This window comes from Chrysemys picta, chromosome 9, assembly GCF_011386835.1.
Source record: "Chrysemys picta bellii isolate R12L10 chromosome 9, ASM1138683v2, whole genome shotgun sequence".
Classification (NCBI taxonomy): Eukaryota; Metazoa; Chordata; order Testudines; family Emydidae; genus Chrysemys; species Chrysemys picta.
The window spans coordinates 57,001,069-57,236,578 of NC_088799.1; the positions used below are offsets into that span (position 1 = coordinate 57,001,069).

The 235,510-nt window shown below is 46.7% G+C and overlaps 2 protein-coding genes across 8 annotated transcripts; both read left to right on the forward strand.

The window, feature by feature from the left end:
- Positions 1-13,026: 13,026 nt before the first annotated feature.
- Positions 13,027-116,647, forward strand: ZNF185 (zinc finger protein 185 with LIM domain). Of its 2 annotated transcripts, none has more exons than XM_065556254.1 (28): positions 13,027-13,179; positions 45,107-45,180; positions 48,403-48,541; positions 49,801-49,875; positions 52,271-52,309; positions 53,160-53,231; positions 54,359-54,439; positions 55,267-55,347; positions 59,343-59,426; positions 60,627-60,665; positions 61,578-61,661; positions 62,863-62,946; positions 63,598-63,678; positions 64,123-64,206; positions 71,489-71,533; positions 71,978-72,082; positions 74,603-74,698; positions 75,242-75,340; positions 76,579-76,674; positions 77,099-77,197; positions 82,237-82,347; positions 99,583-99,681; positions 105,824-105,925; positions 107,328-107,390; positions 111,033-111,098; positions 111,862-111,964; positions 112,742-112,840; positions 115,155-116,647. In XM_065556254.1, exons 2-27 carry the CDS (start codon positions 45,156-45,158, stop codon positions 112,838-112,840), a joined length of 2,151 nt encoding a protein of 716 aa, XP_065412326.1. In that variant the 5' UTR covers positions 13,027-13,179; positions 45,107-45,155; the 3' UTR covers positions 115,155-116,647. The 2 variants fall into 2 exon arrangements, with proteins under 2 accessions (XP_065412326.1, XP_065412327.1); XM_065556255.1 differs by lacking the exon at positions 13,027-13,179 and adding an exon at positions 13,192-13,310.
- Positions 116,648-131,669: 15,022 nt separating this feature from the next.
- LOC101935985 (SLAIN motif-containing protein-like) lies at positions 131,670-230,058 on the forward strand. 6 transcript variants are annotated; one of them, XM_065556257.1, is made up of 10 exons: positions 131,909-132,003; positions 134,096-134,138; positions 135,248-135,979; positions 189,918-190,054; positions 199,596-199,745; positions 218,049-218,189; positions 219,252-219,569; positions 219,795-219,932; positions 222,245-222,566; positions 228,797-230,058. In XM_065556257.1, the coding sequence occupies exons 3-10, from the start codon at positions 135,270-135,272 to the stop codon at positions 228,861-228,863; spliced, it is 1,983 nt and encodes a 660-aa protein (XP_065412329.1). In that variant the 5' UTR covers positions 131,909-132,003; positions 134,096-134,138; positions 135,248-135,269; the 3' UTR covers positions 228,864-230,058. The 6 variants fall into 6 exon arrangements, with proteins under 6 accessions (XP_065412330.1, XP_005311379.2, XP_005311383.2 ...); XM_005311325.5 differs by having other exon boundaries at positions 131,994-132,493; positions 134,098-134,138; XM_065556258.1 differs by lacking the exon at positions 199,596-199,745 and having other exon boundaries at positions 131,670-132,003; positions 134,098-134,138.
- Positions 230,059-235,510: the final 5,452 nt, after the last annotated feature.

The following is a 235,510-nucleotide window of genomic DNA, read 5'->3' on the forward strand; positions in this document are numbered from 1 at the left end:
TCAGTGCAAAGGAACTGAGCGGGGTTGGGATGGCGCCACCTCATATAGCCAGCAGAGGGGTTACAGACACCAGGCACAAGCGGCACCCCTCTACAGGTACTGCTAGGCAAAAGGCTCTAGCGTGCAGCACCCACACACCTACTTGCAATACACGTCTGCATCACATCTCGAAAAACAGTAAGTAACTGTTTCAAGAGTGACTGGAGCAGTGGGGATTGGACTGTGGGTCTCCCACCTCCCAGGTGGGTATCCTTCCCACTGGACTACAGAATCATTCCCTCTGTCTCTGCTCCACTGACAATTTCATTGTGGATAGATACTTAAGTAGCCATTCGGTGAGAGAGAGAATGATTCTGCATAGGTGCTGACTCCATGGGTGCACCCACAGGGAAAAATTAATGGGTGCTCTGCACCCACCAGCAACCAAGCTCTCCTCCTGCCCCCGCTCCTCCTTCCCCCCTCCTGAGCACGCCGTGTCCCTGCTCCTCCGCCTACCTCCCAGCGTTTCCCACCCGGCTGCCGTCAAACAGCTGTTTGGCAGCGTTGGCACACTCTGGGGGAGGGAGGGAGGAGTGGGAACGTGGCGCACTCAGGGGAGGAGGCGGGGAAGAGGCGGGGCCAGGGTGGGAATTTGGGGAAGGAGTTGGAATGGGGGCAGGGAAGGGGTGGGAAGAGGTGGGGCAAGGGTGGGGACTCATGGAAGGGGTAGAGTGGGGGCGAGGCCAGAAGCAGAGGTGGGGGTTCGAGCATCCACAGGAAAGAGGGGAAGTCGGTGCCTATGTGACTCTGTAGTCCAGTGATTAAGGCACCCATGAGGGAGACCCAGGGTCCAGTCCCTCTGCTCCATTCACTCTTTCATTATTTGTACCCAGTGGAACAGCTTCAACAGGAGAGGTGGAGGGAGCTCCACATCAGAATATCCCACAGCTGTCTCCTGAGAGGTAGGAGACCCCTGTTAAAATCCTTTCTCCCCGTCTGGCAGAGAAGTGGGAACTGAGCCTGGGTTTCCTACATCTCTGCTGAGTGCTCTAACCAGTGAGGTAAAAGTTGTAAAGTGGGTGATAGCAGCAGCACTGGCTCCTCTCGCTGGATTTTGAATCGGATCCCATCAGGAAGCGCTTCTGAGCACTTCTACAGGTGACTCTGCACGCGACATGCAGCCAAACATCTGTCTTTCCCTGGTTTCTAAATCGCTCTTGGGCTTAGGTGGGAGATAGGTGCCCACGGGGCCGGTGGAAGCACTAGGCAAGTTAGGCAGCCGCCTAGGGTGCCGAGATCTGGGGGGCGCTGAAAAAATAGACGCAGGCTGCAGATCGCAGACTGTAGGGAGGATGTAGATAAGAACTACGCTCCTGGTGAATTGCTCTCCTGCCATTTACAAAGCCAGCGATTAGGGAAGTCCTTTGATTAGATCACAGACTATAGGGAGGAGGAGGTGATAAGAACCACGCTCCCAGTGAATTGCTCTCCGACTCCTGTCTCCTGCCATTTAGAAAACCAGGGAAGTCCCAATTGCTCTCTGACTCCTGCCATGTGAAGTCCTTTGATTGTGAATTGATAATTGTACATGTAAGCAGAGTCAGGATGAGCTCTACCCTGACATCTGGTGGTGAATTATGGTGAGTGTGGAAAAGAACTCCAGGGGCTGATCTTGTTTGCATAGGCACACTCACTCGCCTGGCATGAAACAACAGCAACTGAAAGTGGTTACTTTGGCTGGTGTGGGATCCCCAGTTTTCTCTGTTATTGGGGCAGGAAGAATAAAGTTTTTTTACCCTGATTCTGTGAATCAAGGCCAGTGGAACTGTTGTATGACAGAAGGACTGAGTGAGTCCTTCACCATTACCTAAGTAGCACTTGCTTGACAAGAGGCATGGGCTACAAAACCCAGTGAATGGAGAGAGGATGGGGACAGGTATTTGTACCTGATGATATGGGCCCCCTCTGAGGGTTTGAAACACCAATTGCACTACCGCGTTTCTCCACTGTTGAATGTCAGAGCTAATTTTGATTCCATTAGGAGTCTAGTTACAGGCTGCTGAGCTGAATTCACTTTGAGCCAATGGTGCACTAGCACTGGGGCTCCCCTACAATGAGCTGAAAGTGCTAAGAGCTGAAATCACAAAAGAGCTAAAGTTATTAAGAGCTGAGATCACTGAGTGCTGTGTTAACTAGTGGGGGAGCCTGAAGCTATATTGCTAAGCAGCTGGTGGAGCAATTTGTGGGGACGACTGGAGGCGCAGCGAGCGGCACAGAGCCTTGCAGGGCTGGCTGGAGCGGCCCGAGGAACGGCTGGAGCGGCTCACAGGTCGGTGAGCAGAGCGGAGCAGCTTGTAGAGCGGAGCAGTTTGTGGAACGTCAGGAAGTGGACTGGCTCGTGGTGAAGGCTGTGGTGGAACCCCACGGAGAGACGGACAGCCGGCCTCGGATCACATAAGGTGCCCCTTAACACCCTGCGTGCCCCCCGCTTTTTACTCTGGGGCTGCACTGACCAGGGACAGAGACTTTGGAGTCTGTTGGACTTTTGGGACTTTGGGTGGTTGCTGGACCCAAGAGACTTTGGGGGTGTTGGACTTTGGGGACTCTGGGTGATTTTTGGGTTGCTGGATTCAAGAACCAAAGGGAAAGGACACAGCCCAATTTCCTGGGGTGGGTTTTTTGCTCATGATTTGTGTTATGAATCCTGTTTGTGGTGTTTTTCCAATTTAATGCTGATGTCATTTACCTCATGTTGTTAAAACATTTTCTGCTACACTCAGACTCCGTGCTTGCGAGAGGGGAAGTATTGCCTCTTAGAGGCACCCAGGGGGTGGTATGTAATTGTCCCAGGTCACTGGGTGGGGGCTCGAGCCGGTTTTGCATTGCGTTATTGAAACGGAACCCCTAGATACAGAACCCGGCCCTTGTTGCTGCCAACTTAGATGGGCAGAAGGGTTACATACAGATTGCTGTGTTGGTAGGTACATTATTACAGTATTAGCTCCTCTGTCTTGTAGATTGCACAGCAGCAGCCAGAAGGAGAGTGGAGCAGCTTCGGGGCGGGAGGGGGGGGGGGAGTATAAGACCCCCCGCTGGGGCTGAGTTGTGCTGTCAGTGTGGTGCAAGCCAGGCCGGCTTGCACATGGCTTGCTCCTCAGAGAGCAGGCTGCAGGTTTTCCAGGGCAGAGGCTCTGCTCCCTGGGGAGAGAAGGGAGGGAGGCCGCGGCTGGCAGCTCTGTTGGCTCTCTTGCGTGGAGGGGCGGCTAAACCGCTTTAATCCACCTCCCTGTGCCCCAGCTTTCTACCCTCTCGACCCTGCTTTGGCGTGAGGGTCGCGCACTCTGCCTCACAGTCCTTCCTGCCCCACCCCCACTGCCAGAGCGAGAGCCCAGCATTCAACTCCCCAGCCCGGGTGCAGGACAGCCTGATGATACGCTCCCATTGCCCTGTTGCAATTGCACTGTGACTTGGCCCACTGCTCCATGCCAGGGACTGGAGAGGAGAGCGCCCATTTCACCTTGTCTCTTTGAATCCTACCCTTCGGCTCCCCCCATCCACACCCAAACCCGGTCTGCTCCCCTTGCACTCCCCAGCCAAACCCGAACCTCCACTGACCAAACCCAGTCTGCTTCCCTTCCCCACCTAACCCAATACCCCACTGACTCAACCCGGTCTGCTTCCCTTCCTTTCCCCAGCCAAACCCGAACCCCCACTGACCGAACCCAGTTTGCTTCCCTTCCCCACCTAACCCGATACCCCAGTATGATGGAGTATCTGCCATTCTAATTTTATAAATTTTATTAATAACAATAATTCAATATTACAAAGGTAGAATAAAATGTAGTAGATTTTGATATGACAGAATGAAGGAAGGAAGTATAGGTGACCAAAAAGGGTGTATTTCTGATTACAATCAACATTGCTTAATTTTAAGGAAAAGTCATCTTGATCTCTTAATCAATGTTTACATCACCTAGGGAAAGACATACAGAATGAGCTTATTCAGTTTCTATCCAATGCCATCAAACAAAAAATCCTAGCATCTGCTCGTGCTGCAAAATACTTTTCGATCATTCTAGATTGTACACCAGATGCAGGCCATGTTGAACAAAGGACCATAATCATTCAGTTTGTGGATAGGCCTACTTCACAGACCGAGAATGAGACTGAATCAGTATTCATAAAGGAACACTTCTTGGGATTTATGTGGCTTACGGAGACAACTGGAGCTGGTATGACAGAAACTATTCTTCACCAGTTAGAAGAGATGTCTCTGCCTATAGAAAACTTGTGTGGTCAAGGGTACGATAATGGGAGCAATATGAAAGGAAAAGAAAATGGTGTCCAGCGAAGAATTTTGGATATTAATCCACGAGCCTTTTTCGTTCCTTGCAGTGCACATTCATTGAATTTGGTTGTTAATGATGCTGCAAAGTGTTGCTTGGAGGCAACTGCCTTCTTTGATTTAGTTCAACGTGTTTGTGCATTTCTCAGCTTCTACACGTCGCTGGGAAGTTCTAACACGCCACGTATCTAATCTCACAGTTAAACCATTGAGTGAAACAAGATGGGAAAGTTGAATTGATGCCTTGAAACCTCTTCGCTATCAGCTTGGTGACATCTATGATTCTCTGATAGAGATCTATGGTGACACTACTCTAACAGGATCATCTGGCAATACATCACGAGTTGATGCAAAGGATCTTGCAAAATCCATTTCTAGTTTCAAGTTTCTTGTTTCTCTTGTTGTGTGGTATGACATATTGTTTGAGATCAACATGCCTAGCAAACAACTTCAGGCGAAAGAATTAGACATAAGTGACGCCGTTAATCAACTTGGAGAAACCAAGAAGTTTCTCATAGGCCACAGAAGTGACACAGACTTTGAGAAAACATTGATAGATGCAGGTTAACTTGCGGAGGAGTTGGATGTACCGGCACTTTTTGAACCAGATCCAATCCGTATTAGAAAAAAGAGGAAACAGTTCACACATGAAGCAGATGACGAACCTATTTACAATCTGAAAGAAAAATTCAAAGTAAACTTTTACTTTGCAGTCATCGACACAGCAATACATTCAGTTGAAGAAAGATTCACATTGATGCAGCAAATTAGTTCAGTATTTGGCTTCCTATATGATATTTACAGTTTGCAAAATACAACACCAAAGCAAATTATGGAACATTGCTTGAATCTGGAGCAAGCTTTGCAACACGGTGAATCCAAAGATTGATGCCTTTGACTTGTGCAATGAATTGCAAGCTATTGTACGACGAGTCCAAAAGAGTGCATCACCGCAAGATGTATTGAACTTCATAGGCACAAATAAACTGACAGATAGTGTCCCCAACACAGTTATTGCTCTTCGCATCCTCTTGACTCTCCTAGTTTCTGTGGCCAGTGATGAGCGAAGCTTCTCGACGCTCAAGTTGATAAAAACATACATGCGAACATCAATGTTGCAACAAAGACTTGTTGGGTTATCTACCTTGTCAATAGAACATGACATTGCTCGCAGCATTGACTTGGAGGAACTTGTTTCTAAATTTGCTAAACTGAAAGCGTGGAAAAATAAATTCTAAATTATAATGTGTTACTCTGTGACAGTGTATTGTGTATAATGTATGTGATTTATTTTAAGATCCATGCTATGTTATGCAAAGTGAAAACAATAACAATGTCAACACTGTCAGGTTATTCATTTATTTTCATTAAATATGTAGACTAAATAATTAAATTAATAATTTTTCAAGCTGAACGTGTATTAATTCTAATGAACAATGCCACATTATGCAGCATTCATTTTTGAAAGTTTTTAATAAGTGATGTTCGGGGGGGCGCAAGGTGGAAGTTTCGCCTAGGGCGCAAAATATCCTTGCACTGGCCCTGGGTGCCCAGGCACAGGGATTGTCAAACTTCATTGCATCACGACCCCCTTCTGATAACAAAAATTACTACACGACCCCAGGATGGGGGACCAAAGCCTGAACCCACCCCCACCACCTTGGGCAGGAGGACCAAAGCCAAAGCCCAAGGGCTTCAGCCTCAGGTGGGGGGCCTGTAACCTGAGACCCACCACCCAGGACTGAAGCCCTTGGGCTTGGGCTTTGGCCCTGGCTCCAGGCTGTGGGGCTCAGGCTTTGGCTTCTTGGCCAGCAAGTCTAATGCCACCCCTGGTACTGCTAGGGTCCCAACCCACAGTTTGAGAACCACTGGCCTAGAGGAAGGAAGCAGTGTGCATACCTAGAGGCAGAAACTTAGGTGCCCACAGAACTTTTACCCTGAAAACATAGGCACTGAGTGAGTTTAGGTGCCTACAGGATTCAGTGGCAGTTTTGTGGATTGCAATGGAGTCTAAAACTGGGACTTAGGTGTCTAAATATCTTTGTGAATCTGGGCCCAAGAGTTTTTTATACCTTGCTGAGCCCTCTGTTCTTATCTTGCATGGCTTTTCATAGGCAGTCATAGAATCATAGGGTTGGAAGGGACCTCAGAAGGTCATCTAGTCCACCCCCCTGCTCAAAGCAGGACCAATCCCCAGACAGATATTTAGTCCAGTTCCCTAAGTGGCCCCCTCAAGGATTGAACGCACAACCCTGGGTTTAGCAGGCCAATGCTCAAACTACTGAGCTATCCCTCCCCCATCCTTTCCCACAATTCCCTTTGGCATACAACCAGCCAAACAGCAGCTCTGCCCTCTTCAGGGCTCTGTCCTTTGCTTACTGTAAGTGCAAGAGATGAGACGTAAATGAGAGCCCTGTGCTTCCCCTTCCTCCAGTATCTTGTATGGCTTTTATTCCACCCCTTCAGTATTCAGAACCAGTGTCTAGCTTTCTTGTGGATGAACAAAACCCCAGTTAATTCCCTCTGTCAAAAGCTCCTTTTGACTTTCTGGGCTCAAATGTTTTATTACTAACATGCAGCTGAAGGCTATCGAGCCCTTCATAGACCCTTCCCTAGAGTGCTCTTACCTGGGGTCTCTATCTCTCCCTGCCTTTCTTTTCTTTCCTGGCTTTCTCACCGTGGCTCTTAACTTTGCTGACTCAAAACATCAGGTGGTGAATCTCCATCCTTAGAGGTTTTTAAGGCCAGGCTTGACAAAGCCCTGGCTGGGATGATTTAGTTGGTGTTGGTCCGGCTTTGAGCAGGGGGTTGGACTAGATGACCTCCTGAAGTCTCTTCCAACCCGAAGATTCTATGATTCTATGATCAGGGGACTGGAGTTTTTCTGATTTGAGGAGCAATGGGAATAGCAATAAAGGAGCTCTCCTGTATATCTCTGAGAGAGACAGAAGGGCAATAGAGGGGAAGGTAAATGGCCTTGTGGATTATTAGTGGGGTTAAAACAATCTCTCCATCTCAGGAGAGAAACTGCAGTGTTCAGTATGTTCAAACATCAGGACTTTAAGTGTAAAGAATTCCATTCAGTCTTCTCTCTTGAGTCAGAGCTGCTGTAGAGCTCTCAGCACAGGCACACCTAACTACCAAAAAAGGCAAAAGCATTGCTCAGCTGTAGGAGAATGATTAGTAGCTTGGAGCAGGTGAGAAGAACAATCAGTACAAAGCAGATCAGCAGCTATGGTATGTCTACTGCTCAATTGCATGCCCTGGAAGCACAAAGATGTGGGGACTGATTTCTGAATCAGTCCCAGGAATGGGTACATGGTGGGTTTCAGGTGGAGAGAGCTAAGGGCCAGAACTGTGTACAGGTTACCTCTCCCATTGGGGGTACGCTACCTTCCATGTCCCTTATGTTAGGATCTTGTTTTTAGTATCCCAATGGTAAAGTACAGGTTTTTTAAAAAAAGACTATATGAAAATTGCACCTTCCTACTCAGCAGATCCCTATGTGTACCAGTCACATCTGCTGGCATTAGTGACATGCACACATTTGTACTGCCTTGTATTCCCATTAGCCCTGTGGATCCAACACAAGGGAGAATGAGTGGGCTGACGCTTATTTCTTCTTGTGCCTCATCAACAGAATTGTTTACTGAGTTCCAGTTACACCTGTGCAAACCCTTTTGAAGGTCCTGGGGTTGCACAGATGTAATTTGGTCTTTAATACTGGAGCAGGAAAGCACCCTGCTTGATTCAAATCCCAGAGAGCATTTACAAGGCTGATGATCAGGGGAAAAAATCTTTTTAGCTGTAAAGAGAGCACACTTGAGTTGGCTCTGGTGGGAGGCCATAACAATGGAATCCCTTGTGGTTATCTTTACAAAGGTGAACCTCACTAAACGTAATGTGAGTTATAACAAGACCATGAGATTTGCGAGGTGGGGGACAGAGACTTTCTGGCCTATTGGGCTTGGAGTGATGAGGTTTGGGCATGTTTTGAAAGCCTGGTTGCAGGGAAGCTCATGTCCATTTTGTACACGGGGGGCTGGATGGCAGGGTGGGGGCATTCCATAAAACACGTTCTGAAATAGTTCCTGGTTTTATTGTACCCTTCAAGCCCTACTCCTCACCCCTGACATGCTGCTCCCTTGTGCCTCCTCTAGGCACTTCATGTGTTTAGCTCTTCAACCCAAAGGCAATGCCAGAGCTGGGCTCTCTCTGGCTGTAGACAAGCAGTTGCAGTTTGGAGTGGCTTCTCTCTAATAGTGCCCCTGGACTGGGGAGCCCCCCCCAGACCCCCCACTCCGCCCGTTGTCCCATTTCACATTGGAGCAGGAGGCTTAACCCCAGGATTTTTTGACCAACTCCAGCAAGGGAGTGCCTTGACCAGCACAAGACTCCCAGGAGTTGCTGAGATTTCTGTATGTCGCAGCAAGACAGGGAAGGGTGTGAGGCATGGTTCTGACACCTGCTATTGGAGGGAGGGCGGTGAGGTCTGGCATTTTGGCAGAGCTAGGTAATGACAACTGATGAAAAACCAGTTTAATTCCCTTGCAGCAAGTGAGTCTTCTGGTTTACACACCCTTCTACGTTTCACAGCCTCTTTCAATCCACTTAAAGGAGGAAGGCCTTAGTTCTGTGTGACCTTGGCATGAGGCCAAAGGGAGGGATTGATTGCTCACCTTCCTTTTACCTACAATAGCCAATTAAAGTAGAGATTAGTAAATAGAAAATAAAAGGAAATACTCTTGTACTGTGTATAGTCAGCCTGTGGAATTTACTAGTGCTGGGGGCCATAGACTCAAATACCATGGCTGGAAAGGGCTTGATAAATTTGACCCATAACAATATCTATTGTGATGCAAGCCAAGATAGCGATAATCAAGTCATATGCTTCAGTCATGCTGTCAATGTGTGCCTGGGTCAGGAAGGAATTGCTGCCCAACCTGGCATCCCACCATATTGCATAACTGGCTGGCTGCATTTTGTAGAGTTAGGGGCTTACTGCCTGCTCAGTATGAGCTTTCTTGTGTCATGCGATTCTTGTGTTTTGCTGATCTCACTGAAAATGATCTGCTTTGGAGCTCACCAAAGATATATTTCATTCCTGGCCTACTGATGTTTCTTCGGAGGAGTATTTTGCCAAGGCCTTTGTCATAAATATAAAGGGAAGGGTAACAATCTTTATGTATGCAGTAACATAAAATCCCTCCTAGACAGAGGTACAGAATCATTTTACCTGTAAGGTGTTAATCAGTTCAGTTAACCTAGTTGGCACCTGACCAGAAGGACCAATGGGAAAAGAAGATACTTTCAAATCTGGGAGGAGGGGGGTAGGTTTTGTGTGTGTGCTCTCTTTGTTTGTTCCCTCTGGCTAGTGAGAGAGAGACCAAGCAGGTAACCCATCTCTTGAAAAGATACCTTGAAATGATACATCTAAAATTACAGAGGTGCTGCTTTTACTTTTTTCTTTATTATAAAGTTCTTCTTTTAAGAACCTGATTGATTTTTAGTGTCCTAAAAATAAAGAGTCTGGTCTGTACTTTTATTAAAGGCAATTGGTTGGTATATTATTCTCAAGCCTCCCCAGGAAAGGGGGTGAAGGGGCTTGAGGGGATATTTTGGGGAAATAGGAACTCCAAGTGGTCCTTTTCCTGAATCTTTGTCTAAATCACTTGGTGGTGGCAGCAATACCGTCCAAGGACAAGGAAAGGATTTGTGCCTTGGGGAAGTTTTAACCTAAGCTGGTAGAAATAAGCTTAGGGGGTCTTTCATGCGGGTCCCCATATCTGTACCCCAGAGTTCAGAGTGGGGAGGGAACCCTGACAGCCTCCGCCAATCGGTAGCTAGATTGTGCAGCATCACCAAGGAGATGTAGCCGGCATCCATTCTGGGTGAAATCAGATACTCCAGGCTGCGATTTACCTAAGAACACTGTTCCATAGATGGAACTAGGGTCCAGTCAAAACAGAAAGCCCTCCTCTGCTGCAGGAATGTGCATGTGTTGCCGTAGAAATATTGTGTTGTTGAAACATGTCACGATAATTCCACTGACCTTTGGACTGAGTGACTTGGTTTCCCTGGCACACTTGCTATGTTGGCATTAATCATTCCATTGTCTATTGGCTTAGAGTTAGTCCAGAAATGCAGCAGCTGTGCCGGGGCTTTTAGATGGACCCTGTTGGCCTTCCCTGCATATACTAAAGCTGCCACACATGGAGCCTGATTGTACATCACAGAAGCTTTTTCCAGTGACTTCAGTTGGCCCAGGATCTGCTCCTGTCGGTGTTCACCTCACAGAGAATTAACATGCTTCCTCTAGAAACTTGTTTCAAATGTTGGCTTAGCTCACAACTGAACATGAGTTCTACCTTGAAGTAATAGCACATCTATGCATACTGAATCTGGGAACCTTTTCCTGGAAAAGCATGAGCCTCAACTGCTTGTACTAAAGGACTGGGGGTTCTGTTAGTTCTGGGGCAATAGCAGGTTCATAAACCCCTATACAGTGTCTAGCAATTATAGGGGATAAAGAGCCTGGCTTACATGAGTGCCTGGATATTTGCCCCTCTACATAACTACATGCTGGGCAACCTCTGATCAAGAAAGACCCAGAGGTGCTGCAGCTCACCAGGCAGGGGGACTGGCACAAGGTAGTGTGGGAAGCATCCATAACACTTGCTAGCATTAATTCCTGTCTCTCGCCACTGCTATTATTTTCACATGCACCTTCATTAAAAAAAATTAAACACCTGTGGCTTCAGCTCTTCATTCTCAGTGCCTTTCTGGCATCATTGTGGGCTAAAACAGTTGCAAAGAAATGCTGGGTTTCTCATGTCCTGGTGATGAAGATTCATTAGTTTATAACCAAATGTGAGAGCTTAGACATTGTGTTTCAATCCATGGACAATGCCATTGCTTCCTGTGATGGGGGCAGGGCCATGGTTTTGACACTAGATAGCTGAAGAAGAGATTATATGTAGGGCTTCTGGGTTTAGGTTTTTAACTAATAAACACTGATTAAAAAAACCCCACCCCATTCAAAAAAAGAAAAAGGAAAAGAAATTGGTGTTTAGCCAGTCAACACTGGCCAGACACCAGTTACTCAATTTGTGTTCCCAGTGCAGTTCAGTTATATAGGCGATGTCCCTGCACCCTGACTTGTACCTAAGGGCTTGTCCACATGGAGTCAGAATGCGGACTAGGGGGCTATGATTTCTAAAGTGCACTAATGTGTTGTGCCTGATTCTCCTGGTGTTGTGCATTAACATGCGCACTAAAGTTTACCTAGAGTGCTTTACCGTAGTGCTGTTTGACACAGTACATTAATGTGCCCTAGGGAACAATGCACTACATGCTAAATCAAGGTTTCAATAACAAGGATACAAAGCTTAAACTAACCTGTATGTGTTATATATACACCACTTCCCCGATATAATGCGACCCGATATAACACGAATTCGGATATAATGCGGTAAAGCAGTGCTCCGGGGGGCGGGGCTGCGCATCCGGTGGATCAAAGCAAGTTCAATATAGTGCGGTTTCACCTATAACATGGTAAGATTTTTTTGGCTCCCAAGGACAGCTTTATATTGAGGTAGAGGTGTGTATATACATACAGCATCTCAGGCTCGTGACCCCCCCCCCCATGTTTATATACTGTCCCCAATTGCTATAGTCTCTGATGTGGTGCCAGTCCTTGACTAATGCATGGGAAGACTGGTAAAGCCAAGAGTTCAAACATCACAAGACAAATCAAATTAACCCCAGGAGGTCTATTTCCAAGCTGATGAGCCCCTGATTTGGTGCAGGTATCCCCATCCTACAAACATATATGATGGCATCATGCTGAAAAGTGCAGGATACTTACAAGCATGCTTCCTATGAGGTCAATCAATGACGCACTCCCTTTTTCAATGGGAAATGCTACCACAGACTTGACCACCTCCCCCTCAGCCAAACCTGAACAGATATTTGCCTGCCCCCAGATCCAGCTCAGCAATCTGTTTGTCTTAGGCTAGGTCTACACTACGGGGGGTGGGGTGGGGGGTCGACCTAAGATACGCAACTTCAGCTACCTGAATAGCGTAGCTGAAGTTGCGTATTTTAGGTCGACTTACCTGGCCGTGAGGACGGCGGCGAGTCGACCACTGCCGTCGACTCCGCTTCCGCCTCTTGCCGCGGTGGATTTCCGGAGTCGACGGCAGAGCCATCGGGGATAGATTTTATCGCGTCTTCACTAGACGATCCCCAATACATCGACCGCTACCCGCTGATCCGGCGGGTAGTGAAGACATGCCCTTAGGCCTTGCTCTAGAGCAAGCTGCCTTCTTTGCAGCGTCATGTGCCATTGAGGTTAGAGAAGGGACTGTGCTGTGAGAATGAAAGTTTCTTGCAACCCCCTGCCAACCTCCGAGGACAACCAGTAGAGAGATGGTTTCTTCTTGGTGCTTTTTCTTGTCTAGCTGGCCTGGTTGGTGGATGAGACACACACACAACCCGTTCAACAAGAAGTCCGGTTGTGCTACAAGCATGATACTCAGAGCACCAATCCAGGTGTCCCGCCAGCCTGGCTCCACCCTAGAACAGCAGTGGTTGGAACAGTGTATTTGCTTTGCTTCTGGCAGAGAGGTTGCTATTTGTCAGCCAAATTATTCTCGTAATAATCTGAGCATCACTCTACGTCACCAGGGTATGCGAAGAATGTGGAGGGAGAAGGGCACCTCCTTGGTGAGAGGCAGCGAGCAGGGAGACTGCATCTGAACAGAGAAACCTGTTTGATCTTCCCCTGAAGGGCAAGACACACCCACATCTCCTCCTCAGAACAAGGCTTGGCTTTCGGAAGCCAGCCCTTGCAGGTAACCCACTGCAGCTGCTGGGGAGTGCGAAGAAGAGACCTGCAGGGAGCGGGGGGAGACAGCTCCAGCCACTTTACATACCATTCTCAAGTTCACCTTTGGGGGAAACCTGAGCTGAAGAGCTGCCACAGGTAGGGCCACTCATGCTTCTCGGGGCATCTGGAGAGAGCGAGACAGAGCCTCTGTCTTTCTGTTCTCCTCTTCTCTCCCATGCTCACTGTAAGAAAAGGCTGTTTATAACCTGCCAGTGCTGGGATTCAGCCAAAGGCTTTTGCTGTTAGCAGAGCTGGGCTTGAATCAAAATCCCAGCTCCCAGTGTGCTGTGGAGCATGCAGGACCTGTATCTGAAATCCCTCTATAATGGACTGTAATAGCCTGGGTCCGAGTGCTGCTCGGAACCTGAGTGGACCAGAATGTTAGGAGGGGTCAGATCTGGATCTGGACAATGTGGCTTGGGCTCGGGTCAGGTATAATCCATATCCATTTACCTCTTAGCTTTGTCTGACTGCTGCATTCCTTCCTACCAACCTCTCTGAAGCCACTGTTCTACCTAAGATCATTATATACTGAGTAAGAACTGGTCTCCCCTTTGTATGTATTAACCTGATGGGCTGGAGAGCGAGAGAGTGGTGATGGAGGGCTAGAAGGCTTATGAAACTTCTGGCAAACCCTTTCTCCTGCAGAGGTTTATTTGCTTATCTCTGAATTAGTATGTAAATTAATGCTCTTGGAAGGGAGGTATGGGACTGACAGTACAGGTAGGGCCGGTTTAGTGTAGGCAGGCACCTCCCTCAATCCCAACTTCTCCACTGCACCTCAAATCCTGTTACATCCTTTCCACCCCACCTGCTGGTCTAGTTCTAGGTCTCTGCCTAACAGAGACTTGGCCATCTCAGCAAGTGATGTGGTAGCTAACAAATGTGATGCAGCCCTGCCCAGCTCATTTCACTTGTGAGCCAAGGCAACATGCAGACCTAGCTCTTCAAAGGTAAAAGGCTCCTGAGTAGAACAGCTCAGGAGTATTAGTTTTTTTTTATTTTTATGCCTGCAAAACAACTGTAAATGAAAACTAAGCTTGTCAAATGTGTTCTCAAAAATTGGTGTTTTTCATTAAAAAAAAAAACACCCCAAAAATCTGAAACCCTTTTTTTTTCCAGTTTTCAACAAATTTTCATGTCTTTTTTATGAAACCCTGAAAATTTTTGACAAAAATGGATTTTTTTTGACAAAAAAATTCCATTTTGTTAAAAAGAAAGCTGTTTTCCATTGCAAAAGTTGAACATTTTCAGTTGAAAATAGAGCTGTTCATGATACTTCATCGATGAGATAGCTGTAATGTGGACATAAGGCTTGGCTGAGCCCTTGACGCTAGGGAAAATGGTGTCTTTACTTTTATTTTTTTATATTGCGGTCAGGGCTCAAGCTGAAGGTTATGTGGGTATGGAGATCATTGCTCTCCTTTTTAAAATAAAGGAAGTACTTTAATAATAATTAGCAGTTAATTACTTGTAATTATAATAATTAAATGGCAGGCACAGTGTTGTGAAATGTGCTTTAGAAATATGTATCGTGATAATAGTAAGCTCACTAGATATGGAACTATCAATTGCTGTTGGTATAGCACAATGGGGTCCCAGTCCGGTTAGTGACCCCAGATGCTGTTGATTGATATATGTGTGTGTGTGTGTGTGTATGTGCAATAATATTACACATGCGGAGAGGGAAGAGAGGGGTCAAGGAAACGTTTCCCTTGTTAATGGTTTAACTCTGTGATTGTCAACAACAAAAATGTCAGAACTCGTAGCACCCATGTCTTGGAAGGGTTCTTAGGTTGGGATTTTGCCCACTCTTCTGTGTTATAATACAAAACACTGACTGGTGCTCAGAAGGCAGTTCTGTGCAAGCCTTTGTCTGCTCTGGGTTGATCCTGAGATGCTGATGCCATAGAACTTCATATAGATTTGCCACCCTGGCTCATCCCAAGTCTGGGATTGTGTCTCTGGCACTGACAGGATCAGAGACTAGCAAATCCAGTAAATGCCTCAAGCCAGCTGAGCATCTGTTTGGTTGCAAGCTTGGGTACTGCACACCCTGACCTGTAGAGCCCACCCCCACCCCAGTTGAGACAAAAGTTCATTTGTGGGACCCATTCCTCCCTTAGCTCTTCTGCTGCAGCAGCCCATGATGGTTGACTTTGTGATGTGAACATCTGTTCACAAGTGACTGAACTAAGTCCTCAGACTCATTTCATTCCATTTCTCTGTTGCCCTGAGCTGGATCTGAAAGGGTGCTGAAGAGGGGAAAGGTTTCATCTCCCATTATCAGTCTCTAGAACCAGCTAAGCAAATCACTTACAAAAATTAAACTGAACCCTGATCGCTGCAGCAACCAGGACCAGAGGAAGGGTTGAAATGATTCTTTGCCTTCAGACCAACACACCCTGGAGGTTAAAATCTAAACAACAGTTTTCAAACCACCATTTTATATAATGGCATGGAATTCCGTTTATTCACCTGGCAGGAATCTTCGGAATTAATGTTTTCAGTATAGAGGAAAGTGCTGGAAGGAGGTCACCAATGTGGGATGGGCTCCCAGGTGTTGAGGAACAAGTTAGTGGACTGAACTAAGTAGCAAGTGTTCAGTTTGGTCAAGGCAGCCAGTGCTTATTGGGTAACACATTAGCTATTGGAGATAGGTAGGGTTGCCAACTTTCTAATCACTCAAAACTGAACATCCTAGCCCCAGCCATTCCCTGAGCCCCACCCCACCCCACTCACTACATTCCCCCTCCCTTGGTGGCTTACTCTCCCCCACCCTCACTCACTTTCACTGAGCTCGGTCAGAGGGTGGGGGTGCGGGAGTGGGTGAGGGCTCCAACTGGAGTGCGGGCTCCAGCATGAGGCTAGAAATAAGGGCTTCAGGATGTGGGAGGGGGCTCTGGGCTGGGACAGGGAGTTGGGGTGTGGGATGGGGTGAGGGCTCTGACTGGGGGTGCGGGCTCTGGGATGGGGCTGGGGATGAGGGGTTTAGGGTGCAGAAGGGGGCTCCAGTCTGGGGGGTGGGGCCAAGGGATTCAGAATGTGGGAGGGGGTGCAGGCTCTGGGGTGGGGCCAGGGATGAGTGCTTTGGGGTGCAGGAGGGGGCTTCAGGCTGGGGGTGGGGCCAAGGGATTTGGAGTGCGGGAGAGTGCTGTGGGTTGAGGTAGGGGGTTGGGGAGTGGAAGGGGGTGAGGGCTCTGGGCTGGGAGTGCTGGCCCTGGGGTGGGGCTGGGGATAAGGGATTCAGGGTGTGGGAGGGGGCTCTGGGCTGGGGCAGGGAGTTGGGGTGTGGGACTGGGTGAGGGGCTCCAACTGGGGGTGTGGGCTTTGGGGTGGGGCTGGGGATGAGGGGTTTAGGGTGCAGAAGGAGGCTCCAGGCTGGGGGGTGGGACCAAGGCATTCAGAATGTGGGAGGGGGCTGCGGGTTGAGGCAGGGGGTTGGCATGTAGGAGGGGGTACAGGCTCTGGGCTGGAGGTGCGGGCTCTGGGGTGGGGCTGGGGATGAGGGGTTCAGAGTGTGGGAGGGGGCTCTGGGATGGGGGAGGGGTTTGGAGCTCGGGGTTGGGGCATGGGCTTACCTCCAGCAGCTCCTGGTCAGTGGCGCAGCAGGGATGCTAAGGCAGACTTCCTGCCTGTCCTGGCACCATGGTCTGTGCTGCGCCCTGGAAGCAGCCAGCAGCAGGTCTGGCTCCTAGGCAGAGGCACGGACCTGACTGTGCGCGCTACTCTTGCCCGCAGGCACCGCCCAGCCAATGGGAGTACGGAGCCGGTGCTTGGGACGTGTGGCAGCTCCATGGCCCCCCTGCCTAGGAGCCAGACCTGTTGGCCGCTTCCGGGGTGCAGCGCGGTGACAGAAAAGGAAGGGACTAGCCTGTCGCAGCACCGCCGACTGGACTTTTAATGGCTCAGTCAGCAGTGCTGACCAGAGCAGCCAGGGTCCCTTTTTGACTGGGTGTTCTGGTCAAAAACCGAACACCTGGTCACCCTAGAACAGGGGTGGCCAACCTGAGCCTGAGAAGGAGCCAGAATTTACCAATGTACATTGCCAAAGAGACACAGTAATATGTAATGATTTTATATATATATAATATGCACACTCATAATCATTATATAGGTTGATAATGTATATTTATTATACATTTATAATGTATAGTTAACGATAATAACAACTTAATCTTTTACTTAGTGGTACTTCTGGCAATCTCTGCTTTCAAGAATTCCATTGAAGTTTGGTTTGTGTTCAGTTGTGCTCACACGGAGCAGTTCTCTTAAGTGTCTGTCTGTCAAAATGGATCAGTGCTTGGATTTCACATTTGAGTGTTGAGAAAACAGATTCACAAAGATAGGATGAGGCGAACATCGAGAATAATTTTAAGGCTGCACTTCTGATGTTGGGGTATTTATCCTTTGGTACAGATTTCCAGAAAGTAAGGGTCCCCTCTGTCTTCTGAACAGATTTCAATCTGTCATCTTCCAAAAGTTCTATTATTTCCATCTGGGATGTTGCTTCATCAGTGACTAAAGGGGGCTTCAGACAATCGGCTTTAGCACTAAAAGGGTCAATCAGAAGGCTGATCTGAGGTCCTTTCTGCTGCGAATCTTGGAATCTTTCCTCAAAACTGTCCTTAAGATCTTTAATCACACTCACATACCTAGTTGTGCTCCATTTTAGGAGTTCTGCTGCACCTTCTTTTGATCTGGCTTGAAGTTGTGATATTGAGGGAAAGTGTGTCAGCTCTCCCTCAAGTGTCTGTCTGTGAAACAACTGCAGTTTGTTCATGAACGCAAATACGCCTTGCACTAGATCAGACAGCAACCGGATTTTTCCTTGTAAGTCCACATTTAGTTTATCCAAATTCAGCAGCATGTTTGCAAGAAATGCCAAGTCTAGAACCTATCCAGGATCTGTAAGCTCGGGGTGTATGCTGTGCTTCTCCTCCATAAACAATTTTACCGGTTCCAGGAGCTTGAAAAAAACGGGAAATAACTTTACCTCTCGAGAGCCATCGAACTGCACAGTGAAATGGCAAATCATCAGGAGAGTCTTCTTCATCCAGTTCTTCAATTAGATTTTGAAATTGTCTGTGACTGAGTGCATTTGAGAGAATGAATTTCACAATGTGCAAGACAGGTTTCATGACGTGATCAAATTTGAGATTTTTAGATACCAGTTGCTCCCGATGAATAATACAGTGAAATGTCCAAAATTTGGGAAAGTTCTCATCAGACTTACAAAGTCCTACTAATCCATTCGCAGAGCCCCACATTTGCAGAAACCCATCCATTGCAATGGGAGTGAGTTTCTGTAAAGGCAAGTGGCTTTTCGCAACTACCCACCATCAACGCCTCCTTTAAATCTCGTCCACGAGTTCTGTCCTTTAGTGACACGATATCGAGGAGTTCTTCCCTTACAACACAGTCATCAGACACAGTGTGGACAAATACCATTATCCTGTGCCTGACACGACTCATCCAAAGTGATGCTCAAATATTCACACTGCTGAAGTTGTGAGTGCATTTGCTATTCAATGACACTATTCAGGTCGGAGATTTTGCATTCTATTGTGTGGCATGAAAGCTGCAGGCCAGAAATTTTCCTCTATAGATTCTCGTTCTCTGGTGACAGGATTGAAATCACATTAGTGAGGCACGTTTGTATAGGCTTTCCTTCAGAGTAGGGCTTTTTCACATGGGCTGTGTGCCAGGCCCCATAATAGGAGGCTAATGTTACAGTCTGTGATCAGTTGGCAAATCTCGTGAAGAACTGGGCTTCTACATATGTTTGTTTTTTCAAAGTTTTCAGTTTTAAAGTGCGGAGTTCAGAACCTTGTGTGAATTCTTGATCCATATGTGCATGGCTAGCAGTGAAATGATGCTGCAAGTTTGAAGATTTGAACTGCGAGATATACATCTGGCAAAGAAGACACATGGCCTTACCATTTACATTCAACAAAAAAGTACTTATTCTCCCACTCCTGTTGGAAGCCTCGATTTTCATCTGTGTATTTTCTTTTCTGTTTGCACCCACCATTTTTTCCCCAGAGTTGGCTCCTAGCAGGAGCTGCATATTGTCTTCTTAAATAGAACATTCATATTCCATGGTTGGCTGTTCGCAGTAGATACTGGCACACTTTGGATGGTGTGTCCATAATAACTTAGCTGAGTAAGTGTCCATTTTACATGTCCACGTACTGACTGGGATATATTAATGTTTGATCTCAATTACCTGTTAGGAGCTCACATTTGAAACCAACCCCTAGTGTCAGTATGACAAAGAGATTGGGTGGCACCATGCAGTTGTGCTTCTAGAGACCTGGCTTCGGAGCTGGATTTTGAATCACAGATGAAATGAATTTGATGGCCTCCATCTAGTCCATATTGGTCATTTGTCCACAACACACAGTTCAGAGGTTTGGAGCTTCTACTTTCCAACATGGATTTCATGTTAAATGGGGGACTCCACTCTGCCGCCCCTTATAACATTAGCCTGGATAGCTCAGCTTGTGCCAAGCATTAAATGGAAGTGCTTTACAAGAATGCTACCTCCCTAGATTGCTTTGCTGTTGTAACGGTTGCCATCTTGGCTGACACCAGGCATTGAACTAGGGACCTCCAAAGCTAAAAGTCCAAGGGAATAAAGTTCCCTAGGTGATAGCCGTTACAGACTCCTGTCCTCTGTGGATTGGGCACAGAGCACAGGTAACATACAGTGACCAGAGGCAGGGACAAGGTCGGGTGGCAGGGGGGGGACTTTCTGGAAATGAGTCAGGGGGTATGTAATGAAAGCATGCTCAGACCACTAGCTACAGAACTTCCTTTCCTTGGCTGTCCCCTATTCCCATCTGTTTCTTTAACTACTCAGTTCTTTTCACAAGGGCTGAGTCTGATATATGCTGTTAAATTGCTCACCCAGAAGTTTCTCTCTTGCTGATTGTATCTTGTTGTCTGAACCAAGGATGTGTAGATTGCTTCATTATGTATCCACAGTGGTTTTAAGAAAGGGGCCCAATGACTGCATGCAGATATTGGATTAAAATATGATCCATTACACTTTTGATTCACTGCCAATCCTAAACTTTCTTGCTGCAACTGCTGCCTCTGTTGTACTGATTGCCCAAAGTCCCAAACATAAACCTTGTGGTTGTGCATCCTGCGAATGCTATTTTCATCTGAGAGTGATGGTGTCTAGAGCAGAGACTCACAAGTTTTGCTCCGTGGCTCATTCCCTGATACTGAACAGAATGAGTGATTTTGAGAACTAAGCAGTGAGGAATGGGAGGGTTGCAACAAATTACGGGGGACTACAAATGTAGAAAGTCTAGATGAGAGTGAGGGTCACAGGATTAAAACAAGGGAACCAGAGTGGGACACTGAGCAGAGAACCCCAGACAGCACCTCCCACTCCAAGTAAAAGGTGCCAGCTGGATAGCTCTGGAGAGTGAAGTCTCCTATTTATCCTGGTCACCTGGTAGATGGTGACCTGTTCAGATGAGCACAGTCAGCTCAGTTCCTGGCCAGATGTGAGCATGCATTTTGTGATGTAGACACTGTAGGTGGATTTTCAAAAGTGCTCAGCATTGACCTAACTCTGCTTCTGGTGAAACCAATGAGAATTTTACCAATGGCATAGATAGGCTGCTGCTGAGACATCACTTGTCTATTAGGAACTGGAGAGGGGCCATCACCTCAGTCCATAGAAGACCCTGAACTGTAATCAGTTTTTGGTCACTATTAGCCTAGGCTGGATTCCTGTCGGGGACAATGCCAAGATGCATTGATTCCATTCAGAAAAGAGAGGGTTAACACTTCAGGAGCAAGGGAAAGATGCCCACTGTTTGGCTGAAGTGCAGAGTGTGGCAGGGAAACTTGTGCAGGAGGGGAGCAGAGCTGAGGTCAGCTAGGTGAAGTAGGTATTTCCCCAGCACTCTGTGAAAAGATGTGCTCAAGGCATCCAGCCTAGGTCCCAGGGTGGAAATACTAACTAGGACAGCTCACTTTTGATGGATTCAAACTTTGTCCCTAAGCCTTGTGGTTAATGAGGCTGAACGAACCTTTTAGAGCGCCTAGTTTAAGTTCTAGTTGAGAGAGGCTGTTGTTCTCTTTTGTCTACACTAGAACTGGAAGGTATAAATTACAGCTCAAGGAGACAGAAGCACTAGCATCCTAAAATGAGTAATGTAGCCATAGCAAGAGGGGCTAGTCGCCCTGAGTACCGACCTATGGGCTCAGGCTCCGGGCAGCTAGCCCTTCCTGCTATTTGCACGGCTGTAGTTATGTTCTTTTTTCAGTGTGGTAGCTCACTCAGAGCTAGCATGCATATGTCTCCTCAGCTATGGGACCTGAGCGGTAACTGAGAAGCAAACAGCTCCACTACCCTTCCCAGAGCTAGTCAGGCCTCTACCTCATTTCTGCCTTTCAGAGAGAATTACCATACCGAAATGGGCACCAGCATTATAAAAGGCAGGTTTGTAGAAGAGAGGGGTATGAACCCCCACTCCACCCCAGGTGCTGAGGCAATGCCATGCTGTGTTACATGGGCTCCAGGACAGAGTGCTATCAGCAGCACCCTGATCACTAGAGTTGCTGCAGCACTGAAAAGGCTGCAGGCTCAGCTGGCAGCAGTTAATCACTTTCTATTGGGGGAGTAGGAACACTTGGGTGGTAATAGCTGGGTTAATGATATGATAGCTGTAATTGGAAGGATGAAGGGGAAGACAGGAAGTTGTGGGAAGGGTACAACGTGGAAGGCTCCTGCTACAATATCTTGTTCTGTTTGTGAGAGAGCTGAGGAGTAAATGTACAAGTGGTGAAAGGGCAACAACCTGGTGTGTTTTTGACTGAGGCAGGGCAGTCCTTAGGATTTATGGGGCCCTAAGCAGTACTATTAAAGGTGCCCCTATGCCCGACTTGGGGCACAGCCACCACCCCCGCCCACAGACCCCCCCCCCCCCCATTGCTGACACACACCGAGCAGCAGCCCGGGCTCGCAGCCTGTGGGGAGGGACAAGGCAGCAAAGAGGATACCAAGCTGCCCAGCAGAGAGTCACAGTTCCCCACAGACCCTCATACCCTCTCCCTCATGCAGAATATGCCGCGCCGGCACATGCGGGTCTGTGAATACGGTCCCTGCCTTCTGCCTAGTAAGGAGACGGCAGCGTGTGCTGGGTGTGAGGGAGCCAAACCGCTCTTACTGGCCCGGTCATAGGCGTGGACTCCATGGGTGGGTGCTCTGGGGCTGGAGCACCCAGAGGGAAAATTTAGTGGGTGCAGAGCACCCACTGGTGCCAAGCTCCCCCCTCTCTCGGGGGAGGGGGTGGAGCAGGGTCAGGAAGAGGCGGGGCGGGGACTTGGGTGGAGTGGGGGCGGGGCATGGAGTGGAGGCAGGGGGGTCGAGCACCCCCTGGCAAGATGAGAAGTCGACGCCAATGGTCCCGGTGGTGCCCCAAATTTTCGGGTGCCCGACCCAGCTGCATATGCTGCGTATGCTTAAGGACGGCCCTGGACTGAGGGACCATGGAAACAGGCTAGGCAGTACAGCACACCAGGTAGCTGAAGAAGCACCTGTGATATTCTCTTAAAGCCACCTTTGTGCAGGGCATTGAGTTGGTTCTGAGCAAAAATAATTAGCTGTGCTTTTCTGACAGAGACAAGTACTGCACTGTCTCTAAAGCTCTCTGGGGAGGCGTTGTCTTACCGTGGCAGGTGCCAGTTCTGGAAACGGCAGTTTCTTAGAACAATGACTCAGATGTGTTTTAGCAGGTAGCCACGCAGTCCTGAGTTGTGTGCTGGGCCTGTTCTTTAACTTCCTTTTAGTTCAGTCTTGGAAAGTGCCTGTGGCCCGCGCTGATATTTCTCTCCTTTCAATGGGGTAACGTTGACGTTAATGAGATTACACCAATGCAAGGGCGACGAGAATCGGGTTCTCAGTCACTGATCAAAAAGCACAGCTTACTGAAGGCCCCTCCATAGATATTTCACAGGAGTTATTTTGACCTGCTCAGTAAATCATAGGCACCCACCCAACGCACCCAACTCACTAGGGCACTGGACTGGGCTGCAAGAGGCCTGAGTTCAATTCCCAGCTCTGGTACTCCTTTGCTGGGTGACTTCGGGCCAATCACTTCCTTCTCTATGCCTCAGTTTCCCCATCTGCAAAATAGGGACCTCCATTATGAAGTGCGTTGAGATCTACAGACAAAAAGTGCTATATAAGAGCTAGGTATTATTCTTTTATTCCACTGACTTCATTTTAAGACCTGTTATATGGCAGTGATTGTGACCTTGTGTGGAGCTATTTCTCACTGGGGTTACAGCCAAATACTTTTGTAACATGACCAGTTTGCTGAATCCTTTTGGTGGCAAACAAAAGGATCTAAGCTGCAAAATTTGGATCAGGATTTCAAAACCATGCATCTCCATGTCTGGAAATGTTCAGCAGCTGCAGGCTTTTGCATGAGGTTATTTGCAAAGTTTAGTTCTATCTACCCATGAGAGTCTGGCTTCAGATTTTGAGCCATACAGCCATTAAAGTTCAGAGGTGTTTTTGTAACAATCCTTATGTTCAGCACTGCTGGGGATTGAATCAGTGAAGCCTGATTTTCATTACATCCTTCTTGTACCAATGTTGGACCATAAGGCAAAAACTAGTATCTTCCTTCCCTCTCTGTCCCTTGCTGCTGCTTCCATCTGTTCTACCCTGCCTGCCATGTTCTTAAGCTTTCTCTTGGGTGTACCATGTCCTCATTTCCTCACACCAGCTGGTTTCCACTTGACAGTTTCATGTGGGAATCTGTGTGTTGGCATCCAGTGTACATGCCCCAAATATATCCAGTGCTTCCTTCTATTTCTAGTAGAGATGAGCTGCTGGTAGGTGACTTCTTGGGTCTCTTCTTTGATGATAGTCTCTTCATCCAATGCCAAGAATCTTTCATAGGCAATTATTTTTGGAGTGAAGTCTGAGTTTAGAGATTAATTCTTCTGTCAGGGGGCTGCAGCAGATCATATTCTCTGTGGGTCAGGCAGAGTGTGGGCTGTGTCATATGCTGAATGAGTTGCATTTGGATCCAGGATTTTGGTTCTTGCCCATTTGCAGTTACCAGCTCTATGTGGAAATCTTGCCTCGTCCCTGCTGGAGGCTGGTATGGAGAGATTAGGTGCATGGTTTCCACTAGCATGTTTGATTCCCTGTCCGTGCTGGAGCTAAAGCCCTGCTAAACTCAGGCTAGTTACAACCATGTTTGGAAATGGCAGACAAGAATGGTTTTGCCAGAACTTTGACAGCTCTTTCACAATCCAATTGGGTTAAGCAGAGTTCTGCTCTCATTGTGGAATAATCTTTAAATGAAAATAACCCCACTCCCCTTTCTCAGTCCCCTAAATCCCAAAGGCATTTGATCTAGTGACTGTCACAGGCATGTCTATACTAAAGAATCCTGCTGTTTGGCCATGGGGCCAAATCTAGTGCTTCAACCATTGTTGAAAATGTTTGTCCAGCTAGCATTGACAGGGCCAAATGAATTCAATGCAGCAAAGCATGGGTGACCCCTTTGTTCTAAAAGGGGTATGACTCATGCTTCCTTACAACTGGTGTTGAACTCTATTGACCCTGCTCACTTTAGTAGAGGATCACTTTCAATATTGGTGGAGGGGAAGGGTGGGGGAGCAGGGGACACATGTTTTCAAGTGTAGACACTGATTAGAAGGGACAATGAATCCACTAGATTCTCTTAAAGACATAAGGTATGGCACTGTTTGCTGGGGAAGAAGAAATTATTTTTCTCCAATCGAGGAATGATAGCCTCCCTTGATTTTATTTTCCTCCTATTTGTTCTTATTGCTGAAGAAGAAATGTCTCTAGTAAGCAAGGTCTGTTGGAAAGATGGCAGGCATGTGTTTAGGAACCAAACAAGTTCTGACCACTCTTTGGGGCAGAAAGAATTTAAGACCTGTGTATCCACTACTTTGTATAAATGTGCTGATGCACAAAACAGAGGTAGCTATACTGAATCAGGAGAAAAAGAAAAATGTGGACAGGATAGAGCATAAGATACCTGCATATTGAAGCAACTGATGGGGAATAACAACTGCTTTTGGTCCATTAACTTGTGTATATATAAACTGTAGTTTCTGTTAGCCATAAACCATTGTAATGAACTGGCTTGTGGCAGTGGGCGGGTAGTGTCTGTCTGTGTATGTGCATACAGCGTAGCACAGCCCTCTTCTGGACAGAAACTGAACTGCTTTGTGTGTCATAGACCCTATGCTTCTAAAGCTAAGGCAGATTCTCCTTTAGCTCAAGAGGGAGGGGCCTATGAGAAGGCGCAAGGGGATCTGAATTCTATCCCCACTGTTGCCTGGAAGTTCTGACTGACTACTCTAGTTGATATAATGACAACTGAAGTCTTAGGTAGCCATGGGCTTGTGTCAAGAGATTGCATGTGATTTGTCCACAGAAAACCATTGAGTAATCTTTCCAACAAACCCTTAAGGAGAATGAGAAAGGAGTTGGCCCAAGTAATGAATCTAGGCACTGTGGATAAAAGGAGTCTGCATTCTCCCTTATGTTTGTTCTCTTTCACAAGCAGTGTGGCATGTGAGTTTATGAAGACAGATTTGGCAATATGGAAAACATGTTTAAATTGTTACAAAACAGGAAGCATGAGCAGTCAGATGCTGCCAGTAGGTGGTTAGCCTGTTCTCTCTAGTGGATTACAGATAAGAAGGCGAAGAAGAATCTTTACTTGCATTACAGGGCAAAATATAATTCAGCCAAGGGTCATCTGACTCCATTTGCAGGATCAGCATGAAAGATGGGAGCAGTATCTTGTAGCAAGAGGAAGGGACTAGAACTTAGGACTCCTGAAGTCTATTTGTAGCCCTGCCGCTGATTTGCTGCCTGACATGGATGGACATCATGTCACATGTTTGTGCTCAGTTTCCCCACTGGTAACACGTGGATAGCACTTGGCCTTGCTCACAGGCAGGTTGTCAGGCTTACTTTTAAAGTGTGACTCCACTTTTTTGATAAGCAACTATGAAAATGGCAATTGGGATCCCACTTTTCCTGTCTCCTACTGACTCCATAAGAAAAATGCTCAATTTCCAAGTAAAAAGATGGTTTTCTAACTGCTGACCCTGCAAACTCCCACTGGGTTCGGAGAGTCGCACTGGGCGCCTTCCTTCCCAGGAATCATCTCAAAAAGTATCTACAGGCTCAATTATGCTATCAAGGACACTTGTGTTATCTATTGTCTTCAAACTATGCCCTGTCTCAGTGACACCTGTAGAGCCCCCTTACCTTCAATAGGTTTGCACAGGTGTAACTAATTGGAATTTAACAAGCCGTTCTGTCACTGCTACCCAAGATGGAAGAGACTCCAGCCCACTGGCTCTACAGGTCTACCAGGAGTAAGAAGCTGTAGAAGAGTATATGTGTCACTAAAGCCGGAAGATGGGAGTTTGATATACACAGCGAGGAGATCTGCTGAGTAGAAGGGGAGATTTTTGTAAGGTTACTTTTCAGAGTAGAATCACATGCCAATATTTTAGAGTAGCAGCCGTGTTAGTCTGTATCCGCAAAAAGAAGAACAGGAGGACTTGTGGCACCTTAGAGACTAACAAATTTATTAGAGCATAAGCTTTCGTGGACTACAGCCCACTTCTTCGGATGCATATAGAATGGAACATATATTGAGGAGATATATATACACACAGACAGAGAGCATAAACAGGTGGGAGTTGTCTTACCACCTCTGAGAGGCCAATTAATTAAGAGAAAAAAAACTTTTGAAGTGATAATCAAGCTAGCCGAGTACAGACAGACAGTTAGATAACAAGTGTGAGAGATTCAATGTTTGTAATGGCTCAACCATTCCCAGTCCTTATTCAAACCGGAGTTGATTGTGTCTAGTTTGCATATCAATTCTAGCTCAGCAGTTTCTCGTTGGAGTCTGTTTTTGAAGTTTTTCTGTTGTAATATAGCCACCCGCAGGTCTGTCACTGAATGACCAGACAGGTTAAAGTGTTCTCCCACTGGTTTTTGAGTATTTTGATTCCTGATGTCAGATTTGTGTCCATTAATTCTTTTGCGTAGAGACTGTCCGGTTTGGCCAATGTACATGGCAGAGGGGCATTGCTGGCACATGATGGCATATATCACATTGGTAGATGTGCAGGTGAACGAGCCCCTGATGGTATGGCTGATGTGATTAGGTCCTATGATGATGTCACTGGAATAGATATGTGGACAGAGTTGACATCGGGGTTTGTTACAAGGATAGGTTCCTGGGTTAGTGGTTTTGTTCAGTGATGTGTGGTTGCTGGTGAGTATTTGCTTTAGGTTGGGGGGTTGTCTGTAAGCGAGGACAGGTCTGTCTCCCAAGATCTGTGAGAGTAAAGGATCATCTTTCAGGATAGGTTGTAGATCTCTGATGATGCGCTGGAGAGGTTTTAGTTGGGGGCTGAAGGTGACAGCTAGTGGTGTTCTGTTATTTTCTTTGTTGGGCCTGTCTTGTAGGAGGTGACTTCTGGGTACTCGTCTGGCTCTGTCAATCTGTTTTTTCACTTCAGCAGGTGGGTATTGTAGTTTTAAGAATGCTTGATAGAGATCTTGTAGGTGCTTGTCTCTATCCGAGGGATTGGAGCAAATGCGGTTATATCTTAGAGCTTGGCTGTAGACAATGGATCGTGTGGTGTGTCCTGGATGGAAGCTGGAGGCATGTAGGTAAGTGTAGCGGTCAGTAGGTTTCCGGTATAGGGTGGTATTTATGTGACCATCGCTTATTAGCACAGTAGTGTCCAGGAAATGGACCGCTTGTGTGGATTGATCTAGGCTGAGGTTGATGGTGGGATGGAAATTATTGAAATCATGGTGAAATTCCTCAAGGGCTTCTTTTCCATGGGTCCAGATGATGAAGATGTCATCAATGTAGCGCAAGTAGAGTAGGGGCGTTAGGGGACGAGAGCTAAGGAAGCGTTGTTCTAAGTCAGCCATAAAAATGTTGGCATATTGTGGGGCCATGCGGGTACCCATAGCAGTGCCACTGACTTGAAGGTATATATTGTCCCCAAATGTGAAATAGTTGTGGGTGAGGACAAAATCACAAAGTTCAGCCACCAGGTTAGCTGTGACATTATCAGGGATACTGTTCCTGATAGCTTGTAGTCCATCTTTGTGTGGAATATTGGTGTAGAGGGCTTCTACGTCCATAGTGGCCAGGATGGTGTTTTCTGGAAGATCACCGATGGATTGTAGTTTCCTCAGGAAGTCAGTGGTGTCTCGAAGATAGCTGGGAGTGCTGGTAGCGTAGGGTCTGAGGAGAGAGTCTACATAACCAGACAAGCCTGATGTTAGGGTGCCAATGCCTGAGATGATGGGGCGTCCAGGATATCCAGGTTTATGGATCTTGGGTAGCAAATAGAATACCCCTGGTCGGGGTTCTAGGCATGTGTCTGTACAGATTTGTTCCTGTGCTTTGTCAGGGAGTTTTTTTAGCAGATGGTGTAGTTTCTTTAGGTAATCCTCAGTGGGATCAGAGGATAATGGCCTGTAGAATGTGGTGTTAGAGAGCTGTCTAGCAGCCTCCTGGTCATATTCCAATTTATTCATGATGACGACAGCACCTCCTTTGTCAGCCTTTTTGATTATGATGTCAGGGTTGTTTCTGAGGCTGTAGATGGCGTTGTGTTCTGCATGGCTGAGGTTATGTGGCAAGTGATGTTGCTTTTCCACAATTTCAGCCTTTGCACGTCGACGGAAGCACTCTATGTAGAAATCCAGTCTGTTGTTTCGACCGTCCGGAGGAGTCCACGCAGAATCCTTTTTTTTGGAGTGCTGGTAGGGAGGATTCTGTGGGTTAGTATGCTGTTCAGAGGTATGTTGGAAATATTCTTTGAGTCGGAGACGTCGAAAGTAGGATTCTAGGTCACCGCAGAACTGTATCATATTCATGGGTCTGGAGGGACAAAAGGAGAGGCCCCGAGATAGGACAGACTCTTCTGCTGGGCTAAGAGTATAGCTGGAAAGATTAACAATATTGCTGGGTGGGTTAAGGGAACTACTGTTGTGGCTGCTTGTGGCATGTAGCAGTTTAGATAGTTTAGTGTCCTTTTTCCTTTGTAGAGAGGCAAAGTTTGTCTTGTAAATGGCTTGTCTAGTTTTTGTAAAGTCTATCCATGAGGAAGTTTGTGTGGAAGGTTGGTTTCTTATGAGAGTATCCAGTTCTGAGAGCTCATTCTTAATCTTTCCCTGTTTGCTGTATAGGATGCTGATCAGGTGATTTCGCAGTTTCTTTGAGAGTGTGTGACACAGTCTCTCAGCATAGTCTGTGTGATATGTAGATTGTAATGGATTTTTTACCTTTAGTCCTTTTGGTATGATGTCCATCTGCTTGCATTTGGAAAGGAAGATGATGTCTGTCTGTATCTGTACGAGTTTTTTCATGAGGTTGATGGATTTCCACTCCATACGGCTAAATGCAGTGCCTTGCATAATGAAAGGTTTCAGAGTAGCAGCCGTGTTAGTCTGTATCCGCAAAAAGAAGAACAGGAGGACTTGTGGCACCTTAGAGACTAACAAATTTATTAGAGCATAAGCTTTCGTGGACTACAGCCCACTTCTTCGGATGCATATAGAATGGAACATATATTGAGGAGATATATATACACACAGACAGAGAGCATAAACAGGTGGGAGTTGTCTTACCACCTCTGAGAGGCCAATTAATTAAGAGAAAAAAAACTTTTCAGGGGCTCGTTCACCTGCACATCTACCAATGTGATATATGCCATCATGTGCCAGCAATGCCCCTCTGCCATGTACATTGGCCAAACCGGACAGTCTCTACGCAAAAGAATTAATGGACACAAATCTGACATCAGGAATCAAAATACTCAAAAACCAGTGGGAGAACACTTTAACCTGTCTGGTCATTCAGTGACAGACCTGCGGGTGGCTATATTACAACAGAAAAACTTCAAAAACAGACTCCAACGAGAAACTGCTGAGCTAGAATTGATATGCAAACTAGACACAATCAACTCCGGTTTGAATAAGGACTGGGAATGGTTGAGCCATTACAAACATTGAATCTCTCACACTTGTTATCTAACTGTCTGTCTGTACTCGGCTAGCTTGATTATCACTTCAAAAGTTTTTTTTCTCTTAATTAATTGGCCTCTCAGAGGTGGTAAGACAACTCCCACCTGTTTATGCTCTCTGTCTGTGTGTATATATATCTCCTCAATATATGTTCCATTCTATATGCATCCGAAGAAGTGGGCTGTAGTCCACGAAAGCTTATGCTCTAATAAATTTGTTAGTCTCTAAGGTGCCACAAGTCCTCCTGTTCTTCTTTATGCCAATATTTTGCACTTCAACTGAATCTTAATTTAAGGATCTCTGAGCACTTCACAAACACTCAGTCTTACACCCTGGGATGTTTCATAGGAAAGGGCTATTCAGGGATCATTTCTGCTCCTTGAAGTGCAGCCAGTTCTGGCGTGGAACATGGCAGCTGTATAACAGAGCTCAGGAACATGACATAGAGGAAGTGAAGAACTGTTATTATGTCCTTTACATTGTGGGCGAGCCTTCGGGTGCTACATGAGGACTGAGGTCCCATTGTGCTGGGGCCTGGATGAACACACACAGTTCCTTCTTTGAAGCATTTACATTTAAAGCTGGTTGAAAACCTTCCATTTAAACTTTTTTTTTTAAGGCAAAAATAGTTTTTTGATTAAATGGATTTTTTGTGTTTAAAAACCTTTCCATTGTTGTTGAAATTTTTTGGGAGGGTTATTGAAAAACTGAAAAATAAAATCAGTTTCTAGCAACCAAAATCAGGAAACTTTGTAAGTTGACTTATTTTCAGTTTTCAACTGAAGTGAAAATATTTGACAAAACAATCAATGAAAATGGAAAAAATAGTTTGTTTTCAGTAAAACGTTTCACAGCGGGGAAAATGACCCCATTCCCAAAGAGCTTGTCTTATAGTGTAACATGGACAAAGGCTAGGAAACAGTGCTATAACAGACAAGGAGATTTGCTGCATGCCTGTATTAGTCACATGCTGAGTTATTATTGATTTGTATTACTGTTGAATCTAGGAGCCCAGTCATAGACCAGGACCCCATGGTACTAGGTGCTGAACAGACAAAAAAAGACAGTCCCTGCACCGAAGGCCTGGATCCTTGAAGGTAATGAGAGTTAGGCACCTGAATGGAATCGAGAGCTAACACTCTACATGGAAGACAAGAGACAGCTAGAGGGAGGCAGACAGGGAGTACAAAGAAACAAGGAAACAAAGTGGTCAGTATGACAGTCAGTGGTCTCTGCATACCAGCAGCCTAAATGTTATCAAGGGCTTGTTTTTTTTGCAGGCAACCTGCTGTTGCTGCTGCTGTTGATTTTAATTGGGAAGTGCAAAGGCAGGGGTATGGGAGTGGGAGAAGGGACTCTGAGGGTAGAGGGGAGATAGGGGAAGGAAAACTTGGCAGGTGGTGAAGAGCGCAGGGGGTGGTGAGGCTGGCAGCAGAGTAGAGATCAAGAGGGGCAGGGAGGAAGATGGGGCAAATAATCCAGAATGGTCAGTTAAAACCAGTAGTTAGGCCAAGTGTAGGCACCCAACCTGGAAAATAGCCAGGGCATTGGGGTTAATACCCCTCATGACAATTACTGGGGATCTGTAATGAAACATGTGGTCAGCTGGGGTGGGAGTGGGTTCTCTCTCCTCTGAAAGGCAATTTAACTAAGGATTCTATCCACATAAAGTGCATTGTGGTGAAAGGGGCTGTGGAAGAGCAAGTGATATAGTGAAATGTCAAGGAAGTAACAGGCCCAGGAGCAGGAACTTTGCCGAAGCAACAGGTAAGAGCATGCAGGGTTTCTTGGCAGGCTCTGCAGATTCTTTGTGCAGAGAACATGTTTTGGGCCATGTCAATCTGCATAGTTCCCGAAGAATTCCATAGACACTCCCTCAGGGAGTTGGGCTCGCTCTCCCATCCTGCTCCGCACTGCACTCAGCCTTTAGAGCTAGAAAATAGAGACCAGAAAGATCTGCTACAAAGAGTTTTCAGAGGGTGGCAGGATCGGAAGGCTGCCCAGCCATGAGGGATCCTTGTTATTCAGCCAAGACCTGAAAACGTGACGTCCTGTGTGCAGTGCATGAATGTCAGTGATCTCATGGGGAAATGCGTCCTCTGTTATACAACAGGCAGCATGCTGGTTTGTTTTCACACCCACCCTAAAGGTGGCTGCATTTCAGTGGTGCTACAGGTGGTACTACAGAGCCTGTGAAGTGCTATGGGATACAAAGTGCTATATAAAGCTGAAAATGATGTTATCAGTGTCAGGAGTTGGGTGAACTACGGTATAAATGGGATCCATTGCCATTATTTTCTCCTGCCCTGAGGAACCACACTTGGGGCTGTGGTAGCTTTCTTACAGAGTTCTGTTTATCCTCCCTCCTCCCCCAGAAATCACAAAACCCTTTCATCCTACCAGCAGGTAGTAGAAATAGCAAGATACCAATGGACTGACTGGGACCATTTACAGCTTGCTAATAGTTCTTCCTCTCCTGTGCCCTATAACTATGGAGATCAGACTGAAGGGCTCTGAAATAAGTTCCTACAATCTCCTGGGCACATCTCAATGTAAGAGTTGGTTTTGGAGCTAAAATACTTCTTACCAGGCATTCCCCTCCTGTAGAGACCCACAAAGATACTCCAGAGAAGCTGCTATATTGCTCTGACTCAGCGGTGGGCAAGCTGTGGCCCGCTAGGGTAATCTGCTGGCAGGCTGCCAGACAGTTTGTTTACACTTGCACGGCCGCCCGCAGCTCCCAGTGGCCGCGGTTCACTGTTCCTGGCCAATGGGAGCTGCAGGAAGCGGCGGCCAGCACGTCCCTGCTGCCCGCACCGCTTCCCGCAGCTCCCATTGGCTGGGAACGGTGAACTGTGGTCACTGGGAGCTGCGGGAGGCTGTGCAAATGTAAACAAACTGTATGGTGGCCCGCCAGCGGATTACCCTGATGGCCTGCATGTGGCCCACGGGCCGCAGGTTGCCCACCACTGCTCTGACTCATGTAATGTGGATATCTTATCTTCTTTTATTTTTTCTATTTCCCATCACAGCAGCCACCTCCCATCACTGTCCTCTGGACAGAGGAAACTTGTCTTGAGGCCCAGCCTCTCCCCTGATGCCACTTCAGTCTGTAACATGATCCCAATAGACATCCCCTTCTCCACATAACAACCTAAGCAATGGTATTCTCCTCAGCCTCCCATGGTCCATCCTAGACAACCAGGTATTCAAGAGCAAGTCAGGGTTGATTGCACTGTTGTGACTGTTTATTCTCACCACATGATTCTGCCCTGTGACTATTTTTTCAGCAAGAGGCACATGAGAATTTAATAACTTTCTACATTAGCTAATATCATTGAATCTGTGAGACAGCACTGCTGAAAGTACCCACAATGCAGTCAATGTGTCCACAAAAGCTGTGTTGTTTTGGGTTCAGAATGGTTGCAGTTTTGCCCTGTGTCCACCCTAACTGCGATTTACACAGCTGTAGTCACAGTTCCTTCTGGGTACCTATCCCACATTTCCTGGTACTGCCACCAGAAGCTGTAACTTCTGGGACATTTCAAAAGTTCTTCTAGGTTACCTGGAGTGGCACAAGAGAATTATAGGAGAAGAGGTCACTCTGCCATAATTCCCTGGAAAAACTCTTGTAAATTCTCTGGTGTTGGCACTATTTCCTAGTCCGTGACTCAAAAGGGAGGCCAGGGGACACACTCTGCTCTTGCTCCTCACTTAGTTGGGAGGGTTTTGCTGTTGAAAAGTAGTTATGAAAAGTGACTGTGGAAGATATTTCAGAAGAGCCTATGGAGAGCCAGAGATTGTCAAACAGCTCCCAGCACTCATGATCAGGAAGGCATCCATCACCACTGCCTAGCAGGCCAGATGAGCTTCACTGGGTGGAGCACAACTTTTGTGTCCAGATCATGAGCTCAGAATCCAGGGGGGGCACAAACCATATACAAAGCTGAGGGCAATATTGCAGCACTAGATGAGCATGGGATTTGCTGCACCAAACAAACAAATAATGATCCCTCTTATCCAGAGCTGGGGGTGTTCGGCTCTGAGGTTTTGGTTCAGTCCAAACAAAATACCTCAGCATTGATTTGTTTTTCCCTTCCCTTCCTTGCTGAGTTCAGAAGTCTGAGCCTCCACTGCAGTGACTGACAATGTGCCTAAGGTGGGGCAGGGATGAGAGCCATTCTACCTGGTCTCAGAGGGCAGGTCTACACCATTGCCTAAGTTGATCTAACTTACGTCACTCAGGAATGTGAAAAAGTCATCCCTCCCACCCCTGAGTGACACAAGTTTTGCGCAGTTCACACTAGTGCAATATTGGTGGGAAACGTTCAACCGAGAACATAGCTTCCACTTCTTGCCAAGGTGGAGTAATTATGTCGACAGGAGAGCGCTCACCCATTGGCATGGTGCATCTTCACTGGCTGTGCTACAGTGGTGCAGCTGTGCTGATGTAGTGCTCTACTGTGTAGACTTGCCCAGAGCTTCAGCCTCTGTGGCTATGTTCAGTCCCAGCTTGAGTACACAAATTTGCTCAAGTTCTTATGGCGTTAGCATGCTAAAAATAGTCATGTGGCCATTGTGGCATGGGCAGGGGCTGGGATCGTTGCAGTCCAAGCCTGCCCACCCTCCCAAGTCCAAGCTCGGGTGGCCAGCCTGAGCCTCTGCCCATGAGGTACCATTCACATTGCTAGTTCTAGTCCGCTTGCTCAAGCTGAGCTAGCACCAATCTGGCTGCTACACTGGGTATCATCCCTCTCAATTGCAGTGTCAATAGGCTCTAGGCTTGTCTAGATTGGAAGGGTAAGCTGGTCTAGCTAGTGAAGACACAGCTTATCCCGGCAAAAGAGTGCTGTCACTTATGTAGCTTATACCACTTCCCAAATGAAATAAGCCAAAGCTCTCTTACCAGCTATACTGCCATAAGCTGGTGTAACTGTGTCTACACTAGGGCTTTTGCCAATGTAAAAATGTTGTAACAAAATCTCACTTCTAGTCAACAGTACTAGCCCAGCAAATGGTTCTAGTGTAAACCTGGGCCAAAGCTGAGATTTTCTGAAGTGAATTAATGACTCCAATGGGCCAACACTGAGTGCTTTTGAAAACCCCACCCTAAATCCTGAACTCAGATCTCTGAAGAAACTTTGAGCTATGATTTGTGCTCTTCATTTGTTGAAAGCTCCAGGCTCAATAGCTACAAGTGATGGAGAAAATGCTTGCCAAGCATTTTGTTTTAAAATCTAATTGTCTCTTTGTTGAAGTCCAGATGCATTATGTGTTGTATTAATGGAAAGGTATCTCAAGCTGATTTGATTTGGAAGTTTTTGATAATTCCTATAAAGAGATAGGAGGGAGGCGAGTGGGCACAGGGGAAGCAAGAGGGAGGCAGTATTATCAGATGAGCCTCTAAAGCTTTTTTCCTGATAAAAAGTTTGCTGTTTGTTACTCTGTCCCTCTTTCAGTTTGCCTTTGAGTGTCTCGTGTATCTCTGTTTTTGTTTGTTTCTCTAATGCAGGGGTCGGCAACGTTGGCACGCGGCTCGCCAGGGTAAGCACTGTGGCGGGCTGGGCCAGTTTTATTTACCTGCTGACGCGGCAGGTTCGTCCAATCGCAGCCCCCACTGGCCGCGGTTCGCCGTCCCAGGCCAATGGGGATGAGCGATGTGCAGGCCGCGGCTTCTCGCTGCCCCCATTGGCCCGGGACGGCAAACATTGCCGATCCCTGCTCTAATGCAACTGTCAATATCGCCATCTCAAACTACCAGTCTATCTGCTGAGAATCAGTGTCTAGCAGGAAGGAGAGGTTTTCAGTTCATTTCCAGCAACTGCTTGGTCCCTGTTGTGTTCATTCCACCATGGATGGTCTGGATCTGTGTCTTTCTCTATTGTGCCAATTACCATAGTACTGAGATGTTAAATACAAGAAGTATAATTTCTGTCCAGTTATGGATCTCTGGCTCTGCCCCTCCCTTGGTTAGGACATATTTCTGTGATCATGTTGGGGGATGATATCTAAGCAGAGGATAAAAGTTGTTGGCGCTTTTTAGCCTCCATTAATAAGGAAGGTGAGTCTTGTGTTGTGCTATAAATTAATCAAGTCAGGGACTCCTGCTTTCTCCTGAAGAAAAAGCCTATTATCCTTGTGAACCTACTGCAGAAAACTGGCTAATGTGGCCGCTTCACTCTGGACTCTAACATTCACAATGTTCCCACAGAGCATCTAATTCTCAGTGTGGTACAGAAGAACAGACGGACCAGTGGTTCTCAACCAAGGCTACACATGCCCCTGGGGCTACGCAGAGGTCTTCCAGGGGGTACATCAACTCATCTAGATATTTGTCTAGTTTTACAACAAGCTGCATAAAAAGCACTAGTGAAGTCAGTACAAACTAAAATTTCATATAGACAATGACTTGTTTATACTGCTTTGTATACTATACGCTGAAATGCAAGTACAATATTTATATTCTAGTTAAGTTATTTTATAATTATATGGTAAAAATGAGAAAGTAATAATGTGTTGTGACACTTTTGCACTTTTCTGTCTGATTTTGTAAGAAAGTAGTTTTTAAGTGAGGTGAAACTTGGGGGTATGCAAGACAAATCAAACTCCTGAAAGGGATACAGTAGTTTGGAAATATTGAAAGCCACTGCCCTAGCCCATAGAGGCTTCTGGAGATGATACAGCTTAAAGTCAATATTTCCGTAGATCTGAAATTGGGTAGAAACCCAAAGTAGCTCTCAGAGTGCTGGTGTGATATGTTCTCTCTGAAGTGTCCCACTTAAGAGAAGAGCCACCCCATGTTCGACAATGCAATGGTAAGCGTCAGGTATCAAGAGAATCTGCTCTCCAAGGCCCCTGTTCAACCAGGTGTTTAAGCACATGGATAGCTTTCAGCACACGTGTAGACTCACTGAAGTCAACAGGATGACTGAGTCAGGGCCCAATTGTTAAAGAGCTGCACAGGCTTCAAGGCATACTGGACTCACCTCTACACCTAGATCTCCAAATAGTGGTCATAAGTGCTACTCAGCCTCAATTTGCAAGGTGGCAGAACTGTTCCTCTCAGATATAGAGCTTGCCATTACAATCCATGTCTTTGTCATCTCATGCTGTACTCTATCCAGGAGTGACTTGTGGAGGCCAAGTTGGAGCTCTAACATCTGGAGATGCTGTGTAATTTGTGTGTCTATTGTGCTCTGGCACTGGAAGAAGACTCATTTATACTTAACAACCCCAAGTGTGCCTTGGCATAGCCTTCCCAGGATAGAAATTCCACACTAAAAAATTCCACACTTTGTCCCCCACCACAAAGCCTGGAGTTCTTCTGGTAGCTGAGAATTATCTTGGGAGGCTCTTCCTATGTGGATTGCAGTAGTCAATTAAACATTGTCTGCCCACATGTCTGCCTCAGACCAGGAGTGCGGTTTGGTACTAGACCCTGTTTGTGTTTACTGTCCCATTTCTTGCAGTGCACTCTCCTGCAATAGGTTTTTTGCTTTAGAAAAAATCTCATCATCTCCAACACGTCATTAGGAAATCTGCTTGGAATTCTGCACTTGGGCAGCCCCTGAAACTGTGGTGTGGCCCTTTACTGAGGCTCTAGAGACAGCTGTCCCAGACACTGGCCTGCCACTGACTCTGAATCACCACACTCAGCGTGCTTGTACCTTACTAGGCCATAGCGTGCCTGTCAAGGAAGGGCAGGGCTGGCTGCTGCTGTGTGAGTCACGGTTGGAAAAACAATGTGTGGGAACCACTGCCAGTCCCGCAGAGCCAGCCCTAATGAGCCATCAACATGCCCAAACACCTGTCTGCAGAGCCAGAAATATCTGTGGTGCACAACTGTTTGTGATGTGCTCTCCCACACTGATGTGAATGGAAAGATAGAGACAAAAACTCAGAAACATGATATTTTTTGCAGGGAGGTACTTCCAGAAAAATTCTGTTTCAGGAGAACCAAAACAAAATTTTTCAGCTTGCTGGCTCCCAGCCTGGCATGCTGCCAGGCTCCTACGCTGCCTAGATTCTCAGCTAGCTACTTCTTTGCAGAACAGGAAGCCAAGTAGCTGGGTAGCCGACCATCCTGGGGATCTGGCCAACCTAGGAAGCTTGACAGCTCACAGGCAGTGTCAGCCTGGGTACCTGCTTATCTGGTTTCCATTGAAGCTGTTGATGGAATTGATGCATGTTGATTCTGTCAAATCAGGCAGAACATTTTCGATTAGCTGTAGCCATCAGTCTAGTGACGCCACTGCTTCTAACTCAACATGGATCAAGGGCAGCATCTGACCGTTGGGTAGAGCTGGGTGCAAAACAGTTTCCCTCAAATATTCAAGAGTTCACAATTTGTTCTCATCTTAAATCAAGATGAAAAGTCAAAATCTCAAAAAAATTTGCAATGCAAAACACCAAGAAATGTTTTGGTTTTGGTTTTGGACTATGGAAGCATTTTATTTTGAAAATTTCAAAATGTTTCATTTCAATTTTCACTTTTTTTTCTTTTTTCCTCAAATCTGACTCAAGAACAGTTTTGGTTTTGACAAATTAGCCTCTTTCAATGAAAAACGATTCATCCAAAAAATTCCCAACTAGCCCTACGTTTGGGCTAGTTCCTTGCCACCATTTTTCCCTTTGTCCCTGTTCCTGGGTTGTTTTATACCACACAGTTACTGCAGGAATAGGAAATAATTTGTTAACAACTAGAAGGGAGGAAGAAATGCATCAGAGCAGCTTGCATATCGAAGATTTGAATTGAAATACTTTATGGTCATCCATAATAGGATTATTGTCCTTGTTCTGTCTCTGTCCCCTTGTGAGACTGAGTGGAAAGGCCTCAAGAAGGCCAGTCTGGGAAGGATGGGGGCAGGAGAGGGCTGTCTACATGCAGTGGGAGTTAAACTAGCATTCTAGAAGGAAAGGTTGAGCAGGTGAATGGAGCTTGAGAGCAGGAGTTGTCATGAATTTATTGCACTTCAGTTGTGTTCCAGAATTCAGTGCAAACTAGGAGGGAAGTTGGATCTGCAAAGAGCAGAGGTGGTTATTCAGCTTCCCATGTGCCAAGCAAAGGGTGAGGACTTTGCCAAGCAGCGATGCCGTGAGATCAGTACTAGGTATTTTTTAATGGGAGCGTGGTTTCCATGCAATATTTCAGAAACAAGCCACCCACAGGTAATAATAACTTAACTTTATATTCATGCAGCATCTTGAAGATTCCCAAGCACTTACAGACTTACACACAGGGAGCATGGCTGCTTCTGGGGAGGAATACACAGCTGTTGGAAGCAGTGGCACAGGACAAGCCTTTAGGACAAGAAGTGAAAAATTCTGCTCTCTTGTAATGTTTTCAGAGGGGATTTAGACAGGCAGCGTACACTTAGCCAAATTGGAATTTGGCCAGGACACTCACACTAACCCTAGTCTGGGATGCCCAAAATGTATGGGACATCCAATGACCATTCATGGCCAGGACTTTGGTGTTGTATTTCAAAGGAAAGGTGACACCTCCAATAGCAAAATACTTCCTAGCTTCCCAGTTGGTGCATCGGTTCAAACTGACTCAGATGCTTAAGAGAACATTGCTGCAGAGGATTACACTCAAAGGGGATCATGCAAATCATCATCATGCAAATCCCAAAGGGACGTAGCATCCTTGCAGTCTCAGTGCCACGCAGATCAATTTCTAACTCGGTCCTTCAAGTGGTCTGGCTGGATAGTCAGATTATGTCCATCATTGGTAATTTTATTGCACCCCTGAAATTTGTGATTACCACGGGATCTCTGGCCATGTAGCAGCATTCCTTGGTAAATACACTTTGGAATTCATTGGTCTTCCATTGTAATTATATGTCCATACCAAGAAAGCCACCGAACCTGAACCAGTGTTGATGGAGATGATTACTGGGTCTGGCTACAAACATTCTCGTTGCTGATCTTGTCCCTTAATACGGAGCAGATGACAAAGATGGTGAGAATTGCAAATGTTAGTGTGCCACTCGTCCAGCAATGAAATGTGGCTGCTGAAAATAGAGCTGGTATATCTAAGGCCTTGGCTACATTTGCAGCTGTACAGCGCTGTGAGTTAAACCTGTCTTCGTACAGCTGAGTAGGGAAAGTGCTGCAGTCTGTCCACATTGACAGCTGCTAGCGCACTGTCGTGGCCACATTTGTGGCAATTGCAGCGCCATTGGGAGCGGTGCATTATGGGCAGCTATCCCACAGAGCATCTCTTCCCATTCTGGCGTTGTGGGTTGTGGGAAGGGGGCATGGGTGCGGGGGATTCTGGGTCCTGTCCCAACACCCCGTGATGCATCGCTTCACATCCCAGAAATCCCTTTGCTTCCATCCACCTTTGGCGCCATTTTTCAACGGTTTCTGTGCAGCACGATCTGTCTGCAGGAAATGGAGCCCGAACTGCTGAGGCGTATGCTGACGAGTCTCGCCAGCACATCATGTTTGGCTGTCGAACTATTCCTTAAGATCCAAAGTGAGAGTGAGGAGTCCGACGATGCTATCGAGCTGTGTAACGCGTATGACACGAAATTGCTTATGGCATTCACGGATATGGTCAGCACCGTGGAACGCCGCTTTTGGGCTTGGGAAACAAGCACTGAGTGGTGGGATCACATCGTCATGGAAGTCTGGGATGACGAGCAGTGGCTGCAGAACTTTCGGATGAGAAAAGCCACTTTCATGGGACTGTGGGAGGAGCTCGCCCCCACCCTGCGGCGCAAGGACACGAGATTGAGACCTGCCCTGCCAGTGGAGAAGCGGGTGGCTATTGCAATCTGGAAGCTGGCAACTCCAGACAGCTACCGGTTGGTCGCAAACCAGTTTGGAGTGGGAAAGTCGACTGTTGGAATCGTGTTGATGCAAGTTTGCAAGGCCATTAATCGCATCCTACTCAGAAGAACCGTGACTCTGGGTAACGTGCAGGACATAGTGGATGGCTTTGCACAAATGGGGTTCCCTAACTGTGGAGGGATGATAGATGGGACGCATATTCCTATTCTGACACCACCCCACCTAGCATCTGAATACGTTAATCGGAAGGGGTATTTCTCTATGGTTCTCCAGGCGCTTGTGGATCACCATGGGCATTTCATTGACATTAACACAGGCTGGCCAGGAAAGGTGCATGACGCACGCATCTTTCGGAACACTTGGCTATTCAGGAAGCTGCAGGCCGGGACTTTTTTCCCAGAGCAGAAGATCACAGTAGGGGAAGTTGAAATGCCCATTGTGATCCTTGGAGATCCCGCTTACCCGTTAATGCCATGGCTCATGAAACCCTACACAGGGAGCCTTGACAGCAGCAAGGAACGGTTCAACTACAGGCTGAGCCAGTGCCGAATGGCTGTGGAGTGTGCCTTTGACCATTTAAAGGGCCACTGGTGATCTCTGTATGGGAAGCTGGACTTGGCCGAACACAGCATCCCTGCGGTTATATCTGCACGCTGTACCCTCCATAATATTTGTGAAGGGAAGGGTGAAAGCTCAGGCATGGACCTCTGAGGTTGAACATCTGGACGCTGAATTTGCATAGCCAGAGAGCAGGGCTATTAGAGGGGCCCAGCGTGGGGCTGCAAGGATTAGGGATGCCTTGAGGGAGCAATTTGAGGCTGAAAACCAGCAGTGATATCTGGTGCCCTGCACGGGAGTGAAGTGCAGTAGTTCCAATCTTTAGGAATCAGTGTTTGCTAAGCAGACTTGCAGTGCCTGTTTATTTCCTGGGCTAAGAAATCTTTTACTTTATGCAATAATAAAGAATGTTTTCAAAGCGAAAAAGTCCATTTATTGAAAAGAAAACTTATTGAAAAGAAACACAACTGCGTGGGAATCAGAAAGGGCAAGGGGGTGGAGAGGGGAACGGTACAATCAGAGATTCGCGTATGTCCTGTCTGGTGTGCTGTGCAGTGAGTGCTGAACTTCAGGATAGCTATACTGCATGGTGATGGGGGTTGAGTGCAAAGGGTAAGGGTCATGGTTTTCAGAGCTGGGTGGTGAAGATACTGGTGTTGGAGGCAGCTGGTGGCATGAAGAACCTGGAAGTTGGGGAAAGTGGGCTGGAGGTAACAGTGGGGCACAAGGGAAAGAGTTTTGGGACAAGTGCTGGGGGGGGGGGGCGTTTGCGTTTGCGGTACTGCTCCTTCTGCATGGCTACAAGCTCCTGGATAGAGTCTGCTTGGCGCTCCAGGATGCTTATGAGCCGATCCGTGCTTTGCCGCCGGTGCGCTGTGTTTTCCTGGCGGATCCTGCTTTCTCTCTCCCTCCAGTTCTGTGCTTTTTCATTCTCTTTAATAGATTGCCGCATCACTTCTTGCAGCATGTCTTCTTTGTTTTTTCGCGGTCTCTTCCTGAGTCTTTGCAGTCTCTGAGCAGGCGATAAGAGGGACGGCTGAGGTCTCAAGGGTGTTGCAGCTGTATAGGCAAAATGCAGCATTTAACAGAGGCAGCATTGTTTATAGCAGACAGAGTAATGATTTCCCCCGCACTTAAGGAGGGCACACGCAGGGTCTACACAATAGCATAATTTTCCTGTCCCAAACAGAGCACACATAACCCATGGGAGCCTCAAAATGGTGAGTAAGGGGGACTGATTGTTTCAGGGCTGTACTGTCCTCTGGGTTCTGTGCCTTGGGGAGAGCCAACAGCTGCAGGGGGCACCTACACTGAACACTGTCCCAACATTTTCCACAGGAGTTCGTCCTGGACGATATCTCGCTGCTGAGGGTGACTTGGAAAGCAAGGGAGGGTCTTCTACTGCAATGCGGCTTCCGCCCTGGCCCATATGCAGCTTGCCTGTGTGCTGCAATGGTCTCCCTGCCCCTCGCAGCACAGTGGCGTGGACATGTTAGTCTGGCTGGGACAAGGACCACGGTGGCTCTCCCGATAAACCTGTGCAAGCGCATTGCACACATTCTGGATGAGACATTCGAAGAGATTACCGAGGCCAATTACCGCGATGTGATAAACCACATCAATGCACTATTTCGCAAAAAATGCACATCAATGCACTATTCCCCAAAAAAACCCGCTTACCGGGAACCTGCTCTTCTGTTGTCCTCCACCAAGTACCGGCCGCTACGACTGACTACCTTCCTCCTGGCTCGAGAAGAGCTCCTGGCTGCATGCCTCCAGGGATTCCGGGGTGTCTCCATCTGCCCCACCACCCTCACTCCCATTTTCCTCCTCCTCCTCCTCCCACCCCGGCTCTGAAGTGTCCATGGTGGTGGTCAGAGTGGAGGCGGGGTTAACCCCAAGTATCGCATCCAGCTCTTCGTAGAATTGGCAGGTTGCGGGGGGAGCACCTGAGCGGCCGTTTGCGTCGCGGACTTTGTGGTAGGCACTCCACAGCTCTTTGCGGTAGGCACTCCACAGCTCTTTCACTTTAATCCTGCACTGCAGGGCATCCCGGTCATGGCCCCTTTCCATCATGTCCTTTGATACCTTCCCGAAGGTATCGTAATTCCTACGGCTGGAGTGCAGCCGGGGCTGGACAGCTTCCTCCCCACAAACACTGATGAGGTCCAGCAACTCGCCATTGCTCCATGCTGGGGCTCGCTTGGCGCGTGGAGGCATGGCCACCTGTAAAGATTTGCTGAAAGCACTCCACGCCACTCCTGGCTGAGCAAACAGGAAGGGAATTTTTTAAATTCCTGGGGAATTTTAAGGGCGGGTCACATGGTTGGTTACCTGAGGCCAGGACAGTAGAGTTTGAACTGATGACCAGAGTGGCTAGAACGGGCATTGTGGGATACTGCCGAATACTTCTGGAGGCCAGTCACAGTGTATTGGGCAGCCACACTGGCGCTGCAGCACTGCAGCGGCAGCGCAATACACGATATTCCTCTCGGGGAGGTGGAGTACATGCAGCGCTGCAGCCACGGAGATACAGCGCTGTAAGTGCCTTGCCAGTGTGGACGGGGAGTGAGTTACAGTGCTGGGGGAGGCTTTATTGCGCTGTAACTCGCAAGTGTAGCCAAGGCCTAAGGTTCTATAGATCCACAGCTTTGTAACTGTCATGATGTTCCCACAGAAGCTGCTGAAAGGCCCAAAACATGACAGTACCTACTGCTATACAAGAAGAAGAAGAAGAGGGTCCTTGCATACCAGACTGTAGAGAATATAGCTCTTTGGATGAAAGAGACTCTTAATTGTCAGTCATTAAGTCATTTACGCACTTGTAAAAGAGACAACAATGTGTGTGGGTATCTATAGGCTAAGGTTACTACAGCTTGCTACCTGCTTGTGAGATCATTTGGCAGGGAACAGGAATTGTCAGTTCTGCCTGGAAAAGCGATGCTGCTTTAAAAGAATGTCAATGTTATATCAACATCAATATGTGTCTTGTGTCTTGTCTGAGTGGTTTGAGGCATATGACCCTGGGGTGCCTCTTCCTCCGCTGAGCCTGGATAGACGTGTCTACCATGACTAGACTATGGAGTTAATGGACCTGAGCATGAATCCAAGTGAGTTTTACCCATCTTGATCCTGCCTCAGAGCAGGGGGATGGACTAGAACGACCTCTCAAGGTCCTTTCCAGACTGACATTGCTATGATCCCTTAATTCTGAATGACTTTTCACATGGATCCATGAGAACAGTGATGGGAAAGACTCCAGTTGGCCAAGAGGATGAAATAAAATAGAGGGGCAAATAGACCTTCCCCGTCTCATTTCGGCTAGTGTGATTTTACTGTGATATGTAATTCACACGCTCACCCAGATCCTGTCTAGAAACCATTTATAACTGGAGCAATAATTTGGGTTTCTCCCGCTTTTTCACTTTTTCAGGTGGACCCATTACCTTGAACTGGGAACTGAAGTAGAAGAAAATTCTACCATGATGTCTCTTGGTGTCAGCAAAGGTAATTTATCTTGCCCCTACCTAAGCTGCTTTGCAGTCCTCTCCTTCCTTAAGATCATGCTATTTGCTATTTGTTATATGAACTCTAACATCTATGATTTCCCCTATTCTAGTGTATGATGTCTGATATGTCATTGGTCCTACTCTTTCCTCTCAGCCTTACCCCCGTGAGAGACCTCTCCAGTACACAGGCATACTTTCTCCACCCTCCCAAATACCCCTCAGTACACATTCAACCACCAGCACCCCGCAAATATTCCTCACAATACACATGCACCCCTCCTGGACCCCCAAATATGCCTCCCAGTACACATGCACCCTTGCTGCACCCCCCCAAATACTCCCCCAATACATACCCATCCTGCACCCCTGAAATTTCTCTCTCAGTACATGCACACTCTTTCCACACCCCACAAATAGCCCCCAGTACACACGTTCTCCCCCCAGAATCAACCAAATACCCCATACACAGTTTCTGCATGCTCCAAAATACCCTCCAATACACATGCGCCCTCAGAATTCCCCAAATACACTTTTGAATACATACACTCCTCTGGCCCCCCCAAATACCCCTCCCAATACAGACGCACCCCTCCTGCACACCCCAAATACTCCCACCAGTACACACATACACCCCCCAAATATCCCTCCCAGTACTGTCACTCCCCCAGCACTCCCCAAATACCCCTCCCAGAACACTCTTGCCCTTTCTGCACCCCCCCTCAACTATGCCCCCCATATTCCCATATTGTGTCCTCTTTTTGGGAACCTGCAATATGGTAAGCCTAACTCTGTCCACATTCAGGGTTGTGCTGGTGTAACTACTGTGGTAACCTTTCTCCCCCACCCCCGCCGACATAGTTTCACTTGTGCAAAATCTGGGTGTGGAGCAAGCCGAACCCTTCTGGCCCTTTGTTGCTAGGGCTACCAACCCTCCAGGTTTGGCCATGAGTTTTGCAGAATTGGGCTCAATCTCCCAGAGGCTACTGAAGCCAATTCGGGAGATTTTAGGCCACTAAAAGTCCAGCTGTGCAGTGGGGCTAAGGCAGACTCCCTACCTGCCCTGGCTCCGCATGGCTCCCGGAAGCGTCCAGGGGCATCCAGGGGGTCTCTGTGTGCTGCCCTCGCCCCGAGCGCTGACTCTTCAGCTCCCATTGGCTGGGAACCATAGCCAGTGGGAGCTGTGGGGGCAGTGCCTCTAGGCAGGGGCAGTGTACGGAGCCACCTGGCCCCTCCATCTAGGAGCCAGACATACCAGCTGCTTCCCGGGAGCCACCTGAGGTAAGCACCGCCCAGCTGGAGCCTGCACCATGCGCCCCCTTCTGCACTCCAACCCCTGCCCCAGCCCTGAGCCCCCACACCCAAACTCCCTCCCAGAGCCTGCGTCCCACACCTTCTCCCGCACTCCAACCCCCTGCCCCAGGCTCAGCCCGGAGCCCCCTCGGCCCCACCTCCAGCCCAGAGCCCACATCCCCTCCTGCACTCCAACCCCTTGTCCCAGCCTGATGAAAGTGAGTGAGGGTGGGGGAGAGGGAGCGATGGAGGGAGGGAGGGGGTTGGAGTGAGTCGGGGTGGGGCCTCAGGGAAGGGCCGGGACAGGGCATGGGGCGAGGGTGTTTGGGTTTGTGTGATTAGACAGTTGGCAACCCTATTTGTTGCTGGTTTCCAACTGGAAAAGTTGGAGGCTTTTTGGCAGCAAGCTTTCCTCACACCTTCATATTTTTCAAAATTTTCTCCTGGGAAAACTGTTTGTATGCAAGGGGGAGGGATAGCTCAGTGGGTTGAGCATTGGCCTGCTAAACCCAGGGTTGTGAGTTCAATCCTTGAGGGGGCCACTTGGGGATCTGGGGCAAAATCAGTACTTGGTCCTGCTAGTGAAGGCAGTGCGCTGGACTCGATGACCTTTCAAGGTCCCTTCCAGTTCTAGGAGATGGGATATCTCCATTAATTTTTTTTTTAATTTTGAATGGGGATTTTTCCCATGCAAATTCCCATTTTCCATCCATCTGTACTCAGCCCCTTGCAGATAGTGTTTAGCAATCTGCAAGATCGATCCATGTTTTGATATTCCTCTCCCCTCCTCCCCCCCACATACGGCTCCTCCACACCCTAGCTTTCCTCAGCACCTTCCACTTTCTCTAGCCCCTCCCTAGGCTTCTTTGGTCCTCTCAAACACCACCCTGTCCAACCCCCACTCTCTCCCATTTCCCCTGAACTGCTTTCTCTCGCCTGATCTCTACCCTGCTGATGATGCAGCATGTCCTAATTACCAATTTATGGCATTTTCACATCTCCTGCTTCAATGTTTTAATTAATGTTAACAACACTTATTCCAGTCAATTATGTAATTAAGGCTCCTAATAGATGAGAGGACAGAGCCAATGGAAGATAAGTAGATTTTTGACAGAGTAGCACTGAAGGAAAGGGCATTATAGGGACAGGAGGCTAGTACTTGTGCCACAATCAAAATGAAAGCCCCATTGTGCCAGGTGTGGTACGCATATTCTGGAAGACATGGATTGATCACTTGCATTTGAAATAGCAATTTTGAATGGAAGGGTAGAAATGAGCAAGGCAAGGGTCTCTCTAGTCCGCTAATTTGAGGTTGTCATTAGACAAGGTTTGCAGGAGGGACTCCTATGTTCTTTCAATCTGTCCGTCCTTCCATTGAGCAAGTCCTAAACTTGTCTCACCACTAGGTGGCAGAAATGGCAAACCATGCATGACAACCAGAAACATGTTTTTTTCCAACTTAACACTTGCATTAGCTTCAGCCACTCTAAGTAGATTCAGGGAGAGGGAATGTGGAGGCAAACATACTGCCTTTTAGATAAGCGAGCAGACAGTCACCTGAATGTCTTTGGTTCTCTGTGGTAGAAAAACAACTGATTCATGCTAAATACCCCCCTTAAAGAAGCACAAGCAAATGAGTCTGTGAATTCTAGTAGAGGGTCCTGTAGGCCAGGATATCCAGTGTAAAGTGGCCCTCTAAGTCCATTCTGGAGTCTGCCTCTGACTTTGCCAGCTGCCAAAGCCTGTATGAGTGGGTGAAAGTTCCCTTGATATTTTAAATCTATTAGAATAAGAAGGGGGAAATAAGGGCTGGCTTCTGTTCCCAACTGGAATGGCTCCTGGATGGGTCTGTTGATAGTGGGAGTTCTGTGCTTATTCAACAAGCCCATTCCCTCAGTCCCCTAAACCATCTCCTCTTGTTCTGTATCAGGGGGTGTTATCCCACCTAGTGAAGAAGATCGCAAGAAGATCATCAGACAGATGAAGGTACGCACCACACTAAAAGGAGATAAGAGCTGGATCTACCCACAAAACTCAGACAATGAGGAGGAGATGAAGAGCAGCCCATTGTAAGTAGAGTTACCAGTCTCACCCACCCACAGCTTGTTGCCCCTTCCTCTCAGAATTCTGTGCTATTTTGGTAGAGTCCCTTCCCCAAACTCAGTGGAGTCATGGGACAACGCCATCACCGTCAGGCATTCCCTAAGGGTGGCACAAGGCCATGCGGCTGGCAGTGAACTCACAATCAAATGGACGCATTGCTTGTATTTACTTTTGATAGTTAAATGGAAATGACCTTTCCAGAGAACCATGAACCCAGCAGCTCGGAGGTATTTTTAATCCCCAGGAGATGTCCAACGGCAAATAGGAGAGGATCAGCTGAACTCATGGAGCCAGTCCTGCCCAATGCTCTGTCCCTGTGGTTGCTGGCATGGTAAAAAGGGGCTGCAAAGCTGCCAGAAGTGGGCAGATGGCGGTTGCCACATGTGGGGGAATCCTGGACCCTAAGTGTTGTAAAGCCAACACAGCTAGCTCTCCACCACCCCCTGCTGATCCCAGGGGCATAGCATTACCCTGGCAAGGTGCACTGGGCAGAGTGTGGGATACAGACACTTAAAGGGCCAGTGTTTTATTAAACTGCTTAATGAAAAACAAAACAAAAAATCTCCCTCCTCTCTAAACAAGCCTCCCCAGTGCTGATGAAACCTGAGTGCATCAGCAAGCTGGCAGCTGACCACAGGATGCCCCAGCCCCACACCAGTTTGGATGCTGTAGATTTTCTGGCAGGGACTTTTCTCCCTACTTGTTTATAAAGCACATCTGCAGCATGAGCACTCTCTAAATAATAGCAGCAAAATAGGGAGGCAGACAGTGCAATCCCAGAGGCTGGGTGAACCAGAGTAACATTCAGGAGACCTGGGTTCTATGCTTGGCTCTGCCACAGACTCACTGTGTGACTTTGAGCAAGGCACTTCCCACTCTTTGTGCCTCACTTTCCCCATCTGTGCAATGGGGATAATGCTCCTTGCCTCATGGTGAGGTGCTTTGAGATCTGTGGATGAAAGAGCTGGGTGAGTATGATGACACCAATGTGGTTCTTCAGGGAGCATTGCCTGCACGGGATTTCCTTCATGGGTGAATTCCTCTGGAAGTCCTCTCTGGCTGCAGCACGCCATCGCCACACTGGCACCACGATGTGCCATGCACATGGGATGGCACTGGAGGTGCATTTTACTCACATAACTGTCACATTTGGCATGTCTAAAGCAGTTGAGAATTGTGTGAATGGGACTGTTACCATTGTGATTCTGTTCCTCCCCCCCACCAGGCACTCACCATGTAGGTCTGGCAAGATCGACGGGGGATCCCCAGCCTCAGCATCTGTTACACCCCACGGTGACAGGTAACTGAAGGCTTCTGGCTGGGATGGTATAAATATGCAGTGCCATTGCAGCTTCCTGGACATGGGGTTCTTCGAGGTCTCCTCACACCCACTCCTGGTATTATTAGGTTATAAAATGTAATGCAGGAGGAGAGCTGCACCCATTGTGCTCAGCACAGCATTCTGCAAGCATTCATCTTGGACAGAGCATGGCCCCCATCCTGCAAGTTCATACATGCGGATGGATCCGTGTGCCAATGTAGTGCCATGTATGGTCCCAAGCACTGGCAGATTATCCAGTGGGCTGACGGGACCTGTGCCCAGGGGCCCTGGCCAATTTGGGGGCCCTGGAAAAATTTGTGCCCGACCCTCAGCAGAAATCTACCGCAGTGTGGCGGAAGTCCAGAACCCTGGCAGAAGCGCCAAGCAGGGAGTGGGTGGGGGAAGCTACGGCTCCTGGACCCTCACTGCGGCCCCAGGACTAGAAGAGCTCTCATTCTCTGCCATGGCTTCTCTCGTGTTAGAGCAACAGAGGGGGAGGCAGAAAGGAGCAAACGGGTTGCAGGGCAACAGTGTGTGTGTGGAGGTGGAATGGTGCACGGCCATGGGTGGAACAGGGGTGAGCTGCGGGGGAAAGGGGCAGAATGGGGTGTGGCCGTGGGCAGGGCCACAGGCAGAAGGGGCGGGACTGCAGGCAGAAGGGGTAGGGAGGGGCCCCCCCACTTGCTCTGACCCAGGACCCCAGGAAACCTTAATCCACCTCTGGATCCCTGTGCCAGTGTGCTGCCTGGGGATAAGGATCCAGCTGTTCAGATCCTAAGAAAATAAAAATATGGGGCAGTGATTAGCCCAGTGTTTGAGTCCCCTGCTGGCTGCAGTCCCATTGCTGAAGAGTGACAGTCCTCGCCGATCTGAATTTTTCATTAATAACTCTCCTGTGAGCAGTTTACTGCCGCTTCCCCCTTCTCCTCCATGACCTCTTATCAGTTCTCGTTGCGTTCCCCTTCTCCTTAGCTGGCAGGATTCTCCAGGGAGGGACTTTGCTTGAGGCCTTCCTGTAAAGCAACATGCACACTGGGGCACAATAGATAATAACAGCAACATTTGTGACATTGCAGGGAAGTGCACTGGAATAAAAATTTGGCCATTTTCTGTGCCCCAGGGCCAGTGGAGCTCGCTCTCCATGCCTGCCCCCCATGGCTGGTGGAGTTCGCTCTCACCTGGCAGCTGGAGGATCTGGATCTCCCCCTGCAGCCTCAAGGCTGGAGGAGCTCGGTCTTCCCGCCCCGGAGGAGTTCTGTGCCCCCACTGATTGGGGGGCCTGTGCCCCTGCTTGCCCTGCACCCTGCACACTCCTGTGACATTGGCAATGTGATGCCTTCGGGGGCATGTTCACCTTGCAGTGAAAGGGGAGGAGTGGAGTCTGCTGTAGCTGAGGTAAGGGAGAGAGCAAGGTGCTCAGAAACCCGATGGTAACGAGGACCACTGTCTTTTTGTTCTGTTTGTACAGCACTCAGCACGGGGGTCCTGGTCCGTGACTGGGATTCTGACATGCTACTGCAATACAAATAATTAATGGGCCAAGCTTTCCAAGAGCATCTAAGATTCTGGGTGCCCAACCTGAGACATGTTAAAAGGGGCCAGACTCACCAAAGCCCAGATCCTCAAAGGCCTAAGCACCTCTGAGGACCTGAGCCCCAGCCGCTACAAATCAGAGCCTTTAAGGTATCTCAGGTTGAGCACCCAAACATTGAAGCACCTCAAATGACTAGTCACTTTTGAAAATCCAGTGCGGCCATCCCTATGCTGCTTCTTCTCCAGTCCCTGTCCTACTTTCACTGTCAGAAAGACATTTCTGACTCAATATTTCACAGGTTTGTATGTCAGTCCTTTTAGCATGTCACAATTTGCTGGTTCTAACCCTATCTAACAATGTTTCCTTCCTGGTCCCCTAAGGGAGTGTTTCTCCAAACTCCTTCCCTAGCTGAACAGCAGGCCCCTTCTGCAGATGGACATTTTAATAAGTTAATGTAAATATGTTGTTCTATAAGAGAGACAATGTTTAATCCATTATCCATGCATTTATATTCCATCTGTGGATTTATGTTTGTGTCTGGAATTAAATAGACTGTCAGCACAAATTTTTAAAGAATGAGTCAGTTTCCTGATAGAGCCCTTTATAGCACATCCTGAAATAGTGTAAAAAAAATCCTTTGGAGCTAGTTGTAAACAATAGTGGCTACATAAACTTTGGATGGGGATATGAAATAGCATCACGGGGCTCGCTGCTCTGGATTTCCACTGTTGTGGCTTTGGACAGCAGCAGAAGCCCTGGTGCACTGACAGCCTTGTACCCTATGGATATTGCTGCTCCCATTTCTTCCTTGTGAGTTTTTGATTTCTATTCCCTGTGTAGGTTGCCAGGTTCCAAGCCCACCTCCGGTTACCTCATCAGGTTGGTATGCAGAGCCACATCCCCGGAGTTAGAATCACTGGGGCTGCAGGTGACAAAGGCTAAGACAGTAGAGGATAAAATGGGTGAAATATCAATATCACCTGTGTTTCACTGTTATGGTGGTGTCTGACTGTGGGGATCCCCTGTAGGTAGACATGTTTGGGTGCTTAACAAGCAGAGCCCTGGCAGTGATGGGAAATCAGATCTCGTAGCCTGAGGTCACTTGGTGGGGGTGTTAGGAAGTCTCTCCCAGTCCCTTGTAAACAGCAGTGCACTAGAAACTCAGAGCACTGTGGGATTCACCTTCCATTGCAGCACTAGGTGTTGACCAGCAGTGGACTTGGTCCTCTGTGGTCTGACAGAGGATCATGTATCCTGTATTGCCATACTCCCAAGTCCATTTGGGAGCTGATTAAGTATTGACTATGACCATGGAATGGTTTAATCTGTTTCTGACCCAACATCTTGCCCTCAACATGAGACATAGGCCCTTGCATTAGCCAAAACGCTAGGTGTATTCGATTCCTCTCACAATTCCATTACCCTTTGGGTGCTGGATGAATCCTTGTACACACTCAAGGGTCACAAAGTCATCATACTGCCATGGAATGCGAGGCTGGGCAGTACATCTCCATCAGGCTATACAGATCATAATGTACTGGAGGTGATGAGAGCCCTGCAATCTATGAGGAAAATCTGCAGCTTAATAGATTTGATGGAGAGACAGATTTGGGGCCCACTTTAGCATGGTCCTCTCCTCTAGGGCCTTTCTCAATGGCTCCCTCAGCCTTTCTGTAATTTTGGTTCTAAGATGGCCCTGCATCTAACTACAGTTCTCCTCTTCCTATAGGGGGGTGTTCACCAGGACCATTGACAAGACTCCGCCCGAGAGCACCTTCTATTCCAATGGCACGCAGAAAAGGTTTGTCTGATCCTATTCTTCGTACAAGACCTGGTTGGCATTTTGGAATATTCTGCATACACTGGTGCCCAGTCTTTGATTTCATACAGTGCCTGTAGAGTCCCACAGATCTCCATTAAACTCTGGCAGAGCCACTCCAACCACAATTCAGATCCAGAGATGATGAAGCGTCTAACAAGCTAGAGAGACTTGGACCCAACCCGCTGCACTTGAAGCGCATTCAAAACTCCAAACTCGGATCCCAATTCTGAGGCTTCATGCCATCTCTCAACTGAACTGGTTGTGGCACATAGTGGAAAGGTTCATCTTGGCCCATCACTGACCTCTGAGAAGGCTGCCAGAAGTTGTCTGGAGTGGGAGTGTTCTGGGTGTGCCCTCATTTTTTATCTTGGGATGCTTGTCCCAGAAATCATGTGCTGATTAGAGCTTTTTGGGGTGGGTAGGAACCTTGAGAAAATGTCCATGCTGGTTTCATTCAATAATCATTGTAACAAACATGTCACAAAAACAACAAAAATATTTTATTACGATGATGATGTTGTTGTTTATTTTTGAAAGCTCGAGTGGTGGGGCGAGGCTGTGGTCACACACCTCTCACCCCCCAGCTTGCCACTAGCCTACTCCTGAGCGCTCATTACATGCCCCTGGCATGAGGAGTACTTGGGGGATGGAGAGTTGCAAAGCTAGCATAGCCAGTCCTGTGCCTTCCCCATGGCAGGGTGATTTTCGGCTTCTTTGCCACCATGGCACACCCATGCATTTCCCCCTTTACTGTCCAGTGGATAATGCTAGAGAGAACAGTGTTACAAGATGTGTCTCTCTCTCCCTTGTAACAAGATAGGGTTGTGTGATGGAGGGGGATTCCAAACCTAGTAATGACAGTTTTCAGGAGCCCTTGGGAAACTACTGGGCCCTCATATCTATCATATTATATCCTGGGCCCAGGACAGCTCAGAAGAACAATGTGCTGTCCATACACTGGCTAAAGTAATCAACATGATCCATTAGGTCATCCTTTTTGCCCTTCTCTTGTGAAACATTCTCGAATCTGCATGGGAGGGAAGCTGGTGGGAGGGCAAGAGGTCACAAGTGTCACATTAATGGAAGTGACTGTGTGTTATCTGCAGTGCTGCAGCTCAGGCTAAGAGTGCCAGCCTCCCCCACTTCTCCTCCGGATACAAGATGACAACTGAGGATTACAAGAAACTGTGAGTGTACCAAGAGGAGCAGTACACTGCTTATCCAACTGCAGGGCCTCGCCTGGTCAAAAAAAAAAAAAAAAAAGCCGCGATCGCGATCTAAAAAAAGCCGCGATCGCGATCTGCGGCGGCAATTCGGCGGGAGGTCCTTCACTCCCAGGCGGAGTGAGGGACCGTCCCTCTCCGGAGCCGCCGCCCCAAGCACCTGCTTGAGAAGCTGGTGCCTGGAGCCGGCCCTGCGCCTGGTGCAATCGCCTGCATGATGGAGCCACCTGCTCAGCCAGGCTGATCGCTTGGCTTGCTGAACATTCCACTGCCATTCGTTTTAAAATAAGTTACTGTGTGGAGCTTCCTTCTGCATGGGGTGAATTTTGTTCTTAGTAAACCCAGTTGGGACAGGAGTCAGAAGCCTCCAAACTACCACAAGGGATGCTTGCTTTGCCGTATCTGTGGCTTGTCTGAAAGCAAGAAATGCAGAAATCTCATGTCCGGGCCTGCTGCCAGGCCACTGCCTGATTTTTCTGATCAAAGCAGGTTCTGGCTGAGCATTCAGCGTTATCATCTGTTGAGGCTCAAGCCCTGTAAATCAGAAAACCTGGACAGGGATATATTTTCACCATTGTGCCTGGAAAATAAAAGTGCCTCTCCCATGAATGAGCGTCAGGATTCCTTTAGGTGCTGCACGGACGTCTACCTCTAAGTCATCTCATCATCTATGCTCACCTGGCTAAGGCTGTTTCAAAGTCTGTTATCCAGTGTCCATTGCTTTAAATTCTTTTATTACTAGGTACAAAAGCCAAGACATTAACATAGTTCTCCTCTTCTCTTGGATTCAGGGCTCCATTCAATGTCAGGCAAATATCAGTGGAGTCAGATGAAGAGAAACCATCCTTTTCCCCAGATGAACATAAGAAGAGGTACAAACTACTGCAGCCAATATCTTTCCATGCAGGGGTTTTGGGGATTCAATGGACACAACAGAAAGTATCTTTTCATCTTATCTACCAGCATCATGCAGGTCAAGTTTATGAAAATTTTAGCTGAGCCAGTCAGAATAATAATGCATTTCTATATAGAGTGCATCAATGCCCCCAGGCCTCCGGGCTCCTAACAAAATATAATTAAAAGCCTGACGTGATTCAAAATGACAGTATGGCCCAATTAATTTCCTAGCAAGTGAGAGGAGGTGGGGAACCCATCAGCTACATACAGTCTATGTGAATGGATGGAAAAAATGGTATAAAGACTCAAGATTATCCTGGGAGTAAAGTGAGCAAGCCACTTTCTGTAGCCAGACCCGAGCTCCAGAATTCTAAGTCTGGATATTTTTGCATTTGAATCTAAATCCAGATCTGAACTTCCATAGCTCAGGCCAAGCGCTAGCTTTCACATCACTTCCTCTGTAAGGCGGGACTTCCTGGAACACTGCCTCAGAAGCAGCGAATCAGAGTTCCTGACACTTGAAATAATATTTTCAGAAGTACCTTTTTCTGACATGGGACTTTAGGAATGGAAACATATATTTTGGCAGACTTGTTGAAAGTCTCTGGGTAAAGATAAAAGAGGTAAAAACAATGGTGATGACATGGTAGGGGTCCACTACAGACCACCTAACCAAGAAGAAGAGGTGGATGAGGCTGTTTTTAAACAAAATCATCCAAAGCATAGGACTTGGTGGTGATGAGGGACTTCAACTACTCAGAATTACATCTGTTGGGAAAATAACACAGATTATCCAGCAAGTTCTTGGAATGTATTGGAGACAATTTTTTATTTCAGAAGGTGGAGAAAGCTACTAGGGGAGAGGCTATTCTAGATTTTATTTTGACAAATAGGGAGGAACTGGTTGAGAATTTGAAAATGGAGGCAGCTTGGGTGAAAGGAACCATGAAATGGTAGAGTTCATGCTTATAAGGAATGATAGGAAGGAGAAGAGCAAAATAAAGATAATACATTTCAAGAAGGTAGACTTTATCAAACTCAGGGAGTTGGTAGGTAAGATCCCATGGGAAGCAAGTCTAAGGGGAAAACAATTGAAAACAGTTGGCAGTTTTTCAAAGAGACATTATTAAGGCACAAGAGCAAACTATCCCACTATGTAGGAAAGATAGAAAGTATGGCAAGAGACCACCTGGCTTTACCAGAAGATTTTCAGTGATCTAAAAATCAAAAAAGAGTCCTACAAAAAGTGCAAACTAGGTCAAATTACAAAGGATGAATATAAACAAATAACACAAGTAGGTACGGGCAAAATTAGAAAGGCCAAGACACAAAACAAGATCAAACTAGGTAGAGATAAGTGGTAACAAGAAACCATTCTACAAATACATTAGAAGCAAGAGGAAGACCAAGGACAGGGTAGGGATGTTACTCAATGAGGGGGGAAAAACAATAACAGAAAATGTGGAAATGGCAGAGGTGCTTATTGACTTGTTTGTTTTGGTTTTCACCAACAAGGTTGGTGGTGATTGGACGTCTAACACAGTGAATGCCAGTGAAAATGAGGTAGAATCAGAGGCTAAAATAGGAAAGAACAAGTTCAAAAAACAAGCTAAATATGAGTCAACAGTGTAACACTGCTGCAAAAAAAAGCGAACATCATTCTGGGATGTATTAGCAGGAGTGTGGTAAGCAAGACGTGAAAAGTAAATCTTCTGCTCTACTCCACGCTGATTAGGCCTCAACTGGAGTACTGTGTCCAGTTCTGGGTGCCACATTTCTCGAAAGATGTGGACAAATTGCAGAAAGTCCAGAGAAGAGCAACAAAAATGATTAAAGGTCTAGAAAACATGCCCTGTGAGAGAAGATTGAAAAAACTGGGTTTGTTTAGTCTGGAAAAGAGAAGATTGAGAGGGGACATGATAACAGTTTTCAAGTACATAATAGGTTGTTACAAGGAGGGAGAAAAATTGTTCTTCTTAGCCTCTGAGGATAGGACAAGAAGCAATGGGCTTAAATTGCAGCAAGGGAGGTTTAGGTTGGACATTAGGAAAAACTTCCTAGCTGTCAGGGTGGTTAAGCACTGGAACAAATTGCCTAGGGAGGTTGTTGAATCTCCATCATTGGAGATTTTTAAAAGCAGGTTAGACAAACACCCGTCAGGGATGGTCTAGATAATACTTAGTCCTGCCATGAGTGGAGGGGACTGGACTAGATGACCTCTCGAGGTCCTTTCGAGTTCTATGATTCTATGATTTTGCCCACATTCCACTGTGGGCAAAAAAATGAGGTTGGCAGCACCCCATCCACATTTAGTGATACCAAAATCTTCAAATGAATCTGTATAGACACACCTGGTCCATTCAGCAATCCAACTGTGAAGCTCAGGCCCCACACTCTGTATTTGCATTGTTTTATTATGTACCATATTGCAACCTTTCATTGCCCTTGGACAGTAATCTCCTTGAGCTAGGGACTATATTGATTGCTTGGCACATTTCACCCATTGCACCGAGCTACGTACACGCCTAGTACAATATAAATAGTATGCAGGTGGGAATTGATACCTGGCCACCACAGTGATGGGTACAGATTAAACGGACAGATAGGCCATTGTTACTACCCTTGGCTCTTGCTTGATTTATGTTCTTTCCAGCGAAGTCTGGTACAAGCCTTCAGTGACTCATTCACCTCTAGTCCCCTACCATCTCAGTCTCCTGCCTCCCACCTTCATCACTGGAATGTGCTCTTTTTAGTCCTGAGGGCATTCTGTGCCAAAAAAATTAAAATTCTGTGCACAATATTTTACAATTCTGCAAATTTTATTTGTCAAATAAATGTGGAGGCTCCAACATGGCATTGGGGAGCACAGGGCACTGGCTGCACAGAGGTAGGAGGTCACTGTGCAGCTCCCCCTCCCACCCCCAGGACATGGACTCAGCGATAAGGCTGCACCCAACCTTGACACAGCGCAAGGACCAGGCCTGCCCCAGTAACACCCCAGAGCCCTGCACCTCCGTGCCATGTGCACCAGGTATGGGCAGGCAGGATCCAAGTGTGGAGGGGCTTATTGGGGCGGGAATCCAGGTGTGGGTTGAGAGGGTTCTGTGTGGGGCAATCTGGGTGCAAGCGGCTCAGTGGGGGATCTGGGTGCAGGGGGATCTAGATGCACAGGAGCTTACTTGGGGGGTTCTGGGTGCAACGGTAACGGGACTCTACAGGAGGATCCAGGTAAAGGTGGTTAGAGCTTAGCAGTGGGGTCTGAGTGTGGGGGGATAGAGCTCAGCAGTGGGATCTTGGTGGGCTCAGTGTGGAGAGCCAGATGCTGGGGGAGTGGGGCTTATGGGGGTTGGGACCCAAGTGCAGCTGGTTGGGGCTCGGTAGGTTGGGGATCCAGGTGCTGGTGCTCATCAGGGTGGGCCAGGTACAGGGGGAGTGGGGCTCATTGGGGGGGGTTCTGGGTTTGGGGTGGGTGAGGCTTGGTGGGAGGGTCTGAGTATGAGGGGGTCTGGATACATGGGAGTTGGATGGATGGGGGATCAGCTCCCTGTACAGTGATCTCTCCCGCTGCAGCTGAGGAACGATGGGTGCAGGAAGAGCTGGTGGGGGGGAGGGTGAGAAATCTGGGGGAGGGATGACATGGCCCTGGATGCCATGCAGGGGAAGATGAAGTTCTGTCCTCCCCAGCCCAGCTGGGACTAGCAGCTGAGCCCGGCACAGGGAAGGAGCCACCAACAGTATCTTCACCAGTCCCGCCCCCGCCCCACAGTGATTTGCCTTTCTGTCGGCTGCCCCGTGCACCCGAAACATACTGCTGGGGAGGGTCGCATGACCGCTTTTGTGGCTTCCCTTTGCTTCCCTATCAGAAAGTCATTTTTCTGTGGGGAAACAAAGAAATCTGCAGGGGACATAAATTCTGCATCTGCGCAGTGGCGTAGAATTCCCCCAGGGGTATCTCTTCCTTCCCTTCCAGGACAGAGGCAGCCAACAATGTACTGAGGCGCACAGCCAGCAGGGAGCGCTCTTACGTCCTCTCTGCTGCCAAGAAAAGCCATGGGTGAGTCTCATGGGAGAGGTGAACAGAAAGGGAAACTATTAGCAAATGTTTCACAGGGACTTATGGGCCTGATCCATTGAAGGCAATGTGAGTCTTTCCATTGGCTTCTATTGGCTCTGAATCAAGTCCTAACTGAGAAAAGTCCAAGGAACTGTAGAACTGGGCATATCCATTGAAGGACCTTTGAAGTGTTTCCCATCCGAGAGGGAAAGGAGCAAAAGGAAAGAAAAACAGCCTGAAATCTTTGAAAAAATTATTCCTAACAGTCTAGAACCTACAACTAAGACCCATATTTTCAGGCCTGTCTGCTCAGAACATCCCAAGCACCTGTTTTCTCCAGCCCAGCTTTATTGCACCAGGGAGAGAGGGGGCAGGGGCAGAAGGGGCTTGTAAACATTAGTATGGGCCAAAGAATCTCCCACAAAGAAATTGGATTCCAAGCAGGATTTGCATCCAGTTTAGATAAGCTCCTTGGGGCAAGGACTGTCTTTTACCATATATTATGAGCCCCCATCTCAGCAGCAGCTCCAGTAGTAGTGTAAGTATGCAGGAGATACTGCAGGTGTAGGAAGCTCCTCTATCCACCTCTCCTCGGGGGTTGTAAAGGTCAGTTCTACTGGTCAAAATAAGATTGATCTCCCAGGATAAATAACTGCAATTTTTGCAGCTTAAAGGGCATCTTTTTCTCTCTTGGTCTAACTCGGGGTGGCACAATGAGGTGGCAGGGAGGCTGGCAGTGCCTGTGAGGGAATGGGAGAAGCAAAGAAGGAATGTGCCACAACAGTGACATAAAGTGGTGTAATTTACACAAGGGCAATAAGATAGTGTACCTTGCACTGATTTGGAATTCAGCTGGTATGCAAAACAAATGCCGTAAACAAATGCCGAGGCAGAAGGATTTTGTGTGTAACAAGAAAAAAACTACTAAAAGAAAGGTGTAAAATAAGAGAGGGTGGCTTTATTTTACACCTTATCAGATGCTTTTCCTGCTTTTGCCCCCTAGGTGTGTAAGTTACATTGGTTTTGTATACCCACTCACTGCTAAATCTGTGCAAACTGCATTACATGGCCCTATATGTAAAATAGCATCACCCTTCAGGTCTCTGTTGAATTTGTCTCAGCAACTCCCGTGAGAACTGCCCACATGCCAGGTTTGCTCACTGGCTTCATGCAATCTTTGCCCTTGTATCTCCTTTACAGAAGCCCAACACAAGAAGTACCACCCTTCATTGCCAAGAGGTGAGTTACTGGCTCTGTGCCCCAAAAATTACAGTAGAACTCCCCTTCTATGGTACCATCTCAGTGTAGTGGTTTCTACTAAGGGCTAGGGTTTGGCGTTTCCATCTGGTGTGAAATTGGAGGCAGGGAAAATGCCTAGATAGGCTGGACCCATCCATCTAGGCTGACTTATACTGGCACTGGAAAGCTCCTAGTGGGATGAACACGGCGACTTAGGCTATGTCTACACTGGCACATTCATCATTACAACCTTTTTTGCTCAGGGGTGTGAAAAAAAACACCCCCCTGAACAACAAGGGGTTGGATGGAGCGGCGGGGGGCAGTCAGGGGACAGGGAAGAGGGGTGGATGGGGCAGGGGTCCCTGGGGTGGGGGAGGGCACCAAGGAACGTGGGGGGTTGGATGGGACAGGAGTCCCGGGGGGTAGGCCATGACCCCCTCGTGGGGTGAGGAGGGAACCGGTTGTTATGATTTTGGCAGCTCATCACTGATTGTAAGGTGCGCAGTGTAGACATAGCCCTAGATATTGAACTGGAAGATGACAGCCGTGGATTGTCAGGAAACCTGAAATTGTGTTTGGGAGATCATGGGGACCCACTTCCTTTCCTCTTCCAGAAGAGATTGACCCCTGCAATCAGGGCCACCATTGGGCTTTTAACTTCCTGAACAGTCAGTCCCACACAAAGAAAGGCTATCGAGGTGAGGGTAAGGGCTTGCTTCACTCAGCCAATTAATAACATATTCATTGTTAAGTCCAGCTGTGGACTCCAGGGACAGAAGCAAAGTTTGACCCTAAGATGTGCAGAGAAAAATTCTACAGCATGAGGGGAGACTAAATAAAATGTTTGAACAAGTGTGTGTGCATGTGTGTGGAATGATGTGATGTTTGTGTCTTTATTTTTCATCCTGAAAGGGTTGAGATTGAGGAGGAAGGACGACTGCGCATGCAGAGTCAGCCCCTTCCGGCTTCATCAAGGTTCGGTCTTAGTGGCAAAAGGTAGTGTCCCTGACTCTGGATTACTCTGTGTGTGTTTGGGATGGGGTCCATTTTCCAGCTTGTCTTTCTGTGTGACACTGAAGATAGTTGCTGGTGAAAGATGACAGTCTTTCTGACCACAGTTGATGATGGAGGGTCCCCTCCCACAAGAAGCACCAAGAATGACTATGGCTGAAGATGGTACTGTAGGCAGGGTAGGCCAGAGTTCTGAGGTGGCACTGAGCATTCTCTCTCTCAGGTGGTTGGCTGGCTCATATGCTCAGGGTCTAACTGGCCACCATATGTGGAGTTGGAAAGGAATTCTCCTCTAGCTCAGATCAGCAGTGACCTTGGGTGGGTTTTGCTTTCCTCTGCACTGTGGGGGTGCAGGTCACTTCCCAGGATTATCTGGGTGTCTCTCACTTCATCATTTCCCTGCCAATGCAGGGTTTTGGACACTGGTGCACCTCAGTCCCTTCTATTCTCTGCCTGTGGCACGTAATAGTCTAGTCTCCTGTGGTCTCCTCTACTTTGGTCTCATTTTGGGTTTAGTGTGTGGGTGCTGGGTGATGCTGGTGGCTTGTGTTCTATGGGAGGTTAGACTAGATGATCTAGTGGGCCCTTCTGGCCTTAAACTCTGTTACAACCTTGGCCACACCTGCTGAAGAGGGGAGGGGGCCAAAAGAAACAGGTCAACTAATTCTAGGGGACAAAAGGGCAGGGATGGGAATGGGGCCAAAGGGAGCCATTCCTTACTTTTCCTAGTGGGCTCCCCACTGCCCCCAGCAAGCTGTACACCTGCCAATCACAGTGGGAGAGATTTTTGAGTTTGAGTCACTGTGGCTCCCTCCAGTGCTGCACCAGAGCCCAGGCACAAAAGTAGCTAAAAAGCCAGACAAAGAGCTTCCCAGGTAAGGTCATGCACACACTCTAAACTCACATAATCACTGTGAAGTGTCAAGACCACTTGCAATGAACATCAGGAACACCTGAGCTCCATTTTGATTCCTGTGGGAAGAGGGGAAGCGCTCCAATCCGGTAGAACAGTTTATTCAGTATTTCAGAAGTGTTCCTTGCACTGCTGCAGGGAGCAGACCTTCACTCCACGGGCACGCATTTCTATCTGGGATGGAGTGTTCAGTGCAGCGCTGGGTGTCTTGGAAAGCAGGGGGGCATTCACACTTTATCTTGTGTTTTATTAATTATTTATTGTGATTATCAGTGATAAAGTGGATGAGGAGAAGCCTGTTGGGACTTCTCCAGGTGAAGCAATAACATCCAAACCCGCTCTGGCTACAGGCAGAAGGTAGAGTTGCTGTGGAGTTTGTTACATGAAATGAGCCTGCATGCCAGTGGGTGCTCCCAATTCATATGTACTTTGTGTGGCCGGGGGTGCTACTTGCTATGCTATTGCCTTTACTAACTCCACTGAGGAACGGGTGATTCCTTTCAGCATTGAGAAAGACGCTGCTCTGCCCAATGAGGAAGCAGTGAGGCACTTAGTTTGTTCTACCCAGGAGTAGATGGGGGCTGCTGGCTTCCCCATATTCAGATCTCCTCTGCCCCAATCTCAGTTATACCCGCCGGTCCAGCTGAGAAGGCTTGCTACCCATTTCTTTTATACAGACCTCCTCTGGCCTAGGTTATACCCTTTGTCTATTTCAGAGATCTTTCTGTCCTTTCCTCAGATTCAGACTTCCATGGGTGGAAGAAACTCATTTGCTTACTATGTCCCATGTTAGTGCAGTTCTTTTCCCTCTCACGTTCACTGTGCAGAATTTGTTTGCTATGATTTGGTTGGATCAAAACAGGCTTCAGACCTATTTATTTGGCATTTCCTTTTAAATTATGTCTTCCTTTGCTATATGGAACTTCAATAACTGTAGAGGACTTGGATGTACCAATGAGTTTGTAGTAGCATGCCGGTTAATTGCAACTTTCTTTCTATATTTATCAGTGAAGAAAGAGTTATAAATGTCCCCAAGCCAATGCCTCAGAGTGAAATAAAGTTGAGAGTCACCTCCTCCCCAGAGAAAAGGTAAAGTTCAGATTGTGTTGATGTTCCCTTAGTTAAGGTCCATGAATAGATCCCAGTGTCTCATTATTGCAGCGAATGCATGATCATAGAGCACTGGCCATGGTGGGAGTTATCTGACATGGCCACTCCTACCAGTGCAATCATTCCATGTGTGGGATAGTCTCCCAAAACTCAAAGGGGATTGTTGTTACTTGAGCTAGGCAGGGCAAAGAGTGAAAAAAGATTACACTGTAAGGAACAATTGGCAGAGCGAGAAAATAGACACAGCAGCTGAACAGGTCCATGGTGGCTCTGATTTATATGATTAGCTTGAGCAGAGTGGACTATCCCCCAGTATATTTTTCTGTTTTTTCCTATGCACCCCGTATTATATTTCAGTAAGTTATATTAGGCTACAGTACAAGTACTACATACTGAGTCTTACTTTTGTTTTTTTGTTACTAGTGACAAACCAGTTAAAGCGGAGCCTGACCTGATCTCCTGGGATGAATCGATTCCAAAAGCCACCACCATTTCCACAGGGGAAAGGTAGAGTCCGTATGAAACACCTTCCCTCCTCCTGCAGTGAAATGAGCGTTGTGCAGAGAGTGAAATAGATGTTGTAAAACTCACATAGGCTCAACAGTAAGACTCACATACAACATAACAAGGGAAAATCCCCACTTCATCACACTAGGAAAATGGGGCAGCCTGACATGAAGGTAGCATGGCAAGTATCTAAATGCCTCTTCTACCCCTGGAGCACATTCTATTCAGAAGTAGCTGTTGTGGGTGTTCTCCCCACATCTCTAATGAAAGCTGCCCACCACTGCCCTACTTACCTTCAACGTAAGATCAGTGATGTAGCGCTCATTTATATAGCTCATTTCATCTAGCAGGATCTCAAATCAGGTTTGACTGTTGACTGATTCACATGTGCTGGAGAAAGAGAGGAGAGGAAGATGCAAATTGAAGCCCTTGCACTAATGTTACCATGAGAATTCACCCTGAGGGCAGGTGGTGTTTAAGACATTGCATGCCCTGGAAGTTTCCCCTATTCCTTTCCCTCTCTCTCTTCCTTCCCCTGATCCCCACTCCCATCTCAGAAGACTCTACTAATTTGTATAGTTTCCACCTTTAAGAGAAACAGCTGCCAACTCCAGCTCCCAGCAGCCTACTAGACCAGAATAGCAACCTCCTTTCTCCAGGCCTGGCAGCTTAGAATCATAGAATATCAGGGTTGGAAGGTATCTCAGAAGGTCATCTAGTCCAACCTCAAAGCAGGACCAATCCCCAGACAGATTTTTGCCCCAGATCCCTAAATTGCCCCCTCAAGGATGCTCAAACCACTGAGCTATCCCTTCCCCAGAGCTCAGCTCTAGCAATCGTTGAGAAAGAACCAGAACTCTCAAATGAGTCTAGTTTGCTTTAAATACCAAAGGGGAAGGGACAAATGGCTTGTAAGCCCCTTCAAACAGGTCCAGACCACCAGTAGAAACACCTGTATCATCCCTTTCCCCAACACTCTTGAAGGGTAGACACCTCCTCTCAGCACAGCAAAGGGGATTAACCCCTTTCTTGCTCAGCCAGAGATGGGGAACATATACACCATCACACTTCCCTCCTGTGCCCAGAGGTTGTGTCTCCAGCTCAGGTGGGAGGCAGGTTGGTGATGCAATGTGTGATGGAAGCTTGCAGTGAGGCTTCCTGTGCTGTGGATAAATTGACTGCCATACAACCTCTTTCACCAGTTGCAAAGTCATAGAATCATAAAATATTGCAGTTGGAAGAGACCTCAGGAGGTTATCTAGTCCAATCCCCTGCTCAAAGCAGGACCAACACCAACTAAATCAATCCAGCCAGGGCTTTGTCAAGCTGGGCCTTAAAAACCTCTAAGGATGGAGATTCCACCACCTTCCTAGATAACCCATTCCAATGCTTCACCATCCTCCTAGTGAAATAGATTTTCCTAATATCCAACCTAGACCTCCCCCACTGCAACTTGACACCATTGCTCTTTGTTCTGTCATTTGCCACCACTGAGAACAGCCTAGCTCCATCCTCTTTGGAACCCCCCTTCAGGTAGTTGAAGGCTGCTATCAAATCCCCTCTCACTCTTCTCTTCTGCAGACTAAATAACACCAGTTCCCTCAGGCTCTCCTCACAAGTCATGTGCCTTAGCCCCCTAATCATTTTTGTTGCTCTCCACTGGACTCTTTCCAATTTGTCCACATCCTTTCTGTAGTGGGGGGCCCAAAACTGGATGCAGTACTCCAGCTGTGGCCTCACCAGTGTTGAATAGAGGGGAATAATCACTTTCCTCAATCTGCTGACAACGATCCTACTAATGCAGCCTGTGACAAGGTTGGGACTCACCACCGCAGCGCCTCCTGCTGGTTACCTCTGGGAATTAGCTCAGTCCAGTGGAGCGCCCTCTCTCAGTGGTGTCCCACCCGTTGCCTCGCCCTTGGTTGGCGTCTGAGCCCGCGTCACTCACCAGCTCACAGCGTCCTCTTCCGGACCACTGCCCTACGGCAGTGCCCCTTAGTCCATCCACACCCCCTTCTGGGGGTGGGGGGGTGCAGTTGATTAGCAGTCTCTCTACGCCCCAGCCACCATGTCCAACCACACACCCCCAAAGTCTATCCCTCTTGTCAGGGATCGGGTGTAGTCTATAATGGCCGCTCCCTACGGCCAATGGCTGGATGTACTGCAAGGGGGGAAAGGAGGACCCAGGCCCACCCTCTACTCTGGATCCCGGCCCAGGGACCCTCTGGCGGCAGCCTCGCTGTCCTCCTTCTCTCCCCTCCGTCTGTCCACGTCCCTGGGCTGCTTCCCCTTTGGTGCCTTGCGCTGGCTAGTCCCTCCCCCTCAGGGCCTGCAGTCTGGCAGACACCAGGCTGGAGTTCCCTTCTGCTCCCCCAGGCCTGCCCAGTGCTGTCCTGTCCTGTCCTGTCCCAGGTGCTAGTCTCCCCTCTGAAGACAGACCTTCTCCCATGAAGGTCTGGGACAGGCTGACTGTTCCCTTCCTGTGCAGCCTTTTTATAGGGCTGAGCCAGGCCCTGATTGGCTGTCTCCAATCTGGGCCCCGATTAGCTCCCACTAAGCCCTTCTCTGATTGGCTGCCCATCTGCGCAGGCCCACTGGCCTGCTGCAGCCTAAATTCTCCAGGAGTGGGGCAGCCGCCCCACTACACAGCCCAATATGCCATTAGCCTTCTTGGCAACAAGGGCACACTGTTGACTTATTTCCAGCTTCTCATCCACTGTAATCCCTGGGTCCTTTTCTGCAGAACTGTGGCTTAGCCAGTCGGTCCCCAGCCTATAGCAGTGCATGAGATTCTTCCATCCTAAGTGTAGGACTCTGCACTTGTCCTTATTGAACCTCATCAGATTTCTTTTGGCCCAATCCTCCAATTTGTCTAGGTCACTCTGGACCCTATCCATATCCTCCAGTGTATCTACCTCTCTCCCGCAGCTTAGTGTCATCTGCAAACTTGCTGAGGGTGCAATCCATCCCATCATCCAGATCATTAATGAAGATGTTGAACAAAACCAGCCCCAGGACTGACCCCTGGGGCACTCCATTTGATACCAACTGCCAACTAGACATTGAGACGTTGCTCACTACCCGTTGAGCCCGATGATCTAGCCAGCTTTCTATCCACCTTATAGTCCATTTATCCAATCCATACTTTTTTAATTTGCTGTCAAGAATACTGTGGGAGACCGTATCAAAAGCTTTGCTAAAGTCAAGTCCACGGCTTTCCCCATATCCACAGTGTCAATTATCTCATCATAGAAGGCAATCAGGTTGGTCAGGCATGACTTGCCCTTGGTGAATACATGTTGACTGTTCGTGGTCACCTTCCTCTCTTCCAAGTGCTTCAAAATGGGGAGGGATAGCTTCGTGGTTCGAGCACTGACCTGCTAAACCCAGGGTCGTGAGTTCAATCCTTGAGGGGGCCACTTAGGGATCTGGGGCAAAAAGTACTTGGTCCTGCTAGTGAAGGCAGGGGGCTGGATTTGATGACCTTTCAAGGTCTCTTCCAGTTCTATGAGATAGGTATATCTCCATATATTATATTAAAATGGATTCCTTGAGGACCTGCTCCATGATTTTTCTGGGGACTGAGGTGAGGATGATCGGTCTGTAGTTCCCCGGTTTCTCCTTCTTCTCTTTTCAAAGATGGGCACTATATATGCCTTTTTCCAATTGTCCTGGACCTCCCCTGGTCGACATGAGTTTTTAGAGATAATGGCCAATGGCTCTGCAATCACATCAGCCAACTCCCTTTTTCCAATTGTCCTGGACCTCCCCTGGTCGACATGAGTTTTTAGAGATAATGGCCAATGGCTCTGCAATCACATCAGCCAACTCCCTCAGCACCCTCGGATACATTACATCCGTTCCCATGGACTTGTGCATGTCCAGCTTATCTAAATAGTCCTTCACCTGGTCTTTCACCACTTCTTCCTAGAGCCACATAGTTCCTAGGTCATTCTTGGCAATATCATTGGTGCCCATGTGGAGAAGTAGGAAGGGGTAGCCGTCCGAGGGCTTGATCAGTCTCGGCAGACACTCTGTCACATCCTGAATTCTAGCTCCAGGCAAGCAGCACACTTCTCAAGTTTCCTGGCCTGGACGGCAGATGGATGACTCTGTCCCCCTTAGGAGGGAGTCCCCAACCATCACCACCCGTCTCCTCCTCTTAGGAGTAGTGGCCAGGTCCATCCCTAGAACAATGCAACTTATGCCTTCTGGCCGAGGGGGTCTCCTTCTGATCCCTTCCCTCAGATGACTCCTCCAAACCATTACCCGCCATAGTACCTGTGCAGAGAACCTGAAAATGGTTTCTTACCTCTATCTGTATTGGGGGTACATAAGTTCTCCTCTTTAATCTTCTGAAGGTCACATGCTGCCAATTTTCTTCTCCATTCTGCACTGCCCTCTGATTCTTCAGCATGCTATGCCTGCAGTACCAAATGCTGACTTCTATCCAGAAAGTCTTCATTTTCTCTGATGCAATGCAGGGTTGATACTTGGGTCTCTAGTCCTTTAACCTTCTCTTCCAATATGGAGACCAGCTTGTACTTCATATAGACGAAGTCGCTTCTATCCTCTGGGAGAAAGCCAAACATGGCACATCCTGTGCAGGTCACAGCCGCTGATTGCTCACTATCCATATTGTTTTCCTTCTAAGAGCCTCTTCAGATGTTTTATTTATTGCTCACAGAAGCCTGAAAGGCAAAAACTCTGTGGGAACTCCCCCCAGGCAAACTTCCTCTGTTTGCAGCTCACTTGGTTCGCAACTGACTGCTTTTTATAAGGCTGCTGGCTTGAAGCAGTTGCCCCGGCTCAAAGCTTCCCTCCAATCAACCACTCAAGGCCCATCCGGAACAAAGCACTCCCAATTTACACTTTTCAAACAAACAAAGTCAGCACCTGTTAAAATAAACCAAATGCTCTATGCTCAGAAGAGCAGGTTAAAAAATTTCCTTTGACTAGTCTTCCCATGTTCCCCACAGCAGGTTTGTCTGAAGGTAGGAAAGGAATTTGGGGAGCAGAAGAAGAAAGACTGAATCCTTTTCACTCACTACGTGTCTTATTTCCATAGTGAAAAGGAGGAAGTGCATGTGAACAACTGTGACCACATTTCTTCTGAGGAGAGGTAGCATTCCCTTGATGCCTCTGAATTTGGAATAATCTCTTCAGTTGATTTGTAGAATGTGGTAGCTGGGTCCTTACTTTGAGTAGCAGAAGAAGGCCCTGACACACGTAACCATGGACATCCAGCCTCCTTTTAATTAGTAATCAATGTGTAGAGTATTTTCCTTTGTGCAAGTGAAGGTCAGGGTTACGATAATGGTGCCAACATGAGAGGAAAGAACAGAGGAGTGCAGACACGGATCTGACAGTTAAACCCTCGAGCTTTTTTTGTCCCATGCAGTTCATTGAACTTGGTGGTCAGTGATGCAGCATCAGCTTCTAGTGAGGCTGCTGAATTTTTTAATGTAATTCAAAGCATTTATGTATTTTTCTCTGCATCAACTCATCAATGGCAAATTTTGAAGCAACATCTGGGAACATCCTCTCTGACACTGAAACCACTGAGTGCCACATGATGGGAAAGTCGAGTGGAGGCGATAAAGCCTATCAAACACCAAATTGGGAAGATAGATGATGCCATAGTTGCCATTATGGAGGATAATGTTATGACAGGAACTGTTCGCGGCGGTGATTTAAAAGGCCCCCAGGGCTCCAGCCGCTGGGGGGAGCCCCGGGACCTTTAAAGTGCTCCCGGAGCTGCGGCAGCCGGGCTCCCGCGGGGATTTAAAGAGCCTGGAGCTCCGGCTGCTGCGGGGAGCCCCGGGCCCTTTAATTCGCCCCTGAGCCCCGGTGCGCCCAGCCGCCTCTGCAGCTGGTAGCTCCGGGGTGATTTAAGCCGGAGCCCCAGGGCCTTTAAATCTTGAAAGGCTCCGCCTCTTCCGGTTGAGCCACGCCTCTTCCGGTTGAGGCCACACCCCTGCTCAGGACTCCAGCGTACCGGTAAGTCCTTTAAGTTACTTTCACCCCTGCACGGGATAATCCCATAAGAGACTCCGAACAACAATTCAAAGTTGAATTCTTTAACCAGGTGCTAGATTGTGCAATACAGTCAGTTGAAGAACGTTTCATGCAGCTCAAAGAACACAGCAGTATAATTAGGATGTTGTATGATATTCCAAAACTCCTCACTACAGCTGAAGAAGACCTACACCAGCAATACAGGGCACTAGAGACAGTGTTGACACATAATGACATGTGCAATATTGATGCAAGTGATTTAGGTGATGAACTGAAAGCCCTTTCAAGATACATTTCAGCAGGATCAACTCCAAAGGCTGTTCTGGAATATATGTGCACAAATAAGATGACCACCCTCTTTCCAAATGCTTTTGTAGTTCTGCGCATACTTCTAACACTTCCTGTAACAGTTGCCAGTGGAGAACTCTTCTCCAAGCTGAAGTTAATAAAAACACATCTACGCTCCACAATGACACAGGAGAGGCTGGTTGGTCTTGCAAGCTTCTCAATAGAGCATGAGCTGGCTCAGACTGTGGACCTTCAGGAATCTTTGCAACCAAGAAGGCACAGAAAGCACCACTTTGATTATTCAAACAAATAAAAATGCCAGTGTTTACTATGCAGACAAGAAAAGTTACATTTGCTGTTCAGGCGTTTGAAAGTTAAGTGTTACTTAAAATTTTTGAACAAGGCATTTTAAGTTGTTAGTTCTCCTTTATTGGGGTAGGTAGCAGAGCAGTACCATGAGAGGAGTAGAACAGGAAGAAGGCAGAATCGAGACCTTTCAAAGTTTTGGCCCAAACGAGGGGGCATAGGGGTGTCATTTGAGCTCCCTGCCTCAGGTGCCAAAATGTTGTGGGCTGGCCCTGTGAAAATGGCCTTGTCTGAATCCCCATATGCCTGCCATACTACCATCCTCTGTCACTCACCCTGATGTTCAGGGCTGGTCCCACCTCCCTGATACACAAAGCAGGAAGTGGGGAAGTTTGCATTTATTTTCCCAAAACAAAGAAGCGTTTCCCAGTAAGAAATATGCTGAGGCTCATCCCCAGAGGATGATGCCTTTTCACTGTTGCCCAAAACTGTTGGATGCTGAGGCTTCCCAAGAAGCCCAGTCTCCCTGTTAGACATTGGGAAGATTCAGGAGAGCCCTTTTGGTTTTTATAAATGCCAGATACAAATATTCAGGAAATGGGTAATGCAAATTATCATGCTCTGCACACTGGATATGTTTCCTAAGGGTGATCTCTTTCCTTTCTTCTAGCTATCCTGATTTCCTGGAGGCTGGCAATGAATTTGACCCAATAAAGTAAGAGCAGAGTCTGTTAACAGCATCACATGCTGCTGTTTTTGTCTTGCCGTTGGGATAGAGGGCATCCTAACAAAGGGCATACCAAGGGGACTGCACTTCTGCAGAATTATGAGGGAGGTGATGCATATATTGTCCCTGGGGAAGAAAAACACCCCATCATTTAAAAGTGCATTGAGGTCCTTCAGCTTCTTTCCCATGTTGGCATGTGTCTCCCAGATTCCAGTCTGCACACTTTGACCAGCAGGCTGTCATGTTGTATAATATGCTGGTGCATGGTAACTGATGGGAAGTTATATCTCACTGTCTGAAGTGAGCAGCAGGTAGGTCAGTAAGTTCTTTTCCAAAAGGAAAGTTTCACATCATACGATTTTGTTACTTCAGACATTAACTCCATTCATCAAACTGCTCTTACAAGGTGTCATGAGTCTCTCTCCTTTGCAGGTCCAACTCATATTATATGGACAATACAGCTGACCCCCCATCTGAGACACGCCACCGGTACAGGGTTCCTGAATACCTGGATGACACAAATTCTGACCTCACAAGGTAAGAGCCTAGAGATGGTGTTCACAGTGGTGTAAGTAGAGATCTGATGATATTGGGATAAACTAGCATCAGCTTTCCAAAGGGAGCAGGGTGACCTACAGGGCTGTGGGGCAAAGGAGAATGAGAATGGGATATCTTGTACATAGAAGACCAGGAAACACAATCCACATCCTGAGCCAAAGGTATAGAACATGAAGCGGGCACAGCTTCACTGCAGTCACATGGTTATTAGTCTTGTTCAGGGGTCGGCAACCTTTCAGAAGTGATGTGCCGAGTCTTCATTTATTCACTCTAATTTAAGGTTTCGTGTGCCAGTAATACATTTTAACATTTTTAGAAGGTCTCTTTCTATAAGTCTATAATATATAACTAAACTATTGTTGTATGTAAAATAAATAAGATTTTTAAAAACAACAAAGAGTCTGGTGGCACCTTAAAGACTAACAGATTTATTTGGGCATAAGCTGCCACCAGACTCTTTGTTGTTTTTGTAGATACAGACTAACACGGCTACCCCCTGATACTTAAGATTTTTAAAATGTTTAAGAAGCTTCATTTAAAATTAAATTAAAATGCAGAGCCCTCTGGACCGGTGGCCAAGACCCGGGCAGTGTGAATGCCACTGAAAATCAGCTCGCGTGCCGCCTTCGGCACACGTGCCATAGGTTGCCTACCTCTGGTCTTGTTGATTCATCGCTCATCAAGCTTTCTGTTGCAGAATCAACCAAGCTAGTAGCGGTAACTACAGTTGTGCTGTGTCCACTTCACCTTTATGATTTCCCTGGGTATCTAGAGTCTTCATTCTACACAAGTGTTGGAGTTTGTTCACTTTCAAACTTGACATCAGCCATGTGAAATCAGGAAAGTGATAGTGGAGTCGCAGCTATGGATGCTGAAGACACTCAGCGTCTCCTTTTCTTGGGTGCCTAGTTTTTGATATTGGTCTCACACTTTATCCCACCAAAGGGACTGGGGAGTTGAGAGGTATGATCTTGTGACACCATTCTATCCTTTTTGTGAGTTGCATGGTGAACCCAATGTGGGGGCTGGCAAAAACCCAACCCCAGGTAGTCAGAAGCCGTGGAGTTGCTGATAGCAATCCTGGGTTTAGCTAACATTCCTGCAAGAAACTTTTGCTATGCTTTATCGGGGATTGCTGCACTAGCTGAGACAGAGTAACTGCATTTGTTCTCTAGAAGTCTGTATTTCTTGGTTAGAGATAGTGAGAATGTTTTTCTGAAAGGAACACAGCTTTCCACACCACTTACCTGCTAGTTTCATAGAATCATAGGACTGGAAGGGACCTCAAGAGGTCATCTCGTCCAGTCCCCTCCATTCATGGCAGGACTAAGTATTATCTCGACCATCCCTGACAGGTGTTTGTCTAACCTGTTCTTAAAAATCTCCAATGATGGAGATTCCACAACCTTCCTAGGCAATTTATTCCAGTGCTTAACCACCCTGACAGTTAGGAAGTTTTTCCTAATGTCCAACCTAAACCTCCTTTGCTGCAATTTAAGCCCATTGCTTCTTGTCCTATCCTCAGAGGTTAAGAAGAACAATTTTTCTTCTTCCTCCTTGTAACAACCTTTTATATACTTGAAAACAGTTATCATGTCCTCTCTCAGTCTTCTCTTTTCCAGATAAACAAACCCAATTTTTTCAATTTTCTCTCATAGGTCATTTTTTCTAGACCTTTAATAATTTTTGTTGCTCTTCTCTGGACTTTCTCCAATTTGTCCACATCTTTCCTGAAATGTGGCGCCTAATCAACGTGGAGTAGAGTGGAAGAATTACTTCTCATGTCTTGTTTACAGCACTCCTGCTAATACATCCCAGAATGATGTTTGTTTTTTTTGCAGCAGCGTTACACTGTTGACTCATATTTAGCTTGTGGTCCACTATGACCCCCAGATCCTTTTCTGCAGTACTCCTTCCTAGGCAGTCATTTCCCATTTTGTATGTGTGCAATTGATTGTTCCTTCCTAAATGGAGCACTTTATATTTGTACTTACTGAATTTCATCTATTTTCTTCAGGCCATTTCTAGTGTCTCACACAGTGCAATCTTGTTAGTCTAAACCAGTGGTTCTTAATCTTTACTGCAGCCTGCACCCCTTTGGTTTTCAAAATATGTTCTTGCACCCCTTATCAAAAATCAAAATTTGTTCTCGCACCCCTTAAATCTAATAAATATGTTCTCACACCCCTTAAATCTAGATATATTTTTGTTTGTATATTACAGTACGTAATCGTTAAAAAATATATAATGTTAATAAATACATAGGTTTGATAAAACAAAGTAGTTGTACTTACATGCCTGTGCTTAATTTGTGTTTTCGATGATTTACCTTCTAAAAAAAATCTGGCATGTCTCGAACCCCCAGAAAGGGTATCTCGCACCCCCAGGGGTGTATGCACCACTGGTCTAAACAGTAATTTCACTGAATGCCCTTTCTGAAGCACTTTAACAACACATATCAGCGAGTGAAGCAGTTTAATGACTCTCCTCCTCTGGCAGGTCCAGCCCCCAATCTAGACACATCCCCGCACATCACACTGATGCCAGATTCACAGTCCCTGGATACCTGGGTGATACAGAATGTGACCCTAAAAGGTACGTGGGTGTTGCATGTAGAGGGGTTATCCAGGAAATCTGAGGACAAAGGAAAATCTAAAGTCCACTGCTCTTGGAAGGCACTCTTATTATAGCCATCAGCCCTGGAGTGTGAAATGATGAAAGGGACTGTGCAGAAGAGTGTAGATACCCCAGCTTGCAGGACGTAAGGTGAGCTTGAGGTGTATTTCACCTCAGCTTTTCCTGACAAGATTCGAACACTTGAGCTCTATTCTCTTGTCAATGCCATGTGTTTGGAGGGATTAGAACCCTTAGTTCTTACCCAATGTTAATGTGAATAGGCTCTCCTCCCATCCTAGTAACCGTAAGATGCTGCAGAGGCAACAGAGGTGTTGAAGGGCAACTGAAATATATAGAAAGTGTCAGTAGGTTGGCACATTGAAATGCAATTGGGGCCCATGAAACAGTCCCCACAGAAAGAGTCTTTGAACAGTTGGACAGAGTCTTTCCTTTTTCTCAGCACATAGAACAGGTTTACATGATGATTCAGGTGCCAGTGATGGGCTTTTCCTTCTTTACCAGATCTGTCCCATGCTATGAGGAGAGACGTCCCACAAGAGAGATCAGATACGAGAGTACCAGAGCCACAGAACACAAAGAGCCTGAACTGAATGTGGCAAAGTAAGGAGTTAGGGGGAACAACCATCATATTGCTCTGATGATGAATTCTTGTTCCGTTCCCCTTTTGTCTAAGGCTTTGAAAGTGCCTGTTGCTCCCTAACCTCTTAACATCAAGCAGGTGCAGAACATCACAATTTGAAATTCCCATACCAGGTGCCAATTTCATTTATTTCTTGTAGGGACCTTTGGCACTGCTGCACCTTGGTCCCTCCTGTTCTCTGCCTGTAGCACACAGTAGTTTGCTCTAATTCTGGATGTGCAGGTGCTGTGTGGTGCTGGTGGCTTGTGACATACATGAGGTCAGACTAGATGATCTGCTGGTCCCTTCTGGCCTTAAACTTTATTACTCTACAATGTTCAGGGCAATTAGGCCAACCAATTCCAAACTCACTGCCAAGGGGCTTAATTTGAGTAATTAATATTCAGATGATATCCATTGAAAAATCAAATCTCAGTGAACTGATCTAATATAGCCCAAGCTTCTTCCAATGTTCCCAAGATCTGTCCATTGCATGCGTGTCTTCATGGGTACAATCCAGCCCTCAGAAATGCATGCAGGACTCTCACTGACTTCTGTAGACCTTGCACTTGTGTATAGTTGGGTGGAATACAGCCCATGCTAAAGGTCTCCTACCTCCAGCATAAGAGAGCCCAAGTAACAAAATAATCTTTTCTATAGCAGCTCACACCTTAACCCCTTAATTATACATGAGTGAACTTAGCCTTGCAACCCCCTCTCTGAGATAAGTAAATATGATTATCCGATGTTACAGATGAAGAAACAGAGGCACAGCAACTAAAAGATTCTTGCCAAAGGACAGACAGTGAATCAGTGGCAGAGCTATTAGAGGTGTATGTCTTCTCAGTCCCAGCATTGTGCCTTAATCATAAGACCTCCTTCCTTCCCAGTCTGACCCTGGATGTTGGCTTGATGTGCAGGTGCTGACCTTGGGTCAGACTCCGTTGGCTATTGCACTTTGCTTACAACTGTCAAGCTACTATTGCTGGGAGGAAAGCTCATAGAATGCTGTACATCCCCAGATTAATGGGTAGTGCTAAGAGGAGTTTAGGAAAAGGAGTTCTGTAGTCCACGCTTATTTTGCATTGCCTATACTTCCCCCACATTGCCATGTTCTGGAGCAGATATTTCACAAAGGATTCTGCCATTTCAGAATCTAATTCCATGAGCCAATTTCCAAGGTCCTTTGCATACTGGAATGACCCTCCTTCTTTGGTAGGTCCAGCCCTTCTTCTGGAGACAGCAGCGCTGTTACCCAAGAGATCCGATACAAAGTCCCCATGCACCTGGATGATGAAGAATTTGATTTCAACAGGTGAGGGGGAGATGTGTGTTTTGTTGAGTGATATTAGACAAGGACTCTAAGGAAAATCTTGAGGATATTGCACTGGTAAGTCTTGGAAGTAGAATCGGGACTTTGATTTAGATTGTCAGGTACCCGGTCTTCATTTATGATTGTACGGCACTGAGCACACTGCCAATGCTCAATATATAATCAAACATCATATAGTTTTCTGCAGACAATAATAGCGCTTTTTCTAGACTGTCCATATTAATGTTCGGTACTAAGAGGCCTTGACCAAATGGGATTCCGCATTTCATTCCTACTGCTTACACTTTTCCCACAGTACATTTTTCCTTGTGGAAAGGGATCACTTAAGAATGTGCTGTTTCAGATCGTGATGCCATTAGCCGATCTCTGGGGCTCTTCATGGCCTGCAATGACTTTCTTTCTTCAGCAGGTCCAGCTCTCATTCTACAGAAAGCAATATTACTATCAATGACCCAAGACACAGAATCCCTGGGTGTATGGAGGTTGGGGAATTGGACTCTGAAAGGTATGGCCCTACCTTGAGTAGTTTTGTATCATCTGCCAATTTTGCCACCTCACTGTTTACCCCTTTTTTTCAGATCCTTTATGAATATGTTGAATAGGATTGATCCCAATACAGACCCCTGGGGGATACTACTATTTACCTCTCTCCGTTCTAAAAACTGACTATTTATTCCTACCCTTTGTTTCCTATCTTTTAACCAGTTACTGATCCATGAGAAAACCTTCCCTCTTATTCCATGACAGCTTACTTTGCTTAAGGGCCTTTGGTGAGGGACCTTGTCAAAGGCTATCTGAAAATCTAAGTACGCTATATCCACTGGATCACTCTTGTCCACATGCTTGTTGACCCCCTCAAATAATTCCAGTAGATTGGCAATGCATGATTTCCCTTTACAAAAATCATGTTGGCTCTTTCCCAATGTTTCCCAATGTTCATCTATGTGTCTGATAATTCTGTTCCTTAGTATAGTTTCAACCAGTTTGCCTGCTACTGAAGTTAGGCTTACCAGCCTATAATTGCCGGGATCACCTTTGAAGCCTTTTTAAAAAATTGGTGTCACACTGGCATCAGAAGTTGATTTAAATGATAGGTTACCTAAAAAGAATGGCTCAGGTTTAGAGCTGCAAAGAGTTCTTTCAGAATTAGTCCATAGGTTTAGTCCAGAGTTCAATATCAGGGTGATCCAGAATAGAAGTGGAGATCTCAGTCATGTGGCTCAAACTTCCCCTGACGAAGCATAAGCAGATTTGAGATGAAAGGATCAGAGCCCAAAAGCCCTTTATATATTTTCTCGGCAGCCTTTTGACTGCATACAGTCCTTGGGTGAACAGTAGTGTTTTTGAAGTAACCTCCTGTTTCTTAAACATCACCAGTAATTAGCTACATGGATTAGCTATGCCTGTCTCCCACCTTTTGCAGGTGATTTGCTATATACTTAAAAGAGAAATCAAGACAGTGATATCACTACATTCACAGTTCATTTAAATGTTAATATCTCCTTTTGATCTCTGAATTAACAGAATACAGCAATAGACAGGAACTGTTTGGTTACATTGTTAACCTCTAACAATATGTATATAAACACACAAAACCACAAACATTATCTACTAATATGTCTCTGAAGGTTGAATCTGGGTCAATTAGCCAGCTAGTTGTGTAACCCTTTCTGGCTCTGTGTCACAGAGGGTAATCAATCAGTGGGACGAACACAAAGTTAGCTAGACAAGATGGGTGAGGTAATATCTTCTATTACCTCACCCACCTTGTCTCTCTATATCCTGGGACCAACCTGGCTATAACAACACTGCAAACACCAAAGTTAGCTACTCAGCGGAAGAATTCCTCCATCTTATTTTATTCCTATCCCACTCAAAAGCACAGAAATGCATTTATCTCTAACCCCTTTGCTTCACACTAAACCATGAGCCATAACACCCGGCAATCCCAACTCTGACATCACAGGAGAGCAATTTGGATTATGAAAGTTCAGACATTGTCCAACGAGAAGTCAAAAGGCAAGTTTCTTCCCTGAGTAGCAAACCACACCACTTCATCAACAGATGCTGGGTAAATAAAGGATTTGTCCATTTGCTGGCAATTTAGAAAAGTTGGGGTGGGGGTGTGATGTTTCCCTCCGGTGTTACCCGGACCCATGGTCTGCTAGGTCACTCCAACCCTTGACTCTGCGAGCCAGGCTTACCCCGCACTGCTGTGAGAACCCCCACTCCTGGGCTGTTCATGCACAGCCTCTGGCATGTAAGCTGCTCCCAGCTACGTGCAACCGAATGACACTAGCCAATATCTCTGGTCCTAGAAACAACCCTAGGAACCCCCATCTTGCAGTGTCCAGTTATACCCGCTGGACGCTGCAAGCTTATATAAGTTCATCAATTTAACAAAGAAATAGATATGTACTAGGCTTGTTATCCCCAAGGGAGTCTCTGACACACATCAAACCAAACACACTGCTTCAGGTAGAATAAACAAATAGATTTATTAACTATAAAGATAGATTTTAAGTGATTATAAGCCAAAGCATAACAAGTCAGTGTGGTTACCAAAATAAAATAAAATATAAGCACGCAGTCTGAACTCTCAACCCTATTAGACTGGGCAGCAACTAAATTAAGCAGTTTTTCTCACACCACTGGATACTGTAGTCCTTAATACACAGGTTTGTTCCTTAAACCTGGGCCAATCTCCTGTGTTGGAGTCTTCTTCTCAGTGTCTTGGTTGCTTGCAGCATAGGTGGGGCAGGAGAAGGGCCCAGTATGTGTCCACTCTGCCTGTTTTATACTCTCAGTCCATGTGCTTGTAGAACACAAATCCAGGCATGTCTGTGTGGCATTGCTGAGTCTCTCCAAGCAAGGACTTTGTCAAGCCAGGCCTTAACAATCTCTAAGGATGGAGATTCCACCACCCATTCCAGTGCTTCACCACCCTCCTAGTGAAATAGTGTTTCCTAATATCCAACCTAGACCTCCCCCACTGCAACTTGAGGCCATTGCTTCTTGTTCTGTCATCTGCCACCACTGAGAACAGCCGAGCTCCATCCTCTTTGGAACCCCCCTTCAGGTAGTTGAAGGCTGCTATCAAATCCCCCCTCACTCTTCTCTTCTGCAGACTAAATAAGCCCAGTTCCCTCAGCCTCTCCTCATAAGTCATGTGCCTCAGCCCCCTAATCATTTTTGTTGCCCTCCACTGGACTCTCTCCAATTTGTCCACATCCCTTCTGTAGTGGGGGAACCAAAACTGGACACAATACTCCAGGTGTGGCCTCACCAGTGCCGAATAGAGGAGAATACTCACTTCCCTTGATCTGCTGGCAATGCTCCTACTAATACATCCAAATATGCCATTGGCCTTCTTGGCAACAAAGGCACACTGCTGACTGATATCCAGCTTCTCATCCACTGTAATCCTCAGGTCCTTTTCTGCAGAACTGCTGCTTAGCCAGTCAGTCTCCAGCCTGTAGCAGTGCATGGTATTCTTCCTTCCTAAGTGCAGGACTCTGCACTTGTCCTTGTTGAACCTCATGAGATTTCTTTTGGCCCAATCCTCCAATTAGTCTAGGTCACTCTGGACCCTATCCCTATCCTTCAGCGTATCTACCTCTCCCCCCAGCTTAGTGTCATCTGTGAACTTGCTGAGGGTGCAATTCATCCCATCATCCAGATTATTAATAAAGATGTTGAACAAAACCAGCCCCAGGACCGACTCCTGGGGCACTCCACTTGATACCAACTGCCAACTAGACATCGAGCCGTTGATCACTACCCGCTGAGCCCGACAATCTAGACAGCTTTCTATCCACCTTATAGTCCATTCATCCAATCCATACTTCTTTAACTTGATGGCAAGAATACTGTGGAAGACCGTATCAAAAGCTTTGCTAAAGTCAAGATATATCACATCCACCACTTTCCCCATATCCACAGAGCCAGTTATCTCATCATAGAAGGCAATCAGATTGGTCAGGCATGACTTGCCCTTGGTGAATCCATGTTGACTGTTCCTGATCACATTGTAGCTCCCTTGCTGGACAATAGCTGTTGATGGGCTCGTTGACACCCCACCCAGGCATTGGTTACTTTCCTTGCTGTTGCCTCTGGGGAGCTAATATCTGGCTGATTCCCCAACTTACAGCATGCTTTAGTGACCTCCATACAACACAATTCTCATAATTTCATATGCACTAATGATACACATATTTGGATAGAGAAATGACTTTCAGAAGATCATAATCTTTCCCCTGATACCTTACAAAGCATGCTTTATATGTGAGATCACGATTATATGAAAATGAAGAATATGGGGATTACAATATGCTCCCCCTAGCTATAGACTGTCATGGGGGGAAGGAATGTTTTCAAACTAAAAAGTCAAAACATTTCCTTTCCAAGATGTAAAAACAAAATTTTTGCAACTGTCTGTGGTTGGAGAAGGGACAGGGTCAGGAGCAGTCTCTCAGAACTACCAGACAGCTGGTAGCAACACTGGGCAGATTGAATTGGCTGCCATAAGCGCCGACTCCGTGGGCGCTCCAGAGCTGGAGCAGCCATGGAGAAAAATTAGCAGGTGCTCAGCACCCACTGGCAGCCAGCTCCCCTCCTCCCCCTCCCGCCCACCGGCGGTCCCCGCCGATCAACTCCTCCCCCTCCCTTCCAGCGCCTTCTACACACTGCGTGTAGGAGGTGCTGGGAGGGAAGAGGAGGAGTGGGGACGGAGTGCACTTGGGAGAGAAGAGGTGGGGTGGGCGTGGAGTGGGGGTGGGAAGAAGCGGGGTGGGATGGGGCCTTGGGGAAAGGGGTGGAGTGGGGGAGGGGCATGGGGCTGACGGGGGTTGAGCACTCCCTGGGAAAATTAGAAGCCGGTGCCTGGATGGCTTATTCCATTAGGAACCTATGTACCTGCCTTGGGGTCACCTGGTCAGACCCTTGCTTGTGGATTGTCTGGGCCCTTAGGACTCATAGGGAATTACCTTGGATGACCCATCAGGCTCAGAACACTCATGACACGAAATATGCATTTTTCACCCAAAAAATTTCACCCAGCTCTACCCATTTACATCAGTATGGTGCAGTGAATATTAGTGAGTAGCCGACGTTTGGCCCAGAGATGTAACTCAGTGTTATCCAGGCCTTCAAGGACACTGCCTAGATGCTGTGTTCAATATGTGTATTTCTCTGTGGGACTTGTGTCAATGGAGAGAATTATAGCAATGCTAGCAGGAAGGAACCTACGTCTGGCAGAAGTACATGCTCCAATGGCTAATATTTTCCCTCTGTGACTGTCACAGACAATAGGCCTTTAGCTAAGATTTTCAAAGCCAGCTAGGGGATTTAAACACATCATACCCATGCATTTCAGTTGGAATTGTGCATTCAAATCTCCAAGGCAGCTTTGAAAAGCTCAAGCCTAGCATAATATTTCTCCAGCTTTCAGCCTGATGGTTCCTATCTTTGGAATGGATTTCCACATAGTCCAATATATTAATTTTTCACATGTTCTTAAGAAAACCTCTTTATTTTCTTCCCTAGGCTTTCTCCCTTGAAGGGCAATACTGATGCTGAGAATGAGAACATATCTACTACCCGATCCAAGCCTCTTACCACTAGAAAGCACACTGAGCCTGACGTGAACACGGCACAGTAAGGAGCCAGGGAATTCATGCCCTGTTTTACACTGAACTTTCTTCACACACACGAGGCTAATGAAATCCTTTCCCTGGCTGATGCTGTCTGTGGGATACTCACTCCATTGCTTGACACTGTTAACTACATTTTCTATGAGAGTGGGGGCAAAAACATCTGTCACGCACATTAATTAGACCTGAGGTACCCAAACATTGCCCAGTGAAGGGCTGCACTGACATCTTGCCAGAAGCCCCAGGGTCACGCCTACTGTGCATAAAATGGATCTGGATGCGGAGGCCTGCAACTTAAATATGGAGGTGGGACCTGCTTATGGAGACATGGCCCAATATGCAAGGAATGCTGGGACTTGTATTCTCTGGGCCGTGCATCCAAATTAAAGATCATGGGAGCCACAGGACTCTCATTTTAGAAGTTCGTAGTCTTGGCTACCCTGAGTTAGGGATTGATTCCCTTTCCTCATCTCCCAGCTTCCAGTTATGAAGGGACACATTTCAGCCTCAGTTATACCTCTGCAACTCCATTGGCTTCAGTGGCACTGATTGGGCATAATTGGGGGTGGAATTTGCTCCAAAGCTTATAAACAACCTAAGAATATATTTGCCAATGTAAGTACTTAGTTTTTAAGAGAGAGCTGGACAAATTTGTGAGTGAGGTTGTATGATGGGGTTGCTTGTGATGGTGGGATCCCTTTTGGTTCATGTCCAGTGTTTCTAAAATCTTAGGCTTCAGGGCTTCAGATGGTTACCTTCAGGGGTCAGGAAGGGATTTTCCCCCCAATGTATTCTGGGTATTTTTTTGTTTCCTTCAGAGCAGGCCATAGCTGGAGATGGGACACTGGATGAAGTGGGCCAATGCTCTGAGGTGGCACTGATAATTCTCTCTCAGGTGCTTGGTTAGCTGGTTTTGCTCACATGTTCATAGTCTAACAGATCACTGCATGTGGGGTTGGGAAGAAATTTCCCCCAAGGCAGATTGGCAGTGACGTTGGGGGTTTTTCACTTTCCTCTGCAGTGTGTGGATGAAGGTCACATGCCAGGACTATTTGGCTATATCTCACATAATAATTTCCCTGCTGTTGCAGAGGCATCGGGCACTGGTGCATCTTGGTGCCTCCTATTCTCTGCCTGTGGCACACAGTAGTTTATTCTTATGTGGGCTGTTATACTTTGGTTTAATTTTGATTGTTGGGTTTAGTATGTGGATGCTGGGTGGTGCTGGTGGCCTGTGACAGGAGCTCAGACTAGATGATCTGGTGGTCCTTTCTGGCCTTAAACTCTGTGACTCTATGATTGTGACTCAATTTATGGGCAGAAATCTTGACTTGTATTTCTATTTTCCATAGAAATGTGGACTGTTGATAAACTGAGATTTAGAGCCCATTTTGGCTCCAGGCTTCTCATGTGTTTTTCCAGCATGAAAGTGTTTTCTGAATGCTAGTTACTTCAGGCTATAGTTCCACAAAGCAAACTCATGAATCCCTTTCCTACAAGTCATGCTTCTCTTCTTTCTCAGGTCCATGTCATTTTCCAGAGACAACACCATCACTAGCACAGAGGCTAACAGTGGGGGCTTACCATATATGGAGAGTTTAGAACCTGCCTTCCAAAGGCAAGTGGGATAGTGGGATTGGTTATATCAAAGAGGAGCCTGAGGACAAGAGAAATTTGGTGCCAGATGTTTTGGGAAAGAGGAAACTGAAAACAGATTTGAGGGTGTTAGTTCCTGGTTCTGGTTGGGGGTTGTCCTGTTGTCTCCAGTGTGAGAGCAGACACATACACACTTTTGTACCTGTAGGCAGTAATAACTAATGGAATTAGGGTGCAAGGTATCTGAGAATGCACTGGACATTCCCAAAATGTAGATCCTTGCCCTTCATTGCAAGGAGATGCAGAATGAGCCAAGAGGGATTTTTCAGGTTTCTAAGGGGCCCACTCATGTTTGAGCTATACCCATTCACAGGCTGTTGGGTAAGAGAGAAACCTGTCCCTCTGTGATGGGGTTCGCTCAATGCAGGTGGTGCCTCCTACTGATCATCCTGGGGATTAGCTCTGCCAGGCATTGCACGATCCTCTGGCGATGTTTTCACTCAGCCTGTCTCACACTGCGACTCCTCTCACTCCAGGAACTGCAGCCTCTTCTTTGTGACTCAGCCCTCTGTCTGGGTCACTATGTGGTTTCCTCTTCTCGGGGTTACCCAAAGTTCTTCCCACAAACGGTCTCAGGCAGTTTTCTCCAGCACTATTCTGATGGTGTCACTTCCCCAGTGACTGGCAGGGGAACATGGGCCCGCCCACTACTCCAGGTTCCAGTCCAGGGACCCTTAACCTGCAACTGTGGTCTGCTTTCCCTCAGCCCTGGCTGCTCCTTCCCTGGATTCCTTCCTACAGGTTCTGGTTCCCCTACTGCTCTGGGTGTACAAGCTCAAAATGTAGGCTACTCTCAAATGCCCCAATACCTCTCCCTTTTCCCAGGGAGTGACTGCAGATGACTTCCCTGCTGCCATCTTCTGTTGCCAGCTTCCTGGCTTTATAAACCTGGCCAGCTCCTCCTCCAGCTGGACTTCATCAGAAAACTAGGCCTTAGCACTCCCTGGCTTATGGGCTAACAGGCCTAATTTACCCCCTCAGGCCTTGTTCGGTGTGGACACCCCATCACACCCTCCCTCCCCAGTCCCACCCAATGAAATGAGAGAGGAAGATAAAAACACACAAGACACATGTGAAACACAAGTAACCACTCTGTCACCTGCTCTGCCCTACCTTTTAAATGCCCCTGTTGAAACAATCATTGACTAGCCCGGCTTTGCCCTTTTTTCTCAGTGCACAGAACTGAGCTCTAAAATGATTCAGGTACCAAGTGCTGTAGCTGTTGTTGGGCAGATCTGTCCCAGGTTATGAGGAGAGAAGCAGCACCAGAGAGACCAGATATGAGAGTCCTAGAGCCATAGAATAAAGGTAACAAGCTTTGCAAAGTGAGAAGTCAGGATTGCTAACCATGGGCTTGTCTACACATATAGTGATGCAGCTGTGCCACTGTAGTGCTTAGTGAAAACACAACCTATGCCAGTGACAGAGTTTCTCCAATCAGTGTAAGGCTATGTCTACACTGGCAGAACTATTTAATGGAGAGTTTGGTCAATGATCAAAAAGCATTTAAAGAAAATCGATTTTGTGTGTTCACTCTGTCATACGCTGTCCGCATAGCGCATCCACACTTGGGGCATCGACAGTGAGAGCAATCCATTGTGAGTAGCTATCCTACAGTTCAGCTCTCCACCTTCTGCCAGTAGGTGTTATGGGAAGGCAGAGGGGATTGCAGTGCACCGTGGATCCGAGCTCACTGTCCCACAATGCATTGCTTTCCTTTCCAGCATTCAGTATGTTTCCGTCTTCAGTTTGCGGCATTTTTCAATGTCCCATGTTTTCTATTTGACAACAACATGGATTTCGCTCTGCTCTCGAATGCTCTGCCAGCTATCACTAGCACATTGCGAATGGCAGTGGAGTTAATGTTGAAGCTCTAGAATCAACGGGAATCACAGTTGCCTGACGTGCTGTTCGACTTGGATATGGCCAACATTAGGTTGCTTTGGGCATTCACAGAACAGCTGAATACAGTGGAAAGTCACTTTTGGGCTTGGGAAACTAGCTCTGAGTGGTGGGATCGCATTGTTATACAGGTCTGGGATGACGAACAGTGACTGCAGAACTTTTGGATGAGGAAAGCCACCTTCCTGGAACTGTGTGCTGAGCTTGCCCCAGCCCTGCAGTGCAGGGACACCCAAATGAGAGCTGCCCTCACGGTGGAGAAGTTCATGGCGATCACAGTGTGGAAGCTGACGACTCCAGACTTCTACCGGTCAGTTGCGAATCAGTTTGGAGTGGGGAAGTTGATCATTGGGGTTGCATTAATGCAAGTGTGCAGGGCCATTAATTGCATTTTGCTGAAAAACACCGTGACTCTTGGCAACGTGCTTGAAATAGTGGAGGGCTTTGCAGAAACAGGTTTCCCTAACTGTGGAGGGGTGATAGATGGCACGCATATTCCAATTATGGCACCGGACCACCTTGTGATGGAGTACATAAATAGGAAGGGATACTTCTCCATGGTGTTGCAGGTGCTTGTGAATCATCGTGGCCGTTTCACTGACATCAACGCGGGGTGGTCCAGAAAGGTGCATGACGCACGTATCTTCAGGAACATCAGCCTCTACAGAAAGCTGCAAGCAAGGGCTTTCTTTCCAGCCCAGAAGATCACCATTGGGGATGTTGAAATGCCCATAGTGATCCTGGGAGACCTGGTGTATCCCTTAATGCCATGGCTCATGAAGCCGTACACAGGAAACCTGGATAGCAGTAAGGAGTGGTTCAACAATAGGCCGAGTACGTGCAGGATGACCGTGGAATGTGCGTTTGGCAAATTAAAGGTGCATTGGTGATGCCTTTATGGCAGGTTAGACCTCAATGAGGAAAATATTTCCATGGTCATAGCCACGTGTTGCACGTTGCATAATATTTGTGAAGGTAAGGATGAAAAGTTTGCTCAGGGGTAGACTGCTGAGGCAGACCACCTGGCTGCTGATTTTTGAGCAGCCAGACACCAGGGCTATTAGAGGGGCACAACATGGGGCAATTCGATTCAGGGAGGCTTTGCAGCAACACTTCGAAAATGAGAACGAGTAATATTTGTTGCTATGCTTGGGACTGCAGTGCTTAATGAAGTCGAGTTTTACTAGGCTAGGAAGCACTTGTGATTGTTCAGGCCAAGGATTCAATGTAAACAAAAGATTACAGAGCTTGTGTATTTGTTGATGCCTTTTGCTAACATAACTTTCATGGAAACAAATAAAGAGTGGTTATCTGTCAAATAACTTTTCTTTTAAAACAAAAACAAAAAGCCCAACAGCACACATATATTGACACATGCACATTCTTGGGGGGGGGGGAGTGGGATGAGGTACCAGGGTAGGGTTGACTTTTGACGGTCACGGAACATGGAAACCCTAACATCATCTGCCAGGGATTCCACTGATGTAGTCTGAAGCCCAACAGCTCTGCCTTACTCTTGGGTAGTTCCAAATCCCTGACAAGGTCATTCAGTTCACCTTGTGTTATGAGGTGTGGTTCAGAGGAGGAGGATGGGAGAAAATGTGGGTCCTGTGACATTGATGGTTCAGGACCAGAAGTTTCATCCTCTTCCTCTTCCTTGTCTGACTCAAGTGAGAATGATTCTGGTGCATCAGGAACCGGCAGTCCTTCTCCGTGGGGTACTGGGCGTATAGCTGATGGAATGTTTGGATAATGCACAGTCCACTTTTTCTTCTTTGACACACCTTTCCCAACTGGAGGCACCATGCAGAAGTAACAATTGCTGGTATGATCTGTTGGCTCTCTCCAAATCATTGGCACTGCAAAAGGCATAGATTTCCTTTTCCTGTTCAACCACTGGCGAAGATTTGTTGCACAAGTGGTGCAGCATATGTGTGGGGTCCACCTGTTGTCCTGATCTCCAATTTTGCAGCCAAAATAAAGGTGATAGGCTTTCTTAACTATAGTAGTTATACTGCGCTTTTGTGATGCAAAAGCCACTTCACCACAAACATAGCAGAAGTTATCTGCACTGTTCACACAAGTACGAGGCATCTCTGCTCACTTTGGCTAAACAGAAATGTGTCCCTTTGCAAAATCAAACACTGACAAATAAGAGAGCACGACACTGTATGATTTCTAGAGCTGATATAGGGCAATTTGTTCAGCAGAGTGATGTAAGCTTCATTATGATTGCATCATCCATGACTTCTAGGAATAACATGATGCAATTCATATCATGTATGACGCAATACCAGCTTCAGATTGCATCATTCATGGTTTTGCCTAAAAAGCAAGTACTGTCCAAACCCAGTCATAGATTTATTCATAGATCCAGTCAAAGATGTATTTTAGTCATTTAGGTTTAAATTGAGATCCCTTCCCTTTATAACTCACTTATGCTTCGCCATTCCCAAGTCAAGGGTCGTATATACTGACCCAATAGCATATCTTGAAAACTAGAGCCAATCAACAATTTTAAGCATAATTTTCGTTCTCAGTGACCCAGAATTAGTAAAGTTTGACTACATTTATTTCAGAAGCATTTTGGCTGTAGAGCAGTGTTATATGATAAAGAGGTGTCTGCTATACAGAGTAGCCCGGATCCAGGAACAGCTTTTAGTACCGCAGACGCATCAGAGGGGTGTGCTGGATCTAGCCCACAGCCATCTGTTCGGGGGGCATCTAGGGGTAGATAAAACCCTCGATCGAATTCTACAGAGGTTTTTTGGCCTGGAATTTATAGACTCATAGACTCATAGACCTTAAGGTCAGAAGGGACCAGTATGATCATCTAGTCTGACCTCCCGCATGATGCAGGCCACAAAAGCTGACCCACCCCGTTTCCCTTGACTCAGCTGTTGAAGTCCCCAAATCCTGTGATTTAAGGACTTCAAGTCGCAGAGAATCCTCCAGCTAGCGACCTCTGCCCCATGCTGCGGAGGAAGGCGAAAAACCTCCAGGGCCTCTGCCAATCTACCCTGGAGGAAAATTCCTTCCCGACCCCAAATATGGCGATCAGTAGAACCCCGAGCATGTAGGCAAGATTCTCCAGCCAGACCCTCATTGACCATTGATACTATTTACCCGCGATGGCACGCTGTTGATTGATTGACTAAAATCACGTTATCCCATCAAACCATTCCCTCCATAAACTTATCAAGCTTAATCTTAAAGCCAGAGAGGTCTTTCGCCCCCACTGTTTCCCTCGGAAGGCTGTTCCAAAATTTCACCCCTCTGATGGTTAGAAACCTTCGTCTAATTTCAAGTCTAAACTTCCCCACCGCCAGTTTATATCCATTTGTTCTTGTGTCCACATTATTACTGAGCTGAAATAATTCCTCTCCCTCCCTGGTATTTATCCCTCTGATATATTTAAAGAGAGCAATCATATCCCCCCTCAGCCTTCTTTTGGTTAGGGTAAACAAACCGAGCTCCTCGAGTCTCCTTTCATACGACAGGTTTTCCATTCCTCTGATCATCCTAGTGGCCCTTCTCTGTACCCGTTCCAGTGTGAGTTCATCCCTTTTAAACATGGGAGACCAGAACTGCACACAGTACTCCAAATGAGGTCTCACCAGTGCCTTGTATAATGGAAGCAGCACCTCCTTATCCCTACTAGATATACCTCGCCTAATGCATCCCAAGACCGCATTGGCTTTTTTCATGGCCATGTCACATTGCCGACTCATAGTCATCCTGCGGTCAACCAGGACTCCGAGGTCTTTCTCCTCCTCTGTTACTTCCAACCGATGCGTCCCCAGCTTATAACTAAAATTCTTGTTAGTCATCCCTAAATGCATCACCTTACACTTTTCACTATTAAATTTCATCCTATTTCTATTACTCCAATTTACAAGGTCATCCAAGTCTCCCTGCAGAATATCCCGATCCTTCTCCGAATTGGCAATACCTCCCAACTTTGTGTCATCCGCAAACTTTATCAGCCCACTCCTACATTTGGTTCCGAGGTCAGTAATAAATAGATTAAATAAAATGGGACCCAAAACCGATCCTTGAGGAACTCCACTGGTGACCTCCCTCCAACCTGACAGTTCACCTTTCAGTACAACCCGCTGCAGTCTCCCCTTTAACCAGTTCCTTATCCACCTCTGGATTTTCATATCGATCCCCATCTTTTCCAATTTAACCAATAATTCCTCGTGCGGTACCGTATCAAACGCTTTACTGAAATCGAGGTATATTAGGTCCACCGCATTTCCCTTATCTAAAAAGTCTGTTACTTTCTCAAAGAAGGAGATCAGGTTGGTTTGGCACGATCTGCCTTTCGTAAAACCATGTTGTAATTTGTCGCAATTGCCATTGACCTCAAGGTCCTTAACTACTTTCTCCTTCAAAATTTTTTTCCGGGACCTTGCATACTACAGATGTTAAACTAACAGGCCTGTAGTTACCCGGGTCATTTTTTTTCCCTTTCTTGAAAATAGGAACCACATTAGCTATTCTCCAGTCCAATGGTACCACCCCCGAGTTTATAGATTCATTAAATATTATCGCTAACGGGCTTGCAATTTCTCGGGCCAGTTCCTTCAATATTCTCGGATGAAGATCATCCGGTCCGCCCAATTTAGTCCCGTTAAGGTGTTCAAGTTTGGCTTCTACCTCGGATACGGTAATGTCAATCCCCCCCCTCCTTTATTCCCCTCTGTCACGCTGCCACTATTCCTAAGCCCTTCATTAGCCTCATTAAAGACCGATGCAAAATATTCGTTTAGATATTGTGCCATCCCTAGATTATCCTTTATCTCCACTCCATCTACAGTCTTCAGCGGTCCCACTTCTTCTTTCTTTGTTTTCTTCCTATTTATATGGCTATAAAACCTCTTACTGTTGGTTTTAATTCCCCTCGCAAGGTCCAACTCTACACGGCTTTTAGCCTTTCTCACTCCATCTCTACATGCTCTGACCTCAATAAGGTAAGTTTCCTTACTGATCCCTCCCCTCTTCCACTCCCTGTCCGCTTTCTGTTTTTTCTTAATCACCCCTTTGAGACGCTCGCTCATCCAGCTCAGTCTAAATCTCTTTCCTACTAACCATTTTCCCTTTCTCAGGATACAGGCCTCCGACAGCTCCTGCAACTTCAACTTAAAATAATCCCAGGCGCCATCTGCCTTTAGATCCATAAATATGTTAGCCCAATCCACTTCCCTTACCATTCCCCTTAATTTATTAAAATTAGCTTTTTTGAAATTGTAAACCCTAGTCTCTGATTTAATTCTGTTAATCTTGCCATTTAGTTTAAATCGAATTAGCTCATGATCACTCGAGCCAAGGTTGTCCCCTACAACCATTTCCTCAACGAGGTCCTCGCTACTCACCAAAACCAAATCTAAAATGGCCTCCCCCCTCGTCGGTTCAGCTACTACTTGATGAAGGAATTCATCAGCTAGCACGTCTAGAAACATCTGAGCCCTATTATTGTTACTAGCATTTGTTCCCCAATCTATATCCGGAAAGTTAAAGTCTCCCATGATTACACAGTTCCTATTAGTATTTACTTCCCTAAAAATATTAAATATTTCTCTGTCCATATCCTGGGTAGATCCTGACGGTCTATAGCACACCCCAAGGGGAGGCTCTAGTACTTCTTTTACCCAGTGTGAGTATTGCCCAGACAGACTCCGTCTTATCCATTCCATCAGTTATTATTTCTTTACAGTTTACCTCATTATTGACATACAATGCTACCCCCCCACCTTTACCTTTGTTCCTATCTTTCCGAAACAGCACATACCCTTCCATACCTGTACTCCAGTCATGACTACCATTCCACCATGTTTCGGTTATTCCTACAATATCCGGTTTCATTTCTCGGACCAGGAGCTCCAATTCCTCCATTTTGTTACCTAGGCTTCTCGCATTGGTGTATAAACATCTTAATGTATGCCGTTTAGCCTGTCTCCCATTAGTTATGCAATTTGGTACGGACCCCTTGCTGTTTATCCCCCCTCTCCTTCTTATGTCCAATCCCTTCTCCCTGGCTATATCTGTTCTTATCTCATCACCCTCCTTTTCAATGTTGGAATCTGGCGTGGAGATTAACTGGACATCTCCCAACCGTCTCCCCCAAATTCCTAGTTTAAAGCTCTTTTGATGAGATGAGCCAGCCTCCCTCCCAGAAGTCTATTTCCTTCCCTACTCAGGTGAAGTCCATCCCGTGAGAACAGTTGTCTGTCCCCGAAAGCCTCCCAGTGACCATACATCCCAAAGCCCTCCTTATAGCACCACTCCCTTAGCCAGCTATTTATCCTCACAATCCTGTCAGCCCTTTGCTGCCCTTCTCTAGGAACAGGCAGAATCCCACTGAAGATGATCTGAGCCTCGATTTCCTTGAGCGTCTTCCCCAGTCTGGCATAATCTCCCTTGATTCTCTCTAACGAGAACCTAGCCGTGTCATTTGTTCCTACGTGAAGGATTATCAAGGGGTCCTTTTAGGATCCTTTTCAGCCGCAGGTCCACATCCCGTATCTTAGCACCCGGTAGACAGCACACCCTTCTGTTCTCTGGGTCCGCCCTGGTCACAGGCCTGTCTAACCTCCTCAGTAAGGAGTCCCCAATCACGTAAACCTGCCTTTGCCTGGTGACAGTGCGATCTACTAATCTATCCTCTGTTCCCTCTAGTCATAACCTGTGTCCGTTCCTATTTTCCCTTATTCTCCCCCTTGTGCCATCCTGTATCCTCCCGGGGCCCAGATTTGGTGCTGTCTCCATCAACTCCTCCCCTCTCTCTATTGGACTAGCTGTTCTTCTCTTCTTCCTCACCCTCCCACCTTCAGTTACCACCTGCTGCCCCCCCTCCTCGCTATCCAAACACCCAAACCTGTTCCTGAGTTCTATTTCCCCTTCACTAGCCCTCCTTTTCCTTGGCCTGCTTCTCACGGTCACATGCTTCCACTGCCCTTGTTCTCCCTCAGATATTCCCCCTTCACAGACCTTAGTCCCTGCTTCCACCTGAACCCCTGAGCATTCCCCTTCAGCCCCTCCTTGCCTTTCCTCCATCAGCTGCTCGAACCCCCTTCTAAACTCTACCAGGGTATCTACCTGCATCTCCAACCCTCGGATCTTTTCTTCCAGCAGCTCTATTAGGCGGCACTTCATACAGACATACCTCTGTTCAGGCACCCCCGCTAGCACCATGTACATACCACAGCTTCCACATGCAATCATCTGCATTGTGTCCCCTGCTGCTTGGCTCATGGCCGCTGTAGTCTCTGCCCACTGCACCTGGGGAAACGGAGCACACAGGACACCGCGCCCTCCTGCCTCCCCTTCCACCTCCTCCAATGAGACTCCCACTCAAACTCCCCTGTTAGCAGCCCTGTTCGCTGCCTCCTGTGCCGCTGCTCGCAGCTGTGCCGCTGCCTGGCTGGGCGGCCGCTTTTATAGGCCACCTAATCAGCCAAGCTCCGCCCCCTACTCAGGGCTCGGCTGCCCTCCCAGCACAGTGCCCCTACAGGCCTCTACACACACAAGCACTACAAAGACAGACGCAAGTACAGATACCTTCTCCTCCAATGAGACTCCCACTCAAACTCCCTGTTAGCAGCCCTGTTCGCTGCCTCCTGTGCCGCTGCGGCGGTCGGACGATATTGCGCCTCCTCTCCTGAATGCCAATTACATGGCCCCTGACCACACTTAAGGGCCCCTTTGGTACCTCTGTCGATTATTGAAGTCCCATTCGAGCGGATAGCTATTGACCTAGTAGGCCCACTGGAGAAGTCAGCCCGGGGCCATCAGCACATACTGGTTGTGCTAGATTACACCACCCAATACCCCGAGGCCATGCCCCTACGAAACACCCAATCCAAGACCATAGCTAAGGAATTAATCCAAATTTTCTCTAGAGTAGGGATACCCAAAGAGATCCTGACAGATCAAGGAACCCCTTTTGTGTCTAAATTAATGAAGGATTTGTGTGCAATGCTCCACATACAGACCATAAGAACATCAGTCTATCATCCGCAGACTGATGGCCTCGCTGAACGTTTTAATAGAACATTAAAGAACATGATACAGAAGGTGGTGAGCCAGAACGGGAAGAACTGGGACACCCTGCTGCCATATCTAACGTTTGCTATAAGGGATGTTCCTCAGACTTCAACTGGGTTTTCCCCATTCGAGCTGTTATATGGTTGCCACCCCCGTGGCATACAGGACATTGCCAAAGAGAGTTGGGAAGAACAGCCGAACCCAGGGAGAAACATTATTGAGCATGTGTTGCAGATGAAAGACAGGATAGCCCAAGTTGCCCTCTTAGTACAGGAAGATATGGAGAGGGCGCCAGGGGCCCAACAGACATACTACAATCGCCGAGCGATGATCCGAAAATTCCAGGTGGGAGATTGGGTAATGGTGCTCGTACCCACAGTGGAGAGCAAACTCCTGGCCAGGTGGCAGGGGCCATATGAGATAATAGAAGCCATTGGAGAGGTTGACTTTATGGTCCGACAGCCTGGTCGCCGGTAGCCGGAACAGATCTATCATATAAACCTGTTGAAACCTTGGCAAGACAGAGAAGCTCATGTGTTCACTCTAGGGTCGCCGCCGGCCCGAAAGCAACTGGCACGGCCAAGTGAGAATATCCCTGGAATTGATCCCTGACCAACGAACTGAAGTGATCAACATGGTCAAACGCAACCAAGACGTATTCTCAGAAAAGCCAGGCAGGACTACCAAGGTTCATCATCACATCCTCACAGATCCTGGAGTGAAGGTGAATATTAAGCCATACCAGATACCAGAGGTGAAAAGAAGTCAGGAAAATGCTGAAGTTAGGAGTCATTGAAGAGTCTCATAGCCAATGGTCCAGTCCAGTTGTCCTAGTACCTAAGCCCAATGGCAGTATGAGGTTCTGCAAGGACTTCCGGAAACTGAATGAAGTGTCCCAATTTAGATAGATGAGCTAATTGACCAATTGGGAAAAGCACAATTTTTGTCCATCCTTGACCTGACCAAGGGTTATTGGCAAATCCCCCTGGCCAAGGCCGACAAAGAGAAGACAGCCTTTTCAACACCAGAGGTACTGTATCAGTACACTGTCCTCCCTTTTGGTTTACATGGGGCTCCCGCAACTTTCCAACGTCTCATGGATAAGCTGTTGCGTCCACATGGCAGGTATGCGGTCTCCTATCTCGTCAACGTCATTATACATAGCCCAGACTGAGAGACGCACTTGGAGAAGGTGGAAGCAGTCCTGGACACCCTGAGGAAGGCAGGGCTGACTGCAAATCCCTCCAAATGCGCAATTGGGCTAGTAGAAGCCAAATACCTCGGGTATATCGTGGGGAGGGGCATGGTGAAGCCCCAGCTAAATAAGTTAGAGGCAATACAGAATTGGCCCCAACCAGTCTGGAAGAAACAGGACAGAGCATTCCTGGTCAGAGAAGAACACCCAGTTCTGTTCCTCCCGCATGGCCCCACAGTATGCCAACATTTTTATGGCTGACTTAGAACAACGCTTCCTCAGCTCTCGTTCCCTAACACCCCTACTCTACTTATGCTACATTGATGACATCTTCATCATCTGGACCCATGGAAAAGAAGCCCTTAATAGATGTATACAATCATACAGAGGGAGTTTTGCCATTGACACTAGTGGAGTCAGGATTTCATTGAGGGTATGCACTTGGAGAAGGTGGAAGCAGTCCTGGACACCCTGAGGAAGGCGGGGCTCACTGTAAATCCCTCCAAATACATAAATGGGCTAGTAGAAGCCAAATACCTTGGGTATATCATGGGGAGGGGCATGGTTCCACCGTGATTTCAACAATTTCCATCCCACCATCAACCTCAGCCTAGACCAATCCACATAAGCAGTCCATTTCCTGGACACTACTGTGCTAATAAGTGATGGTCACATAAACACCACTCTATACCGGAAACCTACTGACCGCTATACGTACCTACACCCCTCCAGCTTCCATCCAGAACACACCACACAATCTATTGTCTACAGCCAAGGTCTAAGATACAACCGCATTTGCTCCAATCCCTCAGACAGAGACAAATGTCTACAGGATCTCTATCAAGCATTCTTAAAACTACAATATCCACCTGCTGAAGTGAAAAAACAGATTGACAGAGCCAGAAGAGTACCCAGAAGTCACCTACTACAGGACAGGTCCAACAAAGAAAATAACAGAACGCCACTAGCCATCACCTTCATCCCCCAACTAAAACATCTCCAGCACATCATCAAAGATCTACAACCTATCCTGAAAGATGATCCCTCACTCTCACAGATCTTGGGAGACAGACCAGTCCTCGCTTACAGACAGCCCCCCAACCTGAAGCAAATACTCACCAGCAACCACACACCACACAACAAAAACACTAACCCAGGAACCTATCCTTGCAACAAAGCCCGATGCCAACTCTGTCCAACTCTGTCCACAGATCTATTCAAGTGACACCATCATAGGACCTAATCACATCAGCCACGCCATCAGGGGCTCGTTCACCTTCACCAATGTGATATATGCCATCATGTGCCAGCAATGCCCCTCTGCTATGTACATTGGCCAAACCGGATAGTCACTATGCAAAAGAATAAATGGATACAAATCTGACATCAGGAATCATAACATTCAAAAACCCGTAGGAGAACACTTCAACCTCTCTGGTCACTCAGTAACAGACTTAAAGCTGGCAATTTTGCAACAGAAAAGCTTCAAAAAAAGACTCCAGCGAGAAACTGTTGAGCTTGAATTAATAAGCAAACTAGATACCATTAATTTAGGCTTGAATAGAGACTGGAAATGGCTGAGTCATTACACAGATTGAATCTATTTCCCCATGTTAAGTATCCTCACACCTCTTGTCAGCTGTCTGAAATGGGCCATCTTGATTATCAGTACAAAAGTTTTTTTTCTCCTGCTGATAATTGCTCATCTTAATTAATTAGCCTCTTAGAATTGATATGGCTACTTCCACCTTTTCATGTTCTGTATGTATATAGATCTCCTTACTATATGTTCCAGTCTATGCATCTGAAGAAGTGGGCTGTAGACCACGAAAGCTTATGCTCAAATAAATTTGTTAGTCTCTAAGGTGCCACAAGTACTCCTGTTCTTTTTGCAGATACAGACTAACACGGCTGCTACTCTGAAAAGAGTAACAAGGTGGTTCCTGTTGCTACAACCTTTACACTTCAGAGTACATCATAGGTCTGGAATCAAGCATGGCAATGCTGATGGCCTGTCGAGGGTGCACTGTTTGCCGACCCAAGCAGTCCAACCACGTAGACAGAAAAACAAGCCCATAACACTGGCTGAGAGAAGGACGGACTGCCCCTGTGTATGATTGTATACATCTATTAATAATGAAAAGAGAGCAAGGATTTTACTCCCGGAATGTGCTTGATCATGTTTAATTCCTTGGCACCAGGTTAATCAGAGCATCACTAATAGCACTACTGAATTTTGCATCCACGTACTGTGTTGGGAAGTTCATCTCTACAATTGTGGGAGTAAATGTAGACTATGACTCTTTATGGGTTAACTGTTGCAAAGCTAAGCATAGCAAATAAATTCATTCTCTGAGGGACTTTACAGGCTGCAGTGACACTAATATTTAACAGGTCCAACTCCCACTCTAGACAGAGTACTTTCAGCATGATAGAGACCTGTCATGTGATGCCTTCATATCTGAACCGCCAACAATACAACACCAGCATGTCAGAACTCAGTCAGAGGATCCCATCATAGCTGGACAACCAAGTATACAATACCAGAAGGTAAGGGAGTTGGGAATGGTCATTGAAAGACCATTGAGATACTTAGAGTAAGCTACTGTGTGGCTAGGGATCTGAAAGCAAAGTTGAGTCTTATGCCCAGGCCCAGGCATCATGTAGACTGTGGTCTGTAATCGAAGAACAGGCTATGGGAGCCTGTTTTGTACCGATTGGCAGCAGTAACATGGAGTAGTGTTACCAGACATCACAGAATGCAGCAAGGGTCAGACATTGGACTGGGATTTGGGAGATGTGGGCTCATTTAGTTGCCGAAGTAGCTCCGTTGCATGAGCGTTAGACTGAAGGTTTAAAGGTTCCTGGTTCAATTCCTAGCTTTGGCATGCCCTACTCTGTAGTGCTGGGGTGTTTTCTGGGAATGTAGCTGTGCCCTTAGCCAACAAGAGTCTCTGATCTCCAGCTCCTCAGCAAAAGAAGAGAAGGTGTGGTTCTCCTCCTAGGTGGCCAGCCTGACCTTTCTTTCATCTTGGCAGGGGGTTAGACTAAATGACCCTTGCAGTCCCTTCTAGCCCTATGATTCATGGCTTTATCTCATTATGTTTATGTGTCCTTGGGCAAATCATCTCCTCTCTCTGTGCCTCAGCGCCTGATCTATAAAATGGGCATAATAATACTTCATTTCTCCCACCCGTGTCTGTCTTGTCTCTTTGGACTATAAACTCTTTAGGGCCAATACTGTCTCTTGCTATGATTGCGCAGAGTCTAGCACAATGGGGCCCTGGTCTTAGTTGTAGCCCATAGGCATTTTTGTATTATAAATAAATAAATACCAACAACAAAATGCATGAGATATCCGCAGATTGTGGTCTCTCCTCACCACTCTGGCAGAGTGTGATGCCAGGAGGTCAGTTTGCTGTGTTTTAGAGCAGTGCTGCATTGCTGATCTGCTTTACACCACTGGGACTCAGAGGGAATATGTCACAGTGCACAGAGCAAGGGCATCACATGTATAGGCCAGAGAGCTATTCATTTCTCTACGGCCTTAGTCTCACCTTCCTTCATTCTTTAATTCACCATTAATTTTTTATCATAATTTAATAGTTAGACTTATATACCAAGTTATACCAAGAGGACCCAATCAGGATCAGGGTGCCTAGGAGGCAGTGCAGCCTAGTGCCTAGAGCAGTGGACTGGGACTCTGGAGACCTGGGTTTCTATTTCTGGCTCAGCTGCTGGCCTGCTGGGTGAGCTTGGACAAGTCAGCTCACCACTCTGTGCCTCAGTTTCCACATCTGTAGAATAGAGATCATACTGATCTCCTTTGTCAAGTGCTTTTAGATCTACTGGAGGGAAGTGTTATGTAAGAACTATGTGGTGCTGTTATTAATATAGGTGCTGTACAAACACAGACACAGTCTGTGTCCCAAAGCACTTATATGGTAAGAAACAGAACTATGGAATGTTGTGTTGTCTGAAAAATAGAGTTTTTCTTGCAGTTTAAAGTCAGATCTATGCTGGAGAAATACATACTCTGTCAATACATGGACTGCTTGACATGCATAGGTTGCCAAGCCCATAGTCAGCTTGTCACCCCCCAAGTCAGCAGTTGGGAATTGCAGATGGTGCAGTGATATTTGTTGTGAGCGCCAGGAGATCCAGCGGAGTTCAAGACAGGTCAATTTCCAGGCAGCTATGCAAGAGAAGCCTCAACTTAGTAATCAAGCATTAGTGTTAGCTCTTGCAGGAACTGGTTACATGGCCTTCGGACCTTTGCTGCATTGCAGAACTCAGGTGTGTGAAGCAGGGAAGGGCAGAAAGGGAGCTACATTAAAATATCTCCATTGAGCCAAAATATTTGGAATTGACCCGATACCTGAATTGCTACATGTCATGTCCTGGAGCTGTTACTGGGCTTTCTTGCTTCCTTAACAGAACTGTCCCAGGTTATGAAGGGAGAAGCAGCCCCAGGGACACCAGATACGAGAGTCCTAAAGCCAGAGGGCACAATGAATTCGACCCCAATATGCAAAGGTAAGGAGCCAGCAGGATGAAACCCTTATTTGCGAGGCCAAATAGAGTGCTATCACTTGGTTCATTCAATACCTTGAGCATAGTGGGCCTGTTCCTATTGAACCCCTGGCAGCAGTCATGGACATTGCCGTTAGCTGGATTGTGTTTTAAATCAATGTGTTTTGGGGATTTCAATTTCAGTTTTGGGGACATGGGGATGAGGAAGTATAATGAGTATTCAGAATGTTTGTGGATTCTTCATCACACATTAATATTCATTCTCTGAGGCTGTATTGATTCTTTATAACAGTGTAGGTACCCCCTGTCATGGGGTGTTAGGTCCCATCTGGTCCAAAGAAAGGGAAAGGATGTACCGCAGCCAGTTAGGTCCTATGCTGGTGACCCTGACAATAACACGAGGTAGTGCATCCTCGTGGGTCTGTGTGGCCCAATAGCTGGAGTCAATAGAGTAGCCCACCTCTGTGTGGCTGTGTTGGCCTATTGGCCTGTTACAGAAGTGGAGTGCCTTCTAGGGGTGTATGGCGCTTGGGATAGGGGGACTCGGGTCCTCCCTGCTTCTCCGAGTCCCAACCCAGGGCTCTGGCAGTGGCGAGTGTGCTTGCCACTGAGTCAGTGGGGATCCCCCCAAAACATGCTGACCTGTTCCCTGGTTCTCCAACCAGAGCAATGTCTAAGTCCCCTGAGCTGTTTCCTATCCTGTCTTCCTTGGTGTTGGTCTACAGTTCCCCATGATCTCTGGGGTCCTCAGCCAGTGCAGCTGCTGATTGCCCAGTTCCTTCTTTGGATTCTGCAGGCAGCCTGGAATCCATCTGGGGCATGATGCGCCTTGGCTCTGTGGTCAGGGCAAATAGCAGCTCCAGAGAGAGAGAGCCTGCAATTTATGTCCTTCCCCTTCAGCAGGCTGCTGAGGCAGAGAGGTGTGGCCTCCTCGGCCTGCAATGTGCAGTTAATCTCTGCAGGCCAGTGCAGGGCAGGTACACCCTGCCACAAACAGACACTACTCCTGTTCTAGAGACAGCATTGTAACTATGTCACAGGGAAGTCACAGCATGCCATTTTACATGGACAGCACAGAGTATAACACCAGAAGGTAAAGGGATGGGGCTGGTGATGGCCATGTGAAAAGCGTGCAGTCAGCTGCTTTGGGATGGGAGCCCAGAAGCAGAGTTGAGATATTTAACCTCCAGTTCAAGGCAGAGAGATGTCATGAAGGTGATGTGATCGCTCACTCTCTGGAAAATGATTGCAATTACAAGAACCATTTGTAGCCACTGGGATGCACAGGACTATCTTTAATCTGGATTAATTGTTACCGGCAGATGCTACACAGGATGGGGCTGTGATATGTCCTCATCTACACGATGCTTGATGGAGATTCTTTGCCATTCCATTTGTGGACTTTCCATGAGCAGTGCAAAACGCACAGTACACTATCTCCAGAAAGCCAATGATCAGTCAAATTGGCTCCAGAATTGCCAATGGCCTGTTGAAGGTGGCAGTTCATTCAGTGTATGGATTTTTCTACAGTACTTTCCAGAATTTAAGCCCATACAAGCACAGCATGACACTCTGTAGGGTGCATGCCCTGCAGGCTGTGAGTATCGGATCTGTAGTTTACACCCAGAAGGTACTTCATATAGGTATGAAAATCAGTCATGGAATTCCTAGATATCCTAGAGCCATAAGGTTTGACTCTAGGCAGGATCAACTCTGCCCTTTATCCTTCTAAGGCAGATTAGTTATGTTTCATACAGGTTGCTAGGCATGGCTATTTCTGGTAACGTCATAACAACCATGGTCCACTCTACTCTCTATGGGAACTTATAGTCCCACTGCATTCTTTTTCTAAGGCTAAAAATTTGGGCCAAGGACCTGGCCAGGTAGTTCCCCTCCCTCTCCTGTTGTACAGTGTTTTGTGCTGGTTGTCCACTTGGCCATGGCTCTCCCATCTCAGAGATAGCTACTTGATTCTATATGACCTTTGGTCTTTTGAAGTTCTTAGTTGACCCTCCCTTAGTTGACTGCCCCAGGATTAATCCTCTGAGAAGCTACTCCTCTCTCTAAGGGCGTGGCTACATTTGCAAATGTAGAGCGCTTTGAGTTAAACCAGCCTTCATAGAGCGCAGTAGGGAAATGGCTGCAGTTTGTCCACACTGACAGCTGCAAGCGCACTGGCATGTCCATATTTGCGGCACTTGCAGCGGCATTGGGAGCGGTGCATTGTGGGCAGCTATCCCATTCTGGCGCTATGGCTTGTGGGAAGAGGGCGGCGGGGCATTCTGGGTCCTGTCCCAATCCCCCGTGATGCATCCCGGCAATCCCTCTGCTTCCATCCACAATTGGCGCCATCTTTCAACATTTTTTGTACTGCGCGCTCTGTCTTCCCTTTCGGTCTGCAGGAATGGAGCCCGACCTGCTGAGGAATATGCTGATGAGTCTTGCCAGCACATCACGTTTGGCAGTTGAGTTATTCCTTAAGATCCAAAGTGAAGTGAGGACTCCAATGATGATATCGACTCGAGTAATGCATATGACATAAGATTGCTTGTGGCATTCATGGACACGCTCACCACTGTGGAACGGCACTTTTGGGCTCAGGAAACAAGCACTGAGTGGTGGGATCACATCGTCATGCAAGTCTGGGATGTGTGAGGAGCTCGCCCCCACCCTGTGGTGCAAGGACAAGAGATTGAGAGCTGCCCTGACAGTGGAGAAGTGGGTGGCTATTGCAATCTGGAAGCTGGCAACTCCAGACAGCTACCAATCGGTCGCTAACCAGTTTGGAGTGGGGAAGTCGACCACTGGAATCGTGTTGATGCAAGTTTGCAGGGCCATTAATCGCATCCTGCTCAGAAGAACCGTGACTCTGGGTAACGTGCATGACATTATGGCTGGCTTTGCACAAATGGGTTTCCCTAACTGCGGAGGGGTGATAGATGGGACACATATTCCAATTCTGGCACTAGCCCACCTAGCCTCCGAGTATGTTAATCAGAAGGGCTATTCCTCTGTGGTTCTCCAGGCGCTTGTGGATCACCGAGGGCATTTCATTGACATTAACGCATGACGCATGCATCTTTCGGAACACTGGCCTATTCAGGAAGCTGCAAGCCGGGACTTTTTTTCCAGACCAGAAGATCACCGTAGGGGAAGTCGAAATGCCCATTTCGATCCTTGGAGACCCAGCTTACCCTTTAATGCCGTGGCTCATGAAACCCTACACAGGGAGCCTTGACAGCAGCAAGGAGCGGTTCAACGACAGGCTGAGTCGGTCCAGAATGACTGTGGAGTGTGCTTTTGGTCGTTTAAAGGGCCGCTGGAGCTCTCTGTATGGGAAGCTGGACCTGGCCGATAACAGCATCCCCACGGTTATATCTGCGAGCTGTACCCGCCATAACAGTTGTGAAGGGAAAGGTGAAAGATTCACTCAGGAATGAAATTCGGAGGTTCAACACCTGGAGGCTGAATTTGAACAGCCAGAGAGCAGGGCTATTAGAGGGGCCCAGCGTGGGGCTGCAAGGGTTAGGGATGCCTTGAGGGAGCAATTTGAGGCTGAAAGCCACCAGTAATGTCTCCTGTGTAATGCAGGGGAGTGAAGTGCAGTGGTTCCAATATGAGTAGTAATCTGTGTTTGCTATGTATGATACACTCACTTGCAGTGCCTGTTTCTTTCCTGGGCTAAGGTATCTTTTACTTTATGCAATAATAAAGAATGTTTTCAAAGCAAAAAAATCCATTTATTGAAAAGAAACACAACTGCTTGGGAAACAGAAAGGGCAAGGGGGTGGGGTCGGGAACGGTACAATCACAGATTTGCGTATGTCTTGTTATCATACTCAGCTGTCCTGTCTGGAGTGCTGTGCAATGAGTGCTGCACTTCAGGATGGCTATACTGCATGGTGATGGGGGTTGAGTGCAGTGGGTAAAGGTCCTAGTTTTCAGGGCTGGGTGGTGAAGCTACAGGTGTTGGAGGCAGCTGGTGGAGATAAGAACCGGGATGCTGGGTAAAGTGGGTTGGAGGTGACATGGGGGCACAAGGGAAAGTGTTTTGGGACAAGGGCTGCAGGCGCAGAAGGGCGCGTAGTGCTCCACCTGCATGGCTACGAGCACCTGGATCGAGTCCGCTTGGTGCTCCATGATGCTTATCAGCCGCTCCATGCTTTGGTGATGGTGATCCGAATTCTGCTGGCGGACCCTCCTTTCACTCTCCCGCCACTCCTGCACTTTTTGATTTTCATTAAGGGACTGCTTCATTAAGCTCTTTGCTTCTACATGGCCTCTTCCTGATTCTTTGCAGCCTCTCAGCCAGTGATAACATGGATGACTGAGATCTCAAGGTTGCATCTGTAAAGGCAAAATGCAACACTTAACAGAGGCAGCATTGTTCACACCAGACAGAACAATGATTCCCCCGTACCTAAGGAAGGCAAGCACAGTCTACACTATAGCATAATTTGCCCGTCCCAAAGCGAGTGCACATAACCCCCGGGAGCCCCAAAATGGTGAGTAAGCACAGGGTTAAGGGGGACTGATTCTTTCATGGCTGTATTGTCCTCTGCCTTGGGGAGAGCCAACAGCTGCAGGGGGCCCCTATACTCAACACTGTCCCCACATTTTCCATAGGAGTTCATCCTGGAAGATATCTCGCTGCTGAGGGTGACCTAGGAAGCAAGGGAGGGTCTTCTACTACAATGCGGCTTCCGCCCTGGCCCATATGCAGCTTGCCTGTGTGCAGCAGTGGTCCCCCCACCCCTCACGGCACAGTGGCGCGGACATGTTAGCCTGATTGGGACAAGGACCACAGTGGCTCTCCCACGAAACCTGCCCAAGCGCATTGACCAAGTTCTGGCTGACACCTTTGAAGAGATCACTGAGGCCGATTACCGCGATGTGAGAGAGCACATCAATGCCCTATTATGCATCTAGGCATGCATGCAGCCCTAACCCTCCTCGCTCCAAGAGCCTGCTTCCTTCCCAAAATAAAAGCCGCTTACCAGGAACCTCCTCTGGTGTTTGTCCTTCCCCAAGCACTGGCAACCATGACTGGCTACCTTCCTCCTGGCTTGAGAACAGCTCCTGGCTGTATGCATATAGGGACACCGGGGTATCTTCCTCCTCTTCAGCACCCTCGCTCCTGCTTTGTTCCTCCTCCTCCTCCTGCTTTGTTGGACTGGGCTCTGAAGTGTCCATGGTGGTACTTGGAGTGGAGGTGGGGTCACCCCCAGGTATCGCGTCCAGCTGTTTGTAAAAACGGCAGGTCGCCGGGGCAGCACCGGAGTAGCTGTTTGCCTCGCGGGTTTTGTGGTAGGCATTCCGCAGCTCCTTCACTTTAACCCTGCACTGCAGAGCGTCCCAGTCATGGCCTCTTTCCATCATGGCCCTTGATATCTGCCTGAAGATATCGTAATTCCTACGTCTGGAGTGCAGCTGGGACTGGACAGCTTCCTCCCCCCCAAACAATGATGAGGTCCAGCATATCGCCATTGCTCCATACTGGGGATCGCCTGGCACGTGGAGGCATGGTTACCTGGAAAGATGCACTGAGAGCACTCCACGCCTGGCTGAGCAAACAGGAAGGGGATTTTCAAAATTCCCAGAGAATTTAAAGGGTGGGTCTGACGGTTGGTCACCTGAGGGCAGGGCAGTAGAGTTCAAACTGGTGACCAGAGTGGCTAGATCAGGCATTATGGGACACTTCTGGAAGCTGATCAGAGCGCATTAACAGACCATGGCATCCACACTGGTGCCACGGCACTCCAGCGGGGGCGCATCAACATGATTGCCGAGGTGGAATACCGGGAGTGCTCTAGCTGCGGAGTCAGAGCGCTCTACGTGCCTTTCCAGTGTGGACGCGTCATGAGTTAGAGCGCACTGGACTGCTTTAATGCGCTCTAACTCGCAAGTATAGCCATGCCCTAAGATGTTGTGTGTGTCAGGTGTGGGAAGGTACATGAGCCTATGTTACCTGTGACAAAATATGAATCAGGATGCTATTTCATGCAACTGAGGGACTTAATATTGTCCCACACCTTTGAAACAATGTCCTTGTGTTCTTGCTTATCCATTCTCCCCTAGCATACAGACCTGACACCTGCTGCAATTCAGGTTCCAGGTGTTTGTAGCCTTTTCCCTCTCTTGCCAGGCTTCCCTCAGCTTCAAGTGAGAGGATCTCCATGTCTACTGCCAGCTCTCAGTACCACAGTCCATCAGCTGTGGGATACAAATCCAACCCCAGCACTGCAAGGTAAAGAGTGGAGAAGACTTACCCTGTGTTTGTTATCCTGAGCAATTCTCTTCTCATGCACAGATCCCCACAGAGAGCCAAATCCTGTCCTTGATGCATGTGAATGGCTCTTACTGCAGTGAAATGGGAGCCCTCTGAGTATACACTGTGCTTAGATAATGTGGTGACAGGCACCTTAGAGATAGAAGATAAAGCTAGAATTTGGCCCACTGAGTAGACTTCACCTGTTCTGTTTCATGTGGCTGATAAATACTTTGAGCTCTGAAATATGGAATGACCTAATAAAATGATGCAGCTTGCAAACCTTCCTGCCCTGCTCACTTAGCCCCGGATTGGAAGGCTCTGATTCCATTTGGGTCACAGGCCAGTCCGTCAAACTGGACTCATTTTTGAGGAGGGGTGATTCTGCAAAGGCATTGCATAGTGTAGGCAAGGCCAAAATACAGCTGCAGGGGGCCAGTGTAGCATATAGGCACCCGTAGTTTTATTATAGAAGGTTGGCCTGCAGGGCCACAGTGCCCTAGTCGGATAAACTTGGCCAAGCCAGGGTACTGCATGCTGGCACATGTAGTCTCCACAGGCTGCACCTTAAAGCTGAAATCAGTCCATTTAATGCAAATTATCTGCAGCTTTCAAGCTCCTGCTAAGATGCCAATGTGGGCGTCTGTTGGCTAGTGTTGGAGTGCCCTGGTATAGTGCCACACTGTTTATGATAATATCACTATGCAAGCAGAGAGTGCTCATCTGAGATGCTGGCTCTGGAAGAGTCTATGCAAAAGAAAAAGGCTCTGCTTTTCTTTCCTTAGCTGGAACACAGCTTAATTTGATCACATAAGAAGAAAGGATTAGTTGTAGCCCAAAGGCAGCCATGAAAATGAACCATGGAGAAAGATGGGTTACTTGAACTAGACCTCTGATTAGCTCATTCTCACAGGCTCTGGGAGTGTGCTGGCAGGAATGATGTCTTGTGTAGGATCTGTGACAGAGGTACAGACTCATGGTGGGGAGGAGCAGGTCACTTTGAAGAGAGCATTACAAAGTGTGTGTGGGGAGAGGGGGACAAGTGCAAGGAGGTTCAGTTTCCTGATCTGCAAGAAAAACAGCACAAAGGATAACCATCAATTAGCAATGACAATCATTCTTAAGTATCACTAAGGTTTTTAATGTTAAAGGACAGAGAGAGCAAGAGAGAGCTAATGGCTATTAAATCCTGAGATTGTTGGAAATGGCCAAACTGAATGTAAATTGAGATTTCAGTGATAATCCAGTAGCACCTGCATCTCACCTTCCCCCTTGCCATGCACACGCATGTGCGCACACACACATTGTCTCTCTCACACTTCCATTAGTTCCTGACTCCTCTGATGTGAATGTTTCTGTTACTGTCTCCATCCTTCTCTAGCAAAGGGATCCTCTTTGTGAAGGAGTATGTAAACAGCCGTGAGTTATCTCCACGCGACAGCAGGTATGAGCAATCCATGACTAACTCCACAGTGGAGATGCAGAACTGAGTCTGTTGGGTTAGGGTAGTGAAACAGTCACACTGAAATTCCAAAACCTCAGTGTTTGATGCTGTTGGGCTTCATTGCATATTTGCAAAAGTGGTTAGATTTGGTGTGAAAACAGATTTGTTGTGGGTTTTCTGTCAAAAATAGGACCATTTTTTATTGAAAATGATCTATTTTCAAGCCAAAACTCACAATGTGTTTTCAATTTTGTTTAAAGTCAGTGAAGTTATTCCGGATTCTCACCAGTGTTATTGAGAGCGATATTTGGCTCTCTTTGCTTTCTATTTATGCTCACCTGGTAAACATTAACATCTTGTTAAAATGCATGCTTGCTGTGCTTTTATCCTCACTCAGTACAGCGCTAGAGTTTATAACCCGCTGGCCACAGCAATGTTACCATTGTCAGCTTCTAGCTATTCTGGTCTCAAAAGCAGATCTCAGTGACTTAGAGATGTGCTTTTATATTTGGAATATTAGCATTCACTCGGGTGCCCACAGTATTTCTAACACAAATGTCTTCAAGAAAGTAAACAAACATGAAGCTCACTAGGGCAGGGATTGTGTCTTTTATTTGTCTGTGGAGTGCCTACCACGTTGGGTAGGTATTGGGAGTTATACTATAATCAATATTAATGATATCCTAAAATGTTAATAGGACGCCTTGTGTGAAATCCTGGCTGCACTGCAATCAATGGGAGTTTTTTCACAGACTTCAGTGAAGCCAGAATTTCACCCCAGTCCGTCCAGTGGCCAGTGCCAGATAGTTAGTGGTCTCATGATATATCTACACAACAAAAGCTGTGCACAAGCTAGCCTGTCTGAACTAAGCTGAATCCAGGTAACAATAGTGCAGGTAACAATAGCAGTGAAGGCAGCACAGCATGGGCTTCAGACTGTATAGCATGGGCTTGGCACAGATGCTAACACTTGCCCATTCTGAAGCCCGCACTGCGCTCTCTTCAGTTATCCACCTAGTTGGATTCAAGCTAGCTGGGTAAGCCAGCCTGTACACAGCTTTTGCTGTATACATTGTGACGGATTGAATCACAGAAACCCCCTTGGGAACTGCCAACTGATGTGCCAAGACTACTTCTGCCCCTGCTTTCCTGCCCTGGCAGCTCGGGAATCCAGCACCCTGTCTTGTTGAGCCAGACATACCCGTCTGTTCCAACACAGACCCAGGGTCTGAATTACTTGCCCCACAGCTGCAGGTTTACCTGAAAGCAGCTAACAGAAGTGTTCTTTTCTTTAACCATCAGATGCACAACTCCCAGTGGGGTCTAAACCCAAATAAATCCGTTTTACCCTGTATAATGCATATACAGGGTAAACTCATAAATTGTTCACCCTCTATAACACTGATAGAGAAATCTGCACAGCTGTTTGCCCCTCCCCCCCAGGTATTAACACATACTCTGAGTTAATTAATAAGTAAAAAGTGATTTTATTAAATACAGAAAGTAGAATTTAAGTGGTTCCAAGTAGTAACAGACAGAACAAAGTGAATTACCAAGCAAAATCAAATAAAACACGCAAATCTAAGCCTCAGAGGGGTAGCCATGTTAGTCTGAATCTGTAAAAAGCAACAGAGGGTCCTGTGGCACCTTTAAGACTAACAGAAGTATTGGCAGCATAAGCTTTCGTGGGTAAGAACCTCACTTCTTCAGATGCAAGTAATGGAAATTTCCAGAGGCAGGTATAAATCAGTATGGGGATAACGAGGTTAGTTCAATCAGGGAGGGTGAGATGCTCTGTTAGCAGTTGAGGTGTGAACACCAAGGGCGGAGATGATGGTGTTGCTGGTGTAGATATATCTAATACATACTGTAGACATATCTACACCAGCAACACCATCACAGGACCTAACCAGATCAGCTACAACATCACAGGCTCATTCACCTGCATGTCCACCAATGTTATATATGCCATCATGTGCCAGCAATGCCCCTCTGCTATGTACATTGGCCAAACTGGACAGTCACTACGCAAGAGGATAAATGGACACAAGTCAGATATCAGGAATGGCAATATACAAAAACCTGTAGGAGAACACTTCAACCTCCCTGGCCATACAATAGCAGATGTAAAGGTGGCCATCTTACAGCAAAAAAACTTCAGGACCAGACTCCAAAGAGAAACTGCTTAGCTCCAGTTCATTTGCAAATTTGACACCATCAGATCAGGATTAAACAAAGACTGTGAATGGCTATCCAACTACAGAAGCAGTTTCTCCTCCCTTGGTGTTCACACCTCAACTGCTATCAGAGCACCTCACCCTCCCTGATTGAACTAACCTCGTTATCTCCATACTGATTTATACCTGCCTCTGGAAATTTCCATTACTTGCATCTGAAGAAGTGAGGTTCTTACCCACGAAAGCTTATGCTCCCAATACTTCTGTTAGTCTTAAAGGTGCCACAGGACCCTCTGTTGCTAAATCTAAGCCTAATACAGTAATACAACTGAGTACAGATAATATCTCACCCTGAAAGATGTTTCAATACATTTCTTTCACAGACTGGATGCTTTCCTAGTCTGGGCACAATCCTTTCCCCTGGTACAGCCCTTGTTCCAGTTCAGGTGGTAGCTAGGGGATTTCAGCCCTTGTTCCAGTTCAGGTGGTAGCTAGGGGATTTCTCATGATGGCCCCCTTTGTTCTGTTCCATCCATTTATATATCTTTTGCATAAGGTGGGAATCCTTTGTCCCTCTGGGTTCCCACCCTGCCCCCCTTCTCAATGGAAAAGCACTAGGTTAGAGATGGATTCCAGTTCAGGTGACATGATCACACGTCACTGTAAACTTCATTACCCACTTGCCAGCAGACACCTTTACAGAAAGACTTACAGGTAAAACAGAGCTATCTGCAGTCAATTGTCCTGGTTAATGGGAGTCATCAAGATTCCAAACCACTATTAATGGCCCACACTTTGCAAAATTACAATAGGCCCTCAGAGTTATATTTCATATTTCTAGTTTCAGATACAAGAGTGGTACATTTATACAAATAGGATGATAACACTCAGTAGATTATAAGCTTTGTAATGATACCTTACAAGAGATCTTTTGCATAAGGCATATTCCAGTTACATTAGCATATTTTCATAACATTATATAGAGTGCAACTTCACATACATAATCTCCGTCCAGGTCACAAAATCATATACTTTGGTTAGCACCCTTGTTAGCATACTTAGCAGAGAGGCCAGGCACTAGGTGGGCCATAGAGCCTAAACTACCCTGTCTCACCATCAGAGTGGTCCCTTTGGGTTGGGAGTGAGGCACATTGGTGCCCGAGCAGGGAAAGCTTGTGCTCTGCTGCTCCTCATGCAGTATGTGCCCTGAGCATAAAGGGAAAATTAAGTCTGTGGTGATGACACTTTGCTGCCTTTCACTAGCACAGCGCTCACTTTTAAGAAAATGTCTATTGATATTTAATTGGCAAGGGATGACAATGTTGTCAGTAAAGAGGCACCTGGTAAGTTGCTCAGCAGAACTGTGACCCAATTAGAATTTTTGGATGCTCTGCACTGATGATTAATGGTTCCGCTCCTACATGTGACTATCAAGTAATGATTCCTCCCTCCCTCTCTTCTCCAGTGACAGCTTGGTTGATTTGTCTGACATAAGGAGAGCAAGCTACCTGCACAGCAGCACCTCCCAGAGGTAGGAAAATTCATTGCGCTGGGGTGATTTCAAGGGGATGTTATACAGCAGGGATCGGCAACCTTTGGCACGTGGCTCACCAGGGTAAGCACCCTGGCGGGCCGGTTTGTTTACCTGCTGTGTCCGCAGGTTCGGCTGATTGCGGCTCCCACTGGCCGCGGTTCGCCGCTCCAGGCCAATGGGGGCTGTGGGAAGCGGCGCGGGCTGAGCGGTGAACCACAGCCAGTGGAAGCCATGATCGGCCGAACCTGCGGACGCGGCAGGTAAACAAACGGCCTGGCCGCCAGGGTGCTTACCCAGGCGAGCCGTGTGCCAAAGGTTGCCGATCCCTGTTATACAGAAACATTCTTTAAGGCTTTACTGTATATGATCTTTTATATCATATGTAGGTGTTCAGTAAAATAATGTCCTTTTCTTTGGCTTCCTGGTAATGAAGCTTAGAACTGTCCAAGGAGACTAAAGAGCATCAGCCATAGTTACTGGGGGTGGTATTAAAACAGTGCTTCCTGCTGCCATGCTGCTTTGGAGTAAATACATAGGAATCTTTGCCCTTGAACTCTGGCAATCCTGCTACACCACGGATGCTTCTGTATCGGCTCTTGGCATGGCCAAGACATATGGATAGATGTCCACTTTTGTACTGCATGGTAGTGCTGGTGTTAGATCTAAGATTGCCTTTGCTCCTACTCAGAGTCAGGAACTGTTTGTGTTATTGAGGTGTGGTGATGTTGTGATTCGAGTCCTTTCCTCTCCAACCCCACAGGTCATGTGAAGGTGTCTGCACTTACTGTGGCCATGAGATCCGAGACTGTCCTAAGATAATGATAGAACATCTCAACGTTTACTGCCATGAATACTGCTTTAGGGTAAGGGACATTATTATGTAATGGAACTGGAGGGGACTTGTGGCTGGGAAAGTGATCATAAGGCAATATTTGTTTAAAAGCAGATTAAAAGCAGATTAAAAGAGAGCTTGGTCCATCTTGGAGTAGGAAGTCATGTGGCCACAGATTTTGGAAGTGCTCACAAAAATTATCTTGGGCCATTGTATAAACTAATTATTGAGCTAGAAGATCCCTTTGTTATCATGTTGATTGAACTGATTTTATAATCCAGTGAAATTAAACAGCAAATTGACCATACAAACAGTGATTTTCAGGCATCGGATGGCTCAGAGGGTTTGTAATAGTAGATCACTATTTCATATCCAATAGTGACTGAAACTTGTTGCTATCTAGTGGGTAAGGTGAATTTAGCTAGTGGCCTTAGTTCACAGTTGACTATTGTCTGCATTAAAAAGTCGACTACACAATTAGCATTCCAAGCAGAGAAGCTGAGTTTTGGATGTGTTATGGAGACTGACATTCCCTCTCTTCCTGAAGTTGATATACATTCCTCAAGGTTGATGCACACTGAGGTGATGAGGTGTATATGGGGAGCTTGCTGTGATATGGCTTGTGCTTACCTGTTCTTTACAGAAGCAGAGGTTTTTAGACTTCAGGGCCATTAATCCAGCACCTTTCACCAGCTTTAAATTCACTTAAAAATTACAGAGATTGCCACTAATTTCTCAATCCTCTTCCTATATATGCTTCTAAATAGGGCTCTGGTAACCATCCAACTCCCTGTTTTTATTTCCACAGTGTGGGATTTGCCATAAGGCAATGGGAGACCTCCTGGATAAAATATTCATTCATCGTGACATTGTCCACTGTGACCAGTGCTATGAGAAGCTCTTCTAGGTGAGTGCCACTTTTTCCAGGGTTAGCATGACTGGGGGTAGATCTACACTTACCCGGTAGTTCGGCGGCAAGCAAATCGAACTTCTGGGTTCGACTTATCGCGTCTTGTCTGGACGAGATAAGTTGAACCCGGAAGTGCTCGCCGTCAACTGCGGTACTCCAGCTCGGCGAGAGGAGTACGCGAAGTCGACGGGGGAGCCTGCCTGCCGCATCTGGACCGAGGTAAGTTCGAACTAAAGTACTTCGAACTTCAGCTATGTTATTCACGTAGCTGAAGTTGCGTACCTTAGTTCGAATTGGGGGGTTAGTGTAGACCTGCCCTGGATGGACACTAGCTCATGGAGAACATAAAGGATGGTGAACACTAACACTCGTAGATATAGGGTGGCCAACAATTCTGTGCATCTCATCTGCACAAGAATCTTCCTGTGTACCTATAATGGAAGGCACTGAGACCCCAACCATTACATTGTTACTCCAAATCCCTGACCTACAGAAATGTATTGCTAGTCCAGAGGATCTGCATTACCGGGCCATCCTCTCCTGGACATACTTGCTAATAATGAAGAAATCTTGATTTTAGTTGGTCAAATCAAGCAGAAACCTGGCTTGATTAGTGAATGAAGTAGCAGTTACACATGGTTAGTGTCTTCTTCAGTATCAGCTGGATACAATATTCCTCCTCATTTCCTGTACTAACCTGTGGTTGGGGCAGCAAGTTATACACACTCGTGGTGCCTGGGCTCCACCAATATTTAGGGCCCGGCTCCACCAATGTTTGGGGCCAGGTCTCTCGCCCGGCCCCGCCTGCCACCCCCATGCGCCTCCCCCGACCCCTACTTGCTGTCCCTGCTCACCTCCCCGGGGCCCCAGAGCCTGCAGCTCACACTGACTCTGCTCTGCCGGCTCCCAGCATCAACTGCTGCCGCAGGGTCCTAGTGCCCACCCTCCATCCACTAATGGCAGGGCAGGCTGCCCTTACCCTGCCCTTCTGCCATAGCCCTGAGCCTCTCCAACGCCCCAAACCCCTCAACCCCAGTCCCAGCCAGAGCCGTCACCCCCCGTACCCTAATTCTCTGCCCCAGCCCTGAGCCCCCTCCTGCATCATGAACCCCTCATCCCCAGCCAGAGCCCTCATCCCCCTGCACCCTAATTCTCTGTCCCAGCCCCGAGCCCCCTCCTGCATCATGAACCCCTCATCCTCAGCCCCACAGCCCTGACCCCTGCACCCCCCATCCCCAAACTCCCTCCCAGAGCGTGCCCCCCCTTCACACACACACCCCTCCTGCCCCCAAACTCCCTCCCAGAGCCTGCACCCCTCACCCCCTCCTATGCCCCCACCCCCAGCCCAGAGCCTGCACCCAAACTCCATCCCAGAGCCTGCACCCCTCACCCCCTCCTGCACACCTACCCCCTGCCCCAGCCCAGAGCCTGCACCCAAACTCCATTCAAGAGCCTGACCCCTCACCCCCACCTGCATCCCCACCACTTGCCCCAGCCCACAGCCTACACCCAAACTCCATCCCAGAGCCTGCACCCCTCACCCCCTTCTGCACCCCCACCCCCTGCCCCAGCCCGGAGCCTGCACCCAGCATCCAAACTCCATCCCAGAGCCTGCACCCCAGACCCCCTTCCCCACCCAAACTCCATCCCAGAGCCTGCATCCTGCACCCCTCCTGCCCCTAATCCCTAGCCCAGGGCCTGCACCCCAGACCTCCTCCCCCCACCCAAACTCCCTTCCAGAGCCTTAGGCAGGTGGGGGATGGAATTGGGGGGCAAAGTTGGGGGGGGGGGTTCTGGGTACCACCAAAATTTCTATAAACCTGCCACCCATGCCTGTGGTGTAGTGTTGCTGTGCATTGTTAAGCAGATGCCACATTCCAGCCTAGATGTGGCAGCATTGCAGTGGTGGGTGAAGTGATTCCTGCTTGTGAAGATTTTTGGGGGTCAAAAGCAGTATGAAAAGTCTAAATTTAAGATACTATACTATATTTTTTGCCAACCTAAAAGGAACTAGATTTATTTTTTAATTTTCTTTTGTTTGGTAGCTAGCTTGAAATAAAAGGCACAAACATAAGATAAAATGCGTGGCCTCTGCCATTGCAATGAGATCAGAAATGGTTCTCTCTTTCTGATGATATATACACATGCTTCACTGTACACGACTGCTTTATTGTCACTTTTGATTAGATAAGACTAGCTAAGCTTTTGCATCCCACTCCTTCTATGCTTATATCTGCTCCAGTGGCCTCTGTAATGCCATTTTCTGTGCAGCACCCAGTTCTTGCACTCAGCTTCTCCTTTTTGCTCTTAGATCTTGAAGAACTGAAGGAGCCAACCAGTTGGAAGACTTCAGCAGTGTATATGGGAATGTATCCAGCAGTGCCTGACTGGCTAAGATACCAGATTTCATGCTACCCCTTTCCTGGAGTTATTTCCCTCTCACCATCTCATCACAATGAATGAGTTTAACATCCACTAGTTTATTTTGTTAACAGCACACAAGACAAGTGCCAACATTAAGGAGAAAAGGGAGTGTCCTCTGCAAAAGAGAAGTGGCCTGATTTTTGAAAGGCGCTGAGCACCTCCAGCTACCATTAACTTCAGTGGGATTTGTGAGTGTTTAGCACCCTGGAAATCAGGCAGAAACTTCTCTCTGAGGCTGATATGTTAGGATTCTCTTTTATCTTTCCTTTTCTTTGATTTTTACAATCGGAGTGCATCTTGGTCTGCATCTGGTTACATCAATCAGGCTGCCTATAGGTACTAATGGTGTGAAAGGCCAAGCTTAGGGCCTTGGGAGCTTATCCAATGCAAGCTGAATCTAGCTGTAAGAGAAGCTTCATTCCCATATTCTGATGATAAATGACAATTGCTTTCCCCTTGCCTGCAATGGATTTTCTGAAGAACTTGCAGACTGACTTTGCCTTAATTGTGTGTGAGCTTCAATTTCCCTTTTCTTCCTACTCTCCAGTGGATTCCTTCAGCAGCACGCATGTCTGCTACATGTTTTGGAGAGCTTGCACATTTTTTCACTTGGAATGCTAGTTTAACTTTGTGTGGGGTGACTCTGATTGCCTTACACAAAATGCCCAGTGAGTATTCAATTCTACTGTCCCTCATTACATGGAATATCTCTCATCTAAGATCTAAATTGACTTCTCTATAAATGCCTGTTGTTATCCCACTTCTATAATTACTGTAAATTATTTACAGCACAAATGCTGAAGTATAAAACTTAGGTTGTAACAAATGTACATAGCTAAAAATATAGCTCTTGAGTAATTTTTAGCTCTCACATTCAGCCTTTGTTAAGGCTGAGAGTTATGCTACTGAGATTGTTGGTCACCTTGGAGCTAAAATATAGCTCCAAGTATTCATCACTCATATTGGACACCTCAAAATTGAGGCACTCAATCACTGCTCACTTTTGAAAATCTTGGTGTGAAGTACCTTGGGAATCACTGGAAGAGCAGCTGGGACAAGGTAGATGTGTTTGGGGCACTATTTTTGTTGCAAAACTCCTGTTGCAAGGCTGGCTCTCCCACAGTCCAAGGGGATTATTTAAAATCCCACAACACAACACTCTATTATAGGTGCTCCTTCTGCAGAAGATACACACAGCTAATTGTTAACTAATTCCATAGGTTCCTGTTTGGTGTTTGATATGATCTTGCAAAGCATTGCGGAATAGGCTTCAGTTCATTATAATTTTTTTGCTTCATCGTTGTTGGTTGCTGTGTTTCTCTGTAGCATTTGTTTAACCTCTATGTACAATTCTAATAAACACCAATTTACTTACCTGTGTCACAATGTAAACATGTTCTTATTGCCAACTGGAGTCATTTGGTTTGATAGACTGTGTGATTTTTTTTCCTGATGACCTAAGAATATTAGCATCACATACTTTCTGAAGGTTCAGGCTTTAGGAAAAAGGTGGAGTGGTGAGAATTAGGGGCAAAGTATTCAAAGGAGAAGGTAGGATTTAAATGCCATAAAGCCTTGCATATAGCTCAAGGCTGGATCAGCTACTGCCCTCCAAACCAGCCGCTGCTGGGCATGAGAGGGGAATCTAAATTAGAAGCTCCTGCTCCAGTCATTCCAAGAATGTGAGGGATTCTCTATTTGAAAAATTCTCCAGCATTTAGAAATGAGCACAAGTGAGTCTGTCTCGTGTGATGTTCTCGGTGGGGCTCCCTCAGACACTACTTATTTGCTCTCTGGAGAGTTCCCTGGGACCAGGGTTAATCAATTATTTTTTGCCAAGGTCCACATTTCTTGGTCAAGGTATAGTCAAGGTCCAGACTTCAGAGAAAGTAATAATAAATAACGATAATGATGATAAGTAAATAAAAAGATTTCGGGGTCTGTACAAAAGTGTCTGGTGGTCTGGATTTGGCCCACAGATTACCCCTGCCTGGGACAATTATAGAATCATAGATATGTGGGGCAGGAAGGGGCTTTGAAAAGCCATCCAGTCCAGCCCCTGTACTGAAGCAGGACCAAGCATGCTTCTGTGGTCCTGGAAGATTTCCATGAAATGATGCTTATGTGTAGAGTTGCTCAGAATTTTCCAACTTTTTCCCCAAAGACATTTTAAATCAAATATTCAAATTACCTTAGTCCATCCCGTGCTTAGCTGCACATTGGGCTACCCACATTTGCTATCCTTGCCTGTCAACTGCCCTTCAAATCTTCCCAAATTTTTTGATAACAATACAATGTCAGCAATTTTCACCAAAAAAATTTCAGTTTTCCAGTCAGCCCTGTAGCTGGTGGAAATTTTATTTTTTTTAAAAATGCATCGACATTTTTTTTAAAAACAGTATAAAAAGTCAAAAAAGAAGCATTTTTTAAACTGTTTTTTCAGTTAACTCTACTCGTGTTCCCAGGAGTGTTCCCTCAGATGTGACTTCTGCATTTTTGGGGACATTCTAATTAGCAGGATAGTGCTTTTCAGCAGTGTGTGCTCTTCCTGGGAGTGGTTTCTAAATACCTGTTGCATGTGTTGTATTGACACATTGAGAGTTGCTCTAAATTCTCACCAAATAGCCTTTTGCCAAAAAACATAGAGACACTATGTTCCAAAAGTGATGTTGCATACAGGGCTTTGGAGCGGAGCCCAGAGCTGGAACGCGGAGCAGTGGAGCTGCAGGTTTTTGCCTGGAGCTGGAGTGGAGCCAGAGCACAGAAAATCTTGACTGCTCCACTGCTCCAGTTTTTTTTTTTTTTTTTCATTTTCAATCCAAAATGAATGATATTTAGCAAGAAAGTCCTAAAGGTGCCAAAAAATTTCAGATTGTATATCAATTGATATTAAAATCTACTTTACCACTTTACGTAATATGTCACAGTTATTCTCACTTCGGCCGAAATCAGGATTTAATGTACAGATACAAAATTACAGATATGTTTTATTAAAGAATCAGATAATTATCAGACATCCGGCAACATTGCAGACTGCTCCCACCCTCATGCCAAGGTTAGGCGAGTACGTACTCGCGTAGATTAGTTAGATAGTTAGATTAGCATGGGTTGATACTTTTGTAAGGGTTGATCAACAAGACGTGCTGAGTGCTGAGATTACAGAAAAGTGTGAGCAAGATGCAACATTTAAGATATCACAAACAGGTATATTGCAAAAAAAAATGTTTTTGTTTATTGATATATTAAGATATCGCAAGAGATATTAACCACTTAAGCTCATTACTCACACAGGCTCCCGTTAACGGTACATTTGTTCATTTGTACGTGCTCCCGTATCACCCTAGCGGACTTATTTTATATGTCATCTGTTCAACGGTCTTTTGGTAGCGTTGTTTGTAATTTTAAATTTACTGAAAAAATCGCATGCAGCAGGCATATAAATGTACAGTAAACATTTTTGCATAAATTAGGAGTGATTTTTGTGATATATCCAGAGTGATTGGAAAATGTCCAACACAACTTTGGGTGTGAATCCTTAGGTCATTTTAAGAAAAAATGTTTCTGTGAACATGTGTCCTAAAATTCTTCCTAAGGGAGCTACAGTCCCTTCAAGGAAGTGATAAAAAGTTAATTTCTGATTAATATCTCAAAAACGCTTTAATATAAAGTCTGTGTCTTAGTGTTAGTATGTGCTACTAATGACATTATCCAAAATTATTTAAACCATAGGCATCCCGAACTGGCAGATGGTCATTTTTATTTCATATTTCAAGAAAGGCTTGTTGTCGACTGCCCCTGGCTATGAGCGGTAATACTATGTTCCATAATAAGTTAATAATTTTGGGTTATTATTAATTATTACGTTTAAAATTTATGGTTCCAAAGTTGAAAAATAAGTAATAAGTAAAGTTTGTATCATTCTAAGCATCTAAGCAGATTAAAATTTTTAAACAGTTTCCTCGGAAACGGTTAATTATACAAAATAAGAATACCATTTGAATGCATGTTTTAGCATTAAATCATATTGCAGGATCGTATCTGTTAAATAGTCGAAGATTTAAAAAATGTTAAATAAAATTGGACCAGTCCCCCCAGTTCATGATGCCTGTAGTTTGCATCATTTTATTTGAATGATGTTGTATGATAGAACGTTGGAAATAAACTTTAACGGGAAAGCGGATTCAAATTGCAAGCACAGTCCTTTTAGTAAAGAGACAAATTTTCAGAAATATGTTTTTCCTTCATCAGGCTGGAAACATTATATAAGATAGAACCTGTTGTTTGCTCTATCTTGTATAATCTATTCAGGCTGATGAAGCAAAAACATATTTCTGAAAATTTGCTCTCTTTACTAAAAGGACTGTGCTTGCAATTTGAATCCGCTTTCCCATTAAAGTTTATTTTCAACCTTGTAATGTGTAGCTTCGTTACTTCCCAACAATTAATGTTATAGAACAGTGATAGCACGTACTAACACTATGGCACATACGGAATTTCATTGTTATATCTATATTAAAGCATTTTTGAGATATTAATTAAAAACTTGGAAAATATTTTAAATATTTTACTGCAAAATTTCATAAGAAAAACTAACTTGTAATTTATAAATAAAAATTGATATTAATTATGTATATTAAAAATACTTCTTACTTCATTAAAACGACAAGAAACATGTTAAAATATTAAAATATACTTTAATAATAATTTTGTGTAAAAAGAAAATGCGATCATTTTTGTCCAGAAAATCCAAAATAAATTCGGAGTACCTTAAGTGGTTAAGATATCACAAGCAGGTACATTATTAAAAAATGTAATGTTTTGTTCATTGCTTTTCGAAGATCATAACAAGAAACATTTGGATGCGGTAGCAGCACAAGAAGATTTGGCCATGGCTTCAACAAAAAAATCAAATCTGCCCCCCATGATTGATAGCCAATTTACGGAAAAGGATCTCAATGACGTCTTTACTTTTGAATTTGAAAAGCCCAAATTTTGGCTTTTGGGAAAAGCAAAGAAGAAATCGGCAACGTGCAAGGTGGAAAAGGAAGTGAATGGCGAGCTCAAACCATGTAGCTTCAAGACAAGTGAAGCAAGTATCATGAAAAGGAACCTTTGGTAGCATGAAAAATGTAAACATCCTGAAAACTATGCGTCTCTGGTTACAAAAAAGGACCAAGAAGATGAGGCAAAATAAAAAGCTGACGCGGCTAAACGACGTTCATCTGGCTCTTTGAAAACTCCTGGAGAAAAGATTTTTTGCGGAGCTTCATCTGAAAAGAAACCCAAAATAGAGCAAACAAAACTTGACTCATATTTGAAGTCCTCAAAGGTTATAGTCACGATGGATGCCAATACTTTCCGTGAAGGGCTGATGGAAATGGTTTGCTTGAGTTCAACACCGCTCACTACCTTCAGGCTAAAGAACAAAGGATTCCAAAAAATTGCAGGTGAAATGGGTCGGCAGCTTGGTGTTTCGACGGGGCACGATGTGGTTTGTCATTTAGTTGTCAGCACAGCTGAATCTGGTCGCGAAGAGCTCAAGAAAGCTTTGGAGCAAAGATTGTGCTACCTGAAAATGGATGCGGCAACCCATGGAAACAGAAATTTCCTTGCAATCAATGCTCAGTACTACGAAGAAGGAAAAGATAAAGCTGTGGTAAAAACCTTGGACATAATCGACACTGAAGGGCATCACAATTCTTCGTACATGAAAAGTCAAGTAAAAGCTATTTTAGAAAAATTTGGGATCAGTGAAATGCAAGTGCTGAGCATCTGCGTTGACAATGCAGCAAACATGATGTGTGCTGTCAAAAATTTCAGTGAGGACAATGAAACCATTTCTACCTCTGAGAACAGGGATGTGAACAAAACTGAAGCTATTTTGCCTGATGAAGGAACTAAAGGAATGGATGAAATCAAACTCAACATGGATGCTGCTGCGCAGTGGATTAATGACACTAGCCTCATACTTCCAACACGGCTTCAAGAGGACGACTCAAAAGTCCAACTGATGAGGTGTGGTATTCACACTCTTCAGTTGGCAATCTGGGATGGACTGAACAAAGAACATGCGAAGAAATTTCTGGCAAAAATTCGACAAGTCGTTGTCAAACTACGAACCCCAAGTATTCAAAGTGTTCTGCTTGATCTACATGGGGTAACTCAATCATTGGATACTGTGACTCACTGGGGTTCAACATTTGCGATGATTAATCGGCTTCTCGTTTTTCAATCTTACTGTGAACAAGCTGCTGGAACAAGAGAACTCAAGTTAACAAAAGCTGAATGGGACGAAGTGAAGAACCCGCGAGACCTCTTGGCAAAGCCAAACCAAACAACCATGAATCTTCAAGCTGTCGATGTAACCCTGGGAGTTTTAATGAAGGAATGGTGAAAACTGTCAAAATTCTTGCAAGAAAATGGTGGACAAATTGCAGAAGAAATTCTATCCTCCATGCAGAAACGTGAAGAGAAGCTTTTTGACAATATTCATTTCCTTGCTGGAGTTTATGTTGACCCACAGTATTGGATTCTTCTGACCTCAAGGGAAATACCAAAGGCAAAGGAAGGGCTCCTTAATATTGCTTGACGACTCAAAAAACAAAATCTATTGCTACATTTGAACTCGGTGAAAGAGGTTGAAGAAAACAAAACACAACAAAAGGAGTTATCAACAATCGAATTTGTAGTTTCGGAAAGTTCACATCCTTCAGAAATAGCAGGCTGTTCTCAAACTTCCGTCTCCACTCTGAATTTGTTCGAGGGTCCATCCCTGAGATGTCTTCAACCATCGCAGGGAAATGGAGATAATTCAAGCATCAGAAGATGATAACTTCTAAAAGAAATTGGATAAACAAGAAAGACGCTGGTGAGTTTTTGGGATTCATAATTTTAATGAAGCATTATTCGAGAGAAACTTTTGGGAAGCTTGTGAGGCAATGGAGTCTATTGGGAGGCTAAAAGTTAAGTCTGTTTTTGAGGCGATTCACAGCTACCCACACCGCATTCAGGCTGCCTGTAGAATTGCTTCGAGCTTGCCAACAACTCAAGCTAGTGTAGAGAAGTGCTTCTGAAACTATCTGATGTGGCGGACCGGCAATTTTTTTCCAATGTGCCAGGGATGGTACCATATTTGTGCCACATTATTATCGTATTCGCATAGGCATGTAGCACATCTCGATGGTAACTGCCGGTGGGGCGGGAAGTGGGGTAAGCGTGTGCTCGCATGTCTCATGCAAAACATGCTGTAGAGCTATGGCATAATTATCAATATTATAATATGTGCTTCTGAAAACATAATATTATTTAATATTGTCTGTGGATCAGTGGCGTAGCCAGGTTCTAACATCAGGGGGAGTGAACACATAAAAAAAGGCGCCACCCATTTTGGAAGGCTAAAAATGCCCCGGATGAGATTAATTAAAAAAAACTGTCCACACAGCAGCCAGGTCATTTTGAAAACAAATTCAAAATGTCAGAATTTTGGAAATTCTGAGTTTTCACTAGCTCCAGGTGAAATTCTTCACAGAAAAATAAATTCCCCAAAAAATCTCTATTCAGAAACATCCCAATATTTTGCTTGGGCGTCTTTTCAGTGAACAGAAACATTTTAATTTTGGTTTGTATAGTCAAAATGAAATATTTCATTTTCAGTCAACAATCTTTGTGTCCAACTGAGCAGCCATCGCGCTTCAAGGAAGTTATAATTCCAGTTCCTTCATGCTGCCTTTCTCCTTTACGTGCCTTACTCCCCAGTTACACTGTAACTACCATGATGCACCACAGTCTCTTCCTGTGACTGAGCCACCACAGTGCATCGTAAGACTCCCATCAGGCATGGACCATGGCAAGATATGTAACTGGCAAAAAAGTTAACAACCTTCTTCCTAAACAGAGATTAATGTTATTTTTGGCCACTGCTACTATCTAAATATCCAGATCAAGATTCCCCAGGTTGTAAACATGAATAACAAAAGGTAGTCATAGTCCTTCAGGTAAAAGAACTGCTGTAAATCTCGCCACTTCTTCTGGCTGATTCCCCCAGACTACCATAGTATTTCTTATTCAAATTAAGAATAAGCCAGCTAATTCACATCTAAGTACCCATCTCTGTTAGAGACTGAGAGGGCTCACCTCATGTACGATATACGTCACATAAAATGAAGATGCAGAACTGTGTATCATCTGCATACTAAAGGCTCAACATCCCACTAATGGTGATATATACCCTGAACTAGAACGGTGAGAGAATAGAACCACCTCGAACCCAGCATGAGAATTCCCTCAGTGTAGATGAACATTTGCCACAAAGCTGTCTCTTTGACAGGCTAGAATGGAGCTACTTAAGAGACACTCCTTATGTCCCTGCACCAGTCCTCAACCTGTCAGCAAATGGTGTCTTAAGCTGGTAACATATATAAAAGAATTAGAATGGGCATCTGAAGCCAGATCCTCAGATGATGTGAACTGGTGTAGCTCTATTGACTTCAGTGCAGCTACACTGATTTACACCAGCTGAGTATTTGGCCCATTATTTTAAACCATTCTTAGAAGGACATCAAACATTCACACCAATGTAGCCTGTGTGTCACATCCAAGCCTAAAAACAGATTGACAGTGACCAAGGAAATCTTTGGACTCTGGATTTGTCAGAGTTGTCCTTTCCACATAACCTTTCCAATTATATTCCCAAGAAAAGGGAGATTAGAGACAGAAGATAATAGGCTGAATTCTGAGAATCAAGGTTTCTTCAGCAAGGGCCAACCAAAGGAAGGGATTGACCGTCTACTCAAAAAACAGACTCAGTACTTCCCTGCTTGATCTTACCAGCCTGGCAGGACATGGGTCAAGTCTGCAACTCATAGCTCAGAGCTCCCCAAGCACCTCTAGCTCCTCCATGAATAACAGAAGCTTATGGTCAAACAGGCAAGATTCACATTTGTCTGTACCAGACATGACTTTGCCTCCACAGAGATCATAAGTCTGGTCAGATTCCAATTACTCTTTTCAATAAAGAAAATAGACAGCTCCTCACAACAAGACACATTCAACTCTTTCTGAACAAAGTTCAAGTTAGTTCAAGTTTGTGAACCCCAAGTTCCGTAAGGCTATTCACCAACCTTCACGGGACAGGGACTCAGCAGTGTACTCTGGGATTAGCACTCTCTGGCTAAGTACTCCTTGTGGGACAGCTCAGACATCAGACCACTCCCGTTTCACCAAAACGGAGATGCTGATGTATTTATCTTTCTCCTCAGGGGATGGAATGGTGCAGTTCACTATTTTATCCCCCTAGATTCAACTGCTGCTTTTGCTTACTTCAACCCCTGGTTAATTTGATCCTCCATCTAATTCTATCAGCACCTCAGGAGCTCAGTCATTTATGTTAACAGGAAGACAACTTCCACCCTTTCTTTTGATCAATGCCGATCCCTTCAGGAAGCTATTACAGGATAATTTGATCATTGGCCGTAAAAAAAGCAGCCATTTAAGTGCTGAAGGCCAGATTCTGTTCTCAGTGACACTAGTGAAAATTTGGAGTATCCCCGCTGTCAAATTCTTTTGTGGCATATCTGGGCACAGCTACATTGGCTTCAGTGGTTTTGCACAGCTGAACACAAGATCAGAATCCAGCCCTAAGACTGAACCGTAATTCTGCAGTTAAAGAAGAAAGAGATCAAGGAAGCCCCTGAAAATAAAAGACAACAGAACATGACTAACAGGCATTGGAGTCTGGAGGACATTCCCCAGTAGGTCAGGACTTTTTGAAAGTAGAGCCCTGTAGTGAGGCGGCCTGGCTCCCAGCCGCCCCAGAGAGGGACGAGCCCCTCTGGATGCCAAAGTGGGCAGAGCCACTGGAGCCTGCGCCTGCCCCCCAAAGGTCAAAGCGCAGGACAGGAAGTATAAAAGCCCCACCCCAGGGCTCAGAAGCTGCCTCGCCACTGGAGAAGCCAGACGCTGGGGGCCTTGCTCCCGCTGGGGAGACTCCTGCAGCCTGTGACCGACCCAAGGACTGGCCATACCAGTCAAGGCCGGATGACGACCAGACCCCAGAGAAGCTGTTAAGCCTACCAGTGAGAAGCAGCCCAGAGGAGCTGCCAAGCCTACCGCTCACTGAGTACCCTGAGGAGCCCATGGTGCTTGATTCAGTGGAGGACACCGGCCAGACGCAGGTACTGCTAGTGGGGGAGGTAGGAACTAGTCCGGGGACAGCCGACCCTAGTCTGGCTGCAGCACACCCAGAGCCGATGTCAGTGTGTTGCGGCCAGGATCCCCACTGACACAGCAGCAGGCTGCCTGCCGCTGATAGGGCCCCGGGCTGGGACGCAGTGGAGTGGGTGGGCCTGCGTCCCCCCTGCCACCCCACTTACGGGTGGCAGTCTCCTCCTCGCCCAGACGCTCAGAACCAGGAGCCTGGGGTTTTGTTCCTGAACTATTTGCTCAGCCCCTGCCTGAGGGTCTGAGTTCCTGTTTGTTTGCTGCCCTGCCCTGACCCAGGGCCTGGGCCTGATGGTGAACTATTTTGCTCAGCCCTTGCCTGAGGGCCTGAGCTCCAGACTGTGTGTTGCCCCGCCCTGACCCAGGGCTTGGGCCTGATATTGAATTCTTTGGTCAGCCCCTGCCTGAGGCCTGAGCTCTAGACTGTTTGTTTACCGCCCTGCGCTGACCCAGGGCCTGGGCTAGTTCCGGAACTATTTGCTCAGCCCCTGCCCGAGGGCCTGAGCCCTTGACTGTTTCCTGCCTCACCCGGCTAATTCCCCAACTCAGCGGACCTCAGTAGTGAGGTGGCCTGGCTCCCAGCCGCCCCAGAGAGGGGCGACCCCAACCGAACCCTTCTACAAGCCCGTTTTGGTGCTCTGCAGTATTGTCTTTAACTTTCTGGGGTTGACATGAGCAGCCTACCCTATTCGATGAAAGGCCTGATCCTGCAAGATGCTGAGGGAGTAGGAAGTGAGAGTTGCTAGCAGTCTGTTCCAAGATACCCCCGACTCACTGATCCAAAGCCAGTAAAGTCAAGGGGAGTCTTTCAGCTGACCTCAGCGGGCTTTGAGACTCAAACCCTATAATGATGGACTGAGCAGGATCAGGGGATTTTCGCTCTCCCGCCTTCGTTCCATGCTGCAATGCTGGCCATGCTGTTAATTATTATTTAGCATTACCTCTCTTCTCCTTATTCCCCCACCCCAAATGTCAGCTGCATCTGGACATTATCCATAGCGGTGAGGCACTCATACATTCATGTAATAGCCATCAGGCAGGGATGACGACCAGTGTCATCTGTCTGCCACCCTTCCTCCTCAGAGATTGCATCTCCTCCGTCAGACTCACAGCGGGACTCCAGAGCTAATTAGCTCAGATCCTCAAAGGTTTTTAGGCACCTAAGGCCCATTGGGAATTAGGAGCCTAAATACCTTTAAGGATCTGGGCTGTTGTTCTCAAACCCACCTCTCTCCTGCAGTAAACTCCTGCTCTCCCCTGAAGAATTAAACAAGAAAACATCCGTCCCTAGCTATTTTGGTGCCCTACGCAGCCCCCCTGCGGGGGGGCTGTGTAGGGCCCTAGGCCTCCACAGCAGGTTGGCCCCAGGCCTCCGCGGGCAGGAACAGGGGGGTGGGCTGGCTGGCCCCAGGCCTCCGTGGGGGGGAGGGCGGGGCTGGTCCCAGGTCTCCGTGGGGGACGGGGGCTGGCCACTTCCTGCGGGAAGTGGAGTGACCCGGGCCCAGCCTGCTCTGCTCCCCTGGCTCCCAGCCATGCTGCCGGCGAGTGCTGGGGGGGCAGTTCCCCCTCCCCCCAAGCCTGGGAGCCAAGGGAGCGGAGCAAGCTGCGACCGGGTCACTCCACTTCCCACAGGAAGTGGCCAGCCCCCCACGGAGGCCTGGGACCAGTCCACGGAGGCCTGGGGGCCAGGGCCCCAGCCTGCTCTGCTCCCCTGGCTCCCAGGCTTGGGGGGAGGGGGGAACCGCCCCCCCCAGCACTCGCTGGCAGCGTGGCTGGGAGCCAGGGGAGCGGAGCAGGCTGGGGCCGGGTTGCGCCACTTACCATGCTGGCTGCAGTCTTCAGGGGAATGGGGGCAGGGCTGGGGCGGAGCAGGGCGGGGGCGGGAAGAGGCAGGGCTGGGGTGGAGCAGGGCCGTGGGCCGTGGGGGAGAGCCGGAGCAGGGGCTGGAGCAGGCACCCAGTCAGACCCGGAAGCAGAAGGACTTGGGAAGCGGCGCCGACTAAGTATGACAATTAAAAAGATGCCACTTTTGGGGAATGTGGTCAGGGGGAGCGGCCGCTCCCCTTGCTCCCCCCAGCTACGCTACTGCCGTGGATCACCACTTTGAGTAGCACTGGTGTAGAGCGACTGTTTTTGGCTTTAAAGTTAATTTTAAATGATTTGCGGCAGGCTATGAAAGATGACTTGATTGCTGCAATAATTTTTTACAGAATGAATTATGAATGATTCTAGTTTGTATCATTGTTGATAACATTTAAATTGTTTTAAAAGTCTGAATAAAAATAATGTTTTTTCAAAATTACAGTTTGCACTTTTTATTTAGTTAAAAATTAATTTGAGTTAGAGTGCGGTGCGGAGTTGGAGCGGAGCTGGAGCAGTCACTATCGGTGCCGGAGCGGAGCAATTCAAAAATTTGATTGCTCCAAATCCCTGGTTACATCTGAATGACCTGGGAGTCCATTTAGCAAAGTACATGCAGTCCCTGTTTCAGGGATAAATTACAAAGAAGCATTTCACATAGGGAATGGGTGGGGAACACAGCTGACAGATTGGGAGACTTTCAGGTTAGAGCAGGAGAAATTGGGGTTAGTAGACCTGGATTCTATTGCTGATTGAGTTGGGGGTCATGTCTCCAGATCTGCATGCAGAAGAGCACAGGCACCAACTTTTTTCTGTGCCGGTGGGTGCTCGCGCCCCTGGCTTCGCCCCGATGCCACACCCCTGCCCCAAAGTCCCCGCCCTAACTCCGCCCCTCCGTGCCCCTATTGGACCCCTCCCTAAATCCCCGCCCCGACCCTGCCTCCTCCCCCAAGCGTGCCACGTTCCCCCTCCTGCCCTCTCCCTCCCAGCCTTGCTGCGCCAAACAGCTGTTTCGTGGCGCAAGCGCTGGGAGGGAGGGGGGAGAAGCAGGACGCGGCGGCGTGCTAAGGGGAGGAGATGGAGGCGGAGCGGAACCGGGGGGGTGAGGCGGGGAGCTGCCAGTGGGTGCACCCACAGAGTCGGTGCCTATGGAGAAGAGACCCTCTGCATGTGTATTTCTCCTCTCCCATGCAGAAGCTAAGTCAAACAACTTTCTCCATACCCCAAAGAGCCCCTGGGGCTTGTCTAGGGATCTGTGCAGGAAAGGGGTGCAGACTGGAAGGACCAGGATAGGGGATAGATATAAATCCTCCTCCTGCCTCAACAGAGTTTTAGGAAAGATAATAATAGGGGAGCAAATCCAAGTCCCTGATGGAACAATTTGAGGGAAGTCTCATGGAGATATATTCCCCCTGAGCCTTCGACCATGGGCTTTTTCTTTCCTGTGTGAAAAGGAGATTATGACAATGTCCATTTCTGCACAGCTCTGGGAGCTCCTTAGATGAAAGGTGCTGTATCAGTACAAAGCATTAGCTAAGATATCATGCCAGGTTTCCCACACATAGTTATATTTATTTGTATTGCTGCTTCATGTGCATTAACTTGAAATCCCTTCTAAAGTGCAATGTTATCAAGAAGCATGATAGACGGGGAGGGGAGGGTGAGATAATATCTTTTATTGGACCAACTGCTGTTGGTGAGAGAGAGACACTTGAGTTTACACAGATCTCTTCTTCAGGTCTGGGAAACTAACTCAAAGTTATAAACACACCTTTTGCTATCATCATCATGGCAAATCTCAGGGCTTTGCAAAATCCCAACAAAGCCACATTTTTTTTACTTTTTATAACCCATATGCACATTAGAAGACACCAATTTTATTCTATATACAGTTTATATCCCAAATACCCTTGTTCTTTTATGGATTTCCCCCCCAAAGTCTACTAAAGACAACAGCCCAAAACAGCATTTACAATCTCTTGTTTTAATCAGTGTGTCAGAATGTGTTCTGTTCTGTCTACAGAATATTGCATGGGTGTAGTGTCAGAGTCCCATCCCAGGGTGGTGCTGCATGCATAATTTTTTCCAATGTTTTTTGATGTAGAAAGAAAATGGGATAGGATGTCAGAGTTATTACAAAAAAGGTGAGTTTCTGGTGCCCACAGCTACCAAGCTTGATTAGTGAATTGTGTGAGCATATTGAATCCTCAGAGCAGAAATAACCCTTAATGCGTCTTTAGTCTCCAGCAGCTGAATTTCCTTAATGGGACAAAGTGGCACATTATCCTTGTCTACACACACAAATTATACCACTTTAACTATACTGGTATAGTTAAAGTGGTATTACCTCCTACTGTGGAAACAATTATAGTTGTATAAAGATGCCTTACAGTGATATAGCTATTCCCAAAGAGAAGGGGAATAAGCTATATTTGTATAAGGAAGATATATACTAGTATAACTGTGTTCACGTTAGAAGTTATACTGATTAAATTATTTCAGTAAAAAAATCACCCCCAAAGGAAAATAGATATACTGGTACAAAAACTGTGCAGACAAAGCCTTAGATAAAGTCATATTTTTTTCTCATTAGAAACCATGCTAAGCCTAATATATTGGACATCTGATGTTTTTATAGATTTAGCTGATATGTAAAATTTGTGGTTACATATAAAGGGTTTTATTCACACTAGGCTCTTTAATACTACTCTGACAGTGTAAAAGGCCTTGAAGCAGATGGAAATGCCCCCCTGAAGATCATCTCACTCTGAGGGCCTTCCTGACTAGTATAGAGCTGAATAAGGGTTCTACATCACTGTTGCTAACTCTTGTGATTTTGTTGCGAGTCTTGTGGTATTTTGTATTTTTCTTAAGACCTCAGCTCCTGGAGTCAACTAATTGTATAGGAATCTCAGTTTCATTTTTAAAAAGTAAGTTTCTAGTCCTCAGAGTTGCACTTGAAAAAGTGACCTGAGTGCACCCTAAGGATTCAGTAGGAAGACAAATAAAAAGAATCCAACTTTATTATTTTAAAAAATCTCTTGATTTTAAAGCCAATCTCATGATTTTTCGACATCTGGCTCATAGTTATTGAACCCTTCAGGCTGATGATATTACTACACTGGTCCTCCTCCCTAGAATGCACTGCACTACACCTTCTCTTTAGGTCCAAGGATCAATAGGGCCCCGAGGCCTCTCGAATTTACACATGAGGTACTCATTGGCTCATCTGTTGTCCATGCTTCCCACCTACAGTATCCTCAAATCTCCCACATAAGATTGCAATAAATCTACTGACACCTTAGGACTTGGGTTGCCAGGTGGTCCGTTTTTGACTGGAATGTCTGATGGAAAAGGGACCCGGGCGGCAGTGCAGAGGGGCTAAGGCAGACCCCTGCCTGCCCTCACTCCGTGTGGCTCCCGGAAGCGGCCGGCATGTCCGACTCCTAGGCACAAGGGTGGCCATGGGGGCTCCGTGTGCTGCCTCTGCCCCGAGTGCTGGCTCCGCAGCTCCCATTGGCCGGGAACTGCGGCCAATGAGAGCTGAGGCAAGGACCTGCGGGTGCGGGCAGCGCGCAGAGGCACCTGGCCACACCTCCACCTAGGGGCCACAGGGACCTGCTGGCTGATTCTGGGACCCACCCTGAGCCCCCTCCTGCACCCTAACTCCCTCCCAGACCTCGCACCCCTCGGCCCCACCCCTCAGCCCAGAGCCCCCTCCTGCACTCCAAACCCCTCATCCCCAGTCCCACCCCAGAGCCTGTACCCCAAGCCGGAGCCTTCACCGCTTCCTGCACCTCAACCCCCTGTCCCAGCCCTGAGCCCCCTCCTGCACCTGAACTCCCTCCCCGAGCCTGCACCCCCTACAGCACCCAACCCACTGCCCCAGTCTGGAGCGCCTTCCTGCACCCAAACCCCCCATCTCCAGCCCCATCCCAGAGCCCACACCCCCAGCTGGAGCCCTCACCCCCCCATTCTGAACCCCTCAGCCCACCCCCCATCCCGGATCCACCTCCCGCATCTCACACCCCTCGTCCCTGGCCCCACCCTACAGCCTGTACCCCCAGCAGGAGCCTTTCCCCCCTTCTGCAACCCAACCCCTTGTCCCAGCTTGGTGAAAACGAGCAAGGGCGAAGGAGATCGAACGAGGGAGGGGGGATGGAGTGAGTGGGGGCGGGGCTTTAGAGGTGTGGGGGCAGGGGGCGGAGTCATGCTGTTTGGTTTTCTGCAATCAGAAAGTTGGTAAGCCCAGGGCACATAGGAACATGCATGCACACGCCGTAAAAACAAGCACGGTTCACACAGCAATTTGCATAATATCTGAATACTGATTTCCATAATTTGCATACAGCTTCGCAGGGCGCTGGCTAGCTCGGGGCACCAGCAACCATTTCGCTTTCATGCAGCCCTTGATGCACAGGGGGAACTCGGTGCAGAGCCTGCCCCCGCCGCAGCAGCCTGAGCGCGCTCCGCTCTACTACCCCTGCGCCAACTCGGTTGGCGGCTGTGTGGGGGCGCACGCCGAGGAGAAGGCGGGGCGGGGTTCGAATGCGCGCGCCGCAGCCTCCCCCCTCCAGGAGCAAAAGAGGCTTCAACCGTAGCTGGAGAAAGGCAGCAGTGGTGCGAGCCTGGGAGTCTCGGACCCGGCAGCACAGCAGGTATCGTGTGTGGGGAGGCTGCTCTTTTCCCCCCCTCCTCTCACAGCCAGCGCCGTGGCCTCCGTTGCCCGCTTCATGGGCTACCGCAGCAGCCACGGGCTCCGCCCCACCGTGCAGCGCCCCCTGTGGGCCCCCAGTTTTCGCGGGTTCCAGCGCCCCCCCACCCCCACAGGGCTCCCCATTTCCTGGGCTCCCTCCCCCCTTGCTGGGCCCCTGGGGATTCCCCGCCCCGTTTAAGGGGTTTGTGCTTTTCACGCTGTCCCGTCTTGGAGCTTGCACCCCATTTTAGTCCTCCCCGACCTATTTCTTCCATTGGACACGGGCTGGTGTCATTGTGTGGCCAGCAAAGCAGGCCGGGGCTCCTTCCCGGAGCTGTCCATCCCTCCCGGCCCATCAGGGTGTGTGTGTGCAATCGGGCGTGGTGTCGCCGTGTGTGTCCCTAGAGAGGTGGTGAATCCGGATTCTTACAGAACAGCCTGCATGGCATGTAGTGAGTGGTGGTTTCGTTTCTTGCCTTTGGTTTTGTATTACTATCAACCCCCTGCATAGGTTGCGGACAGGGTTTGCAGGAAAGGAATGCACTGGGCTGAAAAATGCAAGCACACTGGCCTGCTTTTTTAGGTTAAACGCTGCATCTTTGCCCAACGGAAGGGGGTTTTGCGTTTGTCTGCAAGAGGAAGGGCTCTTTATGAAATGACCTTGCTGATGCTGGGGATGGGGAAACCTAGGCAGTTGTTCATTTCTGCTGTATCCCTTGTCACCTATCACGGGGGAGTCCATCTCCCTGCTGTCGCTGTTAAAATCCAGATGTTGCTTTTCAGAATATCTAAATCATTATTTTATGGCTAATGATTTTTAGTAATGAACTGTAAGGTTTTTTTTAAAGTGTTTTTATACTATATTACTACTACTGCTTATTTGGTAGTTGCCTGTGATCTCTAGATATGATTTGTTTGTGGAAGGGCTAATGTTTCTTTAATCTGTTTGCCTCTTTTCCCAGTGAAACAAAATCTAGCTTTATTTCCTTTAGTCTTTGATGGAGTTGATTATGCACGTGACAAAGCTCTTTATTTTTTCCCTTTGGTTCATTGTGTTCTGCTGTGAGAGTGGAAGCTTTAAATTCCCTTCTGATGATGATTCCCTCAGTGCCTCGCTGAACGATACCTATTAAGTGCCTCCTCAATAACTTGTTTTTTTCTCAGTGATCAAATGGATTGACAGAAGAGGTGAATCTTTATGTAGAGAAACTTTTGATCTAAGTTTGTTACTGGGTATTTGATTGCTTTGTAGCTCAAATAAGTTTGAGTTCCCCTTGCCAAAACAACCTCAGTACCATTTTTCATCATGCAAGTGGGCTGTAGTCCACGAAAGCTTATGCTCTAATAAATTTGTTAGTCTCTAAGGTGCCACAAGTACTCCTGTTCAACTTTTAAGTAGTACTGTTTAAAGTGAATTCAGTTCACTTGTAGCATCCTTTTGTTCAAAGCATTTAGAAACAATACCTCAGTCTAAACTTTAAATGTTCATCTTGTGTATAGATAATCAAGGGGGAAAAGGCAACACGAACTTAAACAAACAGCCCCCTCCCCCACATTCTTTTTCCTGTAGAAATTAAGTACTGTTGTTAAAAATAACATAAGGTAAGCAAGATATTAGAAGGAAAACAATTTTCTGTTTTTTCCCAGTTTGTTTACTTTATGCATTTGACTGCACTTTGTGTAGTCTTTTTCACTGTTTCCTCTATATAGTTCGGCAGTTTCCCTTGTTTTTTGTGGGTCTTTCAGGCAGCTCCAGAGGCGTGATGAGAGAGAGAACTTGACTGTAAAACCACAAAAATTGGCTTGGATTCTCAGTACAGATGTAGCACCTGAAACCGTGTCAGTGTGTGTTTTAATTGACTAGAATTCAAGTTGGTTGTAACTTTTTTTTTTTCTTCCCACAATAAAATGGATGTGGCCAGAATTAGCCTCTGTGTGTGTGTGTGTGTGTGCTTGCTTGCTGTATCATGGGACACTAACTTGAAATTACAAGGGAGGCTTTTAAATGAAGGGTCAGTTTTGGAACTAATTCGGCTGTTCTTTTTATGTTTCAAAGTTTGCGCAGGGAAAAAGCAGATGATTTTCTGGATGACTTCAGTAAGTAAATATGCAGCTCAAATATCTTTTTGTGTAATTTTCTTTGTATGGTTATTATAATTATGATGACTGGTTAAGAAGTATGAAATGGTGGTAATGAAAGTGCAGGATGCATGTTTTCTAGCATTAGTGTTTGCTTTTTCAAGTCTGCATATGTGTGCAATTTAGGGCTGACCGTTCTATACACACCCTTTTTTTTAGTCAACACAACCACCATAATTGCTTGAAAACAGACAATAGCACTTAACTCAAGAACAGCACATATTTATCTTCCTAAAACATATTGGAGTCTGTAATATGAGGTCTGATATTTTATTCCTCGCTGATATTTTATTTCTTGATCAGAGAGTTTGCCTCTTAAATTTTTCCACTGCAACAAGAAAAGCATGCTAGTAAAAACATTACTTATGATTACTTTCATGTGTTCCACAATAACTGAGGTGCTGTTATTACTGATTTAATATAGTTAGTGCATCACCTTTTACTAGAGCCAATAGAAATATTTTCTGAAGTGTTTTTTCTAGTGTTAACTCTTGCACAAACTGTTTTTACCATTTTCTTAATGTTTTCCATTGTCTGAGATGAGCATCTCGCTCTACTTCCTGACTGTGTTCAGTCAGTGTTTTTTTTTTTTCCCTATGTATTTGTATGTAAACAAATAGAAACTAAACTACTGTAAATGACTGCATGCAAGGAAACTGGTTTAATCTAATTTCTAACAATAGTTGTGCAAACTAAGTACTTTGAACGGATATGCTCTGTAATATGTCTGGGGCCAAACTGCACACAAGTTCACCTTAATATATCTAACAAAGATAGACATACTTTGCTTCTGAATCTCTTAGTGATATCCAGTTATTTCAATGAATTTATAAGCTTATGTTGTGGTTGGAAAATGTTTGAAGCCAACATTGGATTAATGTACTTAAACTGATTTTGGTGGATCTAGTCTATAGCATATAGCCTTCAAATGTAAACATTATTCTACCCCCAAGGTCATTAGTTTCAGCTTATAAAATGTCAGGATTTTTGTTTAAAACTATGCTTTATTTTAAAATGATATTGTACATCTTTATGCATTTAAATTTCTATATTTTGATCTCTTACAGTGAGGCTGTGTGTGTCTCGAAAATGGTAGTTCCTGGGAGTGCTCCTGTCATAGAGCAGGACCATGCCCTTGAACCTGACTTGGGGCGGGGCTCAACAGAGAATTCTGCAATGGGATCTGAGACAGAACCAGGTACTGATCAGGTGCACCCAGAATTGGAGGAGGTGCGAAAGCTGCAGGAACTAGTGAGAAGACTTGAGATCCAGAATCAGCAGCTGATAACTAGGAGCCACAGAAATGTGCTAGGGACAAATACACAAACAAACACTGGTGTGAATAATCATAACTCAGGGCTCAGTGGAATGGAAATTAACAATAGCATCAACACTATAACAGAGAAGCAAGAATTACAGATAATGGCAGATGTACATGACAAACTAAGTAAAATAAGAAGAGAGGTGAAAGAGAGTGACTGCTTAAAAAAAGATGTGGATATACAAATGCATTATAGCCGCCCTAGTATTACTGAGAAAGTGTCTCCCAACTCAAAATATATGAATGATGCAGAAATGCAGAATGATGTTAATGTCAGCTGTTCTTCAAGTCTGGATAGGAGTAGCAGCACAGAACTCGTGGAAGACTTAATCACCATAGGTATTCATCCATCTGTAAAAATGAGTGAACAGAATCCAAATGAAGAGAGTGGAGATTTAGGAAGCTTTTTGAATGATACTGCTTTGGATGAAGTGGAAGTGCTAGAACTTGGGAACTGCAGTGATGAAGAGGACAGCTGGTATGTATGTCAAAGCTCTGAGTATTATAAAGGTTCTGGAATGTAGACTACAGTTGGAATTCCCATGTTAAACATTATTCATCTGATTCCCTTTTAACATGGAACAGTGTACACTATTTTCATTTCTGGAGCTGGTATCAAGGTGTTAATGTTAGCTATTTGTTTACAAGAGTCCTGTGCCGGAATGAAATGAGCATAAACAGACTATTTCTATCCTTGACCATTTAGACTAACTACAATTGGTCTGAAATCAACAAGATGAAATTCAATAAAGCCAAGTGTAAAGTACTTCACTTAGGAAGGAAATAATCAAAGCACAACTACAAAATGGGGAATAACTGGCTAGGCAGTAATACTGCTGAGAAGGATCTGGGGGTTAGAATGTAGTTTCAAAAAAAAGCCAATATCACATGGGGTGTACTAACAGGAGTGTTGTATGTAAGACGGGAGGTAATTGTCCCGCTCTGCTTTTTGTTTTTTTTGTGCATGCGTGCCAATTTCACTTTTCCTTGCTAAACAAGATAACATTCAGAACTAATTCCAACTCCTCAATAGTAGCCTTGACTTAGGCACATTGTGAGTTACTTCTATCTTAAGACTTCATTCACAGAATATTAGATATGTTTAATGTGGCTTTCTTACTGTTATGTATCTGCAAGTAGACCAGACATCAACACTGTAGTGTAGATACCTATTACAGAATATGTGCTCAGGGCAAAACAAACCCCTTAGAAATTAATGAGTTCTAAACAGAGTTTATACTTGTAAAAATAACTTAAGAAATATATAAACATTTTTGTTTGCATATCACTAGTATGGAGATGAACTTAGTGACATCAGTTACAGTTCGAATCTGAGATTTGATTATAAATATACAGGGAAACAATTATCTTTCAAATGACATGGCACTACTGTCTCTTCTTGCTAGTTTGAGGAGCGGAAAAGACTCCATCTAGTTAAAAAATACTTCTAATCTAATTTCTTCTTGCATTTCTCAGGTTCTTGTGTACTGGTGCAATGCTGCAATGTCTTTAAAAACTTTTCCATTGGTTATCTCCCTGTTGAAAATATTTTTGGTATCCTTAGCTTCTGTGAAACTTCTGTTTTATGAAGCCTAAACATTTGGCCAGTTTTAATTGTCACTGTGACGGAGCAGGGAGCAGGGCAGATTTGACCTGGGAATGTTGCAGGGGGGTTGCAGTGGGGATGTGGGACTTCCCTTGAAGGAAGCTACCTGAGCTGTAACCTGAGCCAGGAACGGGGGTGGGGAGAATTAACACCTTCTGCCCGGGAGACTGAACAAAGGAGAGGAGCAGCGGGAGGGGCTGGGAGTTTAGTTTCGGTTTGGGCTGGGTGGTGCAACGCAGGGAACCCCAAGCTGGGGTCTAAGCTCCCTGAACCTCCCAGAGGGACCTAATTGAGGGGGTCTGGTCGTACCTACACGCTCTGCTTGAGACTGTGTTCCTGTCCTTAAATAAACCTTCTGCTTTACTGGCTGGTTGAGAGTCGCAGTGAATCTCGGGAAGAGGGGTGCAGGGCCCTAACTCCCCCACAATCCGCAACAACTGGTGGCAGCGGCGGGATCTACTGCACCCCGTGGACGGCGCTTCCTGCAGTAAGTGACTGGGGAGCAGTAAAACGAAGGGGGATTGACGGGGACCAGGCGTGCTGAAGAGTGGGAGAGAGACGGTTATTACCCCTGGGAGTGTGTGACCAGCGAGAAGGACTTTTGCAGTAACAGGGTCCCCCGGGGGGATCGCAGCGAGTGGTCCCAGGGGCGGAGGAGTCTGCAGCTCGACCCTGGCAGAGAGGCGGTGACCTCGAGAAGGGCTGGCACACTAGGGGTCCCCCTGGGAACTGTGGGGAGCTGTGAGCACACAGGCCGGTGAGTGGCCAGCAGGAAGATGTATGCCAAGCGGCTTAAGAGCGACCTGGTGGAGCTGTGCAAGCAGAGGCGGCTGCGCATTGGGAGGCTCACCAAAGAACAGCTCATTGCCCAGCTGGAGGCGGAAGATCGCGCGAATGAACTGATCCCTGTGTCTCAGGGAAGCAGCCTGGCAAATGCAGCGCAGGCACCAGTGTCTGTCCCAGCTGGGAGTGGTCAGCCGGCTGCTGAGGGCTTCCCGAGACCCCTCCTTCCTATGCCTAGGGGAAGGGTGGGGAGGAGCCCAGCAAATACCGAGGGCGCCGTGACCCCCCCGGCCAGCAGGGGGTCCCCCCGGCGAAGCCCGCCGGCCAGCAGAGGATCCTCCCGGCGACGTTCGGCATCCATGGAGCGGAATTGGCTGGAATGGGAGAAAGAGCTAAAACTGAGAGAGCTGGAGGATCGTGAACGACAGAGACAGCGTGAACGGGAGGAGAAAGAGAGACAGCATCAGCGTGAACGGGAGGAGAAAGAGAGACAGCATCAGCGTGAACGGGAGGAGAAAGAGAGACAGCATCAGCGTGAAGAGAGACAGAGACAGCATGAACGGGAGGAGAATGAGAGACAGCGTCAGCATGACCTGGAACTGGCGAGATTGAAGGGCAGCGAACCCCCGGCTGCGGTGAGTGAGGGGGGACCCAGGACTGCACGGAGCTTTGATAAGTGCATCATGGCCCCATACAAGGAGGGGGAGGACATGGATGACTTCCTGGAGGCCTTTGAGACGGCCTGCGAGCTGCACCGGGTGGATCCCGCGGACAGACTCCGGGTCCTTACCCCCTTACTGGACCCCAAATCCGTGGCATTGTACCGCCAACTGGGAGAGGCAGAGAAAGGGGACTACGAACTATTCAAAAGGGCCCTGCTACGAGAGTTTGGGCTGACTCCTGAGATGTACCGGGAAAGGTTCCGGAGTCAAGATAAAACCCCTGAGATCTCATATCTGCAACTAGCCGTCCGCATGGAAAGATACGCCAGCAAGTGGGCTGGTGGGGCCCAGACGAAGGAGGACCTGATTAAACTGCTGGTACTGGAGCAACTGTATGAGCGGTGCCCATCCGACCTGAGGCTGTGGTTGGTGGACAGAAAGCCAGAGAACCCGCGACATGCCGGGCAGCTGGCTGATGAGTTTGTAAAGAGCCGGTCAGGGGGTGGCAGGGAGGAGCCCCAAAGGAACAGGCCCGCCGCGATGCAGAGAGAGTGTCACCCTGGGACCTCCCAAAGGGGGAATATGGGGAATCCCCTCCCACGGGGAATGCCCAGCATCAGGGACAACCGACCGGCTCGAGGGGACCCACGGGACCTGAGCTGCTATTACTGCGGCCGAAGAGGCCACGTTCGGGCCCAGTGCCCCAAGCTCAAGGACAGACTGAGCAGACCGAACCCGCATAGGGTTAACTTGGTAGAGGCCCAGACGGACGAGGGGCAGGCTTCCCACGCAAGAGGGGCTGGCAGCTTATCAACTGCTCAAGAGAGAGAAGGGCCCCCGGCCAGCTTCTCTGGGGGGCCAGATGCTCCGGATTCAAAGTTCTCCGTTTACAGGGTTGGCGCGGGGCTGTCCCTGCGGAGCGAGTGCCTTGTTCCCCTGGAGGTGGATGGGAAGAAAGTTTATGGATACTGGGACACGGGCGCAGAGGTGACACTGGCCCGGCCCGAGGTGGTGGCCCCAGATCGGGTGGTGCCCAACACCTTCCTGACCCTGACCGGGGTGGGCGGGACCCCATTCAAGGTTCCCGTAGCGAGGGTACACCTGAAATGGGGGGCCAAGGAGGGCCCCAAGGACGTGGGAGTGCACCACCATTTGCCCACTGAGGTGTTGATGGGGGGGGACCTAGAGGACTGGCCAAGCAGCCCCCAGACCGCCTTAGTCGTGACCCGTAGCCAGAGCCGGCGAGGGGCACTACGCCCTGACCTTGGGAAGGATGTCCCACCGGAGGCACCGAACCCTTCCCGGGTGGGGAGGGAACACCCAAGGACAGGCCGCGGGGTGGCTGGGGCTTCCGACCCAGCCGACGAGAGGGAGCAGGTCCCCATCCCTTCCCCAGCCGCCGAGTTCCAGGCCGAGTTGCAGAAGGACCCCTCCCTGCGGAAGCTAAGGGGCCTGGCTGACCTCAGTGTGGTACAGACCATGAGGAGAGGATGCAAGGAGAGGTTCCTGTGGGAGAAGGGGTTCCTGTACCGAGAGTGGGCTCCCCCGGGGGAAGTGGAGTCGTGGGGGATCAGGAGGCAGCTGGTGGTTCCCCAGAAGTTTCGCCACAAGCTACTGTACCTGGCCCATGACATCCCTCTCGCAGGGCACCAGGGGATCCGGCGCACCAGGCAGAGGCTGCTACAGAACTTTTACTGGCCCGGGGTCTTCACCAACGTCCGGCAGTACTGCCGATCCTGTGACCCCTGCCAGAGGGTGGGGAAGGCCCGGGACAAGGGGAAGGCAGCATTGAGACCTTTGCCCATCATAGAGGAGCCTTTCCAGAAGGTGGCCATGGACATAGTGGGACCTCTCAGCAAGACGACCCGGTCTGGGAAGAAATACATCCTGGTGGTGGTAGATTTCGCCACCCGCTACCCCGAGGCAGTGCCCTTATCGTCCATTGAAGCAGACACTGTGGCGGATGCGCTGCTGACCATTTTCAGCCGAGTGGGGTTCCCCAAGGAAGTCTTGACGGACCAAGGGTCCAACTTCATGTCGGCCCTACTCCGGTGCTTGTGGGAGAGATGTGGGGTCCGGCACAACTGGGCCTCAGCATATCACCCCCAATCCAACGGGCTGGTGGAGAGGTTCAATGGGACGCTAAAAATGATGCTGAAAACATTTATGAATCAGCACCCGCAGGACTGGGACAAGTACTTACCTCACCTGCTGTTTGCGTACAGGGAGGTACCCCAGGAGTCTACCGGGTTTTCGCCTTTCGAACTGCTATATGGAAGGCGGGTAAGGGGGCCCCTGGACCTGATGAGAGACGAATGGGAGGGGAAGGCCACTCCTGACGGAGAGTCGGTGGTGGAGTATGTCCTGACCTTCCGGGAACGACTTGCCGAGCTCATGGGCCTGGCCAGGGAGAATCTGGCCAGGGCCCAGAGGAAGCAGAAGGTCTGGTATGACCGCACAGCACGGGCCCGCGCCTTCGCCACTGGGGATCAGGTGATGGTCCTCATCCCCGTGAGGAAAAACAAACTCCAGGCCGCCTGGGAAGGGCCCTTCAAGGTTGTCAAGCAACTAAACGAGGTAAACTATGTGGTGGAGCTGTCGAACCGGGCACACCACCACCGGGTGTACCATGTGAATATGATGAAGCCATATTATGACAGGGGGAATATGGTGTTGGCCGTGTGTGGACAGTGGGAGGGGCAGGGAGATGACCCTTTAGTACATCTATTCCCTGGGACAAGAGTTGGCTTCCCCCTGGAAGCAATTCCCCTCTCTGATCGGCTAACCCCTGCCCAGCGAGCTGAGATCGGAGGGGTGCTGCGTCTGTACCAACAGCTGTTTTCCAACCGGCCTGGACGCACTAATCTGACTGTCCACCGGGTGCAGACAGGATCGCACCCGCCTATAAAATGCTCCCCCTTCCGAGCCACAGGGAAAACTGCTCAGGACCTGGAAAGAGAGGTCAATGACATGCTGGCTTTGGGGGTGATCCAGCCGTCTTCCAGCCCTTGGGCCTCGCCGGTGGTGCTGGTCCCCAAAAAGGACGGGTCGATCCGGTTCTGTGTGGACTATCGGAAGCTCAATGCCATCACTGTAGCCGATGCCTACCCCATGCCCAGGCCGGACGAGCTCCTAGACAAGCTGGGAGGTGCTCGGTACCTTACCACCATGGATCTTACAAAGGGCTATTGGCAAGTGCCGCTGGATGCAGATGCCAGGCTGAAATCGGCCTTTGTCACCCCTCTGGGGCTCTATGAGTTCCTGACCCTGCCCTTCGGCCTCAAGGGAGCGCCGGCCACCTTCCAGCGCCTGGTGGATCAGCTACTGAGGGGGATGGAGAGTTTTGCCGTGGCGTATATCGATGACATCTGTGTCTTTAGCCAGACCTGGGAGGACCACATATCCCAGGTTAGGCAAGTGCTGGACCGACTCCAGAAGGCTGGGCTGACCGTAAAACCGGAGAAGTGCAAGGTGGGGATGGCTGAGGTATCCTACCTAGGCCACCGGGTGGGAAGCGGCTGCCTAAAGCCGGAACCAGCCAAAGTGGAGGTGATCAGAGACTGGCCCGCTCCTCAAACCAAAAAGCAGGTCCAAGCCTTTATTGGGATGGCAGGGTACTATCGGAGGTTCGTGCCCCACTTTAGCGCCATAGCCGCCCCCATCACTGAGCTGTGCAAGAAGGGGAAGCCAGACAAAGTGGTCTGGACCGAGGAGTGCCAGGAGGCTCTCCGGGCGCTGAAGGAGGCTCTGGTCAGTGGCCCAGTTCTGGCAAACCCAGACTTTGACAAGCCCTTTATGGTGTTCACCGACGCCTCAGACACAGGACTGGGGGCGGTGTTAATGCAGGAGGATGAAAAGGGGGAGAGACACCCCATCGTGTACCTGAGCAAGAAGTTGCTACCCCGGGAGCAGAACTACGCGGCCATCGAGAAGGAATGCCTGGCCATGGTGTGGGCCCTCAAGAAACTAGAGCCATATCTCTTTGGGCGTCACTTCACCGTGCACACCGACCACTCTCCCCTGACCTGGCTGCACCAGATGAAAGGAGCCAACGCCAAGCTCCTGAGATGGAGCCTGCTCCTGCAGGATTATGACATGGACGTGGTCCATGTGAAGGGACGTGACAACCTGATAGCGGACGCGTTGTCCCGGAGAGGGAGCCCTGAACTTCCCCAGGTCACTGGTCAGAGTGACCCCGCTCAGTTCAGTCTCGAAGGGGGGAGAGATGTGACGGAGCAGGGAGCAGGGCAGATTTGACCTGGGAATGTTGCAGGGGGGTTGCAGTGGGGATGTGGGACTTCCCTTGAAGGAAGCTACCTGAGCTGTAACCTGAGCCAGGAACGGGGGTGGGGAGAATTAACACCTTCTGCCCGGGAGACTGAACAAAGGAGAGGAGCAGCGGGAGGGGCTGGGAGTTTAGTTTCGGTTTGGGCTGGGTGGTGCAACGCAGGGAACCCCAAGCTGGGGTCTAAGCTCCCTGAACCTCCCAGAGGGACCTAATTGAGGGGGTCTGGTCGTACCTACACGCTCTGCTTGAGACTGTGTTCCTGTCCTTAAATAAACCTTCTGCTTTACTGGCTGGTTGAGAGTCGCAGTGAATCTCAGGAAGAGGGGTGCAGGGCCCTAACTCCCCCACAATCCGCAACAGTCACTTTATAATCCAACTGTCCACACCTTCAGAATGCCTAAAAACGTGTGATCAGATTTCTTAAAAATGAGAAACATTTATTGGAATGTGAAACTATTAAAGTTGTTTTTTTGTGGCACTTGTGGCAAGTGCTGAGTTAGGTGCATGTTTAGCAAATGGCACTTGGCAGTCAAGACCAATCAATGCAAGAAACGTTAACTTTAGTTGACTTCTTCACCAGGACAATATAGATCAGGCTCCACAGGCAAATGCATATAACAAAAATGAAAAGGTGCTACAGAGAATTGTGTACATACACTCCAATATTAATGTTTATAAATCAGCATTGTGAAGTCCATTATGTAATGAAGGAATTTATCATTTTCAATTGGATACCAGTGTATGATCAAAATCTAACCTACATAAACAAGGAACAGTTAAAGAAGACAAATGTATGATTAACATTCACTTTTAAAGGGACTCACAGTTGCATATGAAAATTTTTTATCCAATCTAATTACAAGCAACATCTAAGATTACTATAACTGGAAGCAAATATGTTTATTTTTTCTCAGTGCAGTAGATGACAATTTGTGTTAACTATCAAGGTTACCCTCACCAAAACCTGTAAATATCCCATTGAACCTTTTTTAAGAAACAAACAAAAAACACATCTCTGACACCTCTGTGGGCTTTCAAAGGGTTCTTGTGTACTGAATATCTCACTTCTAGGGCTTTTTGTTTTTATTGTATTGGATTTATCAGTGTTTATTACTACAACGAAAACAGGTAAAATAGGTGCAAAAACTATTAATTTTTCTGGGTTAATATCAGGGTTTATTTTGGTGGACGGAAGGACAGGAAAAAATGTATTCAGCAGATTGAAGCTTTGGTGAACGGAACTCAGTGTGGCTTGCTGCAGAACTAAAACAGAACTCAAAAACAATGCCACCTCTGAGTTTAAGAAAACAATATATCTCTAATCCCCAAATAAAACTTTTCATTTGAATAAACAGTTCACTATTTAGATTTAGAACTATTAGCCTGTAAATATTTACATTTAATAATTGGGCCACACTGTTTGCAGCTCATACACTCAACTTCACCCTTTTCTCCTGCTTTTTTTTTTTTAAAAACTTTCCAATACTTCCTTGTGTTCTGAAACATATTCTGATACAGATTTTCATTTTCTTCCCAATTTAGTATGTCAGATCTTTAAACCATTATCTAACAGCTTGAAATGGGTGTGAGATTCATTAGTCGGTTCAAAGATTAATGTATTATTGTAAAACATATATCTCATGCAATGTATCGTCTTCCTAATAAAACAAGTTATTTTTTTACATATATTTGAATGATACAAAAGTAGGATGAAAATTGGGAGGGGAAAAAAGAATACTTTTTGTAAAACCTAAGATTTTTTCGGTAAAAGTCAGTTTAAATTAGGGCTGTTGATTAATTGCAATTAACTCATGCGATTAACTCAAAAAAATTATCGTGATTAATTGCAGTTTTAATAACACTGTTAAACAATAGAATACCAATGAAAAAGTATTAAATGTTTTGGGTTATTTTACATTTTCATATGTACTGTATTCTGTATTGTAACTGAAATCAAAGTGTATATTTCGATTACAAATATTTGCGCTGTAAAAATGATAAACAAAAGAAATAGTATTTTTCAATTCATCTCATATAAGTACTGTAGTGCAATTTCTTTGTCATGAAAGTGCAATTTACAAATGTAGATTTTTTTTTTTGTTACGTAACTACACTCAACCAAAACAATGTAAACTTCAGAGCCTAAAAGTCCACTCAGTACTACATCTTATTCAGCCAATCGCTAAGACAGACAAGTTTGTTTACATTTACAGGAGATAATGCTGCCCTCTTTTTATTTACAATGTCACCAGAAAGTGAGAACAGGCATTTGCATGGCACTTTTGTAGCTGGCATTGCAAGGTATTTACATGCCAGATATGCTAAACATTCGTATGCCTCTTCATGCTTCGGCACCATTCCAGAGGATGTGCTTCCATGCTGATGACTCTTGTTTAAAAATAAATAAATAAAGCATTAATTAAATTTGTGACTGAACTCCTTGTGGGAGAACTGTATGTCCCCTACTCTGTTTTACCTGCATTCTGCCATATATTTCATGTTATAGCAGTCTCAGATGATGATCCAGCACATGTTGTTCATTTTAAGAACACTTTCACTGCAGATTTGACAGAATGCAAAGAAGGTACCAATATGAGATTTCTAACGATAGCTACAGCTTTCGACCCAAGGTTTAAGAATCTGAAGTGCCTTCCAAAATCTGAGAGGGACGAGGTGTGGCGCATGCTTTCAGAAGTCTTAAAAGAGCAACACTCTGATGTGGAAACTATCGAACCTGAACCATCAAAAAAGAAAATCAACCTATTGCTGGTGGCATCTGACTCAGATGATGAAAGTGAACATTCGTCCCTCTGCACTGCTTTGGATCGTTATCAAGCAGAACCCGTCATCAGCAAGGACACATGTCTTTTGGAATGGTGGTTGAAGCATGAAGGGACATATGAATCTTTAGCACATCTGGCATGTAAATGTCTTGCAATGCCAGCTACAACAGTGCCATACAAACATCTGTTCTCACTTTCAGATGACATTGTAAACAAGAAGCGGGCAGCATTATCTCCTGCAAATGTAAACAAACTTGTTCATCTTAGCGATTGGCTGAACAAGAAGAAGTAGGACTGAATGGACTTGTAGGCTCTAAAGTTTTACACTGTTTTATTTTTGAGTGCAGTTATTTTTTTTTGTACATAATTCTACATTTGTAAGTTCAACTTTCATGATAAAGAGATTGCACTACAGTACTTGTATTAGGTGAATTGAAAAATACTATTTCTTTTGTTTTTTACAGTGCAAATACTTATAATAAAAATATAAAGTGAGCACTGTACAGTCACTGTACAATCAATATATTTGAAAATGTAGAAAACATCCAAAAATATTTAAATAAATGGTATTCTATTATTAAACAGTGCAATTAATTGCGATTAATTTTTTAAATCACTTGACAGCCCTAGTTTAAACTGAAAACGAAGGGGCTTACTCACTTGTAGAAATGCCGCCAACGTGGGGGAAGTGCAATAGGTATGTAGATGACCATGTTCTATTTAGTACGTGCTTGGTCCTCAACACTCTAGAACCTACCTCACAAACTTTAATGATTGTTTTCCTCCAGTGCTCCTGTGAGATAGAGAAGTATTATTACATGTAGGCGAACTGAGAGAGAGAATTAAATGACTTTTTTCCAAGGTTGCATATTTGAAATAAAACTGGGACTCTGAACCTAGGTTTCCAGAATCCTAGTCCAGCATTTTCAGCACAAGACTACCTGGTTCATCTGAATGTGTGCTTATGGACCTAAACAACAGGTAGGTCTGACTTTGTTCCTGTAAACAGTGACATATATGCTTTTAAAGACACAAAGGTGTGCTTCTTTCAAGTAGAATAGAGGAATAAGTGTCACTAAAAATACTGCTTCTAAAACCCCTTAACAGATCTGACTTTGCTTGTAAAACAGGGTGGATTTAAAACAAAAATTTGATATTTTTACTTTTGTTCTTTGAACTATGTTTAAAACGAAATCTGAATTTAACACAAAGCATGTCAAGGCCTAACCTACTTATAATATCTCTTTAAAAACAAACAAACATGCTGAAACCATGAGCCTCTATCAAAAACTATGAATTAAAGCCTGCTTTTCTTTCTAAAGAAAGATATTTTCCCCCTGACTCTTAACTTTTGAGGTTAAACTTTATAAATATGGCACAATAGGGCAGCCTAAATAAGTTAGGAGACTGTTACATTTTCAAGAGATTTAAGCGAGTATGAACTTAAGCTCTAGCCAACTTAAACTGAGGCATATTTGAAAAATTTCCCAGGCTGATCTGAAAATAATTAGTGTAACTAACTACAGTTAATCACTCTGTTTAATAAATCATTTAGTTGCAAATGTAAATTATCTTTTGATAAGAGAAGTTTATGTATCCAAAGCATTTAAGGTTGTTTTAATAAAAATAAATTCCGGTTACCATCCTAATGCAGCATGTCAGAACATATCATAAGTAAGGCTCTGTGTGTGTCATGGAAGTCACAGAATCCATGACTTCTGCAGCAGCCTCTTGTGGCTGGCCCAGGAGCCGCCTGAGCAGCTCGGGCAGCCCCTGGACCATGTGCACCGACTGCTGCTGGGGCAGTCTCGGGGTCCCCTTGGCCCCCAGCAGTGTAATTTGGGGGGGGTGCTTACCTGGAGGGGGGGCTTGCCTCCCTCAGCTCCCCAAGCTCCACATGCTGCCTCTGCTGGCAGCCAAGCACCACCCCTGCAGCTCCCATTGGCCGCGGTTCCCATCCAATGGGAGCTGCAGAACTGAGGCTTGGGACAGAGCTAGGGAGCTGGGGTCACCACTTCCCAGGAGCTGGACAGGGAGCCTGCCCCAGCCCCACCAATCCCCCCCCTCCTCAGCACCCGTGGTGCCCCTCGATGGCCCCTCCCTTCCCCCCCTCCCAGTTTTAGTCAGAGGTATTTTTAGTAAAAGTCATGGACAGGTCACAGGACGTGAATTTTTGTTTACTGCCTGTGACCTGTTCATGATTTTTACTAAAAATACCCCTGATTAAAAGTTAGGCTTAATCATGAGAAAAAGTTAATTTAATAAATAAGCTACATATCATTCACAATTTTCTAACATTAAAAATGTACAATTAATAACAATCTGGAAATATTAAGCTATATAATTGTTTGAATAAATGTATATAGTTGTAAGTGTACCCTTTTAAGTAGCAAAAAGATGTACCAAATCTAGTGGAAAGGCTCTATTTAGTTGTAAATCAACATGTTTTTAATGGTTATATCAGTCAGTGAGAATGCACTTTTCTTTAGAAAACAACTGAAGACTGGAAATGAAAATTTTGATTGATTAAAATCAAGGCTTGGTGATCACTGATTTAAATCACTATGATTTAGAAGATCAATCCACCCTGATGTAAAATCTACAGGATGAGTTGAAAATATAATAGCATTTTTAATGTAATTAACTTTTTCTGCAATGTGCTCTTGTAGTGGTGCTTTTTGTTCACTTTGTGACTTATTTGTGATTATTCCTTTCAAGCTATCTTTTTTTGAGAGACAAGGTGGATGAATTAATAGCTTTTATTGACTAAGTTCTGTTGGTGAGAGAGACAAGCTTTTGGGACCAACAACTACACTGCAAACTACATTTTAGGCTGTTTCATTAACCAGTTCATCTGCAGAACAAATGTAAATTTTAAAGTAGAGCTAAAAGAAATAAGGCAGTTTTTTAATCCAGTCTGATGTTTACTGAATAACTAAAGGCTTATATCTATCAAATCTACACTGAGCATTTTACAAGTTAAGGAAATAAGTGTTAGGTTCTCACAGTTTCAGTAATTTATTTTAGCAGTGTGTGCCAAATTTTCCATAGTGGTGAATTTGCCTTCTCTGTAGTAACTTTTCAATGCAATTTATACATATTTAAGTCAGAAATATTTTGCAAAAACAAGGATTTATAAACCTAAATGAACCTGACAGTGTCCCTTTAAATAGACTAAGACTGATATTTCTATGCAACTTCTTAGAATGCCAGTAAATTCTTTGTTTGAAATTTAAATGTTTCTCTACAATTGTTTTTGGATGCAAGTCTTGCAGCGTTGTACTAGTGCTGTGGTTCTGTTTGGATTTTTTTAAACCTATTTATGTGGTTTTGTAAATTCTACTAGCTGCCTGCATTTTTAGGTCCCTAAATTCCTTTGTAAATCTGAACCTTAAAATCAGTAATGTAGAGATTAACAGACAAATTTAAACATTTCCTATACAGGTTAATAATTATAGCTCACTTCATTTTTGCCCTGCATTTTGGGTCTGATTTTGAACTCTCCCTACTTCTTACGCCAGTGTAATTCCATTGATTTCTGTGGCGTTATTCCAAACTTACACTATTTTTGTTTTATAGTTTATTTGAATAAACGGAATCAGAATAGGTTCTTTGTTTAATCACTTAGAATGGTCCAAAGTGAGTATAAAATGCTCAATTAGAATGCTAGCATTTTTCATCCACGCAGCACAATGGCTGCAAGGTGCAGGGAAATAATGAATTAGGCCCTTTGTTTGCTGTTGGCTAGTAGATCTGAGGCACATGAGGTTGGATATCTTGTGGTATTCTCTCCCCCAAAGAAGTGTGTGTACATGAATTTCCTTGTATTGTTGTAGGGAAAGAAGTGCATTCTAATGTATCTGGATTGCCAATGTGAAATTTTGGGATTCCAGTTAGTTAGTTTCATGCTACTAAAGAACTATGCTAAATATTCCTTTTCATATACTGTCAGTTTATTAATATCTTATGCTGTCTTTTTAACAAGATCAATAGGTAGTCTTAAAAGCTAAATTTGAATAGTAATATAACTTTGTGTGGTTGCTCATATGCACACAGTCCATTTAATCATGATGTTTTTGAAGCATTGCAAAGACTTCGAGTTTTACAAATAAAACTCTAGGAAGCAAATGTCACAGCTTCAGGTAGATGTATTTGAGAGGGGAAAAATGAAGGTTGACTGTCTTTTTCAGTGTTAACCACAGTTCTGTAGTGCCATAGGATAAGTCGGCATGTAAGAGCTTGCCTACATATTCTATCTGACAACTTTAGCTGATACAACCTATGATTCAGAGAGAGTTCATAGGGTTAGAAACATTTGTCACCAAATATAAAATGAATTTGACAGTTTTTAATGAAAACTGGCATTGCTGCACTTTCTGCTAGTGGTGACCATCTTAAGCCACTGTTCAAACCAAATGTGAGGATAATGTTTTCACCCCTTAGCTCACTATACTTGTGAACAAAGGTAGTTAATCCAGAAAGCTACTTAAAGCTAGTTATCTACATCTGATCTCAGCTGGCATTTCATCTGCATAAATAGGGTGGTATTTCAGTTTAGTGTGCCAGTGTTACTTGGGTACATCTTTTGCCTCCTAAAAAGATGGAAGTAAAGTAAGGAAAAGTCTGAGTAAGAGGGACAAGGAGAAGATATTTTCACACTAAAAATGAGAGATCACCAGGGTTTAGGGAACTAACCAGACTTATCTCTTTGTATTTCACTAGCCTATGTTCTGTCAGTCAACTTAAAAATGTGGGATATGAAGAGCTAAATTTTAGTTAAATTTTAATACAACTGGCCAAGACTTTCAAAACAAGAAATATAATTTTTGTGCCTTGATTTTTTTTGGGTACCCAGTTTGAAATGCCTGAAGGGGGCCTGATTTTCAGAAAGTGCTGAGAAACCCAGCTCTGAAAATTGGCACCCTTTACGGCATCTCAATCTGAGGCACAAAAATTAGTAGGTATTTTTGAAAATGTTGGCCAGTGTGGTGGGTGTGAGGATTTTGTATGTATGAAAATAACAAAATATGGTTAATGTTAAAATTCTGAACACAGCTTGCCCTTACTGCTTGGATATTATAGCATGTTTGAGCATTAGAGGAATTCAGCACAAGACGTTGACAGTACCTGCAAGCTGGAAATAGACTCAAAGGATTAAAGCAAGGTGGCAACTCGCTGTAATCTTCAAGGGGGTCTCCCATGTGGTTGGTGTCACGAATGCCATCAACAGGAGGCTTAAATTAGTCAACTGAATTTTTAAAAATAGCTTCTTTAGGAAATGTAGCAATGCAGTGCTGAGTTTTTTTTTTTTTTTTTTTGGTATAATAACTCCACAAGTACTGATTTCAGAAATAGTACTGACAAGCTGATATCATTTATATAGTTTCAATCATTCAGGTTTTTGTTTGCCAAACAATTCTGTTAGAATAACAAGCAATTTTGGGGGATGACTTGTCTTGGAGTTCCACTATTTAGATGACTGAAAGCATGAGACTAATTACACTGTGCCAATAACAGTATGCCCAAACGTATTGTTGTATATTAAAATGCGCTTTCCTGTGTGGGTGATAAGGCATGTGTTGCTTTCTATGCAAACTTCCATAGATTATCATAACAATAATCAAATGTATAAATAAAAAAGAGAGCTGAAATAACTTTGAATTTAGGGTATTGTACCAGTAACTGGATTTAAGTGGGTATTAAAGTATGTCTCAAGCAGTAAATTTAATTAAAAATTCAAGATTTCTAGGTCAGTGTATCTACTTCAACTCTTGTTTTATAGCTATAGGTTTATAGGCCTATTAGCTATAGGCTTTTTTTCCTCCCTGTTCTGTGTTAAAAATATACGTTAAAAACTTGTTATACAGTAGCATTGGTGGTGAGTCTCATGAGTATAAAAAATCTTGAGTTTTTTATAATTTTAGGAATACTGATTAGTACAATCCTTTCGATATGTTCTCTTAAGTTTGTCTAATGCTGAGGTGAGTCACACTTTAACAATAAGGAATTCTAAAATAGATTATATAGAACATACAGAAAACTGCATTAAAAACATTAGGGTTGTAGGACAAGCACCCACAAGTTGGGAAATGCCGGCATTAAAGTTGCTTGTGCAATCATTAATTTGGGCCCTTAGTGTGTATGCATTATGATACAGTCCTTAATTACATGATCATATACTATTTGGTTTCCACAGGATTCCTGCCTCATTCAGTGAACAGGATTACACAGTGTTCTGGGAATGAATCAGGGTTGTGTAGCAAAGAAAGGTGTTGTCAGTAGGACTCTCATTTCTTGCAGAAATTGGACCGTGTCTAGTGAGTAAGGCAGGGGATTGCAGGAAGTGAAAGGATGTTCTCATCTTTCTTGGTTAACTTCTGCCCTGGAGAATTGGTTTCTATCCCTGCCTCTGCTACACAGCTAGTCACTGAAACCAAACTTGTCAGAGATGGTCTCTAATTATGTGGCTCTCATTTTCTGAGTGCCCATCTTGAGACCCTGGGGTCTGATTTGACTAATCAGTACTGAGCATTCAACTGCAGCTGATGTCAGTGGGAACTGTCTGTGAATATATAAAGTGCAATATAATGCAAAGTACTCTGAAAAATCATGTCCTCTCTCAAATTGGGAACCCAGAATTAATGGATTTCTGTGCCTCTGGTCCTAATCTATAAAATGAAGCTAATACCCCCTCATCTCACACGTTTTTTGTGAAGATAAATTAATGTTTGAGAAGTACTCAAATACATAGCACCATAGAAATGTCCATGAGGAAATTAATAATCCTGCCTTTACAGCAGGGCAGGGTTTGAACAGTGTACTGTAATTAAGACCTGAACAATGAGGATAAAAAAAAATATTGGTTAGGTGCTTATTAAGTGAACATCCTGTCCACTGAATGAGGCAGGGGTCTTGTGGAAAAAATAACGCACGATCATGTAATTAAAGATGAATCCTAATGTATGTGCACAAGGGGGCCAAATTAAGGTTGCATGGGCAACTTTAATCTGACATTTCTTAACTTTTGAGTGTTTGACTCTGCAACCTTAATATTTTTTTAGCATTACATTTACATCTGCATGGCTCATCAGTAGAGTTGGAAGCTTTAGATCTACTACACAGATCTCCGCTGCTTGAGCTAATGGAGTAATTGATAGCAATAGTAGGTGATCATTCTCTCTGGAGACCAGCACTAGAAGGAGATGAGACATATTTTGCTAGTGGGTTTCACAGATAGTTGTTGACAGCGGAGGAATGGTGGTACTAAAGCTCCATTCCAAGTTCCAGAAGGGATTGTGCTCTAGTGGGGACCGACTCTTTTGTCCTGTCCTCTCCAAACTTTTCTTATCCTAGTCCTGTCTCTTCCCCACCCCTGGCTCCTTGTCCCTGTCTCATTCTTCTTGCTATCCTAGTCTCTAACCCTGAGGCTTCTAATCCTAGTCTGTCTATTCGTGCTCACCCAGTCCCAGTTCCACTCCCCTCCCCTCATGGCTCCTCATTAAATCTGTCTTCTCCTCCAACCCCACGGACTCCTGGTCTCCTTGGCCAGGCTTCTCATCCAATCTAGGGTTGGAGGAGAGGGAAATCCACTTCTTGGTCAGTCTCTTTACCTGATCCTTGTCAATTCTTTCCTCCCCTCTATGACGTTCCCCTCTGGTGTTGTTTGGACCGGTGATCTGCTAGGTCACTCCAATCCTTGACTCTGGGAGCCAGCCTTACCCTGCTCTGCTGTGAGAACCCCCACTCCTGGGCTGTTCACACACAGCCTCTGGCACGTTAGCTGCTTGGATTGTGCAACCGAATGACACTAGCCAATATCTCCAGTCCCTGACACAACCCTAGGAACCTGCGTCTTGCACTGTCCAGTTATGCCCACTGGACGCTGCAAACTTATATGAGTTCACCAGTTTAACAAAGAAATTGATACGTGCCAGGCTTGTTATCTCAAGGGGAGTCTCTGACATGCTTCAAACCAAACACACTGCTTCAGGTAGAATGAACAAACAGATTTATTAACTACAAAGATAAATTTTAAGTGATTATAAGTCAAAGCATAATGTGTCAGATTTGGTCAAATGAAATAAAAGCAAAACGCATTCTAAGCTGATCTTAACAGTTTTGGTGCCCTTACAAACTTAGATGCTTCTCACCACAGGCTGGCTGGTTGTCCTTCAGCCAGGCTCTCCCCTTTGATCAGTGCTTCAGTCGCTTGGTGTGGTGTCTGTAGATGGAGGTGGAAGAGACGGGCAGAGCATGGCAAATGTCTCCCTTTTATTATGTTCTTTCTTCCCTCTTGGCTTTGCACCCTACCCCCCCCCCCTCCTTCAAAGTCAGGTGAGCATTACCTCATCATAGTCCCTGACTGACCAAGGGAAGGGGAGTGACTCACTCGAGAGTCCAACAGATACTTTTGTTGCTGCCTAGGCTAGCATCCTTTGTTCCTGTGAGGCTGGGCTGGGTTTGTCCTATACATGCCCTGATGAGGTGTGAACTGCCTCTCTGCTCTTGGAGAGTTTTTGCCAAGGCTTATTTTAAGCCATGAAGACACATTTTCAGCCTCATAACTATATACATGACATTATAAACTATATCATTACTGTAAGAACAATTACTATAACATCACTATAACAAAAATGCTCGGTGTATCATGAGCATTCTGAAGACACCCAACATCACAAACTTTGCATTGGATACCACACAATCATTTTACAAGGATGAACATGGGGGTGCTGGGTGTTCCCCCAAGGTACAGAGCATCACACCCTCCTTCCCTCATTCTTCCTCGATCTCCCCCCTCCCGCCCCCCCAACCAGGGCCCTAGTTTTAGTCTCCCTCTCTTCTCTGAGCCTTACCCAAACAGTGGTAGCCTGCCCTGTTCCAACTCAGTGTCAGTTTCCCTCTCACCCACCCTCGTCCCCAATTCCAAATCTCATCAGACGATTTGTCCCAGTCTATTCCTTTCTCTCCCCCTTTGGACTGGCTTTTCATTTGTGCAACTTTCTCTATGCTGCTTGGATGCCAGCAGGGAGGTTATTGAGAGGACAGAAGATACTGGGTTCCTGAACTCAGTTCAAGTGCCTGTCCTGGTCTAGAATAGCTATTACAGGGAAAGTCCTGAGCCCCTGTAGCCCAAGGCTAGTGCATATTCAGTCACTCTCTGGGGATGGTCAGTATGCAGTGCAGTCACATGTGGGAGCAGTGAGGAATGGAGCATGCAGTGAAAATGGAATCTTTGGAAATATTAGCTGCTAAAAATCAGTCTCTACTGAGCATATGCAAATTGCAGTTTCCTCCCTCACCGCTCACTTCCAAAAAAGGGTTATAATCTGCATGGTTTTCATGAGGGTAGCCAAAGATACATCTTTGACACACAGGCTAACACCTGCCAAATTTCAAGTCCCTTCTCCAAAGCAGAGAGGCAATAGAGCATTTAAAAGAACGGCTCTCAAAAATTTTTAACATGGGGGGCAAAATGAATTTTTCAGTAGTCTTGTTCTTGGAAATGGCTGAACCATTTTGGCTAAAATTTTCCAGAAAAATTCAGCTTGAGTTTGACATCCAGATGGAAAATTTCAACTCAAAGGCTGAAGTTGGGCAAAGTTTATAAGCAAGTAAAAATAGGGTCTTATAATAGGAAGTGTGGAGCAGCCTTAACAGGTAGTGCTACCAGCGTTGCCTATTATAAATAATCAAAACAAGCCAAATTATAAAGTAAAAGTTCCCTCATTTAAGTTCGTGCAGTATTAAATGTACAGAAATAAATATTCATTAGTTTGGTCTTTTGCATGTTTATTGATTAGTGGGAGTTCAGAGATCAGATTTTGGTAAGTAGTTTCTGCTTTGGATTTCTTTCTTAAAACCTCTTGAACCAGAGGAGTTTTGTCTTTAGAAAACTTATTTTGTCTGACATTTTTTAATTACGAGACTTACGACCTCTTCGGTAGACTTTAACTATTTTTTCTAACAACCTCTAAGGCCCAGGATGTGAGGTGCTTAAACACGTGTAAATATTTGCAAGCTCGAGGCCAATATAAGCATTGATTGAAACAAGGGGAACGAATTAAGGTTGTTTTTGGAACCTTAAATGTTAAAAAGTCATGAAATTTGCAGTTATTTTTTTTAAAATGAAAATATCAGAAATGGAATATTAAAGTAACATTCTCGACTTCAGCTCTGTTCTCTTAACTTAATAAGGGTCCAGTCCTATGGACGTGTCTGTGTAGTATCCCATTGAAGTCCTAAAGTAGCTGTCCCTCCCACCTTGTAAACCAATTACATTGTCAAAAATAACATCACATTGAGACCCATTTTATACATCCTGCTCATAGATGAGTTACTATGTGAAATGCAACAGCCTTCACTTTTAATAGTTTTGAAGTCTGTAGCTTCACTTTTTGTTTTCATTTTCTTGGGTCTCTTTATCTCTTGTAAACAGCTACTCAAAATGGTATATCTGCTTGCACTACCAGTAATTAGTCTGTGAGAAAGCTGGCTTCCTGCCATGCATGTTATCAACCTTCAAGTAACTTTCTAAATCAATGTAGACAGTAGCAGTCATTGGCTTTTGCTTGTTGAAGGATTGCTGGACTGCTCCCTTACATTGCCCATCAAAAAATGTCAACTTCTGTACTTACTATTTATAAAAGGAATTCACAAACAAAGGAATTAGCTAGATGTATAGGTAGTTAGAACATATATCATCTTCTGTATCTCTTCCCACAACCTCTCAATCTTACCCTTTTGGGGTCATTTCTTGCTGTTTTATAGCTAGTTTTAGGAAGAATGGATTGATTTAAATCACTGATTTTGTAAATCAACAAGCAGGAAAACTTGATTTAAAACTAAACTTGAGATCCTGGGCAGATTTTCTGCTGTGCTCACTTCTGCTGAGGGGATGGGTGTGAGAGTTGGTGAGTGAGCTGGCTACAGGGGAGAGGTGGACTGGGAGAGAGAGAAAGAGGTGGATGGGAAGTAGTGAGAAAGAAGGAAACAAAACATTGGGGACACCATGGGGAAAAGCTGCACCTTAGTCTGTTATGGGACAAGGTAGAGTGAAGCCAGGGAGAGAAAAGTGCTTTTTTCTTTTTTCTTTTCAGCATATGAGAAACATAATGAATTACTTTTTAATTGGAGGGGTTCACCCCTTCACTGCAGCCCATACAAGTTTTTGTGGTACCCTGAATGTATGGCACAAGATCTCACTCGATGTATGTACAGCAATGTAAACAACTGTCTTAAATTGTGTGATACTTGGTGGTACAGTCATCTTGGGGATTATCTGGAAGACTATTCAGTATGGGGCAAACATTTCAAGTCCCGACTATGATAACCTTTCCTTTAGCTAAGGAGAGGTGGACACTTGGTTTTGGAAATAGAAAAATGTAGGAACTACATGCTGAATTTTACATGCTTCGTTGAACTATATAGATGCCCCATAAACACTCTGGAAGGGCACATTTTATATATCAAAATCTGTTAAATAAATGTAAATACTGGGGGTCTCTTTCCCACTGCATCAGTCTGTATTTCAAAAACATCTAAATCAGCATAATGGATGTAACCCATGCACTGCATGAGCTGCTGTTGGTGATATCAGCTGCTGCAGGAGAAATGCAGAAAACTAAGGGCTTGTCTACACTGGCAAGTTTTGTTGAAACTAATGTTGACACGAAAAAATAGACAAAAGCAAAGTTGCCAAAGCGAGTCGACAGATCGTGTCCACATTCGGGGCACCATTGTATGTATCCCACAGTGCCTGTCGACACCATCTTGGAAGGCGGAAACTGAGTGCGGCGCAGCCTGGGACGTGCAAAATGTCCTGTCTTGCACAGCTTTGTCTCCCAGTCCTCCAGTGGTTTCTGGCTTCCTTTCATGGCGTTCTGGCTTTCCTTTTGTGCTGTTTTTCCAACTGTCACTCTTCGTAGTGCGTGCCAGCATCTGCAGTGAGAGAGGATGGATCCCGCACTTCTCTCCTATGTGATGTTTAACTGTTGTGAGGACATCTCGCATAACAGCAGAGTTACTCGCCAAGTTACTGACTGAGGATGAATGGCAGGCACCCTAGTGTGATATGGACAGCAGCAACTTATCAGTGCTTTTGGTATTCACAGAACAGCTTTATACGGTAGACTGTCACTTTTGGGCTGGGGAAACGAGCACTAATTGGTGGGATCGAATTGTCATGCAGGTGTGGGATGAAGACCAGTGGGTACAGAACTTTAGGATGCGTAAAGCAACCTTCCTGGAGCTATGTTCTGACCTGGCCCCCGACCTGCAGCAAGGAGTGTTTTAACAACAGGCTGAGCAGGTGCCACATGGTAGTCGAATGTGCTTTTTGCCGTTTGAAAGCTTGCTGGAGGTGTCTCAGTGGCAGAATAGACCTTACCGAGGATGATAATCCTGTGATCATAGCCGCATGCTGCACTTTGCATAATCTGTGTGAATCTAAGGGTGAAATGTTTGCTCAGGTGTGGAGCACTGAGGCAAAATACTTGGCTGCACAGTTGGAACAGCCAGATGCTAGGGCTGTCAGAGGAGCCCAGAGGGCTGCTATTAACATCAGAGAGGCTTTGAGGAACCACTTTGACAATGAGGGGCACTAACACGTCTGCTTTGGAGTTGCTTTCCTGGTGCATCCATGTACAATTTTGGGGCCCAAGATCCATGCAACAAAATGCTTTAGAAGCCTGTTCCTGAGTGTGAATTGATTGCTATATGCTTTTGTAGAACATAGAATAAAAACGCTGTACCATTAAATACCTTAGCCTTTATTTATTGTTAAAAAGGGTAAAACCTCACAACTGTGTGTAGCTCCAGCTATCATTGTCCAAGCTGTGAGAGGGAGTGGAGTGATGGGGAAACTCAGTGCTGTGAAGTGAAAAGGAATGTCTGGGCATGGGGGGGAGGGGAGTTTGGCAAAAAATTGCATGTGCTGCAGTGGAGGTCGACCATGGATCTGCTCAGTTTGCATCTGTATCAAAGACTTGAGCATCTCTGTCTGATCCTCCATAACTTTTATCATCCACTCTGTCGTTTGCCTAGCAAATGCTACATTCTCTTTTCTGTCTTTACTTTCGGCTTCCCAGCACTCTTTGCGTTCCCTGGTCTGTCTCTCATTGCGCTGCAGCACCTTCCTGAACATTTCATCTTTGCTGCATGTCGGCTTCTTCCTTATCTGCTGAAGTTGGTCGGCAGAGATGCGTGGTGTGTTCCGCAAGGTCTCAGCTGCTGTGGACAATGCACAGAAGAGGGATTGAAACATTTCAGTAACAAGGGCCTTTTGAAACTAGTAGCAATCACTTTCTCACTGATTCTAGGCAGGCACACTGCTCCGTGATCACCCCAATCATGGTGAGTGTCAGGAGTGGGGGGGAAGGTGTTTGTGCGTATGGACAAAAGGTCACACCTTGCAGGGCAGATTTGCAGGGAACTCATTCTAATATTATCACACACTTTTACACAGGCAGCCAATCTGTTGGCTGACATCTCACTGCTGTGAGTAAGCAGGGAAACCAGGGCACAACTACTGCATATTTGCGGCTTTCACCCCAATCTATATGCAGCTCAGCTATGTGCTGCTTTGGTCCCAGCTCCAGTGATTACATGGCATGGTACAGTTTCCTACAATGGGGGAACTAACAAGGCTGCAATCCCTTGGAATCTGGCAGCAGAGGAATAACAAGTACCTCTTGGAAACTTTCCAGAGCCTCTCTCTGGAGGATTCCCTGCAGGTCTCGATGTCCATCGACAACCTGCTTGGTCATGCATATTGGCTACACGGGCCAATGTCCGGCTCCCATAAAATGCTACTTGCCTCCCACTTTTTGATTCCCTACACAAGTCACAGCAACTTACCTGGCATCTCATCTGCTTCCTGCTCCCCGTAGAGCACTGGAGTGGAGAAAAGTTCCTGGCTGGCTGCCTCACCGGGCGACCCCGCTGGGAGCTCCACATCCTCTTCTAGCTCCACTTCTTCATCCAGAATTTCAGCCTCCAGGTTACCCCCTTTTCTGCTGCCTCCGAAGTATCAATGGTGCTATCGGCGATGAGGTGGGGTCACCACCGAGAATAGCATTCAGCTCCTTATAGAAATGGCAGGTCTTAGGTGCACCAACGGAGTGATGGTTTGCCTCCCGCGTCTTATGATACACCTGTCTCAGCTCCTTTATCTTTTGCTCCGCACTGCTGCGTGTCCCGATCATAGCCCTTTTCCGCACAAGCCTTGAGAGATTTGCCCATATGTGTCCCGATTCCTACGGGTCAATCGCAGCTGTGACTGAACAGACTCCTCTCCCCATATACTGATCAGATCCAACAGCTCAGCAGTGGTCCAAGCGGGAGTGTGTTTGGTGTGATAGCCAGCCATGCTCACCTGGGAAGCCAGCAAGAAGGAAATAAGACTTAAAATTCGCGGTGCTTGCAAGGAGGAGGGGCGGGTTGGCTGCAGGGCAGTGGAGTTCAAACCACTGCCCAGAGTGACAGCATGGGAATTGTGGGACACTTTCTGGGGGCCAATAAAATGGGGGAAAAAAAAAAAAAAGGTGTGGTGTCCACACTGGCTGTTTGTCAACTATAAAGGGAGGGGAAAAGACAAAAGTCTCTCTTGGGTGGAAGTTTTTTGTTGCCAAAACTGGGTGGTTTTTTTGTTTTTGTTTTTTGGACAAAAGTCCCATTGCAGTGTGTACGCCATCGCTGTTTTGTCACCAAAAGGCAGTGTTTGGCGACAAAACTTGCCAGTGTAGACAAGCCCTGAGCATATGTCTTGACAATTCAGGTTTGCTGATTTTTGCAGTTTAAATTGTAGACAAATTCTGTACAATACTTGCAGCTCTCAAAACAATTTTGAATCTTTATTTGAAAATCATCCCCACTTTAGTATTAAAATTTATAGTCCTCGTACAGATATGCTTCTTGCCTAGAGTTTAGGCAATGATCTTACTATGTCTTTCTGCAAAGTAAGAGTTCCCATCCATTTAAACAACATGTAATGCACTTTTTTTCTTTTTTCTTTTTAAATCTGCAATCTTTAAATCAGATTTTTTTGGATGATATGGTATTGTGAGCAGTCTATATCAGTGCAGATTTTAGGGGAACTTGTCATTTGGATATCTTCTAGATTCCCATTTTGCTCTTAATTTAGATGCACTACTTCAAGAATCAGGCACTGGTGTATATTTTCTTCTGTTCTTCTCTGATGGATTACCACAAATGTAAGGCTAAGTAAAATACTGTCACTAAAAGCTGAATATTCTTTATTAATGCATAGGATTGAACCACAAAGAATCCCACCAACAAATTTTTAAATAAGACAGCATGCATTTTATATTGGAAGAAAAATCTCACTGTACACAGTTAAAACTGTCCCTTACTAGAGCCACATTTTATAAAATGCTATGTGTGGGAAAGACTAACTTAAGTATAAACTGAAAGAGGGAACTAAATAAATATACTTTAGCTAAGACACAGAGCTTTAGCCATGTAACTCATCTCATATTAATGAGTTCAACTCCTTGCATCAAATTAACAATTTATGGCTGGATGGTTATTACTATTATAGATAATTATGATGAATCTTTTAATTACCAAAAAAACTTTAATTTTCACTTGATATTTAATTACAGGGGAAAACTTTAATAACTTGATCTTTACATAAATAGTACAGGGTTCCAGAAGTTGTATCCCATAGCAAAACTAGTTCAGTGTGGGACCAGTCTTCTTAAGTAACAATGAAATGTAAGCTTGGATTAGGTATTTTTTGTTTGCTGCTTATTAATGCTCGGTATTTGGATACTTGTTAAATCAAAGGATATCCTATTTCTTGTAAGTTGGTTATATCTTTTATGCATCTTTACAGTATCTCTTAATAGTTGTAGTATAATTTTCCAAAGCTTACTGGATTGAGCTACCCTTTAATGCCGTTTGATTTGTCAGGATAAAACTGGAAAACTGAATCTTAGTAATCCTGTAAAAATAGATTTAAAAATTCATGTGTCACACAAGCCTCTTTCAAAAAAAAGTTAACTCATCACACTTGTTATAGCAGTAACGTGATAGCATTTAATCCTTTTTGTTATGACAAAACTGTTTAAATCACGATGAATGCCTTAATTGTAAAAACTATATTAATAACTTTTTAGTTTATTTTTACTGAAATATTATGGCTGGCAGAATGAGTTTTCTAGTATTCATGATGGGCTAGCATATTAGTTTGTTTTATCACTGGATTGGAGAGACAGGGTGGGTGAGGCAATATCTTTTATTGGACCAATTTCTGTTGGTGAGAGAGACAAGCTTTCTAGCCACACAGAGGTCGTCTTCAGGTCTGGGAAAGGTAGAGCTCGGAAATTTGTCTTTCTCGCCAACAAAGACCCACCTTGTCTTTCTAATTTAGTTTAGGTGGTGGTCTAACTGAATAGGCGGTAATTAGTTTATTTTGAGAAACTGTGTTGATGGCAGTGTTGAACCTTTCCCCAGTGAGATGAAAAAGGAAAATAGCAAACAGGTTTAATCTAAAAAAAGAAGAACAGGAGTACTTGTGGCACCTTAGAGACTAACAAATTTATTAGAGCATAAGCTTTCGTGGACTACAGCCCACTTCTTCGGATGCATATAGAATGGAACATATATTGAGGAGATATATATACACACATACAGAGAGCATAAACAGGTGGGAGTTGTCTTACCAACTCTGAGAGGCCAATTAATTAAGAGAAAAAAAACTTTTGAAGTGATAATCAAGCTAGCCCAGTACAGACAGTTTGATAATAAGTGTGAGAGTACTTACAAGGGGAGATAGAGTCAATGTTTGTAATGGCTCAGCCATTCCCAGTCCTTATTCAAACCGGAGTTGATTGTGTCTAGTTTGCATATCAATTCTAGCTCAGCAGTCTCTCTTTGGAGTCTGTTTTTGAAGTTTTTCTGTTGTAATATAGCCACCCGCAGGTCTGTCACTGAATGACCAGACAGGTTAAAGTGTTCTCCCACTGGTTTTTGAGTATTTTGATTCCTGATGTCAGATTTGTGTCCATTAATTCTTTTGCGTAGAGACTGTCCGGTTTGGCCAATGTACATGGCAGAGGGGCATTGCTGGCACATGATGGCATATATCACATTGGTAGATGTGCAGGTGAACGAGCCCCTGATGGTATGGCTGATGTGATTAGGTCCTATGATGATGTCACTTGAATAGATATGTGGACAGAGTTGGCATCGGGGTTTGTTACAAGGATAGGTTCCTGGGTTAGTGGTTTTGTTCAGTGATGTGTGGTTGCTGGTGAGTATTTGCTTTAGGTTGGGGGGTTGTCTGTAAGCGAGGACAGGTCTGTCTCCCAAGATCTGTGAGAGTAAAGGATCATCTTTCAGGATAGGTTGTAGATCTCTGATGATGCGCTGGAGAGGTTTTAGTTGGGGGCTGAAGGTAACAGCTAGTGGTGTTCTGTTATTTTCTTTATTGGGCCTGTCTTGTAGGAGGTGACTTCTGGGTACTCGTCTGGCTCTGTCAATCTGTTTTTTCACTTCAGCAGGTGGGTATTGTAGTTTTAAGAATGCTTGATAGAGATCTTGTAGGTGCTTGTCTCTATCCGAGGGATTGGAGCAAATGCGGTTATATCTTAGAGCTTGGCTGTAGACAATGGATCGTGTGGTGTGTCCTGGATGGAAGCTGGAGGCATGTAGGTAAGTGTAGCGGTCAGTAGGTTTCCGGTATAGGGTGGTATTGATGTATGCAACCAGGTTTGACCAGAGTTCCTCTGTAGACCTTTCTCTTAGGGCATGGCTACACTGAAAACTTCAAAGCGCTGCTTTGAAGTGTGAGTGTGGTCCCAGCGCTCCTGGTAATCCACCTCCACGAGGGGATTAGCTCCCAGCGCTCGGAACCTGTCTACACTAGCACGTTAAAGCACTCGGACTTGCTGCGCTCAGGGGGGTGATTTTTCACCCCCCTGAGCCAGCAAGTTAGAGCGCACTAAAATGTAAGTGTAGACAAGCCCTTAGAGAGAATACAAGTTGTTTTGTATGTTTAAAACGGTGTCAGACAATAGCTGTGCTAGAAGTTTTACTTTGAGTTCTTAGTGAACATGATTGTGTGAGAGACATTACTTTCTCAGCCTTTTGTGAATGGAGTTGTTACTTGGAAAAGATGGGAAACTGTAGGGTGATCAGTCTTGCAGACTGAGAAAAGTGAACATAAATACCTTAAATTTCAAGAGTGAATAAAATAGGGAACTTTTGTGGAACAGGGTCTTAGTGCACTTTACATAAAAGTAAGTATTGTAGTGTTTGACGGAGGGTATTTTGTTTCCAGTCTTGTTCTTGTTTTTATTAATATGTTAGCTGATTAACTTATTGTGTGTGTATTTTAAAAACAAAAAAACAAACAAACAAAAAGCATGGGTTCTGTTAAACCAGCAATGGTGCTAGCATACAATTAATTATTTGCCTAATGACGAGTTCAGACTCAGACACTGACTTCCTGTACTTGAAAAGCTAAATAGTTGATAGTATAACAGAGTGGATTCTGCACTCCCCTCTCATCAATAGCAAGTGGGACACTTTCACTGGTGAGTATAAAGCACAATTAATTCTTTAGAACAGGCCTGCACAACTCGTAAAGCGGCGAGGGCCATATTACTCCAAAGAAAACCAGCTGAGGGCCGGACCCCCCCCAGCACCACCCAGCCCCCCCCCCGAAACACAACACCCCTTCCCAGCGCCGCTGCCCCACGGAAACAACCCCCCCCAGCACTGCTGAAACAACCCTTCCCTCCCCAGCGCCGCCCAGCCCTCCCAAAACAACCCCCTCCCCAGCGCTGCCTGCCCTGTGGGGAAAAAACCCTCCTTCCCCAGCGCCGCCCACTTGCCTCCTCAGCCTCCCCACCCCCCCCGGCTCGCCTACTCACCCCCCGCCACTGCCCGCCCGCTTGCCTCCTCAGTTGCCTCCTCCCCCGCTACCAGCTCACCTGCGCCACTGCCCGCCCGCTCGCCGCCTCAGCCTCCCAGCTCACCTACTCACCCCCCGCCACTGCCCGCCTGCTCGCCTTCTCCCCTGCCACCAGCTTACCTTCCCACCTCCTCAGCCCCCCGGCTCACCTACTCATCCACTGCCCGCCCTCTCGCCCCCTCAGCCCCCCCCGCCGCCAGCTCACCTGCCCCCCCCCCACTGCCCGCCCGCTTGCCTCCTCAGCCCCCTGCTTGCCTACTCACTCCCCGGCCTGCTCGCCTCCTCAGCTGCCTCCTCCCCCGCCGCTGGCTCACCTGCCCCCCGCCACTGCCTGCCCACTTGTCTCCTCAGCCCCCCATCCCTCCAGCTCGCCTACTCACCCCCTGCCACTGCCCGCCCGCTCGCCTCCTCAGCCCCCCTCCCTCACCCGCCGCTTGCCTACTCACCCCCCCCCCCCCCCGCGGGCCGCATGTTGTGCAGGCCTGCTTTAGAATTTAAAGTTTTTTAATTTTGTAAAAAACTTAATCTTCCAGATGTGAATTGATGCAGTGCTGTCTTCCTTAGCCTACAGACATGTTTCCTGTCCCTTCACGTCTCATAATTTTCCCAAGCAATGCCAAAGTGAAATTTAACAAGATGCTAGTCAAATTTCAGTGCTGCCCACAGGATTCTGAATAGCAACCATGAAACTAACCAAATTATTGCTAATGTTATATTCTGCTGCTCATTGGGAATGGTAAGAAAAGTGTTTGGTGTAGAACAGTAGCTGGGAAGCTAGGGGAGCGATGGAGTATTAGAATTCTCCCCTTTATCTCCTGAAACAATCAAGGTGCTCTGGAGTGGGGGCAGGAGCTTTTTCTCCCTTCTAGCAGCTAGGAGCAAGAGTGGTAACTTTAAACTTATTGTAGCCAGAAACTGATGCAAAAGGATTATGTAGGTTGTTACTGCAGTGAGAGGCGGTGACGTTCCCCTGGTGTTATCTGGACCAGGGATGTGCCAGGTCACCCAATCCTTGACTCTGGGAGCCAGCCTTACCCTGCACTGCTGTGGGAACCCCCACTCCTGGGCTGGAGGAGCCCGAGGAGGCGACGGACCTGGAGACCTGCGGAGAACCTGGAGATTTGTGGGAGATTCCAACTCTCAAGACGGTCGGAAGCTACTCGGGGGTGTGTGTGTGTGTGTGTGTGACAGACTGGTACATTGCCCCTGGTAAGCCTCAGCGTGTTTCGGTAGGATCTCCCCGCTGAGCCAGTGTCAAGGCCCTACGGCGCTGTAACCGGTGGAAATCCTATGGACTACGGCCACTGGGCCGCGCTGCCCGGTAACCCAGGGCAATTCTATGGACTCTGGCCGCTAGGCCGTGCTACCTTGCAACAAGGGGCGTAAACCCTCACACGTGGTGGAGAATGCGGGCAGCGATTCAGGCCTGTTGAAAGGTCCAGTGTAAGGGAGCTAAACCAGGAGAACCCCGTCAGTGTCACGATGGAGACCGAGAAGCTCCTAAAATGGATGCTGGAAAAGCAGCAGTAGCAGGCTGCCCAACAGCAGCAGCAGCGGGTGCAGATGATGCAACAGATGGCCAGCCAGCAGCAGTTGCTGATAACCCAGCATCAAGAGCACCAGCAGCAGCTTCTCTGGGAATTAGTGATCCAGCAGCAGACGCAACAAGAGCGCCTGGTGCAGCAGATGGCCATGCTGTTATGTCCGGCGGGAGCCACAGCCGCCATTCCTGCTGGGACCGGACCCAGGGAGACATTGGGGGAACTGTCAGTATGCCTCACTAAGATGGGGCCAGAAGACGACCCAGAGGCGTTCTTAGGGACGTTCGAACGGATAGCGACTGCCACCAGGTGGCCCCCAGAACATTGGGCCACCCTACTAGCTCCCTATTTGACGGGACAGGCCCAGGCCACCTACCATAGCCTTGATCCCCGGGAGGCCCTAGAGTACATCCGAGTGAAGGCGGCTATATTGGATCATACCAGCATTAGCCTGGAGACCTATTGCCAGCACCTCCGCAAAGAACAGTACCCCCCTGGGGCCCGGCCCCGGGCAGTGGCCCAACGCATTTGAGACCATTGTTGGAAATGGTTGAACCCGGAGAGCTTGACGGGGCCACAGGTAGCGGAGATGGTGGCACTGGAACAGTTCACTCAGATCTTGCCCTCAGGAGGAAGGGCCTGGGTACGTCGGCATTGACTGGCGACCTTGTCGGCGGTGGTGGCCTTGATGGGGGACTACTTGTCCGCTGAGGGGGCCAAGGTGCCGCCCCGGGTAACAGGAAATTCCGGTCAAAAGGGTGGGCTAGGAAAAGGGAATCCCTAAGGGTCGGGACCCGAGGAACCGTCAGCAGGCACCCGCCGCACGCCTCTAAAACTCCCCGAGCCCAGACCCAAGGCCCCCCGGGCACAGATCTGAAGGGACCAACAACCCCGAGAGCAAGGGAGCCCCCTGAGCGTAGGCCTGGGACTCACTGAAGCCTGAGAGGGATGCTGGGGGTGCGGACAGGAAGGGCATTTTCGGCAGGATTGTCCATTCATGGACTGCAACTACGGACAAGCCTAGGTTGCCGGATGAAGGGCTCGGAAGAGAGGAACAGGAAAGCTGGTGGTCCCTGTCCGGGTCGAGGGGATCCTCACGAACACCCTCGTGGACTCGGGGTGTAGTCAGACCCTGATACGGGAAGGGCTGGTCCCAGATCTCAATCTCGCGGGCCCCCCAATCCACTTACAATGTGTACATGGGGACATCCGCTCTTACCCCGCGGCCTGGGTGAAGCTACAGGTATGCCGCCGGGAGGTATACCGTGGCCCCCAGGTTAGCCTACCCGGTGGTAATGGGGCGAGACTGGCCAGGCTTCGGGGAGGTTCTCCAGAAGTACCAACTGCCTGACCCACGAACAGAAGGCCTTAGATTTTCGAGAGCAGGGCTGCTCGGATGCACGCCAAGGATCGACCCCGGAGAAGGGACCTCGGCACCGGAGGAGATCCCCACAACTCGTCCCGCAGCCAGGCCTCGTTCGGTGGAAGATGCCCAGGTGGAACTGGAGCGAGACATGGACTTTGTACAGGAGCAGAGGGAGGACCCGACCCTAAGTAGAGCCTGGGAACAAGCCACCAGCCCAGACCCCGATGGAGACCCGACACTGCGACCCCCCCGCTTTGAGATATGGCGGGATCTCCTATATTGGATAACCCAGGAACCCCAGACCCAGGAGACGTTCCGCCAGCTATTGGTTCCCAGGAGGCTGCGGCAAGGCCTCCTGCCCAGGGGTTTGCATGGGCTAGTTGTAGGACACCTGGGGCGGGAGAAGACCCTCCAGAGGGTGGCTCGCCGGTTCTTCTGGCCGGACATACACCAAGAGATTCGGGACTATTGTGCGTCTTGCCCGGAATGCCAGCTGGCAGGACCAAAGGGGGTAGCCCGGGAACCCCAGTACCCATGCCGGTCGTCGGCATACCCTTCGAACGGATTGGGATGGACCTAGTCGGCCCCCTTGAAAGAAGCAAGACAGGGAATCGTTTCATCCTAGTGATCATGGACTACGCGACACGTTACCCAAAAGCCGTTCCCCTAAAAACGGCACCAGCGCCAGCAATTGCTAATGAACTAGTGAAGATCTTCGCTAGGGTAGGGATACCTGTGGAAATCATGACGGACCAGGGCACGAATGTATCCTCCAAGCTGATAGCCAAGCTGTGTCGCCTCCTCCACATACGAACGCTCCGGACATCAGTTGACCATCCGCAGACAGATGGCCTGGTGGAATGTTTCAATGGCACCTTAAAATCTATGCTACGGAAGTTCGTGGAGGAGGATCCTATGCACTGGGATACTCTGTTGCCAGCCCTGTTGCTCTCCATAAGAGAAGTATCCCAGGCCTTGACGGGGTTCTCGCCCTTTGAACTCTTGTATGGAAGGCAGCCCCAGGGGATCTTGGACCTCCTGAAGGAGGAGTGGGAAGCCCAGGAGATGTGAGTTCTCGGGACCACACAGTACGTGTTACACCTCCGAGAGCAGCTCCAAACACTAGGGGCCTTCGCCCGGGAGAACTTGATACAGGCCCAAGCGAGCCAAGAACGGCTCTATAGCCGCGGGACTAGGGGGCGGAGTTTCAGCCCAGGAGCCCAGGTGCTGCTCTTGTTGCCCTCAGCTGAGTCGAAACTTCTGGCCAAATGGCAGGGCCCCTTCAAGGTAGTCTGGCGAGCTGGGCCGGTAGATTACGAGGTCCGACTACCGGGGCGACGGAGGGAGACGCGTATCTACCATGTGAATCTTCTGAAGGCCTGGAAGACCAGGGAAGCCCTGCTAATCAGCCCGTCCACCCCAGAATCGGAACTCGGACCCCTAGTGGGAGATCCACCTGACCCAAGGCCGGTGACGCTAGGGTCAGGCCTCACCCCCGGACAGCGAAAACAACAACAACAACTAGTGGAGGAGTTCCCGGATGTTTTATCCGCCCGCCCTGGACGAATGGCTCTAATGAGTCATCACATCGCCACCACCCCCGGTCAGAAGGTGAGAGACAACCACCGATCGTTGCCCCAGAAAATGTGGCACACAGTCCGGCAGGAGCTAGAGACAATGCTGGAGATGGGTGTCATGGAGGAATCAACGAGTGAGTGGCACAGCCCCATTGTCCAAGTCCCAAAGCCCGACGGGACTACTCGGTTTTGCATAGTCTTCCGAAAGGTCAATGCTATCTCCCGCTTCGACGCATACCCGATGCCGAGGGTGGACGAATTGCTGGAACGACTCGGGGGGAGTGAGGTACTTGTCAACCAAAGGATATTGGCAGATCCCCCTCACACCAAACTCCCGGGAGAAGACTGCCTTTCCAACGCCTTTCAGCCTCTTTCAATTTATAACCATGCTGTTCGGGCTACATGGAGCCGCTGCTATGTTCCAGCGCTTGATGAACAAGGTTTTACAATCCCACGACCAGTATGCGGCAGCATACATAGATGACATCGTAGTCTACAGCAACAACTGGGAGGACCACCTCCGCCATTTGGCGAGGGTGTTGCAAGCCCTCAGAGCAGCCAGCCTCACAGCTAACCCGGCAAAGTGCCACCTTGGGCAAGAAGAGGTAACTTACCTTGGATATACGGTAGGAGGAGGAAAACCGACACCCCTAATCAGCAAGGTGCAAGCTCTGAGACGTACCCTGTCCCTAAGACAAAAAAACAAGTGCTCCAGTTTTTGGGACTAGCCGGATACTACCGCCGCTTCATGCCTGATTTTGCATCCATAGCCGCCCCCTTGTCGGACCCGACAAAGAACTCGCAGCCTTGACAAGTACAGTGGTCGGAAGAATGCGAGAAAGCCTTTGGAACCCTGAAAGAACGCCTCCTACAACACCCAGACTTTTCAAAGGAATTTATACTGCAGACGGATGCCTCGGAAGTAGGCCTGGGGGCCGTGCTCTCCCAGGAATCGGAAGGGGAAGAACACCAGATACTGTACCGAAGCCGTAAACTGTTCCCCCAGGAACGACGTTATTCCACAATAGAGAGAGGCCTGGCGGTGAGATGGGCCATCGACGCCCTACATTATCATCTGTTGGGGAATAACTTCAGGTTGATCACAGACCATGCCCCCCTACAGTGGATACATAGTATGAAGGACACAAACCCCCCGGATTCTGCGCTGGTACCTCTCCCTCCAACCCTACGACTTCCGTGTATTTCATCGCCCAGGTAAGGCACACGCCAACGCAGATTTCTTTTCCAGACAGGGGGAGGAGGAGGCGGACCAACCTGGGGGATCTCTCTTAAGGGGGAGGGTGTGTGATGGGGCAGCCATGCCCCACACTAGCCCCAGCAGCATCAGACCAGTAGCTCTGATGGAGGAAGTCCCACCCCGTTCATACTGGGCATGCTCCAAGTGCTCTGGGAGTATAAAAGGAGGGAATTCAGCTCAGTCTGGGCTGGCGGCCTCAGGGGAAGGACCTACCCGGGAAGCTCCTGCGGAGGATCAGCCACCGCCCTTGAACATGCTGGGATCTGAAGCTTCTCCTGGCCAGCACGAAGCCCTGCGGCGGGAGGAGCCTGAGGAGGCGATGGACCCGGAGACCCACGGAGAACCTGGAGATTCATGGGAAACTCCAACTCTCAAGACGGTCAGAAGCTACTCACGGGGGGTGTGTGTGTGTGTGTGACAGACTGGTACCTTGCCCCGGGTAAGCCTCAGCGTGTTTCGGTCGGATCTCCCCGCTGAGCCAGTGTCAAGGCCCTACGACGCTGTAACCCGGGGCAATTCTATGGATTCTGGCCACTAGGTCGCGCTACCCCGTAACCAGGAGCAATTCTACGGATTCTGGCCGCTAGGCCATGGTACCTTGCAACAAGGGGCGTAATGCCTCAGTCCGATACATGCCGTGATGAGGTCTGAACTGCCCCTCTGTTGTTGAGCCATTACACACATTGACTCTATTTCCCCATGTTAAGTGTCCTCACACCTTCTTGTCAAACTGTCTTAAATGGGCTATCTTGATTATCACTACAAAAGTTTTTTTTTTCTCCTGCTGACAATAGCTCATCTTAATTAATTAGTTTCTTAGAGTTGGTAGGGGAACATCCACCTTTTCATGTTCTCTGTATGTAAATATATCTCCTCACTGTATGTTCAATTATATGCATCTGATGAAGTGGGCTTCAGCCACGAAAGCTTATGCTCAAATACATTTGTTAGTCTCTAAGGTGCCACAAATACTTCTGTTCCTGGAGAGTTTTGCCTGGGCTTGTTTTAAGCCATGAGGACACATTTTCAGCCTCATAACTATATACATGAAATTACAACCTATAACATTACTATAACAAAAATGTTCAGTGCCTCATGAGCCTTCCGGAAACACCCAACATGACAAACTTTGCATTGGATACCACACAATCATATTATAAGGATGAACATGGGGTTCAGGGGGTTCCCCTGAGATACAGAGTGTCACACCTGCCCCCTTAGTTTACTGCAAGAGGGTTAGTCACTATCTCGAAGGCAGTTTGTGTTATAGTTCTCTTGGTGTTCAGCCATTAAGGCTATGAGGCAGTGTGCCTCAGTTTCCCCCTCACCCAGAAAACCAGGTTTGTTATGGTTTCTCTGCTGTGGTAAGCTTTAAGTCTGTTTACAGGTATTAATTGAACAGTAGAATTATCATATCCATGTGAAAATTCTCATTCCCAAAACTTAACATTCATACCAAAATTTTTATTACTGATGGGTGTTTACAAGTATCTTTTTGATACCACACCCTCTGTTCAGTTAGTGTAGTTTGAGGTTAGTTTGTTCATTACCCATGGTGTCCTTTGTAATCAGTCACTAGCTTCTCTTTCCCTCCAGTGTTTTCCTTTGGGTTGGCTCTTAATTTAATCATGTTTCTGGCATTAATACCAAAATTTTTATTACCGATGTGCACCGATCCAAGTAGCCAACGCAATCACTGAGCTGCTGCTGTATAAGCTTTATACAGGGTAAAACTGATTTATTTGGGTTTAGATGCCATTGGGAGTTGGGCATCTGAGTGTTAAAGACAGGAACACTTCTGTTAGCTGCTTTCAGGTAAACCTGCAGCTTTGGGGCAAGTAATTCAGATCCTGGGTCTGTGTTGGAGCAGACGGGAGTGTCTGGCTCAGCAAGACAGGGTGCTGGAGTCCTGACCTGGCAGGGAAAGCAGGGATAGAAGTAGTCTTGGCACATCAGGTGGCAGCTCCCAGGGGTTTTCTGTGATCCAACCCGTCACAGGGGTGATTTATTTTCAGCCAAAGGCAAACAGCCAAAGCCCGGGCCCATTCATAGAATCATAGAATCATAGAATATCAGAGTTGGAAGGGACCTCAAGAGGTCATCTAGTCCAACCCCCTGCTCAAAGCAGGACCAATTCCCAGCTAAATCATCCCAGCCAGGGCTTTGTCAAGCCGGGCCTTAAAAACCTCCAAGGAAGGAGACTCCACCACCTCCCTAGGTAACGCATTCCAGTGTTTCACCATCCTCCTAGTGAAATAGTTTTTCCTGATATCCAACCTGGACCTCCCCCACTGCAACTTGAGACCATTGCTCCTTGTTCTGTCATCTGCCACCACTGAGAACAGCCGAGCTCCATCCTCTTTGGAACCCCCCTTCAGGTCGTTGAAGGCTGCTATCAAATCCCCCCTCATTCTTCTCTTCTGGAGACTAAACAATCCCAGTTCCCTCAGCCTCTCCTCATAAGTCATGTGCTCCAGACCCCTAATCATTTTTGTTGCCCTCCGCTGGACTCTTTCCAATTTTTCCACATCCTTCTTGTAGTGTGGGGCCCAAAACTGGACACAGTATTCCAGATGAGGCCTCACCAATGTCGAATAAAGGGGAACGATCACGTTCCTCGATCTGCTGGCAATGCCCCTACTTATACAGCCCAAAATGCCGTTAGCTTTCTTGGCAACAAGAGCACACTGTTGACTCATATCCAGCTTCTCGTCCACTGTGACGTCCATTCGTTGCAAGGTTTTGTTCTGCAATGATTCCAGACTACTTGCTACTGGCTTGGAATGGTAAATTAATCATTAAACATGTTTGCCTTTAAACCCTGTATTATATTTACAAAGGTACACTCACCAGATGTTCCTTCTCTGGCTTCATGGTCCAGGAGCCAGGGTTGGGAGGGTATTGGCTCCAGGGTGATGAACAGTTCCTGGCTGCTGGGGAGAAGGGATTCTCTGCTTGCCTGCTGTGCGCTATCTTCAACCTCCTCCTCATCTTCAAACTCCTCCTCCCTGTTGCGTGAGACTCCCCCTTGCAGATGTCCACGGACAGCGGTGCAGTAGTGGTAGGGGCCACCCCCAGAATTGCATGCAGCTCATCATAGAACCGGCATGTCTGGGGCTCTGACCCGGAGTGACTGTTTGCATCCTTTGTTTTTTGGTAGGCTTGCCTCAGCTCCTTAACTTTCACGCGGCACTGGTGTGTGTGTGTTCCTATTGTGGCCTCTGTCCATCATGCCCTTGGAGATTTTGGCAAATATATTGGCATTTCGTCTTTTGGAACGGAGTTCTGCCTGCACAGATTCTTCTCCCATACAGCGATCAGATCCAATACCTCCCGTTTGGTCCATGCTAGAGCTCTTTTGTGATTCTAGGACTCCATGGTCACTTCTGCTGATGAGCTCTGCATGGGTCACCTGTGCTGATCAGCTCGCCATGCTGGCCAAACAGGAAATGAAATTCAAACGTTCCCGGGGTTTTTCCTGTCTACCTAGCCAGTGCATCTGAGTTGAGAGTGCTGTCCAGAGCGGTCACAATGGAGCACTCCGGGATAGCTCCCGGAAGCCAACACCGTTGAATTGCGTCCACACTACCCCAAATTTCACCCAGCAAGGTTGATTTTAGCTCTAAACCACTTGCCAGGGAGGAGTATAGAAATCGATTTTCAGAGCCCTTTAAGTTGACAAAACAGGCTTGGTCGTCTGGATGGGTGCAGGGTTAAATCGACCTAATGCTGCTAAATCCTACCTAAACTCATAGTGTAGACCAGGGCATAGAGATGGAGCTATTATGTCGGTGTAGTAGGGCACTTACATCGCCAGGAGCAAGGCTGTAGAGTAGACACTGACATAATTAGGTCAACATAAGCTGTCTTACATCAACCTAACTGTGTAGTCTAGATGAGGCCACAGTAAACATCATACAAGTACCCCCTGATACTTGACAGTAAACATTGGTGCTGCAGCAGAAGTTAAATCTCGTTAAATCAAACTGCAAGTTAGTTTTTTTGGTTTTTTTTAGTCCACTGTTTATTTTTTAAAAAGGCACGTGTGAGGGTGGAGAATGGGGGTGGGGGGAAAAGAACTCTAAAGTAATTTTGGTTTATTATAAAAATCCATGCTCCCTGACTGTAGCTCTTCTATGTAAAGACTACATAGTACTGTGTGTTACTGAATCCCTTTGTTCCTTGCCTTCATACAACTCCCATTTGGGAGACAAGAACAACTCTTTTATCTTTTAACCAAAATCTCTCATTTTAAAACTTGTAGCCAGACTTTCAGAAGTGTTACCAACTGATTTGACAAATTGACTTTACAGAGGGACTGAAGACCCCTCGACTCCCACTGAAGTAAAGTGCCTGAAAAAATTGAGAAACACACTAGTGAACATTTCTGAAAACTTTCTTTACATTTTAGTTTTAGGGATCAAAGATGTAATTGCCAAATTACCTTAATGAATAAATGCCATCGGAGGATTTTTAGGGAAAGGATTCAGAATACTTTTGGGGAGTAGTGTGGTATGAAATCGGTCAGAATGAGCAACTAGAGGTGAAAGCATTCTTCTGTGGTTTAGGCCTATTTTATAGTGTAAGTTCCTTAATGTATTAATCAGACATGTGCTTTCACTATTGGCAACTTGGCTATTGCTGTGGGCAGGGGCACTAGAACCAGAGAGGGCATGAGGGCTAGGGCCCCTGCAATGGAAATAGTGTGGGGGCTTCACCACGGCATAAACTTGTGCACATCCAGGAGGAGGGGGCATTGAGGAGAGAATGGGTCCCAGTGGGGCTGGAGTGACCACTATGGGGCCAAGGGAATGGGACCTGGAGGTAGCAGATTGGGAGTCCCAGGATCCTCCTTCCCAACCTGGAACCAGCTGCACCCCCCACACCTCTTTATATATATATATATATATATATACACTCTCTCTCTCTCTCTCTCTCTCTCTCTGCATTTCCCAGGGAGCTTCTGTTCTCCTGTGGCTATAGAAATTTCTGTTCAATGAGATTTGCAGTAACAAGTTACAAAATGTCTGTTGGCTTCTTCCACTATATAGAATCATAGAAATGTAGCGCTAGAAGGGACCTCAAGAGGTCATCTGTCTATCCCCGTGGGAAGATGTAGGATTAAGTATATCTAGACCAGAAGTGGGCAAACTTTTTCGCCTGAGGGCTGCATCGGGTTTCAGAAATTGTATGGAGGGTCAGTTAGGGGAGGTTGTACCTCCCCAAACAGGCAAGAGTGGCCTGGCCCCCGCTCCCTATCTAATCCCCTCCTGCTTCTCGCCCCTGACTGCCCCCTGGGACTCCTGCCCCATCCAACTCCCCCTGTTCCCTGACGACCCCCCCCCCAGGCCCCTGCCCCATCCAGTCCCCCCACCCCTAACTGCCTCCCGCCACCCCATCCAACCCCCCATCTCCTTCCTGACTGCCCCCCTGGACCCCTGCTCCTTCCAATCACTCCTCCCTGACCGCCCCCGGAACCTCTGCCCCCATTCAACCCCCCTGTTCCCCACCCTCTGATCGCCCCAACCGTCCCCCCGAACTCCCCTCCCTCTATCCAACCCGCCTACCCCCCTTCCTGCCCCCTTAGCGTGCTGCCTGGAGCGCTGGTGGCGCTGCTGCACCATGACAGGCACCCACACCGCCCAGCTGAAGCCAGTCGCGCAACATAGAGCACCGGGTCAGGCCGGGCTCTGCAGCTGCGCTGCCCCAGGAGCTCACCGCTCAGAGAATTGCGCCGGTGGCACAATGAGCTGAGGCTGTGGGGGCGGGGGAACAACATGGGAGGGGCTGGGGGCTAGCCTCCCGGGCCAAGAGCTCAGGGGCCAGAGAGAACAGTCCCGTGGGCTGGATGTGGCCCTGGGCCGTAGTTTGCCCACCTCTGATTTAGACCATCCCTGACAGGTGTTTGTGTAACCTATTCTTAAAAACCTCCAATGAAGGATTCCACAACCTCCTAAGGTAACCTTTTCCAGTGCTTAACTATTATATAGTTAAACAGGTTTTCCTAATCCTAGAAGATTAGGGTTGGAAGAGACTTCAGGAGGTCATCTAATCTAACCTCCTGCTCTCAAAGCAGGACCAACACCAACGAAATCATGCCAGTCACGGTTTTGTCAAGCTGGGCCTCAAAAACATCTAAGGATGGAGATTCCACCACCTCCCTATGTAAAAACAACAAGGAGTCTGGTGACACCTTGAAGACTAACAGATTTATTTGGGCATAAGGTTTCATGGGTTAAAAAAACACTTCTTCAGATGCATGGGATGAAAATTACAGATACAGGCATAAATATACTGGCACGTGAAGAGAAGGGAGTTCTTCGAGTGATTGCTCCTGTGTATTCCACAGTAGGTGTGCGTGCTTGCCATGTGCACTGGTGTCGGAAGTTTTTCCCCAGCAGTACCCGTAGTGGAGGAGCACCGCTGCGACCCCTGGAGTGGCACCTCTATATTGCTCTATAAGAGTAGCTGCGCACTCCCCCCACCCTCAGTTCCTTCCTGCCGCCAGTGAAGGTAGTCGGAACTTTGTGCTCCAGTTCTGCTGTCGCGCTTCTAGCCTTAGTAGTACAACTCTTCATAGTAGTTTGATTCTCTAGTTAGTTGCCTGGCTCGGGGCATGTCCCATGCCCCAGGCTTCAAGTTGTGCGACTCCTGTCGCAGTGCTATGCCCAGGAGCGACCCAAACTCTCAGTGCCTTCGCTGTCTGGGCAAGACTCACGTAAGTGAGCATTGTAAAATTTGCAGATTGTTCAAGCCAAGAATGAAACGCGAAAGAGATATCCGTCTCTGGGCCCTACTAATGGAGTCGGCATCGGCCCCAGCATCGGCACGCTGACCCGACTCAGTGCTGGGCATGTCATCAGTGTGGCGCAACGCCCCATCCACCCGTCAGCACCGCTCCCCCGCTAAGAAGCAACGGAAGACTCAGTGGCTCCGAGAGAAGGACAGGGGTGAGGCCAGACCCAAGTTGGGCAGCTCATGATCCTCCGACTCGCTCTGAGCGGAGTAGTCCGGTTCCGCCTGCATGTGCCTCTCCTGTGGTGAGAATACCGTTGACACCGGAGACAGCGCAGACAGCGCGTGACATCTTTGCCCTTCCAGTGCCTGGCGTGACCCCCGAGACGGGCCCTCGGTCCCGAGGAAAGCTGCCGCTGGGAGCTCATCAACCCTCACCGGTGTGGGCATAGCCCCTGCTCCGAGGATGAGGTGCCTACCCATTCCGCAAGGCCATCTCGTAGCCCGCGCCAGACGTCCACTCCGTTGGCCGATTTGTTGGAGAGGGAGTCCCACGGGTCCTCCACTACCAGGAGGGGTTGCAGGCACCGAGACAAGAGGCGTCGACGCTCCTCTTCCCACCAGAGTTATAGGAGCAGGTCTCGATGCCATCGGCACCAACGCTCAGATTCGAGTGTTTGCTCTGACAGACATCGTTCGCAAAGCACCCCGTGGCCGTCACCGGCACCGAGGCGTCGTAGCCATGGTCGCTGGGGGGAATCTAGAAGCAGTATCTCTGATGGGTACAGGTCTTGGAGATCTAAATCTCGAGGCCAACGCCGCCACAGCCGTGGATGCTCTGTCACTCGTACAGCACTGTGCGCTCTTCAGCGACTTCGGCTTTGGCACCCAGCCACCCATCCCTGGGCCGCGCCATCCTGCACGATCAAGCGGCTCTGCCAGGTCCCGAAGTGGGGCACTGGCAAGGGGCACCCTGGCAAGGGCAGTGGGGTCAGTGGGCACCTTGGCCCCAACTACCGGCACCGGCAAGACCCCGTTCGGTGGCCGGGGCGTCGCAGATACATTCGGTGTCCCCGCCTCGGCACCGGGAAAAGTCAACCGGCACCGCACCTAGGCTCGGACTTGGGGATTGAACCACCGGTACTGCCCGACTCACTGGGAGGCAGACCTGGTCCCGTCACCAGCACTGGAGGAATCCATTACGGCGGCACCACCAGCCTTACAGGAGGATTTTAATGTTCAACAAGAGCTCCTCAGGCAGGTCGCCTCGAATCTCCAGCTCCAGGCTGAGGAGATGGAGGAGCCATCGGACACTTTGCTCAACATGTTGTCCTCCTCGGCACTGGGTCATGTGGCCCTACCTCTCCATCAAAGGGTGGCCAACATCTCAACTTCGCTTTGGCAAACCCCGGCGTTCTTGGCGCCTATTTCTAAAAAGGCGGAGAGAAATTATTTTGTGCCAGCAAAGTGGGATGAATATTTGTACTCACCCAGCACCCAACTCTCTGGTGGTGGAGTCCGTAAACCACCCAGAGAGGCATGGCCAACCCGCACCCACCCCCAAGGATAGACGCCAGGAGACTGGATACCTTCGGCAGGAAGGTTTATTCATCGGCGAGCTTCCAGCCCCGGGTGGCAAATCACCAACCCCTTCTGATTTTAACTTGTGGGGGTCTCTGCTGAAGTTCGAACCCCTTCTCCAGGATAAGGACAAGAAGGAGGTCAAAGCCTTGGTAGACAAAGGCGGCGGCGAAAGCGGCCCTTCAAGCGGCTTTGGACGTGGCAGATACAGCGGCCCGTTCAATAGCTTTGGCTGTTGCCATGCGCAGGGCGTCGTGGCTCTTGCTGTCAGAGCAGTCCGTGGAGTCCCAGTCCCTCATGCAGGACTTGCCTTTCGATGGGAAGGCCCTGTTTGCGGATCAGACAGACACGCGTCTGCACGAGATGAAAGACTCCCGCACCACCCTGCAAACTCTGGGCCTATATGTCCCACCAGCTAAGGACAAACCCAGGCCACAAACCTCGGTTCCTCCAGCTAGAGGCAGATATGAGCCCCCGCCTAAGAGGCCGAGGAAACAAAGACGCAGGTCCCAGTGCCAGTCCCGCTTGGCCCCGCGGCCCGGGCCCGCCAAGGGCAAGAAGCAGGGGAAGAGGTGCTTTTGACTCTTTGAGGGGGGCCACCGGGCCTGTTGCCAGGGAAGCCCCCCAGTTAATAGTTTGTGTTCTGCAACCGTTTATCTGCCTTCAGAGTGCAATGGTCCCGTATAACGTCGGACTAGTGGGTCCTCAGCACCATTTCCAAGGGCTACATGTTGCAGTTCACTTCGCTCCCACTCCACCACCCCCAAACCCTGGAGGCCCCTAGGGACCCAGAGCACTCCCTCCTTCTAGACCAGGAGGTAGCGCATCTCCTTGACCTGGGCACGGTGGAGAGGGTACTAGTAGAATTCCAGGGCAAGGGGTTTTACTCCCGGTATTTCCTGATCCCGAAGGCGAAAGGCAGGCTCCAGCCCATCCTGGACCTGCGGAATCTCAACAGGTTTATGGTCTGTTACAAGTTCTGCATGGTATCCCTGACCTCCATCATTCCCTCCCTGGACCCGGGGGATTGGTTCGCGTCCTTGGACGTCCAGGATGCGTATTTCCATACCCATATTTTCAAGGGTCACAGGCGCTTCCTCCACTTCCTGGTAGGGCGGGACCACTACCAGTTCACGGTCCTTCCTTTTGGCCTCTCCACGGCCCCCAGGGTTTTTACCAAATGCATGGCGGTAGTGGCAGCCCACCTCAGGAGGCACAAGCTGCAAATTTTCCCCTACCTCGACGACTGGCTGCTCAAGGGCAAGTCTTGGTCCCAGGTGCAGGCCCAGCTGAAATTCCTGCTGGCCACTTGCGAGAGTCTAGGCCTAGTGGTAAACGAGGACAAGTCTAAGTTCGTGCCGGTTCAGCGCATACACTTCATAGGAGCGCTATTAGACTCGGTGATGGCCACGGCCTCTCTCCCCCGGGACAGGTTCGAGGCGCTCAGAAGTCTCATAGCTTCACTTATAGCCTTCCTTGTGATGATGGCAAGGGTGTGCCTTCAAATCTTAGGCCACGTGGCAGCATGCACCTCCGTGGTGCGACATGCCAGGTTCAGAATGAGGCCCCTCCAACTCTGGCTGGCCTCCCAGTATTCCCAGGCCAGGGACGGCCTGGACAAGGTTGTCACGTTACCTCCCAGTGTAGTGGCCGACCTGCAATGGTCCCTCCTGAGCAACATGTTACAAGGGATCCCCTTCTGAGAGACCCCTCCTTCACTAGATCTGGTGTCAGACGCTTTGGACCTGGGGTGGGGAGCTTCCAAACCCAGGGCAGATGGTCGACCTTGGAATTGTCCCTGCACATAAATGTCAGGGAGCTCAGGGCGGTGCGCCTGGGGTGCATAGCCTTCAGCCCCCACCTCCGGGGGAAGATGGTCAGAGTCCTCACAAATAATACAGCCACAATGTATTTCATCAACAGGCAAGGGGGCACGCGCTCCTCGGCCTTGTGCCAGGAAGCCCTCGGCCTATGGGAATTTTGTATAGCCCATGATATCTCTCTGAGGGCTTTTCACCTACCCGGCACGCACAATACGCGAGCCCATCACCTCAGCAGGATTTTCTCCCACCAGTACGAATGGTCACTCCATGGGGAGGTCGCCCGACAACTCTTCTGAGAGTGGGGAGCTCCCCAGGTAGATCTCTTTGTTATCGCCCAGAATCGCCTCTGCCCTCAGTTCTGCTCCTGGGCAGGGGCAAAAAGGGGGGCGATCTCGGACTCATTCCTCTTCCGGTGGTCAGGCCAACTGTTCTATGCTTTTCCACTGTTTCCACTGATAGGATCCTGCAGAAAGTAAAGGCAGATGGATCGAGAGTTATTCTCATGGTCCCGGATTGGCCCCGCCAGCATTGGTACGGGACCCTTCTGCAACTGTTAGCGGCCCCCCAGCGGAGGCTGCCACTCCGCCCAGATCTCCTCTCCCAGGAGAGGGGATGCCTTCTTCATTCTAACCTGGCCACGCTTCACTTGACAGCGTGGTTGCTGCGTGGTTGAACAAGGAGGAGGGAAGGTGTTCGGAGGAGGTCAGAAGGATTCTGCTGGAGAGCAGGAAGCCGTCTAGATGGCGGACCTACTTGGCCAAATGGTTTAGGTTCTCTAGGTGGGCGGGGGAGCGGGGCGCCTCCCTATCATCCGCACCCCTCCAGCTTGTTCTAGATTACCTCCTGTCCCTTAGGACCCAAGGTCTAGCTCCGGCCTCAGTCAGGGTACATTTAGCGACCCTTTCACTTCCCGGTACAGGGTCACTTGTTTTTTTCCCATGAGGTGACCTCCAGTTTTTTAAGAGGACTAGACCGTGCATTCCCGTATGCCAGGGCCCTGGTCCTGCAATGGGATCTGTACTTTAGTGCTATCTTGCCTCATGGGTCCTCCCTTTGAACCCCTGGGCACGTGTTCCTGGTCCCGCCTGTCATGGAAAGTGGCATTCTTGGTGGCTATCACCTCAGCCCGTCGTGTCTTGGAGCTTAGGGCCTTGACCTCGGAACCCCCGTATACGGTCTTCCATAGAGGCAAAGTCCAACTTCGCCCACACCCTGCGTTTCTCCCGAAGGTGATCTCCTCCTTCCATATGGATCAGGACATTTTCCTACCAGTACTCTGTCCTAAGCCCCATTCCTCCAACGAGGAACGCCGCCTACACACGGTAGATGTACGTAGGGCGCTGGCCTTTTACCTGGACTGAACCAAGCCATTCAGGAGATCCTCGCAACTGTTCGTTGCGTCGGCCGAGTGTATGAGGGGGCAACTAGTTTCCACCCAGCGCCTTTCCCGCTGGATCACCTCGTGCATATGCATGTGTTACGACTTGGCAGGGGTTCCCCCGCCACCTATCGTAAAGGTGCATTCTACGAGAGCTGAAGCCTTGTCGGCCGCCTATGTAACCCACATCCCTATCCAGGACATATGTAAGGCTGCCACATGGTCCTCTGTCCACACTTTTTCCTCGCACTATGTGATCGTTTCCCAAGCACCGTATGACGCCGGGTTTGGTAGGGCGGTACTCCGTCCCGCTAACCTTTAAACTCCTATCCACCTCCATCAGATATAGCTTGGAGTCACCTACTGTGGAATACACAGGAGCAGTCACTCAAAGAAGAAAGGACAGTTACCTGTGTTAGGATATAGATATTCAAGCCTGTCTGGCCTATACTTTAAGAATTTAGGTGTATTCTTATCACTTAGTTAGTTATAGAGGTAGAATCAAAATCATTGTCTTTCTTTTATATCTGTCTCTCTCACTGTGACAGTTTGAGACCCTGTTTAGTCAAATTGAAATAAGGCAACCTGGGGCTGTTAGGAAGGTGATCTGATTTCTTGCCTCCAGATAAAGGGAAAAGCCTAGAATATGTAAAAAAAAAAAAAAAAAAATTTTAGTTTGATAGTTTTCTGTCTGGTAAGAACTCACTTATCAATAGACACAGCTGGAAAACCCTCATGTCTGTATAGATGTAGTTGTAAAATCCTCACTTCTATATCGTTTTGTATCTTTATTTGCGTGGTCTCTGTCTGGTTCTGTAATTGTTTGTCTGCTGTATAATTAATTTTGCTGGGTGTAAACTAATTAAGGTGGTGGAATATAATTGGTTAGCTAATCGTGTTACAATATGTTAGGATTGGTTAGGTAAATTTTAATTAATGATTGGTTAAGATATAGCTAAAAATATTACATATAAATTAGGGGCAAACAGGAAGTAAGTTGGGATTCGAAAATAAGGAAATAGGAACTTGGATTTAAGCTGGCTGGAAGTTCACCCCAATGAACATCGAATTGTTTGCACCTTCGGACTTTGGGTATTGTTGCTCTCTGTTCATGCGAGAAGGACCAGGGAAGTGTGAGAGTGAAGGAATAAGCTCTCTAACAACCTTTTCCGCAACTGGCGTTCTTCGAGATGTGTTGCTCCTGTCTATTCCACACCCCGCCCTCCTTCCCCTCTGTCGGAGTTGTCTGGCAAGAAGGAACTGAGGGTGGGGGGAGTGCGCAGCTTCCCTTATAGCGTGATATAGAGGCACCACCCCAGGGGTCTCAGCGGTGCTCCCCCACTATGGGTACTGCTAAAGGAAAAACTTCCGGCACCGGTGCATGTGGCGAGCACGCACACCTATTGTGGAATAGACAGAAGCAACACATCTCGAAGATCACCAGTTACGGAACAGGTAACTGTCCTTTACCTTACAAGTGGAGACCCAGTGTTGACAAGACCAATTCAGTCAGGATGGATGTGGTCCACTCCCAATAATTGATGAGGAGGTGTCAATACCAAGAGAGGGAAAATTGCTTTTGTAGTGAGTCAGCCCCTCCCAATCTATATTCAAGCCCAAATTAATGGTGATAAGTTTGCAAATGAATTGTAGCTCTGCAGTTTCTCTTTGAAGTCTGTTTTTCAGTTTTTGTTGTTGAAGGGTCTTAAGGCTTGGCTGTAGACAATGGATTGTGTGATGTGTCCTGTATGGAAGCTGGAGGTATGTAGGTAAATATAGCGGTCAGTAGGTTTCCGGTGTAGGGAGGTGTTTATGTGACCGTCACTTATTTACACTGTAGTGTCCAGGAAGTGGATCTCTTGTGTGGACTGGTCCAGGCTGAGGTTGATGGTGGGGTGGAAATTGTTGAAATCCAGGTGGAATCCTTCAAGGGCCTCCTTCCCATGGATCCATATGATGAAGATGTCATCAATGTAGCGCAAGTAGAGGAGGGGCGCTAGGGGACGAGAGCTGAGGAAGCATTGTTCTAAGTCAGCCATAAAAATGTTGACTACAGCACCTCCTTTGTCAGCCCCTTTTGATTATGTCAGAGTTGTTTCTGAGGCTGTGGATGGCATTGCGCTCTGTACGGCTGAGGTTATGGGGCAAGTGATGCTGTTTGTTCACAATTTCAGCCTGTACATGTCTGCGGAAGCAGTCTATGTAGAAGGCAAGTCTGTCATTTCGACTGTAAGGAGGAGTCCATGCAGAATTCTTCTTCTTGTAGTGTTGGTAGGAGGGTTCCTGTGGGTAAGTGCACTGTTCAGTGATGCGTTGAAAATATTCCTTGAGTCGGAGACGATGAAAGTAGGCTTCCAGATCACCGCAGAACTGCATCATGTGCATGCGGGGGGAGGGGGGAAGGGGCAGAAAGCGAGTCCCCGAGATAGGACAGACTCTTCTGCGGGGCTAAGTGCATTGTTGGATAGTAAAAGTAACCATCCTTCAACAAAAAAACTTCAGAAAACAGACTTCAAAGAGAAACTGCAGAGCTATAATACATTTGCAAATGTAACACCATTAATTTGGGCTTGAATAGGGACGGGGAGTGGTGGCTCACTACAAAAGCAATTTTCCCTCTCTTGGTATTGACACCTCCTCATCAATTATTGGGAGTGGACCACATCCACCCTGACTGTATTGGCCTTGTCAACACTGGTTCTCCACTTGTAAGGTAACTCCCCTCTCCTCATGTGCCAGTATATTTATGCCTGTATCTGTAATTTTCACTCCATGCATCTGAAGAAGTGGTGTGTTTTTGTTTTGTTTTTTTACCCATGAAAGCTTATGCCCAAATAAATCTTTAATGTGCCACCGGACTCCTTATTGTTTTTGTGGATACAGACTAACACGGCTACCCCTCCGATACTTGGCTCCCTAGGTAAAGATTCCAGTGCTTAACCACCCTCCTAGTGAAATAGTTTTTCCTAATATCCAACTTAGACCTCCTCCACTGCAACTTGAGACCATTGCTCCTTATTCTGTCATCTGCCACCACAGAGAACAGTCTAGCTCCATCCTCTTTGGAACTCTCCTTCAGGTGAAGGCTGCTATCAAATCCCCGTTCACTGTTCTCTTCTGCAGACTAACTAAGCCCAGTTCCCTCAGCCTCTCCATGTAAGTCGTATGCCCCAGCCCCCTAATCATTTTCATTGCCGCTGGACTCTTTCCAGTTTGTCCACATCCTTCCCGTAGTGGGGGCCCCAAAACTTGACACAGTAGTCCAGATGTGGCCTCACCAGTGCCGAATCGAGGGAACCGATTATTCCCCTCTATCAGCTGGCAATGCTCCTACTAATGCAGCCCAATATGCCGTTAGCCTTCTTGGCAACCAGGGCACATTGTTGACTCAAATCCAGCTTTTCGTCCACTGTAATCCCCATGTCCTTTTCTGCAGAACTGCTGCTTAGCGAGTCAGTCCCCAGTCTGTAGTGGTGCCTGGGATTCTGCCGTCCTAAGTGCAGCTTTCTATCCACCTTATAGTCCATTCATCCAATTCATACTTTTTTAACTTGCTGACAAGAATACTATGGTAGACCATATCAAAAGTTTTGCTTAAATCACGGTATATCACGTCCACCGCGTTCCCCATATCCGCAAAACCAGTTCTTATCATAGAAGGCAGTCAAGTTGATTAGGCATGACTTGCCCTTGGTGACTCCATATTGACTGTTCTTGATCAACTTCCTCTCCTCCAAGTGCTTCAAAATGCATTTCTTGAGGATATGCTCCATGATTTTTCCAGTGACTGAGATGAGGCTGACTGGTCTGTAGTTCCCCGGGTTCTCCTTCTTCCCTTTTTTAAAGATGAGCATTATATTTGCCTTTTTCCAATAGCCTGGGACTTCCCCCGATTGCCATGGGTTTTCAAAGATAATGGCCAATGGCTCTGCAATCACATCAGCCAATTCCCTCTGCACCCTCAGATGCATTAGTTCCGGCCCTATTGACTTGTGCATGTCCAGCTTCTCTACATAGTCCTTAACCTGTTCTTTCAACATTGAGGGCTGCTCACCTCCTCCCCATCCTGTGCTGCCCAGTGCAGCTTCTGGGAGCTGACCTTGTCTGTGAAGACTGAGGCAAAAAAAGCATTGAGTACTTCAGCTTTTTCCACATCATCTGTCACTAGGTTGCCTCCCCAATTCAATAAGGGTCCTACACTTTCCTGACCACATTCTTGTTGCTAACATATTTGTAGAAACCCTTCTTGTTACCCTTCGCATCCTTTGCTAGCTACAACTCCAATTGTGCTTTGGCCTTCCTGATAACACCCCTGCATGCCCGAGCAATATTTTTATACTCCTCCCTAGTCATCTGTCCAAGTTTCCACTTCTTTTAAGCTTCCTTTTTGTGTTTAAGCTCACCGAAGATTTCTCTGTTAAGCCAAGCTGGTCGCCTGCCATATTCGCTATTCTTTCTGCACATTGGAATGGTTTGTTCCTGCGCCCTCAATAAGGCTTCTTTAAAATACAGCCAGCTCTCCTGGACTCCTTTACCCCTCATATTAGCCTCCCAGGGAATCCTGCCCATCAGTTTCCAGAGGGAGTCAAAGTCTGCTTTTCTGAAGTCCAGGGTCCGTATTCTGCTGCTCTCCTTTCTTCCTTTTGTCAGGATCCAGAACTCGACCATGTCATGGTCACTGCTGCCCAGGTTGCCACCCACTTCTATTTCCCCTACCAATTCTTCCCTGTTTGTGTGCAGTAGTTCAAGAGGAGCATTGCCCTTAGTTGCTTCCTCCAGCACTTGCACCAGAAAGTTGTCCTCTACACTCTCCAAAAATTTCCTGGATTGTCTGTGCACTGCTGTATTGGTCTCCCAGCAGAGGTCAGGGTGATTGAAGTCCCCCATGAGAACCAGGGCCTATGATTTGGAAACTTCTGTTAGTTGTCCGAAGAAAGCCTCATCTATCTCATCCTTCTGATCCGATGGTCTATAGCAGATGCCCACCATGACATCATCCTTGTGGCTCTCACCTCTAAACTTAACCCAAAGACTCTCAACAGGTTTTTCTCCAGTTTCATATTGGAGCTCTGAGCAGTCATACTGCTCTCTTACATACAGTTCAACTCTTCCACCTTTTCTCCCCCACCAGTCCTTCCTAAACAGTTTATACCCAGACATGACAGTGCTCCAGTCATATGAGTTACTCTACCAAGTCTCCGTTATTCCAATCACATCATAGTTCCTTGATTGTGCCAGGACTTCCAATTTTTCCTGCTTGTTTCCCAGGCTTCTTGCATTTGTGTACAGGCACCTAAGATAACCAGCCGATTGCCCTACTTTCTTAGTATGAATCAGGAGGCTTCCCCTGTTGCACCCTCCTCCTTGTGGCACCTTAGAGACTAACAAATTTATTAGAGCATAAGCTTTCGTGGACTACAGCCCACTTCTTCGGATGCATATAGAATGGAACATATATTGAGGAGATATATATACACACATACAGAAAGCATAAACAGGTGGGAGTTGTCTTACCAACTCTGAGAGGCCAATTAAGTAAGAGAAAAAAACTTTTGAAGTGATAATCAAGATAGCCCAGTACAGACAGTTTGATAAGAAGTGTGAGAATACTTACAAGGGGAGATAGATTCAATGTTTGTAATGGCTCAGCCATTTTCAGTCCTTATTTAATCCTGAGTTGATTGTGTCTAGTTTGCATATCAATTCCAGCTCAGCAGTCTCTCGTTGGAGTCTGTTTTTGAAGTTTTTCTGTTGTAATATAGCCACCCGCAGGTCTGTCATTGAATGACCAGACAGGTTAAAGTGTTCTCCCACTGGTTTTTGAGTATTATGATTCCTGATGTCAGATTTGTGTCCATTAATTCTTTTGCGTAGAGACTGACCGGTTTGGCCAATGTACATGGCAGAGGGGCATTGCTGGCACATGATTATCACTTCAAAAGTTTTTTTTGTAATGATTACAAGCAAAACAAAAGCATTTGGGGATTAGCACAGAGGAGTCCACAAGCCAATAAGGAAAAAAAAAAGATAAACCTATTTGTGTCTTCCTAGACATTCCCTGATCTACTTACATACCTGGGGGTTTCAAATAAGAAGTCTCTAGGTATGATCTGATGGTTTTTCATAACTGGCTTAAAGCTTCCTACAGCATAGTTCAGCCCTGTTCCTGCTCTGCGTCTCCTCTCTCTGGAGAACAACAACAGACAGACAAAAGGGGAGTCTTGTTTCAATTTTTAAAAGTTCTAACCTTCCCATTGGCTCTTTTGACCAGGTGCCCACTCACTTCCTTTTACCTATGCATGCAGTCAGACTTTTTAACCCTTTACAGGTAAAGCAAGTAGAGAATAGCTACCAAGAGGGATTTTGTAGCTAGCTGGCTGGCTGGGTGCCCATAAAAGGGAGCTACCCCTCCCCCCTTCATTTATCACAGAGGTAGACTAAATTAATGTAGACATAAATGTAGTTCTGTTTAGGCCTTATAGGGGGATCAAAGATGGTAACACAATAATCTTGTTTAGATGGCTTTCTTCCTTTTCTTTCCAGTGTCTTTTAAAAAAACAAATATGATGTTAAGTATCAGAGGGGTAGCCGTGTTAGTCTGAATCTGTAGAAAGCAACAGAGGGTCCTGTGGCACCTTTGAGACTAACAGAAGTACTGGGAGCATAAGCTTTCGTGGGTAAGAACCTCACTTCTTCAGATGCAAGTAATGGAAATCTCCAGAGGCAGGTATATATCAGTGTGGAGATAACGAGGTTAGTTCAATCAGGGAGGGTGAGGTGCTCTGCTAGCAGTTGAGGTGTGAACACCAAGGGAGGAGAAACTGTTTCTGTAGTTGGATAGCCATTCACAGTCTTTGTTTAATCCTGATCTGATGGTGTCAAATTTGCAAATGAACTGGAGCTCAGCAGTTTCTCTTTGGAGTCTGGTCCTGAAGTTTTTTTGCTGTAAGATGGCAACCTTAACATCTGCTATTGTGTGGCCAGGGAGGTTGAAGTGTTCTCCTACAGGTTTTTGTATATTGCCATTCCTGATATCTGACTTGTGTCCATTTATCCTCTTGCGTAGTGACTGTCCAGTTTGGCCAATGTACATAGCAGAGGGGCATTGCTGGCATATGATGGCATATATAACGTTGGTGGACGTGCAGGTGAATGAGCCGGTGATGTTGTAGCTGATCTGGTTAGGTCCAGTGATGGTGTTGCTGGTGTAGATATGTGGGCAGAGTTGGCATCGAGGTTTGTTGCATGGGTTGGTTCCTGAGTTAGAGTTGTTATGGTGCGGTGCGTGGTTGCTGGTGAGAAACCAGCACCGCACCATAACAACTCTAACTCAGGAACCAACCCATGCAACAAACCTCGATGCCAACTCTGCCCACATATCTACACCAGCAACACCATCACTGGACCTAACCAGATCAGCTACAACATCACCGGCTCATTCACCTGCACGTCCACCAACGTTATATATGCCATCATATGCCAGCAATGCCCCTCTGCTATGTACATTGGCCAAACTGGACAGTCACTACGCAAGAGGATAAATGGACACAAGTCAGATATCAGGAATGGCAATATACAAAAACCTGTAGGAGAACACTTCAACCTCCCTGGCCACACAATAGCAGATGTTAAGGTTGCCATCTTACAGCAAAAAAACTTCAGGACCAGACTCCAAAGAGAAACTGCTGAGCTCCAGTTCATTTGCAAATTTGACACCATCAGATCAGGATTAAACAAAGACTGTGAATGGCTATCCAACTACAGAAACAGTTTCTCCTCCCTTGGTGTTCACACCTCAACTGCTAGCAGAGCACCTCACCCTCCCTGATTGAACTAACCTCGTTATCTCCACACTGATATATACCTGCCTCTGGAGATTTCCATTACTTGCATCTGAAGAAGTGAGGTTCTTACCCACGAAAGCTTATGCTCCCAGTACTTCTGTTAGTCTCAAAGGTGCCACAGGACCCTCTGTTGCTTTCTACAAATATGATGTTGTAAGTACTTTAAGAAAACATATTCTACTACAACAGTATGAAAGGAGGGTTTGAATTAATAAACATTTACCCAATATACCTTTTCAATTCCTTTGTTTAAGGCTGTATGTCTCTCCAAGAAAATCCACTGCAGATCAGAAAACAGAGTCTCCTTTAAAATGGTGTCGACAGGTGTTGGATAACCCAAGTGCTGAGACAGAAGTAGCCTGCCGAACCCTTATAAATAGACTTGACCAAGGTATGTACACTAAATATATCTTAAATACTTAGATATATCTTGCATTATTACTGAAGTAATAGTTGAACTAGAAATAAAATATAGTATATTACAGACTTGAAGTAAATATAGAGCACATCTATCTATATATCTATATATAGATATTCAGGAGCGCTTCTAAAGTATGTTTGTCATTATATAAAACTGTGCTTTCTCAAGAAAGATACCTGTAAACCAAATAATGGAATCGGAAGTGAGATATGTTATTGCAAATTGGATATAGATTAAAAGCAATAGATCAAGCAAACTTAGCTTTGACTCTGATAATTAGAACTTTCTGCATTCATTTTGCTAAGCTAAAATGGGTTAACACTAATACAGGCACTTCTGACCTAGGGCAAAAGAGATAATCTTGCTGATTTCTATCTTTACCTGACTTTTTACGCAAATTTCACATTGGATGTATAAATCTGAGAATGACTTATTGTTTTCAGACTATCGTATTTACAAAAGATGTAATTTGATCCTTTTTTTTTATTGAAGACAAAACTTTAAACATTGGTATTAAAAATTTGTAATCAGAGTAAAGCATGTGTGGAAAACAAAACTCTTCTGTAGTTTCTCTCCCTGCAAAAAAATGTTTAGTAATTTTGTTAATCTTCCTCTTCCTGTAGTGATTCTCCCATGCATTATTTCTAGTTGTGGTTAAACATGGTTAGTGCTAAAAACTTAGTCGTGCTGCATGAAAACTTTTGATCTTCTATCTTTGGTGATGTGCCTGGCTTCTAGGAAAAATTCAAATTTTTCCCTAATATTATTACCCTAATATATTCCATGGTGACCATTTCACCTTCAGTAGTGCAGCAAAGGTTTTTACTTCTGTGCTTTAACTGGCAGTTTATAGTTAATTGGCTCAGGAAGGAACTGAAGCACAAAACGTTATGGAACATTCTCTTTGAGTGGTCACATGTTGCCTTCTGAGCCAGTATCTCAGAGTTTGTTTTTTTTAATGCAGTTTGGGAAGGAACTGACCATTCAGTGTTGTGAACATCATTTTTAAAGGAGTTTTGAAATAATAGATGTACAGTTGACTTCACGGTAACATTGATAACTTTATACTTGTGTATTTCCTAGGGATGTACAATATTAAATGGTAACTGGTTAGTATTGGTCTTACCGTTAACCCCCCCAACCGTTAACCCCCTACGCACAGGTCTCGAACCAGTTCTCCAGCCCTGGGCCACGCTGGCCAGCTGGCCTCATCAGCCCCAGCCCGCACTGTGGGCTTTGCGGGGGGCGGCCAGCTGGGCAGGGGGAGTGTGTTTAGGCCAGAGGGGCGGGCAGGGGCTGCAGGTCCCATGGGGAGGTAAATTAGTCCCAGGCCTCCCCTTGTGCCACTGGAAGGGGTTTGGCTGCGGAGGCAGATGGCATGCTGGTCAGGGAAGGGAAGCTGCTGCTGCTGCTGCGATGCCATGGAGCGTCTGCGGAGGCTGCATCGGGACAAACTAGGTACCTGGGAACCCTCTCCCTTTAATTGGTTAACTGGTTAAACTATATAATTTTAATAGTTTAAACGGTTCTCTTTTTAAACAATATTTACATCCCTAGTATTTCCACATTATGTCAGTTAATATTGAATATGCTGGTAGGGCCCTCATCCATCATTCCCCTGACCTCTTTACTCCACAATCCTGGAACCACAAAGTAATGTTGATAATCTAGAGTTAACTTGAGTCACTTTTATATTCGTTCTAATCCTCAGTGTCGTGTGTGTGTGTGATCTGTTTTTCCACTCTTCTCCCATAATTGCTGCTATGATTGCTGCACTCAAAAAGATTGCGAGCTCCCGCTGCAGCATCTTTTTAGTGACTAGTTGTTAGGGGACAGGAAAGTGTGATTCATGTTACATCATCTCTGATGTCTGGCCTGACTAATGATTAAGGCTACGATTTCGTTGCGGAAGTCACGGAATCCATGACTTCCAGCAACCTCCGTGACTTCAGCGGTGGGGAGCCGCAGGGCCCCTGTGGGCCTCTGGAGGCCCTTGCAGCTCCCAGTCACCGTGGGTGGCAGGGGAACCCCCGAGCTGCTCCCTTTCAGGTGGTGTGGGTGTTGCCGGTCCAGAGGGCCTGAGGGGGGCAACAGGGTTTGTTGCCCAGTGTGCATCGCACCAATAGACACACCAGGGTGGAGAAGCAAACCAAATTTATTAAAGAGCTCTGAATAGGCACTAGGAGACCAGCATGTCACAAATCAAGCGCAGCAAATACCAGCAAGTTTTCCATTTTATATTCCAAGCTGTTTGTGTACAAGCCTTTGTTCTGTCCTCCCTTACCCCTCCCTCCGTTACAGCAGGCATTACATTGTGGTGTATTAGAAAAGTTCTCTTTGACCTTGCAAGCTCTACGTAGCAGGCCTTTCCCTCCTCCTTTCCCCTCGTTATCACTAAAAGTTCTGCTTTTGTGAGCAAAACTGCAGCTGTCTGCTAAAAAGCTGACCATTACATAGTCTGCTTTTAGGCTGTCAGCATGTAGGTAGGTTAAGGTTCACAAGATGGAGTTACTGTGGCTCACTTAGACCCAGAGCAGGGGAGTTTCATCGGCACTTATGGCCTTCCATCCCCCCCAAGTTACCTGGTAGCTATGCCTAGTGACGTCAACAATTCCCAATTGTTGAGAACACCCAACAAACCTTTGGCAGAGTTTTCTCATACTCTAAAGACAAAATGCGATTAAGCTCCATGCAATTGGGATCATCAATGAGAGGGTATAAAGGAACTTCTGGGGAATGGGAGGTACAAATCTTATGTATGAGCACTTTACAGCAAGCGAGCAAAAGAAAAAGAACAAAACATCACAACACCTGTGAGCAAGAGGCGAACAGTGCCTCCCCCTAGTCCCTCTAGACCAGGTAACCAACCCCAAAGGGAATCAAAAATAGTGGGTTCCCCTTCCTGGGCCTTCCACTGGTTCAAGGCCTGTTCGGCTGACAAGATGTGCTTGTTAATATCCTGTGAAAACTCTGGGACATAGGTACAACATTTTTCTCCAATAAGGGCACAGACCCCGCCCCGTGAGGCTAACACATAATCTAGGGCCTGGCGGTTTAAGAGTGACACTATTGTGGGAATTCCAAGAGCCATTGTGTAGGCCATAAGGAGCTTCCGCAGTACAGTTGGATCGCAAACTTACATTGTCAGAGGTGCTGCTACTGGTAACCATCCACCTTTGACAAAAGTCTGACCAATTTTGGGGAACTACTCTCCAGGGCAATCCAGCCGAATGGTGGGGAGTCTGGGCACATATCCAACAGTGGGAGAGATTGAAGTCACGGGCAAAGGCAATTTTCAGGGCCTCCTAGGTATTGGTAGCCATATCTGCAGGGATGGCTCCCCATCCTGCATGCGATGTGGGTGAAACAGTAGGTAACAGAAGGATTGCTTCTGTGACAAAAAGGAATGTTGTGAGAGACCCTAAACCTGAACCCATATTGTAATTACAACAACCCAAATGCCCAGAAGATAAGAATTATTGACACCAAACAAATCAAAAAATAAAAGGACCAGGACCATAGGCTAGGTCTGGCCCTAGATAGAACCAATGCTCAGGGTTTTCGCGGGGAGTGCGCTGTGGCTGTTCAAAGAGATCACCAGGCATTCCCAGTGACCCTTACTGTCTTTTGAATAACAGCTTAAGTCCCAAATCGATGCTGGCAGTCTTTTCTGCAGGCTGGACAGTCCACTGTTCAGGAGTGGGTACTGCTTTCAGTCGAGAGTGATTAATCCAGTTCTTGTGTCCTTCGACCTTTGCTGCCATGTGGGAGACCAGCAGGACGGTGTGGGGTCCCTTCCACTTCTCTTGGAGAGGCTCGTCCTTCCAGGTCCGAACGAGAACGGAGTCACCTGGCTGCAAGGAGTGGACAGGGGCATCCAGCAGAAGAGGCTGTGAATCTTTGGTGTATCTGTGAAGAGAAGAAAGAACAGCAGACAGAGAGCACATGTACTGAGACAAAAAACCACACCCCATTTCCCACTCTCCTGCCAGAACCGGTGTACCGTTGAGAGGCCATGCCTTCCAAACATAATTTCGAAGGGACTAAGCCCTAACCTGTCCTTGGGGAGAGCACGAATGCGGAGTAACACAAGGGGCAAAGCATCAGGCCACCTAAGGAAGGCCTCCTGACAGATCTTTGAGAAGTGTCGCTTGAGTGTCTGATTTGTGCGTTCCACTACTCTACTGGCTTGTGGTCACCAGGGTGTGTGGAGCTTCCAGGGGATTTGCAAGGCACTTGATATTTTTTGAACAACTTGAGATGTGAAGTGTGTTCCGTTATCAGATTCCATCCACTGGGGGAGTCCAAAGCAAGGAATGATCTCCTTGACAAACTTAAGAGGTACCGTTTTGGCAGTGTTGTTACGACATGGGAAGGCTTCGGGCCATCCGCCGAATCGATCCACCAAGACAAGGAGGTACCTGTACCCTTGGGTCCGGGGAAACTCAGTAAAGTCTATTTGCCACACCAATCCTGGGCCTGGGGTAGGTTCCTCCACTGCTACTCCTGGTCGAGGGTTATTCTTTTTGCAGATTAAACATTCAGCCTGTACCTGTGATGCTAGGGGTTTAAGTCCAGAGGTTAGAAAATATTTATTCATAAGCTGGGTAAGAGCCTCTCTGCCTGTGTGGGTGGTTTGATGCAGTTTCTGCAACACTGGTCGGATCAGGCCCTTGGGCAGGAGGATTTTTCCCTCTGTGGAATAAAGCCATCCCTCCTTTTCCTGGAGACTGAGCCTGTCAGCCAGGTTTCTGTCATCATGGGAGTACTGAGGAGCTGCAAGCTCACCTACTGATGAGATGAGGGCATGCATTTGGGCATTCTCCTTTGTTGGGATTTCAGGGTAGCAGCACGCTTGGCTTCCCTGTCTGCTCTGGCATTGCCCTTGGTTGCATTTTGATCTTCCTTTTGATGGGCTCTGCAATGCACCACTGCTACTGCTGAGGGGAGTTGTACCGCTTCTAACATCCGGAGAATTTGAGACCCATGCTTAACCGTGGAGCCTTGGGCTGTTAGCATCCCTTTTTGCTTCCACAGACCAGCGTGAGCATGCAATACCCCAAAAGCATACTTTGAGTCAGTAAAGATATTAACCCGTTTGTCTTTTGCCAGCTCGAGTGCACGAGTCAGGGCCACTAGTTCAGCAAGCTGGGCAGATGTCCCAGCAGGTAAACTCTCAGTTTCCACAGTATCATGAAGGGTCACAATAGCATAACCTGCCCTCCTTTGCCCATCCACAACGGCACTACTGCCATCGGTATACCATTCCAAGTCAGCATTTGGGAGTGGTTGATCTTTTAAATCTGGGCGGCTGGAGTATTGGGCATCTATGATTTCCAGACAGTCATGTTCCTGCTTTTCTGTTTCTGGTAGCAGAGTAGCTGGATTAAGGGAGGAACAGGTTTGCAGGGTAACTTCAGGGTTCTCTAACAGTTTTGCCTGGTACCGAGCAACCCGAGCCTGTGTGAGCCAGAGACCACTCTTAGTGTCCAGCAGGCCTTGGACCATATGGGGAATATACACTTGCACAGTTCCTCCCAGTGTCAGTTTTTTAGCTTCCCCAAGCACTAGGGCAGTGGCTGCGACCGCCCTCAAGCATGCTGGCCACCCCTTTGCAACTTGATCCAGTTGTTTAGAGAAATATGCCACAGGACGTTTCCAGGTGCCTAATAACTGAGTAAGCACTCCCAGGGCTACCCCTTTTCTTTCATGCACATATAGTTGGAATGACTTAGAGAGATCCGGCAGACCCAGGGCTGGGGCTTCCATCAGCTTCCTTTTCAAGATTTTAAATGCCCTATCTGCTTCTGGGGACCAGTGAAAGGGGTCATGATCCACTCCCTTAACACATTCATACAGAGGTTTATCCCACAGTCCATACTCTAGGATCAATATTCTGCAAAAGCCTGTCATGCCCAAAAATGCCCTGAGCCGTTTACGGTTGCTTTGGATTGGAACTTGGCAGATAGCCTCCTTTCTTTCATTTGAGAGCTGCCTCTCTCCCTGCCTTATGTGAAATCCCAGATACTGTACTTCTGAGAGAGCAATTTGCGCCTTGCTCTGAGCTACCCTGTATCCTCGGAGTCCAACAAAGTTCAGGAGACTCACAGTGGCTTTGAGACAAGGGATCAGACCCACAGCAGCAATTAGCAAGTCATCTACATATTGCAGGAGGAGGACTCTGTCTGAATTATTCCACTCCTCCAAGTCTCTGGCCAGAGCCTGGCCGAACAGAGTGGGGGAATTTTTAAATCCCTGGGCCAATACTGTCCAGCAAAGCTGCTTTTTAACCCTTCTGTTGTCCTCATTATGCCTGGCAGTATTTTGCAGATCTCATAGTTGCTTGGGCACATTCAGGCCCCCCTTTTCTTGGTTGTCAGCCAAGTCTTAGCTGTGAACAATGTCCTTGGATGGGGCCAGCATGACTGAGCTTGCTAGCTATATTTTCCAGTTAACTCATTCTGTTCTTTTTCCTTCTCTCTTTCTTGGCTTCTTCTAACTTACAAAGGAACCTTACACTCTTCACTCATACACCTTTTCCCAACGGACACATACGCATTGCCATTATACACCCTTCCAGTAAAATAACTTTTATACAGAGCTTTGAAGCAACAAACCAGGACGAGCACACCCACTTTTGAGGATTCCACTCGGTACAACCTCTGGTGTCCAATAGCTTTCCTTTTTAAAACCTTAAATGCCTTCTCTGTGCCTTCTTCTTAGCCTTAGCTATACTCTGCTTCCGCTCCACCTCAGACAACAAGGTTCTCATAAGTATATTGCAATTATCCCAGTCAGGCTTAAGGCTTGCTAGACACCCTTCAAAGATTGAAATAAACTTGCTTGGATTCGTGGAGAATTCCCCTGCTTCTGCCTTAAAGGCAGCTAAGTGCACTGGGTTAAAAGGAACATGAGAATACACTGGCACAATCTGGGCTGCACGGGCTACCACATTCTCAGTAATCAATGGATACAGTTCCACCGAGGGGGTACTCTCTGGAGCCTGTGGGGGTGCTGGAGCCAAAGAGGACACCGATTCTGCCATTACAACTGTGGGAGGGTTCTGGGGATTAGCAGCAGTTACTACCGAGTTTGTCGGAGTCAAATGGCACTTGTGCAAAATATCAGTCCTATTTCTTAATATCATAAACGTATACGCATAGAGATGTTCATTCCATTTACCTTTTCGCTGACAAAACAAAAGTAACTGAAGGATTGTGTTGTAATTAAGTGATCCTTCTGGTGGCCACCTTTCCTGGCACTGTAGCTGGTATTGAGGCCAGTCAACTGTACAGAATCTTTTCAATTTACTTCTAAGCATCGAATCTGACCCAAACACATCCCTGCCCCATACTGTAGGGAGACACTGGGTGACCCCAGGCCAAAACAGGGAAAAGTCCCCACTGGACTGTTCCTACCTTATCCAAGGATCCGGTTGCTCACCGTCGCCCACAACTGCTTCTCCACGACTCAAGCGCGTTGCACCATTGTGCCCTCCGGGGTCGATCACACCACGTCTCAGCCGAGGCCCCCGATGAAGTCACCGGTGCGCGCTGGGCGTCGGTCGTTGCCGTAATCCGTCGGCCTCCAGGAGGGATCCGGGCAAGGCTAAATTTCAGCCTCGAGCCCCACGTTGGGCGCCAAAACTGTTGCCGGCCCAGAGGGCCCGAGGGGGCACCAGGGTTTGTTGCCCGGTGTGCGTCGCACCAATAGACACACCAGGGTGGAGAAGCAAACCAAATTTATTCAAGAGCTCTGAATAGGCACTAGGAGACCAGCATGTCTCAAATCAAGCGCAGCAAATACAAGCAAGTTTTCCATTTTATATTCCAAGCTGTTTGTGTACAAGCCTTTGTTCTGTCCTCCCTTTCCCCTCCCTCGGTTACAGCAGGCATTACATTGTGGCGTATTAGAAAAGTTCTCGTCCGCATGCTTATCTTCGACCTTGCAAGCTCTACATAGTAGGCCTTTCCCTCCTCCTTTCCCCTCGTTATCACTAAAAGTTCCGCTTTTGTGAGCGAAACTGCAGCTGTCTGCTAAAAAGCTGGCCATTACATATTCTGCTTTTAGGTTGTCAGCCTGCAGGTAGGTTAAGGTTCACAAGATGGAGTTACTGTGGCTCACTTAGACCCAGAGCAGGGGGGTTTCATCGGCACTTATGGCCTTCCATCCCCCCCGAGTTACCTGGTAGCTATGCCTAGTGACGTCAACATGGGGATCCACAGATCCCCATTTTGTCTTGGACATTTTTAGTAAAAGTCACGGACAGGTCATGGCATCTGTGAATTTTTCTTTTTTGACCGTGACTTGTCCGTGACTTTTACTAAAAATGTCCAGGACAGAATCTTAGCTTTACTCATGATACATCCCTCCTAACCCCAAGTCCTGTGCTTGGCAGAACATGGTACTGGGAGAGCAATGTCTGGGAGAACTGACATATGAAAGTCAGTTGACAGTCCTAGCTACTGGAAAAATAATTTTCATATTCATCTGGCATTACAGTCTGCTTAAGTTTGAAATGGACAGCATTTTCTTCTGTGTGAAAATTTTAACATTTGCCTTGATTCAGCCAAGAAATTCTACTTCAGCCATGTGGGCCTAGGTCCTTGATAGGAAGGTGTATTTTTAATTTAGTTATGTGCTTACAGTATGTTCAGCAAGGTACATTATCAGATTTATTTCCTTAAGCCTTAGGATAGGATGGTGTATAATAGCTGAATGTAGGTTGTAGAATCGGGTTTGGTTAAAAACTCAATCTGTTTTGGTGAACTTTCTGTAACCCAGAGGATGGATGAAGGTGTCTTTATTCTATTAACCATTCGCTTTCTCTTTCAATTTTTTCCATTAAAGTGCTCTCTTGAGCTGAGCTCTTTTCTGAGCAGGCTTTGTAACTTCCCCATTTCATTTTAACTAGAGCATCATATATCTGTCTTTAATCTTCAGTATTTTGTTTACTGTTTCTGGGGTGTGGGTTTTGCACATCAGATATTTTAAACTTTGTTTGAAGTTCTGAGCCAAAGTTATATCAAAGTAGCTTAATACTTTGATATTAATATTAAGAATAAAAATCCAAAGAAATGTGCATCTCTGAATGTAAAGACTAATGATGTGTTTTTTCAATATCAGTTAAATTCTGCATCACATTTTCATTGATCTGCTTCAAAATTTTAAAGTCCTTTTTGAAGACCAAGGCTGAGATTCCCTCCCATCCCCCACCCCAAAAAAGCCATTCATCATTGAAAAATCTCAGTCTTGGTGAAGAAGCTGCTCTTTGGATACTAAACAGTGATTATACAAGGTAAGGGGTTGGGGGGAGGGCATGGCAGAGTAGAGGAAGAAATATTGTGTGGCTTTTCACTTATTGTGATGAGTAGTTCATTCATGATGGTTGATTCTAAATGCTGATGATAATGCTTGGTCCTGTTTGATTTACTGCCTTTTTCTCCCCAACCTCATGCATTTTCCAAGCTAATTTGGTAATATATATGGCTTTCTTGTATTTTCCTTCTAGCCGGTAGGTGGAAAAACCTGTATTGCAGTCCATTGGCATCACCAAGTGCACATAACTTGAATACAGAGACAAGCTCCTGTAGCAATGCACTAAACTCTCCTGGGCACCTCAAATCAACTAACAAACCACTACTAACATGTGGCAGCTCAGGTATGGCATGTCAATAATGCAGAGTGAAACTTTTAAAATTATGTAAGCAGAATTGGTGTTGACTTTGGGGGGGGGGGGGAGGAAGGGGAGGATCTTGGGATGTGAGGAAAAGGAGAATCCAATGGATATAACTTAAATTGGTTTATATTGCTATGCTCAGCTATGCATGAAGCCATTGGGAATCTTTTGAAGTGGTAACTTCACCATGGAAGGAGCCTCCTTGCATCCTGAATGTCTTGTGATAATTGAATATTTTTGTTTATTTAAAACTAATTAATTTGTACTAACTTTAGGCATTACAAAAATATGAAACAGCTGTTTAGGTTCAAACAAAACAAGGAAGCATTGCTCCTTAAATAGCCCAGTATAAAACAATAAAGAGTTAACCATAAAAAAATAATACTTGAATTCAGTTGGTTACTTGGTGATATTGGGTAAAAATTTCAAAAGCGCCTAAGGGACTTAGGGGCTGAAGTCTTACTGAAAGTTAATGGGACATAAGCTCATAAATGACTTATGTGCTTTTGAAAATTGTTCTAATTGTCTCTAAACACCAAACTCTTTGCAGTTCCCCCTTTTAGAGAGATGGTGAAATAATTGAGTAGCTAAATAAAGATTGGAATAGTAAAATCTGATGGAAAGCTTTCGCTTGACTTGTTGGAATAAAATTTGTATTACTTTTAAATTAGAAGATGACCAAGACCTCCAACAAGAATAATTTATATACATCTCATATTTTCATCAGAAGATCTGTCCTCATTGGAATTTGGGACCAAAACTTCTAATTTGTGTCAAATGATGATTAAACTACTAGTTTTTCCCCTGAACACTTTAGATCAGAGTCTGTCCTTTGGATGCACATGGTCTGCTCTCAATGAAATTTGTACATGGACTCTTTCAGGGGTAGCATTTAACCCTCTAGATGCAGCCCATGGTTAGGTTGCTGTTGGAGCAATGCTTTGCCTTTGGTTTCCTGTCAAAAGAATTTCTCGTTTCATTTTTGTGTAGATCTGATTTGCATGTTCAAAAAAAAAATGCATGTTTAACACAGTCTGTCTTGAAACTTGAAGTCACATGAATATTTTAAAAACCTGTCTCGCGTGCAGATATTTTGACAGATACAGGTATGCTTTTGAGATGTTACTTTTTTTTCCTCTTCGATTTTTTAGATTTAATAGAACACTATTTCTGGAAGTACTGAATTATTTGGACACTCTTCTTTCTTTTGACTATTTAAGTTCTGTAGGTTGATTTTTATAGGAAAGGATCTCTTTTTTTATAGTTGCAGTGTATTTTGAGGAGCTGAATTAGTTATTCATTTGTTTAATATGGGGTTTTCTCAAAAGGACTGTTCAAATCAGAAATCCAGATCTATTAGTGACTGTGGGTAAGTCTACGCTTAAAACGCTGCATCAGTGCAGCTGCACCACTGTAGCGCTTTAATGAAGATGCTCTAAGCTGACAAGGGAGAGCTCTCCTGTCGGTATAGTTAATCCATCTCCTTGAGAGATGTTAGCTATGTCAGCAGGGGAAGGTCTCCCGCCGACATAATTCTGTGGTTAGGGGGTTAGGTTGTATTACTACGTCGCTTGGGGGTGTGGATCTGCAATGGGTTTGACTTTGAGAATCCAAGACTTTTTCCTGGTCCAATGGAAAGTTCCTTGAATACAAATCTTGAACTACGTAGCAAATTTCTTAAATATCAGAAAAATAGACCTTTTTTTGCCTCTTGGTGAGGGGTGGGGGTTGGAAACATTTATGCAATAGTATTTTGGAGCAACTCCCATTGGCTGACAGATGACAGAAGAGCTTCACCAGATGCCCAGAATGGTCAGCGGGACTTAAGGCAATTGCCAAGTGAGTGAGTGATTTTTGTTGTTGTTGTACAGTGCTGCTATCTCTTGCCAGATGGTTGAAAGAAGGATGTTTGTGAGGACTTGAAGACAAGGCAGCAGAGTGTACTTCAGGGTGCCAGTTATAAGTGTCGGCGCTGCCTTTAGCTGGGTGTTGACAAGGTCTGTGCGGGAGCATCTTCCCCAAATCGGTGTGCGGTACTCAACCATGGAGTTAAACAAAGCCAGTATTGCTGTTTGTAGCGTTTGAGAGTCACAACCCCAACTAGAACCTGCTAGCTTTTGTATATTAATGCGACTTTTCATTTTATGGCTCCCCTGCTTCAGATATTGTTGATAGGTAAGGCTGCGGGGATTAGGATTGTGAGCAATTGCCTTGCCCCAAAAGTTTACGTTTAGTATCCTCTTAGCTTCAGAATTGGTTGAGATGAAAAGCTGAAACACCATATTTGATGGATTGGGTATGAGCCGCCAGAACCAAAAATAGTTTTCCATTCTCTTCAGATCATTAAGGGTGTCTTCTGCTTTCTTGAGTGTTGTGGCCTGTGTCGTTAGTGCCAAGGATCAGCATAAATGATACGGCATGTCGTTTTGGAAATATCACTTAAAAGACAGCTTAAAAAGGGGCGGTGCTAGTACCGATCCCTGTGGGAAGCCATTGTGCAAACTTCACTTTTGGCTACCCTGACTTCCAAGATGGACACAGAATGTTCTGTCCGAGAACATTGACTTAATGAGTCAAAATGTGTGGTTCTGTTGAAGCAGGTTGGAAAGCTTCACCAATAAACCCTTATGCCAAGATCATATCATATAAACCGATGAGAAGTCGATAAAAACTGCAGTTGTTTCTGTTGGCAGCTGGCCTCAGTGTGTGCAGCTAGTGCAAAAGCTTGGTCACAGCAGCTTCGCCCTGTTCGTTGTGGTCTCCAGGATGGGGATCAGCTTTGCCAAAGGAGAGCGATAGGGAGATAGCTTTCCAGGTTTTAAAATAGCGATGGCCATTGTCTCCAAGCTGTTGGAAGTTTGCTGGTCATGATGACCTTTGTGAATATTGTAGCCATCTAGTTGCGCCCTCTTGGTCTAAGATATTTAAGAAAGTCTGGAAGGATGACATCAATGCCAGCTGTTTTTCCTGTTTTAGTAGCAGAGAGGGCAGTGTCAATCTCAGCTTTTGTGGAGGGAGGGTGGACAGAAACTTGACAAAGGCACACTTCATGCACAAGATTCCTTGATCTGTTTTTCATCTCTTTTTATTCATTGGCTTACAATTGTCTTTGAGTTTTTTAGTAGAAGATTGGCAATGATGTTAGCAGTAACTTGCATCGCTTGTGTGTTTGATGGCACCACTCGACCTAAGTACCACAAAAGGGCCCATGCTTTACAACTTGATTACGTTAAGTCTATGGCCTCCCCCATCTCTGCCCATTATTGTAGTCTTGTAGATGTCAATGATTCCAGGAGACCAGTGGCTGAGTCTGTCAGGATGAATTCCTGGTAAACTGCATACTGAAATATTTTGTTGCCATTCTGGAGAAAATTCTTTTGTATTTCTTCACCACCACCACCTTCTTTATTATTTGTATTATCTTAGCTCCTATGAGTCTCTTCATCCCCTATCTTTTCTATCAGGACACTTTCAGAGGAAAGAATTCAAGAATGGGATGGAAAGAAACTTTTTAAATGGCTTGTAGTAAACGAAAATCTTTCTACAGTTGCTCATCACTTCACTCCACACGAAAATTATTTGCTATCTCAGGCCTGGTCTACGCTACAGTTAGGTCAATGTAAGGCAGCTTCTTCTTACCTAGGGAGGTGGTGGAATCTCCTTCCTTAGAGGTTTTTAAGGTCAGGCTTGACAAAGCCTTGGCTGGGATGATTTAATTGGGAATTGGCCCTGCTTTGAGCAGGGGGTTGGACTAGATGACCTCCTGAGGTCCCTTCCAACCCTGATATTCTATGATTCTTCAAGTGATTGGTCACGTGCATTCCACAATAGGTGTGCGTGCTCGCCATGTGCAACGGTGCAGGAAATTTTTCCCCTAGCAGTTCCCATAGGGGAGTGCCCCTAGCAACTCCTGGAGTGGCGCCTCTATGGTGCGGTATAAGGGGCGCTGTATGCTCCCCCCACTCTCAGTTCCTTCTTGCCGCCAGTGAAGGTGCATCGGAACTGCTCTGCTCCAGGTTGGCTGCAGCTTCCCTCTTGGATGCTATTAGTTCATAGTTAGTAGTACCTGTAGTTAAAGTAGTTTAGTTTAGAGTTAGTTTAGTGCGCCTGGGTCGGGGCATCCCCCGGGCTTTAAGTTGTGCGACACTTGCAAGTGGGCAATGCCCATGAGTGATCCGCACGCTGACTGTTTATGCTGTCTGGGGGAACCCATCTCAGCGATCACTGCAAGATTTGCAGATCCTTCAAGCCTCGGACCAAGAAGGAATGGGACATTCGGCTCCGAGCCATTTTAATGGAGTCGGCCTTGACCCTGACTCTGTTGCGCCGCTCCGAGTCAGCACCGAGCACCGCGGCATCAGTGCGCAGTGACCCTTCGGTGCCTTCCACCAGCCAGCACCGCTTCCCGTCCTCAGGACATTCCAAGAAAGCAAAGAAGAGGTCTTCTCCACCGAGACACCGGAGTAAGACCGGGGCAGAGACTAGACCCACGTTGGGCAGTTCTCTGTCCCCGTCGGCCTCTGTAAGCGGCCCAGGACGTTATGTCTCCGCCAGTACCAAGGGCACCACCACCTTTGTCTCCCCAGTCCAGAGGCAAGCCACCACTTGGATTCCCGCAGTTGCCGCCTGGTCGGTACCATTCACGGTCTAGGGAATGTTCCTGATGCCGTTCGCCGCTCAGCAACTGCCCCGTGTGCAGTCCACGCCGGTCCCCGTCGATCCCCAGGTTGTCTGGCTGGGTACCGACAGGTAGGGGTTCCAGGCACCGCTCCGCCTCAAGGGACCATAGTCTCCGAGAGGCTACCGTAGCCTGTCGCAGTACGGTCATCGATGCTGTTCCCGTTCTTCGTCTCGCTCGAGGTCCCTGCCGTGGCACCGCTCCCGCGTTACAGGTGTAGATCGCTGGCACCACGCCGTCGCAGATCTGTCCGTCGGAGCCGATTGCGGAGCAGCTGCTACTGGCAGTACTCCTGCTCCTCCACACCGGGATCATGGTCTCGTTGTCTGCACCATTCCCGATGCTACTGCTCCTCCCGGTCCTGCGATAGCGGCAGGTTGAATGCCAGCCCAGCCTCCCTTCGCAGTCGTTAGTTGTTGGGACAGGCTATTCAGGCTGAACAGCCTGCTCCACTGGTGCCACAGCAGGTGCAGTGGCACCGGGCTCCTTGGCCAGCACTGTGGTACCAATGGGCCCCGTGGCCCCCCAATGCAGCCCCCAGTAGTGGCTCGCTAGGTGGCCGGAGCCTCGGAGAGATCATCGGCCTCCCTATCTCAGCCTCCCAGGAAGGAGTTGGTGGGGCATTCATCACCAGCTCCATGCCCGGAGGGGGACCAAGTGGTGGGGTCTGCGGCACCGATGGGTTCGCAGAGTACCGCACCTCTATCCTCATCCTCCGCTGATGAGGCGATTACGGCCCCTCCTCCGCCTGTCCTGCAGGAGGACTCTAAAGCCCACCAGGAACAGTTGAAAAGGGTGGCATCAAGCCTTAACCTTGAAGCCGAGGAGGTGGAGGAACCCTCGGACTCCCTCTTCAACATCCTCTTGGCCTCAGCGCCCTCCCGCTCCATGAAGGGGTGGCAAAGATTTTGAACGCCTTTTGGCAAACCCCGGCTTCCTTGCCCCCTATCTTTTAGAGGGCGGAACGGAAGTACTTCGTGCCTGCCAAGAGGCATGAATACCTGTACACCTACCCTGCCCCCAACTAACTGATGGTTGAGTCGGTGAACCACAGGGAGAAGCAGGGCCAACCGGCCCCTACTCCTAAGAATAAAGGCTCAAGGAGACTGGATCTATTCGGGAGAAAGGTTTATTCATCCTTGAGTTTCCACTTAAGGGTGGCGAACCACTAAGCCCTCCTGGGAAGATACAAGGACTCTCTCCAAGAGCGTGACAAGAAGGAGTTTAAGGCTCCGGTGGAGGAGGGTACAGTGGCTGCCAGGGCAACCCTGCAGTCAGCGTCGGATGCTGCGGATACAGCTGCAAGGTCTATGGCCTCCGTGGCGTCCAAGAGGAGGGCATCGTGGCTCCTGCTGTCTGGGCTATCCAGCGAGGCGCATAACTCGTTACAGGACCTTCCGTTGGATGGCAAGGCCATTTGCAGAACAGATGGACGTGAAATTGCAGGGCCTGAAAGATTCCCGCACGATGCCTAAGACCCTTGGTCTCTATGTCCCGGCTCCAGCCAGGACCAAGTTTAAGCTGCAGCAGGCTCCCACCTAGGCCACCCACGCTAAATATGAGTCCCCTTATAAAAAGTCAAGGGACTATAAGAAATGCCTACAGAGGCAATCCCGGTCTGTGCCCCAACCTGGGCCCTCCAAGGGCAAACAGGCAGGAAAGCATCAGTTTCGACAGGACGCCCAGGGGTAACTTACTAGTTCGTACAAGGGATCCACCCGCAATAAAGCTTCCCTTCTCCAACCGGTTGTGTGCTTTTCTCCCAGAGTGGTCGTGGCTGACCTTGGACCAATGGGTCCTCAACACCGTCTCCAGGGGTTACACCCTCCAGTTTTCCTCTATCCCACCCACCGTCCGTCCCCATCCCTCCTGGGGGACCCCTCCCACGAGGCTCTGGTCAAGCAGGAGGTGGGACGGCTCCCTGGCCTAGGAGCGATGGAAGTGGTACCAGCGGAGTTCAGACGCAAGGGTTTCTACTCCCGCGACTTCCTTATTCCAAAGGCCAAAGGTGGGCTCAGGCCCATCCTGGACTTGCGAGGCCTGAACCAGTACATGGTAAAGCTCAAGTTTTGCATGGTGTCTCTGGCCTCCATCATCTCCTCCCTGGATCCCGGGGACTGGTACGCCGCCCTCGAACTGCAGGATACGTACTTCCACATTCATATTTTAGAGGGGCACAGACGTTTCATCCGTTTCATGGTTGGGCAGGAACACTACCAATTTACTGTCCTCCCGTTTGGCCTGTCCACTGCTCCCAGGGTATTCACAAAGTACATGTCTGTGGTAGCAGCCTATCTCAGACATCGCGGGGTCCAGATCTTCCCCTTTCTCGACGACTGGCTGGTCAAGGGCAGCTCCAGGTTGCAGGTGCGGGATCATGTGGAACTCCTTCTGTCCACGTGCGTCACCCTGGGCCTGTTGGTAAACAACACCAAGTCCACGTTAGTCCCAGTGCAGCGCATAGGGTTTATTGGGGCAGTCCTGGACGCGACATCGGCCAGGGCCTCCCTCCCCCCGGACAGGTTTGAGACCCTAAGGGACCTCCTTGGCACAGTCACAAGGTTCCCTATGACCACAGCCAGAGCATGCCTCCAGCTCTTGGGTCACATGTTGGTGTGCACATATGAGGTTCGCCACACTAGACTCAGGATGAGGCTCCTCCAGCTCTGATTGGCCTCGGTGTTCTCCCATTCCAGAGACAGGATGGACAAGGTCCTCACTGTGCCTGAACCGGTGATCACCTCCCTACAATGGTGGTCCTCCGCGGGGAACATGCTCCACAGGGTCCCATTCAGGGGCAGGCCCCCATCAGTGGAACTGGTGTCAGATGCGTCGGACCTGGGGTGGGGAGCCCATGTGGGGAACGTTCAGATCCAAGGTGTGTGGTCCGCGCAGGGCCTTGCCCTGCATATAAACGTCAAGGAGCTCAGGGTGGTCCGTCTGGCATGTGCGGCCTTCTGCTCGCACCTGGAGGGCAGAGTGGTCAGGGTTCTCACGGACAACACGGCCTTGATGTTTTACATCAACAGGCAAGGCGGGGCCTGCTCCTCTGCCGTCTGCCAGGAAGCCCTCAGGCTGTGGGACTTCTGTATAGCCCACAATATTTGCCTGGAAGCCCACCACTTACCGGGTGACCGGAACTCACGGGTGGATCGCCTGAGCTAAGACTTCTCCTCTCAGCACGAGTGGTCACTACACCCAGAGGTGGTGCACAGGATTTTCCCAAGGTGGACCTGTTTGCAACACGGCAGAACCACCAGTGTCCTCGCTTCTGCTCCGAGGGGGGGTTGGATGCGGGTACCATCTCCGATGTCTTCCTCCTATCTTGGTCGGGCCAGCTTCTCTGTGCCTTCCCCCCGATCCCGTTGATTGGCAAGGTCTTGGAGAAGATAAAAACGGACAGGGCCTGGGTCCTCCTGATTGCCCTGGCATGGCCCAGGCAACATTGGTACGGGACTCTCACAAGCCTGGCAGTTGCCCCGGCGTGGCAGTTGCCGTCCCGCCTGAACCTGTTGCTGCCTTTCAGAAGCCATCCCACAATGCCCTACGCTGACAGTTTTAAATTGGTTGACGTGCTCCTGGTAAGGACACACACCGTCGACACAAGGAGTGTAGTGTGAACATGCAAAAGTGATTTAATTACTGCAGTGGCTGTAGGTCAATGTAACTTAGATCGACTTAATTTTTTAGTGTACACTTGCCCTCAGTTAATGAAGTGTAAAATCTGTTGTGGAATACCAGAACAAAAACAGAAGTATGGTAATGCTTTTATTTTAGTAAGTCACTGGTCAGTAGGATTGTCAAAGATAAGTGCATCATGAATAACTAATGCAAAGTTAAAACTCTGCAGTCCTTTCTCAGAACAAACTTTGCATATAGAACACCCAGAGTTTGTTGCTGGCTACTGGCCAGTCTAGAGTAGTTCCATTTTGCCCTCTTAGGGTGGAAGGTAATGTCTTTGGAAGAACATTGTGCTGTTTTTTTCAATGCACCACATCCTTGCTACTTTTGCTTAGCTGCTGGAAATATCTTTGATGTCTTTGAAAAGATACAGACAAAGAGGAAAAGGTCATTGTACTGAAAGTGTCTGTTTTAAAGATACAGAACGTCTGTTTATCTTGTATTGCTCCTCCTACCATAGGAGTGCCTCACCGTCTTTGTCATAGAATCATAGAATATCAGGGTTGGAAGGGACCTCAGGAGGTCATCTAGTCCAACCCCCTGCTCAAAGCAGGACTAATCCCCAACTGAATCATCTCAGCCAGGGCTTTGTCAAGCCTGACCTTAGAGGTGTTTAAGGAAGGAGATTCCACCACCTCCCTAGGTAACCCATTCCAGTGAAAAGATTCCACCACCCTCCTAGTGAAAACATTTTTCCTAATATCCAACCTAAACTTCCCCCACTGCAGCTTGAGACCATTACTCCTTGTTCTGTCATCTGGTACCACTGAGAACAGTCTAGATCCATCCTCTTTGGAACCCCCTTTCAGCTATCAAATCCCCCCATATTCTTCTCTTCTGCAGACTAAACAATCCCAGTTCCCTCAGCCTCTCCTCATAAGTCATGTGCTCCAGCCCCCTAATCATTTTTGTTGCCCTCTGCTGGATTCTTTCCAATTTTTCCACATCCTTCTTGTAGTGTGGGGCCCAAAACTTGACACATACTCCAGTTGAGGCCTCACCAATGTTGAATAGAGGGGAATGATCACGTCCCTCAGTCTGCTGGCAATGCCCCTACTTATACAGCCCAAAATGCCGTTTAGCCTTCTTGGCAACAGGGGCACATTGTTGACTCATATCCAGCTTCTTGTCCACTGTAACCCCTAGATCCTTTTCTGCAGAACTGCTACCTAGCCATTCGGCCCCTAGTCTGTAGCAGTACATGGGATTCTTCTGTCCTAAGTGCAGGACTCTGCACTTGTCCTTGTTGAACCTCATCAGGTTTCTTTTGGCCCAATCCTCTAATTTGTCTAGGTCCCTTTGTATCCTATCCCTACCCTCCAGTGTATCTACCACTCCTCCCAGTTTAGTGTCATCTGCAAACTTGCTGAGGGTGCAGTCCACGCCATCCTCCAGATCATTAATGAAGATATTGAACAAAACCGGCGCCAGGACCAACCCTTGGGGCACTCCGCTTGAAACCGGCTGCCAACTAGACATGGAGCCATTGATCACTACCCGTTGAGCCCAACGATCTAGCCAGCTTTCTATCCATCTTATAGTCCATTCATCCAATCCATACTTCTTTAACTTGCTGGCTAGAATATTGTGGTAGACCATATCAAAAGCTTTGTTAAAGTCAAGGAATTTAATGCAGTTATCCTCCCTGTGACACGTTCCCCCTGGGGTGCCACCTGGAACTGGGGTACCACTGAGCCCGCTTGACCCTCCAGCCTGGGCTCCCTTTACACTGTACTGCTGAGACAGGCTCTCAAGCCCCCTCCAGCACACATACAGATAGGGGTACATCCAGCTGCAGCTACACAGAGATACTGAGGTCCGCTCTGCATAGGAAGGCTTAGCTAAAGAACTGCCCAGTTTCTTAAGTGCATGCTCCCCTTTGGAGGGTAAACCCAAAATTATACTGTCTTGCACTGCACAGAAAACTGTACAGCATAAGCTCAAGAAATTCGCCCCCTCTCTCAATGTGGAGAAAGATATGCAACAGGTTTCTGCCTTCCCCCCCCATTATTTCCAAACATTGGTTTTAGACAAAACAAAAATAAGTTTATTAACTACAAAAGATAGATTTTAAGTGATTATAAGGGATAGCATTCAGATCAAAGCAGATTACCTAGCAAATAAAACAAAAATGCAACATAAGCTTAATATACTAAAGAAATTGGAAATGAGTAGCAAATTCTCACCCTAATTGTTGGTTTAGGCAGTTTGCAGAGATTCTTGAGGCCAAGCTGCACTTGCTTGCAGCTTAAAACTCCAGGTGTTACTTTTATAGGCTAGAAATCCCTCTAACCTGTGTTCAGCTCTTCTCCCCCAGTTAAATCCTCGTTTCTCAGGTGTTTCCAAGAGTCTCCTTTGGGCGGGGAGTTAATGAAGTACCACAATGATGTTACTTCCCTGCCTTAAATAGCTTTTGCATATGGCGGGAACCCTTTGTCTCCAACTTTAGTTCCCATGCCTGTCAGTGGAAAAATTCTAGTATTCTGTGATGGAGTCCAGTACCAGGTGACTTGGTCACGTCTCTGTAGGGCCATAACAGCCATGAGTCAGAGGCTGTTCGTAGCATCCTCAGGAAGGCTCCTCGGGAAGGCTCCCCGGTGGGAGATTAGCATCTTCTATTGTTTTCCCTAATGGCCCTTCCCAGCTAGCCATCTAGACTGATTGCAGCTGGGGAATGCCCACTAGACAGAATGCAAACAAATTTGTAATAGATGTATAGACAATATTCCTAATTTCAGATACCAGAATGATACATGCATACAAGTTAGATAATCATATTTACGAAATCATAACCTTTCCAATGATATCTCAGATGTCTTATATTGTACAAAATACATCATAATTATGACATACTCGTATCATAATATGACTATGAAGAATATGGGGTATAATGCTACACTCCCAACACACCGTGAAGTAGGGAAGAGCAGTTATTGCTATTTTATAGATCAGTGTTTCTCAAACTGGGGTCTGTGGACCTCTGGGGGTCCATGAGGGTACTCCAGGGGGTCCATGGGCCCCGCTGATCAACTCCTCCCTCTCTCTCCCAGCATCTCCTGCATGCTGGGTAATGGCTGTTCAGCAGCATGCAGGAAGCGCTGGGAGGGAGGCGGAAGAGCTGGGATGGGGTGCGCTTTGGGGAAGGGGTGGGAAGAGGAAAGGCGAGGTGGAGCGGTGTGGGGCCTTGGAGGAAGGGGTGGAGTGGGGTAATTGGGGGGGAGGATCGGAAAATTTTAAAATCAAAATGGGGGTCCTCGGGTTGCTAAAGTTTGAGAACCGCTGTTATAGATGGAAAACGAGTCTCCCAAGTCCTAGACTAATGCCTTGGCCCAGGGATCGGCAACCATTGGTACGCGGCTCGTCAGGGTAAGCACCCTGGCGGGCCAGGCCGGTTTGTTTACCTGCCATGTCCACAGGTTCAGCCGATCGCGGCTCCCACTGGCTGCGGTTCGCTGTCCCAGGCCAACAGGGGCTGCGGGAAGCAGCGTGGGCCGAGGAATGTGCTGGCCACCGCTTCCCACCGCCCCCATTGGCCTGGAGTGGTGAACCGCGGCCAGTGGGAGCCGCAATCGGCCGAACCTGCGGACGCAGCAGGTAAACAAACAGCCTGGCCGCCAGGGTGCTTAGCCTGGCCGCCAGGGTGCTTAGCCTGGCCGCCAGGGTGCTTAGCCTGGCCGCCAGGGTGCTTAGCCTGGCCTGGCGAGCCGCATGCCAAAGGTTGCCAATCCCTGCCCTAGGCCCTGGAACATCCTTCTTCTTTCAAAATATTGCTCAACCCAAAGGGAGCATCTTGAGGAAATGACATGGAGATTCTGTCACTACTACCTTAAGTTCTGTCTACATTAGGAAATTAACCATTGCTTAAAATGGATATTTAGTGATGTTTCCTCCTGAACTGGCTTTGAAAACAGTTTTTGCCTGCTTTAGATTAGCATTTTCAGTGCCATTTGGGAGAAACCATTGCTGAAAATTACTTTTAGCCACAGTTCAGTTTTCTAGTGTAGAAAAGGCTTTCAAGAAATTTTGATAATTTCTACTGAAACTACATGATCTGAGGTAAAAAAGGCAGGCTGCAAATGGTGGCCTATATACAATAGGTGCATCAGAAGCCTCATGATAGACTTTTAATCGGATCTTCACTTGTCTGGCAAGAGTTCTGGAGTTTAGGACCCTGTGGTTTTGTTTCCCCTTTATAGCCGATGATTGCTAATCCCTAACTCTGAGCAGGAAGCTGCACTCTTCACCCTACTTTAGATGTTAGTGATATCAACTCCTATAAGACAAGCACAGAATCTTGCGAGCCTGTATTTTGCACATTCTTAAGGTTCTTCTCTTTTGCTGGTTTGCTTCCTCAGTCCAAACCGTTATATAGGGGCAGTTATTATTGGTTTGGGATTCATTTCTCTCTCTCTCTCCAGCCCTAAAATAACTGTACAAGTAATGGGATCTGCATCTCTGTATTTTGGCATTTGGTTGCTTCTAGTGCACACTATGGTAATTTGTCATGTGAATCAGCGAGGAGGCAGGCAATTGCCATGTAGAGATGTTCACACCCTTGGATTTCTTCTCCCCTTCTCAATTCCCCCCCTCCCCCACCCCTCCGGTGACATTGCTTTTCATGTGAACTAAAAAGTATTTAGTGTTATTTTTATCCAGTATTTATGAAATGGAAAAAGAGGATGGAGATATGTTAACTAGGCTGCTAGGTTAATAAAGTGGGATAAGAAGCTACCCTTTAGCAGTCATTCCTCTGCTGCCAAGCAGGAGGAGAAAATACAAGGGAAGAAAGGCCAGAGTACAAACAATTCTATGTTGGATTGACTGCCATTTGCCTGAGACCAGAGGATGAATACTAGTATAACTAGTTCACCAAAAACAACTAGTAAGTAAGGAAAATGTCTTTCGCCAACAAATGTATGCCAGTAAACTGCTCTGTATTCATAATACTTATCCTGCTGTAAACTATTGGAATATCTCATAAATGTACTGTGGGAAAATATTGATTTTCAAAACTTAGATCATTAAACAAATGATATTAGGTAAATTTTCACATTACAAATCATGAATGCTTTCATTTGAAATGAATTTTTTCATTCATGTATGTGCCTGTAGTAGAAATTTCTCTCCTTAATCAGAGAGAGAGCCTGCTAATTTGTATTTTATTATTTATATTACAGCAATGTAAAGGTCCCAATCAGGATTTCATTGTACTAGATGTTGTACAAATAGATAAAGAGTTTCACAGTCTTGGTTTATGACAAGATGCAAAAAGTGGCAGAAACAAACAGGGGTGAGGAAAACAGAGGATGAGATAGCAAGTACCTAGTATAAAACCTACCATTGCATAAGGATATTATACGACCAGCTTGTCTCACATAGAACAAACTCACTGTTGTAATTCTTCGTAATTTGAATAGTACAGGAGGGCTTTTTGCCTTCCATTGGGTCACAGAGGCCTTGGCTACACTTGCGAGTTGCATCGCTGTAAAGCCGCCCCCAGTGCTGTAACTCACTCCCCGTCCACGTTGGCAAGGCATTTGCAGCGCTGTATCTCCGTGGTTGCAGCACTGCATGTACTCCACCTCTCCGAGAGGAATAGCGAGTGCAGCGCTGCCGCTGCAGAGCTGCGGCGCCAGTGTGGCCGCCCAATGCACTGTGAATGGCCTCCAGAATTATTCGGCAGTATCCCACAATGCCTGTTGTAGCCACTCTGGTCATCAGTTCAAACTCTACTGCCCTGGCCTCAGGTAACCAACCATGTGACCGACCCTTTACATTCCCCGGGAATTTAAAAAATCCCCTTCCTGTTTGCTCAGCCCGGCGTGGCGAGGAGTGCTATCTGCGAATCTTTCCAGGTGACCTTGCCTCCACGCGCCAAGCGAGCCCCAGCATGGAGCAATGGCAAGTTGCTGGACCTCATCAGTGTTTGGGGGGAGGAAGCTGTCCAGTCCCAGCTGCGCTCCAGCCGTAGGAATTACGATACCTTCGGGAAGGTATCAAAAGACATGATGGAAAGGGGCCATGACCGGGACGCCCTGCAGTGCAGGATTAAAGTGAAGGAGCTGCGGAGTGCCTACCGCAAAGCCCGTGATGCAAACGGCTGCTCGGGTGCTCCCCGCGCGACCTGCTGATTCTACAAAGAGCTGGATGCGATACTTGGGGTTAACCCCACCTCCACTCCGAGCACCACCATGGACACTTCAGAGCCGGTGTGGCGGGGGAGGAGGAGGAGGAGGAGGAAAATGGGAGTGATGGTGGTGGGCCGGATGGAGACACCCCGGAATCCCTGGAGCCATGCAGCCAGGAGCTCTTCTCAAGCCAGGAGGAAGGTAGCCGTTGCAGCGGCTGGTACTTGGTGGAGGACAAACAGAAGAGCAGGTTCCCGGTAAGCGTGTTTTTTTGTTTTTTGTTTTTTTTGGGGAAGGAATTTTTTCAGTGCGGGCACTTTGAGAGAGGAGGGTTAGGCATGCATGCCTAGATGCGGAACAGTGCATTGATGCGGTTTATCACATCGCGGTAATCGGCCTCGGTAATCTCCTTGAATGTCTCATCCAGAACGTGTGCAATGCGCTTGCGCAGGTTTATCAGGAGAGCCACCGTGGTCCTTGTCCCAGCCAGGCTAATGTGTCCACACCACTGTGCCGCGAGGGGTGGGGGGGACCATTGCTGCACACAGGCAAGCTGCATATGGACCAGAGTGGAAGCCACATTGCAGTAGAAGACCCTCCCTTGCTTCCCAGGTCACCCTCAGCAGCGAGATATCGTCCAGGACGAATTCCTGTGGAAAATGTTGGGACAGTGTTCAGTGTAGGTGCCCCCTGAAGCTGTTGGCTCTCCCCAAGGCACAGAAACCCAGAGGACAGTGCAGCCCTGAAACAATCAGTCCCCCTTACTCACCATTTTGAGGCTCCCATGGGATATGTGTGCTCTGTTTTGGACAGGAAAATTATGCTATTGTGAAGACCCTGTGTGTTTTCTACTCCTTAAGTGCGAGGGGAATCATTACTCTGTCTGGTATAAACAATGCTGCCTCTGTTAAATGTTGCATTTTGCCTATACAGCTGCATCAACCTTGAGACCTTAGCCGTCCCTCTTATCGCCTGCTCAGAGACTGCAAAGACTCAGGAAGAGACCGCGAAAAAGCAAAGAAGACATGCTGCAAGAAGTGGTGTGGCAATCTATTAAAGAGAATGAGAAAGCACAGGACTGGAGGGAGAGAGAAAGCAGGATCCGCCAGGAAAACGCAGTGCACCGGTGGCAAAGCACCGCGCACTGGCAGCAAAGCACTGATAAGCTCATAAGCATCCTGGAGCGCCAAGCAGACACTATCGAGGAGCTGGTAGCCATGCAGAAAGAGGAGCAGTACCGCAAACGCCACTCCCCCCCCTCTACAGCCCTTGTCCCAAAACTCTTTCCGTTGTGCCCCAGTGTCACCTCCAACCCACTTTCCCCAACTTCCGTGTTCTTCACGCCACCCGCTGCCTCCAACACCAGTATCTTCACCACCCAGCCCTGAAAACCACGACCCTTACCCTCTGCACTCAACCCCCATCACCATGCAGTATAGCTGTCCTGAAGTGCAGCACTCACTGCACAGCACCCCAGACAGGACATACACGAATCTGTGATTGTACTGTTCCCCACTCGGGTTTGAAAACATTCTTTATTATTGCATAAAGTAAGACTCCTTAGCCCAGGAAATAAACAGGCACTGCAAGTCTGCTTGTCTGCGTAGCAAACACTGATTCCTAAAGATTGGAACTACTGCACTTCACTCCCGTGGAGGGCACCAGATATCACTGCTGGTTTTCTGCCTCAAATTGCTCCCTCAAGGCATCCCTAATCCTTGCAGCCCCGCGCTGGGCCCCTCTAATAGCCCTGCTCTCTGGCTGTGCAAATTCAGCCTCCAGCTGTTGAACCTCGGAGGTCCATGCCTGAGTGAAGCTTTCACCCTTCCCTTCACAAATATTATGGAGGGCACAGCATGCGGATATAACAGCGGGGTTGCTGTTTTCGGCCAAGTCCAGCTTCCCATACAGAGATCGCCAGCAGCCCTTTAAACGGCCAAAGGCACACTCCACAGTCATTCGGCACCGGTTCAGCCTGTAGTTGAACCGTTCCTTGCTGCTGTCAAGGCTCCCTGTGTAGGGTTTCATGAGCCACAGCATTAACGGGTAAGCGGGATCTCCAAGGATCCCAATGGGCATTTCAACTTTCCCTACCGTGATCTTCCGCTCTGGGAAAAAAGTCCCGGCCTGCATCTTCCTGAACAGCCAAGTGTTCCAAAAGATGCGTGCGTCATGCACCTTTCCGGCCCAGCCTGTGTTAATGTCAATGAAACGCCCATGGTGATCCACAAGCGCCTGGAGAACCATAGAGAAATACCCCTTCCGATTAACGTACTTGGATCCTAGGTGGGGTGGTGCCAGAATAGGAATGTGCGTCCCATCTATCGCCCCTCCACAGTTAGGGAACCCCGTTTGTGCAAAGCCATCCACTATTTCCTGCACGTTACCCAGAGTCACGGTTCTTCTGAGTAGGATGCGATTAATGGTCTTGCAAACTTGCATCAACACGATTCCAACGGTTGACTTTCCCACTCCAAACTGGTTTGCGACCGACTGGTAGCTGTCTGGAGTTGCCAGCTTCCAGATTGCAATAGCCACTCGCTTCTCCACTGGCAGGGCAAGTCTCAATCTCGTGTCCTTGCGCTGCAGGGTGGGGACGAGCTCCTCGCACAGTCCCATGAAAGTGGCTTTTCTCATCCGAAAGTTCTGCAGCCACTGCTAGTCATCCCAGACTTCCATGATGATGTGATCCCACCACTCAGTGCTTGTTTCCTGAGCCCAAAAGCGGCGTTCCACGGTGCTGAGCATGTCCATGAATGCCACAAGCAATTTCGTGTCGTACGCATTACGCGACTCGATAGCATCATCTGACTCCTCACCCTCACTCTCACTGTCACTTTGGATCTTAAGGAATAGTTCGACAGCCAAACATGACGTGCTGGCGAGACTCGTCAGCATACGCTTCAGCAGTTCGGACTCCATTTCCCGCAGACAGATCGCGCTGCACAGAAACCGTTGAAAGATGGCGCCAAAGGTGGATGGAAACAAAGGGATTTCTGGGATGCGAAGCGATGCATCACAGGGCATTGGGACAGGACCCAGAATCCCCCGCACCCACGCCCCCTTCCCACAACCCACGGCGCCAGAATGGGAAAAGGTGCTCTGTGGGATAGCTGCCCATAATGCACCACTCCCAATAGTGCTGCAATTGCCGCAAATGTGGCCACGACAGTGCGCTGGGCAGCTGTCAGTGTGGACAGACTGCAGCGCTTTCCCTACTCAGCTGCACGAAGTCAGGTTTAACTCACAGCGCTGTACGTCTGCAAGTGTAGCCAAGGCCTGAGATTAAACTGAATGACTTTTCACTCAATCAGTGAATCTGTGAGAGAGATTCAGATCTTAGCACTCTTATGGCCAGATGTAAATGCCATAGCAAGTTCTCCTGAGAGTTCACATTGAACCATTGGCACTGCAGCATTACCTTTCTCAAAAAAGTGCAAAAACAGTAAATACCGAGAAATGTTCAGGCAGCTATTTCTGGGTTCAAGTCCATATTAAAGAAAGAGCATTTCTCTTCCTCTCGATGAGAAGGCCACAAAGCACGATGCCAGGCTCTACCTCATAAAATTTACTGATAGATGTGGAGCACGCTCCCTTCTGCAGCCATTACTGACTTGTGTAAATTATTCCTAGCAAATAAACTGGGCCACCTCTGTTCTGAACTTTATCTCTTTGCATCATGACTGGAAGTGGCATTGGAATAAAATTATGCAGTTTATCACTGGTTCTGTGTGGGTGTCTAAAGCGTTTTCTGCTCCTCACTGTTCTGTGTTTGTCTCCTTTTCTTTTTTTCTGAAGGTTACTTGAGCATGCATTCTGCACTGAGCTCTCAGTCCTCTGTAGACAGCGAGCTGAGTACATCTGATGACTCCATCTCTATGGGATACAAGCTGCAGGACTTGACTGATGTCCAGGTTATGGCACGCCTACAGGAAGAAAGTATGTGACAGCAATTTCCTTTCTGTTAGTCTTGTAATTTAAATTGTAGGGAAATGCAGATAGATTTCAACTGTCCAAACATACAAGATTTTAATAGCCCACTTTCAATTTACTACATTTTCTTTTATAAGTTAACTTTAAATTCTACAGCTCTAAGATGTCTACGTAAACCTAGTTGATAAGATAACATTTTCAATTCACGACACTTCATAAAAATGATTGTGGAGGAGATTTTGAAAGGTCCAAACTGGAGTTAGGTGTCTACCATTTGTATCTTTGAAAATCTTACTCTGTGCCTAAATGAAGTTCTCTCTGCATTGAGATTTAAAACCATGTTAGCATTTTTCTAGAGAACCATGTTTTAAAATCTGTTTGCATCTTCCATGCAACAACATTTAATGTGTAGCCCAGAGCCTGAGTCAAAAACAGAGAGCCAGAATTAAGAGGGCTGCAGTTAGAACTTGGATTTCTAGCTCTGGTCCTGTGCTCAATCCACTAGACATGCTGCAAAGGGCAAAATGTACTCATTGCCTCTTGTTTGGATTTTAGGGGCTTGATCCAACTCCCATTGAAGTCAATGGAAAGATTCCCTTTGGAATCAATAGCAATCTTTCCATTGACTTCATTGGGAGTTGGATTAGGTCCTAGCTGAGAATTCCAGTCACTCTCTTGCATAGAGTTGCAGAGGAGGAACAAAGAAATGTCGAGCAGTTGGGCTACATAATAATTCCATTCTCCACTTTCTGTAAATCAGATTACTGCAAGGTGATGTTTAGGTTCTTATGTAAACCTTCTAGAAAATATTTACTTCCTTTGTACCAAGGTTTTACAAAGTTAAAACCACTAATAACAAATAGTAATTAGAACAGGAGACCAAAAAGCACAAATCAAGGGATCCCTTTGCATTGATTCGCACTTTATTCCATCTATGCTTGTGAAGGAAGGTACTCTACAGTGTGAATAAAGGCATCAAAATCTGTGCCGCCCCTCCCCCTACTGTGGTATGGCAGGGAAATGGTCTAATAAATTATTGTGAATCTGACATATATTATACATTTCCAGGTCTCCGTCAGGACTGTGCTTCAAGTTCTGCTTCAGTATCCCGTCGCAGTTCCAGTGCTTCCCTTCACTCTCTGAGGAGAGGCACCTATAGTGACCAGGAGTTTGATACATATAGTCTGGAGGATGAGGATGATTATGATTGTTCGCTATCCTATCGTAGTGCTCACAGGTACTCGCCATCTCCTCTCGGCTCCCCCCGTTGCCAGTCCCCTTCTTCAGGTGCAGATTACAGCAGGACAACAACCTCTCGAATTCGACCCCCAAGGAGAGCTGTGCAAAGTCCAATGCAAGACCAGCTAAAATACACAAATAACGAAGGTAGGCTGGCTGTAAACTTTACGATACTATGTATTAAAAATAGCTTGGAAATGATTTAGGGAAAGAATAGCTGTTTCATGGAAACCACTCCTGCAATTGGTTATGTTTGCTCTGTTTATTATTTTGAATTAAAATGGTAGTGTGCAATTTCCTAGGAATAGACTAAACAATGAAGGCAATTTGATTACTGTATAGTATACATTCTATTGGAAATTCATATTTCAGAGGAAATGCGCCACAGTATGCCTAACCTGGCTAGGACAAGCCTTCGCTCACTGGAATCTGTAAGAAGCAGTCGGAGTCTGGAATCAGATTTGCAGGTGCCCAGCAGCCGACTTTCCAGAATTCAGCAACCATCAACAAGTCAGTTCACTTTATCATTTCACAAATGAAGTGGCAAAATGATTATTTTTGTTCTTAGTTAAACTTAATTTGCCTGACTGCAGCTTTGAGGCTCTTAAAAGGCCCAGCATCCTAAAATATTCTTGGGACAGACTTTGACTCCCTCAGGGAACTGATTGGCAGGATCCCCTGGAAGGCTAATATGAGGGGGAAAGGAATCCAGGAGAGCTGGCTGTATTTTAAAGAAGCCTTACTGATGATGCGGGAACAAACCATTCCAATGTGCAGAAAGAATAGCAAATATGGCAGGCGACTAGCTTGGCTTAACAGAGAAATCTTCGGTGAGCTTAAACACAAAAAGGAAGCTTACAAGAAGTGGAAACTTGGACAGATGACTAGGGAGGAATATAAAAATATTGCTCGAGCATGCAGGGGTGTAATCAGGAAGGCCAAAGCACAACTGGAGTTGTAGCTAGCAAGGGATGTGAAGGATAACAAGAAGGGTTTCTACAGGTATGTTAGCAACAAGGTCAGGGAAAGTGTGGGATCCTTAGTGAATGAGGGAGGCAACCTAGTGACAGATGATGTGGAAAAAGCTGAAACTCAATGTTTTTTGCCTTGGTCGTCACAGATGAGATCAGCTCCCAGACTGCTGCCCAGTGCAGCAAGTATGGGGAGGAGGTGACCAGCCCTCGGTGGCAAAAGAACGGGTTAAGGATTATTTAGAAAAGCTGGACATGCACAAGTCAATGGGTCCGGAACTAATGAATCAGAGAGTGCTGAGGAAATTGGCTGATGTGATTGCAGAGTCATTGGCCATTATCTTTAAAAACTCATGGTGATTGGGGGAGGTCCCAGACAATTGGAAAAGGGCAAATATAGTGCCCATCTTTAAAAAAGGGAAGAAGGAGAACCCGGAGAACTACATACCAGTCAATCTAACCTCAGTCCCTGGAAAAATCATGGAGCAGGTCCTCAAGGAATCCATTTTGAAGCACTTGGAGGAGAGGAATGTGATCAGGAATAGTCAACATGGATTCACCCAGGGCAAGTCATGCCTGACCTGACTGCCTTCTATGATGAGATAACTGGCTCTGTGGATATGAGGAAAATGGTGGATGAGATATATTTTGACTTTAGCAAAGCTTTTGATACGGTCTCCCACAGTATTCTTGCCATCAAGTTAAAGAAGTATGGATTGGATGAATGGACTATAAGGTGGATAGAAAGCTGGCTAGATTGTCTGGCTCAACGGGTAGTGATCAATGGCGTGATGTCTAGTTGGCAGTTAGTATCAAGCGGAGTGCCCTAGGGGTTGGTCCTGGGGCTGCTTTTGTTCAACATCTTCATTAATGGGCTAAATGATGGGATGGATTGCACCCTCAGAAAGTTTGCGGATGAGTAGATACGCTAGAGGATAGGGACAGGGTCCATAGTGACCTAGACAGATTGGATGATTGGGGCCAAAAGTAGTCTGATGAGGTTCAACAAGGACAAGTGCAGAGACCTGCACTTAGGACGGAAGAATCCTATGCCTGGCTACAGGCTGGGGACTGACTGGCTAGGCAGAAGTTCTGTAGAATAGGACCTGGGGATTACAGTGGACGAGAAGCTGGATATGAGTCAACAATGTGCCCTTGTTGCCAAGAAGGCTAACGGCTTCTTGGGCTGCATTAGTAGGAGCATTGCCAGCAGATCGAGGGAAGTGATTATTTCCCTCTATTTGGCACTGGTGAGGCCACATCTGGAGTATTGCATCTAGTTTTGGGCCACCAACTTCAAGAAGGATGTGGACAAATTGAAAAGAGTCCAGCGGAGGGCAACGAAAATCATTAGGGCCTGGGGCACATGATTTTATGAGGAGAGGCTGAGGGAACTGGGCTTATTTAGTCTGCAGAAGAGAAGAATGAGGGGGGATTTGATAGCAGCCTTCAACTACCTGAAAGGGGGGTTCCAAAGAGGATGGAGCTAGGCTGTTCTCAGTGGTGGCAGATGACAGAACAAGGAGCAATGACCTTAAGTTGCAGTGGGGAAGGTCTAGGTTGCATATTAGGGAAAACTATTTCACTAGAAGGGTGGTGAAGCATTGGAATGGGTTACCTAGGGAGGTGGTGGAATCTCCTTCCTTAAAAACGTCTAAGGTCAGCCTTGACAAAGCCCTGGCTGGGCTGATTTAGTTGGGGTTGGTCCTGCTTTGAGTAGGGGGTTGGACTAGATGACCTCCTGAGGTCTCTTCCAACTCTAATCTTCTATGATTCTATGACAGTATTACTAACTTATTTCTTTTTTTTCTCTCTCTCCCATGGGGGGCCACCTCCCCCCTTCACATCTAGGTCTGACTCCCAATAAGCTCAGGTATTCCTCTAGTGCTGGCCAGTCTCCCTTAACAGTCCGACAGCCAGTGAAAGCAGGGTCATGTACAAACTCTCTGTTGACACCAAGGCAGCCACTAAAAGCTTCCAGTTACACCACTCCTGCAAGTGGAGTCCGAAAGCCACAGTCTTCAACTCTCAGTCCAGGATTTTCTAGTAGCAGTTCGTCCACTACAAGAAACAATAGTATGGCCACTGGAGCCAAAAATTCACCTGTTAAAGTACGAACATCTGTTGGAGGAACTTCTACTCCGAAGAGCAAGCTGATACAGCCATCCAAGAGGTAAGATCTTGAAATGAACATAAAAAAATTAAATGCACCTTAATACATTTTGCCAACAATCTGTGATGGTTGAAGTGCATTTCACATCTGTAAAATAATTGTGTAAAAATGGCGTTCACCTCAGATGCACTTTAACAATACTCATTAAACTCCTCAATTGGGTCAAAATGACTTTTAAAGCACAAACCAGAAAACATAGCTTGACTTCCAGATCCCAGACTTTATCTAGATTGATTGAGATACACTAATCGTAGGTTCTCCTTGAAGCCATTTTAGTTTAAGTAGTTGCAGCTGGAATTGTAAGTTGGTCACTAAATCTCTATGCCTCAGAGGAAAAAACCTATGTATTTACTGATAAATATAGTGCCTTTGACATGCATCATATTGCTTTACAGAATTATAAAATGTTCTAATGCTTTGATAACTTTAAATGAAAGGCGCTATCGAATTGCAAAGCACTTAATAAAGGGCGGGTAAGGAAAACAGAGACCCAGAGCGATTGTGATTTGCCCAGAGTCACAAAGGCCTTTGAGGTAATAATTGCTTCAGACATCACGAAAATATAGTTCTCTGGAGAGGAGGATGGTTCATTGGTTAGGGGACTAACCTGGCACTTAGGGAATTGAGTCAAGCTTTCCTGCTCTGCCACAGACTTCCTGTGTGACCTTAATCGCAGTTTTAATTGCACTGTTAATTAATAATTCTATTGTTTGAAATTTACTAAATATTTTGGATGTTTTTCTACATTTTCATATATATTGTATTCGGTGTTGTAATTGTAATCAAAGTATATATTTTTGATTACAAATATTTGCACTGTAAAAATGATAAAGAAATAGTATTTTTCAATTCACTTCAGTGAATTGAAAGTACTGTACTGCAATCTCTTTCTCCTGAAAGTGCAACTTACAAATGTTTTTTTTTTGTTACATAACTGCACTCAAAAACAAAACAATGTAAAACTTCAGTCCTACTTCTTGTTCAGCCAATCCCTAAGACAAACAAGTTTGTTTACATTTACAGGAGATAATGCTGCCCTCTTCTTATTTACAATGTCACCAGAAAGTGAGAACAGGCATTTGCATGGCACTTTTGTAGCCAGCATTGCAAGGCATTTATGTGCCAGATATGCTAAACATTTGTATGCCCCTTCATGCTTTGGCCATTATTCCAGAGGACATGCTTCCATGCTGATGATGCTCATTAAAAAAATAATGCATTAATTAAATTTGTGACTGAACTCTTTTGGGGAGAATTGTGTGTCCCCTCCTCTGTTTTACCTGCATTCTACCATATATTTCATGTTATAGCATTCTCGGATGATGACCCGGCACATGTTGTTCATTTTAAGAACACTTTCACTGCATATTTGACAGAACGCAAAGAAGGTACCAATGTGAGATTTCTAAAGATAGCTACAGCACTCGACCTAAGGTTTAAGAATCTGAAGTGCCTTCCAAAATCTGACAGGGATGAGGTGTAGAGCATGCTTTCCGAAGTCTTAAAAGAGCAACACTCCAGTGCGGAAACTACAGAACCTGAACCACCAAAAAAGAAAATCAACCTTCTGCTGGTAGCACCTGACTCAGATAATGAAAATGAACATGTGTCAGTCCGCACTTCTTTGGATTCTTATCGAGCAGAACCTGTCATCAGCATGGACTCTTGTCCACTGGAATGGTGGTTGAAGCATGAAGGCATATATGAATCTTCAGTGCATCTGGCATGTAAATATCTTGCCATGCTGGCTACAACAATGCCATGTGAACGCCTGTTCTCACTGTCAGGTGACATTGTCAACAAGAACTGGGCAGTATTATCTCCTGCAAATGTAAACAAACTTGTTTGAGCAATTGGCTTAACAAGAAGTATGACTGAGTGGACTTGCAGGCTCTAAAATTTTACATTGTTTTATTTTTGAATGCAGTTTTTTTGTACATAATTCTACATTTGTAAGTTCAACTTTCATGATAGAGATTGCACTACGGTACTTGTATTAAGTGAATTGAAAAATACTATTTCTGTTTTTTTACAGTGCAAATACTTGTAATAAAAAATAAATATAAAGTGAGGTCTGTACACTTCGCATTCTGTGTTGTAATTGAAATCAATATATTTGAAAATGTAGAAAACATCCAAAAATATTTAAATAAATGGTATTCTATTATTGTTTAACAGTGTTATTAATCGCAATTTTTTTTAATCGCTTGACAACCCTAATTTTAACAAATCTCTTTTGTACATATATGACACTTCGACAACTTCTTAAAGAGCCACACAACGGGGGGAAAGCAAGGGATATGTTTAATGCCTCAGAGCAGCTGGGCCCTAAATTTTACTATTAGTAATAATACAAAATGAGTGTGCATATTGTGTTGGGAGAAATAATATCTCCTGGCACCAAAAAGATAAACAGGGAAGTCAGCTATTTTTCCTATTTCTGCCCATGCAAATTTCCTTTTGAGTAGTATCCTGAGAAACTCTCCTTGCTAATTATTACTGCAAGGAGCAATGCTTGAGAGAATTCTATGGATGGCAGAAAATCAAATAGATTCTTCCTTCACTTTGTGATATGACATAGTGACTTCAGTATTCAGTTGGAGTTGGGATCAGCTTAATTTACACATTTCACAGGCAGAGGTGAAATGATTTGCCGAGCATCACTGAGTCAGTGGCTAGAGCAAGGAAGAGAACTCAGATCTCTTTACTCCAAGCTATTCTATCCACTGACTAGACCACAAAATTTCCCTGATGAAAGGTGCAGCTGGGGTCATCGCTAATGTGTACTCTCCTCAGTGGAAAGCTCACATTTTTAAAATAGCTTTTTATCTTGCTTAATGGGACACTAAGGTTAAATGTAGGCCCTACATTAAAAATACTTTAACATTTAAAGTGCCTTCATAATCCTGCAAAGTGTTTCCCTCAAAACAAGTGCTGCAATACTGGTAACTTTCTTACTTCTCTCCTGATTTCCTGTGCCAGTCTGTTCTTATTAACTAGGAGGGTATTAACATCCAAAATAGCCTTTGGGTGGCCTGATTTCTCCATTATTCTGAACCTTTTGTAGCCATTTACACCAGTGCAAAGTGGGTGTAAAATGCTACCATTCTGACTGAGTAGTGTTATTCCCATTCTGCACTGGTGTAAATGGCTATATAAAGTATAGGGCAATGGATAGTCTGGACTCATGTCTCAGAAGAACTCAGCTGGCAAGTTTCTGTGTTTGTAATCTTTTTCTCACATGAAGCAGAGATAGAATGGAGAATAGCATTCACATGTGAATGAAAACCAAAATACAGCTGGAACATTAAAATGGAATATTATATAATCTTTATTTATATACTTTAACCAGGGCCTCCATGTGTTCTGAGCCTGCAGCTGTTGAAATTGCAACAGAATTCACCTCTTACCCCAGAATTGTTAAAAGCCTAAACATTTCCTAGCTCTTACAGCGTCTAAGATAATCTTCCAATTGCAGCTGTGTAAAGCTATGCAGAGCTGTTTTCCTGAAGTCTGCAGACAGGCTGAAACAGCTCAGAAAGGTATAACTACCCCTTCATCTTAATGGGACTTACTTATTACTTCAGATTTTTGAAATACAGCTATGAGGGCTGTGAAACCTAATTATGACCGCTATCTACAGGAACTAATCACAGCTTATCATTTTGATAGGAAGTCTGTCTAAATGTGCTTATTCCATAGTCCAAACCATCTCCCATGCTTTCCTACCTGCCTCTACGCAGTTGCCAAAACCTCAGACCTTGTCTGACATCTACAGGGTAGTTATACTTTGTCAATGTAAATCTGTGGCACATTGAAAATGCATGGTCTGAATAAAATAAACTGAACTTATTCTCAAAATAAATAATTGTAGGGGCTACTGTCCTGATTATATTACTCACGCTTATCCTTAAAGGGTAATTTGGGAATTTTACTGTTGGCCTAATTCTTCTTCCACTGTAGCCAATGCTGAGTGCTTTTAAAAAGTCCCAACCAAAGTAAAGTAACGCTTCCGCCATGCCCTTACCCCCCAATTTCCTGGGTACTATACCTGCCCCCAAATCCCTGTTGGCTAATTTTTGAGACTTACAATTTTTTAAAAACAACAAGGAGTCTGGTGGCACCTTAAAGACTAACAGATTTATTTGGGCATAAGCTTTCGTGAGTAAAAACCTCACTTGCATCTGAAGAAGTGAGGTTTTTAGTGAGGTTTTTACTCACGAAAGCTTATGCCCAAATAAATCTGTTAGTCTTTAAGGTGCCACCAGACTCCTTGTTGTTTTTGTAGATACAGACTAACACGGCTACCCCCTGATACTTGACACCAATTTTTTAAAAATGTGTCTAAAAAATAATAGGCTTTTTTTCTCTACTGTTGTGGAGGAATTCACACCAACAAGAGAAACAATTAAATTACTGTGTGTAGAACAAATATTTTTCTCTGATTCCTTTCAGTTGGTGATGTTACAAGTAACAAATTAACCACAATTGTCTGAATTTTGGTGTTGATAGAGGAGAAAATGAATAAGGAAGTGTTATTCACCCCTTCACATAACACAAGCACCAGGGATCACCCAATGAAATTAATAGGCAGCTTTTTTAAAAACCACCAAAAGAAAGTACTATTTCACACAAACAGTTAACCTGTGGAACTCATTGCTGGAGTTGTGGTGAAGGCCAAACCATAACTGGGGTAAAAAAAAAAATTTAGGTAAGTTTATGGAAGATAAGTCCATCAATGGCTATTAGTCAAGATGATCAGAGATGCAATCCCACATTCTGGTTGTCGTAAGCCTCTAACTGCCAGAAGCTGGGACTGGACAATAGGGGGATCACTTGATTGCCTGGTCCGTTCATTCCCTCTGAAGCATCTGGTACTGGCCAGAGGCAGATTTACAGTGAAACACAGGGTGCCCTGGCACACGGCCCCCCCCAATGACAGGTGGCCCCAGGGCCAGGCAGCTGTGGGGGCAGAAGTTTGGTCCTAATGACTCCTGGGGCTCCTGCTGCAGGCTCTGCACCTCGTCTTCCACCTCCTCCCCCAAACGTGCCACTTTCCTGCCTCTCCCCCTCCCCAGCGCTGTTCCCCCTGCCGAACAGCCATTTGCTGGTGCTTCGGGAGGGAGGAGGAGGAGCAGGGCCGCAGCATGCTCGGGGGAGGAGGCGGAGAATAGGTGGGGATGAGGCCTTGGGGAAGGGGGTGGAATCGGGGCAGGGCAGAGCAAAGGCACCCCCACGACCCAGCCCTCTGCACTGACTCGTGCACCACCCTCACACACCCAGCCCCCTGCCCTCCCTGACTCCTGCACCCCCACCACCCCCATGCACCCCTCACACCAAATGGGAGCTGCCTCAGGTGAGTGCTCCACACCCCCAGCCCTGAGCCCCCTCCTGACTCCTGGCCAGACCCTGCACCCCAACCTGCTCAGACACCCTAACTTCCTCCCAGACCCTGCACCCCCAGGCCTAAGCCCCCTCCTGCACCCTAAATCCTGGCCAGACTCCACACCCCAATGTTTTTTTAATTTTTTTTTTTGTTATAAAGCGCTCTTATCCAAAGCTCTTTACAATAGTTAGCTAACAGTACAAACAGTATTTGGAAAGATCATTAAGTGGTCTGCCGAGACCTTCAGTGATTTTCAAGTGGTCTGTGGAAAAATAAGTTAGACTACAAAAAAATCAAGGTACTTCACTTTATTTTCATTTAGTTCCTATTACTTATAGGAGGAGAATGAAGAAAAAAAGGTGGGAGGAGATAAGAGAGAGTTTTCTTTTTTGGCTGAGTCCCAAGGAAGGGCCCCACTAACTCTAAATCTGCCACTGGTACTGGCACTTGTTGGAAGACAGGATACTGGGCTAGATGGACCATGGCTGCTATGTCTACCTTTAAAGCCTTTTTCAACATTACCTGAGCCTGCTGCAGAGTTTTTCCTGTCTCTTGCACTAGCATGCCACAAAACACGGGACTGGCTTTAATGGATGTGAGTGTAACAGGGAACTATGAACTATAAGGCATGACTGTAGGGCAGGTGCTAAAATTCTGTGATAGATGGATTTTGTAAAAGCAAAAATATCAGCATTCAGTCTCAAAACTTAGAGCACGAATATGTTTCTTGGAGCAGGTTTCTTATGCTTTAATGAGCATTTCATTTCTTGCTGCTTTTTTTTTTAAATGTACCCCAATGTATCAAGCTGTCTGATGTGTTGACTTTTTTGTGTTTTTAAAATAGATTTCCTCAGTCAGCAAAGACCAGTCAGACAACTGCTGATGATTCCTGGAAGGATGGGTGTTACTAAGCCAACCCAAAGAAGCTGATAAACTGTCAAACATCTGTATGAAGCATACCCCCAGCTGGCTGGGCATGAGAACATTATATTAAAATACACCTTGCCCCAGACTCATCACATAGGGAAAACATACAAGTCAGTCCTATCTTGAATGCAAATTACCCCCTTGCCTTCATTTATTTTGCAAAGAGTTTGGTCTCTTAGTGGTAGAAATAGACAACTTTTTCTTTACTGTGTTCCTACTGTTCAGAATATACTACTGAAATCTGAAAAATATCAGATGAAGACTGGTTGACGCTATCCTGTGTATCTCTAGTACAACCGTCCACCAGATCAGCAGTGTGTTGTTGGAAGAGATGTTGACTTAGATACAATATGATCTGTTCATGGGAAAATGTGCTTGGAAGGGCATAGGTGGTAATGTCTGTGCCATCAAGAAATTTCAACCCACTGTGCTAAGCAGTGGTTTGGAAATTAGAGAAATAGTTGTATAAATGTTAGAAAATGAGGTTTGATTGTGTTTTTTAAATTCACCTGGTGTAATTAACTTTTGCCTGAAGTTCAAAGGTTTTTTTTTACTTGTTCCTGTATAGAATGTTTCTTCTGCTACTTTCTATTAATGTTTGTTCTAGAAGATGAAGCAGCTTTTTATAACTCAGTAGTACAGTTCAAAAAGACATTTGTATTAGTGTGTGCATCACCAAGTGTAAGTTCACAAATGAAGGAGTAGTACACAATATTTGTGCGGGTTTATGAACAGGCAGTCACACTTCAATGGGTGCTACTTAAAAACTGTCAAATTTCAGTATTTGCTGTGTTCCATAACTTCGCTAGGAAACACCAAACATTGGTAAGTTGAACTACTACAGGTGAGTCCGGTTCTGAATGGTCTCCCATTGAATATTGGAGAGAAGCTATTGCAGTTGAAGTGATTCCCTCCATGACCTAATTTACCCATTTGGTAACAATTACCCTTTACTGGTTTTGTATAAAACTTTTCTACTGCATTTTTTCATACGAAGGAATCTGTTCAAAATGGGTCCCTGTCCTCGGCAAACTATGGAGGCCACTGATTCAATCATATTTTCTGAAATATGCACTGGTAATAGAACTCAGCGATGTTCTCCCTGCCATCAATGTGATTTGATATTGTAGTTTAATAAAAAATGTTAAGGTACTGAAACTAGATATACCTTTAACTACTGAACTTCGTGGTAGTATTTTTATAAAAAAGTTAATGGGCAGAGGGACAAAATCTTCACTTTCTTAGATCTCAATACTTAATTATTTTCAGAAACATGTAGGTTTACCTAGGGTTACCATATTTCAACAATCAAAAAAGAGGATGGGAGGAGCCCTGCCCTAGCCCCACCCCTGCCCCTCCCACTTCCCGCCCCCCTCAGAACCCACAACCCTCCCCCCCCACACTCCTTGTCCCCTGACTGCGCCCTCCTGGGACCCGTGCCCCTGACTGCCCCCCAGGACTCCACCCCCTACCTAAGCCTCCCTGCTCCTTGTCCCCTGACTGCCCCCTCCTGAGACCTTCCCCCCATCCTAACTGCCCCCTCCTGAGACCCTCCCCCCATCCTAACTGACCCCCTAGGACACTACCCCCTACCTGTCCCCTGACTACCCCAACCCTTATCCACCCCCAGACAGACACCAGGGACTCCCACGCCCCATCCAACCACTCCCCACCCCCTGACAGCCCCCCCCAGAACTCCTGACCCATCTAAATCCCTCTGTCCCCTAACTGCCCCCTCCTAAGACCCCCCCACCCTAACTGCCGCCTAGGACCCTACCGGTACCCTGACTGCCCAAAACCTTACACCCCCAACCCTCAGACAGCCCCCCCCCGAACTCCCGACCCATCCAACCCTGCTCCCTGTCTCTTGACTGCCCCCTCCAGAACCTCCCTGCCTCTTCTCCGACCCCTGGTCCCCTTACCGTGCCGCTCAGAACAGAGTGCTGCAGAGCAGCGTGCTCTGCAGCAGGGGAGGGGGAGTAGGGGGAGGAACTCCAGACTGCCGGAGGCCCGATGCGAACGGCCAGCGATCTGCAAATGCAGGGAGGAGGGGAGTGATCTCAAGTTGCAGGGGAGACGAGGGGGAAGTGGAGGAGGGGTTCTGGCTATCAGAGCCCCGTGTGAGTGGCACGATTCGGCTGGCTGCCCTGTCAGCCGCGCGCGCTCTGCATGGGGTGGAAATCTGCACATTTACAAATTCCCCCTGGACGCAATTTTTAACTCAAAGCTGGACATGTCCGGCAGAATCCGGACGAATGGTAACCCTAGTTTACCACTACAGAACACTTTTAGTGTTTATTATTTGCATTACAGGCTTCTATTTAGTAGTTACATATAGGTAGATTAAAATTGATGATACATTCACACTCACTCTGGAGCCTCAAATCAACTGGAATGTAATTTTAGAAAACGTCAAAGAAACATACGAGTCCAGGTTATTTGCAAGGGAAAAGTTAACAAAATAGGGGCCTGGAATCATTCTCTCCTCCTATTTCTGCAGGAATCAACAATAATGGCAGAGTGTGATGACTGTGATAAACTTCAGAAGCATATAGCTTCCAAGGCCAGAAGGGATCATTGTGATAATCTTCTTGCCTGACAACCTGTAAACACAGGCACTAACACTTCCAAAATAATTCTGAGAGTATATCTTTAGAAAAACATCCACTCTTAATTTTAAAAATCCATGACACTTGGTTAATTACTTTCACTGTTAAATGTACACATTAGTTCCAGTCCAAATTTGCCTAGCTTCAATTTCCAGCCATTGGATGGTTATACGTTTCTCTGCTAGATGGAAGAGCCTTAAATCTTTGTTCCCCCCTGTAAATACTTGTACACTAATCAGATCACTCCTTAACCTTTTCTTTGTTAACCTATAAGGAGCTCAGTCACTATAAAACAGCTTTTGTAATCCTTCAGTCATTCTTGTGTGAACCCTCTCCAGTTTATCAACATAATTTTTGAATTGTGGACACACTAGTCCAACAGTGGTTGCACCAGCACCAAATACAGAGGTAAAATAACCTTCCTATTCACACTTGAGGTTCCCATTTATGCATCCCAGGATCACAGCAGCCCTTTTAGGCAGTGTTGCACTGGAACCTCCTGTTCAGCTGTTAACAGCCATACTGGGTCAGACCAAAGGTCCATCTAGCCCAGTATCCTATCTTCCGACAGTGGCCAATGCCAGGTGTTTCAGAGGGAATGAACAGAACAGGTAATCATCAAGTGATCCATTCCCAGCTTCTGGCAAACAGAGGCTAGGAACACCATCCTCCATGAATTTATCTAGTTCTTTTTTGAACCCTCTTAAAGGCTTGGCCTTCACAACATCCTCTGGCAAAGAGTTCCACAGGTTGACTGTGTGGTGTGTGAAGAAATGCTTCTCTTTGTTTTAAACGTACTGCCTATTAATTGCATTTAGTAACCTCTAGTTGTTGGGTTATGAGTAAATAACACCTCATTTACTTTCTCCATGCCAGTCATCATCATACTTACCCCCCCAATAGTCAGCTTTTTTCCAAGCTGAAAATCCCAATCTTATTAATCTCTCCTCATATGGAAGCTGTTCCATACCCCTAATCATTTTTGTTGCCCTTTTCTGTACCTTTTCCAATTCCAACATCTTTTTTTAAGATAGGGCAACCACATCTGCACACAGTATTCAATGTGGGTGTACCATTGATTTATATAGCAGCAGTTTCTTATCTATGCCTTTCCTAATGAGTCCCAGCATTGTTAGCTTTTTTGATTGCCGCTGCACATTGAGTGGATGTTTTCACAGAACTATCCATGACCTCCAAAATCTTTTTCAGTCATTGCATCCGAAGATATTTGAGCAGCTGTGGGAGACCAACTGGCCTATATGCTTTGTTCCTAAATGTAGGGTTACCATACTTCAAGTGTCCAAAAAGAGGACACTCCACAGGGCCAGGGCCCCGGCCCCGCCCCCAGCCCAACTCCACCCCTTCCCCAAAGTCTCCGCCCCCTCCCCTGCTTCCTGCGAACATTTGATTCACGGGAAGCCTGAAGCAGGTAAGGGAGGGGTGGGGGGAAGAGGTGCAGCCCAGTCTGGCCCCCCCCGGCGTCTCCAGCCTGGGTCAGCTCGGGCCCTGGGGTGCCGGCCCTCAGCCCCGCATGTCCCGATTTTCCCGGACATGTCCGTCTTTTTGGGATTTCCCCCCGGACGGGGATTTGAAGCCCAAAAAGCCGGACATGTCCGGGAAAATCCGGACGTATGGTAACCCTACTAAATGTATTCATTTACATGTGTTAAAATATTTAGTTTGCTTGTACCAGCTACCATGTAATCTCAGTTGAAGATAATTTATATTTGCAAAGCTTTGAAGGGCTAGTTCAAAATACTTTGGGGACTGAACCAACCCTCAGCTTAAGTTAATAAATTAGTTTTGTTTGGTTAGAGAACTTTTAAACACTGGACATTTTAAAGTGGGCTGTCTAAATCTTTAGAAAAACACCAAGCACTACTTGGACTGGCTGGAGTTAAATCTGGTCTCCTCCAATATCATGAAATACTTCTCTCACAAACTCACACAAATTTAGTTGTACTATACCTGATATCTTCATTTACACCAGTTTGGAGTGCCCTCAGCTGTGGAGGGGGAGCAATACTTGGTATTGGTTGTAGCTCACTGTTTAAGGCAGCTGCTCCAGGACTCCAGTTTCAGAGCACAATTGTTCAGGTTTAAAGAGGTACCTCTAATTGGATGTCTCTTTCCTAAGTGTTGTCTTTCCACCTGTTAGCTAGTGATAAAGTAGTTTGCACATGGTTACTCCTATTGAAGGCGGCGGCAGGTTTAAGGGTAGCAGGGAAAAGTAAACCATCTAAAATGGCCATGTCTGTGATTTTTGTTTCATTAGCTGCTAATGCAGTAGTTCTCAAACTTTTGTACTGGTGACCCCTTTCACATAGCAAGCCTCTGAGTGCGACCCCCCCTTAAAAATTAAAAACACATATTTAAGACCATTATAAATTCTGGAGGCAAAGCGGGGTTTGAGGTGGAGACTGAAAGCTCGCGACCCCCCATGTAATATCCTTGTGACGCCCCGAGGGGTCCCAACCCCAGTTTGAGACCCCAGTGCTAATGTAAGAAAACTTCATCTTTAAGAAATACTGCTGACTTGGCTTTAATTTGAATACTTTACTTATTGACTGACAGCTGGTTACTGGCTCCTTCTCCCTGTGCTAGCTCAATCACTGGGAAAGGACCAGATATATTTCAGTTCCTTATCAGTATTTAGTCATCGAGATTGAGGCTCCTTGCCTATCTGTACCAAAATTTAACTGGGCTAGAAAAATGTAGATTAGGATGAAGGCTGCACACTGCATTTAAAAAAAAACAAAAACAAAAACCTAGCAGAGGAGTTTAAACCCTAGCTGCTGCTTTTTTTACTACCTTCTTTTAGCTAACTGTTCCCCACACTTTCCCTCTGAGCATGTGCTAAAGGTGGCACAGGAATGTAGAAAATATTGAGTGCTTGCCAGACATGCATAAAGTCAGTTTAGCCAATGCTTGCAGAGTTGGCACTTGGATTTTCCTTTAGAACTGGAGTCCCACAGGCTTTTGGGGGCATTTTAAATGTAAGCACCCTTTAAAGTGTAAATTCTAAACTTGATTGTTCAGTTACTTAATTATCCTGAATCTGTTTTGGATTCCTGCTGGAATCTTAAGTGGTAGCCCAAATGGTGCATAGATCTTAAATACCAATTTGAGATAGGGAAAAATGAGGTATTTAAAACTCAGTTTAACATGCTTTCTGCAGAGCAAGCTCCACAGTAAGCAATTACTGCAGCATTCCTTTAGCTGCCTGAATCAGCGGTAAAATTACTAGAAGGACATGCAAGATGTTTAGTTTAAATCAGTTATATTAAATAGAATGTTTTATGCAAAGGATGTTTTGAAGATGAAAGGGATAGCTTACAGGCATTTTTTGCATTTCCTATCAAGCCATGCCAAGCATTAAGCATGGGAAAAATCATGTATTTTCTAGTAAACAAGCTTTCTATGATGATGCAGTTTACTTTGCTTTGGACTTACAAAACAGCCCATTAACTGTATTTGCTACATTTAAAGTAATGTGCAGGAAAACACTATACTTTTTCAACCTGGACCAGGGTTAGCATTTTAATTACAGTAGCCTGCAAAATAAATTTCACTGTAGCGTTCAGACAAGCTACATAATGCAGTTTCCAAACATTAAGGACAACTTGTTTTTCAACCAATATGCAAGGCCCAATTCTCTGGTACCTTACACCATCTAGCTATTTATTACCTGTACAGAGTGTGTGTAACAATGGTTCTTCTTCGAGTGATTGCTCCTCTGTATTCCACAGTAGGTGTGCGTGCTCGCCACATGCACCGGTGCCACAAGTTTTTCCCTTAGCAGTACCCTGGAGTGGCGCCTATATATCGCGCTATAAGGGGAGCCACGGGCTCCCCGCCACCCTCAGCTCCTTCTTACCGCCAGTGAAGGTAGTTGGAACTTTGTGCTCCAGCTCTGCTGCAGCCCTTCTTCTCGACCTTAGTGGTACCGTTCGTGGATCGTTCTTCAGTTGTCAGAGTGGGCTCGGGGCATGCTCTGTGCCCCAGGCTTCAAGTTGTGCGAC

Coding starts and splice junctions, on each gene's coding strand:
- LOC101935985 (XM_005311322.4), top strand. CDS start 131,894: ATGCGCGCGCCGCAGCCTCCCCCCTCCAGGAGCAAAAGAGGCTTCAAC. Junction 199,746..218,048: donor ACTAACATGTGGCAGCTCAG/GTATGGCATGTC, acceptor TTTTTTCTGAAG/GTTACTTGAGCATGCATTCT. Junction 218,190..219,251: donor GGCACGCCTACAGGAAGAAA/GTATGTGACAGC, acceptor ATACATTTCCAG/GTCTCCGTCAGGACTGTGCT.
- ZNF185 (XM_065556254.1), top strand. CDS start 45,156: ATGATGTCTCTTGGTGTCAGCAAAG. Junction 49,876..52,270: donor GTTACACCCCACGGTGACAG/GTAACTGAAGGC, acceptor TTCCCTGTGTAG/GTTGCCAGGTTCCAAGCCCA. Junction 75,341..76,578: donor CCTGAACTGAATGTGGCAAA/GTAAGGAGTTAG, acceptor CTTCTTTGGTAG/GTCCAGCCCTTCTTCTGGAG.